The sequence below is a fragment of the Pelodiscus sinensis genome, chromosome 4, assembly GCF_049634645.1.
Source record: "Pelodiscus sinensis isolate JC-2024 chromosome 4, ASM4963464v1, whole genome shotgun sequence".
Taxonomy (NCBI): domain Eukaryota; kingdom Metazoa; phylum Chordata; order Testudines; family Trionychidae; genus Pelodiscus; species Pelodiscus sinensis.
This window is the reverse complement of record NC_134714.1, coordinates 9,380,150-9,668,507: the sequence shown is the minus strand read 5'-3', so window position 1 is coordinate 9,668,507 and position 288,358 is coordinate 9,380,150. Positions and strand designations below refer to the sequence as shown.

At 46.5% G+C, this 288,358-nt stretch overlaps 4 protein-coding genes across 40 annotated transcripts in view; 2 read left to right on the top strand and 2 right to left on the bottom strand.

The window, feature by feature from the left end:
• KTN1 (kinectin 1) overlaps positions 1-112,600 on the bottom strand; it is a 121,679-nt gene extending 9,079 nt beyond the window's left edge. The window contains exons 1-42 of one of the 12 annotated variants that reach the window (XM_075926270.1): positions 112,445-112,600; positions 88,774-88,975; positions 70,852-71,419; positions 68,597-68,734; positions 67,393-67,569; positions 64,310-64,449; positions 61,164-61,280; positions 56,232-56,372; positions 51,209-51,315; positions 49,136-49,268; positions 47,621-47,708; positions 46,864-47,030; positions 46,382-46,450; positions 43,654-43,691; positions 43,005-43,095; positions 40,413-40,481; positions 39,215-39,252; positions 38,989-39,079; positions 35,794-35,862; positions 33,793-33,827; positions 33,551-33,641; positions 31,153-31,221; positions 28,292-28,329; positions 27,533-27,623; positions 27,313-27,381; positions 23,291-23,328; positions 22,497-22,587; positions 22,319-22,396; positions 19,907-19,944; positions 18,145-18,235; positions 17,972-18,040; positions 17,559-17,596; positions 15,283-15,373; positions 12,241-12,327; positions 10,300-10,389; positions 9,271-9,351; positions 4,918-5,007; positions 4,744-4,836; positions 3,377-3,448; positions 2,766-2,849; positions 2,488-2,571; positions 975-1,058 (exon numbers count right to left, since the gene is read on the bottom strand). In XM_075926270.1, coding sequence (XP_075782385.1) covers positions 975-1,058; positions 2,488-2,571; positions 2,766-2,849; positions 3,377-3,448; positions 4,744-4,836; positions 4,918-5,007; positions 9,271-9,351; positions 10,300-10,389; positions 12,241-12,327; positions 15,283-15,373; positions 17,559-17,596; positions 17,972-18,040; positions 18,145-18,235; positions 19,907-19,944; positions 22,319-22,396; positions 22,497-22,587; positions 23,291-23,328; positions 27,313-27,381; positions 27,533-27,623; positions 28,292-28,329; positions 31,153-31,221; positions 33,551-33,641; positions 33,793-33,827; positions 35,794-35,862; positions 38,989-39,079; positions 39,215-39,252; positions 40,413-40,481; positions 43,005-43,095; positions 43,654-43,691; positions 46,382-46,450; positions 46,864-47,030; positions 47,621-47,708; positions 49,136-49,268; positions 51,209-51,315; positions 56,232-56,372; positions 61,164-61,280; positions 64,310-64,449; positions 67,393-67,569; positions 68,597-68,734; positions 70,852-71,374 — 3,888 coding nt within the window. In that variant the 5' untranslated portion in view covers positions 71,375-71,419; positions 88,774-88,975; positions 112,445-112,600. Of the gene's footprint in view, positions 1-974; positions 1,059-2,487; positions 2,572-2,765; positions 2,850-3,376; positions 3,449-4,743; positions 4,837-4,917; positions 5,008-9,270; positions 9,352-10,299; positions 10,390-12,240; positions 12,328-15,282; positions 15,374-17,558; positions 17,597-17,971; positions 18,041-18,144; positions 18,236-19,906; positions 19,945-22,318; positions 22,397-22,496; positions 22,588-23,290; positions 23,329-27,312; positions 27,382-27,532; positions 27,624-28,291; positions 28,330-31,152; positions 31,222-33,550; positions 33,642-33,792; positions 33,828-35,793; positions 35,863-38,988; positions 39,080-39,214; positions 39,253-40,412; positions 40,482-43,004; positions 43,096-43,653; positions 43,692-46,381; positions 46,451-46,863; positions 47,031-47,620; positions 47,709-49,135; positions 49,269-51,208; positions 51,316-56,231; positions 56,373-61,163; positions 61,281-64,309; positions 64,450-67,392; positions 67,570-68,596; positions 68,735-70,851; positions 71,420-88,773; positions 88,976-112,444 lie in introns of those variants that run through there. The other 11 variants (XM_075926271.1, XM_075926272.1, XM_075926269.1 and 8 more) reach the window with 11 other exon arrangements.
• Positions 112,601-140,188: 27,588 nt separating this feature from the next.
• Positions 140,189-158,071, top strand: TBPL2 (TATA-box binding protein like 2). The gene is made up of 7 exons (XM_075926033.1): positions 140,189-140,416; positions 147,202-147,620; positions 149,709-149,796; positions 151,383-151,474; positions 154,218-154,385; positions 156,022-156,116; positions 157,547-158,071. The coding sequence occupies exons 1-7, from the start codon at positions 140,372-140,374 to the stop codon at positions 157,624-157,626; spliced, it is 987 nt and encodes a 328-aa protein (XP_075782148.1). The 5' UTR covers positions 140,189-140,371; the 3' UTR covers positions 157,627-158,071.
• A 7,060-nt stretch (positions 158,072-165,131) lies between these two features.
• Positions 165,132-195,425, top strand: ATG14 (autophagy related 14). The gene is made up of 10 exons (XM_075926267.1): positions 165,132-165,358; positions 179,108-179,170; positions 179,309-179,351; positions 179,994-180,075; positions 185,290-185,527; positions 186,617-186,846; positions 187,715-187,832; positions 188,825-188,915; positions 189,026-189,111; positions 192,175-195,425. Exons 1-10 carry the CDS (start codon positions 165,168-165,170, stop codon positions 192,479-192,481), a joined length of 1,449 nt encoding a protein of 482 aa, XP_075782382.1. The 5' UTR covers positions 165,132-165,167; the 3' UTR covers positions 192,482-195,425.
• A 3,655-nt stretch (positions 195,426-199,080) lies between these two features.
• On the bottom strand, positions 199,081-280,133 carry FBXO34 (F-box protein 34). Of its 26 annotated transcripts, XM_006120104.3 has the most exons (7): positions 278,118-278,752; positions 249,141-249,217; positions 248,192-248,484; positions 235,074-235,274; positions 234,766-234,910; positions 213,775-213,974; positions 199,081-205,473 (listed from the first exon to the last, which is right to left on the bottom strand). In XM_006120104.3, the coding sequence occupies exons 6-7, from the start codon at positions 213,852-213,854 to the stop codon at positions 203,301-203,303; spliced, it is 2,253 nt and encodes a 750-aa protein (XP_006120166.2). In that variant the 5' UTR covers positions 213,855-213,974; positions 234,766-234,910; positions 235,074-235,274; positions 248,192-248,484; positions 249,141-249,217; positions 278,118-278,752; the 3' UTR covers positions 199,081-203,300. The 26 variants fall into 26 exon arrangements, 23 of the variants coding, with proteins under 23 accessions (XP_006120166.2, XP_075782378.1, XP_075782373.1 ...); XM_075926263.1 differs by lacking the exons at positions 248,192-248,484; positions 278,118-278,752 and adding an exon at positions 280,071-280,117; XM_075926258.1 differs by lacking the exons at positions 248,192-248,484; positions 278,118-278,752 and adding an exon at positions 278,788-278,992.
• Between the last annotated feature and the right edge of the window lie 8,225 nt (positions 280,134-288,358).

Below are 288,358 nucleotides of genomic sequence, written 5' to 3'. Positions count from 1 at the left end.
ACTGCAAAACTCATGTTGCACCAACGGCTTGCAAAGTATCACTAATCTTGCGCAGTTATTTTTCATGTCTAGATCTTGTAACATTACAGGGTCTATTCCAGTGATAAGCAGGCATGCACATCCCGTGTGGAACTCATTAGTGCTAATGCTTTGTGTTCAGTACGGTTATGTCTAAGCTACATTCCTCTGTCAACAGAGGAATGTAAATGAGTCCAATCAAAAGTGCAAAGGAAGCGCGGATTTGAATTTCCCATGCTTCCTTTGCATATTTGCATCTGAGCGCTTTTTCGAAAAAAGGTTTTTCGAAAGCAAAAGCACAGCCTAGACAGGGTTAAGGAAAAAAACCCTCTCAAAAGAATCCATACTCCTTAAAAAATGAGTACAGGTTCTTTTGAAAAAGGATTGGTTGTTTTGTTGTGTGAGTTTGTTTGTTTTTTTTTTAAACTCTGTCTAGACTGTGCTTTTGAAAAACCTTTTTTCAAAAAAGCGCTCGTAAGCAAATATGCAAATGAAGTGCGGGAAATTCAAATCTGCGCTTCCTTTGCACTTTTGATCGGGCTCATTTACATTCCTCTGTCAACAGAAGAATGTAGTTTAGAAGTGCCCTACATGTCTATCACATTTGCATGAACGTGAACACTAATGAATGGAACACAGTTTTAAGAAGAGCAATCATTTGGCTGCACAGCTTTTCAGTGGTTTTCTACTGACACTGTCCTCTCCTCAAGCAAGCAGATCTGTATCTTAGATAATGCATTCGCTCTCCAAGGCCATATACATGCCTCTGTCTGGAAATCAGAATTTGGGCCTAGAATGTGCAACCCCACTCAGCAAATATTCAGCTCCAAATTGTAAAGGCAGGCTGTATTTTAGTGCAGTGGAACTACAGCCATCATCAGTGTCTGGTTAAAAATAAAGCTTTCATAATACATCTGCAGCTGACAAATCTGCAACTGAGAAATAGCTCCTCTTACCTTAGGCAAGTCACCAGCTACTTTCTGCCTCTCGCTTTGATCAACTTTAAGTTTTGCTAGTGTATCGTTTAACTGTGTTTTCAGCTGTAAGACAAAAAGAAAAAAAGTAAGGCTCTTTTCTGTGTAATGAGGATCCTCCCAGGGCATCGTTGATTGCAGGAGGGGAAAAATGACTAACAATTACTACATATAAGGGATTAGTCAACATGTATTACAAGATTTACAAGGCGAGCCAAGGAAGATATTCAATCTGTAAATTAAACACAAGGAACAAAAGCTCCTGAAACGGAGTAGAGGATAGAGTCAGTATGACAACTGCATATGGTTTCAACTTTACGCTTACCCTGCCAGTATGAAAATGTATACCTACAAAGGATGATGTTTGACTTAATTCATAGCAAACAGCCAGGGTTTAGGATATTGTGACAATCTATTACCAGCTCAGGTCAAACTGTCCCCTCTCTACTAGAATTTGCTGTGCAATATACTACAGATTGTATTTTTTGTTGTAGCAGAACATCTATTTGTTACAAGCATATTCACTCCATCAGCATGCTAACGTCATGACTAATGGTTTATCATTACTAGAAGATATTGAAGTGTTGACTGTGTTTAGTCTCTACTATGTAGAGCACTAAGCTGTTTCAGTCAAGGAGAATGATTTGTGTGTGCAGGTTGCACCAAAATACAGTATCTAAAGAATTACAGTCATTTTGAATATATCTGTTTATTATGTGCATTGCTCTTGGAGCTGTATGCAAGTCAACTCCTCGAGAACTACAGCTGCAAATCTTAATGCACAATCCTAAAAGGGGAAATTCGCTAGAAGCCTTGAAGTGCTAGCCTAGTGGATATGCAGCAGCAGGCCAGACCTGGTTCACTCAGTCTCCACTTTGAAAAAGTTACCAATGGCAACATTAGTTATTGGTCAGTGTCCAGAATAAAAATGCAGCCTGGGACACATGTATGCCAGTACCCAAAATGATCACTCAGCTATTTCAGACCAGTGATAAGCAACTGAGCAATGGGAACAAAACAGAGACGCTTGGACCAATTCATATGAGACAGCATTGTTTCCTCTGTGCTTTTAACAGCTAGAACGATAGTGGATGTTCCCCATTCTTATGCTTTGTGCTTATGCAGAGTATGTGTTCTACATATCTATAGAAGAAACCCACAGGTGGATTCTCTCTGTTAGGCTGATGGGTGCACATACATTATTGTTAAGTCAGAACGGTCATATGTGCAGCTACATTTGTTTGTCTACATTACATGAAACACTGATCCTGAAAAAACTCACTCAAGTATGAAAATCTTAAGGTTTAAGACTTTTTTAAAGACCAGTCATGCTACAGTTAGGAGCAGAGAAAGACAAAATTGTAGAAGTCATACAAGAAAAACAGTATTGCAATGGACAAAAACACCACGCTGAAGAGGTTAGCAGACAGACAGGATTTGGAATGGTTTCTCCACGTAAGCATAATTTGTGCCCAATGGAGAACATGTTTCTTACCAAATTTAACTCTTCATTCTGTCTTACTGCTTCAGAATATGAATCATCAAGTTTTTTCTGCAATTCAGTCAACAGATCTTTGAGCTGAAATGAAGTTTAGAGTTTTTAGGATTCATCTGTTTCATGCCTTTTTGTCTTTTGCTCCATTATATTAATGTGCTCATCTAACCAAAAGTCAGAAGCACAAACTCCTCAACTTGATAGTTAAGTGTTCTATTACACCAACTGACTTATTACCAGAGAAAAGCAAAAGGAACATAGTTTCGCCAGTTGTTTACCTCTCTGACTTCTGAAACATAAGTGGATCGCTCTATTTCTGCCTTTTCTAGTTCATTTTCCAAATGTTCTCGCTCTTTTTTAAGCTACAAACAGAAAAACAAGAGTTAACATGTAGTTTCCAATGGTTTTCTTAAACATGACAGTTGAATATAAAATTGTTTATATTCTCAAAACTTGCAGCTGCACAATTAGCAATTTAAATTTAGTTTTGCCGAAGATTTATTTGAATTTTGAACAAAAAAAAAAAAGATCAAGATTTTTAAAGTGTAATTTGCCTAGAGTTTGGCTCTCAAGACTAGATGTCGGCATCTCCTCAAGAGACTTCATTTCTGTGAACACCTAATAGCACCCACTATCTTGAACACTTACAGAAATCAGGTCATTTATAGAGGTGATTAAATCTAGTCCTAGAAGGCAGATTTCAGGCACCCACTTTTTCAAAATCTTGGCCAAAAAGTTTGAGTTGAATATTCAGTACAGCTTAAACTACAATACAAAACTGTTCTGTGTGTGTGAAATAGTTCCCCCAAAGATTTCAAATTAAGAAGTGACTTAAGTTTTAGATATTATTTAACAGAAAACTTCAAAGGGATGAAATATTTAAACGTACAGTTTCAGCTTCTTTGATTTCTTCCTTTAATCTCTCTATTTCATGCTCCAATGAACTGACTGAAGAGCGCATCTGCAGGTTTAAATACAGATGAACACACAGTTTAAGGTTATCAGAAATCAGAAATTCCTCTAAAACAGAATCTTAGTGCAGCACACATTTTGTAAAACCGTCCGAGTCTTGAGCACATTAAGGAGCCTCCCCTCCCCCTCTCTCTTTCAAAATCCCCTACTCCCATCATACAAGAAATCCTTTGCCCGAAATATTCAGGTCCCAGACAAACAAGAGATGTCAGACAAGTGCTAAACCAGCCCTCTATTATTCGCACCAAGTCAAAGTGTCCTTCATCTTTGCTCCGTTGGGAAAACGATGTCCATTCATAGAACTTATCAATAGCTAACCCAGCAGAATTAGTCATGCTAAAAATCTTACATTATGGCAGCAGATGGTAGAGCATCTACAGTTAAAGACACGTCAGCCTGTTGTAAATCTCTTGAACAAGGGTTTAATTATTAACTATACACATTTGCTCTGGGTTGCTACCCTGGCATTCAAATGGTCAGCCTAGAAACAATTTAATTTTGAAAATCTGGTTTGATCTATTTTAATTCTGGAGCGAGGAAGGAAGCATGTAAGTGACAAGCTTTGTTTCTGCTGCTCATGCTATAAATGGATCGTCTTCTAAAAAAGGAAGCTTGCAGATCATTTTTCCATCATGTTTTACCAGTTTCAGATAAATGGCTATGAATTTACGGTAGCTAAATCTTGACACGTACCCAGCTTTCTATACACTGATGGATCTGCCAGTGGAAAACAACAGAAGGCTAGAAATAGTATAGACAGTGATTTCCTGGGGCAGAAGTAGTCAGTTGGACACACTGTTGGATACAGTATTCTCAACTTCCTATCCTAACTGCCATGCAGTGTTATTCCACACTGTTAAACAGTTGCCACCCCAGAAAAAGATGAAGCCACAAAAAAGGATTTCACTACAGTTGTATCTATAATTCATAGAACAATCTGAGTTCTTTTGGGATTTAAAAATAACCGCGTACATATTTTCTTTCTTTGTTCTCACTACTGTAACAAACTGGCCCCTAAATCTAAAGCACTTTGTAATGCCTTATGCGTATAGAGGTCTCTCTCCAAAGCAAGGGTGATCTTACACAGGATCACAATACTTCAAGGCAAGCCCCTGATGTTATAGGGAAACACACTGGGTATTTTATTACTCTGATTACAGACGGATTTAATTTTACCTAGTCATGATGGTTAGGAAGTCACCTAGCAAATGAGGTCTGAAAAATAGTCTGTCTTCACTACACACAAAATACCCAAAAGAAATGAAAAAAACGGCTCATAAATACCTGTCTAAGTTCCTTCTGTGACTCTTCAATTTTTATTTTCCATTTGCTCTCCTCCTCTTCCACACTCCTCTGTAGTCTTTGTAAAATCCCCTCCTAACACAGGATTTTAATTAATTTCATGACAGGAAGATGGACAGTTTCACCATTATGAGGGAAAGGAACACGGTTTCCTACCGTCTCTGCAAGGACTGCCTTGTACTTCTCACACTCCTGCTGTAACATTATATGCATCTCCTCAGCCTCCTTCAGCTTCTGCTCCAGAGCCTGCAAAGAAGGTAAAAGGAGAGGGGTGTGTGAAATCCCATCGATTTTACCTCAATTGAGAGTTGCCTGTTTTATGATTCAGCATCTTAACGTAAATGTCACTGTTATACACATTTACAGGGCTTGATCCTGCAACTACATAGAAAGGGAAGCAAATCCAATGACATCAGGCCCAATGTTCAACAAAGACGCTTCCTATATTACTTTAATCTCTGCCATTATAAATTATTGCGGTGGCACTGAAAACGCTGAATTGCGACCTTGCGAGGCGCGCTGTCCACACAGATTCCATGCACCCTGCGTGTAAAATCATTCTTTGGCTGGCAGTGTCTGTTGGGGCCATCCTACACCCTGCATCTCCTCACACCCACCAGCCCTTTCCCCCCCTCCAGGAGTAAGCCTCGCGCATGCGAATGGAAGGGAGTTTAATATACCAAGCCGGTTGTGAGAGCTGTGCAGGCATTGATGGTTTTGGTATCATGCAACGGCACGACTGCACAAAGCGTTCCAGTTCGTTGGGTTAGAACGAAGAGCGTTGTACGCGTCGAACTGAAGTTAATCAAGAGCTATCAACATGAGCCGTTTGTGCTAAAAACAGAGGACGCGAAACAGCTGGTGCTCCGTTTCAGCGCTTCACAAAGTGAAGCTCAATGTTGAATGTCATGACTCTGCAGCAGCGGGGGAATTTAATGGAAAGCTTCTAAAGAAGGGTTAAGCTGCCTGTCACGAATTGCGACCCTGCGAGGCGCACTGTCCACACCGATTCCACGCGCCCTGCGTGTGAAATCATTCTTTGGCTGGCAGTGTCCTTTGGGGCCATCCTACACCCTGCATCTCCTCACACCCACCAGCCCTCTCCCCCCTCCAGGGCATCAAGGACCCAACTGTCACTCAATTCCTTCACCAATACAGTGTCCAGAGCAGTGAGGGGCAACCGAGGCTAGCGAGCGGCCCTTCTTCCACTCACTGGGCGGCAAGGTTGTCGTAACCAAGGTGTCTCCTGGGACAGGGTCATTCTGCTAACCATGTTTAGGTACCTAGAACTAGCGGGGGCAGTCGACTGAAATGCAGCAGTGCTTTGACTGGATACTGAGTGTGAGCGAGTGCACAGTGCTCACACTCAGTGTTGTGTGCAATCAGCGTGCACATCACTTCCCGTGTGTCACATTAGTAACACCGGCTGGGAAAAAACCTGATGCGGAGGGACACCAGTGAAATCTGGCAGCCCTGCACTTTGACAACAGTAAACAAAAATGTCTCATGGGCCACACATAGAATGCAAATGGGCAGAACGTGGCCCGCAGGTCGCAGATTGCCCACCACTGGCCCAGAGGACTGCACTAACGAGCAGCAGCCCAGAGAAGCGGCAGACACTGCTGGGGTTCAGTCTCCCTGCCCCATGGGTAAGAAGTAGGGGCATGAAAGATTAATTGGTGGGGGCTGGAACAGCTCTCCACCTGTGGCTGGGGGAGGAGAGGGGACACTCCAGCCTGCCCACCCCGTTTATTCGGTTATCCTGTCAAACACGACATTTAGCCGGTGAACCAACCAAATGGTAACCGGCTCTGTGGATGTGGGAAAGTCAGTGGATGTGATATACCTTGACTTTAGCCAGGCTTTTGATACAGTGTCCCACAATATTCATGCTGGCAAGTTAAGGGAATGTAGATTGGATAAATGGACGGTAAGATGGATAGAAAGATGGCTAGAAGGCCGGGCCCAGTGGGTAGTGATCAATGGCTCGATGTCAGGATGGCGGTCGGTTTCTAGCGGAGTGCCCCAAGGATCGGTTCTAGGGCCAGTTTTGTTCAATATCTTTATTAATGACCTGGATGAGGGGATGGATTGCACCCTCAGCAAGTTAGGACCTGGATGAGGGGATGGATTGCACCCTCACCTAAGCTAGGGGGAGAAGTAGATATGGTTGAGGGCAGAGATAGGGTCCAGAGTGACCTAGACAAATTGGAGGATTGGGCCACAAGAAATCTGATGAGGTTCAACAAGGACAAGTGTAGAGTCCTGCACTTGGGACGGAAGAATCCCAAGCATTGTTATAGGCTGGGGACCAACCAGCTAAGTAGTAGTTCTGCAGAAAAGGATCTGGGGGTTACAGTGGATGAGAAGCTGGATATGAGTCAACAGGGCGCCCTTGTAGCCAAGAAGGCTAATGGCATATTAGGTTGCATTAAGAGGAGCATTGCCAGCAGATCCAGAGATGTCATTATTCCCCTTTACTCCAGATGTGGCCTCACCAGAGCCGAATAGTGTGCTCAGTTCTGGGTCCCCCCGCTACAAAAAGGATGTGGACGCATTGGAGAGGGTCCAGCGGAGGGCAACCAAAATGATTAGGGGGCTGGAGCACATGACCTACGAGGAGAGGCTGAGGGATTTGGGTCTGTTTAGTCTGCAGAAGCGAAGAGTGAGGGGGGATTTGATAGCAGCCTTCAGCTTCCTGAAGGGAGGTTCCAAAGAGGATGGAGAGAGGCTGTTCTCAGTAGTGACAGATGGTAGAACAAGGAGCAATGATCTCAAGTTGTGGGGGGAGAGGTCCAGGTGGGATATTAGGAAAAACTATTACCCTAGGAGGGTGGTGAAGCACTGGAATGGGTTACCTAGGAAAATAGTGGAATCTCCATCCCTAGAGGTGTTTAAGTCCTGGCTTGACAAAGCCCTGGCCGGGTTGATTTAGTTGGGATTGGTCCTGCCTAGAGCAGGAGGCTGGACTTGATGACCTCCTGAGGTCTCTTCCAGCTTTCTGGTTTAAATAGGATTTTACCTCTGTGACGGGGCGCCTAGACCCCGCACCCAACCCCCAAGACTTTGTGCCCTTGCAGAAGGGCAGCGAGGCACCTACCGCCGCTGTGCCGGCTGCTCGCACGCCGCGGCTCAGCTGATTGGCGCCGCCGCTCAGCTGGAGAGACGCCGCGGCACAGCTGAGCGGGACGCGGCCCCGCCAGGGAGGTGGAGGGAAAGAGGGCGCACTGCGGCGGACGCGAAAGGGGGCGGGGCGCGTAAACCCCCCCGGGCCAGCGGGGATTTTTAAAAGCTGGCCGGCCGCAGGAGAAGGGGGGGAGCGCGAGGAGGCTGCGGGAGTACTCCCCGACGGCGGAGGAGCCACAGAGACGTCTACAGTCCCGGCAGGAGGAGCCGACGGTGTGAACACCGACACCCTGGAGACGGGGTAGGGGAGAGGAAGGAAGTAAGTAGCCCAGGGCAGGGTGGCGAAACAGCCCGTGGGCTGGTGTGTTTAGGGGCACCCCCCGCCAGTCGGACAGAGACTTGCGGATAGTCTCCGTCCTCAGGGCCCTGGGCTGGGGCCCGGGAGTGAGGGCGGGCCCGGGCCCCCCTTCCTTCCCCCCTCCCGAGGGAGCAATAACCATAAACGGGATCGTCGCCCGAGACTAGACTAAGTGACCGAAAAGACAAGTGACCGCCCCCCAAGACGGACCAAGGACGGGGGCACGGTCACAACCTCCCTAGTAAGTAGTAAGGATGTTAAAAGGCGGGTAATCCACTAGTCATGCAGTTGATAAAATTTTTCCTCAACTACACAATTAGTTGATAAGGGAAGGCTTCGTTGGTCCCAGCTCACGCCGGGTTCAGGAGCTACCCCCGCTGCAGGCACGCAGGCAGCTAATGTGCAGAGCTGTAGCAGGGGTAACTTCTGGACCTGGCACGAACCAGAACTGTGCTGGGATTGCTCAATCCTGGCTTGTGCTGGATCCAACAGCCACTGTCCACTGGCGGGTCCCAGCAAGGAGCTAGGACCCCCAGACAGGGGCTGCTGTGCAGCAGCCTCTGTTCATGGCCAGCGCCAGGGCACAGAGGCAGCTACCCCCAGCACCAGTGACTCGACTCTTCGCTTACTTCCCTAGTAAGAAGGGCCCAAGATAGTCAGGCCCACTTCACTTGGCACACATTGGGCTAGATGGGCTACGAGGAGACCTCGGGTGCAGGTGCAGCCCCAACAATCACCCAAAGAATTTGATCCCGCAAGCAGGGGTGGGTGCATTCCCATAGTGGATCCCACACAGACAAGCTCCCAAAAGAACCCCGAGCTGTGATGTTGTGTTGCTTTCACAATGGTGCAAGTCTGTTTGCCTTTCTAGAAACTGCTCAGATCCCTTCATTAGAGATGGATTGTTGACATCTTTATGGGTGCCCCTTTTTATGGGCCGTTATTGGACTTGAACCTCACACACTTCCCAAGTTCAAACAGAAGATCTACACCACTCAGAGCATCTTACACTGGTGTGTACCAACCTTAACCTCCTCTGAACCTGAGGCGTCTCTTAAGTATTCTCTTGCTGTCTTTTCAAACCCATGGATCCATTCGCTGTGGCTCTGTTAGGAAACACGCATGCAATTAAAACCACCCACAATTTCAAGTCTGGACAGGAAGCTTATTTTGGAAACACTCGTTTCCTACTTGAAATTATGAGGTGGATTTTCAACTCCCAGTGAGTGAGACTAATGCATAGTTCCTATTTGAGGAAGCTGCCTTGCCAGTTCTGGGCACTTAAGATAGCTGGAGTCCCAGGAGTGACATGTTACAAAATGGTAGAGACTCAAAGTTTGTGTATTTATGTTATCTGGAAACACCAGCATGTTGCAACAGGTATTTCTAAGGACCTAGATAGCGGTACATTGAACTGGCTCCTACCACACAGGCACAAAGGCCTTGCCAGGAAGGTGGCTATGTAAGAGTGGTGGGAATTCTCTTGTGAGGAACTAGAGCGATACGTAAAATTCTACGTAACCTCAGAACTATGCAGCTGTCAAGTGTTTATTTTAAATAGTCCTTGGATTTTAAAACAAAATAAATAGAGCCCCATGCTTTCCAGCCACAATTCCTCTCCCTCCCTCCGACACACTGAGATGGTCTCTTAGAATCAAACACGCTACTTTTTCGTATCTTTGAAGACATTCTGGACTCAAACCAGTTTCTTTTCTGGTTATAAAACAGACTAAAAACAGTCTCAATGGGAGTTGAAGGTGCTCAGCCCAGCTGAGAAGTCAGGCTAGTAATTATGTATGTTGTACTAGAGCCTAAAAAAGCTCCAGTCAGATATCAAGGCCCAGCGTGCTAGGCAGCAGACAAGAGTTTGCCTTGCAAGTTTGCAATGTTGGTAAATGTCAAGCTGTAACAGGTGGGTAAAATAGATTCTAGAGACAGTAACAGGCCACGGTTTTGCATAGCTTGCTGTGTGCATCACCTGCCCAGCTGGTAACAGCTGGCAGGGGATGTAAAAAACATGCCTGATTAAATGCAAACATACTAGCTTATCTTACCAAGTTGGAAGGAAGAGACATCTTGGGAAACAATTTCTGAAGCAATTCTCTAGTTTCCATCTCCACAGTTTCCAAATACTGCTGCCTTTCCTGCATGTAGAGAGAACGGGTCTCATGAAGCAAGTAATACATTTCATAGACACGGCAATATACTTTTGTAGGCCTAAAACAGCGCATCTAAGCTAGGACTTTGTTTTAGACTAACGTAGGCTCCATAATTTTAAATGTGGCCAATATTTTTCTGATGAATTGCTTCAGAACTTGGCCTTCACATTGTTTATGATTTTGGGGGGTTATTTGTGTAACATTCAGCTCTGAGCTAAAGCATCCCTATGGAATTTTATCTGACTTCTCAATCACCTGATAAGAACATGGATTATACCATGTCGAGAAAATGCAGCCTCAGATTATACTGACTCTTCAGATCAGAAATAAAAATTAAGTGATGCTTTAAAAAGTTAAAAAAAAAAAAATCAGAAGCTGGAATGTAGAAATAATCCACATAGACTCTGATCAACTTTATCCTTTTTTAAAAAAATCAGCCCAACAAACCCCCCTAATTTAGAACTAAAGATGGAAAGGAAACTGTGTTAATGCACATTTGAACCAGGCCAAGAAAGCAATGTGTTCTCTCCTACATTTTATTTTCCTATAGTTAACAGGCAATCAATCCCCTCCCTCTGGTCCTCTATCAGCTGTGGGTAGAATGGAAAACTATTATTAGAGCTGGGTGAGATTCTCTATTTTCTTTGCCTTTTTTTGAGTGTGTTTTATAATTTGTAGCCATGTGCGCCCAATGACAAACAGTATTATTTTAGGGCACCGGAGTATGAAACAGGACGACCTATGAAATGTTTGGTTACCATATTTGTAACAAATTGATTTGTATGGACGTTTTGCCAGTCAGTCAACACACGCTTCTTTATTCATGATTTTGTATTTATTTCCAAACAAGGAAAACATACCAACTGTGCTTAAGGCAGCTTTCGGGAAGCATTCCTCATTAATACCATTTTTTTTTAAATTGATGTCTATGTTACTGAGCCTCCTACTCTGCAGTTACTTGTCTGAAAGTGACATCTGTGGCCTTAGTAGTTTGGGATCCAGTGTTAGAAACAGATGGGAGAGACACAAAGGCCATGAAGATGCGCAGTTAAGTTTACTGTTAGTTTTCAGCAATATAGGCTTCACCAATAAGCAAATGCCAGTTTCATCAAAGAAAGATCTACAGATTAAGACAGAGTAATTAAATATAGCGAGAAGCAGCTACACAAGCATATTTCTCAGAATGCTGGGCTGAATTAAGAGCATGTATCTTATTTTTTAAATGTCTTTGAGATTCAGTCATATTTGCCTTCCTCCTCCAATTAGCTGACCCTTCCTCCCCTCCTCCCCACACTTTACTCTTTTGACACTTTAGGATTTCAGCCCAAGTTTCTTTTCAGAACACCACATTTGCAATTCCATTCCACTCTGAATAGGTTTTTTCAGTGGGGGCTTGGGCTTCACATGCTTTCAGGAATATGAATTTCCCACTAAAGTGGGAGGCACAATTTTTATTGAAGTTTTTTTTTTAAAATAATCCAGTCATTCCTTTTCGCTAGGCAATAAGCGTATTCAGTCTGACACCAAAGAGAAAGGCCACTGACCACTGAAAGCAGTTTTAGGAGTAAGAGTTAGAGTCTTGCTTTCGACGGTTCACCACAAGGACAATGACTAACAATTATGCAAACAAAAATAAATCCGCATGCCCAGAAATTAAGAAAAATAAAAGCAACTGAAGACGACAAGTAGAAGCAGAGGTGAAAGTATATGACAGCGCATTCAGAACAGCCTATTTAAATTGCAGTAAAAGTTAAATGCTTCAAATTTGAATTAAAAAACCAGCTGCAGATTTGTTTCTAGCTTAATGCATTTCTTTCTACCAGTTAACATTACAACCTTGGCAGTCTTGTTCACTTTGTCCTGCAGCAATTTTTCAGTTGATGCCAATGCTTCCATTGCTTTCCAGTTTTTCTCCCGAAGGTCCTAATCATTTTTAGAGAGAACGATTTCAGTTCATCCAATATTCAAACTGTTTCTGCTTTTACTTCAGAGGCATATTTTGCATTACACTCAGTAATTTGCATTTAAATGCTGGTTACTGCAAGATGATTTTGTGGAGTAAGATGACATATACTAGCAAAAACAAGGGTGATGTTTAAGAGTTTGAATGAAGAAAGAAAAATGCCAATTTCCCCACACACATACCCACCCAAGTGTTCAGAATGGTCCCGGGTGTTATTGTACAACAAGCATCTTAGTACTGGACTAACCACCTGCACTTTGACTGCACTTGTGAGAAGAAAGAGGAAAGTGCTCAGAAGTGAGGAATACAGACACCAAACCACAGGCTACAAAACAGAGCTTTCGGCATGTGGAGCTGCATCATCTACAACAGCGGGTTTCAAACTTTTGTCCTCATAACCCAGTTGTAGAAAACTGTTGATGCCCATGATCCAACATAATTAGAAGCTAGATAATTTCATGGAGGTTAGGTCCATAAAAGGCTATTAGCCAGGGGATAGAATTGGTGTCCCTGGCCTCTGTTTGTCAGAGGCTGGAGAGGGATGGCAGGAGACAAATCGCTTGATCATTGTCTTCGGTCCACCCTCTCTGGGGCACCTGGTGCTGGCCACTGTCGGCAGACAGGATACTGGGCTAGATGGACCTTTGGTCTGATCCAGTCCGGCCATTCTTATGACTAAAGTGTGGGCTCTAAGGTGGGGCTGGAGATGAGAGCTTAGCTTTGGGGGTCATGGCCAGGACAGGAGGGGCTTCCTTCGAGCAGCTCCCAGTCAGCAGTGCAGTGAGGGCGCTAAGGGAGCTTCCTGCCTCTCCTGGCACCGCAGACCAGGCAGCGCCCCAGAAGCTGCCAGCAGCAGGTTCCCAGCCAATGGGAGTGCGGAGCTAGTGCTCAGGGCAGGGCAGTGCGTGGAGTCCTGTGCACTCTTCTGTCCTCTACCCTCACCTAGGAGCCGGGCCTGCTGCTGGCCGCCTCTGGGGGTGCAGCACAGTCTGCAGTGCCAGGATAGGCAGGGAGCTGCCTTAGCACCCCCACTGGTCACCCTGCAGCAATGAGACCCAGTGCCTGTGACATCCCGTGACCCCGTACTGGGCCACGACCCATAGTTCGAAAACCACTGCTCTAGACGGAGCTCAAATGTAGGTGCAAGTGTATATACGTTTAAGACCCAATCTTGCAAGAGGATCCCCTCCGGTAGGTCCTTGCACCCAAGTATGGGATCAGGGCCTTGGTTTGCAGTATTACACACACAAGAACTCCTCCCCATTATGTGGGATTCAAGAGAATCCCAGTTTCATTTCTAACCTGCCCCTCAATCCTTAGGAGTTTTGCCAGATTGATAAACCCATTCCCAATCTGCCCGGGAAAGACCACAATTTGCTGTGTGCCTGCTTCTTTCTTGGCAAGGTCATCAAACATGTACTCCACAAGATAGATCATACCTCACAGTTAGGTCTCTGAGGTACCTGGTAAATGCAATTTGTGTTATCTGATTGCTGGGTTGGAAAGGAAAAGACAGTTGGGACTTGGGAACTTGCCTTTTCCAGCCTTCAAACCCAACAGCGAAGACGTCCTTGGCAAACGACTGATTAGGCTGCTGCATTTTTAGTTACTACACAAAAAGCATGAAATCCAGACACACGTGCGACACATTTGCATCACCATTCTGCTGCCTGACTCTCCCAACGGTCATGTATCGGTTACAGAAGAGCAAGCACGTCCACGATAAATCGTGGACTGAAGTGTGAACCTTTGAACCTAAAGGTACCCTCTCCCGGTAGCAATGTTCCCTCTAAGTTTTTCCATCCATGTGTGGAATAAATGTGTTATGTGCACATGCGGACGTGCACCACCAGTAGAAACCCATGCTACTGGCTTTGGGCTCTCTGCTAATTAGCTGGGTGGCATTTGAATCCCTCCTGGGCGGCCGCCCAAGGGCACAGCTTACAAGGAACACTGCCCATTAGCCATAACCAGAGTTGCTTGTGCAGCGAAGGGGGCACATACACTTGGCATTCCACAGAACATGAGCCAGATGTACAGGGACAAGAGCAAATCATTTTCCCATGCAGACTGTTCTTTGAGAACATGTGTTCATCTGCCAGTTCTCCACCATTTTTGGTTTTGCTCTTAAACTCTGTTGTTGCTCACCACAGACAAGCTAGCAAGCTCTCTTCTTGGCACTTTTGTGCATTACACACGTCCCTCTACATCAGGCAGCTAGAATTTTCCCGACTCACGTGCATGAGAGACTGTTACATACTGTTCTGCTTTATAAATAGGTTTGATGGCTGGATTTGTCAATGTTTATATATTCATTTTCTCCTATTAAGACACCCATAGCATCCTTCTCCCATGCCAACATCGGCTTCAGACTCCTGTCTTCCAGCTAGGCACAGATGATGCATATTGTGGAAGCAATGCAGTAGGTTAATACGTAGGAAGAGAGACGTGAGTATTGCTTGGTTTCACCCATCAGCTGATGACTGGATTGTTGTCATGGCCGTAGAAGGAACACTTGGTGTCCTTCACCATTCACTGTAAACACCTGGGATTAGACAGTTTTAGACGTGGCAGAAGCCAGATTTGAGTCATGAAGGTTTTGTCTTTCTGTGCCATCCACCAACATACAAATTAGATAAAGGCAACAGTCTCCCCCAGTCCCAACTGTCTCCAGTGAGAGTCTAAGTTTGAATTAACCACACTGAATTGAAGTTTATGAGACTGCCATTAGATTTTGCTCTCCAGAAAACTAAAGGATACCGAGAGTAGATGCTCCCCACATAGAACTGTAGGGAGGGTACAACCTGGTTCAGACCTGGAGAAGAGGGAACGTTTTCATGGCAGCAGAATGTTGGGCCCCGTTTAAGCTTGGTGCCCACAGAAATAACACTTGGGTTTCTGAAGAATTTACTTACATTGTTCTTTTTCCTCTGTTGCTCAACAGCGTTTTTCAGAGAGTCCATCTCATTCCGCAGACTGAGGATTTCTGTCTCTTTCCCTGCAATACTGAATTATCAGAATGGTCAGAGGCAAATTTGGAAATCTTCACATGCAAGAGACTTGTGAGATACCGATATGGTCTCCTACTCCCACTTTGCTTTTAGTGAAGTCAGATTAACGTATCCTGGAAATTTTGGAGAGATCCGCCCAGCTTGCACAGACACTATCCTGCACTACTCTTTGAACAAGCACATCAATTCAAACACCCAGTCCTCATCTGAAAGGCCTTCCATCTTTGTTCTTGCTCCCTTTTACCTTACTGATCATTTCATCCTCCTCCCTCTCCCAGCTTTGCATTTAATCATACTATTTTCTTTGGGGCAGCACCCCTCTCTTATTGCCTGCCAGATTTCTTTCTTCACCTCTCCCCCCAAAACCTACTTCTTCCAGAAATCCTTTCAACGGCTCACCCTGCGTGGTGTACATCCTGTCTATTCTAGATGGCAGGCTCTCAGAAGTAGGGAGACCGTATCTGCCTAGATCTGTAGTAGGGATGTTAGCGAATAGTCATTTAAGCAATTAACCGATAAGCCTGGGCTTATTGGCTAATCCAAACTACTACACACACACACACCCTTCTGCATCTATTGGAGGCAGCAGCGTGGGGATGAGGCGGCTCCATGGGAACCGATACATGCAGGGAGCCAGCTTCAAAACCGGCTTCCCGCGTATACCAGCTCCCGCATGTTTCCCTCTCCCTCCCGCTGCTGTCTCTCTATCAGAGGCAGCAGCACCGGAGGAGGAGGGGGGAACCCGGAGCAACCCTGGTTTGCGGGGAGTTTGGCTCCCTGCAGAGAGCGTCTGCTGCCACAGAGCAGCCTCTGTCCACAGGGGGCCTGGGATTGCTGCAGACCAAGGCTGCTTCGTGGGATGCCAGTGTAGCTTCTGTCCATGGGGAGCGCAGGCCCACTGCAGAGAGAGGCTGCTACCGCCTCACACTGCTGCCTCTGTACCAAAAGCAACAGTGGGGGGGTGGCACATGGGAGCCGGTTCTTGAAGCCAGCTCTGCTTGCAGACTAGCTCCTGCCTGCCACCCCGCGCTACAGAGGCAGCAGCATGGGGTGGCAGCGGGCTCCCTGGAAGTGGAGAGCTAAGATTTGGTGTGGGTGTTGTTACTCAATGATTAAACTAAACAATATCTAATATTCCTAGTCTGTAGAACCCAGTACAAGGTATTCTGCAGTATTTAAGTGATTTGTAAACCAAGCAAAGGAAAAAAAAAGGTACATTTTAATGCACGAAAACAGGAGCAAGAGGTCATTACCCACACTGTAAGCAAGCAGTGCATAACCTTTTACACAGTTTTTTTCCAGCATGCTTCATTTCGAGCTTGTAATACCCTGTCATATCCTCTAAATGATATTTGGGCCATACAGACAGCTTTCATGACATCCAACAGAATTCACTGGGAAGCAGAGAGACTTAAAATTCATTGAAGGTTCCAAGCAAAGGGAATTTTTAGATTTCAGCCAGCCACCAGATGAGTGTGTTTAAATTTAAACACTAAAAAAATGGCTTGGTTCCACTGAGCCCTCCACACAGAACTGGAGGAATTCAAGGTTTGCAGAACATGTGAGCTAGCGATTGCAATTCAGAGCAACATCTGTGAAGTTCCAGTTCAGAGGGTGTAATGTCATCTTACTCAACAACACGAGCAAAAACAAGGCTGAGGTTCAAGAGTTTGAATGAAGGAAGAAAAAGGCCAGTTTCCCACCCATACACCCACCAATGCATTCTGACTGGTCCCAGGTGTTGTGTGACAAGCATCTTTTTACTGGACTGTACTTTGACTGCACTTTGAGAAGAAAGCGCTCGGAAGTAAGGAATACACACACCAAAACACAGGCTACAAAACCAAGCTTTAGGCATGGGGAGCTGCATCATCTAGAGCCGGGGTGTCCAACACACTAGCCACATGTGGTTATTTGGCTGACTAAGTGTGGCTAGTTGGCTCATAAAAATATTTACATTTTCAGAATAATTGGCTTCAGAACTGGTTGGACACCATGGATCTAGCATCTTTTAGACTGGCCCTAAATATAGGTGGAAGTGTACATGTTTATTATGGTCGCTTCTCACATGCCTGATGCTTTTGAGAAGCGAACAGAATAGAATATAGAATAATAGAATAGGCTTTTTTGGTGCCATAATGGAAGTCTCACAAATGAAAACCATTACCAGCAACACTTACACTTGCAGTAGCTCGTCACTTCGGACAGCCAGAGAGGCCTGCAAACAGATCAGAAATGCATTAAAACAAATTAACAACAGTAGCTGGAAAGGCAGCGCTTTGCTCTGCTCACCAGCATTCCCTGCCAGATCAAGCAGCAGCATTAACAGCCTCCAAGGGAATCCAGTGCCTTTTTTGGCCAGAAGGTAAGTGACGAGAAGGGTAAGGAATGTGAGGCAGGAGAGCCATGTGATGGGGTAATCTAGACTGTGGTAGGAATGCAGACCAACGAAATAAGGGAGAGTAGGGACAGAGGGACCAGATAGTCATAGATGGATTTTCCCCAACTGTCTTTAAATTGTTCCAGGATTGGTGCATCCGATAAAGAACAGAGATTAGCAATGAGCTCTTCAGTGTCAAAGGTGGAGCCGTACCTGTTTGCAATTCTCCTGCTTTAATTCTTGGATTTGCACTTCGAACCGTTTGTTTTCTTCTTGGGCCTCCTGTACAAAGAAAGAGGCTATGACATCATCTTCACACCCATGCCCTCCTGTTGACCACCCACGACCTGTCCCCCAGGACCCTTATTCCCCCGTTAACATCTCACCTGTAACTGCTTCCCTTTGTTTGTGATTTCTCTCCCCCTTTCTTCTAACACAGCCTCCATTTGCTTCATCTGTTCTTCCTTCCCCTTCAATCTGTGAAGTTCACGCAGGAAATCAAAAGGTGCTTGGATCAAAAAAATTAAATATCACTCTGGGTACGAGCATCTGATGCTCTAGAGCAGCAGATCCCAACCTTTTCCAGGTGAGGACCCATTCTGACAATTCAGGAAGACCTGGCGACTCAAGGCAATTCAAAAATGGGAGGAGGGAGGGCAGAGCTACCTGGGGAGACACTTGGCAACCCTTTTGAAATGTAATGGCAACCCATATTTGGATCCCGACCCATAGATTGGGAAACCCCACTCTAGAGGGTGCTGGCTGCACCAGTGTCAAGAATTTAAGCCTGTACTTTTTCAACATGTACGCGGCATAAGCTGCTACCAAGCAAGGTCCATCTGGCAGGAGGGCCACAGCACCAAGCAGCCTTCGCATACAAGCAATCCATGATCACCGTGCCACGAAAGCCAAAAATAGCACCAGCTGCGATCCTGCCAATACCTGCCCACTAAAAACTTGATGAAACTACAGTCGTTTCACATGTCACAAGTCCATTGAGTCCCCATCAGCCTTCATAGCATTCGAACCAGAAACCGGGGAAAGGTTACAAATCCCACGACCAACCTCCAACTAGCTCCCTGGAGGAATGCAACCCGGCTGCTGTAATTTCAACCTGAAACCCCAGGCTTGGCCCAGAAGTTGCTACAGCATCACAACCAGAGACAGTATTTCAGGACTGCGGAAGGCAATTCCTATTTCTCTTATTGGGCTGAACAGACGTGGGATGTTGCCAAGCCTAGTGGTACAGTCTCCACCCCTGTCGATATGAGCCTGTTATACAGTTGGGCAGACCAGTTGCTCACAGTGGTCCCCTCTGGCTTTACAAAGCATGAATTGTCTCTGGGAAGCTACCTGAATCTAAGGAGGCTTAAAGCAGCTCTTAAAAAGTGCCAAACACACACATCCATCATCTATTTCCCCGTTAGACAGAGCTGTCACACAAGCCATTAGCATGAAACTAAAAGGACAATGGGAAACGTGAACCTGGTAAAGTGACGGGTGTTCCAGGAGCCATATGGAGGTAAATGAGCCATCTGTCTCTTGCTGTGCAGCGGCTTGCTACCGGAGTGGGTCCTTCCACACTGCCTGCAGTAGCAAGCCTCACAGACTGAATCAGCAGCCATGGGCTTAAATAGTTGTGTCCATGCTGCAACTCTGTCTCCCAAGCCTAGGAAGTGGGGGGTTGGGTTCCAGAAGCCAACTTAAAAGCGTTGCCTACACAGCTATTCTTAGCACATCCGGGCAAACCCAAGCCCGTCACCCCACGCTGAAGGCTCACTGCACGGGCTGTGTGGATGTATCCCTGTAATGCCGCCTAGGTCCCAGCCACTTTGTCACACCCATACTTGATGCCAAGCCCAGCAGGGAGAGAACAGAATTCCTAGAGTGCTGAACACAAGAGCTACGAGGCACGTGTTAAGATTCCAGTGAAATTAACAAAGCCTTTACGCTCACTTCCTTTTGCTCCGTGCATGCACACTAGTGTTTGGTCAGACCAGAGTCCTCCCAGCAGCACTCAAACTCATTACAGCAAAGTGCATAAAAACTCCCGCCATGAAGTCCCACGCTTTTTGATTTAAGACAGTCACCGGGCAGAGACCAGAAAGCATAGAAGAGGACGCTTGAGAAGCAGCTGGGCATACTCACAAGCTCTCCAGATCCTTGACTTGCGACGCAGCAGAGACCTGACAAATAACAGACACGTTCAGAGCCTTCCTGGCAGCCCACTCAACACCTTCCGTTTCACAGTTGTTCACTTACATCAGTCATGATTTTTACCTCGCTCTTATATGGTGCTTTTCATCAGTAGATGGCAAAGTGCTCTGTGACCACTTTGAGATCTACTGGGAACTACAAAGTGTTACTTTTCAAGGAAAGACCAAAAACTTTTTATGTCAACCAAGTTTAAAGCGAACAACAAAAATCCACCCAAAACTGATGGCAACTGGTATAGATCTAACTTGACCAGCCTCTACTCCCTCCATCTACCAATGGTATTTAAAAATCACTCCCTGGCTACAGGAACGACTTACGACAGACCCAGACTGTGCTTGGCATCCCTTCTTGCCCCCAAAAAACAAACCAAATTTTAGCCCTGCAAAGTTAGTTCATGCAGCAGGAACCTACCCTGAGGTTGTGCTGCCTGCCCACCCTTAGTGCCCCCTGCAAGGAACAAAGAACAAAATCCCAGCCAATCACAATGACAAATCGGAGGTGAAAGGCACTGGGATTGCAGGCCAGGGCTGAGAGTGCGCTCACATCAGTCTGAGGCACTGACAGGCAGGCAGGCGGCAGTAGCCGCAGTTACCATTAGGGATGTGAACGATCGACTCCTTGATCTCTCCCGCCGCCCGCGTTGCCGCTCTGCGCTCTTAAAGGGACAGAGGAACGGCGCACAAAGATGCTTGCTCAGTCTCTGGTCCCCCACTAGGTCTCAGGATGCCACTCTGCATTCCGAAAGGGAGAGAGAAGCATCAGCCCGTCCCATGGGTCTCTCAGTGCAAGCCACCCCTGTTCCCCTCTCTTAAAGTGAAACACCCCTGCAGGACAGACTGTCGCTTCTCTGTCCCTTTAAGAATTCAGAGCAGCAGCAGAGGGATCCGCAGGGGGGCTTGTATGGAGATACCCATGGGACCAGCTGCTGCTGCTGCTCTGTCCCTTTCAGAATGCAGAGTCACGGACCGGAGGGGGAGGCGCCCCGCAGGAGGGAGAAGGGTGTTGTCCTGAGACCCTGTGGGGCACTAGAGATTGAGCCAGTGTCTTTGTGCGCCAGCTCCTCTGTCCCTTTAAGAATGCAGAGTGGCAACGGGGGAATTGGGAGGGCTTGTGCTGAGACCCGAAACTGAGCACTGTAACTGCCCTTCCTTAACAACTAGTCATGTAGCTGATAGAAATTCCATCAACTACTCAACTAGCAAATTAATCGCTACTAACATCCCTAGTTACCATGTGTTGTGCGCACACAGCGCTAAGTGCACACTGCTGCAGTGCCAAACAGCAGGTAACTCTTATAGCCCATAAATTTCAAAGGCTTCATGCCAGTGTTGCCTGTAACCTGTGTGCTTGGGCAGCCACCCAGGAGAGAGTGTCAAATGCCGCCCAGCTGATTAGCAGAACCCTCACAGCTGGCAGCATGTGTTTCTACTGGTGGTGCACATCTCCACATGCCTTGGTGCACATAAAATTTATCTGCACATGATTGAAAAAAATTAGGGGGAACACTGTTTCACACCAACACCCCACCACCACTGCAGTATTTGCAACTTTAGCGTTGTCTTAATCAACTTAAGCTAAACCACAAGTCATTGAAAACTCTAATAAGCATTTCCACACAGCCTTGTGCACTGGTTTAACTCAGGGCTTGGCTACATGTGGAAATATTCCAGAATGGATACTGCACTTTCAATTCATATTCTACCTTAATACAAATTAACTTTCAAGTGCAGAAGAGTCCTAAATTGGTTTAAAAAAAAAAAAAAAAAATCACCCATGCAGTTAAACCAGGGACTGCCTTTCAAATGGGCCATAGGTAGAAATAAAAAGCATTTGTCCAGTTCCAAAGTGGAAAGGAGTGTACTGCCCTGTTAAAGGCCAGGGGTGTAAGCAAGGAGGCCCCACCGTACCGCTGGGCTATTTAAAAAGGAACAAAAACCTGAACAAGAGAGAGGGAAGTGCATTGGCATTAGAAGCCATGCAGGCTAGGCAGCTTCTGGTGGCTTTCCTCAGGTACTAGAGCATTAACCTAACCAGAAGCTTTGCTTTGTAGACCAAGTTGGGAGCTCTGAGCCAGGTGAGGAGAAACCTCTATGAACTGTTCACTGTACTTGTTCCAGCCCTGAAACCTTAGTAAAAAGGTGACATGCTATTTTGTTAATGCTGGTTGCCGCTGCCTCCTCCATCTGGGCTGTGAAAGTGAACCTGTTACTGCCCCAATGGAGGGAGATTCAGGCCAGGTGCACCTGCAACGCCAGACCAGGTCACAAAGGGCATGCCGATGGCCCATGCCTTTCCAAAAAGCCAAAGGCACGGCCAGACCATTCCGCTCTGGAATATGCGTACCTGCTGTAGCTGTTCCAAGTTCCGTTGCTCTAGCTCTTGAACATGACTGGTTAAGCGGCTAATTGTATCTTGTTGACTCTTTGGATACAAAAAACAAAGAGATTGAAGTGTCTCTGTAAAATCGGTATTCATTGGCATTGCATCAGACAGTGTACAGGATACTGGGGGAGGGTTTTACCTGAAACCATTCTGCTTTCTTAGCAATATCTTTCTCCTTCTCTTCCAATAAGGCCTCCATCATTTTCACCTGTTCTTCCTTCCCCTTCAACCTGTACCATTAGGCACAAATCCATGTTAAAAAAAATGTAAACCCTTGTAGCAAGTGCCAAACAAACAGGAGCAGGCTGCAGGACCAGGGGTCCACTGTACTTTTTGCCAGCTAAAGACGCAGGAACACTCCACTTTACTCTGTTTTAGCAGGGAGCAAGGAAGGTGCACTTGAGCGATGCTACCGCTTGGTAAATCAAAGCGGACCAAAATTCTGCCCCAATGTACACCGCAGGGATGGCATATACTTCTTTTCTCTACATGAAAGGGGCTGAAGTAATAGTCATGGAGATTTAAGCCTTATTTCTCCACAAGATAGGAGCAGAAACATTCCCTGCATTTCTCAACTCTGACTTGGATGTATCACCCAACAAGTCACTGGTAGAGCCCTGTGCAGATACAAAGTTTATATCTGCATCTATAGCTGCACACATGAGTGGCGGCTATAAAGAGAATTTGTGGGGCTCTAGTCTCTGGGTCTCTATGCCCACTCAATACCTGACAACTTGGCTTGGCTCTCTCCGCAAATACCCCAGATATGGTAATGGCATTCATCGCAAGGATGCCTGTCTACTAATACTACTAGGCCATTTCACACAGAATGGCCTCAGCGAAGCTGAAATGTTCTTAAAACAATATTTGTGCAGGGAAATGAAGAAGAGTGCCACTGAAAAATTAGACACTTCTGGTAGCAACAGTACTTACAGGTTCTGAAGGTCCTTGACTTGTGAAGTGATCGATACCTAAAAACAACATTTGGTAGTTAAATCACTTCCATAAAACTGGACTAGCCACAGCAAAGTCTGGTCTACACAGGTAAGTAAACAGACAACTATTAGAAACAGTTTGGGGAAGAAAAAGGGAGAAAACGAAGCCATTAAAGACTGTTAGAAGGGCCAGTGCCTAGCAGTTCAAACGCAGAACGCAGGTCTGTGAGGAAGAGTAACAAGACTGACTGACTTACACACTAATTAATGACTTAGCCCATCCCCCTGCACTGGGCCAATCTATGAGAACCAGAGGTGTCAACTAACCCAAAAGACATTTGCTTTGTTTCACTGTCCAACCTGAGTGAAGCTCAAAACAGATGTTCTCTTTATAAAATCTCTTGTGTTCAGATCTAAATTATCACATTTCCAGACTAGTGGTGCCCCTGTAGTCTCTGTTCAAAGGACAATACCCATTACAGTTTTTAATATTTGTGGGTGGATAAAGGGGAGACACAAGGCTTACCTGGATTCTTTCTTTTTTTGAATTCTATATTAAAGAGCAGACTACTAGTCCACACAAGAGACCTGGCAGGAATCACAAGAGCTCAAAGCCCATCAACTCCTGGAGGTAGCACCCAGCTCCAGTGCTAGAGTAGAACATGGATTATTTCCCAGGCCTCGTCTACAGCAGAGAAATGCACAGTGCAAAGTAATGTTTGCTCCACTATGAGAACACCTCACGTCCACACCCAGAAACACTTTAAGGGGAATTAGTTACTGTTTAGAGCAGTCCAGGCATCAGAGTTGAACAATATTGGGGCCTCAGTTGTTCCAGTGCCAGCCCAGACTGACTAGCCAAATGGGTCCAACTAGTGCTTTGTTTACTCCACCAGGCACCGGAGGTTTCATAGTCTCCCACAATGCACTGCAGGCAGATGCGGAGGGCTGCACAAATACAGCCATCACCTAGTGAGCTGTACTTCGAGGAGGTGATGTCCCCCTTTGCGGCTCTCAAGACTGGATACTGAGTTCAGTTCTGGGCACGCTACCGGAGAATTCAGAGGCAAAAGCAGAGTGATCGTGGAGACCAGGAAGAATTGCGTCAGGAGAAAAGATCACACTGAAAAATGATGTATAACTTTGCCTAACCTGGCAATCACCATCTAAATATTAAAGGGGATGGGCGCCAATAGAAGACGAGTGGATTTAGCTACAACTAGGAACAATGGGGGGGGGGGGGAGGAGGAGGAGAAGAAAGTCAAGAAAAAGAAAGTACAGACAAAATATCAACCAACTGCCTGACAGCGAGATGAATCAAGCAGCCCATAGAACAGTCTCCTAAGGGCCACCCATTGCTTGCAATATTAGAAACTAGATAATAAAATATGAAATCTGACTGTTGACTCTTTGCTCTTGACAGATGGAATGAAAACTCAATCTGCGAAGACTTGTTTTCAACAGCTGGCTAAGGGAAGGGAATGGCTAGTATGTTCTCCTAGGATGTGTCTAAACTACATGGCTCCGTCGATGGAGCCATGTAGATTAGGCTGATCAGCAAAGGGAAATGAAGCCGCGATTTAAATAATCACGGCTTCATTTAAATTTAAATGGCTGCCGCGCTGAGCCGACAAACAGCTGAGGAGCTGTTTGTCGGCTCAGCGCACTAGTCTGGATGCTCCCGTGCCAACCTGAAAGCCCTTTATCAACCTCCCCGTTATGCCTTGTAGGATGAGGTTTACTGGGGAGGTTGATAAAGGGCTTTCATGTCGGCAGGGGAGCGTCCAGACTAGCGCGCTGAGCCAACAAACAGCTGATCAGCCATTTAAATTTCCCTTTGCCGAACAAACAAATCTACATGGCTCCGTCGACGGAGCCATGTAGTCTAGACATACCCCTGGAGAGCACAAAGACCTTCTGGGCTTTAGAGGGGAACGAGAAGGGTTTGACAAAAGAAAAGTGTGGGCAAGAGCCATTTTGACACAGTGATTTTGAGCTCGTAGCACAGCTGAAGCAGGACAGTAAGAGGAAGATCCTTCACATTTCGCAGTCAAAGGGAAGAGATCTCTGGAGGATCCACAGGGTGTCACAGTTCCACTTAACAGTGGCATGTGACTGTGGAATTAATTATGCAGAGCTTTGAGCTACATGGGGTTCTCACCAAGTCTCTCACCAGCAGCCACAGGACTGAGTATCTGCGAGGGGGTCACTGTGGAAGCTGTCAGACTATATCTTTATAGTTTTGTACCCGATAACAAGGCCTTCATTTTGGTTTGTAGAGATTTTTACCAAGAAGTTCCCAGGTTTTACAAAAAGCCAACTGATTTCCACCTGAGGTTAGGACCATTCAAAAATTTGAAAGAGTCTGATTATGTTGAGAAAATCCTACACACTGAGCTAGGTAGATATATCTGTTTAAAACAAAAGTAGTCAAAGCGAACCACGAGGCTGTCTATTGAAGTAAGGCCATGTTGATATACACGGGCATCCATAGGTGAACATCAGTGCTCGAGGCCTAAATCAAGTACAAGCAGTCCCCGGGTTACGTACAAGATAGGGACTGTAGGTCTGTACTTAAGTCGAGTTTGTACTTAAGTCAGAACTGGCGTCCAGATTCAGCCGCTACTGAAACTGACCAGCGCTGACTACAGGAAGCCCGAGGCAGAGTTGCTCTGCCCCGGCCTTCCTGGAATCAGCCGCTGATCAGTTTCAGCAGCGGCTGACTTGGGGACTCCTGGGGCAGAGCAGCTGGGGTGCTGCCGAGTTGGTCCCCGCAGCGCTGAGGTGCGGCGCTGCGGAGACCTATCCAGCAGCGCCCCAGCTGCTCTGTCCCAGGCGTCCAGATTCAGCTGCTGTTGAAACTGATCAGCAGCTGATTCCAGAAAGCCCGGGGCAGAGAAACTCTGCCTCGGGCTTCCTGTAGTCAGCCGCTGGTCAGTTTCAGCAGCGGCTGAATCTGGATGCCAGTTCCGACTTAAGTACAAACTCGACTTAAGTACAAACCTACAGTCCCTATTTTGTATATAACCCGGGGAGCGGCGCTGCGGGACCAACCGGCAGTGCCCCAGCTGCTCTGCCTCAGGAGTCCCGAGAAAAGCCTGGTCTGCTGGGGAGAGGGGGGGGGGCCACTAGCTGGGCCCCCCCAGCAGACCATGGAGACGCGGGCGACGGGACTGAGACGCGCCGCGGTCCCGCCGCCCGGGTCCTCTGCGGCATTGCTCCGCGTCTCCCTGGTCTGCTGGCCTCCCCGAGCAGACCAGGGCGACACGGAGCAGCTTTTCTGGCCCCGGAGGACGAGGGCGGCGGGACCTCGGCCCGTCTGGGCGGTCCCGCCGCCCACATCCTCCGGGGTGAGAAAAGCCCGGTTCGTAAGTGCGGATCCGACATAAGTCGGATCCACGCAACTCGGGAACTGCCTGTACCAGAACTCCCCAAACCCGACTCCCTGGTCTGGAAGTCAAGGTGGCATCTCAGTAACCTGGATGGGCCTGAGGGGAACCCCAGAGACCTGTTTCCTTGCTCCAGAAGTAGAGCTGGCAGCTCAGGTAATTGATCCACCATCTCCGGCTAGACAAGGCCTGGAAGCAAAAGGAAGGAGAATGGGGAGATGGGGCCCTCTCCACTTCCATGTCTTCTGGGCCAGCCAGCTTACCAGGCCATCATCTCTCCTGCTGGAGCACAGAGTTGGGTCAGAAGTACTCTTACTTCTCTGTTTGGTGGGTTTTTCCTGTCCCCAGGTATTAGTCCTGATATTTACCCAGAAAACTAGGGAGTTAATTTTTGCTTGGATTTTCACACTTTAAAATTTTTTTTGTAGTAACACACAGTGAAACTCCCAGCAAATATTCAACAGGATAACCAGAAATGAAAGGCCTTGCCCATAAACTTAATAATACAAAACCAGGTCTCATCCAGTCACAGTCCCCAGCAAAACAGCTGACATACTAGAACAGATATGGTCCTAAACAAAAGTATCCATGGCAAGGTTGCCTCATAATTCCAGCTCTAAGGCATTTTTACCTGTTTTTCCATCTCAAGCTGGGAATTTCCTACTTCTTCTTTCAGAGCCTCTATTTTCTGTGTCAAAGCCTTTTCAATGACAAAACAGACAAGGTTGGACGATGGAGACAGCACCACAAAATGAATTCTACACATTGACTGCTATCAAATGCAATGCAAGAACAAATAAATGGAAGTTCATGGCACAGACAAAAGGCAACAACACTACTCTGATAGGTACCTGAACCGTTTTCTCCTTGTTGGCAACCTTTAGGACTTCAGCCTCCAGGAGTTCTTCTGCCAGTTTTATCTTTCCATCTTTCTCATGGATTCTTAGCACAGAGCAGAGAGGAGAGGTCACAAGCAAGCTGAAGTAGCGTAAGCTAGCTTCATTATTATTAACATCACAGTAGCCCCCAAGAACCCTAGTGTGCTAGGGACTGTACATCAGTAACAAACCATCTCTGCCCCCAAGGAGCTGGCAATCCAAGTTTAGAACCCCACAAGTGAGTATAAATACACACACTCAGGACAGCAGGAGGATGGGGATAGGCCAATGTGATAGAAGCCTGCTTTTGCAATAACCAACTGTGGGCACAGTTGGCAGGTACCTAGTTTGTTTTTTCATTAGAGTAGTCCTAGAATGCCACCTGCCTAACTTCAGATTTCAAGCTCTAGCAAACATGCTTCAGTAAAATATTTACTCCTATAATTTTTAACTTTTAAGAGTAAGAAATACAAACTCCTTTCATGCACATTAACTATAAGAAGCCAATAATCTAATAGTCCAGCATGTAGTGACCAAGCATAGGCCTAGAACCCTAAGCTAGCAACACTAGTGTAGGTCCTTACTTCAGTCAGCTCCTATCCCCTGCAAGGAACTCAGACAGCCATGCAAACTTTGTCCACCTGATTAAAATAGTATATTCTGGAGAGGCAACACAGTCCTGAACACAGAAAATAGGGATGAGGGTTAGGTCAGAGACGTAATGCTACTTACACTTTCTGAAGTTCTTCCACCATGGATTCGAAAGAAATCTGAACAGAACAAACACTTAGTTTAGAGAGACTGAAGAGTTCAAAGTAATCGACAGGTGGTGGCAATGAAGGGGAACGGAGAACGCAGCTTTGCAAGCTGTAAGATGCGGATTTGAATTGGGATTGGGGTTTATAGGGGCCCAAAGTTTTCCTCCTGGGACGGTGGTTTGATGGCTTTTGGGGTGGTCTCGGGTCGTTCCTCATGGACTAAAATACACATCATCATAAAACCCAACCAAGTTATTGCAGTGTGCTCCAGAGCACTGTTTCTTAAACTGTGGTGTGCTGCGGAGAACAACAGAGTCCAAAATGGCCACCCTTAAAGGGCAAGCAACCTTTTTTCTTTTGCTCAATAACTTTCCCCCTCTACCCTTTTTTTTTTTTTTGGGGGGGGGGGGGGGCTCAACAAAAAAATCCTTGGAGTTCTTCATAAAAAAAATATTGTTTGGTGTTCCTTGGTCTTAAAGTTTAAGAAAAACTGCTCCAGAGTAACCTTCCCAAGAAAGAGAAGGTTCAAGCTGACATTAACTGGTAACCCCTTGTGAGATAAAGTGCATTCACTGCTTCTTTCACAGAAGGCAAGGCATTAGAATTGCCAATTAAATTAAGGCATTGGAATGGCCAATGTCTGACCAGCACCTCATTGTGCTAGGCACTGTACAAACTGACCAAAAGGGCAGAGAACTCAAAACCTTTAGCTGCCTCCCTCAGACCCTGAAGGTCACCAATCCATGTGGCAGGTAATAGACACAGTGCAATCAGTAACTCGGCATATAAATACAGGTCATGCGTTGCCAATTAAGTGAGTAGGTTTATCAAGACACACAGGTAAAAAAATGTCATCCCTGACACAGTGCCTAATAGGCTTGCGATCATGGTCTGTGTTTCCTTGAGCTTTGGGGAGGACTGAGATAGTTGAAGACTGAGATACTGGGGGAAGCAAAAGACAACTGGCTGGCTTAAGTGAGCTAGGATTTGTTAACCTGTCACACAGATTGCATCTGACCAGCCATTAAAGCAAGCAGAGACTGGGAATAGATATTGTACATCTATAAAATTCAAAATCAATAAGGAAGTATATATTTCTATAGGCTCCCCGGGAGACTCTTTTCAATATTAAAAGCACTCATGAACTGTTTGGGTGCACTCGTGAACTTGGTGCCAAATAGGTGAGCAGAATCACACAACTGCCTAAAGAATAAAGTGAGAGATGTTTATACCGTACACATACCCCTCATGCACACCAAACAAAAAGAATATCAGAGCGGAGATCATGTAATTAGAAATCACAATTCATATGCATCTTAAGGCTAAATTTTGGTTGTCTGGGCAGTCTTACTTCTGCCATTTCTTCATCTGAGTCTTTCACTTTGCAACTTTAATATTTTGAACATAGCAAGCATGTGTGTCTGTGTCAGAGAGAGATTGCTAGTTTGGGTTTTTTTTTAAACCATTAAACAGAAATTGCATTACAAAGAATCATCAGGGGAGTCAGCAGGTTTGGAACCTTTAGCTCAGGTTGCACAGACCTGCTCTAACTGATAGCAATAGTAGGTTGTTTCCCTGTATGTGGCCTAGCACTATCAGGGTGGCGGGGGGGGAGGGGCAGGGGGAAGAGAAGATTAGAGAAACTCTGCCAAAGGGTTCCACAGCTGCATGCTGGAATACTCTCAAAGGAATACTCTCAAAGGGGTAGCTGTGTTAGTCTGTATCTGCAAAAACAATGAGAAATCCTGTGGCATCTTAGACTAACAGATTTATTAGGGTAGAAAAAGCTTTCATGGGTAAAACCCACTTCATCAGATGCATTGGAGTGTAAGTTACAGAAGCTGGAGTATATCGAAGGAAGAAGTTGCTTGTGTTAATTAAGTCAGTATGCAAATTGGTCATTCACAGCATATACCTGACTTGATTAGCTTAATTAACACAAACAGCTTCTTCCTTATTTATACTCCTGCTTCTGTAACTTCCACTCCAATTCATCTGATGAAGTGGGTTTTACCCACGAAAGCTTCTGCCCCAATAAATCTGTTAGTGTAAGGTGCCACAGGACTCCTCGTTGTTTTAGCAAAGGAACAGTGAGATCTGAAATCTGGGGGTTCCATTCCAGAATGTGGAGGAGAGAGATGGGAGGTCAGTGAGAATGGGGACGATACACAGGATGGAACTGGGAATGGTGGGACAAGGAGATTGTGATGGGACATTCAGAGGGGAGACGACAACCTGCTAGAGAAAGAATAGGAGGAGAAGCCTGCAGAATGAAGACTGATACTGGTTAGCTAAGGAGAACGGGGCCAGAAGGAAGAGAGAGGAGCAGGAACAGATAAATCAGGAATGGGTCAGAAGGGCTAAGACAGAAAAAGTCCCAGTTGGGGGGGGGAGAGGGGAAAGAGGTGGAAGAATTTATGCCCACCAGAGTATACTCCTCTTCAGAAGCTGGAATGGAACCCAAATTTGAGTCTTGCCATTCCACTGCTGTCAGCAAATAACTGCACATCTGGTCTGGCCAGTGAATCTAATGGTTCCAACTCTGCTGACAACCCATGCGGGTATCAAAAAATGTATAAGACTAACTAAAATCTGTCTCAAGCCATGGAGATACAAGGTGGGTGAAGTAATCTCTTATTGAGCTAACTTCTGTTGGTTAAAGAAAAGCTTTTAAGCTACTCAGAGCTCTTCTTCATAATATACACACAGGGCCAAATTAAAGTTGCACTGGCCATCTTAATGGTATTTCCTAACTTTTGAGGGCTTGACTTTTAAAATCTTAGTGTTCTCTTAATTAGTGTGTACAGCATAGCAATTTAGGATTTAAAGAACTACCTGCTTTGATTGATGAATTTGCATGTTTTGAACTTCTTTATTCAAGGATGAGTTTTCTGATCGCAGTGCCTTTTAAAAACAAACACATAGCAAGAGTGAAAAATACAAGTTTCCACAAAAAAAAAATTAATTGTTCACTGCTCTTTGGATGATGCCTAATAAAAGCAACATTCTCCTTTAAGATTAAAGTCTTACTAAATTGACTCTCCTTGAAGCAGGATAGAAATAAAAGATGAAAAAGACGCATCTAAATCTAATCTGCCTATAGCCTGCCAGTCTAAAATGTTTTATCTAGTTTAGTTTAACATGCCAAATAAGGCTAGTAGGTCTTCTCATTTTATCCTAAAAAAATATTTTTTTATTTTTATCACTATGAAATAAGTCTTGCCTATTTTGGAATTTACACCCTCTTCAAATACCCAAGAACCTTTCTGACCACTTAAAAACTTCATAGCTAGTAATTACATTTGCAGTTTATGTTGGCACTATTGTATCTGAGCATCATCCAGATATCAGCAACAGTCACTCTTCTTCTTCCCAGCAAGTACAGTTACAGGGCCAGAATATCATTATGGCGGGGGAAAGAGGGTACATGGGTGAGAGGGGTGTGGAAATACTTCTTGCAAAATAGGTTAAAAAAAGTTTTGCCGTGAATTTAGTACAGGTTGAAGCTCTCTAGTCCGGTACCCTTGAGACCTGACTGGTGCCAAACCAGAGAATTTGCCGAACACAGGAAGTCAATATTATTTAGCAGCATTAACACCACTTCCATTGCTTACTAGACTCTTAGAAGACATTTAGGGGTAAATTAGAGCTAAACAACAGCACAGAACACAGAGCCAGGACTGGTCACTAAACAAACTTTTGGGAACGCAGGAAAATTGGCCTCACCCATGATAAGTGCCCATCTGGCTAACTAAAAATCATGCCAATCCATGGATGGTGCCGAACCCAAAGAGTGCAGACTAGAGAGGTTCAACCTGTAGTCACTGCAATTTCATCTGCTACGAAGTTCCATGACCTCTGTGAAAGTCTTCCCTTCTCCAAGCGTACATTTCTCCCTACTGAGACATATTTTAATTGTTCAGGTGCAGTGGAGCAGTCATGGAGCTCTCAGGCAACTAGAGCCAAGCTACGGATGTTAAATTTCAATTCATCGGATAATCGAGTAGTCGATGGAATTTCCATCAACTACTCGATTAGTCTATAAGGGGGGTGGCACTCACTATCCTGCTGCATCTCTCCCTCTGACATGTACAAGAGGTACAGGACCCCACGCGTACAGGGCTCAATGCATCTCTCACTTTGAAATGTACAAGATCCTCCAGCAGCTCTTATACATTTCAAAGGGAGAGGAGAAGCAGTCAGATAGGGATTGTTTCAATCCCTGCTCATGCTGTTTCCCCGCTGCCCTCTGCCTCCCCAGCACCCCACGTAGATGATGCTTGTGGGGAAACCAGCTTTTAAGCCAGCTCCCCTCAGCAGCAGCTCCTGCTCCCCCTCTTGCTGCCTCTCTCTGATAAACAAATGCTTATCGGGTAGTCAACTAGTCACTTACATCTGTAAGCCAAACCACTCCATAGGAGGACTGTGAATGCCAGGTCTTCACACCTTGATCGGGACACTCCTTCACAGCAAGCTAGCGCACTAAAAAGCACCAGGGTGATGTACCCAGGACAACATTGGTTGCTTAACCACCAGGCTGTTGCTTTTAGTGCAGACGGTAGCTTTTTCACAGAAAATGGCTTCATTCCTAGAGAGCCACATTTCAATCACGGAGCATGCCACTTGCAAGTGCACAGATCTCTATGCGCAGATGGATGTTTTATCGGAAAGGGGCAGGCCTCTAGCCAGCTGCAGAGGGAAGCAGGTCGTGTTTTTTGCTACTGTGGCTGTCTGGGCTTCCTACCATGCAAACTTGTTCTTCTATTTTGATGTAGTTACAAACACTTCTAGGTAGATAGTAAAAGCAAGTATGATTGGTTTACAATTGACACCGTCCAATAGCCATTAGAATAGAAAAATTAGAGAAAGCAAAGTAATAATCTCAAGAATTTAAATAACTTTCTAGATGTCACTAGCTACTCTGGATACATACATCCATGATCGTACTTGTTCTATTTCTTGCCAACCAGGACATAACCAAAGCCCCCTAGGGTAAGAATATACTGTTCTAGCTAGTGCACCAAAAAAAAACAAAAAAACAAAAAAACAACACACACACAAAAAACACCAAACAGCAGGATGTGAACACATTGGCCTCAAGGAGGTCCCACTTCCTGCTCAAAGGAAATGTTCTGGAACACTAACATGGGGACCCAAAGATAAAAACTTGCACATAACATCAGACCACAGTCTCTCCTTTACCACTGATAATAATAGTGGGAGAGATTTTTACCTTCAATTCTTCCTCCTTATTAGCCACTTCTATGAGCCCAGCTTCCAATAGTTCTTCAATCGTCTTTATTTTCTCATCCTTTTCGGTAATACTGAGAAATTAAACAAACATGTTACAAGATACTCCAGGGAGAAACAGCTGTCCGTACAAGAGATTTTCAGGGGGAAAAAAATCAGTACCCTTGCTACCATAGGATCGAGTTGGTATTTTAGCTTCCTTGATGAGAACTAAATACCCCTTACCTCCTTTCCATTTGCTCCAGCAGTTCTTTGTTAGCCTACAAATTGAAGTAGGAAAAGTCGATCACCAATTGGATAAATGCTGGTTTAAGATTATAGTAAAAGAAAGGACTGGTCAGTTTTGGAATTAAACCAGTCCAGGGGGTAGAGTTTTCATAATGTGCAGCCCTCACGATGTGCTGCTGGAAAGAGGAATTTGAAGCCATTTAGAACAAGGGAACTAGGTCAGGCCAACTTTTATACGCTTCATACTAGTTCACAAACTGCAAGACGTTTTGAAGATCCGGCTTGCCCTCATGATGTGCCAACTGCCCCCTCACTCAGACAACGTTGGCAGGAGTTGAGAGCCCCCAGCTCACAGCTCCCCACAGACAGACAAGAACACCTACTAATGCAACCAAGGTTAGAGTTTCCACATTTTCCAAAACTATGGGGCATCACGCACCAGGCTCTGGCTTTTACACCTAGGCCAGGCCCAACAGCAGTGCATGCTGGCAGCAGCCTCTCTCATGACACCCACAAAGGAGGTGGGGCTGCGAGGTGCCAGTTGGGCACCTCTAACTGTCACACCGTAGAACAATGGAGCCGTTCCAGAGGTAGGAGCCTCGCGTTTTGGTTGGCTAAGGAATATATGACACCGTTGCCTCTTGTTCTGTCGCAAGCCCCTTCTGCAGAGGACAGGCCACTGCCACAGAACAAGAGGCCTCTCGTAGACACGCCCTTTAAAGGGAAAGCTATGGGCCAATTCCATTTGGAAACAGGAAGGTGAGGGGGACACATTGTGGTAAAAGCGTCAGTGTGGAGTGGAGACGAGACCAATCCTCAGGCTGAGGGACCAGCGTTAGCAGACAACCTGCATGAACGCACAGAATTACTGGCGCTATTTACATCTGCAGCGAAATCAAGAGCACCAAAAACAGTGGAGTAGTCCTGTGGCACCTTAGAGACTAACAAAAATATATCTCGTATGAGCTTTCATGGGTAACACCAACTTCATCAGATGAGATGAAGGGGAGCTAATGCAGAAGCCCTTACAACATACACCCAGAGCTAAATGTCAGCGGCAAGGTTTCTTGCACCTCCCACTCCCTTGTGTGAGAGAATACACTGAAACCTTGGGCTAAATGGCTCAGGCTCATGGTAACATCCTGCCATGGGATGCAAATGGGGAAAGCCACACCACTGGCTCCATCTCCACACTCAGCCTTGCATCACAGCCACTTACAGTGACCCAGGACAGACAGAGACCAAGAAATCCCCTACCCCATTAGCACAGCCAGGGCTCGCCCTGTGGCATGACCAAGAGCTGTCCCTTTAAAGTGCCCCATACCAGCTCCCGTCATGGGGCACTGGTCTGTCATCTCACGGATTAGCTCAATCAGGGGAATAAGCCTCATCCATCATAATGAAATGGGACTCCTTCCATGCTATCTACTGCAATAAGCCCCAGCCAGCTGAGCTATTATTATAGTCAACTGTCTGAGAGATCATCAGTGCCACAGGGGAAGGAGAAGCCTGTTCACAGGGAAAAAACAACACTCCCAGGGATTCTGAACCTAGAGGTGTGATCTCTAAGTGGCCCAGGGGCTGTTTGGGCAGGTGGCACGTACAAGGAGAAAGAGTGGTCTCCTATGTTTTGACACATCCTAGTGGGGGAAAAGGTATAGCACAGTTTACCAAGTTATAGTTAACCAATGAGATTGGCTTGTCAACTGCTTGGGCAACCTGTTCCCAGGCTTTTGACTCAATATTGGCTTCCTGAGGATCTCTGTTGGAGTCTTTATATCCAGCAACTTAACTCCAAGCTGCTGCGCATCCATCAGGTTAGGGTCACAAGGGACCTTCCATCTTGCGAGAGTGAAGCCAGAGATCCAAAAGCAATAGGAAAAGCAGTTGAGTTTTCAACTAGCTCGCCTAGGGACCCTGGTTCAAAAGTAGGTCTCTTTGAAACCAAACCCAGCAACCCCGGCTATTTAATAAGACATCTGTAAATATCGACTGTACCTGGTCAGACAAGCGAGCTTGCAGCTTTTGAACTTCCAACTGCAAAGCTTCGTTTTGCTCCTTAAGATTCTGGAAAGTGACAGCAAGCCATCAGTTCAGAGCTACATCTCCAAGTTACTTTGTTTTCTATCATCAACCATGTAACAAATCGCAAGCAAAGACAGCGGCTTCTTCCACAGAAATTCAGCAGCACAGTCACAAGGCTGCACAGAGAGTTGCTTTTCCCTTTTTCTTAGACTTTTGGCCCCAGAAAGTCAAGAGAAAGAGTCCTCATCCCCAGGCAGGGGATCAGACTGTATCCAGTATATGACAGAGAAATCTAGTCTATCCTCCTTCAGTAAACCACTTAACTATGTCAAGCTAGTGCTTGAGGACTGGATTTTACAAAATGCTCACTGTGTGCAGCATAGGTTCAAATATCACTTGCCAGGATACCCAAGAACGTGTACGAACACAGCAAAAAACATGTTTGCGGGGTACTGCACTCTCCAGATGTAGAATTGGATGCCTACAAGACGGCAAGTAATCCTTCTGTGGGTCCTTCTTCTGCCTTTGAGAATCACTCATGGTGACAAAGCAGTTTTTCTATAGAGTGCAGGAGAAACAGAACCCCATCTTCACTGGCAAACCAAGATAATTAAACAGAGTGCCACTCTAGATTGCTATTTTTGGAACAACACTGTCTTCTAATGAACACATTTTTCTCCTCACCAGTTACACAAATAATTGCAGAGAGTTTTCACCTCTCCAGGAAACAGGCACCAACGCAGGGTACGTCTAGACTGCATGGCTCTTTGGGGATACTGGAAGTATCCCGAAATAGCAATGCCGCGTCTTTAAAAGTGCCTGCTATTTCCCAAAATAGCAGGCATGCTATTCCAGCATCTCTGTAACCTCGTTCCACAAGGGCTAGGGGATTTGTTGGAGTAGCGCCTCATTCTGAAATCTGGCACTGTGTAAATTTGCATAGCTTAATCCGACAGAAGGGTGCGGTTTAGACAGACCCTTAGTACTGTTTGGGATGCACACCTTCATCTGACACTGAAGAGCAGAACAGCAAAGATGTTTCTTTACACACTCTGGAGATAACAATGAATTTAGGATCCATGGGTTCAATGCATGCTTATCTTCTGTTCTGAAAGCATCAACACTGTAGCTGGACCCTTACTGATCAGTTTCTATGCACTTAAGTCCATTTTACAGCTATTTGTCTACATGTGTCAGAGAAGGCAGGAAATACAGTTACTCATCATGCAGTCTTTTTTAATCTACATTTAGCTCTATCAGCACAGATTTTTAGATCCTGGCTTCCATTGCTTTTACCAATGATTTTCAGAATCCTTAAAAGCATGCTAAGCACTTAATACAAAACACATGGTTTCTACCCCAAAGCTTTACAAAGCAATTTAGACAGGAAAATAGTATAACGAAGATAGACAACAAAGGCTGTGATTGGAGCTAGGTGTTTTGGGGTTTTTTTGGGGGGGGGGGCAAAACAGAGACATTTCACAAAATTTGTGTTTATTTCACCGAATCGTACGTGGTGAAAAAAAGCTGGAGACGTCACGCACTTCAACTGGATTCCAAAAGACTTTCAAAAAAATTAAACGTGTTTTAAATCATTTATAATCTAAAGATCAGAGATTCACACAAATAGTTATGATTGAGAGGTTACTCATCCCATTTTTGTCTTTCCTTTCTGACACAAAAGGGCTACCACTCCCGGCATTGCTACAGCTTTTATGGCAGGAGTAGTCTATTTTGTATCAAGGGGCAAAATTTCTTCATCAAGGAATAGTCAAGGTCTAAATTCCAGAGGGGAAAAAAAACTGTAATGATAAGTAAATAAAAACATTTTGTGGTCTGTTGAAAGGTATCTGGCAGTTCTCATTTGGATTGTGGTCTGCCCACTGAATACTCTTGCTTTATGGGTTACACTAGGGCCATGTCTTCATTTGCTCAGCCAGAGATTGATCTTCTGGTGTTTGATTTAGCAGGTCTAGTCAAGACCCGCTCAACTAAACACTGAGGGCTGCCTCAGTTGGCACCGGTACACTCCTACTCCCCGCAAGGAGTAAGGGAAGCTGAAAGGAGTGTTTGCTCCCATTGGACTCCCTCCCTCTGTGAAGACGGCACCAAGCTCAATTTAAGGTAAGCTGACTCCAGCTATGTATTTTATGTAGCTGGAATTGTGTATCTTAAGCCAACCTTAAGGTTGTCTCAACTCGCAGTAGAGCCAGTCTTCTTTGGGAAGAGACACAGAATTGCTATCCCATTTGTGCTGAAGGAAATACCATTAGAAAGCAAAAATCCAAGCTCTGCATGGCAAGCAGGCCTTGCTTTATATTGGGTCTACATTCATTGGACAGGTTTCATTATTTGCTTTGTAAACAGTTCGCTGCTGTGCATACAGAAATGCTCTGCATAAAGAAATTCAAAGTTGGCAGAGCTATACCTGTTAATCAATGGCCTACCCACAATATAACAGATGAGAAGTTCTAAGTGAAAACCAAAAATCAGATCTTTTAACCTGTATTTAGATTTTAAGAAAAAGTTGTAATCGAATCAACACCACCACAGCAATCCAAGCCACGTACACACGAACGGGGGGGGGGGGGGGAGAGAGATACGTTTCAAGTACAAATTCAAAAAAGCCTGTAATGATTATTTCTGAACATGCTGCCCTTTTTCAGAAGCTGTGTTAACTATTTAGAGGCATTAATCTTCACAGCTGCAACTAGTACATTTAAATGGATTTTAACATGGATATACTCAGTTGTGTAGCTTGCTGATACTACAGCAACCTCCAGAAAGGATGCCAACAATATCACATAGAATTCTAGGGCTGGAAGAGACCTCAGTAGGTCATCAAATCCAGCCCCCTGCCCAAAGCACGGCCAATCCCAACTAAATCAACCCAGCCAGGGCTTTGTCAAGCTGAGACTTAAAAATGTCTAGGGATGGAGATTCCACCACTTCCCAAGGTAACCCATTCCAGTGCTTCACCACCCTCTTAGTGGGATAGTTTTTCCTAATATCCAACCTAGACCTCCCCCGCATATTTCTCTTTACAATCTTAACTGTTGAAAATACATAGTCCCGCTCCACAAATCAGAGTAGTTGTTTACACTGGTCAGAATCTTTCAGATATTTAGGAAATGTTACAAATCAGCTAACCACATAAGAGTACAGTACCTTAAAATCTTCCCTTGTGTTTGAAATCTGGGCAAGCTGTTCTCGTAGCTTCTCTTCAAGTGCTCTTATTTTGTCATCTTTCATATGAACACTGAGACAGTAAATAACACAGTTAAAATGCTTCCCCTTTCTTACAAAAAGCATCAATTCAATGAACAAAGGTATAAACAAAGACCTACAAAAATTGTTTACCAAATGCTGGTTGGATTTATTTTATTTAATCTACCTTTTCTGCATCCTCTCCAGTTCATGTGCAGCAGCAGCCTAGATAGAAAGAGGATTAGCACAGTCTTAACATATTACATCATAAGACTCAATCAGCCTCAGATTCCCCAATATTTCAAGCTGGAATCATGTCAGTTTTGCTGGTTCTTTCACTTTATTAGTGTCCAGCATAATTGAAGGAATAACATTCTCTTCATTCATTTTTAAAGGCTGCAAACTTGCATCTTCACATTATATGGTTAACAATTGGCACTCTGCATCAGTGCTCTCAGATATCTAGCATTCTTCTGATGAGGAAAAAGGGCTTTCAACTATTTTAAACACTTGGCCACTGGACTGAAATGCCAAGGGCCAGAATTTTAGCATTGCCCCAGGAAAGACTGAGCATATCTGATTATTTTATATAGTTGTCAAGAATGAACATGCAATCATAGTATCTGAATTCACAATTGTGAACATGGAGTCCTGGAGGAATAGGTTTGAAAATTTAAATGAATCCATATGAAAAATAAATTAAAACGGTTTACTCCACTAATTGGGATGTTAAATAACCAGACTTTTAAAAAAATCCCTTAGTGGTTCAATTTCAAATTTTATCTCTAATTAGCCCAAATCTGTAGCCCTCATATTTTTACTCTCCCTCAAGAAGCATTTCATTGGTATTGGTGGGGGTACTCTCAAAGGGTATGTCTACACCACCACCCTAGTTCGAACTAGGGTGGTTAATGTAGTCATTCGAAGTTGCAAATGAAGCCCGGGATTTAAATATCCCGGGCTTCATTTGCATCTTGCTGGGCGCCGCCATTTTTAAATCCCCGTTAGTGCGAACTCCATGCCCGCGGCTACACGTGGCACGGAGTAGGTAGTTCGAATTAGGCTAATTCGAACTACCGTTACTCCTTGTGTGTAACGATAGTTCGAATTAGAAAGCCTAATTCGAACTACCTACTCCGTGCCTCGTGTAGCCGTGGGCACAGAGTTTGCACTAACGGGGATTTAAAAATGGCGGCGCCTGGCATGATGCAAATGAAGCCCGGGATATTTAAATCCCGGGCTTCATTTGCAACTTCGAATGACTACATTAACCACCCTAGTTCGAACTAGGGTGGTAGTGTAGACATACCCAGAGAAAGGTACCGATCTGGTATGTACGTGGCAGAATCTGGCACTTAATGAATTAACAAAATGATTATTTTTACCTGTTCATTTGTCAGAGCCTGTAACTTTTGCATCTCTGCTTTTAGGGAAAAATTCACATTCTGTACAAGCTACAGAGAAAAAGAAAAATTAATTTCATTTTTTAAGACATTATTTCAATCTTTCCATATTCTCCAGTGTAAATATGACATTCAACTTTTTGCTAAGAGCCTCACATTAACACGAAGATAACCCCCAACTTCCTTGTAGGGCAGCCAACGTTCTAACGTCTGAAAACGGGATCTCCTGAGACTCCACCTCATTTCCTGCCGAGGCTCCACCCCACACATTCTGCTCCCTCCCCTCCCCCATCGCTCACTGGTCTCTGCCACTCAGCTCCAGCCTGAGGTGCTCCAAAGGACCCACAAACCCCAGTGCCAGTGGACCACCAGGGAGGGCTAGGGTTACCAAGTAGTCTTTAAAAAAAAAAAAATACCAGACACACTTGATCGGGAGAGGGTGGGAGAAAAAGGGACTGGCTGGGAGGGGAGTGGGGCTGGCCAGGAGGAAGGGGGGAGGAGGGGAGGTCAGGGGAGGGGTGGCCAGCGGGGAGGGGAGGGTTGGAGGCAGTTGGACTGGCCGGGGGGAGGAGAGAAGCGAATCGGCTAGTGGGGAGTGGGACTGGCCCAGGCACGTGCAGATTCCAGGGCGCTGCCCGTACCGCACACAATCCCAGCGAAGCGAGTCCGGCTGCGGCTCCACCACGCGCTTGGCCAGCGCTCAGGAGCAGGGACAGAGTTTCCCCTCCTCCTCACACGCAACCAGAGGCTCCCAGCACCAATCACGCCCCACCGCCCAGCCACTCCCCCCACCAGGCTTCCGTCAGGCGCCACACTGGAAAACCAGCAAATACTAGACATTGCACGTCTGGTATTTTCTAATTTTTTAACAGGACAGAGGGCCTGTCCGGTAGAATACCAGACACCTGGCAACCCTCGGCAAGGCAGGTCAGAAAAGCGCTGCAGCTGCATGGCAGCCATCAGGCAGCATGGACGCAGCCTCCCAACTCCCCGAGCAGCCTGCCCAGCAGCTCACTCAAGCCCTTCCTGCCCTGGAGCTACCTGAGAACGTGACTGGGGGAAGTGCCGACTTGGGCAGGGAGCTCACATTCCTTTCCTCCCAGAGCTCCATTCCCACTGAGAGCCCCTCACCCTGCTCACTGTGACACCCTACAGCCTGAGCTGCAGGGTGCCCCTTTCTCTCCAGGCCACCGTAGCCAGACACTCCCTCTTTGAACTGACTTTCCAGTCAAAAGCCAGACACCTGGCAACCCTACTTCCTTGAAATTCATCAGCTTGTGTAACCCACATGCCTAGCAGGGAGATGGGGGCTGATGAGATCTCCTGGGATAGGCTAAGACTGGGTTGGAGTTGGGTCACTATTGCAAGGCAGATGCATAATTAACACACTGCATCCAGAAGTTCTGGATGTGGGTGTGGTAGTTTTGGGGATGCTCCCACAGGTTCCCTGTTGGTGGGGTCAGACTCCACGAGAACAAGTAGCCAGGGTAAGTGCTTTGCAAGAGGCCACGTACTAAGTGGGAGACGCTGGGCTATAGGAGCAGGAAGCAGGCTGTTTCCCCAACACCTCAAGCATTTTGCAATAGGGCGCTTTTTTTAGTTTAAAGTATTTCCTTAAACTGAGTGGCTGGTTGGTACTTCGTTAGCTGATTAGCGATTTCAGAAGAAGAGTCTGAAACTTGGAGGTTTCTACAACCAAGTGGAGAAAAGATGTTGCAGAGCTTTTGATTCAGCAAGCTGTATAGACTTCAGAGGCCAAAGACCCTACATTAGACTCAGCCTAAACTTTTGGGAGCTCTGAGTTTCTTTTCACGGTATTCTGTGGGGCTGGATCTGTTTACATTTAATTTGTTTTTATTTGCATTTATGTGCAACTGTGAAGATAATCCAAGGGGGTTAAGAAGTATTTATGTTGTACAAATTAAACTACAGTTATTATGTTCCTTTATCACAAGATTTTATGAAGTTAATACTTAAGACAAGTTCATTCCTTTTGTTCTTTCTGGACTTGATCGTGCAGAGGTTGAACTTGCTCAGTCTTTACTGAGCATCCTCAATGACTAAATTCCGGGTCCCCATGGGAGTTACTTTTAGACACATGGGGCACATCTACACTATGAAGAAGAGCAACGCTGCCACGGTCAATCTTCATGCTATATCACACCCTAGGGGTGTCCCCTTACTCCTGCTCCTCATGAAGAACAAGGGAAGCCAACGGAAACATTAGCTCCCATTGGCCTCCCGCTGCGTGGACAGTGCAGAAACGCGATGCAAGATCCATCAACTCCAGCTGCACAATTAATATAGCTGGAGTCACGCATCTTACTTCGACCTTCCACTGTGGTGTAGACAAGGCCTAGGAGAAGGGCAATAAGCTAAACTCTAGCCCATCCAAAACCCAGTCCCAGGGAAAGATCTATGCAAGCAGACTCCTATGCCCACAGGAACATCAATGAAGGCAATGGGGGGAGGGGGATGCAAGATGCTGGTTTTGTGGCTTTCAGTTCACAAAGCTTCTGTAGTGAGCTTGCTCATTAGTCATTCAGTTTCCTTCACCATGGGGTTTTCCTATACCTTGAGCTCCTCCTCCTTGCTGGTTAGACTGGCATGTTCATTGACTAACGAGTCCTCCACCTGCTTTATCTGTTTGTCCTTTTCTGCAATTCTGTACAAAGAAGAGATGGCGAGTCATTTGCAACAAGACCTTTCAGACAGAAATGCACGTACAGTGTTAAGCTACACTTAAAGAATATGCTGGCCCCCAAAATCAAGCCTGCTAGAATTATTCCTGTTGGCAGAGTGTTTTGGATATGAAGAGATTTTTGTCTTTGTTTTACTGCTTGCCAATAGTTTACAAGACATGCAGGAAGCCTGGAGCATCACAGCACCCTGCCCCCCGCAGTAGGACACCTCCAGGAGCTCTGCTTCTGAGGCTGTCCTAGCATTCTCATGGCCCTGCACAAAACACTGGGCCATACACTTCAGGAGGGGCAGCACTCACTCCTGCCCGGCGCACACAGCCACACACTATGTTCTCCAAGTCCGGAGCAAGGAGAGGAAATTCACGGGAAGAAATTTCACAGCTTCCAAGAGGGAAAGTAAAAAGCTGGAGTGACAGCATTTCCTTCACAAATCCCTCTCGTAGGTGCCAAGCGTGAATTCAGAGTTTCTGCATATGGAGCTGGCAACACCTCCATAAACATACAGGAGAAGGGATGCTTACACTTTCTGCAGTTCTTCTGCCAGGACGGAAGCAGAGCTCTGCAAAGAACAAAAAATAGAGTGTAAAGCAATGACTAAAAAGTCCTTTTCTAAGCGGAGACAAAAATAACATTGGCTGGACATTCTGGGTGTCTGGCTGGTGAGTCTTGCCCACATGCTCAGGGTTTAGCTGATCGCCATATTTGGGGTCGGGAAGGAATTTTCCTCCAGGGTAGATTGGCAGAGGCCCTGGAGGTTTTTCGCCTTCCTCTGTAGCATGGGGCACAGATCACAGCCGGAGGAGTCTCTGCATCTTGGGGTCTTCAAAGTATTTGAAGGCTTCAATATCTGAGATATAGGTGAGAGGAGTATTCTAGGAGGGGGTGGGTGAGATTCTGTGGCCTGCACTGTGCAGGGGGTCGGACTAGATGATCATAATGGTCCCTTCTGACCTTAAAGTCTATGAGTCTATGTATGAAACGGGCACAGGCCAATATCCAATGTTTCCTGGCCAAAGAACAGCAACATGAGTTTATACCGTTTCAAAGTGACCGCCCACACTGGTCTGAGCGCCAATTGGCAGGCAATATGGACCTGTAACCGTGAGAGTTCTCGTACAGTGTTGTACCTCAATACTGTAGAGCAGTGTTTCCCAAATGGGGTTCTGGGGAACCCTGGGGTACTGCAAAGTGAAACCCAGGGTTCCAGGAGAAAATTCTACTCCCATGCCCCCTGCACAGCCCGTAGGCAGCTCCCATTGGAGCTGTGGCAGCAGGGACAGGCTTCTGGGGGTGTGCCTCTCTGGCCGCTCCACTACCCACTGCAGCTGCCCCACCACCGCAAAACCCCTTCCTCGCCCCACAGGAATGCCCGTCCCATGGGGCCTCTGGTGCCACGCAGCCTCCCTCCTCCTCGTGTGCAAGTGGCGGCTTGTTACAGCAGTCACTGCTGCCGGGACGGGAGGGGTGGCTGGGTCCGAGGTGCCAAGTAACCGCTCCCGGACCTCGGCATTTTTAAACTGCCGTCTGCGCCCCGTTAGGGGCAGCGCAAAACTCGGCTGAGGCTCTGCCCGCCCCCCCCCCCTCCCACCTCAGGGCACACTTGGGCTCTGTCTCCCCCTCCCACTGGGGCTGCACCACCCCATCCCCCCGTGCACTGCTGCTCTCTCCCCCTACACCCCTAGCCACCCTGCTGGGGAAGCAGCAGAGTCTGGTGTGGCAGGGAAAGTCAAGGTTTACACACACACACACACACACACACACACACACACACACACACCCTCCCACACCCCACCAGCAGGAAGCCTGACCTGGCGCTGCAGCTGCACTGAGATCCCCACGGCATGGGGGGGGGTGGTGCGGGGGGGGGGGGGGGGAGGGAGACTGATCTCTGTCTCCTGCCCCCCTGCTGGGGGAACAAGAGCCTACTGCTTGGAGTGCCAAGCCAGGCAAGCAACCCCCCTTGTGCCTAGACCCCATACTCAAATCCCTCACTCACTCACCTCCTCCCACCAAGACCCCACACTCCCAGCTTGCTCCGACACCCTGCTCCATATGGGAGACTGTTCTTAGGGGTTCCGCGAAATTCTTTCGAGTTTAAAAGGGCTCCGTGGCCAAATAGAATTGGGAAACCCTGCTGCAGAGAGTCTTCTCTTCCAGTGGGCTCCCCCCCATACAAAATCCTCACACGCGGAGAAATACTGCCATCTGCCCTCAACACACCAGCCGTGGTTTCCCCCCCTCATAGTAACTGGCAGAGAACATTAGGAGGGAGACTGCAATCAAAGCGAGCCAACAGCTCTCCGGTTATCTCCCAAGCAACCTCAGCACAAGCCATTCCAGATGTTTACACAAGTCCCCACTTAGTCCACACTGAGGGAGACCCTGCTCTCCCTCAAAATCACAAGGCAAATCCGTCACCTCCCCACCACTCCGGAATTCATGAAAGAACAATTTGTTGTTTACAATTTGTCGTTGACAGGGAAGGTAATTAACCATTGGAGCACCCTACCAAGGGTTGTGGAGAATTTTTAAGTCAATATTGGATATTTTTCTAAAAGAGGTTCTAGTTCAAAAGGCAGTTATTTCCAAGAAACCCTATGGCCCGTGTTATCCAGGAAGTGAGGCTAGATGCTCCCTCTGGTCTCTGCTGGTTTTAGATTTTATGATGGGATAGCAAATGTGTCCATGCAGGATTCACGGGCAGGGATCTCGGAATCTCTACACTTGTTCCATTTGTGCCTGCATTAAAGCACACAAAGTTCAAGTGGGCTTTTCTAAGAAAGCGGATTTCTACAGCTGGTTGTGTAGAGTCAGCTTGTTAGTCAGTGCAACCCAGAAGCCAGGAAGTTTCTGGATGTGACTGGAGTCTCCAATGAAGCTCTGAAATCTGACACACGGTGTTTAGCTACACTGTGCAAAAAAAAAAAAAAAAAAAAAAGCTGTGAAAGCAGAGCAAGTGCGTTTAAACATGAAAAACTAAACGTTATCGTGAGTCATCTTTTGCCTCTATTGAAAAAGCCATTGGATTGAAGAAATTATACCATCCAACTTAACGTTGTGGACATGATTTTCATGTGAATTACACAATGTATAGTATATTTCATCATGCTCTACTGCCCAAAGAGACATGGCACCTTTCTACATGCAACATTGCATGTCCAGCTGTCAATGCTGCAACCAGCTTTTGAAAAAGCATCAGCCAGTTAAGAGTGCAAGACCAAAGGTAGAGAGTCTTTGGACACGTTGTACCTGGGCTGCCATTTGTGAATGAAACTTCTGCAGCTGAGCTTTCAAAGCCACTTCCTGCTCCATCAGCTCCTTATGGTGCGAGAACACAAAAGGAAAAGCAACTGTAAATAGGCAAGAGGTTTTCTAGCTCTTATTAAAGCTGCATATTAGGGATTTACACTTGCACCACATGGTGTGGATAACACTTTTTTTTTTTTTAATTACAATTATCTTATCGGAAGTCAAGTCAAGAATAGCAAGGAAAACAACACGGTATGTGCCACAAAAGAACATTCCACGCCCTCCCACTCCATACACCCTTGCAGCATAAGCCTGCTTGCTTGAGTCCAATGCGGATGCAACAGAGCATCTTACAGGATGTCAGCTGATCATTGGAACCAAGTGTATTCATTCTTGCATTCAGATCTATTCATTCTTGCATTCAGATCTATTAAAACAAAAATTCATTCAAGCTTTGTGGTGTGGAGACATTAAAGCCGTACCTGCACCTGCAATTGCGCAGAATCCTCGGCAGTCACCCTCTTTTGTTCAGCCTCCATTAACTGCAACATCCTTTGCTCCAGTTGTTGTTTAGACACTATTGTATCTGTCAGTTTGCTGTGCAGGCTCTGGATTTCACTCTCTTTGGCCCCAAGCTTATTCTGCACATCTGCAGCAAAACACCGAGGTTTTAATTAAACAAAGCATTGGGAAAACTGAATAGAAGCTTTTATCTAAGTAAGCACAGGAGTAGTTTCCAACTTAACCCATCAAATGCAGAGTAGTTCTTCACTACGGTAGAGACAGACACCCTGAGATCAACCCACTGCCAGTCAATTTAGCGGGTCTAGTGAAGACCCACCAAATCAACCACAGATCACTCTCCAGTTGACCCCTGAACTCTAGCCCCCACAAGAAAAGTTAGATAAGTAGACAGGAGAGTTTCTCCAATCAACCTCCCATGGTGTAGACTCCACAGTAACTTGACCTAAGGTACGTTGACTCCAGCAACATGAATACCACCTTAGGTCAACTTTCTGTAGTAGTGTAGACATGGGCTTAAAATAATCCATGTCAGAGACACCGCATGGAAACACAATTTTCCTAGGTGTCAGCTGTAGGACCCAGAGAATACATTGAATGAACCACTTCCTTTAAACCTTCTATATAGCTCATAACGTTATTTATCCAATATCTTTTTTGCATGCAAGAAAGGGGAGGAATGGCTATACTGCATAGTATTCAGAAACAATTTCATACCTTGTTGCGCTGCTTCATGTTCTGCTATCCTGTTCCTGAGGTAGACCTGCATTTCTTCCAATCTCCTCTCTGCTTCCTGCTGTTGGACCTTCACATTGAGAGTGGGAGTTGGAAGAGAGGAAAATACTGAGCTATTTAACAGAGTGCATCTCTACTTTCTTGGCCATGTCTACACTTAAAAGGCTACATCAGTAGCTACACTCAATACAGCAACAGGAGTTCTTCATTACTGTAACTAATCCAACTCCTCAAGAAGGGGTAGCTAGGTTGTTAGAAGAATTTTCCCATCAACCTAGAGCTGTCTACACCAGGAGTTAGGTTGACAGATTTTCCCATCAACCCCTGAGCTGTGTCAACCTAACTCCTGGTGTAGACAGCTCTAGGTTGATGGGAAAATCTCTCAGGGGTGCAGATTTTTCAAATCCCTGAGAAACACACCAACAGTGAGGCAAGTTTATAGTGTGCACCATCCATAGTGATGTTCCTATTGTCTCAATCCAATATAAGGTAGGATATGTCCCTCCCTTGCACATACAGCAAAGGCAAACATCCAGCACTCAGACCTCACCCTAGACCCATCTGGTCTATTTCAACAGCTTTGTATCCCAAACTCTGAACTGAATTCCAAGCCACAGCTCATTAGTAGACAGGTTTCTACAACAGAGGGAAAGGTCACTCATTAAGTTCAGGAAGCAGTGTCCGAATTCAAAAGTGCCAGAACTTGGGTAAATCTGCATTTCCTATCCAAAATTTGGACACCACTTCTCCAGCAACAGAGATTCATGGGTTCTTTCCGTGCAAATTGATTTTCTTTTAGTAACAAGTTTTCTACCAGCATACTCGCTTTGAAATTTTTAGCTTTCTTTTTACAGAATTTGTTTTTAAATATATGTCCACATAGGAAGAAAAGTGCCCACTGGTCTATCAAAGAGAAGGAATGGGAGAAAGACACATTCTAGGTCAGTAAAACTAGCTTAACTCATTTAGCAGCTATAGCATGTTGTTTCTATATTTGATATGACAGACAGATTTGAATAAATTATTCCAACCACAAAAACAAAAGGACACTTACATAATTTGCAAGTCATATGGGGGAAATGCTTCCTATATAAGTTACTACAGGATACTATTCCATTCACCATTTGACAGTTCAAATACATTCAGAGAGTTAAGTTACCCAAATTTATTTTAGAAGGCAGCAATTGTCTGCAGAAGTACTGTTACATAGCAGTGTCCATAATCACCAAAGTCCAAAATGTTCAAAGTTGATCTAGAAAGGAAGCATCAAATTCTGGCCTGCTATTTTCTGTCAATTGTAATTACCCATTTTTATCAGACACAGAAAGATTGAATACAGAACTAATACCTACAGGCAATAGCTACTTTAACAAGATTTCCTCTCAAATTTCTCATAGACCCTAAAATATCAAGAGGCAGATGTCCCCCACTCAAAGAATTATAGGCTCTGCTAAGGGCATAGTGTAACTGCAGAGGAGTAAAGGAAACAGAAGTCACCTTTAGCTGACCAATTGTTTGCTCTGCATTCTTCTTTTGGAGCTCTTCCTGTTGCAATTTATTATTCTTCTCTGTCAGTTCATTCACAAGTCTAGCACAATCTTGACGCAATTTGTTCAGTTCACTAGACTGCCTAAAAAAATAACAATGACTGGTTTTTCATGATGTGAGCGGCAACTGCTTAAGATTACAAGGATCGAGTCAATGAAACATCTGCACACATTCAAATGCCAAGTCAAAAGTGTACTTCTAGAAGCAGTCTTTAATACGCATTTATTCTCATGGGATAACAGAAGTACTTCGAATTTCAGAATATGTCCAGCAACTGTGTGTGAGACTCAAACCACGTCAACTGCAGAGACATGTCTGGGTGCCCCCAAACACAAAGCCCTGATGGGGGGGAAGGATAGCTCAGTGGTTTGAGCATTAGCCTGCTAAACCCAGGCTTGTGAATTCAATTCTTGAGGAGGCTATTTAGAGATGTGGGGCAAATCTGTCAGGGATGGTACTTAGCCCCGCCATGAGGGTACGGGACTTGACTCAATGACCGCTCAAGGTCCCTTCCAGTTCAATGAGATAGGTACAGTAATTCCTCATTTAACACGATAGATGTGTTTCAGAAAACGATCGTGTTAAGTGAAAACATGTTATTCGGGGTCAATTTTTCCCATTGAAAAGGTGGGGGTTGCATTTCAAGCGGTGGTGTCTGTTGGGACCGGGACATAAGGTTGGAGGAGAAAGGGGACTGGGTTACAGCAGGGAGGGGAGGGGTTTGGCTCTGGGGAAGGGAAGGAGAGGGGAGGGGGATTGGGTTGGAAGTATGCCCCTGTGACAGGTCTGCTGGGACCCGCACTGCGTCCAGCAAGGAAACCCAAACTTAACAAGCCACACTAACCTTACACTGAAATCGGGATGTTAAATATCAGTCAATTGAATAGCTGAGTAACCTCACGAATTCTCATTGGTTAGCTGACTATTCTATAGTCCCCTGGGGCAGGGCCGGCAGCCAATGAGCTCAGGTTCCATTCCCGAGGAGCCCCCTGCCACCTCGCACTGCTGCTTCTGTATCAGAGGCAGCAGTGCGGGGTGGCAGGCGGGAGCTAGTCCGCAAAGTGAACCAGTTTAACATACAGCTCCCCTTGTGGACCGGCTGCCTGTTGCCCTGTACTGCTGCCTCTGATAAAGAGGCAGCAGCACAGGGTGGCAGCAATCCCTGTCTGAGGGGGTCTGAGCTCCCAGACCTGGTGTGAGCTGAAACTGAGCCAGGCTGCCTGCCCGCCTGGCTCTTAATACACTTTACATGTGAAGCCACAGTGCGGGTAGTCCTGGACCAAGAGTGAGCCATGACTCAGCCAGCCTGCAGCTAAATGTAGTGGCAAGTGTTTGTGTGTGTAGGGGGAGGGGTAAATGCATGCCATCTATAGCATTAACCTAGAAGTTTTTGCTTATCGGTTAATCGATTACACTATTACATCCCTACACCGAAGCCAACCAACTCAGTACAGCACCAAGTACAGGCAGCGGGCATTCCTAGCTTCTTGGGATCAGCAGCCTGTTCACAGGCCATTAAGGTCAGAGAAGGGGGTATTGTTGTACTATAGACAACACCACACAAGCAGGTAAAGAAAGATGAACAGCAGCTGCAGTTATCACTTGACCTGAGCTAGACTCTTGTAAGGATGATCAGTGATTTATGACAACGATAGTCAGAAATAAATAGACTTTCCAGGTGCCCAACTTTAAAAGAGGTCTGCTATGCAGAAGGTCTCACACCCCCTCCTACTGAAAAACCTACAGGGTCTTAGATTGAGACATCCAAAGCCAACAGCTACTTGAAGATCTTGGCCTAGGGGCCCAACTCATTAAGTGTCAGAACATGCATCCTAAGAATATAGATCTATACCAGTGCTCTAAAGGCACTGCTATGAAAACAGGGTCAGCAGCACACACCACTCATTAGCAGAATAGCTAGAAGTGGCCAGGAGAACTAACCTCAGGGAAAGCCTCATTAGGTTTGAAAAAACAAAAACAAAAAAAACCCCCATGGCTGAGGCACTGAACTCCTGAACATACTTGCTTTCCATTTGATTGGTAGAAGTACTGACAGCATCTCTCAAGATACCATTCTCTTGCTTCAGATGGCCTATCTCAGCTTCCATCTGCTCGCGAAGTTGCTGGAACTGAAACAAACACCACAAATTATTTTTTAAAACTCTGAGGAACAGAAGTCAACAGCTGTGTCAGACACTGCTACTGTCCTATAATAGAAACTTACAATGGTCTACGATCGAGAAAATAAGTGTGGAAGGTGCTTCGATTTTGTAGTCCATAAGTGATTTTGCAGTCCAAACACGTATGTACACCAATCAACGGCATATTGATATTTTAGGCTCGCACAGTTGTATAAGGCAAATGTGTCCTTGATACAAGAGTGTTTCCACTTATGTGCACATGCCACAGTTTTCCAATGCAGCATTAAATCTAGTAGTGGTTGTAGTAAGATGGAGACCAAACTGACGTCCACGTAGCACAGGCCTGGCTAACAATGGTCAAGACCTTGCTAATAGAAAGTAAAGCTAAGCTCTGAGCAAGAGGCAGGTCCCTGCTCACAGAACTTAGCTAGAACAGGGCTGAGTGCGCAAAACACTAATTGGTAATAGGCCCAGCTGTAGGACAGTAATTGGTGCTAAGTACTAGCTGTAAAACAGTAACTGGTACTGGTCAGAAGTTGAATGCACATTCCAAAAGGATGGTGCCACCAGCCTGTTAAAAAGGACTCCCCACAGATACCGACCCAGGTTCAGGAAAGGGTCTAAGATGACATCATGATGGCCAGAAATGATCTCATAAAACCACAAGATGCAGGGTGATGGGCAGTAATTAAGTAACATCAGGAGTGACGTGCGTAGGGAAGCTTGACAATAACGTCTGCCTCAACTGCAGTGCAGACCCTCTGAAAAGCATAACTCCAGGCCTGGCTCATGTCTGGTGCGCCCAAAGCATGCAGACAAGGCTTGGGTTAATAGGGGAGCTGAAGAATTGTTTTGAATAACAATGCAGATTAAAGCGTGGTACAGTGAGACCACGTCAAACACACACAGGACAAGCAACCTTGTACCGGTACTTTTGTTCTGATAAGCAAAAAGTTCCGAGTAAAGCCATGAAACTGTTAATTGTGCATATAAGTTTTAGCAATATCCTGCGTGGCAAAATATACTCTGAATTGAGCATAATAGGTGCCTTATAAAATACGCACTATCAATACATAATCGATTGGTAGAGAGGATTAGAACGAGCAAGGCGAGTATAAATATAGGAGTAGAACACAATCGGTGGAAGGGGTGGAGCAAGGGGTCCCCACTCCCTTACTCACTGCAATTAAGAAGTTGGTGCCTGTTCCTACCAGTAAATGCATTGTGGATGCCTCTATGCATGGGGAAAGAAAGAGGCCACGACCTTCTGTCTGACAATTGTAAGTTGCTAGCAGTAGAACTGTGTGTGATTTATAGCAGTAAGTATATGTATGCTTATATCTGTAAAGTTAAATATCTTGTGTACTGTCCTAGGTGTAGTGTTATTGTCTGTGCTACCTATCCCATTCATTGGGATGAATTTATGTAACTCTGCATTTCTTTCCTTTTCTGTGTATAATGAAGTTAGAGATCTAGTTTATCTTTGGTGTTTACTGGGTCCTCTCGTATCGAATACCCCAAACACACAACAGATGTGGAATTTGTTTGTACCTGTAGATAAAGCAGTGTCTTGGAGGGGCTGATTTTGTCCAACCTGGAGGCAGTGATCGATTCCCATGTTCCTGAGTCATGTCCATTGTTACAGGGTACACATGCATAGTGGTTCTGTAGAGTCTACTGACAATTATTACTGTACTTTGTTTGACAATAAACTTGGCCGGGTGCCTTTGATCCTTATCTGATTTTGTGGGTTTTGGGGGCTCTGTCTGCTGTGTTGACTACTTGTACAAGCCAACACAGCACACACACATGCAGTCGAATGGTTATCATCACTGATGGCGCAGGAGAACTGTCAGCACATTACACGGGTGAATCCTGACTACAACTGTGGCAGACCACTGAGCATTCCTGATTGTGTGGCTTGATCCTGTAAACACTGTTAGACATTTTTCAAGTACATTGGGGGGATTAGTTTATTTTTCGGAAGTGTGAAATCAAATTAAACTGAAAACATGCAGAGAAGTTTCAAGCCACAATGAGAAGATGGACTATGAGTCATGATCCATAAGGCAAACAAACCAACCAGTCCTTTAAAATGGTTGGGGCCTTGTTTTTATTCCTGAGATTCTAACCGAAACAAAATAAGATCCTCTCCTTTGGAGATACTTACGTACTCGTATTGCACTCTGAACACAGTTTCCCTAAGCCCCTGGTGTCTGAGGAGTCAGAAATCCACCACAAGGCTGCGCCAGAGGTTTGATTCAGCACCCACCAACCCATAAGCCAGATGACAAGAGGAGCTGGCTAGTGCCATGCAGCTTAACGTTTCTTTCCTCCTCTCCTGGTGCCAAACTTTCAGAGGCAGCTGAAACTGCTTCCAAGACTAGTTTCGTCAGATGACTAACTCAGTGAGGATTTTATATACGAAAAAAATCTGTCCAACAAACATTTGCTGTTGGGCTTCTCTCACACCCACCCACCCACCCGAGTGTCAACATTCAACTCTCACGGACATGAGCTACAAATTGCTCTCAATACCACACAACCCTAGAAATCCCAGGAAGAAAGGACACCCGAAAACAAACAGGCAGCTCAGAGAACAAGGCTGTCAGCCAAACAGCAGTCTCATTCCCATAATACGCCAGCAGGAAGAGTGATACTAGAATGCCAAGAAATAGGGAGGGCCCAGTTACATTGGCTCAGTGGGCTTCTACTCCTTTGTTCAGAATATTATTTCTATTTCAGAAGTGCCCAAGGTGTCCCTCTACCTCTGCCTGATTCAGGACCCCTTTGTGTAGTGCACTGTACATAGACACCAACTATTCCTTGGCTTGGCTCCAGTAATGACCGGGTGCCCTCTGAGGTATTTCTGCATACTGGAAATGTGTCATTTGATTTGAAAATGTACACATTTCTCTCCATATTGCTACAGCTACATGGGGGGGTGGGGGGGAGTGATGCTTAGATCTGAGTTTTTAATCAATCGGTTGGTATAAATACAACCATACTTCCTGAAAAGCTTATACTGACCATTGCCTTTGATTTTGAGGAAGCTAAAGCTTTTCTTAGGTCACCTTTTAACAAAAAAAGAGCACAATGACCGTTGAGATGGCTCAGATGAAAATCTTATGGCAGACTGGAAGATAGGTCCATCAATGGCTATTAGCCAAGATAGACAGAGATGTAACCCCATGCTCTGGATGTCCCTAAACCTCTGATTGCTAGAAGCTGGGACTGGACAATAGGGGATGGATCCCCACAAGTCACCCTGTTCTGTTCATTCCCTCTTAAGAGTCTGGCACCAGCCGCTGTTGGAAGATTGGATTCTAGGCTAGACAGACCACTGAACTCACCCAGCGTGGCCATTCTGATGTTCCTAGTATGCACCAGGATTTTCAGTGAAGTGTTTTGCAAGGCAGATTTATAGCCTCCCTACATGAATGTATTCTGCTGTTGGTCATCCTGCAGCCCATGGCCACATGCAGTCCATCAGGGTTCCACACAGTCTGCACGCACACACACACACACACACACACACACACCCACCCACCCACCCACCCCCACCCCACCCCCATCCCCTTCCCCAACGCCTCTCGCACGGGGCGGGGGCACACTTATCTTCTACTCCTCCCCCTCAGCACTTCCAGGGTGCCATGAATTGGCTGATTCATGCCTTGTCCCCACTCTTCTGCCTCCCTTGCAGAGGCTGAACGCCACAAATCAGCTGATTTGTAGCATTCCATGGCATTCCAGCTCTGGGAAGAAGGGGGAGGAGCCGAGACAGGGCACAAATCAGCTGATCCATGGTGCTCCAGAAGCGCCGGGAGAGAAGAGAAGGAGTAGGGATGAGATACGCCTGGGAGAGGAGGCGAGGAAGAAGCCAAGCGGGATTTGTTATTGTAAACTGATTCCACTATTATGGCCCACAGATTAAGGAGGGGCAAACTCCTGTGGTCCACTCACTAGCCATGGTTGCCCATTGCTGATATATTTGCTTTTAAGGATACTTTGAATCCAGCACGTCATTCAGAATGATATAAATATATTTTGCACCTCAAGAAACACACTTTTCAATTACATAACATAAGATCACAACCGCTTTATGAAGAATTATGGGTGTTATGTCTGTGCCACAGACTAGAACTGCGATCACCAGACTCCAAACCTTGGCTCCTGACAGGAGACATGCTGCCCACCATGGGTCATTTGTATACAAGGGAAATAATGAATGAAAAGTTGTGTGTTAATTGATATGACAAGATCTGCCTCTTGGAAACAAAGGCCATCTGTAGCAGCTTGCTGCCTTCATCTTTGTAAAGAATTAATCCTAGATTTCTCACCTAAACCACTAGAAATTCTGGGAAGTACCTGCAGTTTACTCTCATGGAAACAAAATCAAGTATCAATTAAACAAAATTAAAATTCATTATCAGTGGGAAATAGGTCAATAGAGGGATGATAGGAGTTACTATAGAGAACTTTCTGGGTGTCTGGCTGATGAGTCTTGCCCACATGCTCAGGGTTTAGCTGATCACCATATTTGGGGTCGGGAAGGAATTTTCCTCCAGGGTAGATTGGCAGAGGCCTTGGAGGTTTTTTGCCTTCCTCTGTAGCATGGGGTACAGATCATAGCTGGAGGATTCTCTGCATCTTGGGACCTTCAAAGTATTTGAAGGCTTCAATATCTGAGATATAGGTGAGAGGATTATTCTAGGAGGGGTGGATGAGATTCTGTGGCCTGCACTGTGCAGGGGGTCAGACTAGATGATCATAATGGTCCCTTCTGACTTTAAAGTTTATGAGTTTATGAGTCTAAGTGTTGCACCACTTGCTAAAAGTCATTTCTCACATCAATCTCTTTGAACTTAACACACGAAATCAAAATGGCTTTCATAGAGCTTTACCTTCATCTTCATCCCCTGGTTTTCCTGGTAGCTAACATGGATCTTGCTCTGAAAAGTACCGTGATCCTTTTCTAGCACGTTGATTCGTTCTCTCATCTTTGTCGTAACCAAGTTGCTTCTCTCCTTCTCTGCAACCAGCTCCTTGGGTAGGAAATCAGGAAAAAAAAATTCATTTCACCCTTCCCCTCAACCTCCTAAAATCATAAAGCAACAAGAGAACAACATGGGGGGAGCAGTTCTGTGCTCCCAGAAGGGGAGGGAGCCTCAGGTGAAGAGGCGGAGCTGGGACAGCCAATCATCAGCACCACCGAGATGCCTGGCCTCACAGGGCTTTGGGCCCCAGCAGCAGTAGCTGGGAGTCCTGGGCCCTTTAGAAGTGCTGGGTCCTGGGACAATTGTCCCCTATCTGTTTCCCCACTGGCAGGCCTGTAAGGCAATACATTACTAATCACATCACATTAAAGCCATCATCACTACTCTTTACCCAGAGAAGAACATAATTTCACAATTCAAGTAAAACCAGGTGCCGCAATGAAAAGAGCAGTCTCTTGCTGCTTCAGAGAAACTGGAACAGTATTTCTAACACATTAGGCCAAATTCCTCCCTCAATTACCTCTGCGTGCCCCTGATGAGCTTGATATTCCATAGGTATAACTAAGGGCAGAGTTTAATTCGTTTAATGAAGTAGAACTCAGTTACTGGACCGCTCCAAAAGTACAGTACATTTTAGATCAAATGTGCTGTACATTACAGATGAACTGTCAGGCTGAAGAGAAAGCAAGTCAAGTGTAATGTTCAGTTCCCTGCTGCGAGCTAGAGCCATTCAATACATAACCGCTAGCATTATATCCCACAGTACAGGTTTAAATCTCAAGTCACTGGCCAAGCGCAATCCAATTCTGCATACTTACTGAATGGTTCTTATGGTAAATACAAGCTAAAAATGTTACTATTTTTACTGTTACTAAAATATTGCTGTGCAAACACTTTACAGCATTATATAACATATGAGCTATGGCATTTGTTTTGTAGGAAAAGCAGCAGAAGCATCTTCAGAGTTCTGCAATTAAACCAACTCGCTCCTAAGGTTCTCGACAGACTAGTAGCAAACATTCAACAATCCAGACGGGATGAATTCCCAAGAGAGGATAGCCAAGATGAAAAAATTTATGAATTTCCAATAAAAAGGCAAGCTGTATTTGGTCGATTTATTTATTAGATGGTGCAGCAATCCAAACAGACAAAATTTGCAGGGTAGCTTCCTGGCAGGACATATATGTGTGTACATGCTGAAGGAAACTGTGTTGGCTGCAGCCTTCTGCCAAGTTTCTATTAGCTCAGTTAGTGAAAAAGTGCCCAATTTCCTCAGCACTACTGACATTTATAACTTAAGTAAAAGCCATTTTCTTCCTTGAGGTGCAACTTTGTCACCCTCCTAAATGCTGCTTTTCTCAGACTAAAGATTTCAAGAGAGCGAGTTAGGAGCTTACATCCCACCAAAAGGCTCAATGGCTTTAGAAAATGGGAATTAATCAGTCTGATGTAGTGAAACACAGTAGGGGCTTAATTTTAAAAAACATCTATGGGAACATGAACTGGGGGACTTTTCATGGTCATGCAGACAGACATGCACCCTTACTCCTATCCACATGCCCCCCAGCCCAGCCTGGAGCAGCACCACGGTTGGGGGCAGGATGGCAGGAGAAAGGGGACCAAGGCGGGGGCTGACAGCCAGGGCCCCGGGTGCAAAGATAGAAGATAGGGCCCAGACTGGCTGCTGGGGCATCCCCTAAAAGGCAGACGTAGCTCCCAATTTAGGGACCTCTGAATTAAGGGAAAAAAATCAGGAAAGAGCAATGTGCTGAAAGCTTCATTCAGTGCTCAACTCCAGAAAAGCATTAAAAGCTGAAATTTAGACTTAACGCAAATGCATATTTTGTCACTTAGCTGATTCACTCTCTGCCCCCACCAGGGAGGGGATCCTTTATCCTCAGTGCGACAGATTTCTACCTGTCTGGAAATAGCATGCTTCTGTGTTTAAAAAAAGACTTTAAACTTATCGTACGTGCATGAGCCAGCAACAGTCTGGATATTCAGCCAAACTGGCCTCATTACCTTCATCACCAGTGATTCAAAGTTCATATTCACAACTCCATCCTCTCTCCCCTCCATCTACACCTAGTTCAGATTTGTGGCACCCCCTTAAAATGAGCTAACTCTGCTCCTGCACCAGCCCCAAACACAAATGCCCCCTTTTCCCATTAAAACCTCGTTCATCTCATAAGTTCAGCCTCTAGCTATGCCTGTGCTACTCCCATGGCTCTCTCCACCACACCCTGTGTGCTGTCTGACATGCCCTGACAATAACTATTCAATGCCCCCCAGCCAATTTCCTCTTCTCCCATCCATTTACTAGCACTGGTAATACAGCGCTACCCCCCACTCATCTGCCCACGCTCTCAAGTGCGGTGTCTTGCTTGACTTTCCCTCTACATTTCTAAAAATCAAGCCTTCCTGCTTCTACCTCCACTCTATCCCAAGTGCTACCGTGATAAGAGTTTCTTCTCCAACTTACTCGAACACCCTACTGACTGGTATAAGGATTCCCTTCACTTTCATTGTGTTTTGACTTCCTCTGAAATCTTCACCAAATTAAGAATGTCTGGAGACTGTTCTATGCTTAGCCATGTGTGTCATACGAATGTTAAATATACAGGCAGTCCCCGAGTTACGCGGATCCGACTTACGTCGGATCCGCAGTTACGAACGGGGCACTTCCTCTCCCTGGTCTCGAGCAGACCAGGGAGAGGAAGCAAAGCGGCGGAGGAACGCGCCGCCAGCTGACAGCCCAGATGCGTCTGGGCTGTCAGCTGGCCGCGCGCTCCGCTCTGCTCCCCCCCCCCCCCCCTCTGCAGACCAGGGGGAGGGGGAGGGGGAGGGGGAGCAGAGCGGAGCAGAGCGGCGGAACGCGCAGCCAGCTGACAGCCCAGACGCGTCTGGGCTGTCAGCTGGCCGCGCGTTCCTCCGCTCTGCTCTACTCTGCTCCCCCTCCCCCTGGTCTGCAGACCTGGGGGACGGGGAGCAGAGCAGAGCAAAGCCGCGGAGCCCGAGGGCAGCAGGATAGCCACGGCGCGTCTGGGCTGTCCCGCTGCCCGCGTGTTCCGTCGCTTTGCTCCCCGTCCCCCTGGTCTGCAGACCAGGGGGACGGGGAGCAAAGCAGAGCAAAGCCACGGAGCCCGAGGGCAGCAGGATAGCCACGGCGCGTCTGGGCTGTCCCGCTGCCCCCGTGCTCCGCGGCTTTGCTCCAGACGCCTGTGGTACAGCAGCTGGGGCGCTGCCGGTTGGTCCCGTAGCGCCGCTCTGGGTGCCACTGGACCAACCCAGCAGCACCCCAGCTGCTCTGCCCCAGGTGTCCCCTAGTCAGCAGCTGCTGAAAATGACCAGTGGCTGACTACAGGAAGCCCCTGCCCCGGGCTTCCTGGAATCAGCCGCTGATCAGTTTCAGCAGCAGCTGACTTGGGGATGCCTGGGGTTCTTAAGTTGAATCTGTATGTAAGTCAGAACTGGCGTCCAGATTCAGCCACTGTTGAAACTGATCAGTTTCAGCAGCAGCTGAATCTGGACGCCAGTTCCGACTTACATACAGATTCAACTTAAGAACAAACCTACAGTCCCTACCTTGTACGTAACCCGGGGACTGCCTGTAGAGTAATTTAGTAGTCGATAGAAATCCATGATTGACTACTCAACTAGTCGATTGACACTTCTGCATTCCTCCTTTGAAATGTACAAGAGCCCCAACAGGGACTCTTGTACATTTCAAAGGAGGAATGCGGAACTCCACAAGCAGCCTGGGGCCAGCGTGAAGTCCCGCTGACTCCGGGCAGCACATGAGTGCCAGCTTTGAAACGTACAAGAGTCCCCAGCAGGGGCTCTTGTGCATTTCAACGTGGAAGCGCCCTCATGGAGCCTGGGGACAGTGGGGGGACTCAGAGTTCGCCGCTGACCCTGGGCACCATGCTACACTGCCACTTTGAAATGCCATGCAGAGCCTAGGTCAGCGGGGGACTCCCCAGCTGACGCTGGGCTCCACGCAAATGCCATGGCGGCGTTCCAAAAGGGCAGTACCACATGAAGCCCGGGGTCAGCTCTGTGCAGTGCTGCCCCTTTGAAACGCCAAGGGGGCATTTCAAAGGGGCAGCACCACACGGAGCCCGGGTACAGGCTTGGGGCAGCACAGCCACTTCGAAGTACTCCCTCTTCTCCCCCCCCCCCGCCCCCGCTCTGCTGTCTCTGATAGAGGTGGGGGGGAAGGGAAGGAAATCCACTAGACTATCCAATAAGCATTTGCTTATAGGATAGTTAACTAGTCAACCAGTCCTTAACGAGTCCTATACAATAAAACTGTTAGAGACTGAATGCAGCATATGTAAGCCTGGCAAGTAAATACAAGCAACAATCTAAGCTTTGTGCGCCTTTGCCATAAAAAGTCACCGATTTCCACTGATCATGGTGCCTTGGAACATGGGAGCGCATGGATACCAGAAAATGCATCAACTGGAAACTGTGGCGTATGAACGTCTTTAATATTTGACCTCATCGTAGTTGACACCCAGCCTAGCACACTGATGAGGAGAATGCTTATGTTAAACACATGATGCTCACATAAAACTTTTTAAAAAAAAAATCAGGATTAACCGCCATTAACTAAAATAATGGAGATATACCTTGAAACCAGAGCAACACAAATGCACTACTAATGGCATGGTGGCAAGGGGGAGAAATTTAGCGTTGATCAATTTCTAAACCAAGATCTCCACTTGTGTTCATGCTGATCTCATTAAACGCACAGCTACTGAGTGGAGTGAAATCTCATAACATTCCTTGTTAGTTTCCTTTTCATTCCATACCTGTTCCCTTCCATATAGTCACCTGAGTTAGCTGCTTGCACTGATCCTTTGCAACCGCAGCTTCCTCCTTCAGAGCAGCGAGAATTTTGTCTTTCTCTTGTAGCTGATGTTGAGTTGCAGCCGAATCTCCCTTACTAGCCTACAGCAAAGGGATATTAGAAGTGATCAAACATGCAGAAAGTAGTACTGTACTATCTGTTGGGGGGTATACTGAAAATTGCCAGCATCATGATTGGAAAGGTTTCCCGCTCCCCCACGCCTTTCAGTTGTTGCCCATCGCTGCATAATCCAGCATGCAAGCATCTGTCAGGCAGCTACCAGAAATGAAATGCATGTGAAGGAGTTTGGGGTCTGCTACAAAAGGCCTCTTAAATTTCGTTAGATGCCTTTAACGCACACAACTCAGCAGGTGGAGCTGCACTGCCACAGTTTATTCTCCAACTCTGAGGTCAGCGTAACTAATCCACAGAAGGAGTAGCAGCACATAACTTTTTCACAACACAACAAGCTCTGTTTCCTGCAGCATCTAACCAGCCATTAAAGTAAACATGGGCCTAGAATTCCCCCTCCATGTACAACAATGGCAGCAACAATATTGTACTTGACAGAATATTACCCCGCAGCATATAACTCAAACTTGCCCTAGATGAAGCAAAATGCAGGACAATGTAGCACTTTAAAGACTAACAAGATGGTTTATTAGATGATGAGCTTTCGTGGGCCAGACCCACTTCCTCAGATCAAATAGTGGAAGAAAGTAGTCACAACCCTAGATGTTATTGTAAAACTTCAAACAAAATGGAGGAAAAGGTAATGGGGCAAATTCTAGCTCTGACAAATGCCTGTGACCTCTGTCACACAGACACTCCCAAACTCTGTTTATGTGACAGATGGCAAACATAGTAAATGTTTTTGTGACTACGTGGCAATTTCTAGACTAAGTCTGATAACTGGTGAAATATCTTGGAGATCCATATCCAGTTTTCTTTGAAACTTCTCCATTAATGGCTCCATCTTCATTTTGTGTTTGTGGCAAAGAGAAAGGTAGCTGTTAAGTGAATACTTGGAAATAAAGAAAACCATTTGTTTGGTTGCAGCTCCAATACAAAGCAAGTTTCTTCTTCATGGGATAAATTAACTGACAACAATATTTCCTGCTTTCTTCTGCAAAGTCAGAGGGTCACAATTACTTTAGTTGTCCAAGTATATACTATACTGTAAACTACTATAAAGTACACAGTAAACAAAAAATGGAGCTTTTCTGGAAATGCATATTGTGCATATGTAACCCACTCACCTAGTGGGTGTGGTTCACTATCCCATGTAGTGGCACCTAGACCATTTACAGAGAGATAAGAATGAGTGAGCCCTATAGCCCAAACTGAGAGCCAGCTGGATTTATAGCTCAAGCTGTAGAAGCTCCAACACTACGCTCCAGAGATCCCACATTCAAATCTGCACAGTGGCGGTTACACTCCCCCCCAAAATGTGCTACTGATTAGATCATAGCTACATTTTCACCTGAAAAAGTTAACGTTCACTGAGTTTTACTGGGTTGTAGAAGCCAAGACTTGTATAATGTTTTTGAACAGCTCTCTTCATATCAACAAATTACATGCATCATGCAAATTAGAGGCTAGGCTATATTAATGAGACAAATTTTCAGTAGCACTCCATCACCATTATAAGTGTTGATTTTACACTGATACCTTCCAGTGTTCTGCTCTGGTCTCCCCACTCCAAAAAGAATGTAGTAGAAACATAAAAGTTTAGTGATAGAAACGTAGCTGTGTTAGTCTGGTGTAGCTGAAACAAAAAACAGGACTATGTAGCACTTTAAAGACTAACAAGATGGTTTATTAGGTGATGAGCTTTCGTGGGCCAGACCCACTTCCTCAGATCTGAGGAAGTGGGTCTGGCCCACGAAAGCTCATCACCTAATAAACCATCTTGTTAGTCTTTAAAGTGCTACATAGTCCTGTTTTTTTATAAAAGTTTAGGTTAGTGACTTGATTTTAGGCACAGAAAAACATCCACAAAAGGTTTAAAATATCCAGAATATTTTCAGAATTCATAGGGGATGACATAAGGGGAGCCGCAATAACAAACATCAAAATATAAAATAAAGCAGAAGGCAACAAATGTAAAGGCTTATAAAAAAAGGCAAGAGTCATACAATGTGGAACCCACTGCCAAAGCTACAAAGCAAAAAGCCTGCTTGGATTTGAGAAGGTTTAGATATTTATATGAATGAGGAGGAGACAGCTCACACATGAAAATGTATAAGGAGTATCACTCCAATGCACTCCACTGACAGCTTGGTTTTACAGAGAAATCTTTCCAAACAACAAAAAGTGATGCAACAGCATGCTTATTGGGATTTTGCACCTTCCTTTGAAGCATCATGTATATTACACCAGATAAGCCACAGTCTGACTGAATATGACAATTCCTATTTCTAGAACGCATTGAAGATGCAGAAGCAAATTTTCTGTTTCCAAGACCAGAATTAGCCACCTCCGTAACCCATTAGATTTTTCGCAGGGGACAAGTTACCAAATGATCTTCAAGACTTATAGTAAAATTGCTGGGGGCCAAAAGTAATGGAGTTGCACTTTACATAAGGTCTGGCTCCACTTCAAGCAAACCTCTGCTCCAAGTGGATGCAGTGATCTTTCGCCAGGTGTGATAAACGCTCATTTCCTTGTTCCTTTTGACTCAGTCTGCCTTCCTGTCACCTGCCCAAATTCACAAACCTCTAAGTTCCTGTGACAACCTAAGGAGCTGCATTCTACCATCCCTACGCAAAAGGACAGGACTAGAAAATGGGCTTGCTTTGGCAGTGCCTCCCTCTTGTAGGTCTTGCCTTCTGAAATGCACGGTGTTTGCCCTCAAACCCTTCCAACATTCATTTATATATGCACACAAAGCCAACTCTCAGCCTAGCAAGCCAGTCTCCAGTATGATAGCTGGCACACGTACAGATTGCTGACAACTGATTTGCATACAAACACAGTGCTGACTGACTGGACAGAGAAGTTCTGGAGATGAATGCAGGACCTTCATGACACACCTTTATTCAGCCAAGTCACAGTTTTGGTCTAGCTAACTTGACAGTGCTTCTCCAAACACCTTAGCATTAAACACAAACAGTAAACTTGCTCTTACAGTGCTCACCTTCTGCAAGGCATCCTGTATCACACTGGATTTCTCCTTGAGCAGCTCAACCACACAAAAGGCCTCATCATCAGTGAAGATCATGCTCTTCATAGTCAAGAGAAATTCCTTAAACTTAACTTCAGCGTTTTCTACAATTAAATGAGAGAGATTTTCACAGTTGTGAATTCATTTATTTTGCTCCAAAATAATACATGTATGTAGGCACATTCCGGCATGTGACAACATTTCACCCTGAAATTAAGCAGCAAAGAGAGTCAAGTACTCAGCGAGGACAACATGCTGTACATTTGGAACAGAATCTGACAACGAAGCCGCCCCGCTGACTCTTGAGAATCTAGTTCTGCCAGAACTCCTATCACTATTTGCACGCTCAGTAGAATGATAGGAAGTCACCAGCCACCAGTCAAACAACTAAACAGGCTGGAGAACACAAACAACAGCACGTGAAATGGGAGTACACTCGGTAGAAGAGCATTTAGGTTAAGGGATTTTCAGACTATTCCCGCCCCAACCCTGCAGGCTCTAGTGCAGAGCCCCTCTCTGTGGCTTAGCACCCTCTTCACCCATGCCAGGTCCTGCCCCCACGGAGCTGCTCCATCCCCTAGGTACCCTCCCCTGCTAAGCCACCTCTCTGAAGTGCCTGCAGTCAGGTTCCCTGGTGCACAATGCATCCTTAACCCCTTCCTGCCCATGCTGTAGCCAAGGCGCAGGAGGCAGCTGGGCTAGGTCACTGGCCAGCAGCAGGCTGGAGGACTTAGCTGTTCTGAAGCTGTGCGGGCAGGAAAGGACAAGCTGCTTCCATCCACACCGGGAGGGGAAAGAGGAGCTCTGCAAAGACACAAGCCAAGTCATCCTCTCCTCCCTGCCTCCTCCCCTGCGGCTAGAAACAGCTTCCATCCCTTCCCTCCCGCACAGGGCTGAGAGGCTGTGGCTGGCTACGTTCTGGTGTGAACCCTGGCAGACACCTGGAGGGGGGAAGCTCGTCTGTGACGCTGCGTGCCCCCTTCTGTGGCGTTGCCTCGCCAAGACCCATGTCAGGAGAGACAGGTCAGTCCTGTGGGCCCAGCCAGACATGGAGGCAGAGAACATCAGGCAGGGAGGGTTGGGTGGGTTGGTCACGCACCTCCTCCTCATCTCAGATGCAGAGGTCAAGAAAAGAATCCGACTGCGCAGACTCTTTTGAACAAGGGCTCAGTCGACACTATGTTCAGTTTTAACGTTCGTGCTGCACAGTTATGGATTGCCACTGCGCCCGCTTGAATAAGAGTAATTTTACCAGGTGTCCCAAGCTCCCTCTAAGCTGCATGGCCACTCAGCAGACTGCCAAGAGCCGTGCAGATGCATGGCAAAAGGGGCCTGCAGAGCAGAGGGGTAGGGAGCTAGTGAGGAGCAAACTGGGGCATGCCGGGCCACAGCGAGGGAGAGGTGCCTCTCCCTGCAGGCCCAGCTTCAGCCCAGGGCTACTGCAGCTGAGGGGTGATGCTCTCCCTCAACTCACCAACCCTCTGCCCCAGCCCTGAGCTCCCTCCCACTCTCCAAACCACTCAGCCCCACTCCTCCCACACCTCACCTCCACATTGGGACACAACAAAATTCATGCCACATACAGACATACAAAATTAGAGGGAACATTGCAGGTGTCCTGTGTTCAGCAGATGAAAGTATGGCTACCCTAACAAAGATCCATTTCTAGATTAAGTTACAGAAGGCATCTAGCACTCAGAAAACAGCCTGGTTTAAAGTGGATAAAAGAAAACAGTCAAATCCAGTTAATCTTTGAGGGTATGAATGGTGGCAACAGAGTTCAGAAAAATATATGTATCCTTTAATTTTAGTAAAATTCAGCCTAAAGTTCTGGCATAGTCAATAACCTACCAAACATCAATTAGCACAAGAATGAGAATGTCAGTGAATAAATCTGAGTGTGTCAATTAATTTGGAACCAAATAGGAGATAGAGAACAGCAAAGGATCCAAATCCACTCCCCAAAGGGGCTTTTTAAGATTTGACACTTGTACTGAGATACGAGTCAAACCCAAACCAACTTCATTTTCCTAACACTGAAGTGGTAGAATCACAGGTAATAAAATTAGTTTCACCAGCACACGAGAGAATACTTAGAAAGAAAACAAGCCAATGAACAACAGAACCTTAAAACCCACAGACCAACAGAAAATGTTGAGCAATTAGATCTGCTCTATTCAGCAGATAAATCTGTATTAGGCTTGACCACAGACCTCCATAACAAGTAGTAACTAGATTTGAGGCATCACTAATGCGGTTATCATAGAGTGAATCTCCAAAATCCCTGACTGGCAGGAGTCAAGTAGGTTAAGACGCTGCCGGAAGAGAACTTGGCTCGAAGCAACATGTACTCGGTGTCCTGCAAATACAGGAAAACTTTGCCTCTATGCCCAAGAAGCTTACAACTGAAATAAGGGAATGTTTCTAAATTAGGTGGACAAATCCCAGATGACAGAAGAATTAGCCACAGCTGAATTACATTCAAGGGAGTAAACAAGAATGGATCCCAAGGTAGGTAGGTAGATAAGTGTAAAAACAATTCCCTGTAGCCACCGAAAACCCCCAAAAGACTGGGGATTCTCAGGCCATCTCTTTACATAACTAGAGGATTAATGTGGTGATTGATCCTCCATAGTTTGATTTAGTGGGTCTAGTAAAGGACCTACTGTTGCAAGGAGTAAGATAAATTAATAGGATAGTTTCTCTCATCCACCTCCCACTACAGAGCCACCCCAGGAAAAAAAAAAATCAATGCAAGGTACATCGACTCCAGTTCTGCAATCCACGTAGCTGGAGTTGCATTTCTTACATCAATTTTCTCCGACAGTGTAGACCTGACCTCAGAGATTAAGAAACAGGGTTTCTTCCCCTCCCCCAAGATTAAGAGCAACAACATCTGCTTTTCTGTCTGAATAACATGAACAATCTACACCACAGGGACATTCTGTTTGGAGTTAGACATTCGACTCTTCAACTCAACAAATTAATGCAACTTTCACACACAATGGAGGCTATAATTTGAGGATATTGGCTCCTTGTTACATTACCTTTATCAGTTTCATTCTTCAGTTTCTTAGCACTGCTTTTCTGGATCCCCTCAATTACGTCTTGCTTTGCCACATCAACCACTTCTCTCTTTTCCACCAGAGGGTTCGGCTCTGAGTTATCCATCAACGGAATGTAAGTAGTTGCATGAATAAGAGGTTCTTCCGCCAAAGTTGCAACTAGAGTTCCACAGAAAGTGTTAGTGTCAGGTAATAATTATCTTTAACATAAGCATCTCATACTAGACAGAGGTGAATGAAAGACACATCTGGTTCCCTTGAAAAATTCCATAAGCTAGAGTTTCATATCACTCCATTTCTATTATTCATCACAGATGAATAACCAGAGCACAGCTGTTCAATTAGCTAATCAAATGAACAGCTCAAACTGATTTAATAACCTAATTTGTATTTGTCAATATTGCCTTTTAGCACTTGACCAGCAGATAAATTAACAGACTCATATTCCAACTTCCATTTCACTTTAATGAAATAGCCACATGTAACTTATGAGGCTTGACTTCCTATGGCTGCAACAGCATAGAGTGTTCAACATTAATGAAGTTTCAGATTGGAAAAAAAAGACTATTAAATTTGAAAAGTATTGATCTATTTTATATGCAATACCCCATGAGCAAACTGAACTGTTTAGTCAGAATACACTAAGGAGAGCAATAGGGCCTAGTGTAGTTGCAGAACACAGTCAGTTTCACTAAGATATTCTCTGAAACACGAGGGTTTATTACCCCTAACAGACCTGTGGATGTTCCCAACTATACAAAATTCTTCACTGAATCCTAAACAACCACCTTAGTCTCCGTGCCATCAGGTGGCGATGCACTGGCTTGTGTGTTGGGTAAAACTAAAATTAGTCCCTTATTAGTTTTAAATAGGTCACTTTTCCATTTCACTCCCAGTCCCCTTGAGACATTGTATTATGAGAGAAAGTACCTGAAATTTGAAGATTTTTCTAATGATTTCTACCTAAGACTTAGGTAGGCTTTTAATCCTAAAGTAATATCCCATTTTGATTTTTTTTTCTTTTAAAGAAATTAAAAGGTCTCAAGCCTATGAAATTACTACTTTGAATAAAAATTTTACTCCTTTCCCCATCTTAGGGAAAGTAAATTGGTTGTGCTACTTGAGTGTATACCTGTTCACATAGTTCAAAGATCATTAGCTAGTATTTAAAAAATTACTCTCTCACCATTATCAACTTTTTGTTTCTTTGCAGAAACTTTCTTCTTTCCTAATCCACTTTCTTGCTTTATTTCATGTTGGAATAGCAGTGGGTCTTGTTTTTTCGTGGGAGACATAAATGACTCACTCTTTGAATCCTGGTCATCTACAAAAAGGATATGAGAGAAACATGTACTTCTCTATTTACTAAGAACTACATTGAAAAACCGCAATAAGCAGTGAAGTCATCCAGAGTTAAGACACTTGTGTCTGAACTTTAAATCTGATTAAAGTTCTACATGCACAAAGCCAAATTAAACCCAAAGACAATACAAGGTTGAAACAAACAGCAGCAGCAATGCCACTAGACTTGATGTCTTCAGACACAGACAGTTACACATGCAAGCAGAACACAATTCAGCGAAACTGAAAACTGCAACAAATGGCATTAGCACTCTCTAGTTTTAACAATTCCCATCAAGATGCATTGCAGTACAAAAGCAAAAATGATTTCCTTTTTTGTTGCAAAAGGTAAATGGTTATTTTCATCAGGTTTTTCCTGCCACCCTCAAACAATCCACTTCTCCCCTCTCAATAAGTGCTAGAAGTGATAGAAGCAGAAATAAAAGTCCCATACCACCACTATTCCTTTTAAGGTTTCTTTTAATAGATACTCAGTTCTCTTTTTGGAGCCAGTACACTACATGATCTTCCCTTCAAAGCTGGAATGCACAACAGGGTATGGCATTAATTTCTGTACTCCAAGGACAAAAGTTAACTGTGGTTCGCCTCAAAACAGTCTTCTCAAACCACATTTCATAGCCATGCCCACAAAGATAGTTTTTTAAAGCTCTTAATAGCCACACTGTAGTATTAGAACATCGTCTTTTTATTCTAAACCACAAGCCAACAATGTCATCTTCCTGCCCCCCACTCCATGTGTAACAGGTACAGCTGCATATAAAAATGTCAAGTCCTTTATTCTGAATTATTAAGAGTTGGGGTATTTTAAACTATTATTCATATTTAAGCAATTGTAGTGAATACATTTATTAGAAGTTTTTTAATTCCTTCAGTTTCAAGATAGTTACTCAGCGGCAAGGGTTCTTTATTGCAGGTATCTGACTTTGCAGTTACCAACTTACATAAAGTTCCTGGTACTTAAAGCTAAATGAATTGTCAGAGCAGCTGTTATATGTAGGGTTTGCAGTAGTGTTGTAGCCATGTTCTAACCCTGGATATGAGAAATTCAAGGTGTGTGTGTTGGTCTAATATATTACTTCACCCACTTGGTCTCCCTCACGTCCTAGGGCAGGGGTGGGCAATTAGGGTTTGGGGGCAGGAGAACACCCGAAGCTTCGTCCATTCTGCCCCCACCGCACACTGCTCACAGGGCAGGTGCAGAGCGGAGAAGGCTTCACACAATCCCCCACCCCAGGCCTTAATTGGCCTGCAAGCAGGGGAGCACGTGAAGCCTCCTCCCACCCTGCCAGGAGCACGTGGTGCTTTGAAGCGTCGCACACTGCTCACAGGGCGGGGGAGGGAGCAGAGACTTCGCTCGCACCACCGCCCGCAGGCCAATAGAGCCTGGGGAGCTGCGTGATGCTTCCTTCGCCCTGCCCTAGCCCTGCAAGGAGCCCGTGGCACTTCAAAGTGCCACATGCTCTTTTCAGGGCAGGAGGAAGCTTCTCATGCTCCCCCGCTCGCAGGCCCTGACTGGCCTGGGGGTGGGTGAACACTCCAAGCCTCTTCCAGGGCATGGGTGCATGGTGGGAAGGGGGGGCAAAAGGGCTCCCCTACCCCCAGACTAATCATGGCCCCTTCCCGTTTAGGCCCCGCCCTTTCCGGGGTGGCCTGAGGCTACTTCAAAAAAATTTTGAAATGGACCCTGGCCAAAAATTATTGCCCACCCCTGTCCTAGGGTCTTCATTTTGGGATGGCAGGATGCCAGAGAGCTTCTAACAAATGTTTTTTCTGAAGTCTTTTAGGTAACGAAACCTTTAAAAACTTAAGACCAATTTAACTAACTATATAACAAAGCAGAGTTAGGAGAGAAGAGTTCCATTTCTCACTAATTTTAGGAGAGAGAAATAAGTATTGGGGGTAGAAGACATCGCTGCCAGATGAAATATGGAAAAAGCAAACCACCTTAAAAACAAACACCACACTTTTGCCCAATGCAGAACTGGTCAAACAGCTCTGATATCTAACACATGCACACGTTGCCTTGCAATAAGCAGAACGCAGTTTTGGCATGCAAGTTATACAAATAATAGAAGATACCAATTCCATTTTTCGGCTTTTTTTGCCCAGGTTTCTTCTTCGATCCTGCTGCTTCAGAGGGTGGAGTTGGGTGTTTCGTAACAGGAACAGGTTCAATCTTCTTGCCTGTGGGCTTGGATCCTTCCGATTCCTTAGCCACGTGCTCCTCTTGCACAATCTTATGTTTCTTCTCCTTCTTCTTCCTTTCTCTGACATTGCTCGGTGCTTCAGTTAGACCCGAGGGAACAGGAACTATATGCTCTTCGTCTCCAGCCAGGGCATCAGACAGTTTAAACTCCCGAGGCGTGCTTTCAGAATCCGACTCATGGAGATTCCCATTCTGAGCTTCTTTCCTTTTGTTCTTTTTCTTCTCCGTTTTCTTTTTGTCCGTCTTAGAAGGCAGAGACTTTTGGTCCCTTTTCTGTTTTGCAAGGACTTCATCGTATAATGTTTCTTTCATGAAAAGCCAGAAGAAGAGGAAGATGACTGTGATAACCACTGAAGGAATGAGGATGATAAAATAGGTGGTCTCATAAAACTCCATTGTGCTTTTCTTAATTACTTCCTAAAAAAAAAAAAAAAAAAAAATCTAAGGACAAAAATGAAAAACAAGAATTAGTTTCAGGTCAGGATTTTTTTTTAGATTTCTCAACTATTACTATATTTTATAGGTAGTTTTGATATAGTAGCCCTAGAAGTAATTAATAGCTGCTTCAGTGTTGCCTGTAAGTTGTGCATTTAGGCAGCCACCCAAGAGAAATTGCAATGCTGCCCAGTGGTTTAGCAGAGCACCCACAACTTGTTTCTACTGGTCAGATCCGTCCTTATACAGAATATGCAGTTGCATAGCATAAGGCACCTGAAAACTTCAGGCACCACTGGGTCTTAATGTCCACCCACACCCCTCTTCTTAGCCCTGTTCTGTAGCTCTGCTTCCTCTGGAGAAGATCTAGTTAACTTAAAAGTAAAAAAGCCTGCCACAACTTTTAGCGGAACACTGAACCTCTTCATTCGAGTGGTAATGAAGCCATTCAACAGGAATTTGCCAGCCTGAAGTATTTACCGTCAGTTTCTGAATTTTACTGTGTTAAGTTTACTGGACCTTAGTATAAAATTTGCTTTAAAATTATTTCATTAGTGTGTTGCTGAACTCACATCTCTTTAAAAAAGTGCCCCCCTTAGCTGCCATTGGGCATAGTGGCACCAGATTAATAGGACTACATAGGGCCTCCATAAAGCCTAAGGACAGCCCTGCTGCTGGTGGCGCACATCCAGAAATGCATTGGTGCACATAACCAAATTTATTCTGCACACAGATGGAAAAAGTTAGAGGGAACGTCATTTACTACTCAAATGAAAAATCTGAAAAACTACTGGCATCAGAGATCGTTGGACAAATGACTTCTCAAATTCTTAATCTGTACTGAAAAGCTTTGCAGATTGTAACACTAATACCCATTCTTTTGGCCAACTTAATGAAGATCCTGAATTTTCCCCCAAAATAATCATAGACTAGAACGAGAAGGGATCTCAAGAGAGCTTCAAGTCTAGTCCCCTGCCCTCACGACAGGACCAAGCACCTTCTAGATCAGTGGTTCCCAACCTTTTTTATATCATGAACCAGCAAACTCAAAAGCTTTTGGTGGACTGGTATAGAAACATTTGCATATTCTTTATGGTAGTTTTTAAGCAGCCGCATGTTATTTTACATTGCATCTGTACACACACCATAAAGGAACTGGGAGGGGGAGATGGAGAAGCGAAGGGAAAGAAGGGGGCAAGGAGCACGAGTGAAAGAGGACCAAGCCGGGAAGATGCTAGGCTGAGTGGCACGGATTTCAGTCAGAGGGCTTCCCTGCCTTGTCCCCTCACCCCACCTCAGCCACCGGGGTAGTGGTGGCCCCTGCTCAGCCCTGGCCGCCCCAACCTCCCTTGCTGCAATTTAAGCCCATTGTTTCTCGTCCTATCATCAGAGGTTAAAGAGAACCATGTTTCTCCTTACTCCTTCTAAAACCCTTTTAGGTACTTGAAAACAGCTATTGTCTGTCCTCCTCTCAGTCTTTTCTAAACTAAACAATCCCAATTCTTTTAGTCTTCACTCATAGCTCATGTTTTCTAGACCTTTAATGATTTTTGTTGCTCTTCTCTGGACCCTCTCCAATTTCTCCACATCTTTCCTGAAATGTGGTACCCAGAACTGGACAATATTCCAACTGAGGCCTCATCAGCGCAGAGTAGAGCAGAAGAATTACTATTCATTTCTTGCTCACAACACTCCTCTTAATTCATCCCAGAATCATGTTTGCTTTTTTTGCAACAGTGGCACACTGTGGACTCATATTTAGCCTGTGGTCCACTATGACTCCTAGATGCATTTCTGCCGTACTCCTTCCTAAACAGTCACTTCCCATTCTGTACGTGAGAAACGGATTGTTTCTTCCTACGTGGAGTACTTACATTTGTCTTTATTGAACTGCCCTCTATTTAACCTCAGATCATTTCTCCAGTTTGTCCAGGTCATTTTGAATTTTGACCCTATTCTCCAAAGCACTTGTAACCTCTCCCACCTTGGTATCATCTGCAAACTTATTAGCATAGAGAATATGCTTATTATCTAACGCACTGATGAAGATATTAAACAGAACCAGTTGCCCAACTGACCCCAATGGAACCCCACTTGTTATGCCCTTCCAGCATGACTGTGAACCTTTAATAAGTATCAAATGCTTTATTAAAGGCTAGATATACCACATCCATTGCTTCTCCCTTATCCACAAGGCTTGTTATCCTATCAAAGAAAGCTATCAGAATGGTTTGACATGATTTGTTCTTTACAAGTCCATGCTGGCTGTTACCTATCACCTGACTATCTTCCAGATGTTTGCAGATGGATTCCTTAATTATTTGCTCCATTATCTTTTCTGGCACAGAAGTTAAGCTGACTGGTCTATTGCTTCCTGGGTTGTTCCTTTTTCCCTTTTTTATAGCTGGGCACAATATTTGCCCCTTTTCCAGTCTTCTGGAATCTCTCCCGACTTCCATGATTTTTTGAAGATGATAGAGAAGGTATCTGAGCCATCAGCTATCAGCTCCTTGAGTATTATAGGATGCATTTCATCCCTCTTTAAAGGAGCCCATTAACCCTTTCCTTGCTGAGCTTGGTCTGGTGTACATGCTGATACTTTTGCTAACCTCCCCTCCAAAGAAATAAGAATGTTTTTGTCAGCAAGGCTAATAGAATATAATCCAAGTTGGTAGGTTTGTGAAACGAAGCAAAGTGGCTCCAAATCAATGACACGGATGCAGAATTTGGCACTCTTTTGTGACACTGTACTCTTTCCAGGAACATGACCCAAGCGCTTTTGCATTTACACTGGCTTCCTATTCATTACTAGCTAGAATTAAACTTGCTGATTTTTATCTAGTAATCCCCAAAGAGGAAGAGACCTCACCAATAAGAGGAGGTGAGTTACATATATTATAAAATGAGTTCAACCAATTATAAGGGCATCACTGTATCAAAATAAATACAACTAAATATTACAAATTAAGACAAACTTTTAGAGAAAACAAAGATTAAAAATGAATGTTTTAATCCTGCTTCCAAGAGGAAGTCAAGCCTCACATGAGATGCAGCATGGGGAATTTCAGGAAGATCTATTGCTTTTTGGGGAAAAGAAGGGGTATTAAAGCTAGGCTTATAATAGAACACTAGCTTCAGTTTTAACTATGATGTAGATAGAGCTACACTAGAATATCAGCTTCTTGTTTCGGCGAGAAAGCCAAATTAGTTCTCATAAAGAAATTAAAATCTGATCCTTCTCTCAGACAGAGTCAATATTGAACATACACACAAGAGCCTAGTCCCTGCAACAAATATGTAATTATGCAGATTTCTCACAAGTGTGATTAAATTGACAATTACAGTACATTACAGTAATTATACAGTATCAAACTACAAAGACTGCTTCTTCAGAATCAGACCAGAATTCTCCAAAACCAACATCTCTATCACCTACCGCATTGTCTGAACTCAGGCAAAATGAATTGACTGTCATTCATTGCAGCCATCCCCGTCGCGTACCTCTCCATATTCAACAGAAGACAGTCAGGTGGCGTGGACCCAGATGCATTCAGGAAAGTAACACTGAAAAGATCCCTCCCAATAGCTAGAAACGGTGTTGGAAGAAAGGGGACAAGACAGTGTTTAAAAAGAACTACAGAGAGCCACAAAACCACTCTCCAAGGGTATGTCTACACTACCCTCCTAGTTCGAACTAGGAGGGTAATGTAGGCATACCGCACTTGCAAATGAAGCCCGGGATTTGAATTTCCCGGGCTTCATTTGCATAAGCGGGGCTCCGCCATTTTTAAATCCCCGCTCGTTCGAACCCTGTGCCGCGCGGCTACACGCGGCATGAACTAGGTAGTTCGAACTAGGAAGCCTAGTTCGAACTACCTAGTTCATGCCGCGTGTAGCCGCGCGGCACAGGGTTCGAACGAGCGGGGATTTAAAAATGGCGGAGCCCCGCTTATGCAAATGAAGCCCGGGAAATTCAAATCCCGGGCTTCATTTGCAAGTGCGGTATGCCTACATTACCCCGCTAGTTCGAACTAGCGGAGTAGTGTAGACATACCCCAAGATCTTGACATTACATTGCAACGTTTTCACTGTGGTGTTGTGTCAATACAAAATGAAGCTGAGCCAAACTGGCACAGTACCATAATGCAATAGTTTAGCAATGATTGTGTGTGGCTCTCCACTAGGGAAGATGTCACAACTGAAAGCCCTAATCCTGAGTAAAATACAAGAGCAGACTCACTTTTAAACAGTGATGGGTCAGTGCAGGATACATGTATATAAAAGCTTCAAATGCTTTCCAAAGGAGTAATCAAAGTACCAGAGTGAGAGAGAGGCAAAGCCTCTGTAGTCCTGACCTATTCCGAACCAGAGAATTTTCCGGATCACAGGAGGTCAATATTGTCTAGCAGCATTACCACACTGCCACTGCTTACTGAACTGTTAGAGGACATTTAGGAGTAAATTAGAGCTAAACAACAGCACAGAACACAGAGACAGGACTGGTGGCTGTAAAACTTTATGGGACTGCAGGAAACTTGCCACACCCATGAAGAATGGGCAACCGGCTAACTAGAATCATGCCTAACCATGGATATTTCCCAACTGGAGTGTTCTGGACTAAAGAGGTTCAGCCTGTAAAGTAGAACATGTACCCGATAAAAAGAGTTCCTATCTGAGTTAGACACATTCTATTCTCTGCAGTCTTTCCTTGTGACAAGTTTGCTCCCTCCAAAGCTTTATTCTGTTTGTACAGTAGACTATATTTTCAAAGTGCCAATGAATCAAATTAAAGTTTCACAAGTGAGGACAGCAAAATAGCTTGGGAAATTCAGTGGTTTTAAAACAGAGTTACTTCTCTTCCCCTAGTGTGTAGGAAGACACTGATATTAAACCTTGCAGTGGCCATCCACTCTTGCCCAATGTTATGGCAAACAAGAAAGCCACCTTCTTTGACAGGTGTAAGAGAGAACAAGTCACAAGCAGCTCAACAGGGATGTGAACCTGTGGACAGCATCTAAGCAAACCCTTTAGAAACCTGATAGAAGGGTTTGGGGGGAGGGAAAGGAATTGGTTATCCATGGGAAGATGGAAGGCTGAGATAGCCAGCAAATGACTGATGGAATTAAGAGATAATCCTTGTTGTTTCAAGAAACACTGGTCCAAGATATGGCTACTTGGAGCATACACTGGGGGGACGGAGGGGCACTCATGCAGACGGGCTGGGTACCGCGGAGGGAAAAATCTCACAGCTGTGCATAAGGTGCGCACATCCCTACGGCAAAATGGCCACTCCAAACAGAACCAATGTTGAATGTAACACTTTAACCAGATCTCAACACTGCTTTGGAAATCAGCATGAGAATTACAAGTCTGGTTCCAGACCCACACTTCTTATTGGGAGGATAGTCTCCAAGTCCTTTGATTGTTTCAGTCTGAGCATGGATTATTATTCTCTTCAGAATGACAGGCTCATCAGATGAGGGCAGCCAGTTATCCCAGGTGCACCAGAAGGTGCGTTTCATAGTTGACCCAAAGCATATCGCTCCAACTTCAAGTTCCATAATCTCAATAGAATCAGTCTCCACTCCTGTTCCTCACCACACAGTCAAGCGCACCATGGACAAAAGCGTTCTCTCACCATGAATTCAGTGATCAGAGATCTACGGAATAAATGCAGGAAGCATGACAAGAGTTCCCAAGCCACAGGATGCCTCTTATACAGAAGAAAGTCTCCAAAAAATTAAAGATGCGAGTTGAAGTAGATGCTGACACGTCAAAGGAGCATTATTCACTCCAAAGGAGTACGCCTCTCAAAGATCAGTCTGAGGAGTAAAACTGCTTCGAGAGTTACACTGTCATTTCACTTTGCAGCCTCCTACATAAACAAGGCTACAAGGAAAGCTTCTGGAGCTACTGTACTATCCTTATAGTGCAAACAGAATGACAAAGTGACTGCCTTCATAATGGCTTCCTGATACTCTAGAGGATATTCTTTTCAGCACACGAGACGTCGTTTACCTTCCATGAAATCACACGTGTATCTTTAGTCTTACAATTAGAACAATTTCAGTCCAACTCCCATTCACTCCTCCTGTCCTATCTCACATAGCCCCTGACTGAAAAGCAGAAAGACACTTTCCACTTGCCCCTTGCACACCAGAGCTGGGGGGAAGGAGAAGGGGGACATTAGGTTAACAGATTTTGTGGGCCTCCCAGACTCTGGGGTGGGGCTGCCCAGTGCTGCAGGGGGAGTTCTGAGCCTCAGGGGCCAGATACAGGCAAGACAGGGGCCAGATCCACCCTGGGCTGTAGGTTCCCCACCCCTGCTCTCAGGCAAGAGGGGAACCAAACTGAAGGGGGGTGAGGAGAAAGAGGAGGAGAGAACTGTCCAGAAGCACGAGAGGCGGAATAGAGAAACCACTTCCATCAAGAGATGCAGGGAAAGGTGGAAGAAATAAGGAAAGTGGATAAAAATAGATTTAGCTTGGTCACTTCTATTCTTTTTGGACTCGTTATAGCAGCACAGGGTTACTTTTTTGAAAATTAATCCTTTGTCCTAAGAGATTGCAAACCGCAGTTTTATGAATCGCAATAGACACGACAGGGTGCAGCCCTTAGTAAGGCTATGTCTTCACTAAGGGGGATCATATCCACAATTGATCTTTTGGAGTTCGATTTAGTGGGTCTAGTAAAGACCTGCTAAATCAAATTCAGAGGGTACCCCCAATAGCAGCCTCTACTTCTGTTCCTGTGAGGAGTAAGAAGCAGCCCAAGGGAGCATTTGCTCCCAACTGCCTCCCGCTGTGGGGGCAGTGGGGAAACTCAAATTAAGGTACATCAGCTTCAGCTACGTAATTAGCTGGTTGTGGCACTCTGCAAGGCATAGCATCAGCGAACACACACAGCTCACTAATCAATTACTGAACATGTAGCCCTGCTGCTAAGCGGCAGCACAATTACAAGTCCTGAAGTTTAACTAGCATACCTTTATATTTCATGGATTGCTGCGAAACTTTGACATGTCATCTATCAAATGTCTACTCCAGCAGAGGCTTGTTAAAATTGAGCTTCTGGTTTATTAAGTTGATCAACAGGGTTGGATTTGACAATCCCTCCTCATCCATCTGAAAAGGAGCTGTAATACTCCTCAAACAAGTTCTACACCTATTACTTTTAATGGCACCCCTTTAGCCCTTCTGCAAAGGCAATCAAACTGCATTCTGCCTTGAGTTACCAAAATTTAGGCAGCTCTACTATTGTCACATAGAATTTAGGGATGTAATAGTGTAGTCGATTAACCGATAAGCAAAAACTTATGGGTTAATGCTGTAGACTACACAAATTTCCGCAGCCCCACCCCACTTGCCAGTGCATTTTTTAGCACCTTGGCAAGCAGCTTGGCTCAGTCCTGGCTCCCACCGGGTCCAGGACCAACCCATGCTGCACCTCTGCATTTAAAGTGTATTAGGAGCTAGGCGGGCAGGTAGCCCGTCTCAGTTCTGGCTTGTGCCAGGTCTAGGCGCTCAGGCCCCCTCCCCGGACAGGGACTGCTGTATCAGGGGCAGCAGCACAGGGCAACAGGAAGCCGGTCCACAAGAGGAGCTGGTTTTTGAACTGGCAGGGGGCTCCTTGGGAGTGGGGTCAGAGTGGCTGCCAGCCCCACCCCTGGGGACTATAGAGTAACGGATAAGAATTCGGGGGGGGGGGGGTAATTGACTATTCAATTAACCAATATTTAACACCCCTAATTGAATTAACACGCCAAATTTATTTTATTCACCTGCACTGGCCCAACACCACAGAAAATGCTTAGCCAATTACATCATTTCTAACACTACATCTAACGTGATTGTTTATTAGCAACTGGTTGCTGATTAGGAAGAAAGTTAGTTAACTTTGCATTACATTTCACTGCCCTCAAAGCTACTGGTGTAATTAGAACTCAAGTTTCTCTACACTGAAATATAACTCTCAGATGGATATACAATCAGTTTTAAGCTTTGGAGCTCAACTAATACCCTGCATGACAGAAATAAGTTATAGCTCCATCTGGCTGATGCATGAGTCATTCTTAGCTTAGCGCTGCATATTAAAACTATGCTCACTATGAACTCCAGGGTCTCAAGACACACACAAGCCCCTAAGATTTTTATGCCAGTTTAAAAGTTAATAGTAGAAAATAGCTAAGGAAAAAGAATTTCATTTTCATTTTAAAGAGATACAATGTAAGATTTTATTAAGGTTATAGCCTTTAATCAGGGTTTTCCTGAGGACTTTGCCAAGAGAGTTCATGAACCTTCTTGCTGAGTGACACAGCAGCTTGGTCGCCCAGCAGCCCCCGCGATTGAAGAGACACAGCACTTAAAGGAGCATCAGCTTGGATGTGCAAAATTTTGCCAATGTCTAGGTGCTCTTTGGGCAGTATGTAACCATGCAGTGAAATCAGTACAACACAGCCATGAAAAATGCATCACAGAGGGTGAAATGAGCCCTTTCCCGTGAAATCGGAGGTCTCCTTTTTGCTGGGAATGCCTCATCAGAAGGGGCTTCCTAGCTCCAAGTGGGCAGGGGAAGGACAGGACTTGTCCCTCCCCTGCAAACTGCTCGAGGAGAGGGGGAGCAGAACCAGACCAGACCCCACCCACCTCCAGGGGCCACCTCCTACAGCAGGACACTGTCTGAGACTGAGGAGCAGGCTAAGGTTCCTGCAGCTGTGGGGGCTGGGGAAGTATTTTCCTGCAGCTATAGGGGAGCAGATGGGGAGGAAGGGGCGCTTTCTGCAGCTGTGCAGAGAGCAAGCCTTGTCCCACCCAAGCCAATCCAGACTAGCTGGGGTGCTCCCAGCAGCACAACCGAGACCCGACCCACCTCTCCCTCTTGGAACCTCCTGTGGCTGCAGGAAACTCTGTGGTAGCTGCCTTCAGAACCCAGCTCTGCAGGCAGCACAGAAGAGAGGGTGACAAACCCACAACTTCCCTAGAACAGGTTTGTGGTCCACCCCCACCTCCTATTGGGTTGGAACCACCAATTCTAACACTGAAATGTCAGGTTTAAAAAGCTGAAAACATGAAATTTAACAATTTTCAAATCCTATGGCTATGATAGCGGGGGGGGATATGATAGTGGTTTTCAAATATCTAAAAGGGTGTCAAGGAGGAAGGAGAAAATTTGTTCCTCTTGGTTACTGAGGACAGGACAAGGAGTAATGGGCTTAAAGTGCAGCAAGGAAGGTTTAGATTGGACATTAGGAAAAAATTCCTAACTGTCAGGGTGGTCAAATATTGGAATAAATTGCCAAGGGAGGTGGTGGAATCTCCCTCTCTGGAGATATTTAAGAACAGGTTAGACAGACATCTGTCAGGAATGGTGTAGACGGAGCTTGGTCCTGCCTTGAGGGCAGGGGGCTGGACTCGACGACCTCTCGAGGTCCCTTCCAGTCCTATGATTCTATGATTCTATGAAAGAGGTACAGTCAATGGAACGGATCAGACAACCCACTCAGAACAGAAGTTATTGTTTGGTTATAATATATTATGTCTGTATGTGGCCAGCCATACACTGCACAAAGAGAAACCTTTGAAAGTAACTTTCTATTACAATCTTTGACAAAATCCCCAGGAAACCTGTGATTTAAGGTGCTGTAGCCTTAACAGTCACATTGCATCTTTCTAAAAATTCTAAATTCCTTTTCCTTAACTATATTCTACTGTAAGTTTTTAAAACAAGCATAGACCTCAGGGGCCTACATGTGTCAGACTTCCCAGGGCCGAGCGCCCCAGCCCCAGGACTTGAGAAATTCAAGTTCAGTTCCCTGTGCTGCTATAGACTTCCTTTGATACACTGGACAAATTGCAGGGGCCCAATCTGCACTACAAAATTAGGTCAGCATGGCTACATCACTGAGGGGCAGGAAAAATCCATCCCCAATTGGCATCCTTAAGCCAACCCAAGTTCCTCCCACATAGGCAGCTGAATTTGATCAGATGAATTTTTCCATCAACTTGCTACCATCTTTTCAGGGGAGGAATGATACCCCGACAACAAGGATTCTCCACACTGAAGCGCTACTGCAGCACACCAGCAACACTGGGACTGTCACTGTAGCATTTCAAATGTAGACAAGACCCAAGTCTCTGTGCTTAAGTTCCCCGTCTACAACCTCAGAAGCATGCCAGGAGGCTAAATCCACGGAAGATTATCAGGCGGTCAGACAGTATGGCAACGAATAAGTACCCAAATTAGCCAAAGTTTCTATTAGTTCAGCATGGTTGCATTAGTACAGAGGAATCTTGCAAAGAAAAAAAAAAAAAAGAGATTGGCTTTGTCTGCTTTCAGTGCATAAATAGATGGATGCTTTGAGAACGTTCACAGCATGCACACATCCTGTCCAGTGAACGTTCACAGCATGCACAGGCTGCTGTCCAAGGAGCTGGTGTGGTAGAAACCACTAGTTCTTCCACCAGGGATGTACTTACACAGAAGTAAGTACACAAAAGTCTTCCAGGAGGAATTCATCTAGATCAAGGGCTTTACAACTCTGGGTTGCAGCTTGTAAGGGCAAGCCACTAGCTGGCCGCAAGATGCTTTGATTACCCTGAGGCACTTTGCTTACCTGTGGAGGTGCAGGTAAACAAAGCGTCTCACAGCCAGCTAGCAACTTGCCCTTACCAGCCATAACCTAGAGTTGGAAAACCCTTGATCTAGATCACGGTTTCTCAACCTGGGGGCTGAATTCCAGGGTAGGGAGTCATAGGACAGTTTTAGAGGGCTCCCAAATGCTACTCCCTAATGCTTGACCTGCAAGCCAAGCCACCGCCTGGGGCCCCACAGAACTAAGGTAAATGCATCAAACAAGGCTCACCAGTGAAAAATGCTTTCAAGTATCACACTGAACTGTAAATACGGTATTTATATTGCAATCAATTCATGTTATAATTACATGGTAAAAATGAGAAGCAAGCAATCTTCCAGTAACTGCGTGCTGTGACACGTCTATAATTCGGTCTGATTTTCTAAGCAGGTAGTTTAAGTGGGGTGAAACATGGGGCAAGCAAGACAAATCAGACTTTGAAACAAGGTACAGCAGTCCGGAACCACTGGTGTAATCAATAGATGTTTAGTCCCTTAGAACAGGAAGGGGTTTTAGTCAGACTATTTAGAACTTGTTACCATCACAAAAACACCACCACCTAGCTAACTTCACTGGCTAATTAACAAAGACATCCTTCATACAGAATGTTAAAAATTCCACACCTCAGGCCTTCAATTAAGCTCTTTAACACTCACACTAAATGTAGCTTCACACTGTCCCAATAAAACCGACTTTTACAGTCCTGCTATTTCTCCTTAAAATGCTACAGCAGCACTGGATTCTCCTGTCAGTTGGCAAACCACCTCCCCAGGAGGCAACAGCTAGGTCAAAAAGAATTCCAGCAGTGTCTACACGGACACTTAGTCAGCTTAACTATGCAGCTCAAGGGCATGGAATTTTCATACCCCCAGCTGACCTAATTTTCTAGTGCAGACGAGGTCTTGGCCAAGAATGGAGGGGGGAGGGGGGGGAGAGAGAGGAGACGACACATTACAAACGCCTTTCATCTTTACACAATCAAAAAGCAGCAAAAAGGCACAAACTGTAGAAATAATTGTCCAGGTCACCTTAAACTGTACAAATCAACAACAGTGAACTACTGCATCAGCTTTGATAAAAATATTGAAATAAATCTACTGTACACAAATAACTGTGTGCACAAAATACCATTTAAAGGGAGTATCCATAATATTTACCCCGTTTGTATGAGTACTCCTGAAACTAGAAAAGTCTCTGGAAGAGAAATTTGATAAATCTACCACAAACGCAATCAGTTAAGTGTTACAGCACACCTGATACTGTACAGATCATACATTAGTCTCAGACTCCTAAACTTAGACTTAACCCTTGATGTCTAGGAAAGCTAGAAGCCTTAACAGAACATGCTTAAAAAGTGACTCAACATAGCATAGCTGGTGTTTTAAAGCAAAGGGCAATGACAGACAGACAAACATAAGAAAAACAAGGAGGAAAAAGCAAGCATCCTAAATAACTCTTTCTGCCCTTGATTAAACTGATCCAATTAAACCATTTGCTGCACACAATCTTAGCACTGCAAATACCCAGTAGGTAAATATTTTCCATTCCAAACATACCATTGTTTCTGCCATCCGTTGGGCTACACTGTTGTTTTGCATTACTAATTAATTAAATTCCACAAAACTTTCTTTCATTTCAGCAAAGGTCTTTTAACCATCTACTTACAGAAAGGACACACAGACACACACACTACAGTAATGAGGTTGTAGTACGGAGGACTGAAGGTCTTAATCAGCCAGGAGCATTAGATGCCTATAGTTATACCCACAAGATCATATGAATGACCTTACTTTTGTAAAGGGGGACTGCCAGCAACCATGAAAAATCTGCAGCAGGGTAGTCTGTTGTCACGGTCCAGACTCCAGAGATGATTTTTAAAAATATGTAAATAAAAAGATCTCAGGGCTCATTCCAAAGCATCTGGCGGTTCAGATTTGGCCCTCAGCCTGCTTACCCCACCCAACAGAATTTCCTTACCATAACAACGGCCATACTGGGTCAGACCAAAGGTCTATCTACCCCAGCGTCCTGTCTTCTGACAGTGGCCCAAAGGGAATGAACAGAACAGGGAATCATCAAGTGATCCATCCCATCACCCATTCGCAGTTTCTGACAAACAGAGGCTAGGGACACCATTCCGACCCATCCTGGCTAATAGCCATTGATGGACCTAACCTCCATGAATCTATCTAGCTCTTTTTCAAACCCTGTTAAAGTCTGGCCTTCACCACATCCTCTGTCCACAGTGCCAAGTTACTATTAGAAAATCAGGAGCAAGGAAGGGGCGGAAGGACTCCACACTGAGAACTCAATTCAAGTCCCTTCATATCAGCTCAGGAAAAATTTGAAATTAGATGAAGGTTTTCAAAAATCAGAGGAGTGAAGTTCTGCAACAGCCTATCAAGGGGAGCAGTGAGGACAAAAAAACCTAACGGGTTTCAAGTAGGGATATGAACGAATAGTCGACTACCCAATAAGCAGGAGCTTACCAGGTAACACCATCGACTACTCGATTCTCTCCCCTGCTCTGCACTCTTAAAGGGACAGAGACGAGTCGGTGTGCAAAGATGTTGGCTCAATCTCCAGTCCCCTGCAGGGTCTCAGGACAACATCCCCACCCCACCCCACCCAGCGACTCTGCATTCTGAAAGTGACAGCGCAGCAGCAGCCAGTCCAGTGGGTCTCCGCACAAGCTCCCCAACCCCAACCCCTCCCGCTGCCACTCTGCATTTTTAAAGGGACAGAGCAGCAGCAGCTTAAGCAGCAACCACTGCTCTGTCCCTTTAAAAATGCTGAGTGGCAACGGGGCTTGAGGGGAGCTTGTGCTAAGAGAGAACCCTTGGGACCAGCTGCTGCTGCTCTGGCCCTTTCAGAATTCAGAGTGGCAGCACAGGGACCGTTGTCCTGAGACCCGGCGGGGGACCAGAGCTGAGCGAGCATCTTTGCACACCGGCTCCTCTGTCCCTTTAAGAGTGCAGAGCTGGGGAGGAAGGGGCTGTGCTAAGACCAGGAAGTGAGAGCTGTAAATGCCTTTTCCCTAACAACTAGTTGTAGTTGATGGAATTTCGATCCACTACTTGACTAGCAAATTAATAGCTACTTAACATCCCTCATTTCAAGTCTGACCTTGTCAAACGTATAGTGGGGATGGTACGTAGCCAATCTACAGCTGCTAACAGCAAATATCTCCAGTGACTGGTGAAGGGACAGCTGAGTTATTACAGAAATTTCTTTCCCAAGTATCTGGCTGATTCCATCTGGCCTTGAAGTCTTTGAGAATTCAAGAAGGTTTACGTACATAACACAAAGAGGTAGACAATTTCTGACTGAACGTTCGTATTTAGAAAATCCTAAACCTCCTGCATAAGCCCCTGCATTTTCAGTTTTGGTGGATTTTTACTGAAAAAAATCCCAGGTTTTACAAAAAAACATTATTCATTCTTTTTTCCAATTTTTACTCTACTTTTACAGCGTTCAAATATATATTTTAAAAAAAACTTGTTACTAGGAAAATACAATACAGTGCATGAGATGTATATTATGTGTGTACATGGAAAGCTGCCTGTTGAAAGGTATGTATTAGACTAGAACAATGGGTCTCAAAGCATGATCCATGACCATCTTGCAGGTGGTCCTCAAGCTTGGGCTCACCTCTTCCCGCAATGCGGAGCCTGCATTGATGCTCCAGCCCTGTGTCGTCCCCACCCCACCCTCGGGCAAGGCTGGAGCACCAGTGCAGACTTCTCACTGTGGGGTAGGAGGAGAAAACAGCTCCACAAGCTGCTGCTCCCCCCTCCACCCAGCTGGGGGAATGGCAGTGCAGAAAACTCTCCTGAAGCCTTTCCCCACTGTTTTCATTGGTTAGAATCACAGCCAATGGGAGCAGCAGGGGGTGGTGCCTGCAAGCTCCAGGAAGCACAGAGCCAGGTAAGCACTCCCGATCCCTCTCAGACCAAGATTCCACACCCACTTCCTGCCAAGACATCCCCCCCCTTCACCCTTCTCCTGCGCCCAACCTCCCAGATAGACACTGCATCTGCACCCACTATCTTGTCATCATAGATGGTTGGCTAGTGGTCCACAGAAAGGTCTGCACTGAGCAAGTTGGGCCATGGGCCAAAAAGTTTGAGAACCACTGGACTAGATGATACACAATAAATCGAGACACACATAAGCTCTAGAGTGCATGCACATCTGAAAGGACTGATAAATCTCACATCCACCACATATACATATCAAAACTGTTAGCAGATAACAGTTTAAAGATTTAACCCTCTAAAATGGAAGAAAATGAAAACCTGTATCAGAATGTTTCAGAACAAAGTATTCAAAAGTTTTAACAAAAAACAGGAGAAGAAAAGGGTGAATTCAAGTGTTATTTGCTACAAATGGTGTGGCTCGATTATTAAATGTAAGTATTGGGCTAATAGTTCTAAGTTTACAACAGTAATCTGTTTATACAAATGAAAAGTCTTATTTGGGGATTGCAAACACATTGCTTTCTTTAACTCAGAAAGTTTTGAGTTTTTAGGCCTGTAGTAAGCCTCACTGAATTCCATTCATCAAAGCATTAATCTACTGTACATTTTTTCATCCTTCAGTTCACCAAAACAAACCCTGAAATTTACTCAGGAAAAATTAATAGGTTTTGCCAGTGCTTTTTTTGTAAAAAGAAAAAGGGGCCGGTAACTAGGGCAAAATTGTCAAGCAAAAAAAGCCAGGAAAGATTGTCAAGCAAAAAAAAACAAACAAAAACGTCAAGGCCGAAATGCAGTCATGGGACCCTTTGATTGCCATGTGTCCCAAGTGGGCTTCTGTCCAGCGCACTGCAGGTGCTCCTAGGGCCAGCTGGGGGAAAGCAGTGAGTGCTCCCAAAAGAGGTGATGGTATGCCGTACTGGTGCATAGCATCATAAAAAAAAGCACTGGTTTTTGCATTGATTTTTCACCTGATTTTGTTGTAGTGGTAATAAACACTGATTAAATTCCTGGAAAAATTAAATAAAATAGATACCAAAATCTAAGAGTCCACCTCATACAGTTCCCCTTCTATGAATATTGTAAATCCAACAAGCCATTTTATAATGTTAGTGACAGAAAGAGTTGGGAGGAGGAGGAGGAAGGACAAAACCAGGCGACTAAAAAATTTGACTCGCATAGCAGTCATAGTATCACTGTCATGATATGCCATCTTAGCTTTAAGAAGGATGCTGCTGTCCAACACTCCTGAAATATGTTTCACGTCCTTTTCCCATGACTTGAGCGCTACCCTTTTGTTATCTCTTCAGTCCTGTTAACCACACTTCATAGCTTTTACAGACCAAGCACACTGCACCCACCAGGAGACTCCCCTTGCATGCCTCCATTCTCCCATGAGCGCCATGTGTCACCCTCCTACCCCCCTTTATTTCAGACACTTCCGGGAACCCCTCCTGCCTGAATTCCAAAATTCCAAACTAACAAACTCCTCTAGAGACCTTTAACACCTAAGACTTAAATGGGTGGTCTTCAGATTAAATTGTTTGCCTTTCATAGACTCATAGCAAACAAGGGAGTTGAGAAGCAAATCCATATTCATCTGCTCTTCAATCCAGCACACTGCAAGGCTGAAGAGGTACTGGAAAATGATGCTTCATTCTCAAAATATACCAGGTTTCTCCTGTGAGCTCTCACCTGCCTTCACACCCTCTCCTGAAGGACTGAGCCGAGAGTGCATCCAATTTTAACACAAAACAAATTCACTGTGAAAACTGATATCCTTGATTTGAGCCTCCCCCACCACCACCAGGGTTGCCAGATATGTTTGCAAAAAATCCCGAACATAGCAGGGGGAAAAATTGGTTGAGGGAAAAAAAAAAAAAAGGGAGTAGGGGGAAGAAAGGTCACCGCACCTTTAAATTCCCCACACTCCCTGCTCCCCCAAGCCCCACCAGACGTGGCAGGGGAAAGATGTCCCCGCCAGCCTTCCACCCATTTTACATGTCCGGTATTTTCGGGGGGGGGGGGGGGGGGGGGGAGATTTACCGGACAAAAGATGCAAAAACCGGACACCTGACAACTCTACCAGCCCCCCACTTCCCAAATCCTAACAGGACTGCAGTTTGAGCGCCTTTTCAAGCAACAATTGAAGGCTAAAATATCCCCAACTAAAGCTGCACAGATGCCGTGTAACTGAGGGCTTAATTTTAAAAAGCCTCATTAACAATTCTGTTGACGTGCAAGTCTGAAAAGAATTCAGTTCTCTCTCCCAGAGCTTTGTTGCTGCTGCAGGGGAAGGAAGCTGTAAAAAAAAAAAAAAAAAAAAAAAAAAAAAAAAAAAAATTCTTCTTCACTGCAGTCAGATACACAGTACAGAGGGCAGATTTGCTGACTAAGAAGGTGACCTCTTTACAGTCAGTCAGTCAGTCTTTAGAGTTGAACTACAGTCAGTTTAGCTTTCTTGGCATTTTAAAGTACCACACTGACTGTTACAATAGTCCCGTGCAACTCAACAGCTTCTGTAATTTTGTTTAGGGCGTGTTGTTTATGTTTCTTACAACATGTTTTCAACATACCCATTAGTTTCAATTTTGAAAGTAAAACAAAAACTTGCTTCCAAGGGTCCTTATGTAAAAGAGACACTCCACAAAGTTTCACGTTCAGGCGGGACGCGATGCTAAAATAAAAGCTATTTGATTTATAGCCAAAGATGTGTTTCGATTAGAACAAATCTGAACAGCACGCAGTTTTACCTGCTGTATGTACTCCGGTATCTGGGAGTGGTCTAATTTCTGCTCCAACTCTGAAATGAGTGCCAGAAATAACTGGATTCAGCGCTCTCGGGTTTAATATTAAAAAATGTGATCCATCCACAACTCCAGATGAAGTCAATGGGAGCTGCAGATGCAGAGCACTTCTGAAAACCATCAGTGTGTTCTTATTTGGAAGAGCAGTCTGAAATTTTAAAAAGAAATTGGTGTAAGTGAAACTGACTGAACCCCAAGTTACTGTGATTGGTAATCACACACAAAAATAATGTACATATGTTTAAAACCAAGATACACACACAAAATGGCCTTTTTAGAGCAATTGTGGTCAACTGTATCAATACATACTTAGGACATGATTCTCTTTTCAGAGCTGCCCCACAGATCACTGCAAGGCTTCTCTTACACGGCCTGAAAGTCTCTATAGACAAGATGCTGAGTATTGCACATCTAAGTTTTGATCTTACAGTTTTTGTACTAGCAAAACTATTTTGGTTAAGGATGCAGTTCTTTACTGACAATCATACCAATATCTCACTAAGGCAACTAATAAGGTTCCACATACCTACAGAAGACTTCCTTTAGCCACTTATATTTGATGGAGCTTACTCTCTCAATTAGATAATCAACTTGGCTTTAAAATAGAGCTTTGGAGCGTTTTGGTCCTGTGTTGTTCTTGGGCCAATCACCAGGAGTCTATTTGCAAGGACATGAAATACAAGTTTGTACCTCTATTATTTGACCTGAGGAGCTTCACCCCAGGGGCAAGACAAGAGATTGCCAATCCCGAAAAGAAATTGTCTTACTGCTGCGGCAGTAAGACTGAAGTCCTGGTGATTGTCAACAGCCAAAAGAAGTAGAAAACCAAAGGTTATACTTGACCTTGCAGACGTTAATAAGTTACTCAGAGCCATGTTCATGCCAGCTCTATGGCTAAGGGCACATTTACCCAGGGTTGGGTTGCTGGCATTTTCCCCTAAACACCTCTGACCAAAGGAGCGCCAACCAGGCCAACAGTGACAGCATGCCTGACTCTACAAAAAATCAAAATATCATCCTTTTAAGCAGTTTGCACTTATGCTACAGACAGACATGTACAATCCTTGTCTTTTTTTTTTGGAGGGGGGAGGGAGGAATTAAGGGAGAGATGACCAACAGCTTTGAATAAAATATGGGGTTTAACAAGATTATCAGCAAAATATGTAAAGCAGACATGCCCAGAAGTGCTATACCTAACATTTAGGCCAGGTCTACACTAGGCCTGGAAAATCAGGTTATGGTATGCAACTCCAGCTATGGCAGCAAATGCTCCTGTCAGCGTCCCTTACTCCTCACGACTGCCAGGATTACTGGCGCCAACCAGAGCTGCCCTCAGCATTTGATTTAGTGGGTCTTAACTAGACCCACTAAATCTAATGCCAGAAGATTGTGAAGACGGGGCCTAAACAAAGCAAATGCTTGTTTCAGAACTGCTGCCAAATCTCATAGGAAATACATGTTCAGTATGATCACTGTTGAAAATAAGGTTGGGTAACTACACTACTCATAAGTTTATACTTTATAGGCATGCAAATAGCCATCTCACTTTCAGCCCTGATAAAAGAACAGTAAAATGACCTTGCAAGTTAAGAATTCAAGCTTGCTAGGCCTCTTAGGTTAAGTAAAACCTTTGTATAGCTAGAGTCTAAGTTTAAAAGCATGCATGCAGTCCTTTATATCCTAGTTTGAAAGGAACAAGGAGAAAAGAAATGACTAATCTACAAAGCTGCAAGTTAATATATTTTGGTACAAGGAAAAAGAAAAAATAATATGTATTTTAACTTTTTACTTGTGCTTTTATTGGTGTTTGGGGAGGGGGAGTGTCTCTCCTCTTGAGGTGTTTTTAGCAGGGTTTTTTGGGGTGTTTTTGTACATCTTGTATTTTACTTTATATACATTTATTGTATTTTTAAAAAATTATTATAAGCTACCTCGAATATTTTAAATAGAGAAGCAGGGTAAAAATGTTTTAAATAAAATAATAAAAATAACTCCACCTAGGATGATGCATGCAATGAATATTCCAACATCTATGCAGTTCTATCACATATGAACAAAAAGCAATCACCTACGATGACTGGGTAAACTTTGGGAAAGCACTAAAAGGTGACCGAACTTGCTTTTCTGTTTCTCTAGCACCAGACTGAATTCTTCCAACAGTGCAATAAACAGGTTAGCTAAACACTGTTCAGAGTCAGCTCTACCTTCCTAGAGATCCCCCAACGTCAATTAAGGCCAGGTCTGCACGACTGGAAAAAGTCATCCTAAGATGCATAGCTGGAGTCGAGGTACCTTGGGTCGAATTTCTGCAGCATACCCACTACAGGAGGTCAATGGGAGAAACTCTCCCATCAAAGTCCCTTACTCCTTACAACCCAGTGGAATACCGGGGTCGACAAGGGTGCCATCAGTAGTTGATTTAGCGCATCCTTACAAGAGATGTGAAAGGGTAACCAGTTACCCAGTACCCAGGAGCAGCCCACTACAGGCAGCAGGCTGCTCCAGTCCCACTGAGATTCACCATGCAGGGGAGCCCGCCACAGCAGCCAGGAGCACAAGCCGTGCACGCCCCACACACGTGCAGGGCTCCTGCTGCCAGGTGCACCCCTGCATGAGGGGGCTGACAACAGTAGCTTGATTAATCGGTTAACAGATTAACTGGGATTTACATCGCTAGTCCTTACTAGACTCACTAAATCAAACCCGGGAGATCGCTCTCCGGAGCATCAGTCTTGGAGTAAGTGAAGTCAAGCCCTGAGCACCTGGATCTTAGGGAAGACTGGTACTGAGAGGTATCTCCTTAACTACATGCCTCACACTGAGACACGGATGTTAAGGATGTCACCATGGGAGCACTAGCCGGTTATGTGGGAAGAGGCCCCGCTGACTACACAGTACCACTGACTCACACCAGTAAGCCAAACTCCTCAGCACTAAAGCAGCCCAGGAACTCAGCTAAACAATCTTCCAGTGATGAGCCCCCAATTCCAGCACCATCTGCTTCCACTCCCCCTTCCTACCCTGCCAAAAGGCATCTGTATCAGAAGAAAAAGACAGGTCTGCATAGGAAGAGAGCCCTGATCAGAAAACAAGTACCAGGGCCAGACTTAGAGGGCCTCTCAAGAGGACAGGCTCACTCCGTGCTCAGGCACAGAACAAAGTGCATCATACCAGACAAGCTTGAGCTTGGAAAAGCATTTAGAGGAGCCCCACGGGGCTTCTGCTCATCTGAATGGCATTACAGGACACATTCAAGCAAGTGCTAGAAACTGAGCATCTTCGCTTCTCGTGTTACCTTCCTCTCGGCACCAACTAGTAATCATCCCACCTCTTGGTATCTGTACTCCAGGAAGGCACTCTCACTATCTAATTGGGAGGTGGGGAAGGAGCCTCAGCCAAGCACAAACACGCAGAGGCCATCTCCAAGGAGGGAGAGAGAATTCTCTCACCTAGACTGTAATTCAGTTACCAACACTTGGCATCTACACATATATCCTGGGGCCCTGGAGTGCAGTTTGTTCTCAGTTAAGAAAAGTCTCATTTCACTCTGACAAGACAACCTCCCCTCCCACACTTTATGCATGGCGTTCCCAACAGGACCCCACAAAGCACTGACCTCCTTTAAATCCTTCCTTAAAGTTACTGAGCCGTGAGGCTACAATCAACTTAGCAACAGCTAAGCAGCTGATATGCTTGATAATAAGTCACCTCATTACTACCTGGAGCTTCTCATCTTTATTGCATCCAGCTGTTTTGTCTTATGCTTATAAACCAGTGACAGGCAGCCTAGGCTAGTCAGTGGGCTCCATGAGTGACCCTCCATCTCACTGGGTCACAAGACTGTCGTAACCAAGACGGTCGGGATAAGGTATTTTAACTAACTAGGCTTGCGTCCCTAGAATTTGCAAGGTGTGCCAACTGAACTATAGCAGCACTTAGGATGCAGAGGAAGTGCACAGCTCCCTCAGTGTTGTGTGCAATCCGCATGCCCCTCCCTTCACGTGCCCTTAATTTAAGTGTGTTTCATTTTTTATACCGGTAGGAAAAAAAAACTATGCGAATGAAAACCAGGAGCATCTGGCATGTGGACAACGGTAAATAAAATACCTTGTGGGCCCCATGTGCACTACTGTTATAAACTCTTTGGAGCAAAAACTGTCTGACAGAGGTTTTTACAATGCTTTTCCACAGCAGGGTGGAAGCCTCCAGGGGCTACAGCAAAACAAATATTTTTAAGTCAAAACTCCTTTTGAACCCCCACCACCAAACACCAGATTGACCGCTTTAATCTAGCGGTCTCTTGCCATGACTGCACACACAGAGTTTACTATGTTCATCTCTCTGGATGTTCCAATACCACTGCATGAAAACATCATGCTGTCTCTAGAAGAGATGCTGGAATGTTTCCTATGTTTGATTGAGTGTTCCAATGCTTCATAATTAAGAATTACAAGTTCACTCTCCTCCTATTAGTTCATGTAGGGAGCCAAAAACATGTTATTATTTAAGCGGGGCGGGAGGGGGGGGGCTAAAGCTGAACTAGAAGCTACAACAACAAGATTAATTGTGAGGGTTCAGTACCAGACAGCTGCTGACACTATTAAATGTGAAAGTTTCTACTGCGAGACCACTATGTATTAGTTTGTACGAATCAAAAGCATTGTCTATCTAGCTTCCCAGCCAGATACCCAGATGCCCAAGGAGATCTTCACTCTAGCAATACAACGTGCTGTCCCTGGTCATTTCAGCAACAAGATTTTTCCATTATTTCTATTCAGCCTACTGTTCACACAACTACACAAAAAGATTGGGCAGCTGACAAAAAAGTGCTTTGTTAACCTTTCCATGACTCAATGATCCTCTTGTTACACAGCAGTCTATGAAACGAGTAACTGACAGCAATGCTCCACAGAAAGAGCAATGCTCCAGCTATCTGAAGTACTAACGAAGATGTGACTCACCTACCAACCAAGCTATTAGCGGGAGACAAAACTTTAGACAGTAATTAAGAAGAACAGTTTCAAATGAAGAGCATCACAATTAAGACTGAGCAGCGTATTAGACCTAGCCTAGATCCTATCACATGATTTACTGAAGCAACTTGCAGTTTAAAGAAATTTAGCCCACAAATAGAGAGTAGCAGAGAGATTTGGATTTTCCTACAAGGAGGGAAATGGAATTATTGAATTAACAAGTCAGTCACTACCAACAGCATGGATTAATGCAGCAAGCATCTGTTTTACAATTCCCTACTACATAGCAGTTATCAGCAAAACGGTCTGTTTTAACCCCATTTTCAGACCCAACTCTTGGAACATTCACCTTTGGGGCTGAAAACTCTTGGAGACCAGGACAGCCAGATCAAAATTCCTGCTGCCATTTGAACTGTCAGAGGTAAGACCATTCTGGTGGTTAGAAATGTTGGACCACACCCAGAGTTCAAAACCCAACTGTCATTTACTCATGTCTTTGCTAAGTTTTTAAAGATGTGTTTTGGTTTAAGATATGGACTATCTGAAGACAGCATATTCTTCATAAGCAGGAGAACGCCTCCCTCAGTCAACAGGTGAACCTTAATTTATGCAGTGCATCTATCACAACAGGATTACTGATATAGGAATTTAAATGTCTGATGGAAAAGCTTGTCAACACTCAATTTTTTCTTCCTACCCTCTAGTCCACACACTTCCCCTGCCCACACAAATCTAGGAAGTTACAAACAAAAATAACCATCTGGATGCAGTTAATACCCTATCATCAGAATTCAGGAAATAGTGTTCCAGGAACTTGTGTAAGCTGTATTATGTATTATTGATTATGCCCATTTTTCTTGTGAAGCACATAAATTGTTCTACTCCAATTTAGGCCAATGTAAAACAAATGGCACCTTACTCTACAGATCAGATTCCTGTGGGGGGGACTGTCATCAAAAGAAATAAGAAGTTTTGCTACACTTCAACTTTAAACATAACATACTGCAGAGCCACACATTTGGCAACCTGAGTTTAATGCTCTTCTGCATCCTGTATGGACATATTTGTTAATTAAATTCTGATTGCTGGATCAAATTTTATCTTCTGTGACACTATGAAACCTATTTAAAGGAATTATATAGCTATAACCAAGAGCAGAATTTGGACTGTAATTTTTTTTCCCCCCTGACAATACAGAAACAAGCCAGAAGAGAGATATCTTGGCCTTCTCCCAGATTGCATCTGCACGGCTTGCAGTCAAGAAAGGAGTTTTTACTTGGAATATGAGCAAGTTTGTGTCTGAAGGATTTTGAACTTGAGAGTTTACAAAAACTCTAGCGTTTAGCTTTTCCAATGTATCACTGCCCTTACATTTTGCATATTCTATACAACAGTGAGCTACATTTTGCACATTCTATACAACAGCAAGGTACTTAGATACGAAAGTGACAGAAGCTTCAGGCGACGTGATATAGCAGAGTTAATGCGCCTGAAACTCTGAATTTTCCATTTCCTGACCTTTGATTTAAAGTGTGCTGAGTAAAAAGTTTCCAAAGTTTAAGGAAATTCTCCAAATTAAGATATATTCCCACAGCATTAGCCTGAACCAAGTTACTCCTCTTACATATTTTACAGGACACACATGTAAAATACGGCTTTGTGCAGCAACTTTCACATTGCAATTTCCCTCTTCACAGTCCTCTTGTTTGTTTTCCTAAGGGAAGATAAGGGAAAGCAATACAGGAGTGTACATTCATTGACCAAGGCCTAAGCTAAAGGCTCCGAACACCAAATCTGAAAAACCTATAGCATGGCTAGAATGGCCTTACCCCAGCCATCCATAGAAGACTTTAAGAAACCTATATTGCCTATGGTCCAGCCATCATAAACTGGGGCAAGAGACTGTCCTTGTAGTTTTTGTTGGAAAGATACAAACCACTGAGCATTGGTTTCATACATACCAGTCTAACAGAGGCGGTTTTCCACCACATTAACCTTTGTTCTGTGTGCTGCATGTTACTGCCTCCATTTCACAGAACCACGGGAAAGGAAGAGACCTCAAGGCCACCTAGTCCAGTCCCCTGGGCTCATGGCAGAACTAAGTATTATCCATTCATGACGCACTCTCAAAATATCTATGTATAGGAACTCTCTAGAGACAGGGTCTGTACTGGCAGCAGACAATCTTAATCAAGACCAGGAATGGCCATCTCTATGATGTCATGTCCAGTCAGGAAACGGTGACATTTCTACAGACCAAACGACTGAAGGACCGACCCTATTGGATGAAAAAAAACCCACCCTTAACCCCTGATAAGTTTCTTTATGAGTCACAACTGGGGCAAACTGAAAAGACTCAAGCCCATATGTGGGGGGGGGTGCAAAAGCACCCCCATAGTCCCCCAAATAAGCATGCCAGTGGACCAGGGATGGCAGGAGCAGTGTGCTGCCCGAACCTCCCTTCTCCATGCTCTGGCCAGCCGGAGGAAGGCTGGGGCTGATTTCCCTGCTTACTTGGGGGGCCATGGGGAATGCAGTCGCACCCTTGCCGTCCACATTTATGAAAAAAACCTGCGCGCGCACGCGCACACCCAGAAATTCCTCTGTATGGGCCTGAAACAGTGTAGGTGACCTCAAATGTGCACACCCGTGTTTCCAAAAGGCTGAGCTAAATCTCCCCCTAGTCCAAATGCTTCCTTTTCCCAATGTTTTATAAATCAGGGCTGGGGGGGAGAGGCTTGTTTTTTAACCTATATTGATTGGTACACTTAAATTGAACTTCAGATTAATTAAGTTTGGTGGCTGAGAACACTCAGGATTTTGGAAAATATTTTAAAAATGCTCAACAGAAGTTTCAGCCGTTTGAGTCACTCCTTTTCAGTTTCATTCTCCCTGTGCTTACTGTCCAACCTCTTTTTAGCAGCTGCACAGGGCCATAAACAGAGGTCAGGTACATCCCTTCCATGCTCACCCAATCAGTATCTCCAAAATTCCATCACCTTAGACTTGCTCTTATATTTGATAGGCCACTGAAGGTCAAAAATTTAGTCCATCAAATCTCAATGAGGTGAATCTTTACTTGCCTGCTATTTTGTGTAACACTAAGAACAGTTACTGATTATCTCATATTTAGCGAAAGAGTCTTTGGCCATAGACTTTCACATGGAAGTTTTATTTGAAGTTGAAAAGGTTCCAAAATTTGAGGAGGGGGAGCAGAAGGAAGACCAATGAAAAATGGAAGTATGCTACCTATAATATATACTGTCTTTTAGATGTTAGTCATGGAACATGACAAGTGACTAGCCAGCACATCCATTTGGCTTAACTGAAACTGCAAACTAGAACATATAAACAGTAACTGTAATCGATACCCGCCTAAAAATGACATGCTACAACTCACTGAACCAGCATTCCCTGTAAGCAGGGCACTTGTGTGGCCATTCAGGAGAAATTCAAATGCCGCCCAGCTGATTAGCAGAGTGCCCACAAGTTGTTTTTTTGTTTCTATTGGTGGTGCACATTTGCACATTCTTTGGCACACATAAAATTATTCCTCCCATAGATGGAAAAGATTAGAGGGAACATTGCACTGAACCCAGGCATATTTTAAGATGGAAAAATAAGTAGCTGCTCGAGCCACAATTAGAATGGTCTATTACATAAGAAGGGACAAAATGATTCTGCATTTTGTAACTCTGCCCCAGTAAGGAGACACTGGGAGCTACTTTAAAAAAAAAAATCTGTTTGAGACATACACTAAGCTGTTAAGAGATTTCCTAAATTTAGCATGCAACCCGAACCTGGTAGTGCACCCACAGGCTTTAGATATGAAAATGACCTTATTAAAATGGTAGACAAGAGAAGTAAGCATTTCCCATTCAATTTCTCCTGCTGCTGCACTATGTAAACTCATAATTGAGACCCATCTGAGACGTTTTGCCATGAACTAGAGTTTGCACAAGACAGAGGATGCTGCTTCAGGATTATTTTTTTCCCCCCCACTTTCCAAGTTCAGGCTATGTCACTGAGTAGCTCTTGCCCCCAACAACTGGGTCCACAAGAACAAGCAGTTTACACTTTGGACTTGGAGAAATTATATTTCCCTGCAGTTTGCCATGTGGAGCATCCCCTTCATATCACAAGGGGAATTTATGATGCTAAGACGACAACTGGAGAGAAGTAGCACAGCCCTTCCTAGCCCTCCTCAAGACTGGTGCTGCCCGTTCCTGACAGGAATTTGTACAGACTCTTGATATCATAGAATATGGGGCTCCCATTTGGTTTGAGAGAAATCCCCTTTGCTTCAAATGGGATATACCATCAGTAGCAGTACAAACTTCCAAACCAGTAGAAACTTCATGGGCAAAGGCACTGGAAACATACACCCCTTTTCAGCCCCTCAATTACCCTTCGCTTCATCCCACAGCATAGAGTAGCCCTTTCTGGCCCAGATGTGCAGCCAGAGCACAGCTGGGCTCAGGGAATCCCCAAACGCCAGAATGACCTTTCAGGGCAGCTAGGCAAAATTTAAAGTCACCCTAATGGTGCTTTAAAGTACACTGAGGGCTGGGAACAGGGGGTACAAGGGCCTTATCCCCCTCCCCACAGCTATAAGTGCACTAACAGCACAGAAACCACAGGAACAGCAAGACAAAGACAAGTTTCTTGATATAATCTGAGCCAAAACCACCATCTGACACTTCCTTGCAAGGAAGCTGACTGCTATAGTAAAGATTACTCCATGCTATTGAAGCGCCTTAGGGGGAAGACAGACAAGGCAGAAAATCTGCTTTTCAGGAGCAGGACTGACCTCTAGCAGTAGAGCTCGCTAAAGGGTGATTGCAGGCAGAAGAGTGGATATTGAAAGAGACTTACTTTCAGGAACCCATTTGCAGTTTCCCATCCATTTTGGTTTCCAGCAGCCAGGCCTGCAAACCCCAAAATACCCTTTTACTTCTAAGGTGACTTGAACCTCTGAAGCAAAAGGGTTAGGATTAAAATGTTTCAGCCAGCGATCAAAGATTAATCCAACAGTCAAATTATCAACGAATGACATGCTGAGCTCTCTTATCTTCAGTCACAACCTAGCTGAATCTTGGCGATAACCCAGAAAACCTGGGCCTGGTAGGATAGCCTAGTCATCATCTTTGGCATCTAAGAAGTCACAGTCAGATTCCAACTGCACTCACATCTTCCTGCGAGTGATGGAATCCAGCTGATATACTGTGAACATGGGGAACAAGCAATAGCACGCTGCTCCGGAAAAAAGGGCAGAGTATTCCTTAACGGAGCAATACGAGTGTCAAAAGATACAGCCACTATCACTTTCTAAATTCTCAACAACTTCCTTCCTATATTCTTGCATAAATGCGGCAGACATTTTGTCAGGCAATACACAGGATTGACCTATCCTGGTGTGTCATTCCCCAAAACAAGTATCCTGGTATGGTGCCTAGACTCTCCTAGCAGGTCTTTAAAAAAGAAAAGCTGATCTGTATTCATGCTTGTCCTCACAATTATTATTACTGGAGCACCTAGGAGCCTGAGTCACAAAGCAGGACCCCGCTGTATGAGACACTGTACAAACACACAAAAACATAGCACCTACTCAAAGAATCCGAGAAATATCAGGCTTAGGGATGTTAGGATAGTCCACTACTCGACTACCCAATAGGCATAAGCTTACTGGGTAATCGAGTGCAGTACTCGACTACTCACTTCCCCCGCCCTTGCTACCTCATATCAGAGGCAGCAAGGGTAGGGTGGGAAACAGGAGATGGTTCTGGGGGGAGTCTCTGCAGTGCCACCTACCCCTGCCCTGTTACTGCTATCATAGAATCATAGGACTGGAAGGGACCTCGAGAGGTCATCGAGTCCAGCCCCCCGCCCTCAAGGCAGGACCAAGCTCTGTCTACACCATCCCTGACAGATGTCTATCCAACCTGTTCTTAAATATCTCCAGAGAGGGAGATTCCACCACCTCCCTTGGCAATTTATTCCAATATTTGACCACCCTGACAGTTAGGAATTTTTTCCTAATGTCCAATCTAAACCTCCCCTGCTGCACTTTAAGCCCATTACTCCTTGTCCTGTCCTCAGAAACCAAGAGGAACAAATTTTCTCCTTCCTCCTTGTGACACCCTTTTAGATATTTGAAAACCGCTATCATGTCCCCCCTTAATCTTCTTTTTTCCAAACTAAACAAGCCCAGTTCATGAAGCCTGGCTTCATAGGTCATGTTCTCTAGACCTTTAATCATTCTTGTCGCTCTTCTCTGTACCCTTTCCAATTTCTCCACATCTTTCTTGAAATGTGGCGCCCAGAACTGGACACAGTACTCCAGCTGAGGCCTAACTAGTGCAGAGCAGCCCCTCTTCGTGGCGGCCTGGGCTGGCCCTGCGCAGATGCGGCTCCAGGAGCAGCCCCTGGCCGCTGCCAATAGGGGCTGTTGGACTCCGTGCGAGCTGAGACCAAGCAGCCCGAGTTCACGCTGGTCCAGGACACTGTGCCTCTGCATATTAAATGTAGGAAAAGCCCAGCGGCTCTTACTACATTTAAAATGCAGAGCAGCCCTTATCGACTATTCATGTAGTCAATACAAACTGTATTGACTACACGATTAGCCAGATAACCACAACCGAACATCCTTAACTGAACATCCTTAATCGGGCTAGCAGGGACTTCTAGAGATCATCTAGTCCAGCCCCCAGCACTGAGGCAGGAAGAATTATACCTAGAGTGTCCTGACAGATAATAGTTCCACCTGGTCTTAAAAACCTCCAGACTCCACAGCCTCCCTTATTAAGCACTAGGATAAGTTAATGATGCTTAATAGCTGGAAAGCTTCTCTAAATACCTAAACTTGCCACAGATTAAGCCCATCACTCCTTGTCCTCCCTTCAGTGGGCATGGAGAACAACTGATCAACACCCTATTTGTAACATACTTGAAGTCATAGGAGGTTCCCCTCACCCCCAACAACCTCCTTTTCTCAAGACTGAACATGTCCCCTCTTTTTAAAACAAAACTCTCCTCATAGGACAGGTTCTTTCAACTTTTCACCATTTTTTGTTGCTCTCTCCTGGACTTTCACCAATTTGTGCCCATCTTTTAAGGCAGGGCTACTCAACTTTGGAAGCCCTGGGGGCCACAATGATACTCTCAGCGCATGCCGAGGGCCACAACTTAAGTGTGGTTGCATTTACATGCAAATAATATGCAAATAGCTTCTTTCACACGGATGGGCATGAATACAAAGCACTCCCCACAATGGCCCGGCGCTCCCAGCTCCACCTCCCTGGGGGCTAGAAACGCTGACACACTGTACCCATCTGTTCCAGCCGGCCCGTTCGCTTGCATCTTTCAGTGCTCACCCCACCTGGGAAAAGTGTGTGAAGTGTGTTCCCAGTGGAGGCCATGTTCAAAGGATCCTACCTGCAGGCCATGTGCTGAGGCCCACATAAACCCCAACTGCCCCACGGGCCACAAACAAACAAGCCGTGGGCTGCATGTGACCTATGGGCCAGGTGTTGAGTAGCCCAGTTTTAAGAGTACTTTCCCACTGCGCTACACTTTCAGCAGGATATGGCATACATACTCATGGAGCCCCTCTAGCATAGCCCTGCAACCGGGGAAGCTGCCATGAAGACATGACACAAGGGTGTGGATATGTGAGTGAGGGGATGCAGCTGGCTTTTCACTGTAACAACGCAGCTTTCAACAGTCTCACAACTGAAGAGACAATGGGTAGACGGACCCACAGAGAGTACCCCCATTTCCACACCACTGTTTAAACTAGGGATGTTAGAGCAGTGTTTCTTAAACTGTGTTCCGTGGCACACCGGTGTGCCGCAGAGAACAGAGTTCAAAATGGCCACCCTTAAAGGGGCAAATGACCTTTTTTTTTTGCTCAATAACTTTCCCCCCAAAATTCCCCTCCCCTTTTTTTGGGAGGGGCTCAACAAAAAAGTCCTTAGTGTTCATTAAAAAAATTATTGCTTGGTGTTCCTCGGTCTTAAGAAGTTTAAGAAACACTGTGTTTGAGTATAACCCCGTAACTACTTAACTGAGAAGCTGATGCTTATCGGTTAACGGTCTTGGTTACACACAGTTAGCTCCCAGGGAGGCGGCTTGCCTGCGGCAGGGCAGAAAAGCCTCCTCCACAGGATCCAGGCCAGCAGGGGCTAACAGCCCTGCTCCCTGGGATGTTTTGCTGCAGGCTCTGCATTAGAAAGCAGAGCTAAGCTTTATACTGCAGAACCCGCAGCACAGGTAACCGTGTAACCGCTGAATCTCAGCAGTTATCCTAATACACGATTTTTAGCATCCCTAGTTTAAACCAACATCCAATCGTACATAAAATGCTAGAAAAATTGTAGGAGTTTTAGAAATAAGAAGCCAAGGCATCCAAAATACTTGCATGATTGTATTTCTATTGATTTAACCTACGGGAGTTTACAAATGTAGCTTGTAACTCAGTTGCCCAAGTTGCTTTCAGAAAGGCACCAAGAAACAATCCAATCTTTAAGGGAACCAGTTCCCAGTCCTTGCATTACTGGGAGGTGGGGGCAGGGGAAAGAGCATAAATCCAGGGTGCATATATCTGTAGTGGAAGGACCTCATTTCCCAGTTATCCTTAGAAATTATACGGATGTTTCAAAGGCTTCTAAGTCAAGTTTTGTTTTAAGTTAGCCGACATACACTCGATGGCCTAAATATTCACAGAGTGACCTTAACAACTAGGGATGGTAAATATCAGTTAATAGACTAGTCGATTAACCTCATGAATTCTTATTGGTTATTCGACCATTCTATAAACCCCAGGGGCAGGGTCCGGCACCCAGTGCGCTACGGTCCCACTCCCAAGGAGCCCCCTGCCACCCCTATCAGATGCAGCAGCGTGGGGTGCCAGGTGGGAGATGGTCCATGAGAGGAGCCTGTTTAAAAACCAGCTCCCCCTCACGGACCAGCCACCTGTCACTCTGCGGGGTGACAGCAGCCACTGTCCAGGGGTGGGGGGCTGAGCATCCAGACCCAGCACTAGCCAGAACTGAATCGGGCTGCCCGCCCACCTGGCTCCTAATATACTTTAAATGCAGAGCCGCAGTGGGGGTAGGCCACATTCCTGATGCTAGCCAGGAATGAACCAGGCTGCTGGCCAGTCTGCTAAAAAAATGTACTGTCGAGGGGGGGGGGGGCAGAAGAGGAGGAATGTGTGTAGTCTCTAGCATTGTTAATGACTACACTATTACATCCCTATTAAGAACCAAGCCCTTCCACGTAGTTAATATGTACAATCCAGAACAGAAATGAGAAATGGGCAGGCTAAGACTAAGAATATGAACACAGCTTCCCCTCAATGATGCTTTTAAGCAGTCTAGGTTCTGTCACATCAGCAACATCTGTATACTTTACGGAGAGTGTCTGGGGCAGGGAGGGGAAGAGGAGGAGAAATCACATGAGAAATTTCACAGGGATTTTATAAGATGGATTTTCTGCAGAAAAATGGGGAGCTTGCTGATTCCGATTTGAAGGGTGGGTGTTCGCCATAAATATCAGTAGGTATTACACATTAATCTAGTTCAGAATAGAGCTAGACACTCCTGAAGATTGGTATCCACTAATGCACTTCATGCAAAGCCACCCCAGTGATACCAATGGTGAGAAGTTTCAAGAAAGAAGAATGGTATATACAGGCCACGGTTAAAACTATTAAGTTATCCCTGGGAAGAGATAAGTAGACAAGAGGCATCTAGACATGCCATTGCTTGATTTACTCTTGTTTTCCAACCCTAACAAAGTTTATTGGAAAATCCTGCTGGCACGTCAATGAATGCAAGGGTGTTAACTGTAAGCGCTGCTGAAGGACACTGTTATAGCTAATAGGGATTAACACCACAATAAGACACGTGACTTGCAAGCATTACAAGTTTACAAGCTATATTACAACCTACAGACAGTAACCTTCACAGTGACCCACATGGGATTTGTGCCGTTTTTCTTTCATAGCCTGTAGAAGTCTTCTTTTCCCACAATATCAGGGAATCAGGTCTTAGCACTGTAGGATAAACATGGCAGAGAAGAACTTGAGAATATTTGGCATTATGTCATCACGGACAGCAAGGAAGTGATTTACGCTGAAACTGTTTAAAACTTGTTATCAAAAGGTAACCAGCATACACACACACACCCAACCCACCATAATTAAGGTCCAAGATCCATTTCGCTGGGTCCTCCAAAATGACCAGCATCAAAGACTTGGCAGACTTGATATTTCTCAGGTATAAAAACAAGCAGAAAAGAAACCACCAGGCTTTCCACCCACCCACAAGCAACTCCAAAACTACCTCCCTTTGTGTGGCACCTTAAGAGAAATTACAAACATCAAAATCCTACACTTATGGCTCAGATGTAGCAATACAAAGGATGAGGAATTTTAAAGTTAATTTTAATAGACACAACTACATTATTAACAGTTTTGATCTCCAGAACCTCTTCCCGCCCACTCCTTTTGTATTTCAGAGACCATAAGCAAAATAAGAATAGTCAATAATATTTTAGTTTCACTTTCTATTACTTCAAGCACTTAACAGAATACTGCAATGTTTGGGTGGAGAACACAACAAGATAAACCTCTCTAATCCAGCAACCTTGGGACCCGACTGGTACCGAACCAGAGAACTTGCCAAACCACAGGAGGTCGATATTGTGTAGCAGCATTACCCACACTTCCACTATTTACTGGATTCTTAGAAGACATTCAGGGGTAAATTAGAGCTAAATAACAGCCAGGACTGGTGACTGTAAACAAACTGTATAGAACTGCAGGGAAACTTGGCCACACCCATGATAAGTAGACATCCAGCTAACTAAAACCATGCCGGACCAACAATGTTGCCAGACCAGAGAGGTTCAACCTGTACAAAGGGAGTGCAATTCCTTTAGTCTCCATTTAAGATTTTATGAATGCCGTACTTGTCAAAACAAGTCTTTACAAAGCCTAGCATCTATCTTTAAGGCCTCTGTTGACCTGACAGTGTCCCTTTAAGCTCATTTATAAAGATTTATGTATTCATTCAGATATAATCTAATTAAGTCACAGCACTCCTGAACACAGCCAGTAGCAGTGAAGCAATTATTCTGCTGGGCAGTGTTCATGTGCAAAGAATCCAACACAGGAGTTACTTCTAGTTCCCCTGAGAAGCCAACTCACAATAGAGGAATTACAGTGAATACACAGCCATGAGCAATTCCTGTATTTATTTATTTTAAGTGGGGCCAGAATCTGAGCTGCCACTTCCCCTCCCCAGCTCAAAAGCAGATTCTTAATTTGGCACGAAGAAGCCCAAGTACATTTTTCAGTTATAGCATGCGTCACTCATCCAAGTTAGACCTACTGGAAACAAGGCAATCACTGAATGCTTCAGTGAGAAGGGAAGCAGAGAGGGAAGAGATCTATCTTTTGAAGTCGTACTCTGCAGTCTGGAAGCTAGCGCGCTAGCCTAGGATGTGGGAATCCCAAATTTAAATCTCTGCTCTGTCTCAATTCCATGGAAAAACTGTCTTCGGAATCCTACTGTCCATTAACTTGTGCATTTTAATGGGGCCAAGAACTAATTTCTAATAAGACAGTCTGAAAAAAAACACTGATTTATTTCTGCTGGATGCTATCTTTACTATAATCAAACAATCACTGTAAGCAAACAAGAGGAAAATGCTGTCAAACTCCATCTTATAATTCTCCCTTCCTGCCCCCTCCCCCAAAAAACCCTAAATTTAGCACAATCACCAGTCTACTTAGCCTAAGTTTATTGGGACAGAAAATCTTTATTCTGTGTTGTGCTAGGGTCCCATTCTACAATTAGGGCTAAAGTAATACAAATAAATAGTAATAGTTACATTTGATTCAGCTGGGACAGATATTTACATCAGCAACTCACTGACTTACTGGCTTCAGAAAGTCACACAGCTAGCTCAGAAACATTTATTTGTAGGCCCCTATTCACCTGGTGGGCATGCGACTTGAGAGAGATCCTTCAAATTCGTGCCATAGAGTTAGTATGTAAACAGTTCAGTTCTGCTGCTTTCTGTCACTAGTTAACTGAGCAAGTGCTAAAAGCCAGAACACACACATAGATTTCCCTTAAAATTTATAATAAAGGCTTTGGATATATCACACGCAACGGTATGATTTTACCTGATTTACTAAATAGTTATTGTTGAACAATCTGCCCCAAAACAAAGCACCATGGTGGAGCAAAAAGTTGCTAGATTTTAATGTACCTTCCTTATATTTCTCATCTATCCTTCTCTGGAGTATTACATATGGTTTTATCTAACATATATGTGAGGGAATTTGTTCATCTGTCCAACTGTTTGTTCAGGAACTCCTAAACATTAAGAGCTAGGACCATGAAATACAGTATATAACTTGTCATCATAACTTAAAGCAAGGTCAGGGTTTGGTTGCACCAGGAAAATGGGATTGCTTCTCAGAAAACCATACAGAAAAGAGACAATCACCATGAAAGCGGCTGTCTGGGAGATTGCCCCCGCCATGAACCTCTCATTCCGTCCCCCAGGTATCCTTTAAGGAGGGCCAGGGCGAGGGGTGATGATGCTCCCCTCTCCTGATTTGTACAGGAGCATTGCTGGCTGTTCCCCTTCATCAGGGAACACAGGGAAAGTGCCTGGTTTGCTGCATTCCTCATTCTGGCTGGGGGTGCAGGAAGCAAACAAACCTGGACCTGCCCCAGATGGGGAACATGCACCTCTCCCCCAACTGTGCCAGCTGGAGCTGCAGCAGCGATGGAGAGGCATTTCTCACTTGGACCCAAGCTGCTGTGGTAAGAGGGGGCTGGGCTCTCCCACCACGACAGCCTGCCTACCCAACCCCTCCTCCCCCACAGCACTGATTTAAATGAAGAAAACCCAATTTTTGTTTAAGGACCCAATCAACACCAAGTAAATTGAGTATGTTATGTTACCTATTTAATGTCTTTCCCAGTGTAAAAGCTGGGGGGAAAAAGCTCTTCAGCTCTCTTGAGCACAGTGACCGCCTCACATTTACAGCTCCAACCTACATAGCACTTTTCCCACACAGCCACTGAACTGAATAAATAACAAACAAAAAAAAGCTAAAAGCTTTGTTAAGCACCAATTATTTTATAGTAACCTGGTTTGAGCAGTGATTCATGTACTTCGACCTCTGATTATCTAATCTCAGAAATGGGTGGAGTAAGGAATGATGCTTTAAAAAAAAAAAAAAAAAAAAAAAAAAAAAAAGCTGTTACTGTGATTATTCGGTTAACCATGTGGCATATGCAGGCTTGAGCAAGTCTTGCCCATCCCTTTCAATAATTTTAATAACGCTTAGCCTGCGCCACTGGACTAGCTGAACACCTCTTACTTTCTCCCACCATACAAACAAGTGTGGATTAATTTAACATTTCTTCCTTCCTCACCTCTTAAGCAGAGTTTAAAGCATATTTTAAAGACTGACTAGCAGTTCAAGTAAAAAAAGCAAGAACAAAAAGTATTGTCTAGTTAACAAATCCTCTGGTCATTTACATTCTCATCCAAACCCAGCCTTTCCTCACTAAGAGTTACTGTATGTGCAAAAATTATATTTTAATCACAGCACACAAAAGCAACATCAGCATAACATGCAAGAGCAAAAATGTAGTAAAGCAAGTTATACATCCTGCTCATGGCTGGAATCTACCACCAAAACTAGGTGTAAGGCAGAAAATCACTTCCAACCCACACCCATTAACATTAGGAATCTACTTTGAGAAAACAAAATATTTGAAGAGAGATGCAACATACCAAATATCTTTTTTTATTTTCATGGCAAATCCTTATCTTTCTGAGCAACATTTACTAAACTGAAAGGGTGTATATCCTTTTACATAAGTACAAAAGTTCAAAGCAATTAAGAGTGCTAAATGGCACAGTGATAGGTGCACTACAAAACCCTAAAATATAACAGACAGAAGCCTCTCACACCACTTATATAGCTCAAGCATTTCAGACAAGATAAACAGTCAAGGGCCTTAGCCTTACCCAGCCCATTATAAATATTTTTTATAAAGAAAAGTAAATTATAAAATAGCCTGTTCTCTGACCTCTCAATAATCATTGCTGAACTCAAAATATAGACAGCCTTGCTTTTGGAAAAGAAATGTAATTACATGCTGTCTGGCCCAAAATGCAAGTGAACTTTCATAATATCCTATTAAATGACTTATACATTATTCTAAGAAAAAACAGTTAATATTTTCCTACCATACTCTACTATAGTTGATTATTTTTCATTTGCTAGTTCGTATAGAATATCAAGATAAAAATAACAGAAAACCAACAAAGTATGAGACAGAATTGAGGTTGTTATACTGCAATGAAAGAGAAATGCATTCATTTTGTGCATAAAAAGATGTAGGATGTGCTCAACTCTTTGTTTTTGCTTTTAAATAACTGTTTAAAACGTAAAAATAAAAATGTTTGTGTTATAGGCAAGTGCAGATTGTCATGTAGCAAGCACCCCATCTTACTTTTCAATTTTAAAAAGTACTTGTGCAAAAAGAATAAAAATGAAATTGGATGGACCAATCAGATTATTAAAGTAATTAGCAACTCTCCAAACTGCAGAACATTTTGTATTTCTTAAGTCAATGGAATCAGACTAGTCCGTTTCACATACAGAGTCTATTTCATTAAAAGATTCTCAAAACTAGCAAAATGCTGCAGCCTTTGGTTTAAAATATAAATAATTCCCTTGTAGCGCTTACAACCAATGTATTAGTTAGTCCATGAGTTTCTTTTTCAAAGTTATGGAAATGCTTTTAAACTGAATTTGGAGCAAATGACTCAAATGTCTTTTAAAAATGTCTCTTAATTTGCTACAATAAATTTGATTTACTTTGATTTTTGTTTTATTCTATTAGGTTTGCGTCCAGACTGCTTTGCTGCTTAATTGTTAAAAGAGGAAGGATTTTTAAGTCACTGTTGTTTCAGACAGTGAACTTCTCTTTTTCTGAGGAAACACACAACAAATTTTCTTCTGATGTTATGAAGTGACAACAGTTTATAAAGCTCTCCAAAATAATCACTTCTTGAAGTGTTTATCAATGTTGGTGTAGTGACTAAATGATGACAAATACTGTATATGGCATGCATGCTATGCCGCTATCACTGCAAATCAAGAGATGGACCCCTTAGAGAGTTATTTCCACAGTACATAGCATAGTAGCTTTCTGTTTTGCTCAGATCTTTCAATACGCTTCCAGAGCTTCTAACAATCACCAACGCTGTGGTTCTGAAACTTTGAAATAGGAATTAGGTGAACTAGTACTAAGTATTTTCTTAGCAAAATGACTTAAGTGTAGTCTAGATTGCTGAAGAATAAAAAGTTTAGATTCCCTTATACTATTATACACACACCAAAATAGAAATGTAGAATGTGTGCATTTTGAACTCTAACTTTGAGCAGCTACCAAGCATGTCCTCTAAAACTTACTATTGTGCATGACAATCAAAGGCAGCAACACCTACTTGTAACAACTAGGGATGTTAAAATGAATTTGATCCACATAACCACTGAAAATGCAGGTCAGCAGACAGCTCCCCGGGAGCCGGTGTACACCAGAAGCTGGTTTTAAGCCATGTACCAGCTCTTGCAGTAGAAGCAGCAACGCAAGGCAGAAGCTGGCTCCTGGAACGAGCCAGTTCCTGCCTGCCATCCCACTTCCAGGGAGTTGGCAGCTACCCCATGCTGCCGATTCTGATATAGAGGCAGCAGCACAGAGCAGCAGCCAGCTCCCCAGGAGCCACATGTAACCATTTGGATACTGGATAAGCTCGCACTCATCCGTTACCTATATAAATGGCTACCATCTTACATCTCTAGTAATAATTCATATGCTCAATTGCAGCTTATCTAAAGATGAGTTTAGCCAAATTACTGCTAGAGCCCCATAAAACCAGTTGTCACTTTAGGCTACGTAGTCTTAAGACTCAGTTTCCCCTCCTTTTTTTCCTTAAGGAACTATGAAGCTAGAAAGTACCAAATATTCTTCCATTTAAAGTCATTCTTGTATCTGCTGATTATGATGCTTACTCTTGCAATCTTAAGTAGCTGATTATTTTTATTCTTTACATTAATACAAGCAAGATTTCCCTTCTCTCAATTTTTTATATATAGCTGTCCACCATTTGAGGGAAAAGCAGCACATTAACCACAGCAATCAGAAGCAAGACATCCATGCTTGAACTATTTATGACAGCAGGTGACATCTTTTAAGGAGGTTCACGGACCCAAGGAAAATATTTTCTTGACACATAATGTTTGGGTCAGTCTAGTATTTTCCCAAGGCAAAAAGTCTTCCTTAGCAAAAATGGCTTTGTAATACCCAAAGAAATCTACTCCCGAGGCCAAACCCTCTGGCCTGAAGTGGTTTCTATCACAGAGAAGATTATAGTTCGGATCAATGGCTCTCAATATAAGTTGTTCCAACACCACTGCCAGAAGCAAGGAAATCTCTTCCATTTCCTCCCCTCTCCTCCCCCCAGTCCTCTCCCCACACATCTCCACACAACTTCCAGTTTTATGGACCAAGTTGCACTAAAATTAAGCCTCCCATCAAGTTTAGAACAGTAGCCTCTCGGGGCCTCAGTAAGTGAGGTGTTCAGCACCCTCCTCTCCCACCCAGGTTACAAAAGAAGTCTATTCTTGGATGCCTGGGAACTTTCCATCTCCAATCTCCAATAACAGCAGCATCAGAGCTCACCTCAAAGGCCTTGAAATAGCAACTGAGTGCAAGACCACATGCCCATCCCCAGCTCCCCATAAGCATATAAACGGAGTGGGGAGGGGGACTAGTAAATACATCACTGAATCACACAGCAAAACCCAAGTGTATCCCTCAAGAAGAAACTAATCCACCCCATCCTACACCTCCACAAAGAATTCCCCTCCTTCCAGTAAGACGGACAAGGGAGGTCTGGAGCCGGACTCCTATCCCCTCAATTCTATGCCCCAACCCTTTGCCTCCAGTCTTAGAGAACCTTCCCCTCAGAGACTTTCCTTCTTCACAGGCTGAGCCTCCTCACATCCCATCCAAGTTGCTTACACATACACACTCCCCACACCCTCTCCCCCATGAGATCCCCCCTCTGCTCCTGCAGGGCCGCCCCTGCCCCCCACATTCCTTCCCCATGGGATTTCTCCCACTGCTCCTTCAGGACACCCTCCCCCCTCATCCACCCACATCTCTTCCTCATGAGATTTCCTCCAATGCTCCTGCAAGGGGCCCCGCCCCAAAGTCCCCAGATCCAATCAACGCTCCTTCAGGGTCCTCCCCCCCCACATCTCCTACCCATGGAATCCCCTCCAATACTCCCACAGGGCCCCTCCATGAAATTCCCCCAATGCTCCCACATGGGAGCTCCCCCAGGGCCCCCTCCCATGGAATCCCCCCAATGCTCCCCCAGGGCCCCCCCTGGAATCCCCCCAATGCTCCCCCAGGGCCCCCCCCATGGAATCCCCCCAATGCTCCCCCAGGGCCCCCCCCCATGGAATCCCCCCAATGCTCCCACAGGGCCCCCCCCATGGAATCCCCCCAATGCTCCCCCAGGGCCCCCTCCCATGGAATCCCCCCAATGCTCCCCCAGGGCCCCCTCCCATGGAATCCCCCCAATGCTCCCCCAGGGCCCCCTCCCATGGAATCCCCCCAATGCTCCCCCAGGGCCCCCCCCATGGAATCCCCCCAATGCTCCCCCAGGGCCCCCCCCATGGAATCCCCCCAATGCTCCCCCAGGGCCCCCCCCATGGAATCCCCCCAATGCTCCCACAGGGCCCCCCCATGGAATCCCCCCAATGCTCCCACAGGGCCCCCCCCCATGGAATCCCCCCAATGCTCCCACAGGGCCCCCCCCATGGAATCCCCCCAATGCTCCCACAGGGCCCCCTCCCATGGAATCCCCCCAATGCTCCCACAGGGCCCCCTCCCATGGAATCCCCCCAATGCTCCCACAGGGCCCCCCCCATGGAATCCCCCCAATGCTCCCACAGGGCCCCCCCCATGGAATCCCCCCAATGCTCCCACAGGGCCCCCCCCATGGAATCCCCCCAATGCTCCCACAGGGCCCCCCCCATGGAATCCCCCCAATGCTCCCACAGGGCCCCCCCCCATGGAATCCCCCCAATGCTCCCACAGGGCCCCCCCCATGGAATCCCCCCAATGCTCCCACAGGGCCCCCCCCCATGGAATCCCCCCAATGCTCCCACAGGGCCCCCCCCCATGGAATCCCCCCAATGCTCCCACAGGGCCCCCCCCATGGAATCCCCCCAATGCTCCCACAGGGCCCCCCCCATGGAATCCCCCCAATGCTCCCACAGGGCCCCCCCCTGGAATCCCCCCAATGCTCCCACAGGGCCCCCCCCATGGAATCCCCCCAATGCTCCCACAGGGCCCCCCCCATGGAATCCCCCCAATGCTCCCACAGGGCCCCCCCGGGCCGAGCGGGGCAGGGTCCGTCCCCCCGCCGGGGCCTAGCCGGGGCGCGGCGCGTGCGGCTCCCGGGACCGGGCCAGCCCGGCCGGCCGCCCCCGGAGCCCGCGCCCGAGCGCAGCGGCCGCCACTCACCCCTCGGCGGGCCCGGGCGGAGCCGCGACTCCCGCAGCGGCGGCCGGAGGCGGAGCAGCCGGGCCGGTCCCTGCGCGCCGCGGCCAGGCAGGAAGGGGAGCGCGGGGCGGGGAGAGGAGGCGGCACCGGCACGTCCACGGCGTCTGCCGGCCCCTCCGCCGCCGTTAAAGGCGCAGCCCCGGCCCCGGATCGCCCGCCGGCTGCCAGCCGCGGCCTCCCCACCCCACCCCGCCCGGGACCGGCCTAACCCCCACCCCGCCGGGACCCCCCGCCTGACCCCCCATCCCGCCCCGCCCGGGACCGGCCTGACCCCCGCCGGGACCCCCCGCCTGACCCTCCCCCCGCCGGGACCGGCCTGACCCCCACCCCGCCGGGACCCCCCGCCAGACTCCCCACCCCGCCGGGACCGGCCTGTCCCCCCCCGCCTGCCCCTCCCCCCGCCAGGACCCCCCACACACCGGGATCCCCAGCCTGACCCCCCCACCCGCCGGGGACCCTGGCCTGACTCCCCCTTCTGGGATCCCCGACCTGCTTCCCTCCACCGGGACCCACAGCCTGACCCTCCCCCACACACTGGGACCCCGAGACTCCCCCTCCCCCTCCGGAACCCTCAGCCTGACCCCCCCCCACACACACACACACACACACACCGGGATCCCCAGCCTGACCCTCCCCCTGCCGGGACCCCCAACCGGGACCCTCAGCCTGACACCCCTTCCAGGACCCTCAGCCTGACCTCCCACACACTGGGCCCCACCAGCCTGACCCCCCACACACACACTGGGACCCCCTGCCTGACCCCTGACACACACACCGGGACCCTCAGCCTGACACCCCTTCCAGGACCCTCAGCCTGACCCCCCACACACACACTGGGCCCCACCAGCCTGACCCCCGACACACACACCGGGACCCCCAGCCTAACCCCCGACACACACACCGGGACCCCCGGCCTGACCCCCGACACACACACCGGGACCCCCAGCCTAACCCCCGACACACACACCGGGATCCCCAGCCTGACACCCACGCCGGGACCCTCAGCCTGACCCCCGCACACACACCGGGACCCCCGGCCTCACCCCGACCTCACCGGGACCCCCAGCCTGACCCCCCACACACTGGGACTCCCAGTCTGCCCCTCCTCCCACCAGGATCCCCATCCTGACCCCCACCCCGCCGGGATTCCCAGCCTGACCTCCATACACTGGGACCCCCAGCCTGTCCCTCCCTTCACCGGGATTCCCTCGGGATCCCCAGCCTGACCCCCACACACACTGGGATTCCCCCCGGCCCACCAGCCTGACCTCCTCCCCACCCCCTGCCAGGCTTCTCCTGAGATCCCCTGGCTAACACCCCCACTACAGGAGTCTCCTTAGACACATCCCCTATAGACACCCCCACTGGGATTCCCCCCAGGACTCAGTGCCGAGAGATCCCAAGCGAGATTCCCCCAGACTTGCCCCTAAAGGCACCCCCAGCCTGAGACCTCCTACTGGGATTCTCCCCCCACCCTAAGGCTGACTTGCACTTCCACTCCAGAATTCTCCCCTGATAGACCCCCTATGGGCACCCTCTGTCTGAGACAGCCACCTCACCCAGATTCTACTAGACACACCCTCTACACACACCCCCAGCCTGAGACCCCCCCCCCCCCACACACACACACACACTGTGATTCCCCCCAGGATCCCCAGCCTGAGGATTCCCTTTACTGGGATTTCCCAAAACACTCACTGGGATCGGGATTACCCCAGACACCCCCACTGGGGATCTCTTACAGACCCCGTGACCATCCACACTCAGCCCCCCCCCACTCATGGGATTTCTCCCTACAAATTCCCATAGAAATCCCACAGCCTAAGACACTCCCTACCGAGATTCCCCCAGACAACCCAGGGATTTCCCTACCCAACCTTTCCATAATGGGATTCTCTGCTGTGGTGGTCCCAGTGTTCTGCAGAGCCATGTCTGTGTCCACAGAATACAGGAATTCCACAGGTTGACTGTGCACTGAGTGAAGAAAAATTTCCTTTTGTTTGTTTTAAACCTGCTTCCTATTAATTTTATTTCAGCTTTGAAGCTGTTAGGAGTAGCTAACAGGGAGTTTCATGAGGGAGTTGTCCAGGTGAAGAAGGAGCAATTACAGGACCCTTGAGGTAAGTGGCTGTCTGTATTGTGTGTGTTTGGGGGTTACTTGCTGGTTACCTGAAAGAAACTGTGTGCTGAGCTGTTTGTTTGAAGGACAGCGTGCTGTGGCTAGCAGATAGAAATGGTGAGCTTCTTAATGGAGATTTAAAATCTAGACCCCTGTGTTCATTGGTCAAACCTTAGTGAGGGGGCAGGGCTATCAGGAAAGCCAGGCTTTTTATAAAGCCCACTAGTAAGCAACCAGGTCCAGGTTGATGGACCTAACCTCCATGAATCTATTTAGCTCTTTTTTGAACCCCGTTAAAGTCCTAGTCTTTACCACATCCTCTGGCAAGGAGTTCCACAGGTTGACTGTGTGCTGAAAAACTTCCTTTTGTTTGTTTTAAATCTGCAGCCTATTAATTTCATTTGGTGACCCCTAGTTCTTATATTGTGGGAATAAGTAAATAACTTTTCCTTATTCACTTTTTCCACACCAGCCATGATTTTATAGACCTCTATCATAGCCCTGTTTCGTCTCCTCTTTCTAAGCTGAAAAGTCCCAGTCTTTTTAATCTCTCTTCATATGGGTCCCGTTCCAAACCCCTAATAATTTTTGTTGCCCTTTTCTAAACCTTTTCCAATGCCAATATATCATTTTTGAGATGAGGCAACCACATCTGTATGCAGAATTCAAGATGTGGGCATACCATGCTATAGAGGCAATAAGATATTTTCTGTCTTATTCTCTATCCCTTTTTTAATGATTGCTAACATTCTGTTTGCCTTTTTGACTGCCGCTGCACACTGAGTGGATGTTTTCAGAGAACTATTCACAATGACTCCAAGATCTCTCTCTTGAGTAGTTGTAGCTAAATTAGTCCCCATCATATTGTATGTATACGTTATGGCAGTAGCTCCTCTCCCGAGTTTGAACCCCCAGGCTTTCATATTTAAGGTCTGCCTAAAGCTGCATGCCCTGACTGCAGAGGTATTTCTTAAATGCAACAGAGTTTAAGCTGCTTCCAGCTTTGCCTTTGAGGCAGGGAGTTTGTTATAAAAAGAGGAGCGTGGGGTGATTAAGAATAACAAAAGACTAGGCATTCCAATAGCTGAAGGGTCACTAGATCATCATGAAACGTTGCCAGGTACTCCAGTTAAAAGATGGGGGAGGAAGAGTAGGAGTGAGTGTTCTGCTGCAGGAATCTGAATTGGATCTACTGTATTAAATTTACAAATGTTTTTGAAAAAGGGGTGAACAGGGACTAATCCAAGCTGGCTACAAAGAGCTACAAGGAATTTCACAAAACTGGGTGATTGGGCAACACAAACACAGATGGAATTCAGTGTTAATACATGCAAAGTAATGCACATGGAAAAATATAATCTTAACTATATATACAAAATAGCTGTAACCATTCAAGAAAGAGATCTTGGAATCCTTGTGGATAGTTCCCTGAAAACATTTGTTCAATGTGCAGTAGCAGTCTAAAAATTGAAAAAATAACAGAATATTGGGAATCATTAGGAAAGGATTAGCTAAGAAGACAAAATACCATATTGCCTCTATATAAAGTCAATGTATTCCCCACATCTTGAATACTGTATGCAGATCTGGTCAACCCTTCTAAAGAAAAATATATTGTATTTGGAAAAGGTACAGAAAGAGTAACAGACATTATTAGGGGTAAGCAACAGCTTCCACATGAGGAGAGATTAACAAGACTGGGAATTTCAGGTTGGAAAAGAAGTCACTAAAGGGCAGAGGGATATGTTAGAGATCTAGAAAATCATGAATGGTGTGGAAAAATAGAATAAGGAAATGTTATTTATTCACTAACATAACACAAGAAGCTGATCCAATTAAATGTATAGGCATCAGATTTTAAACAAATAAAATAATTTTTTTTTTTCAGAATCAACTTGTGGAACTCTTTGCCAGGAGATGGTGGAAAAGCCTAAACCATAACAGGGTTCCAATAAGAACAAAATAAGTTCAAGGAGGATAGGTCCTAGCCAGAATGGGCAGGCATGGTATCCCTAGCTTCTGTTTGCCAGAAGCTGGGAATGGGCGGCAGGGGATGTATCATGACGATTGCCACTTCTGTTTATTCCTTCTGAAGCACCTGATATTGGCCACTGTTGGAAGATAGGATACTGAGCTAGAATGACCTTTGTCTGACCCAGTATGGTCATTCTGATATTCATATATAGAGCTGAAATGTATCTGTCCCTTTGCTGTAACCCACTAGACTCTACTCCCGTTCCAGAGCTAAGATAGAGCCCAGAACTCTCTCTCTCCACAGAGTTAGTAACAAAATAAGAATATTCATTAACATTTTAAGGCTAACCAGTGTCTCTTAAGAGACTTGCCACAAGATGTCAGAATATGTTAGTAATAGAGCTGAGTGGGTCTAATATTTATTTAATTTTCTTTCTGTTATATAGGAATTAAATACTGTCAGCTAACTGCTAAGTTGTCTACCAAAAAAAGTAGAGTTTTCTAGTGCCTTGGGGCCTCTGGATAGAGATGATGCGTGTGGGGGGAAAGGGTGGATGGGGTTGGTTCTCCCTTCCCCAGTTGGGGTTTGGCTTTTACTGAGCATGCTCAGTAACACTGATGAAGCCTCTGTCCTCAGTCCTCCTCCCTGTACTTTCACTCTTCCTCCCCACATCACGGCATGCAGAGGTCGCCCCCCCCCCCAGATCTGATGCCCCCGGAGTGGGAATTCCGAACCATTGTTAAGGTGCGGAATGCAAAAGTGGGAGTTCCGAACCATTGTTAAGATGCGGAGTGCGAAGGTGGAAGTTCCAAACCATTGTTAATCACGGGCCTTTAGAAGCACATTGAAACTGCTTCACTAAAATTCAGCAGATTGAGGATGCTAATCTCCACAAAGACCCTTCTCCCAGCAGAGTGGCTTTCAGTACTCTGCCGTGGCTTGTCTTTACATGGAAGTTGTCATGCTCTAGTTATACCAGGATAGTTAGTGGATGCTAGTGTGGATGCTGCTATACTGGTATAATATACGTGAACCTCTTTAATCTGGCAATCCTGGGAAACAGGGCATGTTGGATTAAGACCTTGCCTGGCCAGGGTGGGTACTGCAGTGTCAGGAGGTGAGGCACTTATCCGGCATCCCACTCTCTCCTCACTCTCAGGCACCGGCCACCACCACTCCCATAGCAGCAGGGAAAAGCCTCAAGGGAAGTGTGTTGCTGTGCTCCCAGCTGTGGGGGAAGGATTGACAGCATATAGAGCTGCTTTGTTCTCCATACCACAGCTGTTCCTGGATTAGGAACACCTGGGCTGTGTCTACATTGGCAAGATTTTGCGCAAAAGCAACTGCTTTTGCACAAAAACTTGCTGCCTGTCTACACTGGCCGCGAGTTCTTGTGCAAGAACACTGACGTTCTAATGTAAGAAATCAGTGCTTCTTGCGCAAGAACTGTCATGCTCCCACTCAGGAAAAAGCCCTCTTGCACAAGTGTTCTTGCGCAAGAGGCCAGTGTAGACGGGCAACATGAATTTCTTGCGCAAGAAAGCCCGATGGTTATGATGGCCATCGGAGCTTTCTTGCGCAAGAGAGCATCTACACTGGCATGGATGCTTTTGCACAAAAGCACATCTCTTGCGCAAAAGCACATGCCAGAGTAGACGCTGTCTTGCGCGAATACTCTAACGCAAAAACTCTTGCATTAAAGAGTATTTGCGCAAAATCTTGCCAATGTAGATGTAGCCCTGGAGTTAACTACACATGAACCTCTTATGTCTAGCTTGTATATAGTGCTTTTTAGGAGTAGATCTCACAGGGTACGTCTACACAGCAGCGTTATTTTGGAATAATGTCCGTTATTACAAAATAACTATGCAAGCGTCTACACAGCTAGCCCGTTATTTCGAAATAAGGGGCAGCTTATTTCAGCGTTTGTGAACCTCATTCCACGAGTAATAACGCCTCTTCCAAAATAGCTACTTCGGAATCGCAGAAGTGTGGACACTCCACTGCTGCTGTTTCGAAATAACTCTTCCCCTAGCCATTCAAAGTAATTACTCCCCAGTGCCTCCGAGGGCTCTAAATTGAGATAGGGCATCCACATTAGGGGAGCCTTCCTCAGACTAATTTCCAGGCTTCCCTGTAGAATAGACACACTATTTTAAAATAAGCTATTTAGGGGTATTTCTTCCAGAATAGTTTATTCCAAAATAATTATGTACTGTAGACATAGCCACAGTGCTTTACAAAAGAGGCAAGTGTCATTATCCCCAGTGGGATTATCCCAAATGGGGAAACTGAGGCACATAGTGGCAAAGTGACTTGCTCAAGGGCACCCAAAAGTGTCAGAGCCAGTAATTGAACTAGGGGTCTCCTGCTTGCCTGTCCAGTGCTCTGTCCATTAGGCAACAGTATCTCTGTTGTTCTGAATAGAAATATGTTATACTTGTATCTGGTACCTTTATACTAGCGTAACTATGTCCACGCTGGGAGTTGTATCCGTATAACTATATTGGATTAAAAATAAACACATCCTAACAATCCAGAATTAGTCATACTGTTACAAGAACTATGTAGACCAAGCTGCTACTTGTTATCTTGGAACAATCAGCCTCCCAATCGTTTTTTGGACATGTTGTCATATGATACTAGATGCAAGAATCTTCTTCAGTTTCTACTCAAGCTTGGGTTTGTTGGACATTGTAGAATTGCTTCTGGTACCACTTTTTTTTTTTAATCTGTCCCATAAAAACTTGGCTTTGTTCTGTGTTCAATTTATAATATTCAGACCATTTTAAAAAATCATTAGTCTTGACCTTGAGTCTTATAAACAATGAATCGATTGGTGGTGTGGTTGTTTGGAGTTTTTTCCCCGTCTTCTTTTACTGGTCCTATCAGCCATTAGAGGAGAGACATTTAGAGCAAGCACATAGAACTGTTGTACAAATATTTGATGAGAATCACTGTGGTGCTTACTGCCCATACAGCATGAGAACTCTACATATTGCTATTCCAAAAAGAGCAGAATGGTTCCTCTGCTCGCCTGCAGCATGTTCTCCTCCTCACTGTTGCCCGAGGCAGCCCGAAGAGTCACTTGGGAGGTATCCACGGAGAGCAGCACAAACGTGGCATGTCTGTGGTTCCGACCCTGAGTGACTGTTTGCCTCCTTTGTCTTCTGGTACACTTGCCTGAGCTGCTTTGTTTTCACATGGCACTGTGCTGTGTTCCTGGGGTAGCCTTTCTTCTCTGTGCGATTTTGGCATGTATAGCCGTGTTTCCTCTGCATAGATTGCATAGATTCTTCTCCCCACTCAACAATCGGATCCAGTATTTCCTGCATGCTCCGTGTTGGACCTCGTTTGCGACCCTCGACATTCGTGGTCAGCTGTGCTGCTGAGTTCACCATGTTGATCAAACAGGAAATGAAATTCCAAAGTTCCCAAGGGGGTGTCCCATGAACCTGGGAGTGCAGCAGAGATGAATGTGCTGTCCAGAGCTATCCCATTGGAGCGCTGTGGAAAACCTCCTGGCAGCGCTGTCCCTAAAGGGACACAGGGTCTGGGGCAAACCCCGCAAGCCCCACCCCACCTCTGCTCCACCTCAAGTCCTGCCCCTGCTACTCCCCCTTGCCTCATCCTTGGAGCAACTTGGCTCGGATTAGCTGAGAGCCTGGGGTAGGGCAGGGGTCACCCCCCTTCACTCAACTAGGGCAGCGGAGAGCTACAGCAGCCTGTTCTACTTGGCTTCTCCATGGCAACAGGAGGCAGCGCACACTGGGGCAAGAGCTGGGGGGCATCACTTCCTGCTGGTGTGGAGAAGCAGGGCACAGTGAGCTGGGAGAGGAGGGCCCAGCGCCGTGGAGCAAGCTGGTGGGCTTCTCCGACTCCCCGCTGCCGTGGTGAGTGCTGGAGTGGGGGAGCGACCGATATTGCTGCTCCTTGCTAGGCCCCCAGATAATCCTCTGGGTCCCATCCATAGGACAGTTGAGGTGGCCACTGCAGGGTCCTCCAAAGTGCAGGGCCTGTGGCAGCTGCCCCAAACCGTCCTATGGACGGGACAGCTCTGCCTGCTGGAGGCCAAACACACTGACTCGTAGTGCTGTGTCCACACTACCCCAAAGTCAACCCTGGAAGGTTGAATTTAGCGCTACGCCTCTCATCACGGTGGAGTATGGTAGTCGATTTTAAAAGCCCTTAAGGTCAGCGGAAGGGAATTAGTAGTGCGGGCACGTTCATTATAAAATCGACCTAATACAGCTTACTGAGACCTAACCTTATCACGGAGGAGGCCTAAGGCAGTGATGCTTAGACCACAGAGGTTAGGAGCCAAATTTGTGATCAGTATTACCCAACGGAGCCACAGTAGAGTGAATTCATTGTTTCTATATATTTGAGAGAGTGAGTTTGTCTGTGAGCGAGCAAGTCTGTCTGTCCATCCGTCTGTTTGCTCAAGAACTCCTCCTAAATAGTAGGCGCTAGGACCACCAAATTCGGGATGCAGCTTCCTCTTAGAACTTAAAGAAGGTCAGGATTTGGTTGTGTGGGGGCAGGAGGCTAAAGCTCCCCACCATGCATATGGGCAGGGCTCGACAAATAATGCAGTCTACTAGCCCGTGGCGAATAGATTGCAACCCGGAAGAGCTGGGTTCGGGCGATCTGCGCATGCGCAGAACGATCTACACATGCGCAGGTCGCCGGACAGCGCGGCTGGCGAGCCCTGCATATGGGGATGCATAAAACTGTATAGAAAAGAGACTGAATCACCAGGCAGGGGAAAGGGGGTGGCTGGGCTCCCTCCCCCCAACTGGGAATGACCCTGCCCTTAGCCTCCTACCCCCTGTACCCATTAGGAAGGGCAGGGGGGCTGAAGTCCCCCCCCCCCCATTCCTATGGGGACATTGCCGGTAATTCCCTTTCATCAGGGAACGAGGGGAAAGTGCACAGTTTGCTGCATTCCTCACTCTGGCTGGGGAGCGCAGGGGGCACATGAACCTGGACCTTCCCCAACTGGCGGACGTGCACCACTCCCCCAGCTGTGCCCACTGGAGCTGCAGCAGCCGGGGAGAGGTACTTCTCACTTGGCCCCAAATTGCTGTGGTGAAAGGGGGCTGGGGTTGTCCTCTCTCTCCAGGGCAGTCTGCATATCGAACCCCTCATCCTCAGCCCCACCCCAGAGCAATGACTTAATGAAGAAAAACAAAAATTGAGTTAAGGACCCAAGCAATGCTGGATACATCCTGCAGTTTACTACACTTACATATTTAGACAGTAGGAGACCGGGGAAATGTGTGTGCGCATATGCACACAAAATGACTGACCGAGTAGGATTATTTTGTCAACTACAATTGGTTAATAACATAGTAAAAACATCCTGATTGGTTAATTAATGCCATCTAAGTTTTTAACCAGTCACACAGCATTTTAATGTCATGCTGCAAAGAGCTGCAGGAGATACATTAAAGAGCCACTTGCAGCTTGCAAGACTCAGTCTGAGGGTCACTGCTCTAAGGTCTCCGGTACATTAAGAGATGATCTGTGATTCTCCTCCACCGGTGGAAGTTATAGTGTAGACAGGGCTCAGATGTTTTCCACGTGTGACCCCATGCAGCGGCATCTCAGTCTGCAGCAAGCTCCACAGCATCAGCCGGTAGGGATGTTAAAAATCGTTTAATACGGTAACCGTGTAACCACAAAAAGAAATTCTAGGCAGTTACATGGTTACAGATGCTGCGAGCTCTGCAGTCTTTAAACTGCAGAGTCCACAGAGAAGCCTTCCCGAGAGTGGGGCTGCCGGCCCGGGAGCTGTCTGGGTGTAACCGATACCATTAATCAATAAGCACCAACTTATCGGTTAAATAGTTGATTGGTTACACCAGGGGTGGGCAAAAGGGCCTCTGCGGGCCAGATCTGGGCCACCAAGCTGGTTGATCCAGCCCGCAGCTCCCCCGCCCCAGGACAATTAGGGCCTGGGGGTGGGGGAGCGAACGAAGCTTCCTCCTGCCCCGTGAGCAGCACATACCACTTTGAAGCACTGTGTGCTGCTCACAGGGCGGGAGGAGACATCACACGCTCCCCCGCCCCCAAGTCCCGATTGGCCTGGGGACAGAGGAGCTGTGAGAAGTTTCCACCCCCCTCCCTCTGCCCTGCAAGGAGCGCACGGCACGGCACTTCAAAGTGCCGTATGCTCGTGCAGGGCGGGAGCAGGGCAAGGGAAGCTTCGCACAGCTCCCCTGCCCCTCAGGCCAATCAGGACTTGGGGGCGGGGGAGTGCGTGATGTCTCCTCCCACCTTGCGAGCAGCGCGTGGCGCTTTGAAGTGCACGTGCTCCTTGCAGGGCGGGAGTAGGGCAGGAGGAGGGCTTCGCGCCCTCCCTACACCCCCAGGCCAATCAGGGCCTGGGGGAGGGGAAGTGTGTGAAGCTTCTTCCTGCCCTGCCAGGGGCATGGGTGCCTAGTGGGAAGGGGGGGGGAAGCCCAGAAGTATTCTGGCCCCGCCCCTAGCAGGGCAGCCCGGGGGAAAAAAATTATTGCCCGCCCCTGGGTTACACTCTACCATCCCTAGTCTCTGGTAGAGTTAGCACATAACAGTGGGGAGAAATTACCAAACCCCTTTTCCCCTGCTGTGATTCAGAATTCTGTGGGTAGCAGGCAAACGAGCAAGAATCATATTGCTGGACACAGGAGCAGCTGACACATCCAGGATGACTGGCCCTAGAAGCAGCTTGCCTACTAAAGTTTACATCTCCGCTCTTGCAACAGGCAGCCCAGGGAACACCTGTCGTGGTTTCCTGTAGATGATGTCTCCAGCCTAAAAGCCCAGAATCTCAAGTGCAAGGAAAGGGGAAAGAAGCCAAAAACAATCAAGAAGAAGAGTCAATGAATAAAAATGAGGGAAAGAGTCCAAGCACAGGAGATGGGGAAGGAAAGGGAGAATGGATAGAAAAATATTCAGATGTGGCAACTATGCTGAGATGTTGCAAAAGGAGCAGCAACTACCCATCTGTTTCATTGATAAAAAGTCTGAACTGTTTGTATAGGGACAGCACCCAGGCAGGAATCCCTGTACACTTGCCTTCCTAGGAGCTGAGTATGCACTAGGCTTGTCAACACCCACAAATTAGCCCTCATTGACAATGTGAGGGGGGGTCACTGACATACAACGGTGAACAGGCAATGAACATGGTTCACTGTAAGATCAGGACACACAGCGCTGAGCAGTTTCAGAGACCCGGGTTTCCTACTACACCCATGACGGACACCCACTGTCAGCCAAAGGTAATTTTCCTAGCATAGACAAGACATAGGGCGTTGCAACTGAACCTTGCACACACCCCTCCGATCATTCCTATTGGCCTCTGGCTTGTAGAGGCTTGTTAAATTATATTTTTCAGGCCTTGTCACATGTCACTAACAGTTTGTTTACTTGTTCCCAACAAAGGAGTCTTTGAGAAATGAGCAACTCAACTGCCTTAGGTATCCGCGCGGGATTTGCATGGAATTTCTCACTAAGGGCTCATTATTCGCCTGTCCGCCAGCTGCATGTGTCACTGCAGGCTTCTGATGGATTTCCAGGCTATCTCCAGTGAACAAAGGCAACAGTGCGAGGCTAATACTCTGCAAGACTCCATGTTTGGTAGGCAAGGAGAAGCAGGGCTTGAGTCAGCCCCTTTGTAGTCCAGGAGCTGGTCTGCCTGCGGAATGTGAGGCTCACCATCCATCCAAGAGGCAACATTTCAGCGCTCCATGCTGAAGCTGGCCTTTTTGGCATAGAATCATAGAATCATAGGACTGGAAGGGACCTCGAGAGGTCATCGAGTCCAGCCCCCCGCCCTCAAGGCAGGACCAAGCTCTGTCTACACCATCCCTGACAGATGTCTATCTAACCTGTTCTTAAATATCTCCAGAGAGGGAGATTCCACCACCTCCCTTGGCAATTTATTCCAATATTTGACCACCCTGACAGTTAGGAATTTTTTCCTAATGTCCAATCTAAACCTCCCCTGCTGCACTTTAAGCCCATTACTCCTTGTCCTGTCCTCAGAAACCAAGAGGAACAAATTTTCTCCTTCCTCCTTGTGACACCCTTTTAGATATTTGAAAACCGCTATCATGTCCCCCCTTAATCTTCTTTTTTCCAAACTAAACAAGCCCAGTTCATGAAGCCTGGCTTCATAGGTCATGTTCTCTAAACCTTTAATCATTCTTGTCGCTCTTCTCTGTACCCTTTCCAATTTCTCCACATCTTTCTTGAAATGTGGCGCCCAGAACTGGACACAGTACTCCAGCTGAGGCCTAACTAGTGCAGAGTAGAGCGGCAGAATGACTTCACGAGTTTTGCTTACAACACACCTGTTGATACATGTCTCAGCCGTCCTGCTGTCCTTGTTGCTGTGCACTCAGCCGGCCGACTGAACTATTCTTTCTTCCACGTGCACCCTGGAGGCACTGAGAAGGGAGTGTGAAGTCTGCTCTGCAGCCTTCGCTAAGAACCAGTTGGCTTTTAGCTCATGCAGTAGATGCTTGTGGCTTTAACCCCTAAGATCCCAGGTTCAATCCTGCCTCCTGATGACCTGGGTCCATCTGCTTTATGCAAAGATACCATCAAGAGTGCTGCATGAGCCAACTCTTAGGGTGCCCAAGAGCTAGTGTAATTAGCATCATCTCTGCTATAGAGCTTAAGCATGTTATTTCCAAAATTGCACTCTGACGGCTACAAGTTTAAGGCCAATAGCTGATCCCTTTACTCACTATGGGCATGTCTACACTAGGAAACTATTTTGAATCATCTTCTGATTTTACAAAATCAAACCTGCGTGTCCACACTATGGGGAAGCCTCGAGATTAGTCCGTGGCAAGCTCTGTTAATGTGGATGTGCTACCTCAACTTAGAAACCCAGGAAGCTCTGGGGAAGTAATTAGTTCAAATTACTCTGGGGAGTAGTATTTCAAAATAGCGGTACCAGAGCGTCCTCATTACTGCTATTTTGAAGTAACTGTGCATCAGGAATGTTACCATTTGTATGTAGTTCCCTTCCTCAAAGATGTAAGTTCTTTTTTTATCATTAAGCAGAAACAATCAGGACAACACTGTGTGTTATCCCAGTAAATATACATCTGAATGCACACAATTTATCTTCCCTTAAATGAAGTTTGGTGTGTAAAAGTTCTGAGGAACAGAAAGCCAGCGGAGAGAATTCAGGGGATAAAGCTAATAATATTCTGCATCTGTTATAGTTTATGTTAGCGATATCAGGAAAAACTGAAATTATGTTTTAATAAACTGCAGAATAGCTTTTCATTTCTAGAGTCCATCCATTCCACAATTTCAGCACCATGTTAGCAGCTTTTTGCAAAGCAGAGGATTTTTCATATTATTCTATACCCTTACGCTATGTTTAAAAGACAACTAATTGCAATCAATGAAGCAAAAAACAGATGAAATATGATTTCCATAAGGCGGACAGGCACACTGGCTATTATAACACTAGGCCCCTATCCCACAAACATGCACATTCTTCTTTATAAACATGGGAGCCCTCCCCTGGACTTCAAGGTGGCTATTTACATGAGCAAAATTACTTATGTGCATAAATCCTTGATAGATTGAGGCCTGTTATCATTCTCAACAGAAAAATCCTTCATCTTATCACACTCACTAGCTATTCTTTCCTACATCTATAGTGTGACAGTCTAAATTATGCTTTTTTTTAAGGGTTTAATTTTGACTTATGCATTCCATTCAGCTGAAAAAGTTTATTGCAAGGAAAACCTATTCTAAAGGCTTGGGTCATTAGCAATGGAATGTGGTAGCAATGGAATCAAATTTCTGATCTGCTGATTTAGCTGTTTCTAGATCAGTCCTATTAAAGATGACAGTGGAGAAGTGGAAGAATATATTGTGAACAGTGTGCTGAGTAATTAGAAGATCAGCGTTAAGAAAAAAATATGTAAAATATTTACTTCTTTTCTCCTTTCCCTTCATTAGTTGCATAATGGTGAAAAGAGAAGACATTTTAAAAAGAAGGGTCCCTTCAAATTTAAAGATAAGAAAATTAGAAAATGCAGAAAAATATTGTATGTTCTTTAACAATTCTCTGTGGTTGTACAGTTCTTTGTGACATAACAAATCACTTTTTTCTTACTCACTTTTCACAGTCTCAGTGGTGATATGAAAAAGAGCAAATTATTTGTAAACATCTGTTTACCTAAACTAACTCCTTTGTAATGATTGCCTGTCTTCATTCATATTTTTCCTTTTCACAAAATGTGCATTTTTATCCATAGATTCTTCCACCTCCTTCCTAATGTGCAGCCCTTACTCACCCAAAATGTAAGAAGATTGCTATCTGATAGGAACAACAAAAACACACATAGGCTAGCAGATCTTCTTGTTAGTGGAGCTCCTTTAATTATCAGCAGCGTAATGTATGCCATTTCTGATGGAGCTTATTAGGCGGGCTACGTATATTTGACTTTTGCCTTTGAATAAGAAGGCAATTAACTGTCTTCCATTCCCTCCCATTGCAGCAAGGCATCATGGGAACAATGGGTTTCTTCTAATGAACTTCTAATGAAATGTGCAGCAAATAGCCTTTTAGCCTCTTCTTCTGTATATACACATCACAGATATCCTGGCTATGCTGGATTAGCCAACTGGTCCACAGTGCCCACATGCCCCAGCCAACGGCACAGCCCCAGAAATATGGGCACCCTGCCCCCAGCAGATATGGGACAGGACAAGCCCCTGTACTCTGACCCTGCTCTGATCCCTACCAGCAGTGCCAGATGAGTCGGGAAGCCCCACACCCCAAGCCCATTCAGCAGAAGTACCAAGTAGTTGGGGAGAAGGCTCAGCACCACCCTGGCTCTGACCCCAGGACTGGAGAAACTGGCTCTCTGCCTAAGTTCCCTCTAAGCTGCGTGGCTGTGCCACTACACAGCTATTTTCTGAGCCCCGTTCAGAGGTTCAAAGCTCCCAGCAGGCAGGGAGCTCAGCTGACTGGCAGGGGAGGGGGGTATTTGTAAGCAGCAGCTAAATGGAGCTGCCACAAGCTGAACTGAAGAGATCCCAGAGAAGATAAGCAGGTGAGATAAGTAAGGAATAAGTGCCTGGGAGTGAGTGAGTAATTAATTGGCTTGGGGGGGAGGGGAGTTTGGAGAGTCCAATCTGCCCGAGGAGAGAGAGAGGCACAAACAGAAACCCTGGGCTGGGAAGGGGGAGGTAAGGGGCTGACTTCATGGGATACATGGGAGGAAAGAAGGGTGGGTGGGTGCTGACATCTGTGCAGTGAGGTGGAGGCCAGGGGCAGTTTAGGTACATCTACCCAGCAGTGTTATTTCAGAATAACTGGCTTTATTCCAAAATAACATCGTTTTTTTGACATGTCAAAGTAATATCAAGCTGGAGGACTTCTTAGTCCAACTCCTGTAACCCTCATTTTACAAGGAGTAAGAGAAGGCAAACGGGGAGTAGTCTTCCTGCTGTGTCAACAGCGCCAAAAGCCAAAATAAACTATTTTGACTTAAGCTATGCAATTGACATAGCTGAAGTTGTGTGGCTTATTTCGGTATTAGCCCTGCTGTGGGGATGTACCTTTTGTTTAGGGTGTCCTGACTCACTTGCTGCAGTCCTCTCTCTCTGGCTAGTTTGGAGGGAGTGGGGGGAAGCAGGCTGCATAGGGGGGTTATGCTTCCGGAGGATATTTGCATGATTACATTTTAAACAAAGTTTACATAGGTATTAATGGCTTAAGATAAGAAAGAAAGTGATTATTAACAGATTTTTTCTGGAGTGTTGCAGATATGTAAAATGCTGAACTTAATGATTTTTTAAAGTTCTGTGCTACTAATTAATACATGGTAAATTGTATTGCCTTAAGGCAAAATCTTTGCTATACGGTAGAGTTCTGGCTCTTATGAGTCAGAAGTAGCAAGAACTAGGTGTGATGCTAGTTTTGTAGGATGAAATCTTATTTGTAAGCTCTTTAAAACATGCATCTGTCTACAAACCCTGAAGCCAGGTGTTAATTTGTTCTGGGGCTACTACTCTTCTTTGAGAGGAAGAAGGCTAAATCCCTACCTTTGTAGTCACTAAGGGTACCTCACAACAACTAGACACAGGTGACTTGTGGAAGAAAATATATTAAAACATGTGTGGACTGTTTAAAATATATATGTAAACAGTGCTTTTTTTGTAAGAAAAAAGGTGCCGGTACTCCAGAGGGAAACTTGTTAAGGAAAAAAAAAGCCCTACTAAAACCAGGCAGAAGAAAGTTGTTGAGCAAAAAAAAAAAAGTCCCACCGAAACCGGGTGCAAGAAAGTTATTGAGTAAAAACAATAGGGGCGTACCATCACAAAAAAGCACTGTATGTATATATGCATATACATGTGTGTCTGTTTTGTTTGTATTGGTGGTGCATATCTACACACTACCTCAATTTTGGTGTTGCACATAAACTTCAACACACCCAAAAGAAAATTCAACTTACCCAAGGATAGAAAATGTTAGAGGGAACACTGCTCCCTGCCAAAGCCTTAGGGCAGAAGGAGCTCTCGCTCCCCACTGCCTGGAGCAACCCTGGGCTGCAGAGGGCCCCGCCAGGCTCCTGCCCCCGCTGGTTAACCAGAACCAGTAAGCATCACCCATTAAAGGTGATGCTTACCAGTTAACTAGTTAACCTTTCACATCCCTAATGATTACCTATTCTGTTCTTTCCCTCTGAAGCACCCAGCATTTGTCAGTCTTGGAAGACCCAGTTTGGCCGTTTTATAGTGATTGTTGGATTTCACCCATATACTTGTTATTGGGGCATTTGATGCTCTGGAGGAGATTCACCATATATGGAAATAGGCATGGGTAGGACACTTGGATCACAAAAGGTGTGTTGTGGGGAATATTTGGCCAACAAAAATGATTAGTGGTTTGGAATGGGTGCCATATGAAGCGAGATTAAAAAGACTGGGACTTTCATCTTAGAGAAGGGATATGATAGAGATCTATACAATCATGACAGTTATGGAAAAAGTGAATAAGGAAAAGTTATTTACTTGTTCCCACAACATAAGAACTAGGGGGTTACCAAATGAAATTAATAGGTAGAAGGTTTTAAAACAAACAAAAGGAAGTATTTCTTCTCACAATGCACAGTCAACCTGTGGAACTCCTTGCCAGAGGATGTTGTGAAGATCAGGACTCTAACAGGGTTCAAAAAAGAACTAGATAAATTCATGGAGGTTAGGCCCATCAGTACTTATTAGCAAGGATGGGTAGGAAGGATGTCCCTAGTTTCTGTTTGTCAGAGGTTGAAAATGGGTCACTCCCCTCTGGGGCACCTGGCATTGGCCACTATCAGCAGACAGGATACTAGGCTAGATGGACCTTTGGTCTGATCCAATATGGCCGTTCTTATGAGCACTGAAGTAGTGGACCCTGAGCTGGCCCATAAGGTTTTGGCGCCATAGGTGAACTATGGCTTTGTTCCCTCCCCTCTCCCTCACATTCAGCTTAGAGAAAAATGAGAAGTCTAGAGTGAAAGTTTACTTTTATTTTCTTGGCATTCAAAATGAGCAATGTAAAACTAAATATTGTTTCTACTTTTCATTAATCCTAACACTGACCAGCATCATGGGAGTTCTAGGTGCTCCGGTCCTACTGATGAATAGTATCATTCGGTCTTTGAGGACAAAAAGTGCTAAAGAATCAGTCAAGGTTTGAAGGGAAACCATAATGGTGAAAAAGGGAACTGGTTTGATGTTACCCAAAGGGCTAAAGGAAATCAGGAAGTCCTTTACAAAGATCAGAGCTAAAAGCATTGCTGTTCTGCAGGGGAAAAACCATGCCTATTAAGGAAGAGTTGGGCTGGATTATGATGACTAAAATGCCTGAGAATGCTGTCCTCTTGTTACAACCCATCTTCACCAACTAAATAAATAAATAAAGCCGAGAGTATGGGCAATTAGGAAGTAATTAAAACGGTAAAAAAGCAGCTGTCAATGACAGTGGATAAAAGGATGCTTACTAATGTGGCCAGATGGAAATTAATGGCTCTAGAGAATGGGCATCTTGTTACAGGAAATGGCTAACCCAGGACCTGCCCCTGCACACACTTACTGGCATTCTTAATTTTTCTGCACAGTGCAGAGGTGTAGCAATGGTGTTATGCACCCAGGGGCAAATTTGCACTCACACAAACATGGTGCACGGCTGAGCCTGACCCTGGCGGGGGTGGGGGGAGGCTTGTACTGCATCTTTCCCTGCCCCCTCCCAGATTGGCATGCACTAACCCGCCAGCGGAGATGGAGGAGGGTCGGGCTGGGGGCGGAGAGGAAGGTCCAGCTGGCGGTGGCAGGCGGAGGAGGAGCAGGCAAGCGGAGGGATGATGGGGAACGGAGAGGGGCTAAATTGGCGCCCCCTAGCGTGGCGCCCAGGAGCAACTCCCCCACCTTCCGCTCTCCCCTCGCTACGCCACTGGCATAGTGTAACCAGAGGCAGAGTAGGAGCCTCTGGTTACACTTTGCATGGCCATCTGCCAGAGGAAGTGGGGGCCCTCCCTATCCCTTTGGCCAGCAGTCCCCCTGCCTGGCTCTCCTGTCATGGATTCCCCTGCATGCCTGGCTCTCCTGTCATAGATCCCATTGGTCCATGGCTAATCCACCATGGTGTGAAACTTACCTGCATCCCGATGAGTTTGCCAACTGGAAATGGACTGAGCTCCCACGTAAAGGAAGTGACTGAATGTGTGTGAGCATGTAGCCAAAAATGAGTGAACCCCGGAATTATTCTGACAAGTCACAGACAGGTGAGATGGTACTTGTGGACTGGAACAAAGCAACGTGATCATTTCAGAAGAAAGCTAGAACATTATCTATTATACATTTGAAGAGTGAGTTTGTTTGTGGATTTGTTTGTGCAAAATAAAGTCATACTTCACAATTATCTACAGATACCAACTTTTACATAAGCGGTCCTGCCACTTAAATTAGCTGAACGCACTACTTTTTATACTGGAATATGCTGGGTGAAAAGTGTAAATAATTATTTTTGTTTTTCACGATTATCTACAGATACCAACTTTTACATAAACAATCCTGTCACCTAAATTAGCTGAATGTACTACATTTTACACCAGAATATGCTGGGTGAAAGGTTAAACTAATTATTTTTGGTTCTCCATCAGAAAAAAGTCCTATTATGATTAGCATTCATAAAAATATTAGCTAACAAAATTAAAATTGTTACCTATTTAACTGTTATTTTAGTGCAAAGAAAAATGTTATGGTTGCAAATCACAAAATAATTTAAATTAGTTACAGAAAGAATAATGGAAGTTTGACGAGTTTCTGATTCAAATTTACTATGTATGGCAATTATTCAATAAAATGAAAAATGTTTGAAGTTGAAATCCTACACATTTAAAAGTGATCTTTTATTTCCCTTTTACAAGCATTTTAATAAAAATTCTATTACATATAGGAAAGTTCAAGAAATTAAATATAAGTATAATCTACGCAAAATGACTTTGCCCAGTCAACAACGGGCCTCACCTGGTATTTTACTATGACCAAATGATTGTTTCTACCATGTTCTGGCATCAGAAAAGAGCTGAATTATCAGCTACACTATAAAACACTCCTGCAATTTTCTTGGTCCTTATTATTGCACTAATCTTCTATTATAGAATAAAATATTGGGTTCTATGGAAAACCAAGTTATATTCTATTTCTACAGCTCTTTATTATGATTTGCAGAAGACTCTTCTACCTTTTCTTTACCAGAATAATAGTACAATGCACGGAGAATTATAATTGCTGCATTTCTTTTCCAGTTGTCAGTGTTACTTGTACATGGGTGCAGGGGAGCTCAGAATCAGACCTAATGGGCACAGTTCTATTCTTGCTTGCTGCCATAGAACTTCACGATTTTAAATGGGATGACTTGCAGTTTATGGCTGCTGTAATTTCTTTGATTCCTTAGTGACACAGGGCCAGAAATCATAGAATCATAGAATACTAGGACTGGAAGGGACCTCGAGAGGTCATCGAGTCCAGTCCACTGCCCCCATGGCAGGACCAAATACTGTCTAGCCCATCTCTGATCAACATTTATCTAACCTATTCTTAAATATCTCCAGAGATGGGGATTCCACAATCTCCCTGGGCAAAATATTCCAGTGTTTGACTATCCTGACAGTTAGGAATTTTTTTCTAATGTCCAACCTAAACCTCTCTTGCTGCAGTTTAAGCCCATTGCTTCTTGTTCTATCCCCAGAGGCCAAGATGAACAAGTTTTCTCCCTCCTCCTTATGACGCCCTTTTAGATACCTGAAAACAGCTATCATGTTCCCCCTCAATTTTCTCTTTTCTAAACTAAACAAACCCAATTCTTTCATAGGTCATGTTCTCTAGACCTTTCATCATTCTTGTTGCTCTTCTCTGGACCCTCTCCAATTTCAATGGGTATTTCTTCAGGCCAGGAATGTAGCATTTTTTAAATCAAGAAAGGTTTGTGACCGCCCCCACACTGAGCCTAGCTCCTGATCTAGAGCAGAATCTGACCCTAAATACCAGACAAGTGGCAAATCTAGTGCTAAAATGGCTAAATCATATTGAGTGAGTCACTTTAATTCAAACATTGTTCTTGTCTGCACACCGGGGAATGCCCTGGGATAAATGTATAATGGCACAAAAGCCAGCACCAGGGGGTAATTGAAAGATGTAGCACTAGGAGACATCTTGGGCATGTCTCAGTGGCCCTCTTCCGCAGGGTAAATCACTGAGAACATGTCACCGAGGTGTGGGGTCAGATATGACTCAGCCAGCAGGTAGAATAGAAGAGTTATGTCTACACTCGTGGCTTCTTGCGTGAGAAATATGCAAATGAGGCTAAGCATGGAATATCACCGAGCTTTATTTGCATACTTAATGAGCTGCCATTTTGGCAGAAGAGGCTCTTGCACCAGAAGGAGCTGTCTACACTGCCCCTTCTTGCGCAAGAAAAACCCTCTTGCGCAATGCCGCTTGCTGATTATTTTCAGGAATAACGGCAGTGTAGACAGTCTCTTCTGCCAAAATGGCGGCTCATTAGGTATGCAAACGAGGCTCGGCGATATTCCATGCTTAGCCTCATTTGCATATTTCTCACGCAAGAAGCCGCGAGTGTAGACATAGCCAAGGTATATTAGTTGACAGGGATACAGTGTAGAACAGACTTGTCAGCACAGGAGCCAGAAGACGTCAGTACAATCCATCTTAGGGAGAGGGGCTCAGAGCCAAGGGCCTCGCCTCCCCCCCCCACCTCCACCTCAAGCCATTGAGACTCACACACCCAGCAGCCCATATCCTCCACCCCCCAGCCAGCCCTTCCTCCAGCCTTTGTCCAGCTTCCCCAGCAAAAGGTGTCACCTTGTCCCACCTCCCTCCCAGGCTCAGGTTACAGAAAGCATCAGCCACGCGAAGGAGACTGTCACACTGAAATTCTCATCACCACCTACCTATTCATGCAGTGCCCTGGGAAACTGATGTACACTCTCGGGTTATTACAGGACCGTAGCAATCACATGCGACAGAACAGAGTGACTACAATCCCCATTTGGTCACAGAACAGAATACCTCACCCTCCATAGACTTGATGCTCAGCTTCAAGCCCCTCTATAGACCACGTCTCAGCTACACTAGAGACCATTTCTTGTCTGTGCTTTTCTGGGGCAATTCAGATATAAAACTTAGGACATAGTTCAGAACAAGAGCATTCCCAGTCAAGCCTTAACTGTGTACTGAGCTCCTGAAGAAACTAAGACAAAGCCAAACCCTAGCTATTTTCAGAACATGAAATGTTTATCAAATGCTTCCAACTATAAGAGAAAACCGGCGAAAGGGCGGGGACACAAAAGCCAAGCAGAACTGCCTCAAACCTGAAAAGAGCAAAGAGCAAAATCTTCTAGGGGCCACACCTTCCAGATCTAAATTTGTTCGGTGCTTACGTAGAGTGGGGATGAATGCTAGAGTAAAACCTCAGTCAGATATCCCAGCAAAAACCCCATTTAGTACATTCCTCCGGCAATTCTACTTCGGGGAGGAAGCGCTACTGCAGATACTGAGGCTTAAACAATGCACAAAGCCACACTGTTGCTCTCCAGCTCCAACTTTTGCAGTAAAATTAACAGATTTGATCATTGGGCCACATGACAATTCATCACAATGATAATGAGGCACTTCGGATGATTCATCATCCTACTACTTGGCCTGCGCCATTCACAGTGCGTGTGTCGTCGTTGGCTGCGCTGTGCAGTCGCAGGACGCAGCGTATTTCGTGTTCTCAGCAGAGGTGGTTCGCTGGGGCTCAGCTCAGCTTGTGCGCTATGGGGCAAATGCTTTCCAAAAAGTAGCCAGTAGGGACCAAAAAAAAAAAAAAAAAACGAAGAGGAGAGAAATAGCGGCTCCGTTGAAAATTATTCCACATGGCGTGTCGGAAGCTGGAGAGATGGTGATACGGTTCATGAGCAATGCCGAATCCTTCGCTGTGTATTCCAAATTAATTCCTGCCCCGTTCATAGCAGGGGTTGCTGTCTACTGCAGGATATTGCCCCTCCTCCTTCAGAGACACAAGAAGATGCTAGAAAGATTCCTACTACAGGAAAGGGGAATAGCTGGGGAAATGAATTCTCCCATGTCCTAGCAGGACCTGCCCCTCACACTCCATTTCCGTAGGACAGGCTCATAGAACGTGCGTACTTCATAACCTTTCAATCTAGGCAGGCTGCTTATGTACTCACCTGAGCACCTCACAATCTTTAATGGATTTATGCAGGGCAGGTACAGATGGGGACTCAGGTGCCCAGCTCCATAAGGATTCTTAGGCCCTTAAACCCCAGGCTTATTCCCAGTTTAGACACCCCTGAAATCCACAAACCCTGCACTTGGCCACCATCTAACCCAGAAAGTGCCTACACTCACCCTACATTTTCAGTGCCTACATTTTCAGAGTGGCGGGATTTAAAAAAAAATCTTATCTTCTATGCCGATTTTTTTCTCACTAACAGCGTAAATTAATTCCCTCACAGTTCTATGCTAATAAATTGATCCTATGAGCAAATTATAAGCCTCACATCTACAAACAAACACACACATGCATAACTTTATAAATGGGAGTTGTCCCTTGTAAGTCAAGTTAAAGACTTTATAGGACCTTAAACTCCTGCTTATGTTTACTCCTGTGCATTGTTTCATTGTAGGTAATTCCATGTAGTTCCATGGGTAAACACACTCATTCTTTATCTCTCGCTGTAAGTGCCACTACATGGGACAGTGAACCACACCCAGTAGGTGTGTGGGTTACACAGAGATGTTTTCAGGGTAAGTGACAAAACATATTTCAGTGTTGGGGATCTAAACAGCTGGGCTTGCCAGTGAGCAGAATATGATGAAAAATATAATCATAGCCTTTTAAAGATACTTCAGTTATTCAACCTTATTTTCAGACCCAAACTTTTCCATTTTAGCTGAAAACTGGAACACTGCTTTTCAGTTTTAGATCCAGATCATCTGACTCAAGAACTCTAGTACTTCCCCTACACACACCATGAGTAGAAGAGTGAACTGTTCCCTTCCCTTCTATCAAAATACAAAAAGACAAGTTTTGAAACAAAAAATTGGCAGGTCCTTAGTTTGGGTTGGTGTCTTTCCACATGACCAACAGATGAACTTGAATAGATGGCTATTGTGAATACATAGACAGGGACTGACTGGTTAAGCGGCAGTTCTGCAGAAAAGGATGCAGGGATTATAGATCATGAGAAGATGGACATGAGTCAACAGGGTGTCCTTGTAACCAAGAAGGCTAACGACATATTAGGTAGGGTGCATTAGTAGGAGCATTGCAGACTTCTAGAGAAGTCATTATCCCCCTTTATTTAGCACTGGTGAGACTATATCTGAAGAATTGCATCCAATTCTGCCTCCCTCCCCCATTACAGAAAGGACACAATAGAGAGAGTCCAGTGGAGGGCAACAAGAATGATTAGGGGGCTGAAGCACATGACTTACAAGGAGAGGCTGAGGGACTTGGGCTTACTCAAAGGGACAGAAGAGAAGAGTGAGGGGGGATTTGAGAGCAGCCTTCAACTACCTGAAGGGAGGTTCCAAAAAGGATGGAGAGAGGCTGTTCTCAGTGGTGACAGATGACAGAACGAGGAGCAATGGTTTCAAGTTACAGTGGGGGTGGTCTAGGTTGGATATTAGGAAAAACTATTTCCCTAGGAGGGTGGTGAAGCACTGGGATGGATTCCCTAGGGAGGGGGTGGAATCTCCATCCCTAGAGGTTTTTAAGTCCCGGCCTGACAAAGCTTTGGCTGGAATGATTTAGTTGGGGTTAGTCCTGTTTTTAGCAGAGGGTTGGACTCGATGACCTCTTGAGGTCTCTTCCAACCCTAGGATTTTATGATTTACTAGACACAAGCCTCAGGACCCAGCTCCTAGAGATGTGGTTACATCAATATCTAAGCTTTCATTTAAAAAATGTTTCCAGACCTCAGGCTTGGGAAGAAAAGCTAGGAAATGTGACTGAAGTTCAAGTAACACAGTGACATCCACCTGAGTCTGATGACATCCTGAAACAATAATTCTACGAGAGAGAAACGGTCCCATACATCTCAATGGGATGGCAACCGTGAAACCTACCGCTCTGCTCCTGTTCCCTCTCCATGCTGGCACCTGCAGCTCTGTGACAGTGGTGTTAGTAGCTCCCCTCTCCAACTGCTTGGGTGGATAAAGGCTGAGTCCTCCCTCTTCTGGGATAGGCACCAGCCTACATGCAGGCAGTAAGTAGTAGTCCAGGACATGGGAAGGGTCTCTCCTGCCCAGCGAAAAGGGAGAGCGTGCAACTCTTGTGTAGAGAGCCCTGAACACCTAAATACCTTTGTCCATCTGGGCTCTTGCCAGGTAAAGTCAGAGCCATGTGAAGGTTTGCATGGCCCCTCAGTCGGCCTCAATCCACCTCTCAAATTAAGACTTTTTGTACCATTCCAACCGCTCAAGAATATTGGGCCCCTTTAAATCAGCAGAAGAACCTGAGAGAATCAAGGATGCAGGCTTGCTCCCGCTGAAATTAAATCAGTCTCAGCACTGACATAGGTGGGGTAGAAAAATGAACGTATCAGGCTGCTCGGAGATCTCAGCACTGACTCGGCTCTTGAAACTCCTGTAGCCTACGCATGATTTATACCTGTAGATCTCAGATACTCCGTGCACCAGGAAAGGTTATAACACTGTTTTGGGAAGGGCAATGCTAACTCAAGCCCAAAATGTCTTTGGATGTTGGGATTACCTGGGTGTTACATTGGAGTGAAACAGCTATTTTTCATTCAACTTTACTATGAATCTGCTGTCCTTTTTCTAGTCATTTGTGCCTTTTTGATGGCAGTCAGTTTCTCTCAGCAAAACCACTGAAAAGGGGGCTCTAAAACACTTAGGCTACATCTACATTGGCAAGATTTTGCACAAATACTTTTAACGCAAGAGTTTTTGTGTTAAAGTATTTGCGCAAGAAAGAGTCTACACTGGCATGTGCTTTTGCACAAGAGACATGCTTTTGCGCAAAAGCATCCGTGTCAGCGTAGATGCTCTCTTGCGCAAGAAAGCTCCAATGGCCATTTTAGCCATTGGGTTTTCTTGAGCAAGAAATTCATGTTGCCTGTCTGCACTGGCCTCTTGCGCAAGAACAGTTGTGCAAGAGGGCTTATTCCTGAGCAGGAGCATCATAGTTCTTGTGCAAGAAGCACTGATTTCACACGTTAGAACGTCAGTGTTCTTGCGCAAGAACTCCCCGCCAGTGTAGACAGGCAGTAAGCTTTTGCGCAAAAGCAGTTGCTTTTGTGCAAAATTATGCCAATGTAGACACAGACTTAGAAATGCACCCTTCCTGCTTCACCTGCACCTTGCACTCTTACAAATGTGTGCAATTCATCAAAGCCTCATTAGAGCCCAAACTTCTAGTTAATTAACCCAGCTGTCTGGAAGGGATGGTTAAGTGTGGCCAATTAAAGGCAATTTTAATAGTGCTTGTTGTCACTAGCCTGGAAGAACATGATTTTGCAAGGTCTGATGAAAGCTTATCCCTGAAAGATGGAGAATCACATCTTCCCATTTAGGTAATTGTAGGGATTTGGTTGTAGGCAACATACTACAGTGCGAGCATTCAGCCACCACCACCTCACGCCTAGTAAGGGAACTTCATCTTCAATTTACTGTTATAACATGAATGAATGATGACAAATATGAAGTTAAAAGCTCTCAGCATGGAGAGTAGCCAAGATACATTGCTGTGAAAAGCCTCTGAGGGGTAGCCCTGTTAGCCTGTAACTTTTAAAACAATTAATGGTTCTGTAGCACCTTAGAGACTAGCAAAATAATACAGACAGCGGGCCAGTACAGGGGAATTTCTGTGGAGTGTGCTTTTTTTTGTAAATGTAGGTTGCAAAGGTGTGAATGCACCCCCCCCTTCCACAAGTAATGCAAACACACACACCCCATACCAGCTTATACCATGTCATAAGCTTTTGCGGGGAAAAAAACCCATCTCTTCACATGAGATGATCTTGGATTAAAAATGCCTTTTTGCACACAGCTCTATGTGGGGTGGGGGACTTCAGCTATGAAACCAGTCTTCTCTCTGAAAGAGACTCTTTACCTCCCATACAAAAGCAAAGCTTTACTTAGCTTGGAAGAAATTCAGTCCCCTTCTCCTAATCCCCCTTCTCTAAACAGGAAAAAAACTTAACACACAGCACATAGTCTAGCAGTACCTTAAAAACTAACAAAACATGTCAATGGCATTGACATGTTTTGTTAGTCTTTAAGGTGCTGCAAGACTATTCGCTCTTTGGCTACGTCTACACTGGGGGCTTCTTGCACAAGTAATATGCAAATGAGGCTAACTGTGGACTATTGCTGAGCCTCATTTGAATACCTAATGAGCCACCATTTTTTTTCCAGAAGAGGCTCTTGCACAAGAAGGAGCGTCTACACGGACCCTTCTTGTGCAAGAAAACCCTCTTGCACAACACCGTTACACCTATTACTTTTCAGGAAGAACAGCATTGCGCAAGAGGGCTTTTTCCTTCACAAGAAAGGGCAGTGTAGACGCCTTCTTGCAAGAGCCTCTTCTGAAAAAAAGGTGGCTCATTAGGTATGCAAATGAGGCTCGGCAATAGTCCACATTTAGCCTCATTTGCATATTACTCAGGGAAGAAGCCCGACTGTAGACCTGGCCTTTCCCAGTTACAGGCTAACTCCCCTCTGAAGCGTCTCTACACAGTTTCCTGGGGGAGGGTCCAGACCGAGGTCTTGCTTGGGCCCATGGTATCACTCCGCAGGTTTTCCCCACGCGGGCCAGCGCCATACACCCGAAAAGGAGCCACGCGCTTGGTTGCAGGAGCCACGCCCGGCCCAGCTATTCTGGACTTGGTCCGTTTACACACACGCCTGTTTGCAGGAGCAAGCAAGAACCACAGGGGACTCTGCAGGGGAGGAGGGGGCGGGACAGCCGCTGGCGCCGAGAGACTTGTAGGGGGGGGGTTATCTCAGGTGGATTTTATCCCGTGTGGAGGGGGGGGGCAGGCTCCACTTTACAGCGGACACGCCCCTCCCCCTCCAGCTCCCCCTCTCCCGGGAGGCCCAGCTGGTCGGTGCGCTCCCTCAATCAGGGCCAGGTGCGAAGGCAGCGTCCTGGCTCGCGCCTTCCCCGCCCCAGCCCCCGACATGCCCCGCCCGGGCCGGCCCCGCAGCACGCTGCCCCCTTCGCTCCCGCATGGAGCCCTCGCTGGAGAGCTACTGGGAGCAGTGCACGGGCCAGGTGAGGACGCCCCGGGACCCAGCCGGCCGCTGCTGCCACTGGTGGGGGGGCCTGAGCTGGGGGTGGTCAGACCCTGCTGCTCCCCCCCCCTCCCTGGTCTCCTTGGAGTTAGGCAGCTGAGGCAGGGCTGCCCCTCTGGCTGTAGAGCCCTTGCAGGGTTTCCTTGCTAGACACAGCCCCTGAAGGGGGCGGGAGGCTGAGGTTTCACCCCTTGGTCCTTCTCTCCTGAGCCTGCCATGGGCTCTAGCCAGGGCTGCTCCCTGCATCGGTAGGGAGGCTGTCTGGGCCGGCTGGGGTGTCCTCAAGACTGTAGGATCGGGGCCTGCGGCTGGCTCCTCTTCCTTGGCGTTGGTCGGCTCCAACAGTGGAAATGAGCCTGTGAGCTTTGCTCTGGCCACCTCTCTTCCTAAGGGCTCTCGAAAATTTCCCCACAATGGGGACCAAAGCCCTTGGCCAGAGGAGCTTCATCCCTTGTCCTCTAATTCGATGTAGGACTAATCAAGGTGCTGGTTGGCGCCACTCTGAACACCCCTGAGGCTGAATGGGGGGAAAGCATCCAGGAAATCCCTTTAGGATTAGCAATCCTTTTGAAATCTCCTGCACTGTAGCAGGGTTCTGCAGGGTTTTCTTATGGACCTCTCAGGCCTGTGTTTAAAAAGCTTCTCCTGAAGAACCGAGCTCCGTTCCCGGTCATAGTTTGAGGCTGGCCTGTGACACAAAGGGCGTGCGGTTTCTTTTTTTCGTGGAAAGGCTCAATTTTTTCCACTGGTGGTTGAACAACTTTTCCATACCTCATTCATCAAGGCTGTGTCTAGATTGGCGTGATTTTGCGGAAATACTTTTAACGGAACAGTTTTTCCGTTAAAAGCATTTCCGCAAAAGAGCGTCTAGATTGGGCACGGATGGTTTTGCGCAAAAGCATCCGTGCCCAATCTAGACGCGCTTTTGCGCAAGAAAGCTCCGATGGCCATTTTAGCCATCGGGCTTTCTTGCGCAAAAAATTAAGGTGCCTGTCTACACTGGCCCTCTTGCGCAACTATTCTTGCGCAAGAGGGCTTATCCCTGAGCGGGAGTGTCAAAGTATTTGCGCAAGAAGTACTGAATTCTTACATTAGAATGTCAGTGCTCTTGCCCAAATTCAAACAGCCAGTGTAGACAGCTGGCAAGTTTTTGCGCAAAAGCTACTGCTTTTGCACAAAATCTTGCCAGTCTAGACACACCCCAAGTGTTTTTCTACTTCCAACCTTCTCATTGTAATGTGGCGAGAACCTAAATCTAGCCCTCTAAACAAAATAATTCTGGCAATTGATAATGGGTAGGGAGAGGGTTGGGAGATGTTCCTGAGAATTACTCTGGAACAGGAAACATTAAATGGCCTGGAATCATGAAGATGGGCATAGATGTTGGATCCATATAACATGTCTTCTGTTACTCCTTCCTCCTTCTATTTCTTACTAATTCATTGTCTTGTTTTAAGTTAGTCCTCACCCTTGGGACCCTCATAACCATGCATAACCCCTGTTACATCATGAGTTACCACCCACTGGCAGAGGTCCATTTGCAGTGTTGAGGGGTTTGTGCTCTATGTTTGTGATGCACAAACCACATCTTCCTGTGTCTGCACAGTGCTTAGCACAAGGGGCCTGGACTTGATTTTTGACCTCTGGGTGGTATTACAATACAAATGATAAACTCATAGTACAGGTTGAACCTCTCTAATCCAGAATAGGGATGTTAAATTGTGGGCAATCCGCTAATCGAGTAGTTGATGGAATTTCCATTGAGTGCTCGATTAGTCAATAAGGGGGAAACTGCAGAGCTGCAGCAGGGTTAGCTCCGGGCCTAGGAGCTAACCCTGCTGTGGCTCTGATTCTTAAATGTATTAAGACAGTGGTCACCAACCAGTAGATCTAGATCGGCTGGGAGATCTTGGAGCCTCTGACAGGTCATCCTGACTAGTTTGGCCAAGAGACTATCAAGTGCCAGCACTTCAACTGCCCCTTCCCCCATTGCTACGCAACTCCTGCCCTTTGCCATGGAGCTACCCCCCCCCCCCCATATTCTATCTCCACAGGAAGGATGGGGGCACGGCGCTTGGGATGGAGGGAGTTTGCTAGCTGCTTTGAGAGTGTTGCAGGGCCAGAGTAGAGGTGAGCCTGCATTAGCCCCACTGCACCACCACCTGAGGTCAGCAGTGTCCAGCTGGAGCCAGAATCCCCCACTCCTGCCCCAGTCATGAACCCCCTCCTGCACCCTGAGCCCCTTGGATCCAAACTCCCTTACAGAGCCTGTACTCTGAACCCCTCCTGCCCCCCAAATCCCTGTCCCAGGCTCAGCTCAGAGCCCCTCTCATACTCCAAATCCCTTAGCCCAAGACCAGAGTCTGTGTCCCAACCCTCTGCTCCTGCCTGGTGAAAGGAAAGGAGGGGGAGGGAGCAAGGGAAGATGGACTGAGCAGTGGCGGAGCCTCGGAGAAGGTGCAAGAAGGGCACGGGCAAGTGTATTTGGGTTTGAGGGAGATCTTGGATTGCACTTACATTCAGAGAGTGATCTTGTGCTTAAAAAGGTTGGAGACCACTGTATTAAGAGCTTCCAGGCTCTGAATGCATTTAAAAAGCAGACACACGTAGCATCTGGGACCGGGCGTGAGCCTGGAATCCGCTCATTAGCGGCTCATGTTGGTCCCCTGCTATGCCTTTGCCTCTTTTGCCGCCCAGATGCTGCTGGGAGGAACTGGCTTTTGAGCTGGCTCTCCCCAGCACTGGCTTCTGCTCCCCTCCCTTGCTGCCTCTCTCTGATAGAGGCAGCAGGGGAGGAGGGGAAGCAACTAGTCAGTCATTACTTGACTACCCAAAAGGCATATGCATCCCTAATCCAGAACTCCCTTGTCTGGTAATATCCATCTGGAATTATTTTACTTAACTGGATGCCCACTTTTTATGGGTGTGGCCAAGTTTCCTGTGGTCTGAAAAAGTTTGTTTACAGCCCCCTGTCCTAGCTGTCAGTGTTCTGTGCTGTTGTTTAGCTCTAATTCACCCCTAAATGTTCTCGAACAGCCCAGTAAGCAGTGGCAGTGTTGATAATGCTGCTAGACAATAATGACCTCCCGTGGTCCAGAAAATTCTCGTTTGGAACTAGTCAGGTCCTGAGGGTGCCAGACTAGAGAGGTTCCATCTGTAGCAACTGTTTTGGGTGTTGTGTGGCTAACTCCTCACAAATCATATCTGGTGTCTAAATCAGTTTTATCCCAATCACACTGTAAACGGACAGTATCACTCCTCTGCCAGTGAGTTGCCTTATATTGTAGTGACCTTTCAGATGGGTAGGGTGCCTGCCAAGCTATCATTTCTTCAGTGAGGCAATGGGAAACGCTCCAAGCTTACATAGCTGATGGCAGAGACGATCATCAATCAAGTCAGCTAACCTAGAGTACATTAGGTAACACTTGGCAGCTAGTCCCGTGTAAAACTTGTCTTGTGCTGCTTTTCCCTCTTCACCTGTGCTTTTAGTCTGGTTCCCTGCTTCTGCCCCAGGACAGTTCTCTACAGTATTTAATGTGTTTTGTGTGAAATTACTCTTCTCCTTGATTTATTTTACCCCATTATTTTCTGTCTCCCTCCCTTTTTTTTAAGCTTCTTATTCCTTCTCTTTGGCTCTTGCATTCCACCATGTTGTCTGTTCTGACTAGGCCTCAAATTGATGGACTTTATTCTGAAGGAGTCAGCGTTGATTCACCAGTACAGTGCGGGGTGTGTTAAATTTCTCCCACGCGCTCTGCAGGGAAGGAAAGAATAAGTATCTTATGATAAATGTGTTGCTTTCTCCTGCCCAACAAGCAGCAGCTTGTTAATTAACTAGAATCCTAGGGTTGGAAGAGAGCTCAGGATGTCATTGAGTCCAACCCCCTGCTAAAAGGGGGATCAATCCCAACTAAACTATCCCAGGCAGGGCTTTGTGAAGCTGGCACTTAAACCTCTAGGGATGGAGATTCCACCATCTCCCTGGTAACCCGTTCCAGTGCTTCCACCTAGGGAAATAGTTGTTACTAATATCCCACCTAGACCTCTCCCACTTCAACTTGAGACCATTGCTCCTCGTTCTGTCGTCTGTCCCCACCAAGAACAGCTTCTCTCCATCCTCTCTAGAACCCCTTTCAGGTAGTTGAAGGCTGCTATCAAATCTCCCCTCACTCTTCTGTAGACTTAAATAAGTCCAAACTACTACATAAGCTAGTCCAGAGGGATAACTGGGTTGAGAGAAGGGTTTTCTATCGAACTTTCTTGGGGCTCATTTGTGTCTTCCTCCCCAGACTGTTGCCTTTCTTGATATAAGGCATTTCACGTTTTCTGATATGAAGCCAAAGAAATGGTGGTAGAGAACAGCTAGAACTTCAGCTTGTGGTTCGGATTCACTGTAAACCTTTACCACTTTATTTAAAAAAGAATGTTAGTTATGGAAGTATGAAGGCATTTATCTACTACATATTTGAGAGTCTGTTAAGAACCCCTCTTAAACGGTCAGAGCTAGGACTACCTGTCAGCTGACGGTCAGGGCAGTGAGTCCCTTATGACCGGCTGAAGTTCTTTTAAATTGTGCTTGGTTCTGTTACAGCAACTGAAGGAGTCAGGTTAAAGCTTAAACAGTTACTATTTTATTGTTACAGGGTAAACTTAGTTGTTAAATGCTACTACTGTGTTACAGATAACATAGCCACTACAAAGGACAGGACAGAAATTACACTAATAAGTCACTTACAGGTACCATGCAACCCTTTTGGTTCTCTGAGCTCTTATTAAATGCATGCAAAATAGACACATAGCAGGTATATATTCTCACCCCTGCGTTCCAGACTTGGCGTGGCCAGCATCTTTCTCTCAATCCCTCGGGAAGAAGTAGGGCGAGGTTGGGCGTCCCACAGACCTCGGGAGACAATCAATACCTGCCAGCAGGTATAGATGATTGGAGCTCAAATGGGGTAGGCTACTGAACCCCTCTTTATACCCCTTGGGTCATGTAGGCTTCTTCCTGGTCTCAAGTGGCCAATTAGGAAAAATGGCTTTGAACACCAAGTTTCCCACGAAGAGTGCAAAGCATAATTTACACCTGGGAAAATGCAGACAATGGGCACCTCTGGTATGTGATGGGCGAAGATTCCTCTCCTGGGACAGTGCAGGCGTGTCAATTACTGGTACTAGCCATCAGGGCGACGGGAGGCCCCGGGTCGTCAGCTAGCCCATTTACTGTCTGGTTTCTGTTTATGGTAGAGTCAGGGACAGGCAGCACACCTGCGTTCCCAGGGCATCAAAGGCTGACTGTCTTTCTCTTGCTCTCTGGGGGGGGGAACAAGATGGGGTTCGTGGAAAAACAAGATGGGGTTTGTGTCTGGCTACACTACCAAAGTAGTTGGTATACAGCTTCTTCTGATCATCCTTTCCACCTATCTGGGACTGCCTCAGCCTTCTACCCACCAGGTGCCCTTTAGAGAGGGTGAAGCTCCTCCTGATTCATATGGGAACATTGCTGGCTGTTCCCCTCCTCCCCCCCCTTGTGAGGGAAAAGTGCACAGTTTGCTGCATTCCTCACTCTGGCGGGGCAATGCAGAATAGATGGACCTGCCCCAGCTGGGGGACATGCACCCCTCCCCTTGCTGTGTCCACTGGAGGTGCAGCAGCCATGGAGAGGAGTTTCTCACCTAGCCCCAAGTTGCTGTGGTGAGAGGGCTGGTAGAGCCCTCTCTCCCCCTGGCCGCCTGCATATCTAAGCCCTTGTTCCTGGCCCCACCTCGGTGCAATTAGGTAAATGAAGCATGGACATTTTCATTTTATTTTCCAAAAAACAAACATTGAGTTAAGGACTCAAGCAACTCTGGAAAAATCTTTTCTCCTAAATTAGTCAGAGTCTCTACTGGCCACATACTTCAGTCTATCAGGTACTGACTGTGTTCTACAGAGCACACTTGTCTGTTCAGCTGGTAGGGTTTCCCTGAACTACCAAGATGGATTCCTAGATTATTATTGAATGCAGACTAAAGTTGGTCAAAAAATGTCAATTGACAAAATGTCTATTGTTTCCTGTGGAGAAACTTTGAAAAATGTCTTGGGTTTCCCCCCAAAAGTTATCAAAAACTGGTAAAGGTTTGTGGAGAAACCAGTACAGTTTGACCAAAGTGGGAATTTTCCACAATTTTCAATTCAGTCTAACACCAATTTTCACTGAATTTGTTCTTTTAAAAGGTGGTCAGCTCTAATAGACCTAAACCCAGCTAAACATCTGTCTAAATAAAGCCGAGAGAGAAGAGTCTAGGATGAACATCTTAGTGAATTTCTCTTCCAATAATTTTTGTGGGTGCTTGCCCGATGTGGCACATGTTGGATCTCCTATAGTGCTCAACAGCTGCAGCCCCCACTGCCTTCAGCTGGTGATGTGGTGGGGTGCTCCACACCTGTAAAAATTATTTCCTGGCCCTGCTGATTACAAGCAACTCTTAGGCCAGGTCTACAACGAGGGAGAAATTTGATTTAAAGTGTGCAAATCCTCTATATCTTACAAACTGACATTAACGAGATGAGAGGGAGAAAAGTCGCTGAAGTATGAGCCCATAAAACACTTTTTTTTTTTGACAAACTTACACATTTTAACTTGAAAGTGCTAGCTATGATAGTCACGGGGAGCAATATTTTCTGCCTTTTTCCATTCAATGAAGAACATTCCATTTCTCAAGCACGGTCATTTAAAGTAAATGGGATCTTGTCCTCTAAAACACCCTATTTTCTTTTTAAATGAAGGATGACCTTTCATCAGCTGGTCCTCAACTCTACACCCCCATGAGCCCTTTTGACACGGACCTACCGATTCAAGCAGCTCCAAATGCATCATTTGGTTCTCATCTTGACCAATCCAAAGAACTTTCTACGGACTTTTCCTCTGTGGATCTCAGCTTTCTTCCAGATGATCTTAACCAAGATCATGGAGAGCAGACTCGTTTGGAAGATGGTCGTGAAATGCCAAGAGAGCAATACCAGTCACAGTCGACGGAGCAGGACAGTGGATTCTTAAATGACAGCAATTTGTCACAACTGAGCTATGCGGATGCTACTGAGCCCTCACATGAAACGTCTGGGGCCTGTCCCCCTTTGACACCCATGACCCCTATTACCCCAATGACACCTGTTTCTGAAAGCTCTGGCATTGTTCCTCAGTTACAGTAAGTAAACTTAATCTTCTAAAGGTGGGGAGAGAGACTTCAGATCATGTATGTGATGGGATGAAGACTAAAATGGAGAAATATAGGAAGGTCCAGTGTGGTTCATGCTTCAGTAGTGAAATTTTCTCTAGGCTAAAGAGAAGACTGGTCTCCGTGCAAGCGTGTTCTTGGCTCAAGCAACTTAACTGCATGTGCTGTGCGTAACTCCTACCTCTGAAGGAGCTGCAGCCTTTGTCTGGTGTGCATAGGGTTACCAGATGGCTTTCAAAAAAATACTGCACACACATGATCTCAGAACATGGGGGAGGGGGAGAATCGCCCGGGAGGGGAGCAGGGCTGGTCAGGAGGGGGCTGGGGGGAGTGGGGCTTATCGGGGCAGCGGGGAAGGGGCCAGCAGGTGGGAAGCAGGGCTGACCAGGGGGAACTGGCCGGGGGGGAGGGAGGCTGGCTGTGGGGGAAACTGGCCGGTGGGGAGTGGGGCTGACCCGGGCGCATGCCGATCCCGGGGTGCTGCCCGTCCTGCGCACAGTCCCGGCGGGGTACACTGGCGAGTCTGGACCTAGGGATTCCATCTCGCTCAGACCCTGCCCCCCTCCTCTCTACTGCGTAGCTGCATACTGCCTGGCTGGTGTGAGTGTCAGCCAGCCAGGCAGTCCGCAACTACGTATTGATACTCATGATGATAATACAACTTACTTAATTAGGAAATATAAATGTCCAGTATTTTTTCTATTTGTTTCACAGACCGAAAGCTCAAATACCGGACTGCCCGGTTCAGAACCGGGCTCCTGGCAACCCTAGGTGTGCAAACTCCTTGCAAGAGTTTAAGATTAAACTTCCAAGGGCCGTCAACCACTACCATGCACTCAACCTCAGGGGCCAAAGTAACAATCCTCGAAGTAGGATTCTTTAAACAGTCGGATAGTCAGCAGTGTTCCCTGTAAGCTGAGCACTTAGGCTGCCACCCAGGAGAGATTCAGGTGCTGCCCAGCTGATTAGCAGAGCACCCGCTGCCGCACGTGCTGTGGGCTGTGTTTCTGTTGGTGGTGCACATCTGCACATGCCCGGGTGTACATAAAAAAATTGTTCCGCTCACGAATGGAAAATATTAGAAGGAACACTGAAAGTCAGTGCCTATCATCACCATAGTACAGGCAGTCCCCAGGTTACGTACAAGATAGGGACTGTAGGTTTGTTCTTAAGTTGAATTTGTATGTAAGTCGGAACTGGTACATATTGTAGGGGAAACTCTAGCCAAACATTTCTCCAGAGCTCAGTTTTATTCTCCCACACCTCACTTCCCTCAGTCTTTTATTCTCAAGCTGAGGTGTCTGCTGAGAAAAGCCGCTCCGCGTCTCCCTGGTCTGCTGGGGGGGGGGGGAGGTGCTAGCTTCATGTCTCCCTGGTCTGCTGGGGGGAAGCAGCTAGTGTGGGGTTGTCTCATCCCGTTTGTAAGTAGGGATCCGATGTAAGTCGGATCCATGTAACCCGGGGACTGCCTGTAGTCTATAGTATGGCCATCAGCTGGTTGGTAAGAACCCCATTGAGTCTAACTGCTTTGGTGCTCTCTGGACGCGGATCTGCGATAGTTTGTCTGATCCCAGTGGTGGGGGGGGGGGGGGGGGGGGAAGGAAAGGGCACAGCTGCAGGCACAGAGTGAATCCTGTCTTCTGCAGCAGTCAGACTGTTCTGCCCTATTGGACTCTCTAGGTCAGGGTGACATCTCCGTGAGCCACCCTCCTATCTACAGAGGGTAGTTGGTGTGCGACAGTAACTCTGTCAGTGTTTTTAGCTCTAGTAATACAGGTTAGACATACCAGCCTATACTGCTGTGGTGCTGGCGAAAAAAATAACCTAGCGATTGCAGCAGTAGAGTACTATTAACTTCTTAACATGGGGATAGCTTTGGCAATGGACTGACTATATATTGACTTTCACCAAATTTGTGTTATATGACTGTGGAATAGTAATTGAATGGTCAGGAATGTAATAGAAGGTAACATGCATCCTGATTTTGAACTGAGTCTTTTCTTAATCACTTTTGATCTATGATTTTCTGAACATGTAGTTGCTTTCTTATTTCTTCAGGAATATAGTGTCCACTGTCAACTTGGCTTGTAAACTAGATCTGAAGAATATAGCTCTGCATGCCAGGAATGCAGAATATAATCCAAAGGTGAGACTTTTTTTTTTTAAAGAATATTTCATTGGGGGTTTATACGTTAAAAAAAAAATCTGATTGTGCCTTCTTTGTTAGCATTCAGCTTACTGAAATAGAAATGAGTTGAATTCAAGTCACTGAAAGCTCTTGTAGACTCGGATGTATTCACTGAAGGTCAGATCTTGGTCATCTTTTTGTCCATGTCCTTGCAGTTCTGTCTGGCTGTAGGCTGACTACTCACTTAAGGTGCAGGATGGCTGGCCTTCTGAAGGGAGTTGGGGCCCGGACTCTGTCTCCCCTTATTGTGCTGAGGGGACAGGACAGACATTAGATTCCAAGTCCCTGAAAGTGTCTTCAAGTTGCATTTTTCAGTGCTAAAGAAATACACAACAGCCTCAGGTGTGGGTTTCTTAAGATGGTGCCACGTGTTCAGGGCTGGCTCCAGCCATTCCTGTCACTTTCTACTATAGCAGCTCATATACACTCAATCCTAATGATTTGGAATCTAAAGCAGATTTTCATAAGATAACCTTTAATAGTGTTTAATAAAATTATATATGGAGATAAAACAGCAGGTTTGTAGTAACATTTCCTTCCCCCCTCCCCCCCAAAAGTCTCCAAATGGAAGCCTTAATTTGGAGGAAGGGGTACTTAAGTAAATAACATCTAAATGACCAAAGTCTTGTCTACACTTACCTTCCAGGAGATTGATCCCACAGAGGTAAGACCTGCTAAATCAACCGCTGATTGCACTCCCATGTATTCCAGTACTCCCCTGGAGTGAGAGGAATAAGGCGATGTATTCACTAAACAGAAGATCGACACTGCTGTGATTGATCTTCTGGCGTTTGATTTAGCTAGTCTAAGACTCATTGAATTGAACTCAGAGGGCACCCCCCAACAGTGGCCAGTACTCCTACTTCTGCAAAGAATAAGGCAAGCCAACGAGCATTTGCTTCCGTTGGCCTCACGCTGTGGGAATGGCAGGGAAACTCGAACCAAGGTATGTCGACTCCACCTACGTAATTAAAGTAGCTGGAATTGTGTATTTTGATTCAATCTTCCATTTTTAGTGTTGACCTGGCCTAAAGGAAGTTGACAGGAGAATTGCTCCCATTGACCCCTTGCAGTGGGTACACTGCAATAAGTGGAACTAAGGTACGTCGATTCCAGTTTTGCTGTTCACATAGCTGGACTTATGTGCCTTAGTTCAACATTGCCCCCTAGTGTAGAATTGGCCCAAGTGTGCACCACAACAAAGAATTAAGCATAACAGTGCCTGTAGTTTTCTGATCAGTGTTTGAAGCTCTTAGATAAAATGGGAAAGTTTTAATAAACCTCTTAAAGCTTGGAGGAGTCCTGTGGCACCTTATAGACTAATTGAAGTGTAGGAGCATAAGCTTTCGTGGGCAAAGACCCACTTTGTCAGATTCAGACCAACACAGCTACCCCTCTGATACTCTTAAAGCTTGTATTACTTGATGCCAACTAGACCCAAGCTTGGTTACAAGATAGTATTCTTATTTGTATTACTGTAATACCCAGAGCCTCACTCATGAACCAGGGCCCCACTAGTATTGTTTGACTTCTCTAATCTCCAGAGGTTTGCTGCTGTGATAATGAGAATCAGAGAACCAAGAACAACAGCCCTTATATTCAGTTCGGGCAAAATGGTCTGCACAGGAGCAAAAAGGTAGGAGGCGTTTTCTCCCCTAGGTTTGGCTCTAACAGCAGACGGCATTCTGGGACAAAACTGTGAAATGACCTACCAGGCCCACAAAAGGGACGTCCCAAGACCAAAAAGAATGGGAATTGCTCCTGATGGTAATGGGGGGAGGGAGGGGCTTGTTAAATGGCACACCGCTGTTCAGCATTGAGCTGAGCAGCTAGTAATAGAAAAATCATTGGCAAGTAATAGAAAATCACTGAGTTCAGTTTCCCACTCATTCCAGGCGTAGCCTTGATGTAGCTTGTGGTGTTGTCTGTCTCTAAGTAGGTGTTTTCGAGTATAGATGAGACTGCTTCATAGCACTGAAATATTCTACCTGGGTGTGTGTGTGTGTTTGTTTGTTTTTTTGAAATCCTTGCCTTTTCTAGTACATGTCCTGAAATCCCCCACTGTTATCTCAGTCTTTCCTGAGGGGACCACTGTCTTCAGGAAGCAGCAGTGCTTGTTCTACTTGGCTCATCATTTACACCCTCCAAAATCTGTACCCACCAAGGGGTGCTTGATTAGGTTCCCGAAGTGCTGCCTAATCTCAGTTGAGCCAGATCATCTGTGCTATTCCAACATAGAGATGGGGAAACTGGCTTAAATAGCTCACTGATTTTTCTTCCTGTATGGAGGAATCTGAATTGCACGCGCACAAGCTCTGCAAGGGATAGGAATGTTAAAATGTGTTTGTTTTTGTAAATGTGTAACTGCTCAAATTTTCAGCAGTTACAAGTTCCCAGGTGGGGGAGGGGAGGAGGGAGCCAGTGCTCACGGTTCCCATTCCCCCTCCCCTCCTGCACTGCTGCCTCTGTGCTGCAGAAGCTGGCACTCACAGGGAGCTGGCTTAAAAACTGGTTCCCCATGTGCACCAGCTGCCCCCCTTACTGCCTCTGATACAGAGGCAGCAGTGGGGGAGGGAGGGAGGGGCTGCGTGTAACCATGAGGGTTAACCCATGAGCCTAGGCTCATCCCTTAACCGAAGCTACATGTTCACATCCCTAGCAAGGGACTCTTTAAATCCACTCCCATCCCTCCCTGCAATGCTTGCTCCTCCTTTTCCTTGTATTTTTATCCCACCCACCCTCAGCTGTAAATTCCAGAAGAATTTCTAGGTTCTTTAGTCTTTTAGTCTGGTACTTTAGTCGGTTAATGTATGTGTGAATGGAATTCCAGACACAATTTTTACTACAAAAGAATAAAACCTTGATTAAACTATGTGATAAATGTTTGTCTATTATCCCTTGCTTCACGTTAAGTATTAACCTTTATTAAAAAATACATTGTCATAAATAGAATTTCAGCAAACTGACAAGACTTTAGGGTTTTTTTTTTTCCTGCAAATTGCCACAGTCTGCCTGCAACAAAGAATGTTTTATCCGTGCCTGCTGTTACAGCAGTGCTGGGCCTATGGGATCCCAGTCTTGCTGCATGATTCTAGCATACGCCCCAGGTACCATGTTCGACTTTACTCTTGATACCCTCCTTCCAGTGTGGGAGGTGGTATAGGAGTATTTTAGGTTCCAAAAATCCTGGGACCGTGCAAAGCACTTATGAGCCATTTATTAGCCTGTCTTAAAGCATCCTGCTGCTCTTAGGGAAACATGTAATAACGTGGTGTCCAACTATAGTGGCTACTGCTATAGAGAATTAGCTACACTCACCCGGCCAAATAGCCACATTTGGCTAGCTTTTTGGACACCATGGAATTATAATAGGACCAATTCCCCACCCCACTGCCCTGTCTGTATTGGAAAGGCCTCCCGAGCTGTGTGAATAAGTTAATTTGGATAAACCACAAAGGCAACATCCTGTTTTGCTTCTGAGCCTCTAATTCTTTTTCGATTAAAATTAAAGGAACTGTCTAAACCAAGTCACTTAGAACCAGAAATTGATCTGCTGGGTTTAAATGTTTTGGTTTTATGGATGGAGAATTCAGTGAAACCATCACGATTTGTAAAACGCTTGCTTGCTGACTGTACTACTTTTTTTTTTTCCCCCCCCCCAAAAAATTGTCCGGAATACTTTGCCCTGCAGTAGGGCTAATCTCTCACCCTAGTTCTACCCTTTCTCCTTTTGTAGTTTAACTTTGTAAACTTCTGTGGGAGGCTGTTCATAAGGAGCTGTGCACATCCATGGCATTAGATAACCTAGTGCTGCAGCAATGCAAGGCCTTCCTTTTTACCTCCTACCCCATTCCTGGATCTGCAGGAACTGGTTGCAACAGAATCTTCATGGCACTTTAAAACACCCATGTGTAAAGTCCAGCTGCTCGAGTATAAGGCCATTCGGGGGAGGCCGACAGACTTGCCAGGCCCCTGGCTCTGTGCTTCTAGAAGGGGCGTGGCCTTGAGCGGAAGGGGCGGGGCTTGGTGTCTTTCAGAGCCACCCAGAGTGCTCCACACAGTGCTTCGGCAGCAATTTAAAGGTCCGGGGCTCCGGTTGCTGCTGCTTCAGTGGTAGTGGCAGTTGAGAGCCTCGGGCCCTATTTTTGAATTGCTGGGCTCTGAGGGCAATTGCCCCTTTTGCCCTCCACACCACTGTTCCTATTCAGGATCTTGAGTCTGGCCTGCTCTCTACATTAAGGATGCCAACTCAGCTAGATACACAATGGGAGGTAAAATGTGACTCTAGCCAATCAGGCGTTGGAGGAGAGGGTGGATTTCAGGAGAAGGCTGTAAATCTAGAAACCTCAAACTCCAATTCCCGTCTCTGCTCCCTGCAGTGAAGAGCAGTCCCGGCTTGCCGCTAGGAAGTACGCCCGTGTGGTGCAGAAGCTTGGGTTCCCTGCCAAGTTCCTGGACTTCAAAATACAGAATATGGTGGGCAGCTGTGATGTGAGGTTCCCCATCCGGCTGGAAGGGCTGGTTCTAACACATCAGCAGTTCAGTAGGTATGTGGGCTGGGAGGAGGGGTGGGCAGAGAGGCATCAGGTTCATATTTTGGGGGTTAGGGGCAGGGTAATTATAAATAACGTTCTAGGGGTGAAGTCGTATGTAAATTGATGTGAGAAATCCTAATGCTGAGCTACCATACAAGTATGGTAAGGTGTGTACTGCTTCCCAGTGAGCTATTGAATGCCGTAGTGTACCCTGGGGTGACACGTGACTCCTTTTATTTGGGGAGGCTGCCCTGGTCCCGCTTGGCCCCTCCCCAGCCTCCACTCTACACACCTCTTTGCCCCCTTCCCCAGCCCTACCTGCTCATCTTCCAGCCACGAGTGAGTGCCTCTTTGCTCCTTCTCCACTGGGGCTCTTGTACCTTTCAAAGGCTCAAGCGCTGCAGGGAGCACAGGGCCAGTCCCCTGCTGGCCCCGTGCTCCCTGCTGGACTTCTGCTTTTGAACTGTAGCAAGAGCCCACTAGGGGGAAGGATAGCTCAGTGGTTTGAGCATTGGCCTGCTAAACCCAGGGTTGTGAGTTCAATGCTTGCAGAGGCTATTTGGGGCAAAAATTCATCAGGGATGGTATTTGGTCCTGCTGAGAAGGCAGGGGACTGGACTCAATGACCTTTCAAGGTCCCTTCCAGTTCTAGGAGATAGGCAATCTCCTATATTATATTATATTATATTTATAGACTAATTGAATAGTTGATGGAAATCCCATTGACTATTCGATTTAATCTAAATTTAACATCCCTATTCCTAACTGTCAGGATGGCTAATCTCTGGAAAAAAAATAGCCCAGGGAGATTGTGGAATCACCATCGTCTAACCTGCTCCTCTTAAAAATCTACAAACACCATCAGGGATAGTCTAGACTGATTCTCAACTGGGCTACATATACCTCTGGGATGAGCAGAGGTCATCTGGGGATATATCAGCTCCTCTAGATATTTGCCTCACTCTATAGCAGGCTACATAAAAAGCACAATGTTATGATCTGTCTTGCACTAGTTCAAGTTAAAGTGTAATAACGTGTAACCTTGCGGCTGGGTGACTGACTTAGCGTGCTTAAGGTGCAGTCATTCAAAATTGGTCACTGCAGGACATTGGGAAAAGGGTGAAGTTTGCATGCCACAAATGAAAATTCAAATTGAATCTGTTTGAATTAGGCTTCATGCCCTATACGTCATTATTTTGGGCTGTCTAGGCTCTGTGTGTACTGTAGACCTATTTAGTTATCTCCCTTTTGGCTACATTTGTAAGTGTTCTGTGTAGCTCAAGGAAGGGATCTTGAGGACGGTTCAGGGACAATAATGCCAACGCCTACAAATGTGAGGGACTAAAAGGAGATTCCTGAGTAAATGGCCCAGATCTTAAGAGGGCTGAACATCAACTGTCTTCACAGATTGCAATGAGATGAGAAGCTACAAGGTTCAGTAGGAGCTAAAGGTGCTCAAAACTGGGCTACTTGATCAGGGATCTAATCCTAGCTAATCAAAAACATTGGCTTAACTAACTTACAGCATACTTTTGATATAAAGGAGCAGTATATATTTCATGGAGCTTAATAATCCACTAGTAGTAAAAATCAAATGCCAAGCTGTCCGTGCTACTAACTCTTCTCCCCTTTTTGTTTCCTTAAATAGTTATGAACCAGAACTATTTCCTGGCCTTATTTATAGAATGGTCAAACCAAGGATTGTCTTGCTCATCTTTGTGTCTGGAAAAGTCGTATTGACTGGTAAGTGGGGTCTTCATATACAGCAGTAACTCTGAACACTCTATCTCATGGGTTCCCAAACGGGGGGGGGGGCACGCGGGAAGCGACCCAGCCCCTCCCCCTCATCAAGTTTTGCTGCCCTGGTCAGTGTGTAGTGGAGGGGGGGAAGGTTGGCTCAACAAGTTGTGCTGCTATATTTTTGGGGAGGGGGGGCATGAGGGTTTTTCAAAAATCAAAAAGGGGGTGTGATGCTGAAAAGTTTGAGAACCACTTCTCTGTCTAGTAAGATGATATGTAAGATGAGCTGATGTTTCTTGCATGGTGCAAAAACTGCTGGTTAGCCATAGTTGTGAACTACTGGAACGCTCTACAGGACTGTGCATAATGCCTAAAAAAATCCTACATGCACGTCATCCCTAAACTTGTGCATCCACAAGTGTGTGTGTGTGTGTGTGTGTGTGTGTGTTTCCACTTAGGTCAAGGTATCAAATACATCAGCACACTATTTTAGTCACCACAACTAGAAGTGCATTTATTAGTAATGTAGTCCGATACAGTAAGATTGAGTCCCCTGAAAGTAACACATCCTGGTCATGCTTTCCCTCCTCAATTAAAACATTTCTTTATTGTTAAGGTAGTAGTTGCTGACGGGAAAGGAAGGTGTCTGTCCTAGTACTGGCCCTTGTTCAGCAAGGCACTTAAAATTAAGTGCTGTGAGCGCTTGCCAATAACCTAGAATCCAAGCCTATAGGCAAACATTAAAATTCCTAGATAAATAATTCTGTGCTTTCTTTTTCTGGAACATTTACCATGTTGGGGAAACTTCCTTTATTCACACTGACTAAAAAGGCAAAGTGCTTCTATTAGACTTTGGCACTATTCAGCACATGTACCAATATAGTTGTAAATGACACTTTAAAGGCAAATAATTACATGTCTTTTTCCAGAGACTTTCAATCCTTGTAATGAACTTAACTTACTGGGCATTCAGGACAGAAAGCTAAAACATCTCCTCTGAAGGTCCCACGAAGTCCATGCTGGCCATTTATATGCCATGGATTCTTTCAGAATACTTTTTTGGATATCTTAACTACAACGCCTTTCCCCACCCCACACATCCACCCCACAACAAAAAACATACCTCAGCTGAGGCTTTCCACAGGCCCAGAAGGGCTCAAGAAAGTCCCGTGTTTGAAACCAGGGCCTTACTGCAATTCTAAAACAAGACATACCAACCTCCTATGGTCACCTATTTGATCCAGAAGAATTTTGTGGTGACCCGAACATTAAGAAACATCACTCCTGATAAAACCTCGGTTTTTCTTGCCTTTGAAAATGCTTTTATTATTTATTATGCTGGTACTTATTGGTGTTGACTTAGTAATGAATGCAACCTTATGAGCCATCTTAATATTGTCTTAGTTATTAGGCTGTTTTAACTGTTTTTCTAGGTGCAAAAGAGCGTTCTGAAATCTATGAGGCATTTGAAAACATCTATCCTATTTTAAAGGGTTTCAAGAAAGCATCTTAACGCTTCTTGGGGGGAGGAAAAACCACAAGAGGAATATATAGGTTTGTGTGTTTATACATAGAACCAATGTAACATTATTCCTTTACCTAAAATACAGAATTGTGAATTATAAGGCATATAAAGCCATTTTGAACCTTTGAACTATAAACCATGACTAGATAGATGCTAGTTAGAAAAGTGTGCATGAAGCAATTTTGCTGTAAAACTTGATGTTTCTAATGAGTTCTGTCGTATCCAGTTCTGTTAAAAATTCACAATAAGCAAAAGTAAATTTCCTTTTGAACAGGAATGTAAATTAGGACCACTGCCCTATAAAAATATTTTGTAGTACAATTAATGCAAATCTGTTTGGTTTTTTTGCAATAGAATGGATGTAACAGTGAAGGTTAGTCAAAAGATCGGTCCTGTTTAAAATCTTTGAAGTTTTGATAAATATTTTGTAGCAATGAAAGCTAACTGTGTGGTAATTCAGATCTTTATTTTTGTCTAACAGATCATACAGAATTCAACACAAGCCTTTTTGCTATCAGATATCCAGACATAAGTTCACAAATGACCTTTGTCTCATTCTCTGTTGGCCCACAGAATGACACAAGATCTGGCAAACAATGCCAGGTGGTGCTGTTACACTTCCTTTATTGATAACGAATCAAAGAACATTGATGGGGCTGGGTCAGAGTAACACTGTTAACTAGCACTAGTAAGAGTGGTAGCAGAAAACTGACAAGCTACTCGTTATCTCAGATCTCTAGCCATAGTGGATACAGGTTCTACAAGTTATCTGGCGTTAGGCTTTGACTCCTAAGGGTGGTCTAAAACCTGACATTGCCATCTGCATGATCCTAGCTCCAGGGAAGTGCAGAGTCTGTCCGTGCAATCAGGTCTGAACAAACACAACTTTTCAACTCCTTTTAGAAAGCTGATTTACAATACTGCATTTACCAGTGTGCTTTAAATAATACAAACTGTATTAGGACACTTTATTTTTTTTATACAGTAGCTAGATATTCCACCACCATGCCTGAGGCACAGGATAATTTCAGCATCAAACACACATGGTCTACTCAAGACTACTGCATCAGCTAGACTCAGGTGGGGAACCTTTTTTTGGTTGGGGGGGCTACTGACCCACAGAAAAATTAGTCAGGAGCCACACACAATTGAAGCAAAACCACCCCAAAAGAAACAAAAAACCACTCTCACTAAGACAACAGACACTCACCACATTCCCCTCACACACCCAGAGCCTTGGGGGCTCAGCCTAGTAGATTTCATGTGCTCCAGCCTTGCAGTGGGGCAGCAGAGGAAGTCAGGAGGAGGGGGGCGAAGAGTGCCATGAACCTTGGGGGGCCACATCCAGGCAAGTTGGGGGCTGCATCTTGCCCTGGGACCTGAGGTTCTTCACCCCGAGCTACAGTGACCACAGTTGATGGCCTTACAGTGGTACTGTGTAGTAAAGTTTCCACACGTGGCTTAAAACTGCATAGATTTGCGGCACAAAATGGGGTCAGACGGTGTACTCCTTTGTGTGTTAATAGAGACCCTAACAGCGCAGTTTGCTGAGTTTTTGTCCATCCAGGCAGCACAGCCAAAGAGCCGGCAGCACGGCTTTTAAATGCAAAGAAATGACTGAAGGGAGGCCCGATAGCTGCAAGACGGACATTTTACACACAGTCAAACTTCCTGCTCACTAGTCAATAACCTTTCAGGTAGGAAATATTTCGTATGCTCCATTCCTTCCTTTTCTGGGAGGGGTGTGTGCGTGCACATGCTGTGTGTATTTTGTAAGCATTACAGTAAAACTCTTAATTGTCTGGCATCCAGTTGTCCGGCACTCCTGATAGTCCGGCATCAACTGGAACCCGGAACTGCTTGGGTCAGCTGCTCTCACGGCCTGCGCCGTTCCACTCACGGTCCCCAGCGCGCACAGCATCCAGCCTGCATGTGCTAGCAGCCAGCCGCTGAGCACAGGCAGCTGCTTCAGGACCCAGACATAAGGTTGGGAGAGAAGTGAGATTGGGTGGCAACAGAAAGGGGAGGTATTTGGCTCTGGGGAAGGGGAAGGGGAGGGGGATTGGGCTGCGCACAGTGTCCTGGCCAGCTCATTGGAAAGCCGGCTGCTCAGCGCACGTGCCCCAGTGCCTGGAGGAAGACGTGCAGCTCTACCGGCGGCTCCAGGACCGGAGCATAAGGTGGGGGAGGAAGATTGGTTTGAGAGTATGCCCCCTTATAGTACCTCCTGGTACTACAGCATATCCGATAATCCGGCACCACCTAGGTCCCAAAGGTGCCAGATTATCAGAAGTCTACTGTACTATTTTTTTTGTTTGTTTCAGGCAAATTTACAAGTCTCATCCCATATAAACAGGCAACTCTAGCTCATGAGCCATGATGACTGCTGGGGAGGGACACAAGGGGGCACCAGCCACGTGGCACCCCTACCACATGACTCCTCCCCACTCCATCACTAGCCCAGGGAAGGGCCCACGTCTTACCACACTCTTCTGAGTAATGCGGCCCAGGGGACTAGCGGGGCATCAGCAGCAGGGGTTTCATCCCCCACCGCACACTCACTGGCAGTAACGGGGAAGCAGAGTGACGTTGCCCTAGACTGCTCTGTACCCCAAGCTCCCCACCTTGTGTCTCGGCTTCCTGTTGCTGCCGGTGGCCCACCTCTGCTCCCCCAAACTGCTCCCCGAGCAGCTGGGGGGAGTGGCGAAGAGTCTGGTGCTGGCAGCATGAGTTGGGCCACTTCCCCCCACTCACTGGCAGTGGGGAGCAGAGACATTGAGCTGGGAGTCGGCTGAGTGGAGCATGCTGGTGAGAGCCGGGATGGGTCTGACCCCTGGTACCAGGCCACTGCTATTGCTCTGGGCCACCGTGGTCCTAAGAGGGCTCCCCAGAGCATTGGGACCCACCTGGGGCAATCTGCCCAATGGATGGGACAGCTCCGTATTGGCTGCTGGCCTTTTGACCCTCCCCCACACAGTGTTCCCCCCCTCACATCACCCTTGCTCCTGAAGAATGGGGGAAGAGCATTGTCAAAGTGTAAGACACAATTCCATGTCTGTGTCCCAGAGGTAAATGTAGCCTAGCAATGATCCCCTCAGGATAGGTTTTCGGAGACTTTCTTTCATATTAATTGCAGCTAGGATAAACACCACAGTCTCTGTGCTGGGGCTAGCTTTCCCTTCCCTGAGCCGCTAGAGGTCACTGTTAGGTGACTTCTTGGGAAATGAAGAAAAGGATAACTAATAGCCAAGAAGTTTTTTCTTTCTCTTGCCACCTCTTATATCAGACAGCAGATGCAATATATCAAGCCTCTGCCCATAAGATTTAATCAAATCTGGGAGGTTTAGCTCCCATTTCAACTTCTCTGTTTCTGATTGTGTCAAGTTATGTATCCCAATGCTATTTTTAAGCCTTTCTAGTCTCTTAGAGCCAAACATATATTTGGGGGCTTTTTCTTTGTTGCTAATGAAAGAAATCATAATTCCTGATAATTGATTAATATTTCATCCACTCCTGGGACGAATCAATGTGTGAGACAAATATCTACACTTAGGGGTATGTCTAGACTACAAGCCTCTTTTGAAAGATCATCTAGACAACAGCAACATTTTCGAAAAGGCGATCCACTTTTTTGAAAGAGAGCACCCAGTCAATCTGGACGCTCTTTCGAAAAAGCCCTGTTTGCGTTCAAGAGCACTTTTTTTTCGAAAGAGATTTTTCGAAAAAAGGCGTTCTTCCTCGTAAAATGAGGTTTAGCGCTGTCAAAAATCCTGCCACTTTCTTTCGATTTAATTTTGAAAGAACACAGCAGCAGTCTAGATGCAGGTGACTTATTTTGAAAACTTCTTTTTTGAAGGAACTGTGTAGTCTAGACATAGCCTAGATGCTATATTTGACTTGTGAATTGTCATACTTAAACTGAAGAACATTTAAACTTAGCTTTATTCTTTAAAGCTGCCAGAACTTTACAAATTGGTTTTAGTGTAAGCAAGAAGCAAGCCTATAATTTTAAAGTATTTGCAAATTAGTTTGGCTTTGGAAAAGTCTTTTGAGTATGAATGTGAAAAGCAGCCTTAGGTCAGATCTATGTGGAAAGATTATTCCAACAGTTATGCCAGCTACACTCTTGTATCTGTATAACTATCTACATGATGTGTGTTCACTGTTTTAACTATGGTGGTAGACGTAAAGCAGCAAAACTTTAAGAAGTAGACAAGGCAGAATGAGAATTAGACCTAATTGTTACATTTTCATCAGGTTCTGGATATAGTCAGACTTCTGTCTTGGTTCTACCCGTTTTGTTTTTACATAACGGTCTAGTAGTGGCAAGGTTCTGCTAGGGATTTGTAGCAATTCGTCTGACTTTATTTCTACCTTTCCAAGGCCTTGTACATAGAAATGTATTTAAGTTCTGGGAATGATCTATCTTCAGTTCAGATTGGATTGTTTTCTCTTTCAGTTTTTAGTCTTCATGTTTTTGTGGTGGAAGAAGTAAATATGGATTTTGATTGAACTACTATAGATCACTATTTGCCTGCTGGTTATGACATAGCTATGGGGAAGGAGGGTCATGCCATGTCATGTGAAACAGAATAACTTTTTGTAACCCTGACCCATGTCCTGTAAGTAACCCAAACAAGGAAACATGCTTTCAAGAGTGCCTATACATAGTACCACAAAATTGCAGGAAGTGGAGTCTTGTCAGATGGTTTTGGAAGTGAGTCACTTTTGGGTAGTACAGTGTTGCTTAACTTGAAAGATTGCATTGATTCTAGATGAAAACCTAAACATGTAGGGATTGTAGTGATGAAACTGGTGTATGAGGCACTTCTTGATGCTGTCATGATACCATATATAAAACCAAGTCAGAAATAAGCTTAATGTTCAGACATGTACTAGAAGTGTATGCAGAAGAGTTCGCAGTATCGTAGTCAGGCCAGTCATCAATCATGTGGAAGATAAACTATTAGTGTGAACTCTGCAATCCACTCTAGAAGCAAAATGCAAAAATAAAGAAAAAAAACGCTGAAACCAAATAGGATTCCTGAGCCAATGCTGGTGCAGCTCTGCTTGAAGTAAGGCTTTGTCTGCACTACATGGCTATATTGCTAAAAGTCTGGCAGTATAAATGCTATTGGCACCTTTGCAGACAAAGCTCCATTCCGATGAGCATTAGCACTTGCCTTGGCAAACATTTGGTTGGAGGAGAGAGAGGAGGGGTTAAACACCTGTGACCAACAAAAGCTTTGATGCTCAATTGTCAGCAAAGATGACGTCTAAATGGGGAAAGTCTACTTAGTTGACAAGATTAAGGTGTCTCAATTTATCATAAACAGGCTGCTTGTCATGGGATTTTAGATGAGCTGGTCCATGATTCATGACTGACTTATTTTGGCAGTTTTTGATTGGCAGTATAAGAACACCCCCATCAAGTTTTTACTATGTACAGTCAAATATGTATACTCTTCTAATAACACCTTTCAAACAGCTTGAAACAAACTAGTAGATATAAAACTTATGGTGAGCACTGTTATACTATTGCTGCACTGTAAAATATCTTATTAGGACCACCAGGTTTGGAGACTTTGACCCAAGAAGAAAATATTTATGGGAAATTGGCAAAGGTATCTTGCACCAAAGACAACTGAAGTGTAGGATCATAAGCTTTCGTGGGTAAAGACCCACTTCATCAGATGCATGTGACGAAGTGGGTCTTTACCCACGAAAGCTTATGCTCCTACACTTCAGTTAGTCTATAAGGTGCCACAGGACGCCTCGCTGCTTTTGCAGATTCAGACTAACACGGCTACCCCTCTGATACTTGGACCAAAGAGTTCTTTTGCAACAACTGCAGGGATATATCTATGAACAAAGAACTGGATTAGAAGAAATTCTGTGACAAAAGTGCCAAATAGAACCGGATTAAAGAAGTGCAAGAGTTAGATTTAAATTGGCTGACTGGCGCTTTTGATGCTAAACTGTCTGGATCAAGTACATACAGCAGGGACAGAAGTCATATCAGCTAAACCAAGGACATTGACTGCTTTTCTGGAGCTATACAGAGTGTAGTTCTTGATGCCAGAGACAAAAAACTACTCTGTCCTTACTTGCCAGGAAATGCAGGCCTTCCTGGTGGTTAATACCAGTGGTTATTGCTGAAGGAACTGTTTTGACAAGCAGCTGTCAGATCACAATGTAGGAAGGATGGTGAGGTTTGGTTTGTTTATACTATGTATTTCAGATGAAAAGGGGATACTGTAGTAGTGCATGAACTGTGAGGGGTGAGGTGCTATAACCTTTTTCAAGCCTGAACTATGTGGTTAGCAGGGATAAGAAATAAAAATCAACTTTTAAGCATCATTTCTGGGTGTTCTATCTTCCTTCATGTGGCAGTTCTTACGATTATTCATGCTGGTTGAGGCCTCTGTGGTCCTATTTTTCCCACTGACCCCCACCTTGGTAACTCTAAGTTAGGTGTATGCAATGTAGTGAGGGTGATCATGCTGCTCTAACTGAAAGAGATTGGAGTGTGTGAAATGCATGAAAGTTTATGCAAGAGGCTTTATCTCCCACACTGCCTTAAGCTATACAATTCTGTACTAAACTCTGGGTGTAAAATGAGAAGGGTTGGGTGGCTAGCTAACTTGCAGAACAGTAAACATGGCGGTTCTGTTTTCATGGGAGAGGTGAGAGCATTCTGCAGTTGGTGTAGATAGAGGTATCTTACTAAAAGAGAATAGGGCTGCTAATACTAGTGAGAGTCCTACTAGTCAACAACCCATGACATTTAAAAAACAGGATTCTCTTTGTGCCGTTGGCACCGCTATTGCTGTTCATGTTTTCAGGTAGATCGTCCACAACCACCTAGGCTAAACGGTCTTGTTTCTGATGGAAGCAGATTCTCTATCCCAAGAGGCAGACAGGAGCTGGGCCATAGAGAGAAGAATACTAGGCAGTCGACGCTCACAACAGGTGTCAGTGCCAAATGGGGATCTGTCTCTAGCGGGGAGCTGGCTTGGCTCGGCTCATGCATGTGCCTAAGCTGCACCATGAGCCGAAGCAAGCAGGGCCAAGCCTGAGCCCTGTACCAGTGTAGTCCCTCTCGCCATCCCCCTACTGCATGCCCCACTTCCTTGCTCCCCCCACTCCCTGCCTCCTTCTCCCCTTCCCCTACTGCATGCCCCACTTCCTTCCTGCTCGCCCCACTCCCTGCCTCCTTCTCCCCTCCCCCCACTGCATGCCCCACTTCCTTCCTGCTCGCCCCACTCCCTGCCTCCTTCTCCCCTCCCCCCACTGCATGCCCCACTTTCCTGGCCTCCCCCCACTTTCCCGACTTCCTGCCCCATCCCTCCCCCCCCTCCACCTTCCCCTCCCCCCTTCATGCTCCATCACCCCTCCCCCACTCTCTGCCTGCCTAGTACGTCCCCCTCCACTCGCCCCGCCCCCTCTCGCTCTGGCCCCGCCCCCTTTACCCAGCATGCCGCTGGTTGAAAACAAAGTCCCACGTGAGCGGCGGCGCGCGGCCCGTCATGGCGTCTCCCCGCGGCTGGGCGCAGGCGGGCGCGCGGGGGCTCGCGGCGCTGGGCGAGGAGGACGCGGAGGGGCTCTACGTGGCGGTGGAGCGGTGCCCGCTGTGCAACACCACGCGCCGCCGCCTCACCTGCGCCAAGTGCGTCCGCCGCGGGGACTTCGTCTTCTTCGACGGGCGCGACTCCGAGAGGTAGCGGCGGGGGGCGGGTCCTGAGCTCCCCCCCCCCGGGCCGGGAGAGTGGGGGCGGGTCCTGAGCTCCCCCCCCGGGCCGGGAGAGTGGGGGCGGGTCCTGAGCTCCCCCCCCGGGCCGGGAGAGTGGGGGGGGGGTCCTGAGCTCCCCCCCCCGGGCCGGGACAGTGGGGCGGGTCCTGAGCTCCCCCCCGGGCCGGGAGAGTGGGGGGGGTCCTGAGCTCCCCCCCCCGGGCCGGGACAGTGGGGGGGGGTCCTGAGCTCCCCCTCCCCCCCCGGGCCGGGAGAGTGGGGGGGGTCCTGAGCTTCCTCCCCCCCCGGGCCGGGAGAGTGGGGGGGGTCCTGAGCTTCCCCCCCCCCGGGCCGGGAGAGTGGGGGGGGTCCTGAGCTCCCCCCCCGGGCCGGGAGAGTGGGGGGGGGTCCTGAGCTCCCCCCCCCCGGGCCGGGAGAGTGGGGGCGGGTCCTGAGCTCCCCCCCCGGGCCGGGAGAGTGGGGGCGGGTCCTGAGCTCCCCCCCCGGGCCGGGAGAGTGGGGGGGGGGTCCTGAGCTCCCCCCCCCGGGCCGGGACAGTGGGGGGGGGGTCCTGAGCTCCCCCTCCCCCCCCGGGCCGGGAGAGTGGGGGGGGTCCTGAGCTTCCTCCCCCCCCGGGCCGGGAGAGTGGGGGGGGTCCTGAGCTTCCCCCCCCCCGGGCCGGGAGAGTGGGGGGGGTCCTGAGCTCCCCCCCCGGGCCGGGAGAGTGGGGGGGGTCCTGAGCTTCCCCCCCCCCCGGGCCGGGAGAGTGGGGGGGGGTCCTGAGCTTCCCCCCCGGGCCGGGAGAGTGGGGGGGGGTCCTGAGCTTCCCCCCCCCCCGGGCCGGGAGAGTGGGGGGGGGTCCTGAGCTTCCCCCCCCCCGGGCCGGGAGAGTGGGGGGGGGTCCTGAGCTTCCCCCCCCCCGGGCCGGGAGAGTGGGGGGGGGTCCTGAGCTTCCCCCCCCCCGGGCCGGGAGAGGGGGGGGGGCCTGAGCTCCCCCTCCCCCCCGGGCCGGGAGAGTGGGGGGGGTCCTGAGCTCCCCCTCCCCCCCGGGCCGGGAGAGTGGGGGGGGTCCTGAGCTCCCCCTCCCCCCCGGGCCGGGAGAGTGGGGGGGGTCCTGAGCTCCCCCTCCCCCCCGGGCCGGGAGAGTGGGGGGGGGGTCCTGAGCTCCCCCCCCCGGGCCGGGAGAGTGGGGGGGGGGTCCTGAGCTTCCCCCCCCCGGGCCGGGAGAGTGGGGGGGGGTCCTGAGCTTCCCCCCCCCCGGGCCGGGAGAGTGGGGGGGGTCCTGAGCTTCCCCCCCCCGGGCCGGGAGAGTGGGGGGGGTCCTGAGCTTCCCCCCCCCGGGCCGGGAGAGTGGGGGGGGGTCCTGAGCTCTCTCCCCCCCCCCGGGCCGGGAGAGTGGGGGGGGTCCTGAGCTCCCCCCCCGGGCCGGGAGAGTGGGGGGGGTCCTGAGCTCCCCCCCCGGGCCGGGAGAGTGGGGGGGGTCCTGAGCTTCCCCCCCCGGGCCGGGAGAGTGGGGGGGGGTCCTGAGCTCCCGTGGGTTGGGGTTGTGGGGGGGTGTGTGTGGAGGAGTGTCCTGAGCTCCCCCTGGCCCTGTTGGGAATGGGGGGCGGTCCTGAGCTCCCCCCTGGGCTGGGACTGTGGGGTGGTGTGTGTGTGTGGGGGGGGGGTTCCTGATCTCCACTCCCCCTGCCAGGTTTCTTTTGAGCTTCTCCCCTGTTAGGATTGTGGGGGGCTGGGATCCTGAGCTGCCCTGGGCTGGAGTTGTAGGGGTCTGGGGTTCTGAGCTTTTCCTTTGTGGCTGAGGAGATGGGAAGGTGGGGTATCCTGAGCTTCCTTCTCCTCTCTCCCCGCCTTCTCCCCCGCTGGGGTTCTGAGCTCTTCCTTCTGGCTAGGAGTGACGGGGGGTGGTGTTGAGCGCTTTTTCTTGGTAAGGTTGTGTGCTTCCTTTCTCCCTCCCTCTCCCCAGCTCAGGAATTGGTGGGCAGCGGATCCTGAGCTCCCCGTTCCCACGCTATGGAAATGGGGTGGGTGGATGGGAAGTCCTGAGTTCTCTCTCCAGGGCTGAGAAGATGTGGGGGGGTGGGACGGTTCCTGAACTCCCCGTGGGTTGGGGAGTTAGGTAAGGTCAGAGGTTCTTGAGCTGCTCCTCCCCCAGCTGGGAAGATTGGGGCAGTTGGGGGGTTCTTCAGCTTCCAGGACAGCTGGGATCTTGAGCTTCCTTTCCCAAGCTGGGAGATTGGAGGTAGGGAGTCAGAGCTCCCCCTATAGATGGGGCATTGTGTGGGAACTTGAATTCTTCCTGCTCACTGTGAAGATTGTCAAATATTTGTCAACAAATGCCTGTGATAAAACATGCCTGGACATACTATTGCATAACTCAGAGAAATAAAAATATATTTTAAAATATTGAAAAGGGGAAACAAAAGTATTTGCAGTTTATTTAAAATGCACATGTGTGGATTTTCAAAATCATACACTTGTACACTTTTTATTCCTTTCTATAGAAATCATTCTGATCTTACATGTTTTAATACTGTCCAAATACTGTATTGTTATTAAAAAAAAATTCAGGCCCATTGGTAACTTCCTCCAAAGAGCAGGTTGTATGCCAAGGTTATATGAATAAGCATTAAGGCTGCAAACCATGTGTTGGTTTAACTATGCACATCCATAATAATTCCAACTATTGAGGTATCCTACTTGGTACAAGAGAACCATTTGAGATTCCCAATAAGTTGTCTGCACAGCCCAGTCTGTAAAATAATTGTCCCAAAGTTTGGTTTATATGCTTTTATATTTATAGTCCTTTAGCTTGAGGCTTCATTAACAGCTGCTGTGTGATTTCTTGAACTCTTTAGCAAGATGGGGAACAAGTTTTTATGCTTAGGTCATTACTTTTGTGTGAAGAAAATTGGTGTCTCGTCTTACTCTTCTGATCTTAAAATCACATTTATGCAACTAATTTCCGCTTTACTCGGGCTATGTCTAGACTGGCATGATTTTCCAGAAATGCTTTTAATGGAAAAGTTTTCCGTTAAAAGCATTTTCGGAAAAGAGCATCTAGATTGGCACGGACGCTTTTCACAAAAGCACTTTTTGCGGAAAAGCATCCATGGCCAATCTAGACGTGCTTTTGCGCAAAAAAGCCCCGATTGCCATTTCCGTGATTTGGGTCTTTTTTGCGCAAAACAAATCGCAGCTGTCTACACTGGCCCTTTCGCGCAAAATAGATGGGAAGTAACAATTCTGTGGTATGGCACTGGTGAGTTCCCGAAGATGCCAGACTAGAGAGGTTCAACCTGTATAACTTAAGTTTAGAAAGTCCACTTGTGGCCTGCTCTGCTAACTGTGCCACTTAGTGATAGTGAATTCTGTTGGGTGTGTGTGGGTACAGGGAGCCCCCATGTTAATCATTTTTCAGGACTGGGGCTTTAGTCTGATTTCTGCTCTTACCAGTGTCATAGAACTACAAACTGACCATGTTTTAGTCTTCCCAAAATAGATGGGAAGTAACATTTGTTGAAGGCTGTGATGGGTTACCCACATCTTCTGTGGTGATCTCATTTTCTGAGCCTTCCATAATTACTAAGGCTTGAGAGGTTTATTGGATAAGTCTCTTTGGAAGTGGCTATGAAAAACAAAGGTGGGGGACCTTTGGGATGTTCCAGAGCCAAGGCTATGTTGATAAGCTCACCTGTCCTTTCCATTCCCATTTGTTAATGAGGGGGCAGAGATTTCTGCCATGATGCTTTCTCTGGACCTTACTTGTGGGGGGGAGGGGGAATCCATCTTCCTCATTCACCTTTGGCTAGAAAGAATCATAAATTTGAGCTATGTCCTTCCAACTACTGGAAAGAAGCAGTTGTCTCTTTTTTTTTTTTGCCTTCTAGTTGCATCAGTGTAGATGTCTCTCCTACTGTATCTCTCAGGTAGGCTCCATTTGGGGGCCACCTTCCCCTTTGAAAACCCCCAGTTTGTGTCTGACCACTTGTAGTTTTATCAGGCACCAACATGACTTTTGAGTCTTACAGCTGTGCACAAGCTTCTCAGTGGCAGCTGGCCTTTACGTAAGTCCAGTCTATGTAGACTAGGGATGTAACCGTTTAATCAATAAGCTGATGCTTATTAGTTAATGCTGTCAGTTACACTCAGTGACACTGCCTCCCTGAGAGCTGGGCAGGCAAGGGCTGCTGGCTCCACTTCCGGGGAGGCTTCACTGTGGGCTCTGCAGTATAAATCAGGCAACCACAATTGCATGTTTGCCCTATTACACAATTTTTAACATCCCTAATTTAGACAAATACTGAGCTCACAATCCTGTACTTGTGTAGCTCTAGGACCATCTAAGAACAACTTACTAATCCATTAAATGGCATTAATGTGAATTCGCCTCTGTACCAGGAGATTCAGTGGTCGGAACTTGGGATGTTCAATATTGGTTAATTGAATAGTTGAGTAACCTCATGAATTCTTATCGGTTAGTTGACTATTCAACAGTCCCTGGGAGTGGGGCCAGCAGCCAGTGTGCCTCACTCCTGAGGAGCGTGCCAGGTGAGAGCTGGTCTGTGAGGGGAGCCAGTTTAAAACCCAGCTACCCTTGTGGACCTGTGCTGCTGCCTCTGATAAAGAGGCAGTGGTGTGGGAAGGCAGCAGCCTCTGTCTTGGGGGGTGGTCTGAGCTCCCAGACCTGGCGCAACTAGAACTGAGCTGGGCTGCTGGCCAGCCTGCTAAAAAAATTTACTGGCAAGGGTGGGGGTGGGGGGTGCTTATAGTCTATAGCATTAACCTATAAGCTTTTGCTAATTGTTTAATTGACTACACTATTACATCCCTAGTATGAATATAACTAAATAATTCTAAATACACTTAAACAACAAATGGTCTGGTAGCACTTTATAGACTAACAAAACATAGATGGTATCATGAGCTTTCGTGGGCAGAGCCCACTTCTTCAGATGACCAGAGTTATGAGTAGGGGATTTGAAAACTCTAGATGGGAGAAGGGAAGGGGGGGGGGGGGAGAATGATGCTCTGTGTCCCACCCCACCCCCTTCCTGTTTTTTCTTTAAGTATCTGGAGAATATAATTAAAAGCAGGAAGGGGGGTGGGAGACAGAGCATTATTCTCTTTTCTCTCCCCCCCCCCCCTTCCCTTCTCCCATCTAGAGTTTTCAAATCCCCTACTCATAATCCCGGTCATCTGAAGAAGTGGGCTCTGCCCACGAAAGCTCATGATACCATCTACATGTTTTGTTAGTCTATAAAGTGCTACCAGACCATTTGTTAATCTGTTACAGAATAAAAACAACTCGGCTACCCCCTGAATCTCCTGAAACATTTTAATAAAGAAGTCTCTATTTTAGATCAGGGCTACTCAACTTTGGAAGCCCGGGGGCCACAATGATGCTCTCAGCACAGGCCAAGGGCTGCAACTTAAGTGTGGTTGTGTATACATGCAGATAGCTTCTTTCACACTGACAAGCATACAAAGCACTTCCTACAATGCGCTGGTGCTCCCAGCACCTCCTCACTGGGGGCTAGAAACTCTGACACTCAGTACCTGTCTGTTCCAGCCAGCCCGTCCGCTTGCGTCTTTCAGTGCTCACCCTGCCTAGGAGATGTCTCGCCATTGTGGAGCGTATTCCCAGTAGAGGCTGTGTTCAAAGGATCTCACCCGCGGGCCACGTGGTGAGCCCCGTGTAAACCCAAATCGCACCGTGGGCCGTGGACAAACACACTGTGGGCCACACGTTGAGTAGCCCTGTTTTAGGTCTCTTTCACTTGAGAGCATTTTGTGTATTGCTTCTTTCACGGTTTCCTCTTTTTATTCATTTTTGCTGTTTGTATAAGTCTTCCACAGCAATGGTATGGGAAGGGAGGGACTTTAAAAACATGATAAAATAAATTCTTTTCAACTGGAGTAGGATTGGGTGTACTGTTTGTATTGATTAATAACATTAGTGGGCGGGAGAGGGGTTGGAGAGGTAGAAGTTTAAAAAATAAATTTATCACTTCATTAGAGACGGTAGAATTTTTATTATTTGTTTTCTTGTACTCTGGAGTATTTAGCATTATAAGCTATTAGTCACTTTTCATATTCCAGCACTGAGCTTCATATTATTTCAACTGCATTGTGCTGGAGTATATTATACACTAAGGGTGCATCTAGATTAGCAAGATTTTGCGCAAAAGTGGCTGCTGTCTATACTGGCTGCTTGAATTTGCGCAAGAGCACTGACGTTCTAATGTAAGAATTCAGTGCTTCTTGCGCAAATACTTTGACGCTCCCACTCAGGGATAAGCCCTCTTGCGCAAGAATACTTGCGCAAGAGGGCCAGTGTAGACAGGCACCTTAATTTTTTGCGCAAGAAAGCCCGATAGCTAAAATGGCTTTTTACTGGGCACGGATGCTTTTGCATCTATACTGGGCACGGATGCTTTTGTGCAAAAGTACTTTTTGGGCAAAAGCATCCGTGCCAATCTAGACGCTCTTTTGCGGAAATATCTTTAACGGAAAAACTTTTCCGTTAAAAGTATTTCTGCAAAATCATGCCAGTCTAGATGCAGCCTAATTGTTAAACTGTAATAAGATGGAAGTTCCTCATGTGTCTGGCAAAAATTACATATAATGGTAGCTCACACTGAAAGAACACTTATCTTCGATAGAAACTGTCATACCTAATTTTGCGTGTGAGACTGAAGCTCAATTTAGGGTTATTACTAAAGTACAATCATAATTAAGATTGATGTGTCCGGAAGTCCTCCGACAATGTAAACACCAGCATCCTTTCCATTATTCATATGAGACATGTTGGTATGTTTGAAATCCATGCCAACATCCTTCTATTACATTTGTGCATAGGTGATTAATTTTTCTGGGAGTTAACCATACTTGTCAATCATAACTTTGCACAGTATTTTTTATAAAAATAGAACAGTGCTTTGCAACCTTGTTTAAACATGAGAAATACCAAACACAAGAGTTAATTTGGGCATCTTAGGTTTTGTCTGCTGAGATTCAACTCCCAGGGGGGTCTATACAGCAGGTCTAGTAAGGGCCCACTAAATCAACCACTGATTGCACCCCTGTCAACTCTGGTATGCAACTGGATCACGAGGAGTAAAGGAAGTCCACAGGAGCATTTCTCCCAACAATCCCCACAGTGGGGATGCTGGAGAAATTCAAACTAAGGTTCATCAACTACAGCTAGGCTGGAGTTGCATACCTGAGTTTCACTTGGCCCCCTAATGTAAACTAAGGATGTGAATGGTTAACTGGTAAGCATCTCCTTTGTTGGGAGATGCTTACCTGTTATAGTTAACCGGTGGGGGCTAGAGCAGCCCTCTGCCTGCCTGCCTGCCAGTAAGGCTATGTGTCGACTTGAGTTTTTTCGGGGGGGGGGGGAACCACCTGCATCTAGACTGCGTTGCAGTCTTTCGAAATTAAATGGTGGTGGTGTTATCGGTTATGATAATCACACATTGTCCTTCTATTTTGGATAGAAAAATCTGGCAACCCTTCCTCACTGCTCTGTGCTCCTTCACACTGATGTGGAGCAGAATCTAGTCTTACACACATACCCCCACTTAGGTCTGAAGCATGTGTTCCTAGGTTCAGAGAGGGCGGTAGGGGTGGAACAGGACTCCCTTGAACATTATGCAAGGATCTAGCCACCACTGGAAAGTGTCTAAGAGACAGTTTGGAACGGTTAATAGTGAGCGTAGACTGTCTTGGTTTGGGCAGTAGGCTGAGGCAAGCCATGCCCGGAGGGGCTTGAGTCTCAGCCTGGCACCTTTGATAACTGTGCTGCAGGCAGCCATGTGCCAGAGGAGACTGAGACATGACCTCACCAAAGTGAAAACAATAAATGGTCTGGTAGCACTTTATAGACTAAGAAAACATGTAGATAGTATCATGAGCTTTTGTGGGCTGTGCCCGCGAAAGCTTATGATACCATGTACATGTTTCGTTAATTTATAAAGTGCTACCAGACCATTAGTCTGTACGGAAAAACAACAAACTTGGCTACTACAGGAAGCTTCTCACCAAAGTGGTAGGATATCTCCTAGGAATGTAAAAATGTAGGCTCCTGTACTCCAAGGGAGCTGGTTGCCACCCCACACTGCTGCCTCTGTATCTGATACAGACACAAGCGCCTAGTGTGGACTTATTGAGGACAGGTATCTGAAAGTGTAAATGTGTACATGGGCAACCAGTGTTTCAGAGGCAGCAGCATGAGAGTCGCACCAGGACTCAGTGTGAACATTAACCACTGAAAATTTCAGTCTAATTACAAAAATACAGAATTGCAATAAGCCCTCTCTGCAAGATTGCTGGGCAGCATGTCTTTGGACAAAGTTATATTTGGTTATCACCAAAAGTTAGAGTTCTAGTGGGCCTGAATTTTTCTCCAGGGTAAACAGAAATCTAGTCCAGTGCATCTTGTGTAATTTTCATGGTGACTTCTAGATTGGGAATGTTCAGAAAGGATGTGCTGAGTTGTGCAGGTGGAATACCTGTTGTACCATGTTCCTCAGACTTATGATCTGCCCTTTTCTTCCATAGCACCTCCCATTGTATTCTTGTACAATAACAAATATTTGTTTAAGTATTTCTGCTGCCATTTTATTGTGTGAATCTGTCAGTAGGGATGCTGAATAAACTCTACATAAATCCACAGTTTCACTATATTGTGTGAGCTTTCATCCCATAGCAATTCCGTTGTCTCAAATCAAATTCTCGTAGTCAGACACCCCAACATTCTAACCCACTAAAGATTAACTTACCCTGGGTCTTTGATCCTTTGAGTGCTCAGCTGACATTTAGACCAGGCCAGTATTGTGATGTGTAGGTGAGGTCTGTCACTGACTTAGAAACCTCACTACAATGATGGAAAGAGCAACCATAATTTTTTTCCTCAAGATTGTAAAAAGCTGCTGGTTTAAGGAGACCAGTGATTTTTCTATTAGAAATCAGTGGCTCCCAAACAGTTGTCTATGGGCCATAGAAAGCTGACTGAACTCGTGGTGCTGGCTCCTCCTCTTCTTCCAAGAAGTCTCTGTAGGGCTATGTCTACACTCACGGCTTCTTGCGCAAGTAATATGCAAATGAGGCTAAGTGTGGAATATCGCTGAGCCTCATTTGCATACCTAATGAGCCACCATTTTTTTCAGAAGAGGCTCTTGCACAAGGAGCGTCTACACTGCCCCCTTCTTGCGCAAGAAAAACCCTCTTGCGCAATGTTGTTCTTCCTGTCCAGTAATAGGTGTAACGGCATTGCGCAAGAGGGTTTTTCTTGCACAAGAAGGGGCCTTGTAGACGCTCCTTCTTGCGCAAGAGCCTCTTCTGAAAAAAATGGTGGCTCATTAGGTATGCAAATGAGGCTCAGTGATATTCCACACTTAGCCTCATTTGCACATTACTCATGGAAGAAGCCGTGAGTGGAGACAGCCTAGAAGTCTAGATTCTTCAGTGTAAAGGAGGACAAGAAGGCAGCTCAAGCCAGCTGGATGAGAGAGGATAGCAGTTTGGCTATATCTACACTACATCCTGGATTACTGCTCTAAGATCGATCCATGAGCTGTTGATTTAGCAGGTCAAAGGCCTGCCAAATTGACCACAGATTCCTTTGGACCCTGTTACTCTACTCTGGACAAGAAGAGTGAGGGAAGTTGATGGGAGAGTTTCTCTGGTCAACTTCCCATGGCGCTGAGCCAGGGGTAAATTAACTAAGGCATGTTGACTTCTGTTACGTTACTCATGTAGCGGGAGTTGCGTAGTTTATCTGAGGCAGTGTAGATGTAGCTGTAGTAGCTTATGATTGGGGTTAGAGCTGTGAGGGAGGAGCAAGAGAGGAAACTGGAACCTCTTTCAGATCTGGACACATCTGTAAGAATGAAGGTGCCAGCCTCCCTCCGGCCAAGACTGTCGGAGGGAGAAGGGAATGAGGAAATTCAGGAGTATAGCAGAAGGAGGAGAACGAATTAAGTGACAGGGTATGAGAAGGAAAAGAGGCCCCTGCAACAGATCTGCCTACTTTAAAGACAGCTAAACTACACTGTGGATTTAGTAATATTACTTTTCCATGCATGTATTTGCAGAAGTTGCTAGAAAAATGTAATATGATCATAAGTGGGAGGGGAGGTAACCCTGGCCACACATCTCTATTAAGAGGAGATCCTTGAGGTACAAAATAGGGATGTGAATGGTTAATCAGTAAGCCTCATGCTTTATAGGGGACTGCTTCAGCCCTGTGGCGCCCATCACAGGCAGTAGCCCTGTGGGACAGGGATGGCCCTTGTCTGCTGCAAGGGGGCCCTGCCCCTCCCCTTAATTGATTAACCATTTGAACATAATTTTAATCTGGTTAACCAGTTAAATGGGATTTTACATCCCTTGTACAAAAGTTTGAATCCCTGAAATAAAGGGTAAGGGGGCATCTTGAATAAGGTGAAAAATTGCAGTCCTAGATCATCCAGATGAAACCTTGATCCTATATAGCAGTGTTCCCCAACCTTTTGGGGCTGCCAGGCGCCTGGGGGCGGGGCTGCTCACATGCTAGGCACCTGGGGGCGGGGCCACACATATGCTGCGTGCCCGGAGCTGGCACCACCCATACGCCGCACTCCCAGGGCTGGTGCTGCAGCTGTGCTGCACGCCTAGGAGGGGGGCCGCCCATACGCCACGCGCCCAGGGCCAGAACAGCCCACGTGCCCGGGGGCGGGGCCGCCACCATCCATGCGCTGTGTGCCCGGAGCTACGTTCCCAGGAGGCGGCAGCGCCCATGCACCGCAGGACCGCCCATGTGCTGCATACCCAGGGCCAGCGCCGCCCCGATGCTGCACCCCGGGGTCGTCGTCACCCATACACTGCAAGCCCAGGGCCGGCACAGCCCTCACGCCGCTCACCCGGGGACGGGGCTGCCTAACTGCCACGCGCCCAGGGCCAACACTGACCATGTGCTGCGCGCCCAGGCCCAGCGCCACCAATGCGCCCAGGGGCTGGCACCGCCCGTGCGCCTGGGAGCAGGGCTGGCTCCGATCACTGGGCAGGCGCACAGAAATGGCCCAGTGGGTGCCATGGCGCCCGCGGGCATCGTGTTGGGGACCACTGCTATATAGAATTCTCTTCAGATCAACTCTTGGAATGCCATCGGATGGTTCCCAGATGGGGTGTGGGGCAGGCTGTGTGCAGCGGGAAAACAAGGAATTAAGTCCAGTATCTACACACTCATGGAATTCTAAAGAAATTACCTTCTATCCACTGCCAGTAACCATCAGTTCTGTGTTTTCCTGACTGTTGTAGGCGCCCTATATACTGCTGTCTCTAAATATGCTTCTTTATGCTTTTTTGGCATAGAGCAGAGTAGAAGCACGGTAGTGTGCCTGAGGCATGAAAATGCAAGATTAAAGTAAATCTCTTCCAAGGAGTTCTTGAAGGTTCAGAGACCCAAGATTTCATGCTAATGGAAGCTCTGGTTGGGAGTTGTGATGGCTTTCAATGGCCACTAGAAATTATGAGGAGATAGTAAAACGTGTTACAGTCTCTAATATATCAGGTTTGCATCGTGGTCTGCAGAAGTGAAACATTAGTTATACTAACCCACAAGATGATCTATCTCTTGATCCAATAACACTGATGCATCAGACAGTGCCCCGTACTAATGAGTGTGCCCTCACAGTTCCGTGTATTAACAGATAGAAAAAGGCATGAAGTATGAAAACTTGCTTTTCATATATAGCCTTTTAATATCAGAATAGATTTGCTTAACTAATTTGATAAAGACCTATGAAACAATGCTCTTTAAGTTCAACAATACAGAAAGACTTTGATGGGCATCTTAAATGGCTGCAGCTTTGGAAATGTGTGTGAGGTTTTTTGCTGAGTTGTAAACCTTTGAGAATAGCGGTATTTAAGGATCGTGCTGACGGAACTTGATAGAGAAACTAGCAGATGTTTCTGCCTTGTAGGAGTTCTATTTGTATTACTGTGAGTGGTGTGTCCCAGGGCAGTGATCACCAACCAGTTGATCAGGAACTACTGGTAGATCCTGGAGCCCATGACTGGTTTGGCTGGGAGTTTATCAGGTGCCAGCATTTCAATTGCTCCTCCCCCCACTTCTGTGTGGCTCCTGCCTTTTGCCTTGGAGCTACCCTTGGGAGCCTTCTGCTTGCTGGGAGGGGGAGATAGAAGAAGTGGGGTGCTGATGTCAGGGTGTCCCCTGTACTCCTTCTCCACAGAGTGAGCAGGGTGGGGCTCTGGAGAAGTAGTGGCTCAGAGGCAAGGCCTCAGAAGGAGGCAGGGCAAGGTTATTTGGGTTTGTGGTGGATCCTGGACTGACATCAGTTCAAAAAGTGATCATGTGCTTTAAAAGATGGGAGGCCAGTATCCTAGATCTGTCAGCTTTACATTCAGTGGGGGAGATGGCATCTTGTGTAGGCCTAAGGGGGTAAGCTCACACAGGGAAGTAGTGACGCTGTAGCAGCCCGTGGCTCAGGGCAGGTTGCACAATCCGTGCTTCCACTGTTTCCCTGCCGCAGTGTCCCAGCTAACTCCGGCATGTCTACATGCGCTGCAGTTGCACCTCATGATTGCAGATTAGCCACACTTTTGGAACTCTGGTAAGGGTTCATATGAATTCAGCCATAACTTCCTGAGATTGACTTGACAGACCATTGGGATTTAGACACTCTTAAATTTCAGAACTCTTTGTCGTACCTCGGTGTTCTCGTACCTTGGTACCTTCGGTGGTCTGGACTGTCAGTGTCGTCTGGTCAGGGTTGTCCTGGTGCGCTCCTAACAGGACCTCTACTCCATTGATAAACTTTCGGCTGCGTGCGTAACAATCAGTACTCCCTTTATCTAGAGTATTAGACCCCGTGCACTTGGGTCAACACAAGAGATCTCTGAGAGGCCCCGGAAACGACAGATGCAGGCAAGGTTTGAAATCAATCGAGCAGGTTTATTGTCAAATGCGAAGCTCTACCAGTTGGTAACAGAGATCAGTACAATGTTACACCACTGGGCACCATGGCCTGCGTTGACAAGGTACCAACACCGGGCAGGCCTATTGCCATATATCAGATATTAACAGCACTTAGTCAAAGTTAAGCTACTGTGTATTCTGTAAGTTTAGGCAATGACACTTGCCGTTCAGGCGCCTAGTGCGCCCCCCCCCCCCCCAAGGTCGGCCGGAGAGCACCCTCTGCGGTGTCCTTTTATAGACAGGTACAAACAACTTACATCATTTCTTTACGCACCAGGTTACCACCCTCTGTTGCCTAGTTACCACCCCTCACCTTATGGAAGGGGGGGCTTACTTACTATCCTTCATGCTGTCAATTCTGACCTGGTCCTGAACCTAGGTCGGTATGTGCATTAGTTTTTAGGGAGTTTTTGTACCAAGACATTTCTTATTAAGATGTTCCATTACTCCCCTTTGGCTTACAGTCTGTACCCAGTGCCTCCCTGTGTCCTTCCATGCTCGACCTAACTTACACAATCATACAGTTATCAATAGGGCCTCTTTCTTGGCTCCTGTTACTGAACCAAAGTCTTGCTCACTAGATTGCAGGTGTGTTGCTGTTTCCATATTGCAGGCCTTAGGCCTGCTGATTCCATATTACTGACCCTCAACTTACTACACTCTTATTAGTGTTTCAGATACTGTGCATTATCTCATTGTATAGAATACTTTGTTCATAAAATCAATAAACAAATCACTCTGTTCTCTTACAGGTTTTTAGACAAGAAAGAGCGATTAAAGCATCTTAAAAACAAGCAAAGTGAATTCCAAAACTAGTAAGTTATTGTTTAGTTTTTGGTAGCATTATCATTGATTGATTATAATAATTTTAGATAAACCATTCTGCCCTCTTATATTTGCCATATATAATCATAATTGTCAGTTAATCTTCAGTTGTGGTCTTTTTTCCATAGTGTTTTAAAGGCCATGGAAGGCAAAAGGATAACTGATCAACTGGTGAGTTATTTGAAGTCTCCAGTAGCTTTCTAATTTTTTGTATTCTTAGATCTTGCTGATTGTTTCATTTTAACTTGGAGAAAGTTTTATACTGTCTGCCTGAAAAACATGATCCTAATAAAACTGAAGTTGATTTTGCAAAGTACAGGTAGGACTTCCCTGCTTCAGTGCCTTTGGGACCTGATCGGTCCCAAAGGAGGAAATTTGCTGGACCAGAGGAAATCAGTCCTTCTGCTGATGGACTCCGGGCTCTCTCACAGTCCGTCAGCAAATTGCCAGATGGGAGACCAGTATCCTGGGCCACTGGGCTTCCGGCTCTGTGGCCGATCCAGAGGCTCTCTGGTCCAGCAACATCAGTGGTCCTGCCAGACCATGGATATTGCTGGGCCAGAGGGGTTCAACCTGTACCAGTATTCATTTCTGGTTATGTGTTTAGTCAGTAACCCTTTGTTTTTGCCTGACTTTACTATAGGAAGTTTCTGTTTGCTTATGGCAGTCTTCTGTACACAGATGAGACAATTTGAAATTCTTGGGATCTGATCTTGTTAAAAAATACCCCACTACTTCTGAGTTTTAGCTGCCAGTGTTGTTAAGTGGAAGGTGATGGGTTCAAGTTGCCAGTCATGGCATGTTCTCTTTCAGAGATGGAAAATAATGTCTTGCAAGATGAGGATTGAGCAGCTGAAACAAACCATTTGCAAAGAGAATGATGAAATGACAAGAAGTAAGTAGTGTCTGCGAATCTGCTAATTGTGATACCTCCATTTCTTCAAAAGAGAGCAACTGCCTATGTAAATTGAGATTTAGCTTTAAAGAAAAAGGGGACTTGCCAAAACCTCCTCTCTTTAACCTGATGTGTGCTCTCATTTGGGAGAAGAATGCAGGCAGGTTTTTTGGAAATGGAGTCAGTGAGTGATCTTTGTTAATCGCTTTTATGTTGGGTTTTAATTAAAGTAGACATGTACTGTTCAGCTGGGGTGGCTGTTAAAATTATCCTGGGACAGGTTAACTGGAGTAAATATTTAACAACCGATTCCATCTTCCAGCTGTGTCTCCAAGAAAGGCTGCCTCCAGAGCTTGGCATTCCTGAGCAGTGCCACTAAGATACAGAGTGTTGGATAGCCCATGAGCTACTTGAAATTTCATATAATTATTGGGGAACAATAGCCCACATCAGGCATCCAGTTTGAAGCCAAATCCAAACGCCCTTATTTGGGTGTTACACCTCTCACTGGAGTCAAAGGGGATTTTGCCAGAGTAAGGACTGCCCTTTAGCTTTCATTGTCTTTCATTGTAATGATTTCACGAAGATGGGAGATTTGCAGTGTGTCAGGTTTCAGGAGACAACGTGAAACACTGTTTACATTTGTGAGCGCTCAGCTCAGTTTTCATCTTCTCGGGGCTTCTCTGAATGTCTAGCTCAAGATTGTGCTCAGGCTTAAAAACATGTTATTAGCATGTTTGCTGCCATGCTACGATAGTCTCATTTGCACAATCACCCCTAAATTAGTAACTCAACAGCTATTCTTGCAGGCAGATTCCAGAGGATCTCATTCAGGGGCAGTTCATGAAATCCAGCAGCTATTTTGGAACCCCTCCTGGATGGAAGAGTCTCCTCCCAGCCACATTAGGAACTTGAAGTAGTTTTGACCTTGTAACATGACATTGTTTGACGTTTTCTGAAATGAATATGAATTTTCAGAGATGCTGAGCATGTGTGTTGACTGTGGTAGACTGGGGTGATCAGCGCCTCCGAAAATCAGGTCATAAGCTTTTAAACTCTTTCAAGACAGATCTGAAGAAATTAGAGAGGGTCCAGAGAAGAGCAACAAGAATGATTAAAGATCTAGAGAACATGAGCTATAAGGGAAGACTGAAAGAACTAGGCTTGTTTAGTTTGGAAAGAAAAAGACAGAGGGGACATGATAGCGGTTTTCAAGTATCTAAAAGGGTGTCACAGGGAAGAGGGAAAAAAATTGTTCTCCTGGGCCTCTGATGATATGACAAGATGCAATGGGCTTAAACTGCAGCAAGGGAGGTTTAGGTTGGACATTAGGAAAAGCTTCTTAACTGTGAGGGTGGTTAAACACTGGAATAAATTGCCTAGAGAGGTTGTGGAATCTCCATCTCTGGCGAGATTTAAGAGCAGGTTGGATAGACATCTATCAGGGATGGTCGAGATGGTACTGGATCTTGCCGTGAGGGCAGGGGACAGGACTCGATGACCTCTCGACGTCCCTTCCCGTTCTAGTGTTCTGTGATTCTATGAAAATATTTCTGGGGAATATCTGCCCACGAATGGGGCCAGGATGGCAAGCTTCAAGGGGTGCTTAAAGGCCTGACCTATATTCTATGGGACAGTTACTGGTGTGGCTATGTTAATATTGGTCAAGCAGTGCAAACATGGGACATCGTGCTAGTCTGACATAATTTGGGAGACACTTTTTAATGATTCTATGAACATGGCTCACCAGGTGTCAGACTCATAGACCTCTAGACCAGAAGAGACAATTTGCCTGAAAAGTAGGCGCAGAGCACAGACGCTCACCGACCTACTCCGGGAATAGGTCCATCGCCTTTTAATGATCTATTGAAATCCTCAGATCATGACTTGAAGTCTTCCAGTTCTAGAGAATTCAGCATTTACTCTGTCAAAGTAGCAGGTGACACATATCCCAAGCTATGGAGGAAGACAACTCCTTATCTCCTTCTCCCTGGGTCTCTGCCAATCTGACCCCAAGGAAAATTCTTTCTGACCCCAAATATGGCAATCAGACCAGAAGTTGGGGAACCTTTTTTAGGTTGGGGGTAGGGATGTAAAAGCCTATTCAGTCCATTAACAGGTTAACTGCTTAAATGGGGTGGGCTGCTCTGGCTAGCCTAGGGGCCCACCAGGGTGTGAGAACTGGTTCAGCCGGGCTGGAGCAGTCCCACTGTTCAGCCAGGCCACCAGTTAAATGGTAACTGATAAGCATCACCCTCTTCTGGGGGTCTGGGGCTAATATATTTTTGTGGGCCCCCCCTAGGCTCTGGGGTGAGGCCAAAAATGAGGAGTCCAATGTGTGGAGGGGGCTGTGGGTGGCTGTGCAAGGTCTGGGAGGGTGCAGAAGTGAGATGTGAGGGTGGGTGACAAGAAAATAGCTCTCAAAATGTGGTGTACATGTGGAAAAAGCAGAATTTTTTCCATATTTTTTTTTATTATTTAAAAGGAGAGTTTGGGAGATGGCATCTAAATTGTTATTAGAGGTTGTGTTGATGGCAGGAGGAAATGACCTAATTGGTGGTGGATAAAGATTTTCTGCACTGCTGAAGCAAAAAAAATCAGTTTTCCCACAGTTCAGTTAAATGTCTTATTTTTCACAATTTTTAAAATCTGAAAATGCTCTAGACTCTGCAAATTATTAATTCCATTGTTTCCACAAATTGGACTCATTGCTTATTTTGGGCTTTAATTTCTATAAGTCATCTGTTTGAATGGTCTGTTGAGATTTTTGTTATCTAGCACACAGAGATTTCAAATAATACAAAGCAGCTAATTTCAAATAATGAACACCATAGAGAGTCTGTCCTTTTTCTCATCGTATTGCTACTCTAGAATTGTCTGTTTCACAAGCAACATAAATGATAATAAAATGATGTAAAGACTCAGTCCGGAACAAACAGCTATCTTGCACCAGGGTAGCATTCCCCAAGAAATACCCCCAAAATTATTTAAATTACTAAAAAATGAATAACATGCTTCAGTCTAAAGGAAACCTGGCTGAAGAGGCCATAGCTAATAAAATCCATTGACTGTCATTTGAGGGTTATTGTTTAAAAAAGCCTGCTAACAGAAAAGCCCTTAATATTTAAGACCTGTCTGACAATCATCTTCTTTAAAGATTATGATAAACATCCCTGAGTTGCCACCACCATATGTTTGTGAAAGCTCTTTTCTGCAGCGAATGATTTTGTAAACAGATTAATAGGTGTTCACAAGTCACATTTCCGAGGCTTGGTGTCTCTGAGTCACACGTGGAAGACAGCCAGCTAGAGTAATTGAGGATGCTAGCATGTTATAGTTTGTTTCACAGGAAGGTATTGCCCATTGCTGTCCTTTGCAGTGATCACAGGCTAACTTTGTTTGCATCTGCATGCCCTAAGTGAGCCTACGCCCTATGGCAAGTCAAAGAGGGTAAGAGGTGGATGGTACAAACGCCAAACAAAGATGAGCTGCACACATTTTGCATGCTGCAGGTGCACCTTTTCGGCCAGCAGCATCACGCTGATTTTTGCATTCAGTTTACATATATGGAAATGTTTACACCAGCTATTTAGTTAAATGGGAAGAGTGTGACATTCCTGCTCAAAGTCCAGAAAATACTTGGGCAGAAGGTATAAAAGCTCAACATCCATTTCAAGCTGTTCTTTATAGACACTCAGAAAATGTAGCACTTTGCAGGGAGGATCTGTTAAGCAAATTGAAAAAAGCTGCCATATATCTGGTTTATATAAATATCAGGAAGGGACCCGAACCCCCCCCCCAGCCATGCGAATTCGGGGTGGGGTGGAGGGTTTGGTCTCTGAAGCATCAGAGATGGCCCTGACTTGAGAACGGACACTGGAAGGGATAGACCAGTGCTTTGAGGGTAACACCAAGCATTCTGTCTGTCTCACATGTTGGTTCTTGCTCACATGCCCAGAGTCTAACTGATCATATGTGGGGCCAGTAAGGAATTTTTAGGTATTTTTCTGCTTCCTCTACTGCATGAAAGCTGGGATTATAGAACACTAGAACTGGAAAGGACCTCGAGAGATCATCAAGGCCAGTCCCCTACCCTCAGAGCAGGACCAAGCACCCTCTAGATCATCCCTGATAGATGTCTGTCCAACCTGCTCTTAAATCTCTCCAGTGATGGAGATTCCACAACCTCCCTAGGCAACTTATTCCAGTGTTTGACCACCCTGACAGGACGTTTTTCCTAACATCCAACCAAAACTTCCCTTGGTGCAATTTAAGCCCAATGCTTCTTGTCCTATCATCAGAGGCCAAGGGGAACAATTTTTTTCCCTCCTCTTTGTAACACCTTTTTAGATCCTTGCAAACTGCTATCAGGTCCCCTCTCAGTCTTCTCTTTTCTAAGCTAAACAAGCCCAGTTCTTTCAGTCTTCTCTCCTAGCTCATGTTTTCTAGACCTTTAATTATAATTTGTGTGTATCTCACTTTCAGTTCCTTGCCATTGTAGAGGCTATAAGCATTGGTACACCTCAGCCCCTCCTATTCTCTATCTGTGGCATGTACAATAGTTCAGTCTCCTGTGGGCTGTGACATTTTGGTGTAGTTTTGGTTGTTGAGTTAATGTACTGGCCTTGGAGGCCTATGCTGTACGGGAAGTCAGACTAGAGGATTGGGTGGTCCTTTCTTGGTCTTAAACTCGATGACTTTAATACAGGGGTGGGCAATAATTTTTTTTGGGGGGGGGGCACTTCATGAATTTCAGAAGTGGTCTCAGGCTGCCCCAGAAGGGGCAAGGCCTCAGGTGGAAGGAGCAAGGCCTGGAGACTCTGTGTGCTTCCCCCACCAGCAGACCCTGATTGGCCTGGGGGTGGGAGAGCACATGAAGTCTGCCTCTCACCCTGCCTGTGCCTAGAGAGAACCGTCAGCTGTTTTGGACAACTGGCAGTTCCCTCTAGCTGCCATGTGCCCCTGGTGGTGGCAAGAGACAGTGCGTGCTCCCCACCCCTGGGCCATTTTGAAGAGCTGGTAGTTCCCTCTGGTGCCACAGGCTCCTGGCCAAGGGAGGAGACATTGCACCCGCTCCCGTGTCACCAGGTCTCGATTGGCCTGGGGCAGGGGAGGGGCAGGGTAGCGGCAAGCCAGATCTAGCCCCTGGCGCTACTAATAAAGCCTCCATCTGAGCGACAGTTACACCACTGATGTGTGTTGTTATTCTCATAGGCTCGGAGGGGCTTCTCAGAGTTAAAGATGAGAATCAGAAGCTTTATCGCAGGGCCCAGAGGCATCAGGAGAAGAAAGAGAAGATCCAGAGACTTAACCGCAAGTTGGGAGACCTGGTGGAGAAGAAAAATTATGATTTGAGAAGTCAGCACGAACACTTGGCAAATCTTCGACGGTCACATATACTGGAGCTAACGTCTGTCATTTTTCCCATTGAGGAAGTGAAGACTAGCATGAGGTTTGGAATACACAGGTGTTTTTTTGTTTTTGGTTAGTTTTTTTTAAGGGCAGAAAACATGAGCACAAGTTGATGGATTTGCTTTCTGTGTATTGGTCTGTATCGTGTGGTCCTAGTATAACAAACTGCCAGATTGGGGATATTAAGCATCAGTGGATTATACACTTAATTCTAACACGATCGTCTAATATTACATTCTAAATGTCTTTCTTTTCCAAAGCAACATAAGAGTGTATTTCAGTACTTGACTTGTTCTGACCTTTACCAATGTTCCCTCTAATTTTTTCCATTCGTGAAGCGTTCCATATTTTTATCACCTATTAAACCATCCTGTTAGTCTTTAAAGTGCTACATAGTTTTTCCTTTTGTTTTAGCAAGATCAGATTAACACGGCCTACCTCTCTGTTACTATTCATTATGTGTACCAAAGCTTGTAGAGATGTGCACCACTCATAGAAATACATAGTGCCAGCGGTGGGTGCTGTGTTAATCAGCTGGGCAGCACCTGAATCTCTCCTGGTTGGCCACCCAAGTACACAGCTTACAGGGAACACTGCTCTTCTCCCCATAGTAATAAGTCATTGCGTAGGCCCCACTTCAGCAAAGTTTTTAACCATGTGCCCAACTTGAAGGACACGAATAGCTCCATTTAAATCGATGAGAGGACTCATGTAATTAGTCTGGCAGGTACTTATGTGACATGCCGAACTGGAGCCCTGGGCTTGGTAGAGAAGCACCCAACACAACTAGCAGCTACACATTTTATTAGGTTTGTGACAGGGAATATGTTCTTTTACCACATTGACCACAATTTGGAAAGTTGAAAATATATAAAAGGAACCTTTATAGATCCAGCCAATAAAACATACCGGAAGATTTAACCAAAAAACTGGGATCTTTGTACAAATGATGCAAAAAAAAAAAAAAAAAAAAAAAAAAAAAGTGTCCTGGTAGCAGAGATTTTTGCAGGTTATTGTTTTATGAATTTTGCTCTCTGTGTATGTGGCTAAATGGCTGCCAAACACATGGCCGGTATTATATAGAACTCCAGAAATCCTTTGTAACTATGTGTCTGTGTTTGTTTTTCAGAGACCCTGCAGATATTTCTTCTGAGAGTGACAATGCCATGACCTCTAGCACTGTGAGCAAGCTTGCAGAAGCCAGGAGAACTACGTATCTCTCTGGGAGATGGGTGTGTGATGATCACAATGGGGAGACCAGCATCAGCATTGCAGGGCCTTGGATAAGTCTTCCTAATAATGGAGACTATTCAGCTTATTACAATTGGGTGGAAGAGAAAAAAACTACACAAGGACCAGGTAAGTAACAGTCTTATTGACTTCCTCGGTGATCTGGCTGTCTGTAGAACTTTAAGCTGTGCAGCCAGCAGAAGGCGCTTTAGGACTGAGACTTCCTCCTTTGCTTTGTGCAGATTTGTAGCTGCAAATGAGCCTTTTTGCCACAGTCCTAATGAGATGAAGGATTGCTCATAAAGGGAGCAAACCTTTGTAATTCTCTTCTGGTGGTGAGGCGCTAATGTGGTGGTGTGCAGCCTGTGGCCCATTAGGGTTCCCTCCATGTGTGGCCCACAAGACATGTTGCCCACCTGCAGGGTTGTCAGATTCTGCCAGTTTCCATCTGTGTTGTTTTTTCCCCCTCCTGGTATAACTAACGTGACGCACGTAAAGCAAGGGCCCATGAAGTGAGATGCGTGCTGATTGCACACAACACTGTGAGAGCTGTGCAGTCTCTCTGTATCCAATCAGAGCGCTGCTATAATTCAGTAGGCACACCCTGCTAATTCCAGGTACGCAATTAGCAAAACTACCCCTATCCCTGGAAACTGTCTTCGTTACGACCATCACATGGCCTGCTGAGATCAAGGGGTCCACTCACTAGCCTAGGTTGCCCATCACTGCCCCAGTGAGATCGGTAATACAGCACTGTAATAGAAGAGAAACAGCGTCCATTGTTGTTAACAGCCTTGACGTGGTTTACATGCTGTAGAGCAAACGTAATAATTATTCTGAGTATGACTGTTTTTTACCAATTCCTGGCAGCTTATTGTAACTAGATGGCCAGATTGCTGAAGTTCTGAATATCAAGAAATGATGCTGTCTTGGCGACTGTTTCATTAGTCAAATCACGGTTGTTCTGGTTAATGTCCTATTTCTTTATTTCTTTTAGATACGGAGCATAGTAATCCTGCCTATACCATCAGTGCTGCCTTGTGCTATGCAACTCAGCTTGTCAATATTTTGTCTCATATACTTGATGTAAATCTTCCCAGGAAGTTGTGTAACAGGTAAGTAGTTCTACATTTTTAAGAAGCTGAATTGCTGACCAATTTTCAGCTGGCTTTAGTCGCTTCTGTTCTGTGAGTATATCCTAGAAAAAGCTGTTACCTAGCCTGGCTGTTTTGTAGTGGCTTTACATGTACATGTTTGTGCAACTTACTTGTCTTTGGGAGAACTAATAGGAGCTTGGAGCTCAGTTAATGTTTTTGAGAGCACAGAGTTTTCAGCATAGATCAGATTTGCAGCTTTTCACTACAAATATTCAGTGACCTCAGTTTAGGAATGAAATATGACATAGGATTAGTACAGCACTGCTCATCCTGAAGGAAACCCACATGGCATCACAGAAGGATGGCCCAATTCAATAACTTGGTCAGATGACTAAATATTGATCATGTTGAGAGAGGGCTGCAGCATGGAGCTATAGAATACACACTCTACCTCTACAATGCAGCCATGTCTGGGGTGGGGAGCCAAACCAGAGGGAAGCACTAGGCAGACTTGAAATATGTTCAGAAGTACCATTGAGCCTTTAATGTCTTTGCAGAGCAAATGGGCTCCTTATCTAGCACGCTGCGTGGAGTTCAGTTAATCTAGGTAGGCCAGTGGGGGTTCAGTTAACCCTGCAGCAATCTGAACCAAAAGCTAAGGAGACTTTTCCAGTATTTACAGGCAGACGTTTCAGCTGCTAAGAGAAACTCTGGCCAGAATGTTTCCCCTTATTGAAGCCAGTGGCACTCTTCACAGGAGTAAGGTGGGCAGAATCTGGCCCCAAATGGGTATCCTCTCGTTAAAAACTAGTGAGCTTGCAAGGTGAGGAGATATGGGCTGATAAATGCTCCCAACATGGGTCCTTTGATTGATATAAACAAATGTTTAACACGGGGGGTGTTTCTGTGGCTGCAAGCCAAGGCAGCATACTATGGAACAGAGATCAAGTGATTGACTCAAGGCACCGTCCACAGCTTTTCAGTTTGTGCGTGTGTGTGTTTTTTAACAGTGAGTTCTGCGGCGAGAACCTTAGCAGGCGGAAGTTTACCCGGGCAGTGAAGAAGCTGAATGCCAATATCCTTTATCTTTGTTTTTCCCAGGTCTGGTGAATACATATTTAGATTTTTTGCATATATTTTAAAATAACAATTGCCATTGTAAGTAGCCTTCAGTAACTAGGTTTTTTTTCTCCTCTCTCTTTTTTTTCTAGCATGTAAATTTAGATCTATTGCATCCACTGCATACGCTCAGAAACCTTATGTACCTGGTCAGTCCAGACACTGAGAACTTGGGCAGGTAATAGATGGCACATTTATGTCTTAGCTCCATAATGTGGACTTTTTTTTTTTTTTTTTTTTTTAAGTCTAAAGGTTTGACTTTTATCGTCATGGTTAGTATCATTATTAGGGATATGAATGGTTAACTGGTTCCCTGGCCTTTACTGGGCAGTGCTTACCAGGTACTGATTAACCAGTGCGTGGAAGCAGCTCCCTGCTCACAGCCTGCTACGGGCAGAGGGCTGCGCCAGAGGGACTGGGAGATGGCGGTAGCATCAGCCCGGGATTGGGAGCATCGTGCTGCCGGCGGTGGCAGCGGGACTGGAGTGACAGCAGCAGCCACAGCCCTGTGGCTGGATCCCATTAAGTTAACCTAACGTTTAACTGGTTAACTGATTCATCGGGATTTTATATCCCTAATCGTTGTAAGGGGCTGATCCTGCTCCTCTGCAGCTGTGGAAGGTGCTGACCCAGCAAACCGGAAGCAGCCAAGATGGTTCCGGTATGGAAAAGGGGGAGGATAGCATTTGGAGACCTGTATGTTATAGAGCCTCTGTTTTCTGGGCTTCAGCGCACTGTGCTTACATTAGAGCAGTATTTCCCAATTTTATTTGGCCATGAAAACCTTTTAAACTCGGAAGAATTTCAAGGAACCCCTACAGCCAGGGAGAAATTTTGTCAAGCAAAAAAAAAAAAAAAAAAAAAAAACACCACCCGGACATGGGGAAAGGGAGGTGTCTGAAAGCTCGCAGGAAACCAGAGAAGGAGCTGGCATCTTTGCGCGCCACTTTGTGGGGGGAGAGAGTGATCAAGTTCTTGCGGAAACCTTACTTTCACTTCGCAGAATCCCAGGGAAACATTTGGGAAACACTGCACTAGAGTATGTCTGCCACTACGTGGATCCACCTTGCCATTCTTCTCCATGGCTCTGCTGTTATTCCTGCCTCTTTCCATGCAGTGTGCATCTTGGCCACTCCAGTTCTAGGATTTCCTCTCCCCACATAGTCCGGCAATACAAACAACCTTTACCCAAACTCCACATGACACTCAACTTCTCAGAGTCAGGGGATCTTCCAACCAACATGCACATTTTGAAAAATTCATGTCTTCAAATTCTACCGCGTTTTATTTCTTTCTAACAACCTCTTCCATTAACGTAGCAGATGCTGCAGCAAACATCGAATCACTGTAGTCTGTGCATACTACCTTTTTTTTTTTTTTTTTTTTTAACAGTTTAACTGTAACGGAGCAGAGTTGATTTCCTATATATATTTTTCTCACTCCATCTGGAGGTACAGACTGTGTCTTACCTAAAAATCTTCAGTCTTATTGAGATAAAAGAAAATTATACTTGGTCCATTAAAAATTATTCTGATTTTATTTGGATGTTATGGATGCTTCACACTCCAGTATTCAGAGAGCGAGACTTCTAAAGCCTCTCTCCATTCTTCTAATCTGTGAAACCTGACCTTATTGGGAAATATGTTCCCTCCCATATCTAAGAACAAGGAAAGCAGACCACAACTATAGAAAGGCAGGGGCTGTAACCTGGAAAGCTATGACCCTGAAAATGACTGTAGGGTCACAGTGGATAAACAACTGAATATAGAATCCAAAACACTAGAACGGGAAGGGACGTCGCGAGGTCATCAAGTCCAGTCCCTGCCCTCACGGCAGAACCAAGCAACCCCTGATAGGTGTCTGTCTAACCTGCTCTTACATCTCCCCAGTGATGGAGATTCCACAACCTCCCTGGGCAATTTATTCCAGTGTTTAACCACCCTGACAGTTAGGAACTTTTTCCTAACGTCCAACCTAAACCTCCCTTGCTGCAGTTTAAGCCCATTGCTCCTTGTCATATCCTCAGAGGCCAAGATGAACAAGTTTTCTCCCTCCTCCTTGTGACACCCTTTTAGATACCTGAAAACGGCTATCATGTCCCCTCTGTCTTCTCTAAACTAAATAAGCCCAGTTTTCAGTCTTCCCGCATAGCTCATGTTTTCTAGACCTTTAGTCATTTTTGTTGCTCTTCTCTGGACTCTCTCCAATTTCTCGAAATGTGATGCCCAGAACTAGACACAGTGCTCCAGTTGATGCCTTATCAGCACAGAGTAGAGCAGAAGAATGACTTTTTGTGTCTTGCTCACAAAACTCCTGTTTGAGGGCTCCTGGTGCTAGGCTGTGCCAGAAAGGCCGCTAAGCCATCCCGTGGCTATATGAACAGAGGTAGTGAATAGGAGAAGGGAGGTGATTTTCTCTCGCTGCAACATTGGTGAGACCAACACAGGAATAGCACATAGAGTTCTGGTATCCACATTGTTAAAGGGTGCCGTAGAATTGGAGAGAGTTCAGAAAAGAGCCAAACATTAGCTGAAGGTTTTAGCAAATGCCTTACAACGAGAGACATAAATCAATATTTCATTTATTGAAAAGATGATTGAGAGGTGTAACCTTGTTAATGAACCATAAGGGAGTCCTCAGTGCTTCTCACACATCAAGATGGAATTTGGTTGGTTTTTTTTCCATTTGCTTTCTTAAAAATCCTAGAAATTGTTTAATAGAAACTACATGAAAAGCACATGAAGGTTAAAAGGTTACAAAGTTAGGAAATGCCAGGATTAAGAGTGCGTGTCTGCGGGAAGCCCTGTGTACACCAGGCCAGAGATGTTAGCTAGAGGGCCATTCCTGGTCTTTTCAGGTCAAAATGGGGGCAGAAAATAAACCCACGCTTCTTGTGTGGCCGTATGGAACAGAATAATCAGGCTGAGTGAATACATTTTGAACAATAACTATGAGCTCCTGAGTTCCACCTGTAAGTTTGTCCTGCACAGGGATGTAAAATCCCGGTTAATGGGTTAAAGCTTAGGTTTAACTGGTTAACCGATTAAGTGGGATCCCACTCACTCTGCCATCCTGTCTCCCTCCTGCCTCCTGCGTGTAGGGCTGCAGCTGCTTGTCCTTCTCTCCTCCCCTGCCTCACTTGGGGCTGCCAGCTGTTGCTGCCACCCCCTTCCCTCCCACTGTCTTTCCTCTACTTTTTTCCACTGAGGGCACTGATGGGATTGTGTCGCTGTGTTCACAGGTCTGGGCCTTTTGAAATTAGTGCAGATCTCGAGGACTCTATGGAGTTTGTGGATCCCGGGGCCGCTGGCGAAACAGACGAGAGTGGAGAAGAGCACGTCAGCGATGAGGAGACTGACTTAGGGACAGACTGGGAGAATCTGCCAAGCCCTCGATTCTGCGATATCCCCTCTCAACCGGTCGAGATGTTACAGAGCCAGAGCACGCAGGCCTCTCTGCCCATAGCCAGCAGCAGCACGGGTGGAATGATCTCATCTGCTGCCGCCTCTGTGACCTCCTGGTTCAAGGCATACACGGGACATCGTTAAGGAGCACGCCAGAAGGCTCGCAGGCCCTGCGGAAGGACTCCCTCTCCCCTCCCCCTCCATACCGTAGTATTGTGTGATGCAGTGCCTGGAATGCGAAAGGTCAGACTTCAATTTTGTAAACCAGAAGAAACTTCTTATGGACCCAAGATGACTGTGATGGAGACGTTTTGTATATTAGCTAGATCTACACTTCTGGCTTATCCCGTAAGGGCATGTGCTGGCTCCAAGTTCTGTCTGTGTTGTTAAATATTGAAGAAAAAGGACCCTGCAGCAAATTCCAGATTTGTACTTCCTGAAGAAGAAACAGATTTGGAATACTCAGATCGGGGCGAGGCTGGAGAGAAAGCTGCTAAAAGTTGAGACTGGACGAAGGTGCAAACACACATGATCCACATTTGGTTAAGCTGCCTACAGGGTGTTGTGTGTGTTTAGGTCTGTATCACGTTAACACACAGAAAACTTACAGCACAAATGTACTTTTCGAAATCATTTGTTGCTCATTGGGGATATGAACATTTTAATAGGGTTTCTTACGTTTGTTGCCATATTTTTAATAGCAGCATGGATGGTAACTTACGAAGCTGGTTGCTTTTTTTTAAAAATTGGTTGTGGGTTATGCTCCTCCGGTAGAAAACTGGATCATTTCATGCTGTTTTCATTGATAGGTTGCCTAAAAGTTTCATGTTGTGCTGTTCAAAGCACCCAGGGTTTTTACTATAAATACCACAAACCAAAGAAACACTGGACAGTCTCCTAATTGGACCCACATTCGCCAATACAGAAGGATCACATTTGCAATAATCTCCGTCAATTACAACATCGCCATGTTCTCACATTAAAAAGTGGCGAAGTTTTCACTTTAGGCTAATTTAATGAAGTATATTCTCCACACTACAAGCATTTGAAAAGCTGCTTTATTTTCTGTTTATGGTGAGGGGGTTCTTGCTCGCTAAATACTGAGAAGTCCGTTTCATTTCACTGCAGAAATGCTCGTGGAGTAGTCAGCCTGCTTGTAAAACCCCAGGAAGGTGTGGTATGGACAGATGCTTTCATCAGCAAGTGCCCTCTGCCGCCTCCTGCCTTGCAGATAACTAGTACTTAGCTTACAAATGGTTTTTCTCAGCAAGGCTTCAGAAACACATGGTTTACATTTTATCTAGCTGAGTGATTTTACTTCTCTATGGGGTAAATGCCATAAACATGTGATTCATCCCCCGCCCCCCTTCTTCCTCTCCCCCCCTCAAATGGAAGATCTCAGCCATTTGACCTTGTTCTCTTAGGGTGACCCTTGTGTTCCTGTACAAACAGGTGGTGATAGATTGCTGTGAGCTAATGCTTACGTGGGATTACTTTGTCATCTGTGTGTGTGTGTGTGTGTGTGTGCGTGCGCGCGCGCGTTCACTCATCAGATGTTGGCTCTGGGATTTGATCATCTTACACTCCCTTTCCCTCTCTGGTGATTTTTCTTCTCCCTAGAAGACTGAGACATGACTTCCTGACTGCTGGCTTACATAGCTCCAGCAAGGAATGCTGGAAGAAAAGCACCTTGTACTACTTCTCTGCCCCGGAATCCAGGCATATTTACACATGATACCTGGATCTCTTATCCTGCAAGCTCTTCTCTGTCCCTTTTTTCTCTTTTGTACGGCAGCTCTTTCCATGTGGCCTCAGAGGTGGGGATATAACAAGGAAGCCTTGGGTGGTTTGGATTTCCTTTTAATTTTTTCCTATCTTGTGACTCTGGGGGATTTTTTTTTTTTTTAAACCAAAGATCCTTAAATCCATAATGTTGGAACATAATCTTTTAGATGGGATTTATGCTCAGTTCACACAACTGCACTGGTTGAAACCCAAGACTTGGGTTTATGTTGGGAAAGGGAACAGCTGAGTTGATGGAATAGTCAAGAATCCTTGTCTAATATCGTCTGAATTCAGCCTATTGCCAATGTCCCTAGAGATTCCTGCTGAAGAAAAGACTTAGAACCCTGTCCAAGGACGAGGGAAGCTAGGATTCCGTTTCCGTTTAAAGGCACTTTACTGATTGCAACTAATCAGACCCCTTGGTGTGTGTGAGCAACCAACGTGCTCACGGGTACTGTATTTTGGGCTATTAGTGTCACCTCTGATACTACTCAGTTCTCCATTAATTTTGCACTGGACTCTGCCATGTAAATATACTTTTGCGTACACATTTCTACCACAGTTTTATGTGCTACTCGTGAACATTCTTTTCAGGTAAATGCAAGAACCTTTATCCAGTTTTTACACACAAATTAATTAGGTACTTCACATACAGATTTTTAAGCCATAGACTGTCAAAAACATCATGTTTTCTGCATTTAAAATTAATTTATTTGCAAACTTGTCATTTCACTTGCCATGCGCCAGGGCACCAAAAGATTGTTCAAGTGAGATGGGATAGAATCTCTTTTCAAGAAATGCTTTTGTAACAGAATACAGATTTTTTTCCTTAAAAAAGGGGGGGGGGTTTGCACATGTGTAGTTATTGGTGGGGGGTGGGAATGGTAAGTGTCCAAAACTTGGAGTGCACTTGATTGGATTAGTTCATAGATTGTTTCTTCCAGGGATTGTCAGGGGGAAAATCACCCTTCAATTATGCATATTCTATTTTAAGACAGCCAATGGAGAGTTTACAACATGGTTTGCAGTAGCATGAATGCAGGAATTTCCATTTAGGCTATGATTTTTTTTAAAGGAACTAATGGTCTTAGGTGTCCAACCCAAGGTTTTAGGGACAGGACTGACTGAGAACCCATCTGCTGAGACCCAGGCTCCTGTCTCTAATTGGGCACCTAAAACCCACTAGTCACTTTTGAAAAGTTGGGCCTTCCTCTGCAACTTCCAAACTAGTGTAACTAAACACAAACGTTTTCTCTACGTCTTATTGTATCACTGCAATAAATCTTTACCAGTGATTTTCCAACAGTGTATTTTTTAAAAATCTGTTATCCGGTGTATTTTGTTCATAAATAAGGGGGTGGGCTGGGGTGGGAGGAGGGGAAGAGCATCTGTGTTTATAGAATTTAAATGTGCCTTATGCATTTGGGTCAGGTCTACTTTAGAAGTGGTCAGCTGGTACAGTACACAAGGTTTGACACTCTTGAGGCTTAGCCATTGCTGAACCAGAGAATTTGCTGAACCACGGGTGGTCAATATTATGGTGAGTGGGTCTCTCTGAGTTTCACCGAGAATAAACAAAACAATGGTAGCAACGTTGCTCAATAATGTCTGACTGTTCTGATACATCCTATATAAGCCTAGGCCTAGCCCAGGCTTATCAGCTCTCTTCAGAACAAAGTGTAAGTGGTGTTATGCAATGTTACTGTATTGGCAAGAGGAAATAAGTAGATAAACCCTGAAAACCATGCTTAGCTTAGTGGCATTACCAACGCAGCCACTGTTTACTGGGCTGTAAAGAGGACATGCAGGGATCAATTTGAGCTAAACAGCAGCATAAAACACTGAAAGCCAGGATTGGTGGCTATAAAACTTTACGGGCCCGTGGGAACCTTGGCCACCCCCATGATCAAATAGACAACTCAAATCATGCTGAACCACGGATGTTGCCGGACCAGGTTCAAGCTGCGCGTGCAAACCCCTCCTAATGTAGATGGTTATATTGGCAAAAAAGTGCTTTAACTGGTATAAGCCTACTGACCAGCAGAATGTGCTATACGGCCAGAAGCACTTTTTTGCCAGTTTAATTCTGTCCACGCTGGGGTTCTTTCTGGTATCAAAATGCTGCCAACAAAAGACACTTCCCTTGTTGACATTACTGACGAGTTTCTAAGGTAGGTCTGGCTTTGATCTGCTATATTACTTGTTGGGTAAACATGCCCCAGTGCCAAATGCTGTTCATGAGTGTTTATTTCCTCTTCATCCATGAGAATACTTCCAAGGTGACTAAGCAGACACTCGTTGTGAAAGAAGCTTTGAAAATGTCGTGTTGCTGCTAGCATGTAAAGCTCAACTGCGATAGGGACTGCATTATGCTAGGCTCAGCATCAGCAGCGCGGTGGCCCCTGCTTCGGAGAGGTCATAATTCAGATTGGTGGATTACGAATATGAAATTGACTTGACTCAAAGGTGATGTTAAGCTTCAGCTTCCATGTTCTGCAACCACAAGAAATGATTGAGTGGCAGGGACGCTTCTCTTCCTTCTGTATCAGATTCCTGGCTGAGGAATAAGGCAGTGCCAGCCTGGGCTAGTGCTCGGTAACTCACCATAGAAGCCTTGGGAGGGGTAGTGGAGACCAAACAGAACCAGGAATTCCTGGCTGCAAGAAGCACCTGCCTCCCACGCAACAGCTGGGGGGTTGCTCATCAGTAAGGACTATGGAGTTACAGCTTCCAGCATTTTGTAGTTGTGCCTGTGCTGCCCAGGTGCTTTCCAGCCAGCCACTGAGCAGGACGGGCTGGGAACTCGAAGGGGAACCCTCGCAAAAGGTAACGGGGCAGGAATTGGTTTGCAAGAAAGGCTTAGTGGGCAGGGGCCTTAGAGATGAGTTCGGTGTGATGGTGCCATTCTCAGGCACCCATGTGAATGAATGTGTGACCGGGGTGGGGGGTGAGAGAGGACAGTCAGGGAAGGGCAGATAGGGAAGAGCCTTGCCAGAGAGAAGCAGTAGTTTAATCTTGCTGCACCAGCAAATGGGGGTGTGGCTGCATGAGCGGCAGGGGCCAGCAGCTAGTGGTACCATTTCATACAGTGCAGCAGGTTTGTGTACTGGGTCTGTCAGGGAGGAGCGGGGGGCTGGAGACAAGGGGGAGGAAGGGACACGTTGAGGGCTTGGGGGCTGGAGCCTCGGTTCTCGTTAGACATCATTGAAACAAATCAGTTCCAGTAATTTCCTTACAGCCACGGCTGAGTCCAGTCCAGGTTTTGAACACACCTGCTCCATGCCCAGACTGAATCCCTCCTGGCTAACAGGACCTGAATTTTCCTCAGTAAAGATGCTCCTGTGCTGCCAGGAGAAGTACTCAGCCGGTGTAGTTCATGTCTCCCCAAGAGGTGGTAGCTACAAAGCCAGCAGAGACTCTCCTAGGGACATGTCTGCAGGTGGGGGTTTGGGGGTAGAACGACACAGCTCAGGGGAGTGAATTTTTCACACCTGTGAGCAACATACCGATATAGGCCTAAGCCAGGTCTCTGCATAAACAGGGGCAAGGAAAAATGAATCAGACGCTGCATTAGAATTTGCCATTTATTTAGCAAAGGGCCAAGGCTCAGTTCTTGTCTCCCTTTGTTTAGACTGAGAATCGATTACTCCTGGGAGCATGAGCCTACCTGATAAAGAGTCTGTTCCTGTATGTGCAGGATCATCTACTCACCCCGGCAGCCTATTGGAAAAGAATACACCAGTGGTGATCTATACACCCCATCCCTTGAAGCAGGGTTAGGTTGGTGGGCTGGCCCTTGTCTTATACTAGCTCAGCTCTGTTGCCTTCTCTCCCCTGTGATGTGTAGATTTCTGAAGGAGGAAAAGAATTAAGGAGACTTCAGCCTGTCTCCTGCTGCCTTTGTCCTACCAGGATCACACCCACAGCCAAAGGGGCTTGCACTAACCCCTTCCCTAGTTACAAAATATTGCCCTCTGCTGCTATTTCTTCCTGGCTGCTGTGACGTGCCGGCATGTTAACATCACTTACTCCTGAGGTGGGAAGGGGACAATCTCCCTCTTCTTTAACTGCAGCTCAAAAAGACACACCATGCAGGGTGCTACACAGCAGTGTTATTTCAAATATCGGATGGCTTATTCCGACTTCTGTACACCTCATTCCACGAGGAATAACGCCTCTTCCAAAATAGCTCTTTTGGAGTAGCAGTAGTGTGGACGTTCCACTGCGGCTATTTCAAAATAGCTCCTCCTTAGAGCCTCTCAAAGTAATTGCTCTCTAGTGCTTCCTGGGGCTCTAAATCATGGTAGCAAGGTAGTATTAGGGAAACCTGCCTTTGGACTAACTGTGAGGCTTCCCTGCAATGTAGAAGTGCTATTTCGAAATAAGCTATTTTGGAGCATTGTTTTCAGAATACCTTATTTTGAAATAAGCGTGCAGTGTAGACGTTCCCAGTCCTTTCTATGGTTATTTTACTTCTCTTTCCAAAAGGGAGAAACAGGAGAGAAATCCTTGCAACTGCTTAATATACAATGTAGCTGTGTCAGGCCCTGGCTGTTAGCGAAGTAGGTGAGGTACTATCTTTTATTGGACCTACTTCTGTTAGGCTTTGTCTATACTGCAGGGTTTTTGCGCAAGGAGCTTTTTGTGGAAGAGCTCTTCCACAAAAACTTGTTGCACAAAAGCATGTTCACACCTCAAAAGCACATCGCAAAAACACTGCTTTTGCGCAAGAGAGCGTCCACACTGCACGGACGCACTTGCGCAAGAAAGTTCACAGAATGGCCATGAGAGCACCTGTGCTTTTTGTGCAAGAAACCCCTGTTAAGCGTCCACACACAGCTTTTTGCACAAGAACTCTGTCGCGAGAATCACAGGTCCGATAATGAATACCCCAGGGGGGAAGGACAGAGCCAGGTGGACAGTTTTATCAAATAAAAAATATTTATTTATGACAGAGGTGAATTTATAGTATTTATTCTAAGATTTTTAATAGACGTGTTAATAATGAATTTACAGTATTTATTATATTTATTCTATGGCTTCTAGTAAAACATGTCAGAGATATAAGGATGGGAATGGCAAGGGGAATAGTCTCTAATCTTAAAATATCCAGCTACAGTAATTAAATAACTGTGATAACTACAAACTCTTATGTACTACCCAAAAACAACTACAACACTAAGCTTATACAACAGGAAAAAATCAAATCCTACATACCAACTTACACAGCACACGGAACATTTCACAGATATCGGTTCGGTTGCGAAGGCCTTGGTTACGCCCGAGAGTCGGGGGAGGTGGCTGGTCGGTTGATCAGGCCGGCAGCGCTTTGAAGTATACGAGAAGGCACACGCACGGTGGTACGTGTGTTGCGAAGACCTCCTCGAGCAAACTGTGCCATGGGTATTTATCCCCAAATCTGCACATCGCTTTCCCACACTTGCATATTACCATATATGGCCCAATGGTCACCAAGTGGGGGGGTCTGTGTCCCAGGGGTTGGGCCGAAACTGTGCAGGTTTCATGCGACCAGGTAAGCCCCGCAGTTCTCACGCCAAGGTGACGGGTGGGAGAGTCTGAGGCTATTTTCCCCTTTTCACACCTTTCCTTTTTCTAAAGGCAATGGTATGCAGGAAGGGTGCGGCCGGTTTCTCTCAAGGAGTACTGCAGAACAAGAGCGGCCTGGCCAAACTTTTTTACTGGGGGGGCAGTTTCTTGTCTCTAACAAACTCTTGCACAAAAAGGAGTTATTCCTCGTGGGGAGAGGAATAACCCTATCAGCAAAAGCCCTCGGTCCTGTCGATTTACTGAAGTTTTTCCTTTTTGGTGCAAAAATGTGCTTGAGGTGTGGATGCTCCATGGGTTTTTGTGCAAAAACAGCTGGTTTTGTGCAAAAACCCTTTAGTGTAGACATAGCCTTAGTGGCAGAAGCGCTGTGCCTTTTTCAGGGCTGGGGAAGGAATCCCCCACACCACAGCTAAATGCCAGGGGGAACAGATCCAGTGCCTGTCAAGGATCCAGTGCCTGATGCTAAACAATGTGCCCTTATGCTAAACAAACTGTTCCACCTTGTATTTCCCATAGCTGCTCTGAGACTTCCTTTCCCAGCCCAAAGCTTGTCTACATTAGCTTCTGCTGGGGGCGGAGGGGGGAGGAGATATTACCTCAGCACCCCCTTCCTCCAGCAGAAGGAGCGAGGCCCCTGCCTGCCAGTGACGTCGCAGCACAAATGACCAAGGGACACTCTTCCGTTCCCTGAGAGGCCCTAGATGCCATGGCCTTGACGCGGCCCAGGCAAGGGGAAGTATCCCAGGTGGACCGGAACCTAAGGCACCTCCTTAACCCCCTGGTTTCTAACTGCAGGACACAGAACTGGTGGGTTCGTGGCCATGGATAAGTCCATTGTAACATGCTTTACTTTTTGAAACACCGTGCTGGGGTGGCTAGCAGGTGCGAGCCCTGTGGGGCAGAAACACGGGTGCACAGAGGCTGCTCTGCCCCTTTTTAAATTGCTCATCCCCTTCAGCCGGGGGCCAGCACCCTCCCTTTCCATAAAGATAAATGACAGGGCCAGGGTATGTCTGCACTGCAGTGAGACACCTGCGACTGGCTCCGGCTCGCACGGCTTGTGCTAAGGGGCGTCATCCAGGTCGACGTTCGGGCTCAGGCTGGAGCCAGGTTCTTGGATCTTGTGAGGCAGGAGGATCCCAGAGCAGAGGCTGCAGCCGGAGCCCAAAAGGCCGTTAAGCGCACAAGTCAGCCACTGCGGGTGTCTGCCACAGAGAGGCGCCCGAACACACACATATGCCAGGCACCTGTCTTAGACAGAACTAATGGCTGTTTTCAGACTGGCCACATCAGCAGCCTGATGACTCCACCCACTTCTGCTGCTAGGCCGAAATTCAGCGAAGATCACCCGCCCAGTACAGCACCAAGTGGCCAGGGAGGTTTTGGATATAAACAGCTTGTTACTTTGCCGGCTCGCCGCCTTCTGCTGTCCCACCAGGCCTATTCAGGTGTCGTGGCTTCTCTCCCACCAGCTGCATTCTGACCCAGCTGAATTGGAGCCGGTGGTTCATGGTGAACCTGGTTTGTCCCCTCCTCTGCCTTGTTCGGGTGTATGAAAGAAGCCCCTGTACATATGCTTTGTTCTGTGGCAGCTAACTGGTCCTCTATCTTGCCCCTCATCTTAACCGCTTCCCGCTGTAGCACATGGAGCTTTGAAAAAGAAGCCAGAACCTCCTTTTGTTTTCATTGGCTGAGACTGCATTACAAATAAAGTGCTACGTCATTCAGCCTGCATTAAAGATGCAAAGGGTTAACTTGTTACCCAGTAAGCACGAGCCTTGCCAGCTTGCTTACCCATTAACCAGTGGCTCTGCCCAGCCAGCTGAGTCGTGTTTAACCAGGTAACATTTTAAATGTTCATTAACCTCCCAAGCCTGCACTCTGCTTGGCACAACTTTCTCAGGCTGCCTCTCTGGAAAACAGCTCCTATCACACGTTCTCTCACAGGGTGGATGCTCCAGCTGCAACTCTTTGTCAGTGCCCTGGGCACGGCGACAACACATGGAACGGGGAATCTGTTTTGTAAGATAGCGACAAAAACACAGGATTCTTATGGAAACTATTGTCTCTGCCTTATAGTTAGATCATTATAATCCACCCAGGGTCTAGTGCACCTTTTGGCTAAAATCCCCCTTCAAAGGCAGTGAACGACACAGATTAAAATGTTCGTAGGTCACACTTTCTGAAGTACAAGGGTGAGCAATCAGGGCTGTTCAAACAAGAGTAGGGTCCATGCACGTTAATCTTCGGACTCACAAGACCTGCGAGGAGCAGTCATGGAGTCCAGTTAAGTCAGCTCCCTTGCCACTGGACACAACAGCATTCACTGTAACAAGTGATCGCCATATTTGGGGTCGGGAAGGAATTTTCCTCCAGGGTAGATTGGCAGAGGCCCTGGAGGTTTTTCGCCTTCCTCTGTAGCATGGGGTACAGATCATAGCTGGAGGATTCTCTGCATCTTGGGACCTTCAAACTATTTGAAGGCTTCAATATCTGAGATACGGGTGAGAGGATTATTTCAGGAGGGGGTGGGTGAGATTCTGTGGCCTGCACTGTGCAGGGGGTCAGACTAGATGATCATAATGGTCCCTTCTGACCTTAAAGTCTGAGTCTATAAGTGTGATCAACCCAACACCCTGTGCACAATAGTGTTAGCCTGGCTTCTGGCAGGAACCAAACCATGGTCAAGGGGGACCTGAATCTAATGTCATAGAACTATCCAGCCCCATGTTAGCATAGTTCCACCCAAGTTAAGTTTGCTGTGGGCATGGCCTAAAAGTACCTTTCAGAATTCAACAGTCGCCTCCACCTTCATTCCCATTTAGGGTGCAGTGAAATATCACAGGAAAGGCGCACAAGCCAAGGTTTCTTCTGACGGGTGGGATGAGGAATTCATTCATTAGCACAACATTTGAAATTCAGTTTTAATTTCAAACCACACATACTTTTTTCTCCCCCTCTGAACTCCCTCCAGCACTGTACAAACTAACTTTTACATCACTTGATTCCAGGGCAAATTTTACAAGACGAGTAAGTCAGATAAGGCAAATCGAGAATGCGCATTTTATTAAAGTAAAAAAAAAAAAAAAAAAAAACCAGACAACATGGGTAAGGTAGACAAGAACCTTTTTATACTCTGCCTATACAATAATATTTCTCTTTTGTTCACTGCTACACTACTATAACAATCTGCTCTAGTCTAATTTTAAGGTTGTCCAGTTAAATCATTTGAAGTTCCTTTAAACAGTTAACCTTTACCTATTTAGAGTTTCTTCTCAGAAACATTCATATATTATACAGGATATACAGATTTTGAAACAAGACACTTAAAAACACACATGACTGAAGCCGCAACACTATCATAGCTGCATTGTAGTGATTAAGTTGTTCAGCCAGCTGTAGACTCTATATGTACAATTCGTTTTTAATAGTGTTATTTACAACGATGGGCTAAAAGCTACCTGTAATCTAAAAGGTAAAGGCTCTTGTGTTTAAGTATGTGCAGTTTCATAGCCCTGTGAAAACACAATTATGTACACTGTAAACAGCACAGAGCATGAAAATCTCCTCCCCCCCCAAGAGTATCATCTCACAGCAAAGTGTATGTGCGCTAATATTCCTCTTCCGCGTCCACGCCGCCTCTGGTTTTCTTGTGAAGAGTGCGGTTAAAGCTGTGGCAAGCAGGGACCCAATGATTGTCATGAAGACCTAGTTTGCATCCAGGGATGCCTTTCTGAGACTTGTGACAGCACATCCAATACCCTGGGCCATATGGTAAAGCTTGACAGTAGGGCTTGGGGTGCCACCGGCACAGTGATACGTCCCCTTTCACGTACTTCTTCTTGCACTGCTTGCAAGGGTCTTCTTTGTAGCGCGGATCCCGGACCCAGCGGGAATCAGCTGGCCGGATGTTGTAGTACTCAATGATAAATTTGAAGTAACAACAAGTACATTTAAGAGCGACCAGGCTCCGCGTGGGGAGCAATCTGAAGATCTTCACCATGATGTGGTGGGGCAGGAAGGCCATGTACTGCTGAGGCTCCAAAAGCTGCTGAATTTTAAATCGGGTCTCCAGAAAGTCATGAGACACCTGCCTCTTCAAGCAGGCAGCGTCAAGTACCTGCAAAGCGCTTTCCGTGGGCGACACCGGCAGGGCAAACGGCTCTACGGAAACACTGTTTCTTTCACACGCATTGACAACCTCGGCGGCATCCTCCCTTTGGCCCACTACTCTTGGCTTTTCTTTAGTACTGACCCCTACCCCTATGTGCTCCCGCTTGGCGTGGTGACCAGGCCGCGGAAAGAACAGCCTCCCTGGAAGCGAATCTTCCCCCACGCTTAAATTGGAAAGCTGCTCTTTCCTACACCCTTTCTCTGTCTTGGTGACTGATATACTGATGCATAAAGACTCTCTCCTCGCCGGATGTGAACTCAGATGAGGACTAGGCCCTGTCTCGCTAGCCAAGCAACCAACGCTCGCACCCTGGCTCTGCGCGGTGGCAGACGGCCCACCAACTGGCCGTGCAGAAGAGACACACCCCAGAGGTGCCCCGATCATTTCAGAATCACCTCTGCTGCTGGGTCGCACCGAGGTTTCTTGACCAAGCTTGACACCGACGTTGACCCTGTGGCTATCCACAGCTGCCGCCGCCAAGGACTGCCGAGCAGAGCCAGCACCTCCCCATAATTCAGCCGCAGCCGAAGGGCCCCCTTTTGTTCTCTCTCCGTCCTCATCCACGGTAGCAGGATCTTCCAAACTTACCTCCCGGCCAAGGACTTTGGAAGAAGCCTTCCCCGCGTCGCTCTCGGCCTGCGTGCCATTGGCCAGTAACATCCGCCCGATGTTCCGCCGGAAGCTGTTGTTCCGGGACAGGCTCCCTGCGTCGCGCTCGCTCTGGCGCCGCAGGCACTCCGACTCGAGCTTTGCGACCATGTCCAGCACCCGCACAGGCTCGGTCTGCTGCTCCCCGCTCTCACAGCTCCCCTTTTCCACGTGCGCCTCGCAGGCCCCGGCAGCAGAGAGGGGCTCCGAGGCGGGAGGGGCGCCTTTTCCTTGCCCGCTCAGTCTTGTTGTGGAAGCGTTTGTGCAGCTTTTGGTGCAGTCGGCCAGCAAACCGCTGGCTCTGTGTTCCAGGAACGCGACCATCTCGATTACAGATAAGGAGCGCCCTGGGAATACCCCTTCAACACTGTCATGAACATAATGGACAGAACAGTGCTCAATGCCGCACGCAAAAGGCTCAGGGTGGGCGAACCTCCTGTTGGCCTCTCTCATCCTTTCCAACTGAATCTTTGCTTTTATAAGATCCATAGATTTCTTCCTGCGCTTGGCAACTCTTCCATCTATATCCCAGGTGCTTTTAAGTTTTATTGAGCCCATCCGGTTGTTGCACTGCTGGGCTGCGAAGAAGGCAATCTTTTCCTTGGTGTTCCCGGGTTTCACGACAGCCCAGATATCCAACGGCCCTTCTCCCTCGTCCCCCTGGTGGATTGTGGCAGAAGGGGCATGTTGCTTCTTCTCGACGCTGGGGCCTTCCGCGAGAGCTTTCCCACTCATATTGCACATAGTATTAGGGTAAATAATTCCCAAAGGCTGTCGAGATGGAGTCACAACCGGGGACGTCGGTAAAATGCTCAGTTTGGTGCAGTTCTCTGGAGACTTTCCCACCTGCGCTGACCTTTGCGGATTCCTATGCAAGCTTCTCGGGGAATCTTGACTTGTGTCAGGAGATGGCTCTTTCTTCTGTAACTTGAGGTATGGCTTTAAGTGCATGCCAGAAGCCCTAGAAAACAATAGCAAAGGAATGATTATTGTACGCACTGCACGGGGCTCACATCCCCCTAAATGTCAGGGTCATGAGAATAAGGCCCAGCATATGGGACAGGGCCAGAAAAGGCACCAGAATGGCTGCAGGGGTAGCAACAATTGTATGGTCCCCGACCTGCGATGTCACTGCAGTTCACCCTGTGAGAATCCTGCCAGCACCCTCTTGCTGTGCCGATAAGCCCCATGAACAGCAGAAGGGTTCCCATTAGAATTTCTCTAAAATGTCATGGAAACAAGATTCTGGATAGAAACATCTCCCCTCCCCACCCAAGCATTTTAGGTTCCACCCAGTGTTCTTACAGCTTTCACTTAGTTCAGACCCTTGATCCACTCCCATTTTAACCAAGCCATAAGCCCCTCTCCCCCTCTTGATACCAGTTACTGATTATCTATGGAAAAGGGGTTTTATAAAAATGATGAAAGCGGGCAGGGCAGCGATTACAAAGATCGCACCTAGAATCATAGAACCACAGAGCTGGAAGAGACCTCAGAAGGTCATCGAGTCCAGCCCCCTGCTCTAGGCAGGACCAATCCCAACTAAATCAACCTGGCCAGGGCTTTGTCAAGCCGAGACTTAAAAATCTCTAGGGATGGAGACTCCACTACTTCCCTAGGTAACCCATCCCAGTGCTTCACCACCCTCCTAGTGAAGAGTTTTTCCTAATATCCAGCTTGGACCTCTCCCACCACAACTTGAGACCATTGCTCCTTGTTCTGCCATCTGTCACTACCGAGAACAGCCTCTCTCCATCCTCTTTGGAACCTCCCTTCAGGAAGTTGAAGGCTGCTATCAAATCCCCCCTCGCTCTTTGCTTCTGCAGACTAAACAGACCCAACTCCCTCAGCCTCTCCTCGTAGGTCATATGCTCCAGCCCCCTAATCATTTTGGTTGCCCTCTGCTGCTAGACCCTCTCCAATGCATCCACATCCTTTTTGTAGTGGGGGGCTAAGAACTGGACGCAGTACTCCAGATGTGGCCTCACAAGAGCTGAATAAAGGGGAATAATGACATCTCTGAATCTGTGGGCAATGCTCCTCCTAAAGCAACCTAATATGCCATTAGCCTTCTTGGCTACAAGGCCACACTGTTGATTCATACCCAGCTTCTCATCCACTGTAACCCCCAAGTCCTTTTCTGCAGAACTACTACTTAGCTGGTTAGTTCCCAGCCTGTAACAGTGCTTGGGATTCTTCCATCCCAAGTGCAGGACTCTGCACTTGTCCTTGTTGAACCTCATCAGATTTCTTGTGGCACAATCTTCCAATTTGTCTAAGTCACTCTGGACCCTATCTCTGCCCTCAAGTGTATCTACCTCTCCCCCCAGCTTAGTGTCATCCACAAACTTGCTGAGGGTGCAATCCATCCCCTCATCCAGATCATTAATAAAGATATTGAACAAAACCAGCCCTAGAACCGAACCTTGGGGCACTCCTCTTGAAACCGACCGCCAACCTGACATCGAGTCATTGATCCCTACCCTACCTGCCATGTGATCTGCTATTGCCTGATATAGTCAACTCGCTTCCGTAGTACAAGCAATGAAATGCACTTGCTTAGGGAGACAGCAAAGTTCGGTGCAGGGTAAAACTGAGCACACTGCAGGGGAAAAAAAACCCCTAGATATCCAATTAGGAGTCACCTTCTTTGCTTCTGTATTTTGGAGTGTTGTGAACGGAGCCACTATGAAGCTGAACGAGACTATAGCCGCTATAAATTAGAGGTAAACCGGAATGGAAGTAGCATTTCTATTACAGCAACAGCATCTGGATTGCACTCTTGGCTTACACTCTGGCCCTCCTCCCAATGTGGGCATTTATACAATGCACTGCAGGAAAACCTGGGAGGAGCTCCCATGCTGCCATGGGGGAGACGCAGGACTAATTGCCTTCAGTCTCTGGTCTCCTTGGGCAGTCACACAAGCCCATGACAGGAACAGCGGTAGGGTATGTTTCCATGGTAACAGCTTTAAATTTTTACATTTGTAAAGCCTGTTTTCAAACCAGGACAATTTCTTCCCATTTAATAAGGAATTAATTGTCATCAAATTCATTGCGATCACTTGCAGCAAGTGAGAGCCAGATGCTCCAAAACCAGCATCTCTACCTTTGCCTTTCTACTGTGCAAAGTCTCTTAAAGGCATCATGGAACTCCAGGGTGGTTGTGGTGTGAATTACCGACCAAACACGCCCAAACAACATACAAGAGGTTTTTCTAACCATCAGCCTATTGAATCCAACCCGGGACCAACAGGCTAGCTGGGCTCCTTCCCTCTCTCACATCACAACAGAGGCGCTGTATGATGCCCCTCAGGTACCCCAGGGTCATCCTGAGTTGATCCTTCAGCTCAGTCAAGGGTAGTGACCCCCTGCTGCTGAGGAGAGGCTGAGCAACAAGCGTCACGTTCAGCCGCGAGGGTCTGCTAGAAGCTACAACTCCTTCACTCCCATCGCCAGCGGGAAGTGCGCTAGTGTTTGGGGACAACCACCCCCGACTGAATCACTGCCAAGGCGAGAAAGCAGCCTTGCCTTTCCTTTCCAGGTTTGCTCACCACCTTGACCGTCGTGGCAGCAGAGGGAAGGGTGTGTGGTGCCCACCAGATCGGAGAGCTAGGCTGTGTACTGTGCAGGCACATTGCGTACTGACAGGATGGGGGGGCTAGTCCACCCTCCCGGAAGATGCACAATCTAGAGGTCCCTTTGGATCCTGCGCTGCTAGGAGTCCGTCAAGTAGCAGAAATGGCCAAACCTCTTTCCAATCCATCCCCTTGCTCCCAGCCTGGAGCCCAGACCTGGAGCCCAGACAGTGCCACAGTTACATATGTGCTTGTCACCAGCAGGCTGGATTAGTGCACTGGGCTTCACTACCCCACGGCCACTCAGAAGCTCCAGTGTGTGTAGAACGTGGCTGCCCCAGGTCTACTGGGCACAATTCAAGTTCATCTAGACTCCTTTATTGGGCCTAGACCACTTCTTTCTCATTGGGACCATGCTGCTTTGTTCTCCTCCCAGCTTGGTTCCAGAAGTACCTGACATTAAGATCTAAAAGCACAATTGGTCGGCCTTATACCACCAGACCTCTGGACTAAAGCAGTGCCAAGGCCAATCTCCCCCTTGGCCAACTTTCCGATCAGCTGCGTCCTCTCAGGCCACACTCAGAAGCGAGTCAGGGTGAGGCCACTAACCGTCTTGGAAGAGAGACGACCAAGACACATCCAGGCTGTTGCGTGCAGAAAATGGAGCCTGTGATACAGTAGGTGGCGCTCGCGCCTCTTCATGCTGGATCCCGGAAGTGCTGCCTTTCACTACAGAAATCAAGCAATTTCTGGGGCACCACGGGTCCCATGGGGAGAGAGAGAGACATGTACAGTTACAGACAGTTTTGCCTTTTGGAGTCCAGTCACTTGGAAGTAGAAAGTAAAATTCTCAGATGAAATTTCTATTGTTCCAGGAACTTTGTAAGATTGAACAAAGCCTCCTCGCTCCTTTCTCACTTATTTTCTGACATGCACTAAGCTGGGCAATCACTAAACCATCCTTCATTAGGGAGACTGCTGCTGAAAGTAAGGCACAGTATTAATAAATAGGACTAAACTAATTACTCCAACATGCCTTGCCAGTAGAGCTGGTTCAGCTACTCAAGGCTATTTCTGCTTTATGGCAAGAGAAAGAGTAAAATCACAGAATTATCTATTATGCATTCTGCGTTTTTAAGTTGTGTCATTACCTCCGGTATTTCGGTTACTGTTAGGCTTGGTGGAGAATACCACTGAAGGCTGAACACATTGTATCACACATGAGGAAGTAATAATATAGTTAAGCATTATTGCAAGAATAACTGGCACATGTGAATGTAAAGTTCAATTACACCAGGTCTCGTTTACAATTACTGAAACTCCTAATAACTTTAGAGAGTACTCATTCCCACAGCCTGGTGGTGCCATCGGAGTGTCAAAGTTTTCAGTCACTGGGGAGACAGCAAGTTGCATTTCAAACAAATTCTACCAACAGACTTTACAGCACCAAAGTTTCTTGGGAGCAAAAAAAAAAAAAAAATAGTTCTCATCCACTGCAATGTGAAGTTAGCAAAGACAGAGCCGGTTTTTAGATGAACCAGCTATTCTCCCCACTCCAGAGTACCAGCACATATTCTCCTGCTAGAATCTAGAAGAGAAACAAGATTCTGCTGATCAGAACTCGCTCACAACATGAACAGAGCTGCACACCCCAACTTGCGATGTGTCACAGCATTCCAGCGCTGCACAAGCGCTACTGTGGCAGCTGCAGGGACATTTTTTAAACTGAGGGGGTTTTTAATGAGTTACTAGGAGGCGGTTCCCCCTGCTCGCTACACTCGCCAACCCCCCGTCTCTGGGGATAGGCAGGCCCGACTTTCCCTGAGGCCGCTGGGAATGGGAGAACCGGGGCCACAGTAGCCCCTGCCACTCGCCCAGCCTCCCTGGCTGCAGCTAGCCCCGGCCTCTCGGCCACCACCCCTTCCCCACCACAGCCCCGGCCTCTGGGCCACCCTCTGGCTGCTGGACGGCGCAGGCCATGGTCTCTCAGCCCCCCTCCAGCCACCAGAGGCGGGCCGTTGCCAAGCCAGCCGTGGCAGGTAGGGCTCTCCCCTGGCTGCAGGGAAGGGGAGGTCAGGGCCAGCCAGGCCCGGGCGGCAGCATCCAGGCTGGCAGTGGGTGGGGCTTGTTCCTGTGGACGCAGAGTGACAGGAAGACCGTCCTCCCACAGGAAAAGGTTTTTCTACATATGGAGAGAAATACAAGAGTGAGTCATGTGATCCGGGTCTTACCCTTGTGCTATTTATTCTAAAAGTCAATTGGTTTTGCTCTGCTATACGTTTTCAAGGTGTTTCGGATTGTTTCGTCCAGACAACGACATGCACCTTATCTGGGCGGGAGCTGGAACCTTTGGCACCTGGTTAACGGACAATTGGGCCACTTGGCACTGTGGGCAAGAACGTTACCTGGAAGCCTCCGGAAAAGGATCAGCAGTAGGATAATTAGCTACACTGTTATTTAAATGACCATTCTGTCTTGAAGCCGCTGAGATAAAGGGGCACTTTACACATCTCTAAGGTAAAACAAAAACTGGTCTGGTGGCGCTTTATAGACTAACAAAACTTTTACATGGTACCAGGAGCTTTCCTGGGCACTGCCACCCGCCTTTCTCTTCCCCACTGTGCCCACCCCTCCTCTAGCCCCCCTCCCCATCCCCTAGCCTAACATCTTCCTCTTCCCACCTGCCCTGCCTCTCTCCTCTGCCCTCTGGTGCCTGTCTCTCCCCTCCCTGTGTCTGCCCTTCAGCTTCACCCCCCACAATCCCTTGCACCCTCCTGGTGCCTCCCCCTTCCCTCCCAATAACTGCCCCCCTTGGCCTCTTCCTTCCTGGTGCCCAACCCTTCACCTCCCTCTGCCCCAGTTCTCCTCACACCCCTTTGTGCCCTCATACATGACTTGCTCCATCCCCTGCCTTCCTCATGCCCACCCCTCCTTTCAACCCCTCTTCTCCTGGCACCCACTCCTCCCCACTTCTCTTCCTCCCTCTTGCCCCATTTTCCCTCCCCTTTTCTCTCCCAGCATCACCCTGTCCCCTCCCCTCTCCCACCCTCACGGACACCTTCCCTCCCCCTTCCTGCCCTTTCCCTCATTCTCTCCTCTTGGACCCCTGGCATTTGTCTCTCCTCTGCCCTGCCCCTTGGTGCCTTCCCTTTTCTTCTCATGCTCTGGCCCCCTTCCTCTCTCCTCAGCACAAGCCCCTTTGTCTCCTTACCCCACCTTCACCTTAGTTCTGCCTCTGCCCCTTTCCTTCTGCCTCCGACGTGGCAGGCAGCTGTCCCATTTGTGGGGGCTGGAGCCGGGGCAGTAGTGCTATTTTTAGTACCATGGTCCCAGCCCCAGAAGTCGCCACGCAGCCCTGATCCTAGGTGCTCCAGAGGCAGGACCGTATGCCTGGACTAGAACTTGGGCTGCCTGCAATGCTATTTTTAGCACTTCGGGCAGCCCCAGCTCCAGTCCCAACATGTGGGGCGGTTGCCCGCCATGTGGTCCCACCCTAGGAGCAGCTGGGACCAGGGCTCGGACCACGGTACTAAAAATAATACTGTGACCTCAGCTCCAGCCCCAACACGCAGAGGCGGCCACATGGCGGGAGACTGCCCTGTGTGTCAGGACTGGAGCCAGGGCCATGATGCAATTTTTAGTACTGCGCATAGGCTCCAGCTCCAGCAGCCTCCATGCGGCCCACCCTGGCGGCCGCTCCAACCCCAGGGAAGGGCCAGGGCCACATAGTGGCTGCCCAGCAGCTCCTGGAGCAGGGCAGTCACCGGCCATGGCTTTGCATGGCTCTTCTAAGAAAAGATGCACAGGTGGCAAATTCTTGGTGAGCGCCCGTGCAGGCGCACACCTTAGAGGCAACCAGGCTGACCTCCCCTGGTCTGACAAACTCCCTTGTTCAGGGCCGCTCAGCTTGTCATGCACATTTTTTGTGGTTTCAGAGGGGTAGCCAAGTTAGTCTGTAACTGGAAAAACTTTAAAAAACAACAAATTGTCTTACAGCACCTTAGAGACTAACAAAAAATGAAGATGGTATCGTGAGCTTCCGTGGGCACAACTCACGTCTTCAGATGAATGGAAGCGGGCCAGGCTCCCCAATCCAGCTACATCCCCCATAATGCACCATGACCAGGAACACTTATGATTCAAGAGAGACGGCCATAGTACATGATAGGCGATTTCATCTGGTCTCTGGAGAAGAACAAGACCACGAGGCACCCAAACTGCAACTCCCATAAGGCCCCATAGTAGCTCCATGCCAAACATTTCAATATTCACATTTCTGCTCAAACACTGAAATTTTCCATAAGGGGAAAAAAATGTCTTTGACTAGCTCTCGTGTGCAATTCCCATGGCCAAGCTGTTGGAGACTATAAAAGGCCAAAGTCAAACAAATTACTGGGACCAACGGCCAAACATGACCTTGGACATGGCACTTTGTCTTCCTGTGCCTCAGCTTCCCCATCTGCAAAATGGGAGTAATGGCCCTGAGCACTTTTGTAAACCACTTGGAGATGCAGACTGCAGGGTCAGAGCTAGTTATTAGTAAAGTATACGGTGGCTCTAATCAACCCATTTGTCACATCTTTGGACGCCCCCAAAATCATTTGGCCCAGATTCTGTTCCCTCTGCACTGGTCAGGCAGAGCAAAGCAGCCTAAAAGCTGCTCTACAGGGCATTCCAAAGAACCCTCCTTGCATAGGCCAATCTCTGGATGGCATAACGTCAGTAAGTCTGGTTTTATACCACCCACTCCCCTTCCTCCAGTGTACAGAGATGGACATGGGGTGGGAGCAAGCAGAGCTGGCTATAACACATTCCTACCGATTACACAGAGACAACTTAGTCCCACAGGAGTCAGTGGGAGTTTTGCCCAAGTTAGAGTGCAAGATTTGGCTGTGGGTCAACAACAGATTGAGGGAGTATCCGCTCCCTCCACCCAGAGAAGAAAGTTATTACTCAGAATTTATATTTCACATGCACACAGGTCTGAGAGGCTGAAGGCTGGCTACTTCCCCACCGAGTCAGGAAGATTACAAGATTTCAACAGCTTTAAAAAGGAGAAAGAAGTTGATATTATTAGCTTGAATCCAGCGTTGTAGTTTGTAATTTGCATGTCTCAAATGCAGCGATACAAAAGTTGTTCTCAGTCACAAAAGCACTTGGAAAAGTAGCCACGCGGAGGCTCAGAACTGCCTTGTAAGCAACAATATTTGAAAAAGGAGGACACAATTGAATTTAGTCAGAGAAACACGTGTCCACTTCAAGCAAAATTTAAGTTTGTACTAATCTAATTATTCACTTTCTAGGCAAATGGACCACCCTACTGATCACCGAGGTTTCTTTTTCAAGCTCCCTACATATTTCAAAGCCTACTCCAGCAACCCAGTCTCCAATTATATTTTTATTCTGATGCTGTATCCCCATGAAATTACAGCTGTTGCTACCAAAAAAAAAAAAAAGAAATTCCAAAGACTTCTCCGAGGGTACCGAAGCAGCAATAATGACTGGGTAGCTGTCATTATCTAACAACAAATATTAAGGAACAATTTGCACTCCACAGAAGTACTGTGAATATTTTGCTTAAAGGCAAAGGCCCTCCAAAACAAGGGCTTTAGAAGAGTTTGACTGGCACACAAAGCAGGGAATGAAGGAGCAGGCCGACATGTGTTAACGGGGTCTGTTTGTACCGTTTGACTTGATGGAATGCAGAAGATGTGGAATTCAGTGCTTCCCTGTGGAGGCCAGCTCGGCAGGAAGTTTTCATCATAATGCTCTCCCCATCTAAGGCACACTGTCACAGCCAATCCATCTTTGTTCACACACAGGGCTCCCTCATCCGCTTTCCTTGCCCCACACAGCGTTTCACTGACTCTCTGCCGCCTAGACACTGGGGGAACAAAACAAATAAACAAACGATACTGTTAGAACACAAGGACTTTTCCTACATGAGGCGCAGGACCCAACACAATGGCGTTATGATCCTGATGTCTGGGCACGGCTAAGACATCTCCTCACCGCCCGCATGTTTGCAAGGCTAATCACGAAGTTTGAGTCTACTCATGGCTGCAACAACATGTCGCATGCTTTCCACCTTCCAAAGACGGTGGCAAACAATACACACACTCCAGGACGCTTTCTGCCTAATCGACAAGGATTCCTGAAGCACCTTATAGACTAACAGATGTATTGGAGTATAAGCTTTCGTGGGCAAAGACCCACTTCGTCAGATGCATGTAGTGGAAATTTCCAGAGGCAGGTATAACTATTCAGGCAAGAATCAGACTAGAGAAAACGAGGTAAATTCTATCAGGATATTGCATATTTATACCTGCCTCTGGAAATTTCCACTACATGCATCTGACAAAGTGGGTCTTTGCCCACAAAAGCTTATGCTCCAATACATCTGTTAGTCTATAAGGTGCTACAGGACTCCTTGTCACTTTTGCAGATCCAGACTAACAGGGCTACCCCTCTGATACTTTCTGCCTAATGGCACTGCAGAGGGGTGTGGTTTTCCAGGCTGAAGTTAAAACGTGGAGGCAATCAAATCGTTAAGGCTGCCAGAAAACGATTGCTAGCTTTCCAAGTGGAGGGGCACGCTGGATTTCAAAAAGTCCAGATGCTGCCTTAGAACTTCGAGGAACTTCTATTAGCACTGCAGACAGATAAGGCTAGCAAATCCACCAAAACAAAGCTGCGAGGGATCTTACCAGCCTGCACCAGAGTTCTGTCCTTGCGGCAGAAGCTACAGCACAGCGTTAGCATTGGGACTGTAACAACCGCCACTTTCAAAACTGAAACCTAAAAGGAAAAAGTGAACCAGCACGAGACCTGGAAAAACTCATGCATTAAAATGTGAGCTGCCAGCAGCTTGTTCACCAGCGCATTGTTTGCTTCCTCTCTAGAGGACAATGTGCAGTGACGCTACAGTGAAGGAATGCCGCTTTACCAAGCTAACTGTAACTCCGTGACCCAGAAGATTTACCATTTGTTGGAGCAGGTTGGTCTATCCCTATCAACTGCTCTGCACAGCAGCCTGACTGCTGCCCCTTTCTTTCAATGAAATCACGGTTGCGTAGACAAGCAGAATTTCCTCGCAGGAGGAGGAATTTGCTACTGCCAAGTGTTTGCTGAGACAGAAAATTCTGCTGCCAGAGAGCCTCCTGCAACCGGTGAGCAGGTGCTTGCCTGCCAAAAAGCAAGCCTTGCCGATCAATCAGTGACTCTCTTCATAGGTTCACGCGTGGCTCTGCTAATCAATACTTTGTCCATGCTGATTATAGCTCAGCCGGTCCACCCACAGCCTTTCTTACAGGGCACTCCTGGAGGGAAGGGAATCTAGCCATGACTCACTGGAAAACTAATTAAGAGGAACTTTCCTGCAAAGAGAAGGCAAGCTGGTTTGCATTCAGATGCAAGGCGATGGTGGAAATTAAGAGTGGCAGCTATTTTGCACACCCTTTGGAGGTGGAAAAGCAGGTCAGTCGACTGTCCATACATGTCCAAGCAGAAGCCTTAAAAATAAAAATAAAATCAGAAATTTACACTATTATCCTGCAGTCTTCACAGGGAAAAAGCAATGCTATATATTCCTGGAATATTATCGAAGTTTCTTGACAAACTGAAGGGAAAAAAAGCCATGTTAGAATGCTAGAGATGGCCGGGGCCAAGGAGGTTAGAATTAAAGACTTTCTGACAATCCATGGGATGCAAAACAAGAGTTTAGGGTGCTTTGAACTCTCACAACAAGCATGAAAACTTCCTACTATGCTATCTTCTGGGATACGGAGTTACAGTTAGCTTGGTAAAGCGGCATAGTCCCAATGTAACCTGTGTGCGATAAAGACCTAATTGCAAAGGTAAGTGTAGTAGGGTCACTGATGTAGGAGGTCAGGATTTACTGCCGTGGTGTCTGGCAGGCCTCTGGCTCCATCGGTGAAGATAACCAGAAGGATGCCAGCGTGTGTGCTCGATGTTTGCCGTGTTGACTTGCACAATTAGTCGACCCAGTAGACCCGCGGGGGCCCCCAAAGATTACAGATCACATCAGCATCAAAGGCACCCGGCCAGGTTTATTGTGAAGTGAAGTACAGTCATAGTTGTCAGTAGACTCTATCACATCACTACACATGTGTACCCCAGATAAGAACATAAGAACGGCCATACTGGGTCAGACCAAAGGTCCATCTAGCCCAGTATCCTGTCTGCCGACAGTGGCCCCAGAGAGGGTGGACCGAAGACAATGATCAAGCGATTTGTCTCCTACCCCATAACAATGGACTCAGCGCAACCAGTGGGAGACCCTACTGCTGGACGACTGTCCCCCGCCCAAGACAGCACTCTATATACAGGTACAAACAAGTCACACGTTACTCCTGACGTGTCAGGTTGCCACCCTCTGATGCTACTTAGATACCGCCCATCACCCTGCACCTCGTGGTTTGATTACATCATTTCTATCCACCATGCTGTCATTTTAAACCCTTACCAGAGTCTGTATCTGGGGGGAGTGGGTACCAAGGTCTTTTTTAACAAGCTGGTGGTACCATCCTTTTGGAATGTGCTTTCAACTCCTGAGCAGCACCAATTACTGTTTTACAGTCGGTACCTTAGGACCAATTACATCTGGGCCTATTACCAGCTAGTGTTTTGCACTCTCAGCCCTGTTCGAGCCAAGTTCTGCAAGCAGGGGCCTGCCTCTTGCTCACAGCTTAGTTTTGATATTAGCAAGGTCTTGACCAGTGTTCCCGCTAAGATTTTCCATCCGTGAGCGGAGTGAGTTTTGTCTTGTGCACCAATACTGACGTCGTGTGCGCATGGTGCACAGACTCACCATGGCCCGGCTCCAGCTGTGGCACATGGGGCAGCCCCACCCTCACCATGTGGTCCGGGCCGCCAGAGCAGCCCCCAACTGCCAGAGCATCACCCCTGCCACAGTGACCCTCCTGCTGCCAGAGACTCTCCCCAGCAGACCTGCTGCAGACCAGGACTCCCACGCTCTACCTGGGCTATGTGATGGCTGCACCAGAGAGGCCGTGGTGCTATTTTTAGCACCACTGCCCTGGCCCAGGAGCAGCTGCACTGTGGCCCCAGCAACAGTCCCAGAATACGGGGCAGCCACCCACCCACCCTCTAGCCCCACCTGTGGGAGCAGCTTGGGCCATGGCTGCATGGCAGCTGCTAGGGATGGGATCACAGCTGGGGCCGTAGTGCTATTTTTAGTACCACAGCCCATGCTCCAGCACCCAGCTGCTGCGTGGTCGGCCCAGCTGTTCCCCCAGGAGCAGCTGGGGCCATGGCTGCGCAGCTCTGCTGAAGAGGTGGGTGGGGCTGAAATTTTTGTTGCATGCCCGCACAGACGCGCACCTTAGAGAGAACCCTGTTCTTGACCATTGTTAGCTAGGCCTCAGGCCTCAAACCGGGCTTGTGCTACATGGGCTTTCGTTTTAGGCCTTCATCTTACTACAGGGAGCACTTAGATCCACATTTGAAACCCAAACTTTGGCCTTGCTTCTCTTTTTGGGCTCATCCATACTGGGATTTCAGACCCCTTGGTAACTGTCACGTGGTGACAAGAGGAACTGTGTGGGTGCTCATGTAATGGAAACTGCGACATTTTAAAAATGTCGAACACCTTATGTATGGGTTAAAATAAGCAATGTGCATGTTATTTCAGGGCACTGTGCTAGTGTAACTCCAATACAAGTATCTTAAGTGCTTCTGAACAAGTTAATATTCATAAATAGCATGCACAGATATCATCTCCAAATGCCACCTGTACCATACCTGTGTGGCACAAAGTCGCACCAAAAACCAAGCCAACCAGCACATCCTAACTGATGGCGAGTGAAGCCAAGCTGAACAACATAAACTTCGGGGTAAATTTAAATCAGGGGCGGGGAACCTCAGGCCTGGGATCCAGATGCAGCCCCCAGTTTGCCTGGATCTGGGCCCAAGGCTCAGCACCCCCCCCCCACAGCTTTGGGGAGCCCACACTGGTTCTCTCGCCCCCCCTGCTGCCCAACAGCAGGGCTGGAGCACAGAAAATCTACTAGGCCGGGCCCCCCTAGGCTCTGCTGTGTGAGGGGAATGTGGGGAGTGTCTTTCTGCTTCTCAGTTGGGGGCCACGTCAGTGAGGTTTGATTTTTTTTGGCTTCTCACTTGTGTGCAGCCCCCGACTGATTTTCCTGTGGGTCAGCGGCCCCCGAACCAAAAAAAGTTCCCCACCCTGATTTAAATAGTTCATTCAAAATACTGCAAAAAGAAGAAGAAAACCTAATTGTACCCAGAAGTGTATTAAAAGAGTCAAGGACAATTTCACATGGCCTTTTGCAACGGACTGAAAGTGGAGATTACAGCGAAGGGGGAAGAGTGTGTCAGGGGAGGGGTGAGAAAAGCAGGCCTGAGAGACTAGTCATCAGAAATGTGTTAGAGAAAGGTGTTAACTGTTACACTATGGAGAGCTATTGTACCGAATGTAAGCCAGTTGTCACCAATATAAACCGCATGGCCTGCAAGCATAATCCCACACAATGGGTTTTAGTCCCTCATTAGCGGCTGGTCCATATAAACATAAGAAGGGCCGTACTGGGTCAGACCAAAGGTCCATCTAGCCCAGTATCCTGTCTGCCAACAGTGGCCAGCACCAGGTGCCCCCAGAGGGGGTGGACCGAAGACAATGATCAAGCGAATTGTCTCCCGCCATCCCTCTCCAGCCTCTGACAAACAGAGGCCAGGGACACCATTTCTATCCCCTGGCTAATAGCCTTTTATGGACCTAACCTCCATGAAATTATCTAGCTTCTCTTTAAACTCTGTTATAGTCCTAGCCTTCACAGCCTCCTCTGGCAAGGAGTTCCACAGGTTGACTATGCGCTGTGTGAAGAAAAACTTTCTTTTATTAGTTTTAAACTTGCTACCCATTAATTTCATTTGGTGTCCTCTAGTTCTTCTATTATGGGAACTAATAAATAACTTTTCTTTATTCACCCTCTCCACACCACTCATGATTTTATAGACCTCTATCATATCCCCCCTCAGTTTCCTCTTTTCTAAACTGGAAAGTCCCAGTCACTTTAGCCTCTCTTCACAGGGACCCGTTCCAAACCCCTCATCATTTTAGTTGCCCTTTTCTGAACCCTTTCCAAGGCCAAAATATCTTTTCTGAGGTGAGGAGACCACATCTGTACACAGTATTCAAGATGTGCGAGTACCATAGTTTTATATAGGGGCAGTAAGATGTTCTGGGTCTTATTTTCTATCCCTTTCTTAATAATTTCTAACATCCTATTTGCCTTTTTGACCGCCGCTGCACACTGTGTGGAAGTTTTCAGAGAACTATAAAGGGGGCCCTTAGATTGCTAACGTCTCCAACGTAATAGACCCATTCCTTCAGCTGGAGCAGTAGAGAGATTTCTGTTTCAGATCCAGACATCCAGGACTCAGCTCCTGAGGTAGTCACCGAAATGTTCTCCACCACTCTATCACTGCTAGAGACTGCGACTCTTGGAAAAGCTATTTCCAGTTTTCACCCTCAATTGTTTTTTCGATAATGAACGCAATACCAAAGCTGTGCAGAAAACAGAAAAGGGAACCAGCACCAATGTGCACTCTCATTTTTTTCTATCCATGTGCAGAATAAATTTTGCATGTGCGCATATGCACCACCACTCCAAACACACATTGCCAGCTGCGGGCGCTCTGCTAATCCACCAGGTGGCACCTCAATCTCTCCTGGCTGGCTGCCCAAGCACTCAGCTTACAGGGAACTGACCAGCAGTCTCATCCAATACTTGCATTCCCCCACTCCCTTCCAGATAAGGCCTGGGAAGGGATAAGATAAGCTCCACGCTGTGTGAACAGACACATTTCTCCTTTAGAGCAATGGCTGGCTGGCAGTTCAACTGGCACGGCAAACCTTTGCATCCTATTACCGGCTTTCTATACTGCTGCAGCAGTTCGAAAACAGATACCCTAACTCAGCAGAGACAGATGAGAGCAAACGCAGAGTCACCTCTCTTCCTTTGGGCAGCGAGGTCCTAGCCATGCTATTTGAGCTCTGCCTTTTCTGGCACGAACATGATCTCTAAAAGCCTCTGCTTTACACCATAGCAACACTGACCGACACAGGATTCACCAGCCAGAGCAGGCCAAGCACTCTGGCAGAAATGTCCCTGAGCTCTAGCAGAGGAGGGGACCCTGCAGCTCGCCGGCTGCTTCATTTCGTCTGGCCTACAGTGGGTCAGAATCCCCAAGCCTCAGCACTTCCCGGCCCACACGCACAGGGGCTGGGGCCATGTCCCTGAGGACTCTAGGTTTGGGGGCGGGGGCCAATCAGGAAGCGCAGTGTGCTGCCCCCAGCACTGGCTCGGGACCGCAGCCAATGGGAATTGTGGCAGCAGCACGCACCGCGGAAAGGCGCCTGGCCTTTCTGACTAGGGACTGAACATGGCTGATGTTTCTGGGAGTCGGGGCGGGGCGGAGCGGGGCAGGCAGACAGGGTGTGTGTGCTTTAGCCCCGTTGTGCTGTCGACTGGGAGCCACCTAAGGTAAGCCCCTGAACCCACTTCTGCACCCTAACTCCTTCCCAGGCCCTGAGCTCCCTCCTGCATCCCGAACTTCCTCCTTCACCTCAACCCCCAGTCCTGAGACAGCTCCAGGCCCCCAAATCCCTCATCCCAAGCCACACCTTCAGACAGGGCCCTCACTCCCTCCTACACCCCAACCCCTGCCCTGCACATAGCCCTCTCCTACACCCTGAACCCCTCATCTCTGGCCCCACCGAGGGAAAGCCCCACAAGTCATTGGCTGCCCTCCACCCCCAAGGGGCCATACGTGGTCCCGGATTTTTTCCGTGGGTCACTGGCCCCTGAGAGAACAAAGGGTTCCCCACCCCGACTTAAAAGTTCCTCAACCTTCTGGTACAGAAACAAACGTGATACTGTTCCTGGTCAAACAAATTACACCCCAGGTCCATTCCAATTTCATTCAAAATTTCTGGATGTTCCTGAAGTGCCTGATCCTACTGAAGAAGTATAATGGGCTAGCATGAAGAAAATTCAGAATTGTGCAAATCAGGCTCATTTTCTCAAGCTAAGCAAGGTTCTGTCATTACGCTAGCTGGATGGAAGACAGCCAAGTCATTCTGAAGAAATTATGTTAACTATTTCATAGATAAGGAAATAGTCAAGATTAATACGGTGGGGGTGTCCAATCTTCCACCAGATGGAAATCAAATCCCAGCATAAAAGATCCCAAAGCAATTTCACAAGACGAGAGCATGTGTCCAAATTCCACTTTGGCTATCCACCTACAGCAAGTTCTCCCTATAACTTTTGTTGGAATAGTCGAGAAGATACCCAATTCTTTCACTTTCCAGCCTTACCTGAGTGCAGAGTCTAATAAAAATGCTGTGCAGTCTCCCTCCTCTGAGAGGATCCTAGCGAAGTGCAAAATCTTTGCTTACACTTCATTTAGTTTCAACATTCACACGGCTCCGGATGGCACAAAGCCATTCACAGAAACTGGCAGGATTGCGTAGGCCAAGTACCGTTGATGAGATATCATATGTCAGAGCCAAAACCCCACACCCTCTTGACTTATGAAACACCAGAATACTGATGTGCCAACAACAAAAATAAGGCTCGATGACCCGGAAATACAAGGAGGGGGAAGGTGAGGTAAAGGGCATAGAGATCAAACCCTTCAGGACATCAAGGAGGGCTGAGGTGCTTTGTATATGACCCTGATCTTGCAAGAACAGCACAGGTTCACAGGACAAAGCACGGAAGAAATGAAAGACAAAAGTGAAATTAACAAGTGTTTTGTCAGCAAGACATGAGAAGTCATTCTTCCGCTCTACTCTGCGCTGGTAAGGCCTCAGTTGGAGTATTGTGTCCAATTCTGGGTACCGCATTTCAAGAAAGATGTGGAGAAATTGGAGAGGGTCCAGAGAAGAGCAACAAGAATGATTAAAGGTCTAGAGAACATAACCTATGAAGGAAGGCTGAAGGAATTGGGTTTGTTTAGTTTAGAAAAGAGAAGACTGAGGGGGGACATGATAGCCATTTTCAGGTATCTAAAAGGGTGTCATAAAAAGGAGGAAGAAAACTTGTTCATCTTGGCCTCTGGGGATAGAACAAGAAGCAATGGGCTTAAACTGCAGCAAGGGAGGTTTAGGTCGGACATTAGGAAAAAGTTCCTACCTGTCAGGGTAGTTAAACACTGGAATAAATTGCCCAGGGAGGTTGTGGAATCCCCATCTCTGGAGACATTTAAGAGTAGGTTAGAAAAATGTCTATCAGGGATGGTCTAGACAGTATTTGGTCCTGCCACGGGGGCAGGGGACTGGACTCGGTGACCTCTCGAGGTCCCTTCTGGTCCTAGTATTCTATGATTCTATGAAGTAAAACCCTACACGACACAGGAAACCACTCCCTACATCAAGGTATGCTATATAATAGGGATCCCATTTAATCAGTTAACTGGTTAAAAGTTACATTTCACTGGTTAACCAATTAAGCGGGATCCCAAAGGGCTGGTAGCCCCGGGAGCTGTCGGTTAACCAGTTACTCGTTAGCATCACCCTTACCATGTGACCGGTTAACCACGCACATCCCTAGTAAGGGATGCTGCACAGTCTTGTGTTCAGGAGAGGAAAGCGCTCAGGAATTGTGGTCACAGAACAGTGCTTAAGACGCTGCTCAAAAAGTGCACTGAGGGTGATGAGGGTTTGGTTGTTAGTTTTCCAGCATCAAGTACTCAGTTCATTGAATACAGGACTTCAGAAGTATGTGGCACAACCCAAGGCTGTTAGGAAATATCACCCAAGTGAAGATGCTACCACAGGCTTCTAGAACAACATTATTTGGGGCGAAGCTAGTTAAAGAAGCCACACATATGGCAGCCATGACTACAGATAGCAAGCCCGCCAGTGCGAACGTAGCCTCATGTTGCAATGAGCTAGCCAGACCCTACGAGATGTGTTTTTCAAGACTCCGGGCAGCTCAAACCATCTCCCCAGCCACCACATCATCTTGCTATGACATAGTTAAGCCGGTCGAACACAAAGATTACGTGGTTTTAAATAAATTCAGGCGATTCGGTGTTCACTGCCATATTTGATAAACATCATGAGATGATCAAGGAGGTGCAGAACAAAAGTGCTGAAGCAGCACAGAAATGAACACAGCCCACTCATCAGTCACCGCTACATCATTAAAAGAATACAAAGTTGTCTACAGACCTACCAGAGTGTTCAGCGCCACTCACTCAATGAAAGGTGGAGCTTCTAAGAAAGCCAGTTCTGTGCAATTATGTGCGCTTGCCACGGCAGGATCAGAACAGCTAGGAGACGTCCACAGAGCCTAACAGCCGTATGCAGAGCCATGATGCCACTTGAATGCATCTGTTCTCAAACACTTATACTTCCTAAACATTGGGCTCCCCTTTCATTGATCACAGTGCAGCTTTTAAGGAATTACATCGCTAAGCAGCAGCACAAGGAGGAGCAATGCAGAGGGGTGGGAAAGACCAGGTATGCACATTGTAAATTTACAAAAAAAAAACAAAAAAAACCCCACCCAAAACTGGTTTCAAAGCCATATGTGCTGAGGCACTAGAGACCCAGGTCCTCAGAGTAATGATCAGCTACCAAACGAAAAACGGTAGAGGAGGGGGTTGCAGGCTGTGACGCACTCCAACTTTTTCTAACTCATATCAGTTCATGGTGTCTAGGCTAGACTCCTGCTTCCCAGATAACAGACCCATGGCAAGATCTCCAAAGACTGCCTTCAAGAGAACCGTGCCATCTAAAAGTGTCAAGACAACAGACCAGTATGAAGACTGATCTTCATCCATTTCTGATGCCACCCCCTATTCCTGCACCCAGTCTTCCCTATTGAAAGTTGCAGGAATTAACTGGAACAGGAAGGCCTCCAATCAACCGGAAGGCCTCCAAGCAGGAAAGAAGTTCTACACGCACAGTCTTTTGATGAAGTCTGGCAAATATCCACTATGACCGTGGTCACCAACTGGTCACTCGCAAGCTACTGGTCGATCTCGAGGCCTCGACCAGTCGCTCGCGAGGTGTCCTGTTAGCCCCGCCCCCATTTCCCTCCCACCCCCCAGAAGTCCCACTACTTACCTCGAGAGAAGATGGAGGTAGTGGCTTCCGGCGCGCACGGTTTTGGCCCCGGGGATTCCCAGCGCGAGGAGGGGGTTGACGCCGGGAAAAGCACCGGTGGGGCTTCCCTGCGTGGGTGGGGGGGTCCGCCCCCTGGGCAGGCACGTGCAAGGCTTTCCTGCACGGGGGGATTGGCCCTGGGGCAGGTGCGCGCACGCGCGCGGGGCTTCCTGCGCGGGTGGGGGGCTCGGCACCCTGGGCAGGCGCGCGCGCGAGGCTTTCCTGCATGGGGGGGGGTGACCCCGGGGCAGGTGAGCGCGCGCGGGGCTTCCCTGCATGGAGGGGGAGTTGGCCCCGGGGCAGGCGTGCACGCAGGGCTTCCCTGGGGGTGGGGTCGGCCCCGGGGCAGGCACGCGCTGGTTTCCGGGGGGGGGGGGGAGAATGCTAGGGACTCTCTGCCTCCACTGGCATCCCACTCCCCTGTCCCCACTCCCCTGTCCTCAACTACAGAATGCTGTCCCCATTACTGTCTCCACTCCCCGAACTCTGTCCCCAGCTACAGAACTGTCCCCACTCTCCTGTCCCCAGCTACAGAATGCTGTCCCCACTCCCTGAATTCTGTCCCCATTTGTGTCCCCACTCCCCGAATTCTGTCCCTACTCCCGTCTCCACTCCCCGAATTCTGTCCCCACTCCCATCCCCACGCCCCGAACTCTGTCCCCACTGGCACTCTGTCCCCTGCTGCAGAATCCTGTCCTCTGCCCTCCCAGCACCCTGTTCCCTCTCCCCTGTCCCCAGCCACAGTACCCTGTCCCCACAAAATGTATAATTATAAATGCTTCATTTTAGATTTAAATAGCATGAATAAAAAACAGACCATTTATTTCATAACTATAAACACGTGGTTTTAATTGTATGTATCGCATAATTTAAAAATAAACTGTTTATCAGAGTGTGTAAGTAAGGGCTGGGGGTAGCAAGTGATGGACAGGAGGAGAATAGAGAGGTCGGGGCTTCAAGGAAGGGGAGGGGCTTCAAGGAAGGGGAGGGGCGGTAGATCTTCGCCTGTTCTGAGATTTAAAAAGTGATCTTGGGTTTAAAAAGATTGGAGACCACTGCACTATGACCATCTGGTGATGTTTCCCCTTCAGTGTTTAGCCTTTCAAAGCTATTCCCACCTCCACTAGCCTCTTTCTTCCCAACAAGGTCATTGTTTGATTGGAGTCCTGATAGTCCTCACAGCTATTTTCGCTGTATTGTTTCATAAAGAACGTGGTAGAGAATCTGTAGTTCTTATTAACAGTAATTGTATAGAAGTGCAAACTCTCATGTTGCCTACTGCCTGGGGGCAGAGTTTACTCAGTCCCAAATGGTTTTTACACATCTCCGGGAAGGCAGACAATGAGTAATTCCATTACTGGTGCTTAATGAACAATCCGTTGAATCTGCTGCTGAAAGCCTACTTCTGACCCCTGGAGAGATGCATCAACTGGACTGACTAGGTCCAAGGTTTCCAGGACAGACAAAGAAGCTTTGAACAAAACTGTCTGTGAACGCCCGGTGGAGAGACTCACTGGGGGGCAGGCTGAGATACAGGCATACGCTGCAGTGTGTCTCACTCAGCCCCAATGCTGGAGGCCGGGGAGAGAGGGAGGGAGAGGAAAGAGAGGCAGGGAGAGGCACCTGGAAAGGAAAAACTATGGTTTAGGTCAGATAACATCACAGAGGCCTTTTGTCGTATTGACCCTCTCCTCTGAGTGATGAATTCCTATGGATAAATAAATACAGTAAACTGGACAAGCTGTCCTGCCTGGATTCTAACACTAATCACAGCACTTGGAGGGAGTCTATGCCTGTGGCCAAAGCCCAGCTGGACCGGCTCAAGACACACAAGCAGGGAAGCAGGGGTGCTGTGATCTGGAGAGGCAATCTAGGAACGGGGCAAGTGCACATTCCAACCTGAGAGAAAAGCAGGAATGGGCCTGTAACTTGGAAAGCTGGCCCATGGAGAGGCTGAATGAAGGGGTCCATAGAAACATGACACAGACACTTCAGACTGATATATAATGCTCTAAGGGGTATGTCTACACTGACCATCTAACCATCCCGGATTTTCTAGGACAGTCCTGATTTTTAATCTCTTGTCCCAGTGTCCCCATGAAGCACTGAATTCTCCCGGAAAGCCCCAAAGCTTCAAATACAGCTAGAAGTGGCTGCACGCTGCTGTTACCCCTCCCCTTCCCTCGGCTGGGGGAATAGCAAGAGCAGGGACACTTCCTGGAGGCCTTCCCTGCTGCTCAGGAATCCAGCCAATAGGAGTAGCAAGAGGTGGTGCCTGTTGAGAGCAGGCAAAAGCAAGTAATTTGCGACAGGCGGGGATGCAGGGAACCAGCCGGAAATGACCTCCCTGGGTCTGGAAAAATCCCTCATCTGGGACCAGTCAGGTCCCAAGGGTACCGGACCAGGGAGGTCCAACCCCTACCCCAAGTCCCCTCCTGCACCCTCCCTCCTGCTAGTCACCCTAACCCCAGTCTGCTCCTGCACCCTCCCCCTTGGCAAGGCATCCTACCCACACCACCCTGCTCCTGCATCCACTGTTGCTCTTGCACCCTCCCTCCTGGCCACACCCTGCACCATCCCTTGCTCCTGCTCCCTCGCCCGGTCAGACACCCTACTCCCAGCCTGCTTCTGCACCCCACATCATACACAGCCCTCACAACCTCTCCCCCGTCTGTACCCCACCTCCCTCCCAGATCCTGCACTCCATCCCTATCCCACTCACGGGCAACCCTCATTTTTGTCCCCACCCCGGAACCTAAGGGGGTCCATAAAATCCACCAGCAAAGTAAATCTGGCCTATGGGAAGCCCTAAACCTCAGTCCCTTTCCCTTGCCCCGTGAGACAATGCCTTTCTGAGTTATACTGACACACAAAGTGAAACCAGTGCTAAAGACCCCACGTCCAGTGAGAGAAAGTGCTGCTATCAGAAGAAGTCAATTCAAATTGACGGGCTCTCCAATATTCTTCAAAGATCACCTCTACCAGGCAATGGTGCTTTTACTGACTGGTCCTTTATATTTTTGAAGGGTGACTCAATGTTAACTGGATCTTCTTGGGTAATGTCAACCAACTGCTTTGGGCCCAATCCTAGCTTAAAGTTTAAATTCGATCAGGCCCTTTGTAAGCAGGTTGGGAAGTGGTCTCATTTGGCAATTACTCTTTGGGTACCTCTACACTACAGCGCTAATTCGAACTAACTTAGTTCGAATTAGTTAATTCGAACTAATCTAATTCGAACTAACACATCTAGAACTAAAAACTAGTTCGAATTAGCGTTTTGCTAATTCGAACTAGCATGTCCACATTAAGTGGACCCTGAACCAGGCTTAAGGATGGCCAGAAGCAGTGCCGGCAGGGCATCAGATGAGGACTTAGAGCGTGGAGATGCTGTCTCAGGCTAGCCGAGGGCTGTGCTTAAAGGGTCCCGACCCCCACCCCGGACAGACAGTTCTCAGGGGTGCCCCGCTTGCAAAGCAGTCCTGGCTTGGAGTGCCCGAACTACCCACACTGGGCACATCACACCACTTGGCCATCAGCCTGGCTGCACTTGCCGCAGGCTGCCATCTGGGGAGAGGGAGCAATTGGGGGGCTGCAGGAGAGCTTCCACCCCCAGAAGCCCGCAGAGCCAGCCCAGTCCTCCCCATCGGGGGCTCGTACCCCATTCCTCCCTCACCTCCTTCCACTTACCCTTCCCTAGCCCCTTTTCTTGATGTACAAAATAAAGGACAATTGTGTTCAAAAATGGAATCTGTCTTTATTGAACAAAACTGGGGGAGACTGGGAAAAGGAGGTGGGAGAGGGGAAGAGAGAGGCTGGGAGAGGGGAGGGCAACTACAATGATCAGGGGTTGGGAACAGGTCCCATATGAAGAGAGGCTAAAGAGACTGGCACTTTTCAGCTTAGAAAAGAGGAGACGGAGGGAGGACAGGATAGAGGTCTCTAAAAGCAGGAGTGGGGTGGAGAGGGTGCATACAGAAAAGTTCTTCATTAGTTCCCATAAAGAAGGGCTAGGGGACACCAAAGGAAAGGAATGGGTAGCAGGCTTCAAACTAGTAACAGAAAGTTGTTCTTCACAAAGCAAAAAGTCAACCTGTGGAACTCCTTGCTGCAGGAGGCTGTGAAGGCTAGAACTAGAACAGAGTTTAAAGGGACGTGAGATCAAGTCATGGAGGTTGGGTCCATGGAGTGCTATTAGCCAGAGGGTAGGAGTGGTGTCCCTGCCCAAGGTTTGTGGAAGGCTGGAGAGGGATGGCATGAGACAAATGGCTTGGTCACTGTCTTCGGTCCATCCCCTCCAGGGTCCCTAGGGTTGGCCGCTGTCAGCAGACAGGCTACTGGGCTAGATGGACCTTTGGTCTGACCCAGTACGGCCATTGTAAGCTCAGGGCTCAGGGTCGGGGGTCTCAGTGGACCACCTTGATTTTCATGCACACCTGCTCCTGGGTGGCCAGGCTGGCAGCTCTCCTGCCCTAGCTGGCCACTTTCCTGTGCCTAGTGCGGAGATCGTGGACGAGGGCCACGATGTCCGCACTAGCCCAGGCGGGTGCCCGCCTCTTGCGGTCCCAGGCAAGCTCCCGGGAGCCGCCAGCCTGGTCCCGGGAAGAGGGGGAGGGCTAGGGGGCATCGGGTGGGTGGCTCGATCCGTGCCAGGTGCAGGGTCTGCTGGCTGGGTGCTGGCAGGCTTGCACCTGGCACGGGCACCGTAGCCAGCCCGTGTCCCTTTAAGAGGTCCGGGGCCGGGAGGGGGGCAGACGAGTTTCCCTGGTGTTGGCCAGAGTGGCCACCAGGGAAACCTGGGGAGGGCTAGCCTCCCACTAGTTCGAATTAAGGGTCTACACAGCCCTTAATTCGAACTAGTAAGTTTGAACTAGGCTTAATCCTCGTGGAATGAGGATTACCTAGTTCGAACTAAGCGCTCCGTTAGTTCGAATTAAGTTCGAACTAACGGAGCGCTAGTGTAGCGCCTATGAAAGTAAGTTCGAACTAACCTCCGTTAGTTCGAACTAACTTTGTAGTGTAGACATACCCTTAGGTATTATTTACATAATATAGGCATTGCCATCATGGTACTGACATAGACATTTCTCAGTAGCTTTACACATAGCCCAGCCCCATTGACCTCCATGGGAAATGTACCTTTCAAGCAGTGGTGGTGAGGGTTAGTGACATGGTCTTCTCCAGCCTGTATAACAGGGGTGGGCAATAATTTTTGGTAGGGGGGGCCACTCCAAGATTTTGGTAAGTGGTCAAGCACCACACTTTTCTGTGGAGGGGGTGCAGGGTCTAGGCTGGAGGTTGGGTGCAGAAGGGCCCATGGGGAAAGGGACTGGGGTGCAGGAGACAGCGTGGGGTCTGAGAGGGAGTTTGGGTGGAGGAGGGGGTTGTGACCCGGGTCAGGGGATTGGGGTGTAGGATCAGGGATGGGGTGTGGGTACAGGAGAGGATTCTGGCTTGGGGGTGGGTGTAGGAGGACGTACAGAGTGTGGGAGGGAGCTGTCACCTGGGGTAGGGGGTTTGGATGGTGATCTGGGGGAGGGAGATGGGGTGCAGGAGGGCTTGGGGTGCCAGCGGCAGGCTCTGGCTGGGAGGTGCTTACCTAAGTGTCTCCTGGCCAGCAGCCCTGCAGCACCCCCAAGGCAGGCTGGGCTCCCTGCCTGCTGCAGCCCCAGCCCGCTTGAAAATACAGGCTGCTCCCTCCATGTGGCTCTCAACTTGGGATGCCCCAGTCACTCAGGCCAATCTCTCCGCTCCTATTGGCTGGCTGTTTCCAGCCAATAGGAGCTGAGAGATTGGCTGAGGTCAGTTCTTATTGGCCAATTATTTACGGCCAATAGGAGCTGAGGATGGGCCTGTGGGTTCCGTCTGGGTGGTCCCCGGGCCAGATCCTGGGGCCTGGCGGGCCAGATCCGGCCCGGGGGCCGTATTTTGCCCAGCCCTGCTGGGCAAATCTACTTCGTTGCTTCAGAGCTGCTGTGTGCTCGGGGTTACTGGGTACAGGCTTAGTGTTCAAGGCTACGACTTATGAGAGACATCTGAATTTTATGACATGTAAAGCCCACGATTTGTGATGCTGTGGAAATTTCTAAATTAGCCTTTCATCTGAGCTGCTGCTGCTTTTGTGGACAAGGGGCTGAAAGAGACCCCGCCTTCCCTACTATGGAGCAACAGAACTTGCTCTACAAGTAGACATGTTCTCTATGAGTTCTCCAGACTTCATGCTCTCACTATAAAGCTACCTTTGGCTTTTCCTTTAGAAGATTTGCTGGGTTACATACAAAAGATGCTGGAAGCGAAGGCAAGTTTCAGTTGTAGGACAAAGCCAACAAGCTCTCAATCCAGCCAGTCTGCATGATTTTTTAGGTGGTGAATGGGGGGGGGGGGGGGGTTTCTTTGTGACCACTCTGGATCGCCAACCTAATAGACCTCAGACTCAGTGGTGGGGCTGGAATTTTTTGGTTGGTTTTGTGTTTTAAACAGCTCTTTCCTTAGCACAGCAACATTAATTCTAAGCAGCTTTTTCCTATAAATCAGTGACATGATTGATTACAATAGTCATTTCATAACCACGCATTGCTGGCTTTCAGGTTTAAAGAGCATTTGTGACTGAAGAGACTAATTTGGCTCATCCTAGTAAATTCAGTATAAGTTGTACCTCCCTAAACCAGGATTCTCTGGTCCAGCAACATGTGTGGTCTGGCAGGACCACGGATAGAATCATAGAATCATAGAATAATAGGACTGGAAGGGACCTCAAGAGGTCATCGAGTCCAGCCCCCCACCCTCAAGGCAGGACCAAGCTCCGTCTACACCATCCCTGACAGATGTCTGTCTAACCTGTTCTTAAATATCTCCAGAGAGGGAGATTCCACCACCTCCCTTGGCAATTTATTCCAATATTTGACCACCCTGACCATTAGGAATTTTTTCCTAATGTCCAGTCTAAACCTCCCCTGCTGCACTTTAAGCCTATTACTCCTTGACCTGTCCTCAGAAACCAAGAGGAACAAATTTTCTCCTTCCTCCTTGTGACACCCTTTTAGATATTTGAAAACCGCTATCATGTCCCCCCTTAATCTTCTTTTTTCCAAACTAGACAAGCCCAGTTCATGAAGCCTGGCTTCACAGGTCGTGTTCTCTAAACCTTTAATCATTCTTGTCGCTCTTCTCTGTACCCTTTCCAATTTCTCCACATCTTTCTTGAAATGTGGCGCCCAGAACTGGACACAGTACTCCAGCTGAGGCCTAACTAGTGCAGAGTAGAGCGGCAGAATGACTTCACGAGTTTTGCTTACAACACACCTGTTGATACAACCTAGAATCATATTTGCTTTTTTTGCAACAGCATCACACTGTTGACTCATATTCAACTTGTGGTCCACTATGACCCCTAGATCCCTTTCCGCCATGCTCCTTCCTAGACAGTCGCTTCCCATCTTGTATGTATGGAACTGATTGTTCCTTCCTAAGTGGAGCACTTTGCATTTCTCTTTATTAAACCTCATCCTGTTTACCTCTGACCATTTCTCTAACTTGCTACGGTCATTTTGAATTATGTCCCTATCCTCCAAAGAAGTTGCAACCCCACCCAGTTTGGTATCATCTGCAAACTTAATAAGCGTACTCTCTATCCCAATATCTACATCATTGATGAAGATATTGAACAGTACGGGTCCCAAAACAGACCCTTGAGGAACTCCACTTGTTATCCCTTTCCAGCAGGATTTAGAACCGTTAACAACAACTCTCTGACTACGGTTATCCAACCAATTATGCACCCACCTTATCGTGGCCCTATCTAAGTTATATTTGCCTAGTTTATCAATAAGAATATCATGCGAGACCGTATCAAATGCCTTACTAAAGTCTAGGTATATGACATCCACCGCTTCTCCCTTATCCACAAGGCTCGTTATCCTATCAAAGAAAGCTATCAGATTAGTTTGGCATGACTTGTTCTTCACAAACCCATGCTGGCTATTCCCTATCACTTTATTACATGTTCCTGGACCAGAGAGCCCAGGAACAGAGAGGCCTGATGGTGAGACAGGAGCACAGTGGGGGGACCAGCAACTCACTAGGGAGCCCTATGTTGGGGGGAGGGTGTTGCGGCAGGGAATTCTGGCCTCAGTGGCCAGGTGGTAGCGGGCAGTGGCCATAAAGCTCTGGCTCCATCCCCAGCCGTGCAGCTCCCGTGGCAGGCAGGGAACTCCATCCCTGGCCAGGGAGCTCCAGCCCGGGGAGCGCAAGCCGTAGGGGGGCAGGGGCTGGAGCCAGGCAGCAGCAGGGCCAGGCTGGAGCCCTAGTCCAGGGGCAGCAGGGCAGAATAAGCCATGAGGGGAGGGACCTCCTCTGGTCTGGCAAATCCCCTTGTTCAGGACCAGTCAGGACCTGAAGGTGCCAGACCAGGGAGGTCCAACCTGTAGAGTTGCCTGTGACCCAAGGTACCTAGCGTAGCCCACACTGAAAATGACACGGTCAGGGCAGGCTGCAAAAAGGAGAGTCAAGTCCCCCCCAAACTCAACTTAATACAAACGATTCACCAACCAGTCACAAACTGCTCCTGATTCCCCCACTAGTTACCAAAAAGTGGAACAAAAGAAAATCACACAGCCCTCTTTACTGCGATAAAGGAATTCAGCGATATGTAACAAGGGTGCCTAACCATAGCACTTCAGGCACCTACATTTCAGAATCAGGCCCCAGTGGCTCCCAAACCTTGTAGGTAACCAAACTCTTGCAGTGGCTCTCAACCAGCAAAAAGGTCCAGTAAAGCGCAAAATTAGTGAGAACCCTATTCACTGCAGAAAATGTTCTTCTGGCCCCCGAAGGCCAGCCACAGTACCAGACCAATTTGTATCTGACCCAAAATATCACACTGCCAGCCACTCCATAAATATCTAAGACCAAAGGTTTATTATAGAAGAAAAGAATGAGAAGAGAGATGTCAAATGGTAATAGCAATTGGGTCTATACATATGGCTTTCAAAGTCCATAGATCAGGGTCTTAGCAGCACTGGTGAAGGGCTTGTGAAGTCTTCTGGAAGACATCCAAAGCTAGGATGGGTCCATCGATGCTTTGTCCAAAGCTTCAGTTTGTAGAGAAGTTACTCCAGAGGTGAGGAGCAGGACTGAAGACCAAATGGAGATGATACAGCTGCTATTTTGTGTCCTTTGCCACGAGGCTTGCACATCCATTGTCTCAAACACATGGGCATGGAAGTCCCTTGAAGTCCCTTGTGCTCTGGCATGTCCCTACATGTCTTGCTGATTCTTAAGTGTAGCCCCTAACATCTCTCAAGCAGGTCATTCTGCAGCTGACTTCCATTGGTGGGCCATCAAACAGGCTAGAATAGTAGTGATGCCAGTCTGTCTGGAGAGGTCACCCAGAAATACAGAACAGGTTTGAGATACAGACACATCACACACATTTATAACTCATGGTGCACACACCTAGAGAAGCTTTATCGTATTGAGCAAATAACTCTCCACCTGATATCTTGCACGGTATATCTTGCAAGATTCACTGCAATTCTGCAACAGCAGCATCAATAGTGTCGAAAATGGTCACCCCTATTCTATATAGCATCACATGGGTGGTCTCTGAATATCTTTAAAAAACAGATTTCCCTTGCTCGTGGCAATTTCTGTTAGCCAATTTGGTGTACGCTTATCCATGTGCGTAACAAAACGTATTAATCTAAAACTACATCTTCAGCTCCCCTGCCTCTAGGTACACCAATACAGCGTAGTAGGTTATTTTATCTCACAACCACACAAAATGAGTGACCAAAAACGTCCCATCTGGAAGTTGAAACTGACATCACACTGATAAAAAACCCATCTCGGCAACATAGTAGAAGGTGGACAGTAACGGTTAACTATTCAGCGATACGTAACAAGGGTGCCTAACCAGCTCTACATTTCAGAATCAGGCCCCACTGGCACCCAAAGCTTGTAGGTACCAAACTCTTGCAGTGAAAAGCTCCCTACATGCCTATGTTTTTGCCTTTGGGCATGCACGCTACATCTCCTGGCCAATCTCCTGCCTCTAGAGAAGAGATTATAGTTGTAAAAGTCACTCAGAAGCCTGCCCCACCGCCGAAAGGGTCACACCAGGGCAAATGTACTAAGAGTCAGGGCTACTCACAGCCCAAAACTAGGGACCCTCCACTATAAAGGCACCAAACCAGTCACAAAGAGCACTTCTGTCCACCATTCTGACCAGCAAGAAGTTACACTGGCAATCCCCTAAGACACTCCAGCTTCTCCTGTGCCACAACCCGCACCCCTCCTTACACAGATGAGAGTTTTGCAAACCAATCTCACCAATCCAAACACAGTCCCAGGTCACTTTATACCTCCGATCTGACCCAAAAGAGCAGGCTGGGCTGATCTTTTTAGAAACTAAATTGGAAAGGTTTAGTAATAAATGAAAGAAAGAAAGAAAGAAAGAAAAGGTTGAGAGTAAAATTGTTAAAGGAATCACGTTACATACACCAGTGGCAAAATTCCTGGAGCAGGCTTGTTGCAGGGGTGGAAAAGTCTGCTGCCTTATAAGTCTCTGGAATACATCCTCTGGTAGGATGGGTCATTGGTCTTCCGGGCTCAATTCATAGCAAAGATGCTCCTGATGTGATGAGCTGGAATGAAGACAAAGGTGGAAGAATACCCATGGCTCTCTCTATATTCCTGCCTGTACAGAGGGAATTCCACTCAGGATGGATAGGGCATTGGTGACCCCCGTCCCAATCACAAGACAAGCACCCATCCTGGTTTCCAGGACATTTCATAAACAGTCCTCACCATGGCAAAGGAGACGAGGAGGAATAAAATTCTGATTTAGATGCCAAGGAGTCCCAGGCTTTGGGGAGAGCATTGCAGCAAGTCCTAAGGCTATGAGTAGCTGATCCAACTTGCTGACTGCTGCCACAGCAATATGGGTAGAGCCGGCCACAGGTGTATGAAGAAACTCCTTGTGTCAAGTCCAGTACTGGCCCTATCTCCCTGGAGTGGGGAAAGGAAACATTAGGGCCAACAGACCACAGGGCTCAGTAGCCCACCCAGCCAATGGGGTTATAAAAGGATGCAGCCCTGGCCAAGTCTTGGACCAAGGGAGAGGTCAGGACAGAAAGGCAGAGGAAGTCCACTGCTGCCTGATATGCCACCGACATGGAAGCAGCAGGTGCCAGCATCAGCCTCGTTGGTACCAGACTCAATGAACGCGCTGGGGCCAGAACTGGAGTGAATGGTATGGAGCCTCTGTCCTCCCTGCATGGTGCTAGGAGCAGGTCTTGTCACCCTGCACACCAGCATTCACCATATGCTGAACCACGTGCCTCCCGAGAGGAGATAAGTCCCCCTGGGGCCTTGCGCCACCCCAGCCAGACCTTTTCCTCAACAGGAAACAACTCTCTCTCTTCGGAGAGGTGCCAAATCCAGGACATGACGCAGCAGAACTTTCAGACCCCCCCGTCTCCCAGGGCGACCCATGATCTGAGAAGGGCCTCGGTGCCAAAAATGCCGTGTGGCCTGATTAAACCAAAGTTGCGTCAGACAAAGATGCCTTATCCCACGAGTCTGTTTCGGGATTCGATCTGCAAATTGAATCCCATTGCTTAACACGGGCTTTGCCAAGACATGGCAATCACAGCACATGGAGATCGTTATTGAGACATCTCCCCCACCCCCCCAGACAATATTTAAACCCTGACAAAGGGTGTTATAAACGAACCCTTAAATGAAAACTCCCAAGTCTAACACTGCACTAGAGCGATGAATCAACTACGTACAACTAGGAAAAAAAAGTCACTGAGTGGGGGACTGTGAGGTTGAAAACAATACAGAGCTTGGTCTCCAGCCAGGGGTGACAAGACACAACTGGGGTTTGGGGATGGAGGGGTCATTCATCGGCACACTGCTGCTTCAGATAGCCGGGGAGGGCAGTCCACAAGGTGTGCACGCCAGCCCTCTGGGTATTGCTAGGCAAATTCTCCAGCTCCACTGTGCTGAGCTGCATCTACTCCAAGTACCCTGCAGAACCCGGCATGATCAGCCAGGCCAAATAAGCTCCCCCAGAAAAAGGGTGAAAAAGGGAGAGGAAATCATCCAAACCCTCGCTGCTATCTCACTAAATCCAATAGGAACAACAAAGAGAAACACTAAACTAAGTGCAGAACTGCAAAACATGCAGGAGCCAGACTCTCTAGAGCTCCCTCTCAGGCTACAGTGTTAGCAAAGGCACTGAATGTGGTTCGCCCGCACAGCCCTGTATATCCTCAGTGGGCCAGCCTGAGGCTCTATGAAGGCATGCATAGGCCCAATGGACACTGCTCCTGGACAATCTCCTACCAAAGGAAATGGAGTGCCCTTAGGGACACTACTCAAAGAAGAACAAATCCTTCTGACCCCTTTGCTGTTGCATATAGACTATGATTGGACTCTTATGTAACCTACTGGGAATATCAGGAATTGTTGCATCTCGCATTGATGTGAAGAAGCATCCAATTAACAACGAGGCAGTAACGCACCTCTGTTTAACACCATTTGTTCTGGCAAAAGGAGAATACCGTACATCTTTTCATTGACATGGACTCATTCAACCATCCCAACACGGAGAGATCAGATTACGCTGCCCATCATAGCCAAGAATCCAGATTTTCCCATGGGTTTCCTACAGACCAGATTTGCCAGCTGTAAACCTTGGATACATCAACATGGATACCAGATTACAAAATACCAACAAGTCTGCAATGGTCAGACAAAACTTTTACAGTACTTGTGCTAACAGTTACAGTACTGCTTTAATTCAAATTGCACAGACTTTCCATTATTATTTCCCTCCCCATTTTCACATGCTAACAACTTTCTCAAACAATGCTGTACTGGAATTTGCCATTTTTGGAGTCTGTTCTAAACAAAAGTTTGAAGGATTTAAATTATGAAAGGTATCTTTTTTTTTTCATTTTGCAAGGCTCTCTCAAAGCAGCTGACCTCCAAAACTTCAAATTTGGTAAGTAAGTAATTCTCCACCTCTTTATACTTTGATAGATTTGAAAGCAAACTTGTCTTAAGTTACAGACATCTGCAAATTCACGACTGTGTATCCATAAGAGAAAACTATCAGTCTGCATTGCAGTGTTCATCTTGTTGCATTGGCTAATTAACTGTAAAAACTGAAGTCCTCAGAGTAGTTTAAGTAATTTATTTGGCTTTTAAAGCTTTGGTCAAGTAACAACCAGCCACTTAGCTTTGCAAGCAGAATATCCCAACAGCAAGGATCTGAGAAGTTTTGCAAAACAGAAAGCTAGAGATTCAATTTCCTTCTTTTAGCTAGTATTTAATTTTTAAAAACGGAAATTAAAAGGCAAAAATGTTAGTGAAATGTTATGGTCACAGTCCAAAAAAAAAAAAAAAAGCCACCCACCCCCAAAAAACCTGCATCAGAAATATCAACGCAGCCGCTCTTCTCCATTCAGTACAGTATTTTCCACTCCTGTCTAAACTGGTTCAAGGTGTAGTGTGATACTTTATTTTTATATGTTGTAAAACATATGCTATAAAGCTTAGAAAGTACCCACTAGAATAACACGGCTGTGGAAGTCTTGGCTCGTGTATTTCCCAACTGTCCCATTTTAATGAAGCCTGGAGAACAGCATTTTTTTAAAACTTTTTTCACATGGAATACACACACGTGCACATATGTATGCATACAAACGGTACTGCAGAAGTAGATGAGAGCCAGGTTTTCCTGTGGGAAAACAATCAGAAGTGAGAAAAAGAGAATTAACTAAAGAATGATGGAGTTTAAAGACAAAGAAAACTTTGTTTTAGAAACCAGGAAATGCAGAATTATTGTATTTCACAATGATGGTATCCAAGCTACCATAACCGTCCCTTTTCTCCCCATCACACACACCTCCATCCCCACCAGCAATGCCATGAGAAACTCGGGCCCCTTTTACACTAGCACTTGTAACAGTGCTCCCCAGTGGGAAAAAATCCCGCTGAACATCCAAGTTTTTATGGCATAAGCTCTTGTGTACGCAGCACTATGTCGGTGGGAGACGCTCTCCAGCCAACAAATCTACCGCCACTCAGAATAAAACTTGAATTATTTTTATGATGTTGATGAGAGTTCTCACCCATAGACATAACGCAGCTACCTGAGCCATCCTACAACGGCACAGCTGTATCGGTACAGCCACGCCGCTGTAAGCTTGTCAGTGTAGACGTGGCCTCAATGCTGAATGGACCTCCATCTTATCTATTAACTGTTTAGTTTTAGCAGGGTCTACAAAAACTAGAATGCCCCAGTCTCTTAGTCATACAGTGCTGGTGTAGCTTTACAGTCAGAGCATACATACGAGAATTGAACCGATTTCCAATTAGACATATTGCAAACTGAAGGCAGACATACCCCACTCATTAAGGACTCAACACTAGGGATGTGTTAATGTAAACATGTAAACTCATCAGTTAATCACCACAATTACATGCAGCCTCCCTCCTCCTCCCCCCGCTGCCTCTGTATCAGAGGCAGCAGAGAGGGAGGCATGCGCGTGGAAGAAAGGCAGAAGCCGGTGCTCATGGGGAGTTGGATTTTAAGTAGGCCCCCCGCAAGCACTCCACGCTGCTGCTTCTGGGGCAGGAGGGAGCAGATATGCGCGAGGAGTTGGCTTTTAAGTGCCTCTTCCCACGCTGTTACCTCTGTATCACCAACTCCCATGGAGCAACCCCCCCCATGTAAGTGTTTACCAAAATAAGCACATTTTAACATCCCTACTCAACACTCCACGGTGCTGGGGGCACTCACAACCTCACATGAACAGGCCCTGTGATTTCCATGTGGCGCCACATTTGCTAAGTACCATTAGACATGGACTGAGGATGCCTACAAATTTTGTGGGCCCAGCTTATGAAGTCAGAGCACATGCAGGAAAAGAGCACAGCTGAGTGAGGTGTCAAAGCAGAGAACACAGGGCTTGGCCCTTCCAGTAGTGTTATCACATGGATGGGATCCCCAGCTGCACTAAACGTACCATAGCAACCCCACCAGCACAGGCCCTCATCACAAAGTTACACACAGAGCCATCAAAGTAGAGGCAGGCTGCATGCACCCAGCTTCACAGGTCCTTGCAGGGCGAAGGAGAGGCACAGCGTCAAACCCTATGCAGATGTGTGGTCCAGGGGACAGCAGGTTTATACAGAAGATGCCACCAATCCTCAGATTCCCCAGAACCTACCAGGTGCAAACACAGACGCTGTCCACATAGTCAAAGACAAGGCAAAGCAACAGGCATTCAAAATCACTAGGGGGATGTAAATACCCCTTTAGAAGTTAACCGGTTAAACAACAGAATTTTAACCAGTTAACCGGGGTCCAGAGGGATCGCTCCTCCAGACCTCCATGGGCAGAGGGGCTGTTCCAGCTGTCCGGGGTCCTGCCATGCTGTGGGAGGAGGGGCTGCTCTGGCTGGCCAGAGTCCCACCATGCCACGCTACAGCTGGGGTTCTGCTGTGCTGTGGACAGAGGGGCTGCAGTGAGAGGGGAGGGAGGCTATGCCCCCCGCCAGTTAACCGGTTACTGAGTAGGCATGCTTTTACATCCCTAATATGAGCCCACAAGTTTAAATTCATCTTAAAAGATTTAGCATGGTGGATAAGAACGGAGGCATATGATAACCTCAGTTAAAAGCTGTGCCTCGGTAAATTACGTCAGTTGCTCCATAAATCTTTCAAAGGACAAATCACGCTGGATGTCCTTTGCATACAAGTTCAACCGTATATAAGCCTTTTTGGGGGGCAAGTCAACAACACAACTTCAGCAAAGACCAAAGTTCAGTGCAGTATCCTCTTATATTACTGGCTCCGATTTTACAACAGCCCTTTGAAACAATAAATTTCAAGACCCACAAACTTCATGGCTCTTAAAAACAATCAGGAGCCACAAAAACTTAGCGCTAGGTCACAACCATAAGTTTAGGACTAGCAACTACAGGTTGAACCTCTATAGTCTGGCACTCCCTGGTCTGGCAACATCTGTGGTCTGGCATGATTTTAGTTAGCCAGATGGGCACTTATCATGGGTGTGGCCAAGTTTCCCACAGTCCCATAAAGCTCATTTACAACCACCAGCTCTGGTTCTCAGTGTTCGGTGCTGTTTATTTAGTTCTAAATTACCCCTAAATATCTTCTAAGAGCCCAGTAAGCAGTGGAAGTGCTGGTAATGCTGCTAAGCTAAGCATGGTTTTTATGCTTTATACACTTCTTTCCTTGTGCCAATACAGTACAAGTGTGTGACAACACTTACACTTTGTTCTGAGGAGAGCTGATAAGCCTGGGCTATGCATAGGCTTATATAGGGTCTATCAGTACAGTCAGTGCTTTTTTTGTAAGAAAAAAGGTGCCAGTATTCAGGGGCAAACTTCTGGAGCAAAAAAAAAAAAAAACCCAACATGCTGGGGGCCGAAATGCAGTCACGGCCCCTTTAAGAGCCAGAGCACCACGCTGGGAGTGGGAAAAAAACCCGCCACGCGTCCCGAGCCGGCTTCCGTCAGGAGCTGAGCCGCACCAGGAAAACAGGTGCTGGTACATGTGGGGGAAATCCCGTTCCTTTTCTGTGGGCTGGGAAAATAGGTGACAGTACGCCGTTCCGGGCTGTATCGTCACAAAAGCACTGAGTACAGTCCTCCATTGCTAAGCAGGATTGCAGTCGTTGTTCTGTTTATTCTCGTCAGCAAAAGAGAGACCCATTCGCTACTAGGGATGTCAAAGTTTAACCAGTTCATGGCCTGGAACAGCTCCCTGTCCATGGCGGGCCCAGCTGCTGACTCCGCTCCCGGGGTGGAGACTTCCCTTCCGCAGGGAAGCCCCCTTCCCGGGAGTTGGGCTGGCAGCCCTACTCTCCGGGAGGCTTCGCTGTGGGCTCTGCAGTATAAAGTTTATTTAAGCTTCATACTGCAGAGCCCGCGGCGCGTGTAACGGGGTAAGAGCTAAGATTCGCAGCAGTTGCATGGTTACCTTTTTAACTGACTTTTTCCATCCCTACTCGCTACAACATTGACCTCCTGTGGTCCAGCAAATTCTCTGGTTTGGCACCTGTCAGATCCTGAGTGCCCGACTAGAAAGGTTCAACCTGTACTAGATGATTAAAATTCTACCTGTTCCAACTACTAGCACTAACAAGATAAACAGCATGAATTGCAATGTCATCAGTTCTCTGGAAAGCCAAAAATAAAGGCTGAAAAAGTAATATCCAAATGTCATTAAAGGATTTTTCTAGTGTGTGACAGTAAGCACTAGGGACGGGAATGAGTAATCTAGTCGATTACTCACATTCGCCCCCCCCCCCCGCCCTTGCTGCCTCTGTATCAGAGGCAGCGGGGAGAAGAGGCAGAAAGCAGGAGCCAGTACAAGCCGGTTTAAAAGCCAGTTCCTCCCCCCAGCACCGGCTCTGCGGTGCTGCCTGTCCTCTATCTATTTGCAGCAGCAGCCCCTGTCCGAGGGGAGTCCAAGCACATGCTTATCGGGTAGTCAACTACTCCCTTACTTCCCTAATTTGCAATACACACTTCCTCCAGCTCCTGCCTTGTTTTTTGTGTGTTTATCCTGCTCCCACCTGCAAAAACCCAGACCCTGCAAATCCTGCAAGAGAGAGAGATTCCTCCATCTACTTAAACAAAAAAGTTGGGTTTTTACACACACACACACACACACACACACACACACACACACACACACACACACACACACACACACACACAATTTTTACCACTAAAATAATAAAACAGTCTTTCCTAAACCATGTAAAAAAAACCCTTCAACTCCTGTTGTAACAGACATCACCCTTTTCTATCCCTCGCTTTTATTAGGAGGAACATCTATAATCTGGGATTCCCTCAGCCAGCAATGTCCTTGGTCTGTCATTGTCAGGGAGCCTATGGGTGCTCCCAGGCTGGGGCACTCCCTGGGAAAAACTGGTGCCAAACTCCCCCCATGGCCTCCCACTCCTCATGCACTGACAATGCTGCACTTAGCAACTCCTCCCCCACCTTCCCAGAACTTCTGAAGAGCCACAAACAGCTGATTTGCAGCGTTCACACTCAGGAAGGGAGAGGGGGCGGCAGAGATGGGGTACACTCAGGGGCTGGAAGCAGAGCCCCATGGCCAGGGGCTGGGACCTGGGTGGCAACAAAGGTGCCAACACTGACCTCCCCAGATCTGGCAAATTCCCTGGTTCGGGACCAGTCAGATCCCGAGGGTGCCGGACTAGGAAATTCAACGTGTATTAAAACCTTGACTTTTAAAAAAAGAAAAACTTGCTTTATATTGCTGAAATTTTATGTATGACTTACTGACGAGAGATTTAATGTTTTCCCACAAATTATCACAGTCAGCTTTTTGTCCCCACCCAATCCCGCTCCCTCCCAAAGTACATTTTACCTACTCCCGCTATTATAGCAGTTGGTCCTGCAGAACTCATGGGACCCCAATCCCAATGCAGGGCGTTAAGAGTATTACCGTGTACTTTGAGTTTTTTTGAGGCGAATTACTATCTTCTAAAAAAGCATAGGTCTGGAAAACATTGTCCCTGCTGTTATTCCAAGTAACCAGTAGAATGACTAACTGAAAGATTAAATAAAAAAAAAATGTGAAATGCACAGCGTAAGCAAACTGAGAAAACAGAACTCTGTGTATAGTCAATTTCATTGTTCTCCCTGTGGGATCAGTCAGTACCTTCTATGTAGAGGGAGAAACCCACAGAGCAGAGAAGATCAAAAGAATTTTTAAGAGGAAAAGTGAAACCACAAAAAAACTGGCAATGGGATTCAGAAGCAGATAAAGTACTTGAAACGACGTCCAATAGGCTTGTTTAAATTGACCCGGTTTAAGTTGATAGGGACAATGGTATCACTATGAAGCTATTCAACATATTTTAGGTGTCTCTGCACATGCATGTTCAGAAAGAGATGTACTGTATGATGTGAGACCATAACAATACAGACAGAATAAAAAACACAACTTCAGATTGCCTGCTTATAGTGCTGGGATTAACAAACTGCAACTAAATCCCTCTTCTGGAAGCCAAATTAAGTTTACTAGCCTGAAAGAACACTGTAAGAGCAATAATCAAATTGGATCAACTTCATCGCTCAACAGTACATGTCTCATTAGTGTTCTACAAGCTTGCAGGAAAAAATTTCAAACGTCTCAAATAAAGGTTTTTTTTTTTTTTTTTTTTAAGTCTTAGCTCAGAATGGAAAAACTATCCTAGCACTATTTCACAGCTCCGATAATTGTACCACTGACTAACCTCCAACTGGGAATAATTGTTTTTATCATCACTATTAAAAACACTCCCTCCTAACTCACACTGATAGGAATCTGGAAACTCATTGTGGCTGCATCCCACCCTGCAGCCTCTCAAAACAGGACAGAGAAATGAAACTACGTGCAGGAGCAAGAGGAATCCCTGTGCTGAAAACACAGTTCGTGTAATTCCTGGGGAGTAGAACCACGTCCTCAGTAGACAGGCGAATGCATAAAGGCAATAGCAAATCATTTGTGTTTAATGGGGAGGGGGATTTAGCGCAGTGGGGGGCAAGCTGTGCCCTGCTGGAGTTCCAGCTGGGGCACGTGGACCCTGTCTGTCCCCCTCTCCCATGCACCTCTCGCACTGAGGTACTGGAGATCCACACTTCCTACTTCCCCCACCTCTCTCCCAAAACTACCGGAGTGCCATGAATCTGCCGATTCACACTCTGTGCCTGCTACTCCCCCTCCCTCCAAGAGCTGGAACACCATGAATCAGCTGTTTGCGGCGGTTCAAGCGCTAGGAGGGTGGTGGAGGAGCAGGGACGGAGCACACATCAGCAAATTCATGGTGCAATGCTCTGAAAGTGCTGGAAGGGAAGGGGAGGAGTAGGCAGTGCGGGGCTCCAGTGCGCGAGAGACATGGGCAAAGAGAGGTGCGCCAGCCGCAGGTGGAACTCCAGCAGGCCGCAGGTTGCTCTCCACTAGCAATCATGCAGCCCAATAAGACAGTCTCATGCACCAGAACCAAGAAGTGAAATTGACAGTTCCAAGTGATGAAAAAATTAAACTCCAAACAGTGAACTGGCTTTTACAGAAAGTTCTCAGTTTTAATCATTCAGGCACAGCTACCAGATGCCACAGAGAAATTATATAGCACAGGGACAGGATAAGAACCCACCAAAATTTACTTCATACATTCATTAGGGATTCCTAGATTATTAAGAATGACCACACACACGCGTCTTTTTTTTTTTTAAATGTGAGTTTCAACAACTTGAAAACCCATGGCCTTTATTCCCAAGGCTCGAGATGTGGATCAGTGATCTACTGTTACACACTGTAAACCTATCACACTTCCATCTGATGAGGCCTTTATTCAATAAACGAGGAGTAACGGTAGTTCAGAATAGGAAGCCTAATCCGAACTACCTAGTCAGTGCCGCGTGTAACTGCGCGGCACGGAGTCCGCACTAGCGGACATTTAAAAATGGCGGCGCCCGGCAAGATACAAATGAAGCCCGGGAAATTCAAATCCCGGGCTTCATTTGCAACTCCGGTTGTCTACACTACCACCCTAGTTCGAACTAGGGTGGTAGTGTAGACATACCCGAAGGGACCTTGAGAGGTCATCAAGTCCAGTCCCCTGCCCTCACGGCAGGACCAAGCACCGTCTAGAATGGATCATCCCTGAGAGATGTTTATCTAACCTGCTGTTAAATATCTCCAATGATGGAGATTCCACAACCACCCTAGGCAATTTATTCCAGCGTTAACCTGAGGGCATGTTTACACTAGGAGATCGTAGTGTAGACCCCGAATTCAAACACTTAGGGCAGACCCCGCCAGCGTCTGGTACTCCTCGATCTGTGAGAATTAAGGGAAGCCGACAACAGCATGTGCTCCTGTCAGCTTCCCACAGTGTAGAACAGTGGTCCCCAACCATTTGAAGCTGCCGGGCGCCAGGGGGCGTGGCTGTTCGCCTGCCGGGCACCCGGGGGCGGGGCCGCGCATACGCCACACCCCCATGAGCCACGTGCCTGGGGCCAGCAACCCTATGCGGCGCGTGACCACGGACGGGGCCGCCCATTTGCAGCAAGCCTGGGGCCAGCACCCCCCCATAGCCGAGCGCCCAAAGCCGGAATCTCCCCCCACTCCCCGATAGCTGCGTACCCAGGGGCAGGGATGCCAATTTGCCGCGCTCGCGGGGCCGGCACTCCCCATAGCCGGGCGCCTGGGGGCCGGGGCAGCGACTTCGCTGCGCTCCCAGGGCCGGCGCCCCCCATAGCCACGCACCCGGGTACAGGCGGCCAATTGGCCACGCTCCCGGGGCTGGTGCTCCCCATAGCCGTGCGCCCAAAGCCAGCACCCCCATCCCCCATATCTGCGTACCCAGGGCAGGGATGCCAATTTGCCGCGTTCCCGGGGCCGGCACTCCCCATAGCCGCGCGCCCAAGGGCCAGGGCAGCCACTTCGCTGTGCTCCCGGGGCCAGCGCCCCCCATAGCCGTGCTCCCAGGGCGCAGGCGGCCAATTTGCCGTGCTCCCGGGGCTGGCGCTCCCCGTGCACCATGCGCCTGGGGCCGGCTCCGGCACCGTACATGCACCACACGCCCGGGACGGGGCCAGTCCTGAGCACTTGGCAGGTGCACACAAATGCCCCCGCGGGCGCCATGGCGCCTGCGGGCACTGTGTTGGGGACCACTGGTGTAGAAGCTTCAGGTAAGCTGAATCCAGCTACCCATTTTGGCATACATTAAGCCAACCTGACTGGTCTAATGTAGACCTTGGCTGAGAGTTAGGAAGTTTTTCCTAATATCCAACTTATAACCACCCTCGCTGCAATTTAAGCCCACTACTTCTTGTCCAACATCAGAGGTCAAGGCGAACAATTTTTCCTCCCTCCTCCTTGTAACACCCTTTTAGGTACTTGAAAACGGCTATCATGTCCCCTCTCAATTTTCTCTTTTCCAGACTAAACAAACCCAGTTCTTTCAGTCTTCCCTCATCAGTCATGTTTTCTAGACCTTTAATCATTTTTGTTGCTCTGCTCTGTACCCTCTGCAATTTCTCCACATCTCCCAATTTTAACTCCCCATTGGGACCTCCTGGCTTCAGTCCTGGCTCATGCCAGGTCCGGGACCAAACCCCACTGTGGCTCTGCAATTTAAAACACAGCGGGAGCTGGGGGGGCAGGCTGCCTGGCTCCTACTGCCTTTTAAATTCCAGAGCTGCCGTGGGGTGCGGCCCCGGCACGAGCCAGGACTGAGCCGGTTGCCTTCTCCTATTGACTAATAGAGTAGTCGATAGAATTTTTATCGACTACTAAATTAGTAAAATAACTTCATTTTAACCATCTTAGCTCAGAATGGAATGACACTCCAGGTTGGACCTCCCTGGTCTGGCACCCTCAGGACCTGACTGGACGAGGGAGTTTGCCAAACTGGGGAGGTCAATTCCTTACACTCTGCCTGGCTCCACTCCTGGCCAGGCTCTGTTTCCGAAGATCCTCTGCTAGCTCCTGGCCATTGGCCTCACTGCCACTGGCCACGGTCAGACTCCTAGCTGCCAGCAGGGCTCTCAGCCACAAGACCTCCTGCTGTCCAACTCCTGGCCACCAGGGCTCTCTGGCACAGGAACATCCATGGTTTATTGCCTGGCCAGAGCGTCCTGGTTTTTAGGGGGTCAACCCGCACTGTACTCTAAACTAGTCAAGCCTCACACCAGCTTTTTCCCCCCCAAAGAGGTATGCAGGCTACTCAGTGAACATGCTTTGTTTAAATTAGCAAGTCCATTGCACCGCTTCATTGTGCGCACAAGAGCTTTTAGGTCTCCCATCCTCCAATGTGAGGAGCTGACCAGTTCACATTCAGGAGAAAATGACTCCGAGCAGTGGCTCTCAAGCAGGGGTTCACCTAATCCTGGGGGTACACAGAGGTACCCCAGGGCCTTCATTTAGATATTTGTCTAGATTGACAACAAGCCGCAGAAAAACCACTAGCGAAGGCAGTAGACACTAAAATTTCACACGACTTGCTGTGTAGAAATGTTCACGGAAATGCAAGTACCATATTTATATGCCAGTTGACTTACTTTATAGCGACGTGGTAAAAATGAGAAAGTAAACAATTGCTCAGTAACAGCGTGCTGTGACATTTTTGTACTTTTGTGTCTGATTTTGCAAACAAGGAAGTTTTTAAATGAGGTGAAACTTCGGGATATGCACGACAAATCAGATTCCTGAAAGGGGTACAGTAATCTTCAAAGGATGAAAGTCACTAACTTAGAGCCCAGCAGTGAACTATGCAAATACTTTAATCCCCTTTCCTCTGTTAATGAAACTAAATCCTAGATCACTGTGAAAAGCTCTCACAAAAAGGCAAGAGGGGAAAGAATTTGCTGGATGTAAAGGGTGGGAAAAGCACCATTATCTATCTTGCACCAGCACTGCACCCTTTTATTTGTAGTTATTACTGCAAGCTGCTTTTTTTCAGACAATGGATGTGTTATTGTAGGCACCTTTATGCCGTGCCAAAGCACATATACACAGCAAATCAGAACAATCAGCCTTGCTTTCATGGGAGCAAAGGTTGCAGCCAAATGAAATGGGTGGAGACCATATTAAACAATCTTGGAATCTGCTAATAGGATATAGGAAAATGTGACTCTAATGCAGATGCAGCGTTCCCTTTCACCTTCAAACATTATGTTCGGGTGAAATAAAGGCTTCTGAAAGCAAATGTGATTACTTGAATGTATTAACGCAGTAAACATTTTCTCACTATGTACACGAGATACAAGCATTCCTAAAACGGCACACTAAAAGGTCTCACGCTGAAGAGTACATTTCCCATTGAAGAAGGAACACTCATTTTAAAAGATACTGGATACCTGTGAAATGTCAGCATAGCGATTCTAAGAACATCCATCCATCCAGGCAGAACATTCCCATCTCTAAGACGTGACCAGATTCAGAGTTGCCTTTTAAATAGTGGGATTTTCAAACAGAAGCACTTTGCTTTCCCTTGCTTGCTTTTCAGGTGTCTGTCCGTCAGCTTTCTCCTTCACAACCCAGGTTCTGCCTCTGCATGATCATGCACTGAAGTCATGTCCTTGAATCAGTGACATCAGTTTGTTGCCACGGTAACGATGAAGGCTGTCCAAAATTCAGTATTATGGCATCACTGCAGGATCAAGCAGCAGAGAAAGCTAATACAAAGTTAACAAGTGTGGCAGGAACAATTATTAAAAGGCCTTTAGTTTAAATTTGAACAATATGTTTACCCCGAGAAAGCTGCATTCTGAAAAGTATTTTTTAAAAGCCTCCTGTTACACAGACATCCAGGAGCTCATTGATCTGGGAATACCATCAAGGCTGACAGCAAGTACCAGCCCAAGATGTGGTCTTACTGTGATAACTATAGGGGACGACGCAGAGTAGAGGAAAAACGTGTCTGTTAGGGCAGCCAGAGTGATATGTGGTGACTCAGAAGAGCATATACAGCTTGAGGTAGATGACACCACATAGGCTATTTGTGTTCTCACACAAACCCAGACCAATCCTGAAGCTGGAATTTATCTACGAGGGACGGCTCGCTTCGCCTGCTGGTCTGTCATTGCGGAATGACACTTTTTTTTGGCCTCAGAGTTCTAGGGGGTCATGAGATAAGGTCACTGTTGTGGAAAAGGTGATGTTCCATATGGCAAGCCCCTCCAAAAATCACAGGGGGTCTTGAGCCGGATGCCGTGGGTTTACACAGAGGGGAGGAAATCACAGAGCAATGATCTATGCACCGGTAAACAATTCCCATAACAAGCTGTGCAATAAGTTAAAAAGTACCTTAGAGTTGTCACTCCATGCAGACTTAGACATCACAGTTCTCTAGGGTTTCTTGCATACTCCTGAGAATGACATTTCTGAAGAGCAAAAGAAAGAGGGAGGTTAGAACCACAGATAATGAACATGCAACGAACACTCTCAAAAACATCAACAAAAGACCAGCGTAATGCACAGCGAAGACAACACTGACCAGGGTTCAGTTGTGAAGGGACCTCATAACTGACAGCCAAGGTCACCTCAAAGGAGAGGAAAGAGTTGTGACTTTACCAAAATGCTATTTACACCTACCAGCAAGACACAGTGGCAACTCTGAAAGTGGAGGCGGCGCGCCCTATCTGACTGAAAACGGCTATTCTCTTTAACACGTGTCAAAGATACCCACAAAAGGCACAATGGGAGGGATTCTCCCCCTCTGCTACAATCCACATTAACTGCTCGGAAGAGCTTCACAGCTAGCCAGAGGGGAATGTCCCCCGCACAGATAGTGCATAAGCCAGTCACATGCTGGCAAGCCCCTTGCAAGTGCCAGCACAGGGGGTAGGGCACCGCCATGAACCCACTACTGCAGCCACTTTGGGCAGCACAGACAGCGGTGTAACTTAAAACAGCTCCCTCCCTTATACAACAGGCAGGTTTTAGTCGGTAGTATTCTAGGCTGACTGAAGGCGCAAAAGGGGTTTAAAAACCGTATCTGCTTTTCCGTCCGTTGGGGCAGCACTAACATGCTGCATCTCCAGGAATAGCACAACGTCTCACTCCCTTAATGCACCAAGGGCTGCTACGCTCATGGCTGCTTATTACTCATGGACAACGTTATGCCTTTGCTGCAACGTTATGGCTGCCCAAACACCTTGCTCAAGAGAGCTAAGGAACCACGGTGAAGGGGTGACTTACCCCACCACCGGGGCAAGTTCCGTTGCTCAGCCTTTGTGTCATCATTGCTTCTCAAACAAGCATTGAGGCTACAAAGAATGCACAAGGCATGGGCATCTAGAGACATCCATGAGGTCAGCCTGTGGAGGGAATGAACCTCTCTGGGGAAGACTGCAGAGCTGCCATTTTTAGAGATGCCCGTCATTTTCCTGGCCTGTTCTTCTGCGGGCATCAAACATGCGCCCCTCTTGGGGCCACACACTGGCTTCCAATCTCTTCTCTACCACAATCAGACTCTTGATCCTCATAGCAAAGCCCCTATGCAGGGCTGCTCCTGCCTGCATAGCATCAATGGTTACCTCGCCTCAACCCGCTGCTTATATCTTGCACCCTGGAAGTTTCAGCTCATGTTTTTTGGCTCTCCTGCTTTCATCTCATGAACAACTCCACACCCATCACTTACTGCCCCTGCTTTGGAACATCCTGCAACCCTGGGAGCACATCAGTGCCAACTGGCAGAGGGCACAGGATACCTCACACCTGACACATTCATTGCCCCAAACCACAGTTGTCCTAATCTGTGTCTAAGCGATATTTGCAAAGTGTCATAAGCAAATCGGTAACAGGAGGGTCTCACAATTCATCATGTGATGTATGCACGGGGTGTGCTCAAAAACCGACCTGTGTCCTGGAAACATGTTCTTAAATGCATTTGGCAGGCAGGGCATAAAAGCCCAGCATACTCCAGACAAAGGAAGGTGTATTTACCTATCTCAGCAGAGACCAGCAAAAAGCACACTGACGTATCAGATGAACAAAGCCATGAACCTAGGAAGCAGGGGAGATGACCTCTTAACAATCAAGGTGCCCTCTTCCATGTTTGTCAGGGAGGATCTAAATGGCATTCCTGCTATGAGGGCAGGGGACTGGACTTGATGACCTCTTGAGGTCCCTTTCAGCTCTTGTGTTCTATGAATCACTATGAGGGATGGAGACTGCACCCCGGGAAGCCTTCCTGGCTCTGGAAACAGACACAGTGAGCGCTGAGGTCGTATAACGAAGGCAAAGAGACTTTCGAGTTATCCATCCCCCAATGGTTGAAGGGGAGCAGCAGCCTTTGAGTTCATAAAAAGTGAATCCTCTACACGTGGGAGGCAACCGTACCTGGGATGATTTCGTATCAAGCAGGAGAGCAAGTCCTCAAGTAAACTAAGAGCGGGGCTGGGCAACAATTTTTGATGGGGGAGCCACTCCAAGAATTTGGTAAGTGGTCAAGGGCCGTACTTTTCTATGGAGGGGATGTGGGGTCTGGGAGGGAGACTGGGTGCAGAAGGGAGCTCAGGTAAAGGATTGGAGTGCCAGGAGTGGGTGTGGGAGGGAATTTGGGTGAAAGAGAGGGTTGTGACCTGTGGTAGGGAATTGGGGTGGAGGAGGGGGTACAGGGTCCGAGAGGGGGTTGAGTGGCTGAGAAGATTTTCACCTGGGGCAGGAGTGCAGAGGGGGTTCAGAAGGTTTGGGGTGTAACCTGGGGCAGGGAGCTGGGATGTGAGGAGGGGATGGGGTACCAGGGACAGGTTCTGACTGGGAGGCACTTACTCTAAGTGGTTTTGGCCAGCAGCTCAGCAGGATCCTTCGGGCAGGCTCCCTGCCTGCTGCACCCCACATGCCTCTCAAAGTGGCTGGCTGCTGGGGCCAGCCTGTGTGTCCCTGTGCCACCAATGGGAGCTGTGAGGATTGTGTTGTGGACGCCGCCCCCCCGCCATGGGGCCCACAGCACAAAGACTCACAGGCTTTGAGCGGCGTGCGGGACATGGCAGGTCCTGCCCCGCTGGCTCCCGCTGGGCTGCAGAACGCTGGCGGCCCAGAGGATCGTGGTGGATGGATCTGAAGCTTTGGCCGGCTGTGTCCGGCCCACAGGCTGCATTTTGCCCCTCCCTGCCTAAGGGAGCACACTGGAAGCAGAGAACGTAACTTCCGAGGGTGCTCAGCGTGAGGGACTGGACAGTGCAGAAATATCTCTGGGGAAGTTAGGAACTGGGATTTATTGGTTAGCAACTGCAGGTCATAGGTGGACCTGATAGAGTGCTGGGGAGCTTGATGGCAAGGCCAACAGGCTGGTGTGTCAGAGAGCTGATACACATCTTAGCAGCAGCAAAGCTCTCACAGATGAAGAAAGGGGAAACAGCGTGGCTCGCAGTTCCGGATGCCACAGGAGAAGCCTCACTATCTTCCCTGACTCACTCTCAGCCTTTCCTCTCCCAACACTGACCTCCTCTTTACTCTACTCCCGGACCTGCCTCCGGTTTTTAAAAGAGGAACCAACAAGGAGCATGCACACACGTCACCTCATAATCTCACCTATTTGCCTTTGCCCTCTGCAAACCCCTTCACCCACTTCTTGTTTATCAGCATCCTTCCATTCTGTGTTATTACTTCAGAATGTAAACCTCAGGGCGGGGACCTTTTATTTATTGCTACACCGACCTAGGGTGCTGTATAAAATGAATTCCACAGGCTGCTCAAGCCTAAAGCATCTGAGCTTGGTTCAGCTCTGGGTTACACCAGCTTCTGAATAACTGGACAGTTCAAGTGCCACTATTAACTAATTCACCACCAAGCGCTTTAGTGGAAACACCTGTTTGGGGCAATTTCCAGCATCACTGAAACTAGTTGCCAATATTAGGACAGTGAATTGTCGTGGAGGAGCGCTTGGGAAGGAAACAAAAAATCCAGATCTCTCCACCTCTAAATGTAACATCACCTCCACCCATGCCCAAAAGGGTGAAAGAAGAAATGCAACCTCCCTCGCATAAAGCCTCATTTGTCTCCTGATTTCCAAACCCAAACATACCTTCCGTGCTTTCCTGGTGCCAAGAAAACCAACTGCCCAGGCCTTCAGCCTTTTCCCGCCCCTTCTGACAGCTCTTACAACAGTCATCTGTTTTCCAGCACAGGAATCTGTAGCCCAGAGTAACTCTGGGACAGCATTACATCAACTGTATTTAATATCAAAATGAATCCAAGGCCCTGTTGCATAACTGGAGCCTCTGCAGCATAATGCAGGCTGAAGGAGCCCTACAAGACACACAGAACACTAGAACTGGAAGGGACCTCAAGTCTAGTCCCCTGCCGATTTCCTTTCACTTCAAGAGTCAACTCCAACTTTAAACTATAAGGAAACCTGATGGCAATGCATTACTGTGCTCCTATCACTCCAACTCTAGCTTGTCTTCATACCCTACACCAGTGGTCCCCAACCATTTAAGGTTGCCGGGCGCCAGAGGGCATGGCCGTTTGTCTGCTGGGCGCCAGAGGACGGGGCCCCCCCCATAGCCGCGTGCCCGGGGCCGCGGGACCCCCCCATAGCCGCGCACCCAGGGCCGGTGCCACCTCCAAGGGCTGCGCGCCCGGGGCCGGTGCCGCCCCCCCAAGCACCGCGTGCCCCCCCCCTCCAAGCATCACACACCCAGGCCAGGCGCCCCCCCCAAGCGCCGCGCACCCGGGGCCGGCGCTTCCTCCATGCGCCTCGTGCCCAGAGAGTGGGCGGTCAATCCGCGACGCTCCCAGGGCCGATGCTCACCGTGCGCCACGTGCCCAGGGCCAGGCCAGTCCCGAGCACTTGGCGGGCGCACACAAATGCCCCCGCGGGTGCCATGGCGCCCGCGGGCACCGTGTTGGGGACCACTGCCCTACACCTTGGCTGAGCAGAGATCAGAGCCAACAGCACCCTCCACTGAGTCGGAGGCAGGCTCCCGGTTGCCAAGAGACTCTGACAGGCAGTTTATATGCAGTGAAAAATGTAGTTCCAAGCTGATGGAATACAGCTCTGAGGCTGCTCTAAGTTATGCTGGGGACCAAACTGGGAAACCAAGAGCAATATACGCTACGTTGACTATAGTAATGTGAAAGTCCTACCTATAACATTCCTATTTGAGTGCATGTCAGTCAGAAAAACATACTGCTGCAAAATTTTCAAGTTACGTAAAGTCAAGCTGCCCTCCTGTGTAGGACAGTGTCTGAGAAAGTCAACATCAATAGCACAGCAAAAAGTATTATCCTGATGTGTTTGGAGAATTAGTGCCTATTCGGGCATGTGTAGGAACCAGACATCTTTTAGTGCTGCTTTGAAGGAACTAGAACTGGCGCATGGGGCAGTATGTACCAGTTCCAAAGTAGTAATTTATCAGGAGTTCACAGAGTGATGTAAGTCTGTGAACTGAACCACCTGCCCAAATGCACTTTTATTCCATTTCAAAAACAGACAAAAGCCTTCTATGAAGATTTACCCAGTAATTCTCTTTGACCTCCTCTCTTGTGTCCAAGTCCATGCCTACACCACAGAACTGAATCAACAAGGTAGCTCTAGCCTTTTAAATACAAAACATTCAAAGCAACCACACTAATCATGTGAATTTGAATCCCTAGAGGTTTCACTTGTTAGTCTTTAAGGTGCTGCTAGAATACTTCATTTTTTAATTTTTTTCCAGTTACAGACTAACTCAGCTACCCCTCTGAAGCTGCTAAACTAGTGTCATTTCAAGCAGTTTTCAACTGCAATGCTGTCTGGATATCAGGTACAGCAGTAAGCTCTATTTGAACTGATGCACTCAGCCATTTTAATGCCTCCCACACGGACACTGAACTAGTGGTTAGCCTTGCAGAAATCAAATCTAACCCAAACCTTATTGGAAGACTTGCATCCATGGAGCCAGGACATTTACCAGGCATGCCAAGGCCAAGACATGCATAACATGGTACAATTTCTTCAGTGTACTCAACACTAACAGCAGCACTAGTTTTGGAGAGCTTTCAAAAGAGAGTTTCCAGATAAATTGGTACAATGTTTGAGAGTTTTTTTCCACATGTACTACAGGAATATTTCCATTTTTAGCATGCAGCCCAACAATCAGTCATCTGAGAACTACAAGCTTTGTTCTCTAGCTGACATTCGTAGGGGGAGATTAGTTTATCACCAGGGGAAAAGTGTGGTCAAGTTTTGTTCAGATTAAGTGTCACAAAGCCACACCTAAGTTACTGGAGGCATATCAGAACCCATTGTCATGTCTTTACAGTGCTAATCTTGTTAGTAATGGAAGACACTGGAGTTGGAAGATAAATATTTAAGCTTTTTTTTTTAAAGTACTCAGTATCTCATCTTGTTCTTTGGCTCTTCCTGCCCACCCCAATTTACTTTGAAGAAATTTGAGGGTGTTGCTTACGAGACACAAAGTAGTCTGGGAAACTGATTTTCAGAACACCTGCTTTGGTCTAACTGCCAAGACAGAGAGGAAGACTGCTGGTTTATCTGATCAGATCACTTCCTGTTCTTAAAAGCAGCGCACAAGTCTGAAAATGTTGGCCTTGTTAAGTGCCTAATTTAACAAAACACCTAATTTCCAAAAATGAAGAGCAATCACTGTTCCCATTAACTCCAGTGGGCAGTTCCTGGTATAAATCACTGCTAATTGATTTGTCCTTTTCATATGTGTTCATTTTTTTTAATTGTATCCTTTGGTATATATGGCTGAGACTATTTTCTTCCACTATTTGATCTGAGGAAGTGAGTCTGGCTCATCACCTAATAAACCATCTTGTTAGTCTTTAAAGTTCTACATAGTCCTGTATTTTGTTTCTGCTAATTGCATGTTACGTGTCATCCATGCCCAGTCGACACAGGGGGCAAGTGTCCTAGCCTCTCACTACTGAGCCTCATCCTTTAGCTTCAGATGTATAGATTTGTCCATACAGCTGTGAGGTTCAATTCCATGTGTTGGCCAGAGGTTTGTGCACCTGAGTTTTGGCCCATATGCACAAAGAACTTCAATGCACTTGATTCCAAAAAGAAACACTGTAAATGCCGTAAAATGGCCCAACTGGATTACATGGATGATTGAGTGCTGGGCATAAGGACCCCAGGTCTGGCATAAGCCAGAAATCAGATCCCTCCCTCGAGAGCAATTCCAAAAGGGAATATAAATAAGAAGCGTACTAAAAACCCACTCAGATTTATCATCTTACTATTTAAAGTTTGGTTTTCTAATCTAATATGCTCCTATTCCCAAACTCGAATCTATCTTGGAAGACAAGAATCATCTGTAACAAAAACTGGTTCATTCTGGTATAAGCAGAGATGGTATTTGCAGAATTGGTATACGGAGCGTTTTTTAAATCTTAGGAGCTTTATTGATGTAATCAGCAACATTTTTATTTTTACGAAGGCAAAGTTGTAATAAAATATTAATATTATATCATACATTACTTCTTAAGTGTTCAGGCTCATGATAATATTCAAAGAACCTGACTAAAGATTCTGGCTTGCTGGCTGGGAAGCACTCCTCTTCTGAGGTCACTAAAAAGGGTGATCCAATTCCCTAATGCCAGCCTCATTTTGGTGCCTCTCTTGTGTACATATTTGTTGTAAAGGCTTTTCCATTACAAGAACATTATATTATATTTTATTAAATCTCAGTTGCATAGAAATATTGTATTTTTCTTACAACATGAAATACAAAAACTTGTTGCTAACAATAAAAAACTGTAGACCCTTTCCTGGAGCAAGTAAGCAAGCAAGTCAGGGGATATCGAGGAAGATTTAATTTTGTCATTAATGTGACTCTCTCTAATAATTTCCTAACCAAATAATCTAATTCCATCACGTGCAAGTATAAGCATGTCCCCTTTTCCCTGCAGCTCCTCCAACAGAGCACCTGATGTAAAGTGACACCTGAACCCAACCAACCACTGAGAAAGGTGAACTGCTCTCATTTTAAAGGAGTGCTGTGTTTAAATGAACATTGTTAACTCTTACACTAGTGATCAGAGCATGCAAGGAAAGAGAATCACGTTAGGAAAAATTGCACAATCGCACTTTGGTAGAAGTGGTCAGAGTTTGAGATCATACCACACCCTGAATCACTCTAACCTCTAGTTCATTTGGTTTGGTTCATTTTCAACTCCTGAAAGCAATACTATGCCTAAGAGCCCCCAGGGATATGCACCAAATACCATATTTGTGTTGTCATTTGCCACGGTTGTGCAAGGCAAGTTACATAGCTTTCCCTAAAACAGACAAGGGGACACCCAAGCAAAACTCATGAGCATTTTTTGCAGAACAACAAGGTCTTTCTAAATACAATCCCAGAAAACTGGAGATTGTCACCCGTAATCCTCAAGTGTCTAAGACTTCAAAGGAAAATAGATTTACTTAAATTTGAGGTTCAGAAAAATGTACCCACGTACCTTCAGATGTTTGTACATCTATCTAATTTCAGAAGTATAAAAGGAAAAACATTCCTCCCTTAAAAAATAAAAATCACTCATCCACCCACTTCACCTCATTCCCTAATGCAAATACCTGAAAAATGAACCTGACACTGCCCCTCTAAAAGTCAAACTCAGGCTACCTCAGACTTGGTAAGGAAGCTACTTCCAATACTGAAGACCTTCCTTGGAGAAAGCCCTACACCAACCCTGTTTGTCTCTCTATAAACTTGACCACTTCTGTTCAGTCATGGGCTAGGCACTAACTGTGCTAGGCACCATACAAACCCAGAACAAAAAGATGTCCCCTGCCCTGCTAGCCTTTGTTTCTAACTGCTGCAATAGTCATAATTAAGTCTTCTTGCACTGAACTAGCTTGTGCCTGTGTTGTTAAACTGTATCCATGCACCATCCAAAGTCTGGAATAATCAATCTCTTGTTACCATTGTCTATATGCACCCTACAAAGAGTTTAGTGTACAGTGCACAAACACAGTTGTAGCAACACAGCAGCAAATTAGTGCAGCATAAGACAACTGAGTTATGATTTTTATGTTATGTCTGTACCTGGCTACACAGTAAGGCTGCGTCTAGACTTGCGTGATTTTTTGGAAATACTTTTAACGGAAAAGTTTTTCCATTAAAAGTATTTCCGCAAAAGAGCGTCTAGATTGGCACGGATGCTTTTGCGCAAAAAGTGCTTCCACCCTGCTGCATGGGGAATGCAGACCCCAAACGGCCGCTTGCGCTGCTTGCATTAACTCACAGACACTTACCTTCCTCCCCCCCCCCCGCGCGCATCCCCTTCTGTTCTGAAATGTGATTTGTCCTTTTCATATGTGTTCACTTTTTTTTAATTGTATCCTTTGGTATATATGGTTGTGCCAACTTTCGTCCACTATTTGATCTGAGGGACTGGGTCTGGCCCATGAAAGCTCATCACCTAATAAACCATCTTGTTAGTCTTTAAAGTGCTACATAGTCCTGCATTTTGCTTTTGCTCAGGAAAGCAGAGTCCTCCTCATCACTCAATACAATGGGGACAGAACCGGAAAGGGTGTGCCAGCTTCAAAGTCTATTGTAGCATCTCTTCAAGATTAGCTGTCTCCAGGTAAAAGTGTTCACAGCTAAACTTGCAAGGAGGCGAGAGTAGAAATGGCAGATTCTTGAAGGAAGTGACTGGGCTAGCTCACTGACAGTTCTATCCTCAGCCAGTGGGATGTTGGGATAAAGGCAAAGTCCACAACAGCTCCAGAGACAGACACAGAATGCTCTAATTGTCATCTCCAGTTTCTCAGGAGTGTAACTATAAAGTTTAACCTACCTAGCTTGGCTGTTGCCTACCCTGTGTACTAGATACAAGGTTATTTGGTTTAACTTTGTTTTAGTTCAATCTATTAATTTAACTTCAGAACTTCCAAACCTACACGGCACTGGCGACCCCATGCACCAAGTCGCAATGCCCAGACTGAGGAGCTCTCTCCCCCGACCCACATCTCCCATCCACACCAAGCCAGGATTAGGGTTGCAGTGTTGGGGTACAAAGGTACTGCTGTGGGTAGTCAGAGCCTTCTTTGCAGAAGGATGCTGCTGCATGCACCTGCTGAATTGGAAGGCTATATCCTCCAGTTCCAGAGGCACAAAGAGACACGGGTTACAGGGGTGATGTCTAGATCCAACAAAATCACTCATCATGCCTAGCCAGATGCAGATAGAATGGCAGACTCCTGATCGCAAGTGCTACCTAAATTCTGGAAGAGGCAACAAATCAAACAAGACTCCCAGATGCTAATTTGTCCCTAAAACAGATAAGCAGCAGGGAAACCAGGGATGTGAAGTTTAACTGGTTAGCCTCACCCTTAAGGGGCCAGGCTTACAGGTTGAGGTTAACCGGTGTGGGCTGCAGCAGCTCCCCTGCTCACCCCCCCCTTAATGGGTTGAACAATATGTTTAACTGGTTAGCCCAGGGGTTCTCAAACTTTGTGATACCGTGACCCCCCCTCTAAGTTGCTGCAACCCCCGTCTAAGTTGCTCGTGGCCCCCTGGGGGTCAGGACCCGCAGTTTGAGAAACACGGGGTTAGCCAATTAAACAGGACTCTACATCCCTAAGGGAAACGCAGAATCTCAATTTAAAGGTGTATCTTTTGTAATTTGTTAAAATGCAGACATAGGAATAATATCTAAACACAGAGAAATCACTCTGAACAAAGTTTCACATTTGGCATTCTGCCAAGCTAACAGTGAAATAAAACAGCTGAAGAGCACAACTAACTTCATCCCATGATAGAAACTGTAAGTGGTTAAGATTTAAAAAAAATCAGAGGAAAACAAAACACAAACTGAAATTCTGTAAAGCAGAAGTTCTCTGAACAAAATTATTGACCTGATGATTAAGAGTAAGGAAGAAATAAGCTTGCTCCTAAGTTACTAAGAAAAGAGTCGGGCTAAAAACATAATACAGAAAAAAATACATGTTATATTTTAATTATTTTGAGACCCTGGCATCAAAGAGAAGACTAGTTAATATAAAAGCATGGTCAATAAAGCAGCTAATTTTCATTCCTTCTCTCACTAAAAACCAAGCTTTTTTCTACATTTTTTCCTGCATTATGGCTCTGTCCTGCCTGGAACAATCCATAAGCACCAGAGAACAAGTGAGATGAGCACATCTCAAAAGCAAAGGCTAAGAAACTGAATGGAAAGGAATTTTCAGTAGGCTTCTTGAAAAACAAAAAACCCTGAAGGTGAGTAAATGTTGGCCTTAGTTGTCATTGTTATGTCTACTGAAGATACTATAAAGTTAGATCAACTTACTACATTGCTTCGGGTGTGAAAAAAAATCATTCCTCTGAGATATTTAGTTAAACCAACCTGAGCCCTGGTGCACATACCATAGGTCCAATAGAAGAATTCCTCCGTCTACCTACCTGCCATCTCTAGACAGGCAGATTTACCACAATGGGAAGAATCTTCATGACAGTAGTAATCATCAGGCTACAGCTGTAATGATTCTAGTGTAGACATATCTTCAGGAAAGTTAAGGCATATCAGCTAACGGTGTGAAGTCAATGTACAGAATTTACAAGTCAATTCACCTTAACTTTCTTGAGTATCGCTGTGTAGGCAAGCCCTACTTGAATGTTTTGGAGAAAGGATATCTGAGGTTCAGTACATCAAACCCTTCATGTACCACAAAAGCTCACAATACACACAATCAGAGATGCCAAAGGTCGTTCAGCAAAACCCAGGAAGACCTGACTTGTTGCACTCCATATCCCAAGGTTAAAAAAACAAAAGATGAGCACAAAAGTAAAACTGGTTTTTCTGAAAATATGTCAGGCCTTCTTCACACAGTACTTCAAAGACAAAAACAGCACAATTCTATTTTTTAAAACATTTTGCAGTTTACCTTTAAAAAGATCTAACTTTACAACATAAATTTTAAATTGCATATTATGTTTGGATTTATTCATGTTGGTGTTTTAGCTATTGGATACTTATTTCTAGAGAGAGAAGATAGACTTTGTATTTATATTGGTCTTCAGTGTACAGTAATAGTTACTAAGAGAAAAAAAGGCATCTTCAAACATTTCCTTAATGAAAAGCTAGTAACCCCTAAGCACAAATCTTAAGACAAGCCAAACATAGTTCAGAGCTGCTAGGAATGTTTGAAGGTAACACAATCCTCAATTACATGGTTGTTGTTTAGGTTTGCCAAAAACATGCAAATTTGCTAATTTCATACATAATAATCGGATCCCAACAAAGTGATGAAGTTAGTTTGTCCCTCATACATCCTGCAGACAGAGTCAGCTGTACATTAAATTATTTTTGCAACATTAAACAATTACCTTGAATGTTGGTTTTGCAGAGTATGGTATACAATAGCTTGAACATGCTACTATGGATGAACCAAAAGTAGTCTGTAAGGCTGCATCTACACTGTACAGTTATTTTGGAATAAGCAAAGCTCATGATACCATCTACATATTTTGTTAGTCTATAAAGTGCTGCCAGACCATTTGTTGTTTTTTAAGTTTATCCTGTATAGACTAACTCCACTACCCCCTGAAGATTCCAGAATAGTTATTCTGAAATAGCTTATTTCAAAATAGCACGTTTACACTGCAGGAAAGTCTCAAAATTAGTCCAAAGCAGGCTTCCCTAATGTAGATGTGCTATCTCGATTTAGAGCCCCAGGAATAACTTAGAATGGCCCTGGTGAAGGTCTATTTCGAAATAGCAGCAGTGGAGCATCTACACAGACCCTATTCTGAAATAACTATTTTGGAATAGTGGTATTCTTCGTAGAATGAGGTTCACAGAAGTTGGAATAAGCCTCCCATTATTTCAAAATTATTTATAACAGCCGTTATTCCGAAATAACTTTACTGTGTAGACACACTTTACACCCTACACTGTAAAGCATGGGTTCCCAAACTGGGTGGCGTGCCCCCCAGGGGGCTGTGAAGAAATTCCAGGGAGAGCACGAGGCGACCCAGCCACACACAACCCCCATCAATCCCACCCCAAGTTTTGCTGCTATTTTTTTGGGAGGGGGGGTGTGAGGGTTTCTCAAAAATCAAAAAGGGGGCATGATGCCGAAAAGTTTGGGAACCACTGCACTAAAGAGATGTTTAGAAAGGTAGAAAAGGAAGATGTTCAGGTGTATCTGAGACATCAGCTTACTCTCAATGACTAAATATATGGACAGGTTTACTGGAACAAGTGCTGTCGGCAATGAGTATTAGTCCTGTTTTTTATTAAATACAAAGTTAACTTCATCCAAAACAGGCTTCTTCAAAGTAAAATAGTTGTCTTGACTAGAAACTCATCCCCTCTCACTCCTGATTAGGATGTAATATACAAACAATAGCTCTGAAGAGAAATCCAAGCAGCTAGAATCCTGAAGCTAAAAGTCTCTGTTACCCTTCTGGTTTACAGAGAGGTCTCAGTTGTGTATTCTAGATTCAGTGCACATTTTGTTTTTAAGAATCATCAGAGTCTAAGAACGTAAGAACAGCTATACTGGGTCATACTTATGGTCCATCTAGCGCAGCATCCTGTCTTCCGACAGTGGCCAGTGCCAGATACTTCAGAGGGAATGATCAGGATATGCAATTTCCCTTTACAAAAGCCATGTTGACTCTTCCCCGACAGTGTTCTTCGTCTCTGTGTCTGATATTTCTGTCCTTTACTACAGTTTTAACCAATTTGCTCATATTGAAATAAGGCTTACTGGCCTGTCATTGCCAGGATCACCACTGGAGCTTTTTTTAAAATTGGGGTCACATTAGGTGTTTGGTACAGAAACTGATTTAAATGATAAATTGCATACCACACAGATTGTAGAACTCCTATTTTCTATTGGAATTCTTTCACAACTCTTGGGTGAATACCAAATGCTCTTGGTGACTTATTACTGTTTAATTCATCAATTTATTCTAAAACCTCTTCTTAAACCACATTAATCTGGGACAGTGCCTCAGATTCATCACAAAGAGAAAGACTCCTGTGGACATCTCCCTTCTCAGCCTCTGCAGTGAACACTGTTGCAAATAATTCATTTAATTTCTCTGCAATGTACTTATTGTCCTTGAGCATTCCCTTAATCTCCTCAATCATCTAGGCTGTGTCTACACTGCACCCCTTTTCCGGAAAAGGGATCCAGATTAGACCAGTCGGAATTGCAAATCCGCGGGGGATTTAAATATCCCCCGCGGCATTTGCATTTACATGGCTGCCGCTTTTTTCCGGCTTGGGGATAAGCTGGAGAAAAGCGCCAGTCTAGACGCGATTCTCCGGAAAATAAGCCCTTTTCCCGAGGATTTCTTATTCCTACTTGAAAGAATAAATTCAAGTAGGAATAAGGAATCCTCCGGAAAAGGGCTTATTTTCCGGAGAATTGCGTCTAGACTGGCGCTTTTCTCCAGCTTATCCCCAAGCCAGAAAAAAGCGGCAGCCATGTAAATGCAAATGCCGCGGGGGATATTTAAATCCCCCGCAGATTTGCAATTCCAACTGGTCTAATCTGCATCCCTTTTCCGGAAAAGGGGTGCAGTGTAGACACAGCCCTAGTGTCTCCACTGGTTGTTTAGCAGGTTTCCACTTTCTGATTACCTCAAAAAATTGTTATTTTTCGAGTCTTTGGCTAGTTGCTTTTCAAATTCTTTCTGGCCTGCCTAATTATACTTTTGCACTCGATTTGCCAGAGTTAATGCTCCTCTCTATTTTTCTCAGTAGGATTTAAAACTTTCAATTTTTAAAGGAAGCCTTTTTGCTGCCTCTTTTACTCTGTTATTTGGCCCTGGGTGGCACTTTTTTGGTCTTCTTACTACAGTCTTTAATTGGGGGTATTAAGTCTCATTATTGATTGGTTACTGTTGCTTTATGTCTTCACGTTATGCAGCCTTCTCTGAAGCAAAAAGTCCTTTAACAGCCCTTCCGTGGCACTTCTTTGGATGATGACTGTCACTTTCTTCATGGCCTCGATCAAGATACTTGTTCTACATGCTTCATCCTGAATTCAGTTTCTCTGAGACAAGCTTTCAAGCTCACACAGAGCTTAAGGTCACCTGAAGAACAATTCTATGTAAACTATGTTTGTCCCTCTCACCAACAGAAATTGGCCCAATAAAAGACAATACCTCACCCACTTTTTAAAGAAGATAGCTAGCTGAAACGTCTGTTAGTCCACACTGACTCAAACAAACAACTCTGCTATCTGTTATCTATGTATATCAAACAGTATTCTTCTTACCAACATGATATAACAAATAAGAGATTGTGAAATGTCATGTTAATTAGTAAAAGTGCACATTCTGTGCAGGAAGGGATCCAAGTATGTAATGTCACCCGGATGCACTTTTGTACTACGCCCATCTTGTATGAAACCCAGTTAGTAATTCTTGTATTGCTATTGCTAACAATGCTAAAACATCTTGAGTGTTATTTATGCAATGACGGCAGACCCTCCTCAACAGACAGCTTAGCTTAAGGTGGACTTATTTTGATTTGGTTTTCTTTTTTCCAGTTACAGGAATCACAACAGATGCAGCAAAATGAAGTCTGTAAGCTAAAGTTTCAGAATCCAACCCTCCCCCCACGAGAGAAAATGAAGCATCAACTACAAAATATGTTTTTTCACCTTTTACCAATACACGAAACAAGAAAAAGAAGTCAAGGTGTTAAAGGAAGTGGAAACAAACTGCAACACAGTTTACACAGTTCAAGATGGGTTAAGTGACTTCATGTAGTCCAGAAGAGGATTCCATGTTCTAGTATTTTAGTTTTACAGTAAAAGACCCCAGGACAAATTATAAATTTAAAAAATACATTCTGAGCAAAAGTAGAATCATGAGTATTTACAGCCCAGGTAAGCTGCATACTGGATAAAATAATACCAATAGAATTTTCCGGGGTGGCTTTATTTTCAGACTTAAAAATCCTGCCTGAAACAGCTAAGAGCATTTGCATATAAAAATACTGCTTCTGACACAATGAAACTGAGTTCAAGTAAGGACCCTCGAGACTATGTATGTCTCATACTTAATTATTGGACAGTGGGGCGCATTTATCTCAGTTCAACCAACAGAAAGCACTGGATTTCCAAAGTAAGAGGAATGAGGATCTGCCTTCTAGGGAGGTTAATGTGTATCCGTGGACACACTTAACCAATAAGCCTGGGCTCATAGGTTAACCCTCACAGTTACATGCACCCACCCTTGCTGCCTCTGTATCGGGTGTGGGGGGAGGCAAGAACCAGTGTACACGGGTTGGCCTCCCCGTGCTGCTGCCTCTCCTCCCCCCACTCCCGCACTGCCGCCTCTGATACAGAGACAGCAACGTGGGGGGCAGGCAGGAGCTGGTATGAAGCCGCTAAAAAATTCAGCAGTTACACGTTTATTTTTGTAAACGTATCTGAACATCCCTACTGCCTGCTGGAGGGAACAGGGGTGTAAAGGAAGAAAAGGGAACAGTACTTGAGAAATACAAAGGAGATTCCCAAAGCTTAGGGGATACTTGAGAATAATACTGAATAATTCACTCTACATAACCCAGTGCTTAACAAATCAGTTATAGCAATACTATGGTAGTTTGCACAAGAGAATTTGAATTTTAAGAATGAAAAAGCTAGACAGACCCTTAGAAATGTAAGTGTGTGGCATGACCTAAATGATGAAAGAATAAGTCACTAAGTGAACCGCAGCACCTGCTGAATTTTTAATCACTAATGTTCTCCAGGCTTGCAGAAAAGCATGCATTCATTAGCTTCCAAGCCCTACAAACAGGAGTATGGAGAGATAAATTAGAAGAGTAAAATTTTCCCTAGCAGAAATTCAATTTCAAGATAATCTAAATCCATTCTTTTACAATTAATTACAGATCCTGCATTTCCTGAATTTTATTTAAAATCCTCCTGAAATAAAAGCATAGAATGCTAAAACTGGAAGGGACCTCAAGAAGTCATCAAGTCCAGTTCCCTGCCCTCATGGCAGGACAAAGCACCATCATCACTGATAGAAGTCTATCTAACCTACCCTTCAATATCTCCAATGATAGAGAGTCCACAACCTCCCTAGGCAATTTATTCCAGTGCTCAAACACCCTGACAGTTGGATATTAGGAAAAATTTCCCAATCTAAACATCCATCGCTACAATTTAAGCCCATTGCTTCTTTTCCTATCATATGAGATTAATTTTTCTCCCTACTCTTTGTAACTCTTTTAGGTACATGAAAGCTGATATCATATCCCCTTTCAGTCTTCTCTTTTTCAAACTAGGGATGTGAAAGGTTAACCAGTTAACTGGTAAGCATCACCCTTAACCAGTTAACCAATAGGTGTCTGGAGCAGCCCCTCATCGCAACACGCATAGGTGTTGGCTTGCTCCAACCCCTTTAATTGGTTAATGGGTTAAACAATAGATGTAACCAGTTAACCAACTAAACAGGATTTTTCATCCCTAAATTAAACCCAGTTCTTTCAGTCTTCCCTCATAGCTCATGTTCTCTAGACCTTTAATATTTTTGTTGCTCTTCTCTGAACCTTCTTCAATTTCTCCACCTTTCCTGAATGTGGTGCCCAGAACTGGACACAATACTCCAATTGAGATCTAATCAGCACGGAGTAGAGTGGAAGAATAACTTCACAAGTCTTGCTCGCAACATTCCTGTTAATGAGTCCCAGAATCATGTTTGCTTTTTTTGCAACAGTGTTACTTGTCCACTATGACCCCAAGATCCCATTCTGCAGTACTCCTTCCTAGACCGTCACTTCTCATTTTGTGTGTGTGAAACTGATTGTTCCTCCACTTTGCATTTGTCCTTATTGAACTTTCCCCGTTTCTCCACTTTGTCCAGATAATTTTGAATTATGACCCTATCCTCCAAAGCAGTTGCAACCTCTCCCAGCTTGGTATCATCTGGGAACTTTATAGGCGTATTCTCATTACATTCAATATTTTAGTTTCCCCCAAGTTATCTGTTTCTAATTAGCTCAAATATTTCTGTGTAACATAGGCTGTGTCCAGACTCAGGGGTTTTTTCGGGAAAAGTAGCCTTTTCCCGAAAAAACTTCCCCTGCGTCCAGACTCAAGCCGCGTTCTTTCGAAATTATTTCGAAAGAACGCGGCTTTTCTTTCGATGGCGGTAAACCTCGTTTCACGAGGAAGAACGCCTTCTTTCGAAAGTTCCTCTTTTGAAAGAAGGCGTTCTTCAATGTAAATAGGGCTTCCTCGAAAGAGAGCATCCAGACTCGCTGGGTGCTCTCTTTCGAAAAAGCGGATTGCTCTTTCGAAAGATCCGCCTGCAGTCTAGACGCGATCTTTCGAAAGAGCCTCTTTCGAAAGAAGCCTGCAGTCTAGACATAGCCATAATGTGACTTAGTGTAAAAGCTTGTCTACACTACAAGATGTTGAATTTATTAAGGTTGATTTTTTTAGCACCTGATTTTGCAAAGTCAAAGGTGCATATCCCTACTGCGCGCAAGAGTTCGACGCAGTGCATCCCTAGCAGGGTGGCTACCATCTACTTTTGACAGTGATGCACTGTGGGTAGCTATCCCAAACTCCTGCCACCTCTCTGCATTCTGGGTTAAGCTCCCAGTGCCTGATGGGACAAAAGCAACATAGCAAGTGGTTTGGGGTACATTCATCAGCATCCCATAATGCACTCGTCTCCTTCTCTTTCCCCTCCCCCCCACCTTGCTTGAAAGCAACAGCAAAATCTTTTCACTCCCTGGTTATCTGTGCATATGCCATAGCAGGGCAAGCATGGACCCTGTTCAGCAGCAAAGTGCTTGGCAATCATAGCAAACATCTCACAGTTTAAGCTGCGGTATGTCCAGAGTCTAGCCAGGGCTCACTGGAGCGAGAAAAAATGCGAGGCGGCCATGAACAGAGACTTTTGTGAAGCACGTGAGTAGAGCAATTGGCAGATGCTGGCGGGAGTCCATCTTCTTGGCACATCAGAACACTGGCTCTGATGCCGCGAGACAAGCACAGACCGGTGGGACCGCACAGTTATGCAGCTGTGGCTGCAAAACTTTCATGTGCAAGTCCACTTTCATGGAAGCTTGTGAATTGCTTTCCCCCCACCCTGACGCACAGCAATACACATTGAGACCAGCTCTGACTGTTGAGAAGTGAGTGGCAATAGCCCTGTGGAAGCTTGCAGTGCCAGGCAGCTACCGGTCAGTTGGGAATCAACTGAGATTACGTAAATCTACAGTGGGGGAGGCTGTGATCCAAAGAGCCAAGGCAATCAATACTAGGGAGGTTAAAATTCGGTTAAATAGGTAACCGTGTAACCACTGAAAATCTCAGCAATTACATGTTTACATGCTATGAGCTCTGCAGGATAAAGCTAAAGTTTTATACTGCAGAGCCCATAGCAAAGCCGCACCAGGAGCAGGGTCGCCAGCCCAGCTCTAGGAGAGGTGGCTTCACTGCTGCAGGGAAAGTCTCCTCGCCGGGCCGGCAGCTCTTGCCCACTCAGTTCCCAGGAAGGAGGGTTTGCTGCCCTGGCAAAGCCGCCTCCCTGCTGAGTGTAACCGATACCATTAACCGATAAGCATCACTGGTTAAACAGTAATTTGGCTACACCAGCGGGTCTCAAACTTTTTGGGCTCCAGAGCCCTTTATATGCGTAAAAATTTATGCAGAGCCCCAGCGGTCCACTGACTGTACGTGTTGCACCTATTGATGTTTCCAGTTTGTCAACCTTGCAGAGCCCCTGGAAAGGGCTGTTTGAGAAACACTGGGCTACACTAATATCGCTACTCAATACCCTTCTGCTACAAAGGATAGTGACTCTGGAAAACATGAACACAGGGGAGGGCTTTGCCGCAATGGGGTTCCCTAACTGCGGCAGGGCAATAGACAGAATGCATATCCTATCTTGGCACCCAACCACCTTGCCAGAGAGCACATAAACCACAAGGGACACGTCTCAATGGTGTTGCAGGTGCTGGTGGATCACAACGGTCATTTCACCGATATCAATGTGGCACAGTTAGGAACGGTGCCTGACATGCACATCCTTAGCAACTATTGCCTCTTCAGAAACCTGCCAGAGGGAACTTTCTTCCCAGGCTGGAAAATTAACATCGGAGGCACTGAAATGCCAAAAGTGATCCTTGGAGATCCAGCCTATCCCTTGATCCCACAGCTCATGAAGCCCTACACAGACAGCCTGGTCTGCAGTAAGCAGCAGTTCAACTACAGGCTGAGCAAGTACAGAATTGTGGTAGAATGTGCTTTTGGACACTTAAAGGGAAGGTTTCACGGTTTACTGACTAGATTAGACCTCTGCGAAAACAACATTACCCTTGTTATGGCAGCCTGCTCTGTGCGCCATAATATCTGGGAAAGGGGGAAAAATTTATTCCAGGCTGGGGGGAGAGGGGGTTATGGCAGAACACCTAGCCCCTAACTATGTGCAGCCAGACACCAAGGCAATAAAGGAGAGCACATCAGAGGGGCTTTGAAAAACAGATATGAGTGGCCAGACCGTGATAGGACAGTCATACATGTTGCTCTTCATGAGGTGCCCTCTACATTAAGTGTGCTTCCCTGTAACTGCCTCCCATGCAACACAAGCAATAGATATTATTGTGAAATCATGAGTTTTTATTGAGGGAACACAAGGAAGCAGGGACGGAAAAGGAGTTCAGTGGGGAGAAAAAGGGAAAGCGGCGTGTTGCAATCTCTCTGTTCAGCTATCACACAGGTGCGAGTTGGGTGAAAGATTGCCCTTGACTCCCACCCCTGCCTTCCAGGGTGCCTGGGAGGAGAAGAACCCCAAGCACTGTTACAGGCTGGGGACTGAATGGCAAAATAGCAGTTCTGCAGAAAAGGACCTGGGGATTACATTGGATGAGAAGCTGGATATGAGTCAACAGCGTGCCCTTGTAGCCAAGAAAGCTAATGGCTTATTAGGTTGCATTAGGAGGAGCATTGCCAGCATTTCTAGGGAAGTGATTATTCCCCTTTATTCAACATTGGTGAAGCCACATCCGGAGTACTGCATCTAGTTCTTCTCCCCCTCCCTCCCCCCCGAAAGGATGTGGACACATTGGAGAGGACCCAGCAGAGGGCAACCCAAATGATTAGGGGCCGGAGCGCACAACCTATGAGGAGAGACTGAGGGATTTGGGTTTGCTTAATCTGCAGACGAGAAGAGTGGGGGGGGGGGGGGGATTTGATAGCAGCTTTCAACTTCCTGAAGGGAGGTCCCAAAGAGGATGGAAAGAGACTGTTCTCAGTAGTGACGGATGGCAGAACAAGGAGCAATGGTCTCAAGTTACAGTGGGGAAGGTCTAGGTTGGATAATAGGAAAAGCTATTTCACTAGGAGGATGGTGAAGCACTGGAATGGGTTATCTAGGGAAGTGGTGGAATCTCCATCCCTAGAGGTTTTTAAGTCCTGGCTTGACAAAGCCCTGGCCAGGTTGATTTAGTTGGGATTGGTCCTGCTTTGGGCAGTGGGCTGGAATTGATGACCCTCTGAGGTCTCTTCGAGCCCTAGGATTCTATGGGCTGGAGGGGGTCTCAGAGCATCTGACTGAGTCTGCCAGTCATGTCATCAGCTTCCTCAGGATCCTCAAGATGTTCTGAGTTTTCACTTTGCATTCACTGCACACTTTCTTCTTCTCATGCTCCGCTCACAGCTCCTGCAGCAACATTCTCCTCCACTCATTTAACTGAACCCTGTCCATGCAGGTGGATTGCATTTGCTCACTGAACATGTCATCCTGATTATGTTTTCCCCTTTGGATCTATGCTATCCGAACAGCTGGAGGAGCTGGCGAAGGGGCAACAGACACGCTGTTGCACCCACTGTAATGAAAAAAAGTAAGGAGAGATTTTACAGGAGATAAAAAGATCGGTTCTGTGTTCCATAATGTAACATAAAAGAGCATCTTTCCAAGACAACAGGCACGTATAAGGCCACAGGTATGCTTTTAAGCACCCACTATCAGGAATACCAGAGATCTTAAGGGAGCCGCTGGACTCGGTTTGGTGACATGCATAGCAAGGGACAGGTTGGGGCTACTCTTTTGCTTCCACATTAAAAGCATGTGCAACAACACAGCTGCAAAAAGCAGATCCCACAGCTAGGCAAGCATCTGCCTTCCTTCAGGAGTCTAAGGGCAGGAAGAGGGTCTGGGCGTGGCGGCAGGGCAGGGGTCAACACGTGCTTTGTTGGGGGGGAGCAAATGGGAGGCGTACTGCCGGTGGTTTCAGTCACATATATGGCATATTAAATATTGGTTAATTGATTAACCTTACTCAACTATTCTATAGTCCCCAAGGGCAGGGCCGGAAGCTGTGTGTTCTGGCCCCACTCCCAAAGAGCCCCTGTCATTCTCTGCTGCTGTCTCTGATACAGAGGCAGTAGTGTGGGGTGGCAGCAGTCCCTGTCCAGGGGGGTCTGAGCTCCCAGACTCAGCGCGAGCTGGGACTGATATGGGCTACCTGCCCACCTGGCTCCTAATACACTTTAAAATACAGAACCGCAGCAGGGGTAGGTCCCAGGCCCAGCATGAGCCAGGCTGCTAAAAAAATGTACTGGCAAAAGCAGCATAGGGGGAAAATGCCTGTTGTCTATAGCATTAACCGATAAGCTTTTGCTTACTGGTTAAATCGACTACACTATTCCATCCCTACTCCAAACACAGTAAAACTGTTCTGGAGAGCCCCCATTGTACAGGCAGAGTGACTGCCACAGATCACACCCAACTGCCTTAATCCGCTTGTTGCACGTTTAAAAATATGAACTCATCAGAAGGGCCCTCCCTGACATCAGGGTCCAGCAATAATACATCCTGGGAGGAGGGGATTGTCTCCAAAGTTATAAAAAGGTCCTGGCTATCGGTGAGATCGGATGCTCCACTTTCTTGCTGACCATTCTCCTCCTCCTCCTCCACAATGTCCTCCCAGCTATTGCCTGAAGAGTCTCTTGGGAAGAATCCACAGACTGGGTTGGGACACTGGTTGGGTCCCCTCTAAAACCCACGCATATGTTCATAGAACAGCATGTTTGCGGCGATGGCCCAGATGCCTCCTTGATCTTCTGGTAAGTCTGCCAGAGCTCCTTTAGTTTCATGCGGCACGGCTGGCATATTCTTTTCCATCATGCCCTATGCAATCTTGGCATAGATGTCAGCATTTCTTTTGAACATAAGAACAGCCGTACTGGGTCAGACCAAAGGTCCTTCTAGCCCAGTATCCTGTCTGCCAACAATGGCCAGTGCCAGGTGCCCCAGAGAGGGTGGACCGAAGACAACGATCAAGCGATTTGTCTACTGCCATCCTTCTCCAGCCTGACAAACAGAGGCCAAGGACACCATTTTATCCCGTGGCTAATAGCCTTTTATGGACCTAACCTCCATGAATTTATCTAGCTTCTCTTTAAACTCTATTATAGTCCTAGCCTTCACAGCCTCCTCTGGCAAGGAGTTCCACAGGTTGACTACACGCTGTGTGAAGAAGAACTTTCTCTTATTAGTTTTAAACCTGCTACCCATTAATTTCATTTGGTGTCCTCTAGTTCTTCTATTTAGGGAACTAATAAATAACTTTTCTTTATTCACCCTCTCCACACCACTCATGATTTTATAGACCTCTATCATATCCCCCCTCAGTCTCCTCTTTTCTAAACTGAATAGTCCCAGTCGCTTTAACCTCTCTTCATATGGGACCCATTCCAAACCCCTAATCATTTTAGTTGCCCTTTTCTGAACCCTTTCCAAGGCCAAAATATATTTTTTGAGGTGAGGAGACCACATCTGTACACAGTATTCAAGATGTGGGCGTACCATAGTTTTATACAGGGGCAGTAAGATATTCTGGGTCTTATTTTCTATCCCTTTCCTAATAATTCCTAGCATCCTATTTGCCTTTTTGACCGCCGTTGCACTCTGAGTGGAAGTTTTCAGAGAACTGTCCACGATAACTTCAAGATTTCTTTCCTGATTTGTCATAGCCAAATTAACCCCCATCATACTGTACGTATAGTTGGGGTTATTTTTCCCGATGTGCATTACTTTACACTTATCCACATTTGCAGCTTCATAGTTCTGCCTGAACAGATTCCCATCCCCACACAGCAATCAGGTTTAAGATCTCTGCATGCTCCATGCTGGAGCTTGTTTGCAACCATGAATATTCATGGTCAGGTGTGTTGCTGAGATCTGCTGCCATGTTGGCCAAACAGGAAATGCAATTTGAATTTTTGGGGGGCTGTTCCTGGGTACCTGGAGAGCAGCAGAGTTTAAAGTGCCAGACGTAGCTGTCACCATAGGGCACAGTGGGACACCTCCCAGAGTCCAAGAATTTCAGCTTTCATAGTGCTGTGTCTGTACTACCCTAAAGTCGATCATGAAAGGTCAAATTTACCATTACTCCTCGCAAAAAGCAAGAGTACAAATATAGATCTTGATAGCCCTTAAAGTCATCTGAATGGGCTTGGTGCTGTGGACTCATTGTTTAGAACAGTGGTTCTCAAAGTGTTCCACAGACCCGCTAGCAGGACCCACAACTTTGTTTACTTAAAGGATCCATAGCCATGCAGCCTCATGGCTCACATTGGCTCTAGTTTGCTGTTTCCAGTCCAAGGGAGTCGTGGGAAGCAGCGGCCCGGGCCACGTTGCTTTCCGCGGCTCACTTTGGCTGGAAACAGTGAACAGGAGCTAATGGGAACTGCCAGGGGCTACAGACCCCTTAGGTAAACAAAGTAGGGTGGGCCCACTAGCGGCTTTTCCAAAGCAGGCCACAGAACACTTTGAAAAATACTGGTTTAGGAAAAAAAAAAAAAATCAATCTAATGAGGCTAAGTTCAACCGCAACACCTATTGTAGGCTAGTCCTTACTCTTGAAGAGCATGTAAGGCTACTAAGTTTTCAATCTTTAAGCAGTATTTAAAAGTTATTAGAATGCCCAGTGAAAGAGATGGTTGAACTTAGAGAAAAGTAAGTGTATAACGATTAATTTTGTAAGCACATGAACAGTAGGAATAGCAAATGGTAGAGCAGATTTTTTCACTATCACAACAGAAAGAGGTAAGAGTCTGCTGAGGGAAACTGACATAGGGAGGAAGAGAAGAAACACAAGGTAATTCCAAAACCTCAGCGAGATTCTGCTACTTGTGACAATGCTCCTACTCATGTTTTAACAAGAGCAATATTCACAAAAATAACAGTCTCAACAACACTGACCTCTGAATGCTGAAGCTGAGCAAAAAGGCTCAAAATGGCGTTTTAAACAAGTTTCAAGTTCACTGGTGTATACAGGAAAAATAAATCCATAGTTTTCTGCACAACACATGTTAGTGCAAGGTGCCTGCCTTGCAAGTCAGATATCAATTTTCATGTTTTGTAAGCCAAAAATCAGTTTGTAAAGACTTGAAATGTAAATTGAATGACCAGAAAAACAATAAATTAACTTAGACATGAACAAAACTGCTTTGTGTATCATATAGAAGATGTTTTGGGAAAAGATACAAATTTAATTATTAACTGGAGATACGAGTTTTCAATGCTGCTTTATCCTTGAATCATAGGCTTTGGTAACAAACTCAAAAGTAAGTGTGTCTTATTGTTGCTCTCTTTTTAATAGCAACCTTTAGAACATAAGAATGGCTGTACTGGGTCAGACCAAAGGTCCATCTAGCCCAGCACCCTTTCTGCTGACAGTGGCCAGCGCCAGGTGCCCCAGAGGGGGTGGACCAAAGACAATGATCAAGTGATTTGTTTCCTGCAATCCTTCTCCAGCCTCTGACAAACAGAGGCCAGGGACACCATTTCTATCCCCTGGCTAATAGCCTTTTATGGACCTAACCTCCATGAAATTATCTAGCTTCTCTTTAAACTCTGTTAATAGTCCTAGTCTTCACAGCCTCCTCTGGCAAGGAGTTCCACAGGTTGACTACACGATGTGTGAAGAAGAATTTTCTTTTATTAGTTTTAAACCTGCTACCCATTAACTTCATTTGGTGTCCTCTAGTTCTTCTATTATGGGAACTAATAAATAACTTTTCTTTATTCACCCTCTCCACACCACTCATGATTTTATAGACCTCTATCATATCCCCCCCCCCCGCCCCAGCCTCCTCTTTTCTAAACTGGAAAGTCCCAGTCGCTTTAACCTCTCTTCACATGGGACCCATTCCAAACCCCTCATCATTTTAGCTACCCTTTTCTGAACCCTTTCTAAGGCCAAAATATCTTTTTTGAGGTGAGGAGACCACATCTGTACACAGTATTCAAGATGTGCGAGTACCATAGTTTTATACAGGGGCAGTAAGATAGGAATAGAAAATAAGACCTTTCTTAATAATTCCTAATATCCTATTTGCCTTTTTGACCACCACTGCACACTGTGTGGAAGTTTTCAGAGAACTATCCACGATAACTACAAGATCTCTTGCAAAAATTTGGCTATGACAAATCAGGAAAGACACTTAAAAAAAAGGTTTTTTATTGGAATCAGCCAATTATTCTGCAGTTTGAATACATTTTCCATTCACAAAATGATTTGGGAGGGAAAAAAGGAGGTGCCAGAAGAACAACAAATCCTGTGCTACCTGTTCACTATTACAAGAATTGTGTTCGTTTGCAAGTTACATTTGCATTTCCTTGTGGCTGACATTTTAGTGTAAGAAACTAAGGGCAGTACTTTGTAACAGCTCTGTGGCCACTGGAAACTTCACGGCTGTTGCTACAATTCACAGCCACACAGAACTCACAACTGCAGCCAAGATAGAACTCTGTTCTTCCTGCTCCAGATGCACCTCCAAACACTTGAACTGGAGGCGAATATCATAACATAAGCTTTTATCACGAACAGTTAATTAAGCCGTTTTCATTCTACCCAATGGAATACTATGGTGCACAATAGCTGCTTATGTCAATATGCTCCCTGAATCACAAACATTTCAAAAGTATTGCTTTAAAAGACATTGCCTTTGTTATTTACCCGATTTTGATAAGGCAGTGTTTCTCAAACTGTGCTCAGCGGAGCCCCAGGGCTCTGCGAGACATCTCCAGAGGCTCCACAAGGTTGACAAACTGGAGATAGGAACAACACAATCAGTGGACCACTGGGGCTCTGCATAAGTACACCACAATCAGTGGACCGCTGGGGCTGCACATAAAAAGTTTGAGAACCACTGTGATGAGGCATTACCTTCATAGTCTTCCTCCTTCCCTCAAAAGGCCCTGTTTTGTGACAAATTTACCTTTCAAGAGGAGAGTGGGACACATTACCTCCCAAACTAGTCAATGAGGCTCTTTCATTCAGGCATAGAGAAGGCATGTAGCAGTTGGAAAGCAACACAAGGCACTCCCTTCCCCCTCTGCATTCAAAACACTCCCAGTCCCTGAAGCAAGGGATTAGCCATTTATTGAAAAGGAAGCAAAACACTAAAAGATTTTAGTTAAGATTCCAACGGCCAAATACATATCTATTGCATGTTCGTGAAGTGAACAGTTACACCTTGCATGCGTACGGTCACAAATGTGACAATACTCAAATTTAATCAATTTCATTTCACTGATCCAAACGCACTGTCTAGACTCCAAATACACGCTTTGCAAAGAAAGAGTAGCACACAAAAATGTTTGTAGTATTTCTGTGAGTGTTAAGCAGTAACATCAGCATTCTCACAGACATTTATGAGGTTTGACTTTGGACTTCTTAGGCATCTATGGCCACATTAATGTTTGCTGTTTTCCTGTAAGGATATCACAAGAGGATCCAAATATAACAATAAGGGATTATATAGAACCTTTCATCCAAGGATCAAAAAGAGCTCTGTAAATGTTCATTGAGCCTTGCCACACTCTACGAGATAGTCTGTAAAATGGGAGTAATGCCTGATATAGGCATCTGACACCTATATTTAAACAGACCATTGGGGTAGGGGTGAGGAAACCTTTTCTGGGTCAGGCGCTGCTGACTCTCAGAAAAATCAGACCGGGCCTCACACAAGTGAGAAGCTGGAAAAATACCCTCACTGTGGCTCTAGACTGAGATGGAGAAAGACACTCCCCTTCCACACCGGAACCTAGTAGATTTTGTGTGCTCCAGTACCCAGGGAGGGTAACATAGTGGTTGGTGCACCAGACAGGCTCCCCAATGCCGAAGGGTCCCTGAGCCTCGAGGGCCACATCTGGCCCCCAGGCCTGAGGTTCCCCACCCTTGCATTAGGGTATGTCAACCTAAATTACATCGACCTATAGATCATTTTGCATATCCACAATACATTCCAGCTACATATACACTGGCACCCTTTTCCTGAAATGCTTAAAACGGAACAGTTTTCCGTTATAAGTATTTCCGGAAAAAATGCGGCTACATTGGCAGGATGCTTTTCCGGAAAAGCGTCCGTGGCCAATCTAGACGCACTTTTCCGCAAAAAAAACACGATCGTCATTTTTGCGATCGGGGCTTTTTTGCAGAAAACACTACTGTGCTGTCTACACTGGCCCTTTTCCGAAACAGTTTTCCGTAAAAAGGACTTTTGCCCGAACGGGAGCAGCATAGTATTTCCGGAAAAGTGGCTGATTTCTTACAGTAGATCGTCAGTGCTTTTCCGGAAATTCAAGAGGCCAGCGTAGACACAGCCTCCTGGTCTTGAAAGTGCATGTCCTCACCAGAAGCATTGGCACTTTAACTGTCAGTATAGGGTACTGTGGCACAGCTTCTGAAAGCTAGCAACAATCAAAGCAATGTAACCAGTGAGTTACATGGGCAGGAGCGACATTTTAGTGTAGACAGAGTCACATCCATGTAAGCCACTTTGTGTCAAACTAACTCTAGAGCCTAATGTAAATGAGAAGCTAGGGTTTATTTTGTTAAGCAAAAAGCTACAACTCATCATTTCAAGTGCAGATGAGCATTATATAAGAACTCAAAAAAAAAAAGGTTAAAATACATTTCCAGTGCATCATAGTCTGGATGATATTGTCCCTTCAAGGTTGCACTTGAAATGATAGTACAAGCAACACCCAGGCTATTTACAATAGTGAATAGTGTTCCATTTTGTGGATTACAGTTTGGATTTAGCTTCATAGTACCTTCCCTAGGGCAGACGGGGGAAAGGGGGGTGGGGGAGTTCCCAAAGCAACAGGGGGAGAAAAAAAAGCTCAGAAAAATGACATTGTAGAACCACAAAAATTGCCAAGAGACTCAGGACAGGTATAAAACTTGAACTCGCTTTTAAAAGTTGGTTCGGTTTCCAGTTGGCAGTATTCCCTTAAAAAAAGACTCCGTCCTGTTCATGTGCTCAGGCAGTGTGTTAAAAGGGGATCATTTTCTATAAGACAGGGCACACAGACCCACCTTAGTCGACCGCAGAGAGCAGTGATGTCCCGGCCACAGCCTGATGGCATTATCCGCCGTGACTACTCCATGACTTCACTGCAGCTGAAGCGAGCGGCGGGGAGGACAGGTATGACTGCAGCACGTAGGAGGAAGAGGCTACAGCAGGAAGCCCGACCGAGGGCCTACAAGGGGTGTGGGTGTCTTAGCCCCATCGATGCTTTTCTGCAGGGGGATGGAGCCTCCATGCAGGGGCAGAGCGGGGGCTGGGTGCCTGGGAAGGACCCCCGACGTGCAAAGAAGGGGACGTGTAAAGGGGCGCCCCAGCCATGTCCCCAGGCGGGGAGCGAGACACCCCCACCCCAGGGCGCCCCGAGCTGCAGGGGAGAAGGGGAGAGCGGCCCCAGCCCCACGGCCGCCCAGGGGCCCGAGGGGCGGAGAGCGGGGAGCGAGCCAGGAGGGACCCCACCCTGTGGGGCCCGCGCCGGGCAAGCCAGGCCCGCTCGCCCCCGCCTGCCGCTGGGCTCCGGCCCGACCGCCCTCGCAGACCCAGCCCCGGCCCGGGGCCTGCTCGCGGCCCCCGCCCGCCCAGGTGGGCCCCACGCCGGGATCCCCCCGGCCGCCCCCACCTGCCCGGCCGCCCCGCTCCCAGGCCGGCCCGGCGGCCCCCCCCCCCGCGCCGCGGCCCTACCGGGGACAGGGCGCGGGCCCGCCTGGGGCCCGGAGGCGGCGGCGGGCGGGAGGCGCGGGAGACCCCGGTCGCTCGCTCGCTCGGCGGAGCCGGATCCCCGCGGCGGAGCCAACTTGGGCGGGGTGGAGCCGCCGCGGCCTCGCCAATCCCGGCCCGGGGCGGAGCCGCGCTGCAGAGCGGGGCCCAGGCAGCGCCCCCCCCCCAGCGCCCGGGAACTGCCGCCGCCCCCCCCCCCCCCCCAGCGCCCGGGAACTGCCGCCGGCCCCCCCCCCCCCAGCGCCCGGGAACTGCCCCCCCCAGCGCCAGAGCACTGCCGCCGCCCCCCCCAGCGCCCGGGAACTGCCCCCCCCCAGCGCCAGGGGCCGGGAACTGCCGCCGGCCCCCCCCCCCCCCCCCCAGCGCCAGGGGCCGGGAACTGCCGCCGCCCCCCCCCCCCCCCCAGCGCCAGGGGCCGGGAACTGCCGCCGCCCCCCCCCCCCCCCCCCCCCCAGCGCCAGGGGCCGGGAACTGCCGCCGCCCCCCCCCCCCCAGCGCCAGGGGCCGGGAACTGCCGCCGCCCCCCCCCCCGCGCCTGGCGCCGGGCACGGCCGGCCCCTACAACCCCCCCCCCCCCCAGCGCCTAGTTGCCAGCCGCGAGCCTCGGGGACGCCAGGAGCTGGAGAAACCTCCCTCCCTGGCACCGGGCATCCTCAGGAGACACCAGCCCCCCCTCTCCAGTGCCAGGTACTGGGAATGCTAGCTCTCACCCCCCAATACACTGGAACCCCCCCCATGCCAGGCACCAGGAACCACTAGTCCCCCTATATCCCACCAGTACCAGGCACGGGAACACCAGCCTCTCAACCTCCACTATAGCTAGGTACCAGAACCACTACCCCCCTTACCCGTACCAGGCACCGGAAACCACGAACTCTCCACCCTCCATTAGTGACAGGTCCTGAGAACTGCAAGACCCCCCACCACTGCCAAGCAACGGGAACGGCTAGCTCCCCCCAACCAGTGCCAGCCACTGAGAACTATTAGGCCCCTGTGCCAGGTACCAGGAGAACCCCCCAATGCCAGGTACTGACTATCCCCAGTGCCAGGAACCTGGGGATTCAGTGAACACCAACCTCTACACACACATACATGCACAATAGGGGCACCAGCATACTGCACACTCAGCCAGGCACCAGAAAACTAACACCAGCTTCTCCCACTCACCCTCCCTCAATGCCAGGGAGGGAGAGTGGGTACTAATCACCCCCACCTCAATATTAGGCATTGAGTGACACAGGACTTACCTTCCCTCTCACTGCCTGGCACTTTGTATAAATAATTAAATATTCATTAGGCAAGACAGAGAGAGAAAGCAAGAGGTTAGCTCTGCAGCATGGTGATTAGATAAGAGAAGACTCCGCTTCTTACTCCCTTACATACTGAATTATTTATTTATTATGTATACAAAGTGGGACAGCTTCAGCAGGAAAGACTGAGAGCAACCCGCCCCACAGGCAGCTGGCTAGGATACTAATCTAGAACATGTGAGTTCAAGTCTCCACCCCAAATCAAGGAACAAGGATGCAAACCTGTGTCACTCATATCCCAAGTGAGTGCCCTAACCACAGGCTTATGGGAACTGACAAGTATCTTAAAAATTATTTTCCAGTTTGTTTGTGCTGTTCATTAGCGCCTATTTATATCATTCCTACAGCTGCTGCACTGCTTGAGCTAGCTTTAGGCTATAACCTGGAGAAATATTTGTTGCTTTATGATTCTTGGAGTAACTACAGTCCTAGGTTTTGTCAAGACTAGGAAGAGTGGTTAGTTTGGGTTGGGTTTAACTAACGTTCTAGTCAGAGGCGAAAGTAGTCCGGTACAGTGTTTGGCTCCCAATATGGGCCTGTATACAGAAATCTACCCTTCCCCACCTCTAATATATAATCACAGACATCTACCCTTCCCCACCTCTAATATCTAGGCTTGTGTACCTAGACTTTGTGGGGGTGTGCCAATTGGATACAGAGGGAGCACAGGGCTCTTCTAGTGAATGTTGTGTGCAATCAGCACGCACTTCACTTTATGAGGGGGGCAAGCTGTGTCTGGGTTACTCTGTTTCCTACTGCCACTTGTGAGTGCAGGGGCAGGCCTGACCCATGTTGCAGGCACCCACCACACTAATCCCCCAGGCTGTGTCACTCCTCACTTGGGGGGTGAGGTTTGGAGGCTGGGGTGGGACGTGGACGGGAAGAGGTGGAGCAGAAGGAAGAGGTGGGTTGTTCCAGGCCCCACACCTCCCTAGGGGCAGCCTTGCTGGGTGCAGCTCACAGCAGGGCTGGCTGCCAGAGCAGGCACCGCTGCATATGCAGCAGCCTAGGGCACCACAAAATTTGTGGCAGTTTGGTCCCCTAAATTTTGTGGTGGCCTGTGTGGCTGAGTCTTTTGCATATTGGCGGGGTGGGCTCTGTGACTAACATCTGTCACATACTGGTTAGTCTCTCCTCTCTTCCCCGAGGGAAGAAGCATTTGCCAGTGATGTGTCTTGTTTGGAGGGGAGGGGTAGATGGGCCTGGGTATGATTTATTAGTTATGACTGAGGGGCTGTATGTGTACACTGCTCTAAGGGCATCACCTAAATCCTCCCTCATACTAACAGAGAGTTTGTCTCTGGCTATGTGTATGCTGTCCTGCAGTACACACCGTAGGGGATGTGAATTGCAAGCACGCCAGAATGTTGCACTCTAACTGCTCCAGCATGGATGCTGCTGGCATGAACAAAAAGATGGATAATTTGCAGGATTGTACCCCTCTTCAAACAGGACTGTGTTAACACGAAATGGATACCTTTTAGTTCATGCTGGCAACCTTGGGCAACTCTCGACAATTGCAATGAGAATGTGCTTTTTATCTCAAGACAGCTACATCAAGATAGCTGAGGTAAAATCCTAGTGGAAACATGCATTGGCAGATTAATCACTGGGCCACTGGGACCTGTGCCCAGGGGTCCTGGCAAAATGGGAGTCCCCATGCTCTGATCCTCGTCCTGGTAGGAGTGCCAAGCAAGTGGGGGAAGCACCCATGCTCAGACCCCTGCATGAGCTCTAGGATAGGGTGGGGGAGGGCAGGCAGAGGGGTTGGGAGAGGTCCCCGCTTGGTCTGGCTCAGGGCCCCACAAAACTGTAATCCTCCTTTGGAGAGAAGACACTGCAGTGCTCACCTCAGTGAAGCTAATCAGGGCTAGCCAGCTGTAGGGTGTAAAGCTGACTTTGTTTAATTATACTGAGATAAATGCTACACCTCACATCTCCACTGGAAATGTACATTGAAACATAATTTTGTTTAAGAAAAAAAAAAAACCTTGCTGTAAAGACATAACCTCCATTATGGGGAAGGGGAAGACGTAGCTTCCATTATGCTGGTCTAGATAGGGAAGTGACTGTATTGCTGTGTAAACAGTTAACCAATAAGCCTGGGCTTATAAATTAACATACATGGTTAGACGCAGGTTCCCGTCCCACTCCTGGGGAGTTGCCTGCCGGCCTGGGCTGCTGCCTCTGGTACAGCAGCATGGGGCAGCAGCCAGTTCCCAGGGAGCAGCATATGCTGGTCCTCAGGGAGATGTTGTGGATGTGTGTAACTTTGCAACCTGAGTTTTTCAGGAGTTACATGTTTACACAATTACCCGCATTTTAACCTCCCTAGTGTTGGACAAAGCTTAAATGATTTAGGAACCTAAAATCCTTTGACTTTCAAGTAATTTAAGCACTTCCTTAGGTATAATTTTCAATCTCTTTTGCCTGGGGTACACTACAGAGTTCCATCATCCTAAGTCTGGGAATATCTACGCTACAGTGTTCCTGTCACTGATGTAACTTGCCCACTCTGCCAACCGAATAACTCAAGAAGTTAACACTTACAGGAGTGGCCCGAGGTGGGCTGTGGCAGCTGTCGCCCCAGGTGGAATGCACGATCGGCGGCCCTGCCTGCACGGCCATCAATGGAGTGATGTTATCATCAAGCACCCTGTGATGTCATCATCGGGCTCCCCGTTGAAGGTGGTGCCCTAGGCAATGGCCAAGTCGGCCTATAGTCAGGGCCACCCCTGAGCACTTAGGTCATTTCATTAGTTCGATGCAGTTTCTGTGTAGACACTGAGTTGCTTACATTGCCTTGCCCCCACTTGGGGCTGACCACTGGAGCTCTCTGCCCTGCAGGAGCTCCAGCAGTCAGTGCCCCCCCAATCTCCCGCTTAGGTCAGCACAAGCGCTTCTGGTGAAGACATGCACCACTGGCAGATGGAATGTAGAGTAGACGCAAACAGCTGATTTAATTTTGGCGATGGCTGTAGTCCAGCCTGACTTAAGTCAACTTTGTTTTGTAGTTGAAATATGCCCTTTGTGTGCTGTTGCTGTCTTGTTTAGTGTGTTTGTTTTTCCTTGATGGATAAATTTAAGGAGGCAAGAGAGAAAGGGGAACTGGTTTCAAGATCGGTCAAATAAAACGAGCAGTTTTATAAGCAAGCCGATCCCTTTCAATAAACCTGAGTATATAAAAGATACATCTGACTATCAATATTTATTGACATTTTAAATTATGCATTTCCTGTTTCCAAATTCTGTCAGATCTGCCTCACCATGCTGGCATGGAGAAGAATGGTCAGTTAGATAAACACTGACAGCACTGACAGCAACTTTCACAAATTACTTTATTACCCACATCACAAGGTATAATTTTTAAGATCAGCTTGCCCTAAATTACCACATACTTTTGTTTGAACTCCTCATACAAGATGTACTGGACTTACCAGATATAAGCTCTGACCCTGCAAACACATGCATATGCTGAATTTTATATGAGAAGTCCAACTGTCTTCAGTAAACAACTCTCATGTTTAATGTAGGATTGGGTCCTGAAATCAGTGGATTTACTGCACAATGAATTTGGGCCATTGGAAGTTTTGAATGAGTTAGGACATCAGAGATCCTTTTAATGTTAAAAAAAAAGTGTTTGCCACAGTATAACATTATTCAGCTCGTGTTTTCTTGTCTGTGTGGGAGCAGAAATTTGCCTCTAGTTATGAAATGCTACTGGTCACACTGTCTGTAAAAGTTAAAACAACATTGTGGCATATCAGGCTAGTGCAGTTTAAATGTAATAAGAGCCAGACAGACGGGCAGGCAGTCCGGCTCCTACTACATTTAAACTGCATAGCCACAGCGGGGGTAGGTCCCAGACCTGACGCGAGCCAAGACCGAGTGGGGCTTGCTCATTCCCAGCCTGTGCCAGGTCCAGCTGCCACTGTTTGCGGGCTGGTGCTGGAACAGCTTCTGTTTGCAGCGGCCAGCCCCAGCCACTTTGGACAGGGGATGCTCTGTGGGAACTGGAGCAGCCTCCCCTGCCCTCGCCCATGCTGCTGCTTCTGATGGAGGGAGCAGTGCGGGGGCCGATGGGGAGGCACTGTGGAGATGGTGCTGGGGGGAACAAGCTTTTAAGCCAGCTCCCCCCAGCACTGACTCCTGCATCCTCCCCCTTGCTGCTTCTGATACAGAGGCAGCATGGGGGAGGGAATGCAAGTAGTCAAGTAGTCGATTTGACTAGCTCATAAGCCTAGGTTTATCAGGTAGTCGACTACTCCCATAATTCCCTAGTTTGTACTTGATTTGTATTTCAAAAGTCTGCATTAGAAATCCCTTGAAAATATCATCCTATCATCACATTCCTCTCTTATCCACTTGTAGGTGGCTCAGACATTCCCACCAAGTGAGTTCTTGATGGCAAATCCCACTCTGTGCTCTTGCATTTCTTCAGCACTTTCCCCTGCCAGAAAAATTTTTGTACTCTCTCTCTTTTTATTTTATTTTTTTAAAATTTTCCCTGACACATCCACTTGATGCTAGCTGTTTTTCTTGAAGTCATGCAATATCTACGTTGAGTCATTTCAACTCGTCATTGATCATGGCAGTTTTACATGCATCATTGATCTATTGAAGGACTTCAGAAAATCCTGCTGTCAGGCTGACTCTGTTACTCCCCAGAATGAAATGGGTAAGGGAAGTCGACGGGAGTGTTTATTCCATTGACACAGCACAGCGTGGGCACTATAGTAAGTAAATTTAAGCAATGTTAAATGGCTTAAAGTGGCTTGAGTTACACTACTAATGTAACTCAATTTGCGTAGCTTAGATCATCTTTTCCCCATAATGTGGACCTGCCCTATATCCTTGGCAGCTAACTAAGCCAATTATTATTTCTCTTACTGTCCTTACACATGGAGCGCAACTGATCACCATCCTCTTCATAATGACCTTTTAAAGACTGTTATATCCCCCTCATGCCCAATTCTTTCAACCTTCTTCATGGGTTATGCTTTCTAAACCTCTTATTCAGGGGTCTGAAACGCCCATCCTGCGGGCCAGTCTCGGTCAGAGTGATTGTGCAATCCAGTCCGGAACTCCCGGTGGGCAGGGAGTGGGCCTGTCAGTTACTGGCTCTTCTCACCATTTCCCCACCCTCTTCCCCCACCATGGCACCCCGTTCCCTGAGCACATGGCTTTGGGGATCACTGGGGAGGTCCTGGCACAGCAGCAGCAGTCACGCCTCCCCACGACAGCAGGAGCCACAGAGGAAGTGGAATGCAGTGGGCGGGCGCACTCGCGCCGCTTCCCCCTTCACAATTTCTTACAACTTTTATGTAGATTGAAGGCTGAAATTATAAAATCTGATGGCATGCGGGATTGGAAATACTAAAAGGAACATTATTATACTGCCGGCAAAGGATGCTATGTACCTATGCTTATTAATGTGTCTTAAACTTAGCAATATCCTATTCCCCATGCGGGTTTGCTGCCCCCTCTGATCAGTCTGTGACATAACTGTTTCCATACTTTCTGCTCCCACCCATGGTCATTTAGGAGTAAAACCTTAAGTCAAACCTCAGAAATTGTGAAGGGGCAAGCGGCGCGAGTGCGCCCGCCCACTACATTCTACTTCCTCTGTGGCTCCTGCTGTCGTGGGTAGGTGTGACTGCTGCTGCTGTGCCAGGACCTCCCCAGTGATCCCCAAAGCCAGAGTTACAAACTAACCAGTCAACCACACATCTCCTTTGGAACTGGAAATACACAATCAGGCAGCAGCAGAGAAGAAAGAAGCAAATATAGTATACTGTGTTAAACATAAATGATTTTAAAAAAAGGAAAGCAGCATTTTTCTTACGCATAATAAAGTTTCAAAAGTCTAAAGTCAATGTTCAGTTATAAATCTTTGAAAGAACAATGTTTTGTTCAGCATTACGAACATTTCAGAGTAAGATAATAGGTAAAACCTTAACGTTATTTTTTTTTTCAGTCTGTCCACATTTTTGCGGTGCCACCCTGTGGCTGATTTTTTTAACTGCTACTTTGATTTCTGAATGTTGTATGGCTCAGTTTTCTTTTGGTACAAAATATTACACACAAGCCACCTTTTCACAATGGATTATCAGTTTCTTCCAGATATGGTTACAGGAAAAAATTGCAGATCAGGACTGGACACAGACTGGCTAACCTAGTAAAAGGAGGGCTTTAAACTAGGTTCGACAGGGACAGGTGAGCAAAGCCCACGGGTAAGTGGAGAACATGGAGACCTGGGAGATGGGTCGGAAATGGGAGGGAACGTAGGCTATAATGGCAGAGAGAAAGGAGGATCAGGGCAAAACTGGGAGGCAAGGTCAAATCAGTATCTTAGATGCCTATATACAAATGCAAGAAGTATGGGTAATAAGCAGGAAGAACTGGAAGTGCTAATACATAAGTACAATTATGACATTGTTGGCATCACAGAAACTTGGTGGCATAATACACATGGTTGGAATGTTTGTATGGAAGGGTACAGCTTGCTCAGAAAGGATAGATGGGAAAAAAGGGAGGAGGTGTTGCCTTATATATTAAAAATGAATACACTTAGGCTACGTCTACACTGGCACCCTTTTCCGGAAATGCTTAAAACGGAACAGTTTTCCATTATAAGTATTTCTGGAAAAAGCGCGTCTACATTGGCAGGATGCTTTTCCGGAAAAGCACTTTTTCCGGAAAAGCGTCCGTGCCAATGTAGACGCGCTTTTCCGCAAAAAAGCCCCAATCGTCATTTTCGCAATCTGGGTTTTTTTGCGGAAAAGACTACTGGGCTGTCTACACTGGCCCTTTTCCAGAACCGTTTTTCCGGAAAAGGACTTTTGCCCGAACGGGAGCAGCATAGTTTTTCCGGAAAAACAATGAAGATTTTACATTAGATCGTCATTGCTTTTCCGGAAAAGCAAGCGGCCAGTGTAGACAGCTGGCAAGTTATTCCGGAAAAGTGGCTGCTTTTCCGGAATAAGTGGCCAGTGTATAGACACAGCCTTGGAGTGAGGTGGAGATGGACGTAGGAGACGGAAGTGTTGAGGGTCTCTGAGTTAGGCTAAAAAAGGTTAAAAACAAGGGTGATGTCATGCTAGGAGTCTACTACAGGCCACCTACCCAGGTGGAAGAAGTGGATGAGGCTTTTTTTAAACAACTAACAATATCATCCAAAGCCCAAGATTTGGTGGTGATGGGGGACTTCAACTATCCAGATATATGTTGGGAAACTAACACAGCGGGGCACAGACTATCCAATAAGTTCTTGAACTGCATTGGAGACAACTTTTAATTTCAGAAGATTGAAAAAGCTACCGGGGGGGAAGCTGTTCTAGATTTGATCCTAACAAATAGGGAGGAACTGGTTGAGAATTTGAAAGTGGAAGGCAGCTTGAGTGAAAGTGATCATGAAATCATAGAGTTCACAATTCTAAGGAAGGGTAGAAGGGAGAACAGCAAAATAGAGACAATGGATTTTAGGAAGGTGGATTTTGGTAAGCTCAGAGAGCTAATAGGTAAGGTCCCATGAGAATCAAGACTGAGGGGAAAAACAACTGAGAAGAGTTGGCAGTTTTTCAAAGGGACATTGTTAAGGACCCAAAAGCAAGCTATTCCGCTGCATCGGAAAGATAGAAAATATGGCAAAAGACCGCCTTGGCTTAACCACAAGATCTTGCATGATCTAAAAATAAAAAAGGAGTCCTATAAAAAATGGAAACTAGGACAAATTACAAAGAATGAATATAGGCAAACAACACAGGAATGCAGGGGCTAGATTAGAAAGGCAAAGGCACAAAATGAGCTCAAACTAGCTACGGGAATAAAGGGAAACAAGAAGACTTTTTATAAATACATTAGAAGCAAGAGGAAGACCAAGGACAGGGTAGGCCCACTGGTCAGTGAGGAAGGAGAAACATTAACAGGAAACTTGGAAATGGCAGAGATGCTTAATGACTTCTTTGTTTCGGTCTTCACCAAGAAGTCTGAAGGAATGCCTAACATAGTGAATGCTAGTAGGAAGGGGGTAGGTTTAAAAGATAAAATAAAAAAAGAACAAGTTAAAAATCACCTAGAAAAGTTAGATGCCTGCAAGTCACCAGGGCCTGATGAAATGCATCCTAGAATACGCAAGGAGCTGATAGAGGAGGTATCTGAGCCTCTAGCTATCATCTTTGGAAAATCATGGGAGGCAGGAGAGATTCCAGAAGACTGGAAAAGGG

What these genes read in the sequence shown, in the direction of transcription:
- FBXO34 (XM_075926261.1), bottom strand. Translation starts at nt 213,854, where the DNA reads ATGATGAAAACTTCCTGCCGAGCTGGCCTCCACAGGGAAGCACTGAAT. An exon ending in GCATTCCATCAAGTCAAACG is followed by an intron (nt 205,474 to 213,774) that starts GTACAAACAGAC and finishes ATTGTTTTCTAG; the next exon opens with GGCTTCTGGCATGCACTTAA.
- ATG14 (XM_075926267.1), top strand. Translation starts at nt 165,168, where the DNA reads ATGGCGTCTCCCCGCGGCTGGGCGCAGGCGGGCGCGCGGGGGCTCGCG. An exon ending in GACGGGCGCGACTCCGAGAG is followed by an intron (nt 165,359 to 179,107) that starts GTAGCGGCGGGG and finishes GTTCTCTTACAG; the next exon opens with GTTTTTAGACAAGAAAGAGC. An exon ending in GAAGTGAAGACTAGCATGAG is followed by an intron (nt 185,528 to 186,616) that starts GTTTGGAATACA and finishes TTTGTTTTTCAG; the next exon opens with AGACCCTGCAGATATTTCTT.
- TBPL2 (XM_075926033.1), top strand. Translation starts at nt 140,372, where the DNA reads ATGGAGCCCTCGCTGGAGAGCTACTGGGAGCAGTGCACGGGCCAG. An exon ending in ATGCAGAATATAATCCAAAG is followed by an intron (nt 149,797 to 151,382) that starts GTGAGACTTTTT and finishes TCTAATCTCCAG; the next exon opens with AGGTTTGCTGCTGTGATAAT. An exon ending in TGGAAAAGTCGTATTGACTG is followed by an intron (nt 156,117 to 157,546) that starts GTAAGTGGGGTC and finishes CTGTTTTTCTAG; the next exon opens with GTGCAAAAGAGCGTTCTGAA.